The sequence below is a fragment of the Schistocerca piceifrons genome, chromosome 1 (assembly GCF_021461385.2).
Source record: "Schistocerca piceifrons isolate TAMUIC-IGC-003096 chromosome 1, iqSchPice1.1, whole genome shotgun sequence".
Classification (NCBI taxonomy): domain Eukaryota; kingdom Metazoa; phylum Arthropoda; class Insecta; order Orthoptera; family Acrididae; genus Schistocerca; species Schistocerca piceifrons.
In genome coordinates this window covers 381,850,583-382,138,940 of record NC_060138.1, presented here as the reverse complement: position 1 = coordinate 382,138,940, position 288,358 = coordinate 381,850,583, and positions in this window count along the sequence as shown.

The window sequence follows — 288,358 nt, the reverse complement described above, 5'->3', positions numbered from 1 at the left end:
AAAAGATACAAGCAAACCAAACACATGGTTCAGGATTTCGGAGTAGTCGTCTGCATCATGTGGCGCGGATTTAGTTCTTAGCCTAATTGGCCGCCGTTGTCGTATCTCGTCCCTAAAGTGGCTGGTGGGCGGATCGCGGGAAATGTCAAGACTCTGTCGGGCGCTGGATATCCGAAAATTCTGGCGATGCGTGCGTGCGAAATATTATGAGGAATATGAATACGAAGTCAGAACTATATTTATGGAAAAATAATAATAAACTGTTTTGGCTTTTGGTGGAAAAAGCTGATTTTCCATTTTTTGAGGCTTGAGTAACAGTTTTTCTATCGTCCAATACTCACAGAATATACGAAATGTTTCTACACTAACCAAATAACTTACACAGCTATGAACTATATAATACATGTAGCTGAAGAACTGGTTCGAAATACATCTTATTAAATTATTCGTTTGAAAAGCAGGGTCTCATTAACTTATTTTTGGTCACTCACATCTGAAATTTATTTGTAAGAACAATCGAGCAAATATGTTGATTTCGTACATACGCTTTTCTCCATCATTATACTGCGTGACACGTTTATATAACATAACATTCAAGGCCGTTCCTGGAGAAAATTTTAGTCTTTTTAGGAAAAATACTACATTTGCTGTCCGACTTGTTATGTTATTGTTCAACAGAACACACGGTTTCTTTGTGTAAACTGTTATCTGGATGTACGAGAATGTCAACGTGACGCAGTACGTAATATTGTTTCTTGATATGTCACTCACGGAGCTGCAAAAACTCCTACAAGAAAATATTGTTGTTTGCCAGGACTGTTCACTCATTGTAACAATAACGATTCATTGCAAACGTAACACCATTTTTGAACAGAATTATCTGTTAAGGGCGCATTTGATTTGTTCATTTTTTTTAAAATTACAAAATGGGCAAAGTTCCTTTACTAACATTTTAGTTTGCCCAACCGTTAAAATTTTACATAAAATTTTCCGAAATGCGAAAAGTTATCGAAAAGAAAATTTCAGCGTGCACTGGAAGCATGTTTTACCTGAGCTATTAGATTTTCCCCGTAACAGATTTTCCTTAAATATAAGGTTTCTCAAAACCATTACGACAGAATTTAGTTGTATCGCTTCGAAAGGAATGTCGGAAGTAATGTAAAAACAATTTAACATCCGCCCAATCCTTCACACAGCCTTACCTTCTGCGGCTTTGTACCGAAATCCTTCTCTTTAATTTTCTTCTTGAGTAATAAGAGAATAACTGAAATACTAGTTAAGAAACTTGTTTTCTGGTATTGTTCTAAAAGTACAACAATAAGAGCTATATTCTGTGTACACCTCACGTAGCGGAACCAATATTTTATGCAGTTTCTTGCGGGTGTCGACCAATGGCCCCTGCATTGTCTTTGCCTCTTACTGTTTTCTTGCTTTGCACGAACACAAGCGTCGCATTTTGAAAACGTCCTTATTTATGTATCTACCGTTAGTACATTCGAAACTTAGCAACACACTTTTAAAATACACGCTTATTGCTCGTCTAATGCTGGTTCTCTAAAATAACGGTGATTCCGGACCGGCCACGCAAAAGCGCAAATGTATCACAGTGGACTATAATCCTTGTTCTTACGTTTCACAAAGAACGGTTGTGCTCATCAAGGCAGAATTACTAAAATAATTGTCTAATGTGACATTCGTGCTGTAGAAACAATATCTACTACGGAAGAATACCCGAAAATGATTCGAAATACGGCTTTACTGCAATTGTACATGTTTGTATAGTCTCCATTCAGAATAATTGCTTACCTAATCGTAAAGGTAAATATCAATCCTTTTCGGTGCGAAAAATTAATATAGATAAAATGTAAAAGGAAAGGAAACAAAGATTTTGTATAGATTGTTATGGCCTCTCCATCTATAGAGAGTGACACACAGGTTGTCCCAGGAAGAATGGTCAATATTCGGAGAAATGATAAGTCCAATAAACATGGTCTCAACAATGCATGCCTTATGAGGTATGAGCGCTTCCTGATCTGCGATACTGTACAATAAATCTTTTCTACTGTAATCTCTTGCTTTCCACATTTTAAGAGGTGGTAGCTGGGCCAAAACAAAAACAAAAAGTCCAGTAAACATGAACTTTTAAGTTCATGCCTTACGAGCTTTAAACATTTTGCCAGAGTGAAACACGTCTCTTCCACTGAACCAGTGCTGACTTTAGTGTCAATATTTAATAGACTATTTTTTCTTGTTTTCGTTCATACTACAGCCTCCGAAAATACGGAAAGCAAAATCTTTCCAGTATTTGAGTTTTGCTTCACAGTATGAAAGAAGAAGAAATGCTTCATTTTGAACATCCTTCTGTTAGCTCAGATCACAGACAGCTTCTCTTCTTATCCTGGTTTCAGCAGTCCATCATTCACTGTGCTGTGTGCATTGTGCATTCTCAGAAATTTCGTCATCAAGTGATGCCAATGTTGGATAGTATCATATTGTACTTAGCGAGGATTTTCCTCTGAGACTGTGTTACTCTCCTCCTTATAACTTCCTTACTTCCTCCGTCATGCGTTATTTTGTTTGTAAGGTGTCGTGATTCGTTCATAAAGTGATCTCAATGTATGATTGCAAGTATATCGCTAGTACAGCTTCTGCTACTTCTCATTACTTTGGTCCTATAGTACAATTTCTGCTGCTTCTCATTACTTTGGTCCTTTTTTAGTTTATGCTGCGTGCATCAGTTCATATAGTTCTTCTTCATTTTCACTGAGCTTTTCAATATCATCAGCGAATCTTCTAACTGTCATAGTTTCGCCCTGAATTTTAATCCCACTCATGAATCTTATTTTTATCTTTGTCGTTGCTTCTTCAATGTACAGCTTCAAGAGTGTAGGACAAAGACTGCGTCCATGTCTTGCGCCCTTTTTAATCCGACCGCTTCTGTGTTGAATTATTATTCTTCTTGTTTTCCCCTGATTCGTGTATATATTGTGTAGGACCGGTTTTTCTCTGTAGTTTACACACATTTTTCAGAGCATTTCAAACACCGAAAACCACTTTACATGGTCGAACGCTTTTTCTAAGTTGACAAATGGTGTCTAGGTACCTTTATTTATCTTATGTCTTTCTTCCATTATGAAGAGAAACATCAGAACTGCCTCTCTGCCGACTTCGCCTTTCCTAAAGCCAAACGGATCATCTGATAGTTGCCTACTATGTTTTGCAATTTTGTATCACTCTTCTCAGTAGTTTGGATGAATGAGCTGTAAAGTGATGACGCCAAAGTTATCACCTGTGATATCTTCGGGTTTCTGTGGATGATATTCTTCCGAAAGTCCGACGGTATGTCTACAGACCCAGTGACTGTACATACAAACTTGAATAATAATTTCTAGTCATTTACTTCGAAGATTTTAAAAATTCTGAAGGGTTCTCATCTATCCTCACCATCTTGTTTATTCAAAAGTTCTTCAAAAGTTTGTGAACCTCCGATTCTAATACTAGTTCCCTTGTGTCTCTCGGTTCGACAAGGCGGTGTCGAATGTATTAACCGTTTTAAGATATATCTATTGCAAATGAAACGATGCATTACAAAATATACATATGTTGAAGGGAAAGCCGCTGGAGCTCTAAGTATTTATAAACGAATGTCAGATTATTGGCGAGAACGTTGCTCTGATCCTTATCATAACGTTGCTTAAGTGTGCAAGGGAAAAAACAGCAAGTCCTTCACAAAAGAGATCACAAATGATCTTCGAAACCCAACAAAATGCAGTCACTATTTTGCTAGAAGCTCGGCTAGACGGAATCGACGATGGGATCCGACACATCCTGTACGTAAAAGACTGCAACGAATATCCGAACCCTGAATTTTCAAGAACGTTACATATTCCACATTTTTTAAGGTCAAAACATCCAATACCTGAGGAAGAAACGTAATGTACGGGACTTCTGAAAGTATATGCGTCCTTTGTATAAAATAAAATTCGTTCTATCAACTTCTTAAAAGCGATTGTACACTCGGTAAATGTGTGAAATAATGATAGCAGACTAATTTTAGATGTTACTGAACACCGAAGAAACACGTATATGCGATAGGAGAAGTCTAACATCTTGACTTCTGTGCAAAGGTCTCACGTTTCATTGTGGTAAGGTGATTCAACGGCTCCACAATCAATGCTAAAATAACACTGCGGTTATTAAGGATAATGCGTTTGAAAAAGCGGATTTCAGTAGTGAACAAGACATTGTCTGTTGCACTGACTTACGACTATAAGCCTTAGGTTTTTGCATGCAAAGCTAAGGAAACATGCAGTGAATGAAGTGAAAAATTTTTAGAGCTCTGTACTTATCTCCTAGCTACCAGTACCCGAGTCGTGCGGATTTTTTCTTATGGCAGGTAGCACAAGTAATTTGTTAGTGTCAGGATGCTGTACAGCTGGAGTCTGACACGATTCAACTCACTCCTCCAATGACTTAACCCTTTTTACGAGCTGATTATGAAGAGATGCCTGCCAGTGCGATATGTAGACATCTAAATACACACTACTGTGTCCTATTTAGCTGAGATTCATGTGGTTTTAAAATGTTTCACATAAAGAAAGTAAAAACGGCAGAGATAAAGAAGAATAAACTTAAATGAAAGATTTTCGAAACGAATCGTACTGTGTCAAGGAAGTAGGGTTTGCGAATTTACTTTTCCTTGCACATTTTTATGGCATTTACTGTGACATGGCAACAAGTTTCAGTTGTCTTTCTCAATCCGAAACAATATGGTCCTCATACTTTGATGTTTTTCATAATTATTCCTCGAGACAATATAACGAATTTAAAAAGTCTTTATACGAACTGCTTTGTTTATGCATGAGTGTGCGTAAACTACATCGCTTCCAGAATAGTAAGTGGGAAAATTTATAAACAACATAACATTCATTAACTCCTTTTCTTCCTGATGCTCTTCACGGTTTATTACTAATCGCCTACTAAACGATACAGCTGCTGAAGACTGGTTACATAAGAGGAAAAATTAATCTGAAAAACTGGGAGCTGCAAAACTTTTGAGATCGAGTTTCAGTTCTTGATGGTTCATGTTTAAAACAATACAAAACAGTGCGAAATCTTGATATTGGTTATACTCCCAACACTTACATTGCCATTCTCATTTCTAAAGTTACTTCAAATTTATTCGTGTTGAAATTCCGTACGACGTACTTAGAGGCATGAACTCTGCCACACAACTGTGTATTGTCAACAGCATTAATCTGTTGTTAACTCTTAAACCCACTACTGTGGGTCATTCGCCTACAGTGTAGATGAAATCTCACGAAGCTAAAAGATTTTTAGAAGAAATGTTATTTTTGTGTTTCATATGGCGTTATAGTACAGTTCATTTAATAACCTCTAATTTCCAAAAAAATGTTTGGTCTCAAATAGGAAGAGGCAGCTCATACAACAATCACCTGTAATAGTCACGGATTCAAAAGGCAACAAATAATCCTAAATGAGCTTTCTGAGCTATATTTACTCTAGCATCGTCTGTACATGTCTTCCCCGACGTTTCAAAGTTTAAAAAAACTAAAGAATATCGCAAAAACGTGCACTGTGTCAGAACTCTACGAAGGGAACTTGGACAATTTTATTGGAGAGACATTTCAGACGGAATGACAACGGAACCGTCACACAACTGTGTTTACTACATAAAGGCAACTTATCAACAAAGCACCTCGCATTTATCTGGGAATTTTACAAGTTCACTTTCTGGAAGAATAAAATTTCTCAAACTCTAGTGATTGTATGTAATCTTAGTGAAGACAAAAGAAATTATACTATTGTCATTGCCCAGTCATCCTGTGAATTTGTATATTTTCATATTCGTGTAATCAAAAATATTGTCCGCCCCCGGTAGCTGAGTGCTCAACACGACAAAATGTGAATCCTAAGGGACCGAGTTCGATTCCCAGCTGGGTCGGAGATTTTCTTCGCTCAGGGAGTGGGTTTTGTATTCTCCTAATCATCATCATTTCATCCCCATCGACACGCAAGTCGCCGAACTGGCGTCAAATCGGAGGACTTGCACACGTTGAACGGTCTACCCGACGAGAGGCCCTATTCACACGACATTTATTTATTTTATCAAAAATATTAAAGTCGTTATATGGTCTATTGCAGAGCCAGACGAAAAGTATTTTAACAGGCTGCCTTTACAGGGGCCATAGTTATACACATTACATATTTGCTTTAATATATGTTTACATTTCATTCGAAATATAGCGTCTTCGTTCTGAGCAGCGCATTGCTGAATCATTGCTTGTATTTCGGACGTAACAGTAACGAAACGTTAGGTTGTGATTGTTGAGCTGTCCGTACAAACATAACAGCGCAATCTTTCACTACATGTTCGAAACACAGTATCAAAGTACGTTATGCACAAATACAAAAATATTATATTTTGAGAATTTATAGTAGCTCAAATATCTACACAGAGCCACCTAAAATACCTCTGGCGTATTTACAATAATTTTGCCACTAAAATTTAATTCAAGTGCCGCCTTCAGCACTCGACTATCTATTGCAGATTTACCTACCATCCATGAGTACTATATTCACGATTATGTTTGTGCAGCAATGGCATGCAGTATGTACTTCACTTCTCCGGCATACAAAGAGACCAAACTACAAGATTCCTAACATTTTCCGAGTAATTTCATTGTGTGTTTCTTCATTTACATATAAATTTGGCTGTTGGTGGAACGCAGAAATACTGTCGGTGTGTTAATGTCTGAAATAGAGGTAATCTATATCATGTACGTTGTTTTACTTGCAGCATCAACTAAAAGCAAGTTTCAGTTCAGTTCGTATTGCGTGAAGTGAACGGAGAATGCAGCCATAACTGAAATTAAGATGGACGTGAGTTTCCGCTGAATCTGACAGTACCCAAGAAATGTGCTCTCTTTCGACTGTGAAATGAATGCGCACAATACCTCTTTGTGGAAGACTGTTGGACGGCGACGTCTGTTTGTTCACTGTTCTCTTTCCACACATTGCATCTATGCAAGGCGTGGGTACAATGGTGATACGCAAAACAGCGTTGCTCTCTCCAACATCCTCGGGCCGTTTCTGCAGCTAAGCCTTTTCACGTACGCTTGCATTATGCCACACTGCTCTTGCAGTGTCAGTATGTTTCAACATGAAGCAGCATCGGATATTTATCGAAACTTTGTGGAGATATTGTAGAATTAAACTTTCATTCGATTTGGAAATGGTGCTCTTTGTGAATGTCCGTGTAAAGTGTGACCACCATTGGCACGGACAAACTCTAAGTGTTCATTGTGGTGTGGAAGCAGACAGCTTACGAACTACAGCTTGAGATACGAAGTGTCATCAAAAAAGTACCCTGAATTTTCTTTTCTTGAAGAATCCTTATTTAATCATCAACATTAACTCCGTCTCTTCAAAGTAATCCTCCTCAGATTGTGCCAATGCTTTTTCCAATTTTGGAAACACCTCTAGAACTTAATTTACGCTATGATATTCAGCTCCTTCAGCGTTTCTGTTTATATATTATCAGTGGTGGCAAAACGACGTCCTTTCATGCTCTCTTCAGTCTCGAAAATAGGCTATATCCGGCAACTACGCTAGCTGAGGCAAGAAAACGCTTTTCTCTTTTTGGGAAAAAGAAACCACTAACAAGCATCGAGGTGTGAACGCGAGAATTATCGTCAGACGATATCTACGAGTGGTTTTATCGAGTTACCTTCCATTAGTGGTTTTGCCAAAATTCTTGTCGTTTTCTTTGGACTCCTTGATGCAAACGTGCACATAACTTTCAGGTAATATTCTTTACTCACGTACGACCATAAGGCAGTAACTCATGATACACATTCCCATTGCAATCGCAGAAAACAGTGAGAAGAACCTTCACGTGTTAGTGCATTTGTCGAATTTTTATGGTCTTCACTCTTCAGGCAGTTTCCATTGGGATGACTGAGCCTTGGTTTTGACGTCATATGTTTCCTCACCTGTCATAAAGTTCTTTAGAAGTTATGGATTGTTGTCGACTTCGTTCAGCAGTTCCTGTGTGATGTCTGCGTGACGTCGTTCTTGGTCGAAATTCAGTAATTTGGGAACAAAATTTGCTACTAACCGTTTCATGCCCAAAACAAATTGCTTGACATGGGGCAAAGGATATGTTGACATCATCAGCAGCTTCTCTAATGGCGATTCGGTGATTATCCATAATCATTTTCTTTATTTCTTAAAACAATGTCTTCAGTAACTGATGTGCTAGTGCATCCAGGGTGGTCGTCTTCTTTAACGTCTTCTCGACCCTCTTTGAAACATTTACACGACTCCTAAACTCCTGTCTTAGACATAGCAGGTACAACAATAGCCACAGTCAACACCTAAGTTCGGCGAGGTGCTGCACTGTATTCCATTTTTCAAGCAAAATTTGATGCAAATTCTTTGATCTATCTTTTCAGAAAGTAAAAATTCGCCGACCACTCGGAAATATGTAAAACCCTTTCGACTGTCAACGTTAAAATAAGTATTCAAAACAGCTGAGATGGCAAACATACATCAGGAATATATCTACCAAAAAGATAAAACTATTTGATAAACGGATGTATAAAGACTGCGAAATTAAAAAAATACTATTACTTTTTGATCACACCACGTATTTCTTGCCATGGTTGAAACACATATGCTAGTTATGAAGAATACTAGCAGGAGGCTGCCATAGAAGAATAAGTCTCTCCGTCGCACCCCAGGAATGCTCCTTTGGCGACACATTGGTAGAAAAGACAGGACAATTAAGGATTCATACATTCCTCCAGGCTTCCGTGGTGTGAGCTGCACTGTGGGGTCCTTCTATATCCAGCTAGAATTTACCATCTTGTTATCCTGGTCGTTAAGGTCATGACAAGCGGGGTTTACCATTCTAGCAACATACCGGCGAATTATTCAACCTCCCTTCAAGAGAGCGGTTCTAGGAGCTTCAGTCCGGAACCGCATTGCTGCTGCGGTTGCAGGTTCGAATTCTGCCTCGAGGATGTGTGTGATGACCTTAGGTTAGTTAGGTTTAAGTAGTTCTAAGTTTAGGGGACTGATGACCTCAGATGTTAAGTCCCATAGTGCTTAGAGTCCTTTGAACCTCCCTTCAAGATTTATCAAATTAGTTTTGCTGTCATACCCAACAGGTCCTCATACCATGATTCCAGGATTTGAAGCGGTAAGAGTTTCGGGAATCGCGGGTTCCTGTGACGTTCATATCGCCTGTGGTCGAGCTCGCATCAGTCTGACCACCAAATATCGTATGTGAAACTTGTAGCTGAACACTCGTTATCCCACTTGCCTCTGGCTTTAGCTCTCCGTGGTATGGTTATAGCACGCAGAGGTCGCATGATAACTCTTGATCTGAACCTAGCTTTCAATAATCTGTTCCCGACGGGTGCTGGGGACCCTTTGGCAGAAACCTCTACCATATTTCCCCGCCAGAACCAGCGGGACAGTTCTACCGTTCTCTCCTGTCATAGTCCTTCTGGAAGGACTCGAGCGTATTCTTCTATTGTTGTCCTGAGTCCATCCCGTCAACAGTAGTTCTGCTGTAATAACACTACAGTCAACTTCTCTGCTATCTGCTCTCATGTCCCTTATGCCAATGATTCCTCTTTTATCAGTGACCGAAAGATGGTAGTAAGCTGCACAACCAAATCCTCTGGACATGCTGTGATGCTATCTCCACCTGCGATGTTCCAACAACGTTAGGCACGCTCAGTCACAGTCATGTAATCACACAATTTTGCATCTCTCGGAACGGCTATTTTGTGTACTGAAAATAATATTTTCCATTCCCGTTAGTGTAAAACATGTGTGGATAAAGCTCCTAAGTTAAGATCGCAAATTTTCTTAGTGATTACCGGTTTCGGCTCATTACCGAGCCATCTTCAGATGAATCTAAAATGTTGTTCAGTGTGTGACACTCATTACACATCGTCGTATTTTGTAGAGCTAAGTCGCCCCACCTTAATAAAAAATCCTAAACTGAAAATCTTAGTTTTTTGTGTAAACTGACACTGTTAATCACTAATCAAATGTTACAGTGCCCATTTTGCCGCATATATGCACAAACGATCGGCAGCATTGATAATCCACTCACGGACGATGTAACTACAGTTTCTGTCAATCTTTTGTACATATATGTGGAAAATTGGGCCTGTAACAAAATTTAATTTGTGATTAAAGTTGTCAGTTCACATAACCAGCTGAGATTTTCACTTTAGGATAGCTTTTATTTAATTAATAAATACGAGGACGTGTAATTAGTGTCACACACTGAACGATATTTTAGATTGATCTGAAGATGGCTCGGTAATGAGCTGAAACCGGTAATCAGTAAAGAAAATTTGTAATCTCGACGTAGAATTTTTATCCATACATATTCTAAATCAACAGTTCGCGTACCTCCTTCCATTGACAGTGCCAATAACCTGTTAGCGTAATTCGCACCTCAGACACGGTCATCGTCATTCGTATGGCACACACATGCAGTACATTTATAATACTTAGTGAATGCCACTGCATAAAACAAAAATAAATCGAGTAAATAATAATTCCTAGATTTCCAGTCCATTCCACCACTGTGCCATTGGCATTCTTAAATCACTCCGCGTAACTTTATAGCACCGTAGGATGCATTCAGCTCTTATATTTTTGATAGATTGGTTCAGTGCACCAGTCACAAGTCGGAGACTCCACAGTACGCCATTTATAGAGAGAGTCAGAGCACTGAAGCCATCCACTGTGGATTTCTATCTGATTTGGCCAACATTTTCCTGTCAAGTCTGACACCCACAGTATAACAGTTATATTTCTCGAACCACTCCCGTTTTTCGTAATTTCCGCTTGTTGGCAGTTCTTGTTACTTTTGTGTTTCTTGTAGCTACCTGTTCAGTGTACATTAGTTGCGGGTGTCTCGAACGAAGCCTGTTCCTCCTAAGACACGTACGTCGTGATGAACCGGTAGTTCCTTATTCCTTGACAGGGTGTTTGAAAAAGTGCTCCCTAGTTTTAAGTGTAAGTTTAATGGGGAAATTAATGAAAAATTACATCAATAAGCACATACCATGAGATATAATTCCTTCAAGTTTTGTTTAATGTTGGTAGACATCAACGTGGGATCCATTTGTTGCCCTGCACACGTCGAGACGATATTCCACTTCTCCACACCTATTCATGAACATTTCAGGTGTGACTGTCCCAACAGCCGCAACGAGTTTTCCCCGTAAATTATTGATGTTTCTGATCTTTTCACTGTAGTTAGCATTTTTTATGTGGCCCCAAAAGAAATGTCCTGTGAGCTTAAGTCTGGACTTCATGGTTGCCAAGGTATTCGGCCAGCCCTGTCTATCCACCTTCCTGGAACTCTAGTGTCAAGAGCCCCACGCACATGGTAAATGTAATGAGGTGGAGGCACCGTACTGACGTCTAAAATTACGTTGCATTGTTATAACTGACTCAGACTTCGCAAGCTGAATAACACGCTGCGCTTTCTGTTGCAGAGTACACATTTTTGTTGAGGTGCTCTGCACTGTACTGCACGCCTGGACTGAACTGAGGGAACAGGGGAAAAAACAGCACTGGCTCCGTCTCAAGGTCAAGCAGACCTGCCAACTGCAGGGGAGCCAATCTTGGAGAGTTGACGAATCACTTTGTACAGATTCTAGGCCACATTTGAAACTAGGGAGTTCTTTTTCACACACCCTGTATATTTTGATAATCTCTAAGAAGAGTCTCAGTTCTGAGAATCTGTGGTGGGTAGAAATTGCTTAGCAGTGGAAGTCATTAGACAGGAGTTCGTCTGACTGTGTCAGTAATCGTGCAGATGGTTTTGTTGAGCTGCGCATGGATGAGACAAGTATGACAGCTACTACACCATACTGCGGCCGAATAAAATATTTAAGAGGCGATGTACCCAAAGTCATTAGTGAAGCGCTCCGGCCTCTCAGGTTGTGCCATACGGCCTCTGAATGTTATTGTTGCGAGTTTATGTCTCGGGTGATTTGTTTTCCAGGTGTTTTTTATAAGGTAGTGTGCGGTCGAGAGTGATTCCAAGATACTTGGGGTAACTTGTTGTGACGGGGGATACTGGCATCAAATTCCACCTTTAGCTCAATGTTAGCTTACATGCTTTTAAGCAGAAACGGAAAAATATCGCTCTTGCTGGTACTGGGCTTCAATCTCCATTTTTTTAAAAATATGTGTTAAGGACCGCAAAATCCTCTTTTGATGTTCCCTCTGAACGAACAAGCTGTTTTGATTGACAAGCCAGAGCGACATTGTCTGCATAGCAGAATTTTCTTGAAGGCGTTTCTGGAAGATGAGAAATATAAAGGCTGAACGGCAGGGGTACGACAGTTGAGCCCTGTGGCAGGGCATTATTTTCTTTTCTTATTGAGCTTCAGTTTTCACCTAAGAAAACCTGAAACTTTCAATGACTTACCATGCTATTAATAAGAGAAGCTGTTGTTAAATACTTCATTATCTTCAGTAATTTGTAAATCAAATTGAAACTGTAAATGGTCGTGGAATAGCACGGAAAGCCGGTTTTCCACTGTTTTTCGATTCTGTGTTGGTTACTTCCTAGCTTGATACAAAGAGTCATTTACTGTACATAAGACGCCTAGCGTGCTTGTACTGTCTCTTCAGGAAGTAAAGAAAATGTATTCTACGCATTCGTTGCGTTTCCTACGAATTTTTGCGAAATTTCTAAGGTTAATTACATTTGTTTATTGATGCACAAACTCTGACTGCATCCTGTAATATCAGTCTATTCTTTGTTTCAGTTCATTTCCAGAGGTCCACATTAAAAGCAGCTACAGTAAAAGTATGAGCCATCATGAGTTGGTGGATTCTTATTTGTGGATGTGCAGTCGTATGCCGTATGAAAATAAAATCCATTGACTGCAATGTAGATCTTGGTTTTTCATGATACCTTACTAACAGCAATGTCTTGAAAAAGGAATGTAATCCGTGTAGGTAACCATCAGCCAGTCTTACATCTTCCACTCGGTGTTTGTGTTTCAAGGGGAGAAGACTGGAGAGCTACGGTGGGTAGAATGGCATAATGCACAGCGACAGTCTATAAAACATAGTTAAGTAGGTCATTCACTTCTGAGTACTACAGATTTTCCTTATTTACTTACATTTCAATGAAATTTGAATCTACACTTGTAATAACAAAGGCGTGCATCATTCTCAACGAACAGAATAGTAAGAATTTAAAAGTCTGTAGATATCTATCGTTTCTGGAAGACTGATACCACGCTGCCAGTTACAGGTTCTTGCTATCTGCTTTGAAAGCTTGAAAACTGATATCCATAAGTACTGTAAAGAGACAACCAAACCGATATAAAACTACATCTTAGCTGTTTCAGACTATGCTTTTATGATTATCGGTAGTAGGTCTTCAGGTTCTGTGGCTCCATGTTGGAGGGGACGGTCTTCTTATTTTGCTTTTTAATGTGTAGTAGTAGTATAGCATACTGAGCTAATGATTTATTGATAAAACTGCCTCCTGCTCTTCTCTGTATACTCAAATCTGAAGGCAGTCGGATCTGCGACCTCGGAGAAGAAGCTTTCATTGACGTACTAAGCTAATCCCATCAAAAAAACACCAAACAACAGGCAGAAGAAAATATGTACACACTGCGAAAAGTATTTCTCTCGCTGCAGTCGCTGATTCTTTAGGATAAGGCAAGGGGTCACTAATGATTTTGGAGATTACCTTTCCGAAGAAAAGATTTTCCAGGATCTGCGCAAAAAATATTTAAGTTGCGCTCCTTTTTTTGTTCTTCTTTTGCAAATATGTTTAGTACGTTTATAGGAATATGTCTAAATCTTTCTGTCTGGTTTTGATTTTTTTATGCTTCAGTGAATAGTCTGATTGTATGTATGCAGTAATTTTGGTAATCTATCATTGAATCCCACGGATACTGAGCTACTACCAGTTTCTTCTCGTTTCTTTTGTCATTTAACTTAGAGACATTAGTTTTAATTCTGCTCCAATTTTTGCATTTAGAGTTTGTTCTTGGCTTGTTTATGCTGCTAATGTCTGAGAAATATAGCTTCCACTCTCTGAATTACTAATATAACGTTTTTGGTGGATTTTTTCATATGCGTCAAAGGTGGGATTAACAACGCAAATTCTTATCAATCTAACTTTCGTCACTTTTTTTCGTAAACTTCGGTATCGAAGTGCCATTTGCCACACTGAAAACCAATTTCATAAAATGAAATATATCATGTGATGTATCGGATCCTACCTATTTAAAATATCTTGTTTTCCCAACGAGCTGTGTCTTAATTAGAGTTTAAAATTTTCCCACATAATTTCAGGATTTTTTTTCTGTTTGATATGTGTAAGTGATACGAAGCGTATCTGTTCTTTGTAGGTTATTTTCAATGTCTGTCAATAGTCCTAGGTAAAGAGTTTGATTTTTAAGATTAAATAAAACTAAAATGACAAGACGTTTAGTCACTTCAGAATGAACTCGTTTGTATAACTAATTAAAGGCACCATTCTCAAAACCAAGGTTGACAGTAGTTTGTATTATTTTTGTGTGCAACTGAAATATATGACACTTTCTACATGTTCTTTATAACTTTTGTTGAATATTTAAGAAGTATATGGAATTGCGTCCCTATTCTTACTAGACAGAAAACTTTAACACAAATAGTGAAGGCTGTATATTTTTCCGCATTGGTCTACCTGTGTTTGCAATAATTTGATTCGACCTGGTTATCATGTCGATAATTTTTTCCCCTCTATTGGCTAGTAAAACCTAATATGAAATATGTTACTCACTGTTGTGATCCGGGACTACAGGACTTCAAGCTGAACAGGGGTTATGATCACTAAACAGAAGGCCGCAGACTGTTAGCCAGCTATTTTAGTAGATAAATGCTCTATGATTTAAAAGTGGTACTACGTCCGTACTACCTTTACGTTACTGCGTTTTAAGGCCGATCTCAACACCGACAACGCAGCTTTAACCACATTCACGACAGTCTTATCTCTTGAATACTGGAGTAGCTTCTCCAGATCTAAAGCAGTTCTGTCTTAACATATTTTTCACACCTCAGAAGCTAATAACAGACCATTACGTCCGCAATAAAACATTGTATATTGTCAGTCTTGCTGTACAGTAGCTTATTGGCAGCATAAAACGGCACGAGCACTATTAGAAACCATGTAATAAATCTGAAAGCAGACAATTTCTTGCGATTCTCTGAGTGATCACAAGCAGATGAAATAAGTTACTTTCCCTGTAAACATCTGTTGGAGCGATACAGGTGACGTCTGTCCATCAGTTTTACTGTGTTTACAAACAGAAGTATACATACAAGTACAAACAATTCAGAAAGTGAAACTGTCGATGATGTCCAGGAACTAAGAACTTTTAGCAGTCAACGATAGGAAACATCATACACTATCTCTGCAGAGTAACGTAAGCATCAGGACCAAGCTGCTGTAAGTGGTTCTGCAATGACTTTTATGAACACCATGCGGATTAAGATGATACGTTTCCCCTTTTTCACGTTTGGCCCGAAGTTTCCTTTCGTTACACTGGACAAAAGCCTGGGAACCACTGACACTTTATTTCATACAGATCTCTGATAACTGAGCCAATGGTTAGTGGTGGACTCTGCAACTGCTGTTTGCGTGGCAGTGCCGGCAGGGATCGTTCCTCTTTGGCAACAATACGATTTACTCACTGTTTTACGAAAATCGAATAGGTGGGTAGATAATAAGCCTACTGAGCCAAGTTGATGAAGTTGCGCTAGCAACCCATGTACAGTGACAACTTATGAAACATGGCACAAATGTATAGGCTGAAGCGATCGACGTCGGTCCGAATAAAATTGTTTGGCCAATTAGACAGCTTTAGCTTGTAAAACTAACAGGTATTTTTTCCAGTATAGGTAGATCCCTTATTATCTAGATAGCACTAGATATTTAGTGACTGCCAACTGCTCTACTCCGTTTTTCGTTTCTGCCCACTTTGCTTTATTTCTTGTAGAGAGGGCTCCTCAACTAGTGTTTCAGGGCTTTGAAGCTCTACGTTATTGAAGCCTGAGTTAATGTGACTGCTACCATTTAGTAGCTTTTCCATGTGTCTGGACTATGTGCGGGTCCTGTTATATCAGAAGAAGTACGCACAAAACATCCTCAGGGAAGAAGATATCTTGGAAGATGAAGGCTGCTCCATTTGGAAAATATCAGAGAACACCCAAAGATCTAACATGATGAATTGGAAAATTAAATATAAAGCATCGTGACTTCAACATCGAATAGATTTCGTAGTTTGTAAAACTTGCTAGTCAAAATAAATGAATAAATATAAATGAAAATAAACAAACAGAGATGTTTGGACAGACTTTTAGAGGTCGTCTCAATGGCGATGACATTGCAAATGTCAGAAGATTGTGTTACCTGTCTATAAATTTCTACATCGGTTTTCGTGTGACCACAGACGTCTTTGGTTTGAAACTCCATTGCACTGTCCAAACTGAACATCCCTGCGATGGTGTGGATGCACAGGTGGCTACCGTTTGAGCACTATTTCATTGGCAGGTAACCCGTAATCGCCACTTTGAACAGTGTTTTTGCGAGCGCTAGATTGCAGTGATGTATCAGCGTTTTGAGGAGCTGCTATAATCTGGAACGGCGTTTTCACAGACGTCTGTCATTCATCCTGACCAGATGACTATAAAAGATCGTCCTGTGTCACTAATGAGTATGTCATGATGATCATATTCCTTGTTTCTTCGTTGTAATACACCTTCTTGAAGATATCATTATATTTCCGATCGCGGTTTTTCCTTCTTGACGTGTTACATATATCACTGTTCCTGCTTGATTCCAAACCTTTTGCTGTAGATAGACTCATTTCGTCACTGAAATAATCAGCTACAAATTTTCCTGTTAGTGAAACGGATTTCCTGTTGTAGACATCAGGCGTAGTTCGGTGGGCAATGATCACTTGACCAAAATAAATAATTTACTATTTCTTTACTGTATCTTCATGATATTCGTGGAAATTTTTTAATTCCTCATATTTTCTATTTTTGCAAAGAAATTTAGACACAAGATTCTTCTTTTCAAACTTTTCACCTCCTTCGTCGCTGTTTCTTGACCTCTACATCAATTGCCAAGACCAAGCAAAACTCCTTAATGTATTCATTTATTTTATTTTTATTTGCAGATTACTTATTTATTTTGACTGTTATAATGGTTCAAATATTTAAGATCTTGGACTCTCACGATAGATTAATCGGATGATTCCTCTAATTTCAATATACATGAAATGATACACATTCATTTTTGCTGTAAAGACAGATGAAGTAATGTTATGTAAGATTTATTTTCAAAAGGTTCAAATAGCTCTAAGCACTATGGGACTTAACATCTGAGATCATCAGTCCCCTAAACTGAGAACTACTTAAACCTAACTGAACTAATAACATCATACATATTCATGGCCGAGGCAGGATTCGAACCTGCGACCGTAACAGCAGCGCGGTTCCGGACTAAAGTGCTTAGAACAGCTCGGCCACAGCGGCAGGCAAGATTTATTTTAATTACACTAACGATAACTGGAAGAACAATGAGAATGTCAGCTAAATTTTATAATGTTACGGTGATAGTCAATATATCCATGAAATCAAGTAGAACGTTAACAACATAAAGTAGAAGATTGAAGGAAATTTCAACACTTTGAGAGCAACATGCACTAGAGATAAAATACGGTTGCGTTCTGAAAAGAGCCTTTTATTACTGCTACATTTCATTATGCCATTTGAAATGAAGATCATTCTTTTATTGTGATAATCTTCTACTCAACGTTGGACAAGAAAATGGGAATACCGTGAGAAGTGTGTGGTTGAACATGAAAGTAGATGCTAGCCAGTCCTGCACGCGCTCTTGTATCTGACCTCGAACGGCACCTGTGCAAGCAATGTTCTCTAAACACTGAAAGTGTCAGTCGGAGCTTAGTGAGCTATAAAATGGGCACAATGCTTGCTTCCGTAACCAAGGTAGCCAAAGTGTTCGTTCAAGACTCACCGTTAACTTCTTGCGCCAAGTCAAATCACGGGCGAATCTTTGTGCTGAGTGATGGTGACAGACTGTCATTGAAAAGGATTGTGACAAAAAAAGGACGAAAGCTAAGAAAGTCACTGTAGCTCTGAATGCTGCACTCCTGAACCCTGCAGCACCAAAATAACACGAAGGGAGCTCCGGAAGCAGGGATTGGCATGGCGGGCTGGAATCGCAAAATCACTCGTCAGTGGCGAAAATGCTCGTAAAAGGGAAACGTGGTGCCGAAGTCATAAGCAATAGAAGAAAGTCATTTATTCGGTTGAGTTATGTTTCACGCTATTATCAACTTTCGGCTTCCGTACCATTTACGTTCGTAGAGCAAAACAGGCTGGGTTTCGGTGATGATTTTGGTGCCCATATCGTGGTATTCCTTGGGTCCATGATCACTCTGCGAGGTCATATTACTGCCATGGGTTGTAGGACCATTTTGGCTGACGTGGTCCTACCAGTCGTACAATGTTTGTTCTCCAATGGTGATGCAGTGTTGCTAGACGACTGGGACCCTCTTTTCCCAGTTGGCATCGTCCAGGACGGGTTCTGTAAGCACAAGAATAATTTTTCGCCTCTCCCCTGACGAACACAGTCATTAGATCTCAATATTATTGAGCCTTTGTGGTCTGCTTTGGAGAGAAGGGTGCATAACCACTACTCACCTCCATCATCGTTATTTGGACTTGCCACTATTTTGCATCAAAAAATGTATATGATTCTCTTGAAAACTATGCAGGACCTGTATTTATCCATTCCGAGACGACTGGAAACTATGTTGGAAGTCAACGATTTCCCTACGCCGTCTTAGGCCTGGTAATGAGTTTTGATTTTGGTGTCTCCACATTTTGGTCCATTCCCTTTATTATTATCACCATTACTGTATTGATTATTTTTATTACTGGTAAATTACATAGTGCCATATTTCCTTATCATTCCTTATTGTCTTTCAGCAATTTCTACACGTGATGTAGCGTACGCCATGATATGTAAAACTAAAGCGGTTTTGCAGCTGACTGATCAGCAAACTAAATTAAATACTTATGTTTCAAAACCATGTTCGAATAATCCTTCGTGTTATGATAAGGTTGTTTACTGAGACTGTGAAAGACGCGTCTCCTTGGAACTCTAAGGGGTGTAATATATAATTATTCGTAGCTTAAGCATAGACAAGAAATGATTGACGAGTCATATTACTTTTATCAATGAAGGAGTATTGCAGTACGATAACCAGAAATGGGGCTGCTGTCTCTTACAACAATAAGAAATATGATGAGAGCAACGGGGCTGGTCAAGAGAAGATATAAAGTAAGAGCACCACTGGATTGAAATGGGACCTCCATGATAACGCACACCGAATAATGAGTAACATTTACTACTACTGCCATCTGGAACTATGCACGATTACGCAGTGATATTTCAAAGGAAAAAAAGCCTCTTCAGTCAACCTTTACTATTCATCTAAGTAAAATTTACACTGTGTCTCCAAGGACAGGAAATCGATAGTAGTGGTACAAAGTGCCTACCGCCATGCACCGTACGGTGGCTTGCGGATAATATGCTTTATTCCGAATGATTTCCGAGATAAAACACATTTAATGTGAACTGTTATTTGTAACCTGCATTATTCGATATATTGTCAGGCTTACACAACTGCACATATACAATACTTAGTAAACATTGTAACATGCATTTTCCAAAGTATCAGCTGAAAAATACGTATTTTTAGCACATTCACCTCTAGGCACTATCACACGCGTCAGATCATCTATTTATGTTCGAACATCCCAGCTTTAACTTCACTGCATTTGTGCACTCTTTGGAGAACATGTTGTGTTAATTTTCTGAGTACTTTTGGGCGTTTCTAATCAGGGCGGCAGCGTCCATGATGCGACCAAGGAGTTCATTTCGCGTGTTCATCTTTTATTTGTTCACCTCAGACTTCATCCAACCCTACAAACAAAAATCCGTTTGCGTAAGGTTCGACGATCTCGGTGGCCAGTTAGTTTTAGTACTACGACCAAGCCTACGATTAGTTCTCTCACACATCTTGTACAATGTGGAGGAGATACATCATGCTGTAAGTACATTGAGGTCCTCGTGGACAAAGGAATGTCCTCAAGTTGTTCAACAAAAAAGCAAGTAATTCTGTCCCGCAATTCGCTCTTCTAAGATTGCTGAACCTATCAACCTGTTTCTGACTATGCTGCACCAAACACTGTTCGAAAAACAAACTTGGAAGTGGTTTTCCAGTACAGCGTTTGAATTTTCCTGCGACTGTTGATGATTATTACGTATCTTGTTGATTTCTCTCAGTGTAAACGTGGTTTCATCAATGAGTGGTAACAATGGAAGCAAACGACGACTGTTATTTAGCCGGTGACAATGAAAATTATGGACACGCTTTATGTGAAATGGGTACAAATTTCTTCATGTAACTTTCACCACAGACATGTTTGTGGAACATTCGACATACCGGAAAGCGTCGACGCTATTCTTCGATAGGAGTAGGAGCACTACCACAGCAGAATCTGTAAACATACACCATATCTGCATATCGTTCATTAGTGCAGATGTGTGCCATTTTAGCCAGGGCGTACAAACACCGTTAAACGATGTTTCTCTCTCATATCCTGTCAATTTCTTGCACTATTCCACTTGCAACAGTCCATGACAGCCGCGCATTCAAAAAGTTAGTTCAATGACAGAAAGATATCCCGAGCAAAGAGGTTGAAAGCAACGAGGTAGGCTGGACTACATTAAGACGTCAAAGAGGTTGGGTGGGTGAGACACATACATGCGGGCCATTAGCCCAATAACAAATGTACATTAAAAGTGTTCTATCTTTTAACCCATTAGGAAGTCTTCTGCTTCAAATGAGCATTCCTGTCATATGTCTGTGTACTAATCATTCTAATGGGACACACTGTACGTGATAAAATGTGAGGAACTGCCGCTTACTAATGGGGTTGCATAATTGGGAATCATCACAGCTCTGTAGTGAGCTTTACTAGTGTCGTGCTTTCATTGCACTGTCTGCATCTGTTGGGTCTTCGTTCATTATGGACGGAGAATATGTTTCTGTGGCCGAATGCCATTTGTGCAGCCACAAAGTCTCTTCTAATCTGAATAGTAGCCTCGTTGATGTACGATGTAGAGGAAATGTGTTAACACTGATATCTGTATTTTAACGTTTGGCATGGTGTTTTGGAGTGAAATAACCAACTGCACTAGCAGGAAACAGACAAAAAACACATCCAAGGAAGAACAGTCGTCAACCCAACACCGAGCTCCCATTCAGACCGAACAGGCACCTTAGTAAGGTATTTACTCGCATTTTGCGAGAAAGAGTGTGTGTTTCCAATCCCCGTCCGGCCATCCACATGTTTGCTGTTTTTACGAAAATTCTGTAATGGTTCCTTCCTCCCTGCTGACGAACACTTCGACGCGATGTTGAAGCCTTACCATGGTCTCCTCACTTTTCTTTCCTTCTAATTTATGTGACATTTTAGGTAACTAAGTGACTTTTAAGGATCGTAGAAATATGCTGTTCTGTAACACAAAACCGCCATGCGTCAGCTGACTGAGTTTCTTGTTGTTAGCGGAGCTTTACCATACGAGGTCTACCAAGATATCTTAGGGCATCTCTGTGAATATTTATGGCTGCATTTAATGCAGAGAATCTCATCCATCTTTTCTGGTGGACAAAATTACTCAGTAGGCTGGGAATAGTAACTCTGAATTCAATTCAAATTCGACATAAATCCATTTCAAGACGTAGCGTAGCTCTTCTGATAGCGTAAAACCACCTAACTGGTACTTCCTCAGTTGTTTAGATATACTTGTTCTTCCTTGACACGAAGCAGAAGTCGATTCGGTTTGTGGTAACGCCAATGTTACTTCCTTAAGTAACAGAAAGTGGCACCCTAAACATTGTACACGTATATAAGAAGCTGTTTTGAGGAGAATTAGTGGTTCCTAATTTATGACCTAAAATAAATGGTGGAGAGTTAGCGTATTGACAACATGCCCCTCGAATACTTACAGCCAATAACGCCGCAATCGGATAACAAAAGAAGCATTTACGTTCATACAGTGAGAAAGCTAGATTACAGGTGGTTCCGTGTTCCCTGTGAGAATATGTATCCGACGCAATGAAAGTAGTCAACGACCAACAAACTCGTCCGAAAAGCGTCTATTTCAAGAAGGTAGATGCATCTGCTGTGATAGATGTCGCTTCGCCTACAGATCTCCAGCCATTAAAAGCTTAAGGAAAATTCATGATAATCGTTACAATAAAGTAAAAATGGCAGACAGCCTCTGTTAAAAACAGTTTGCATTTGGGGCGCTGTTTTTTTCCAAAAAAGTGTCATTTTTAACAGTGGGTGGTAGCTGTTTCTACATTGTAAGAATTAAACTGTCTACCACCTCAATTTTCGAGAAAATGGAATTTATGAAAAATTACTTCAGTGCAAGAACGCAAAGACACAGAAGCTTATGATGATCTCTCCCTGAGAGGGCGTACTGGGTTGCCTGAGACGTGCCAAATGATTTAGAGCCAGGACTATTACCCAGGGTGGAAGCGAGAAGCCAGTGACGTACGGCATTACACATTGCCTAGACTAACATCCATGCGCCGAGAGCTACTTGACCACTCTCTACCTGGCTGTGGTGACAATAGTGATGCATCTTCCGTAAGCTGATCGAATATGTTAAGCGTCAGGGACACTTAGGCGGATTGGACCTGTTGGGTCTGCGTCTCGTACGCGCTGCTGCCAGGGGAAAATATACCTCAAACAGGAAGCATTAGAAAATTTTGTCTGCCACCCAAGGAGCACACTGTTCCTTTCTCTGAGTTTCTGTTTCTTTGCTATCGGAATGATGCCATCCTTTGTATCTTTCTATCTTATACCATGTGGCTTCATCTGTACAACTCTGGAAAACCTTACAGCTCGATAATGTTTTCCATATCCTTCTCTGTATCTGGCTCTACAGTTCGCCAACTTCTATTGATCCTTCCAGTATTAGGGGACTGATCACCATAGATGTTAAGTCCCATAGTGCTCAGAGCCTTCCAGTATTAAGACATATGTAGAACATTTAGCAGGTACTGTATGGAACTGGGTACCTAGAAACGACGGAGAGGCATCATCCCCACCGTAGCCCTCAGTGGTTCACAACGCCACGACAGGCTACGGGAGCCTACTCACCCCACCGCCGCCCCACACGGAACCCTTGGTTATTGTGCGGTTCGGTCCCCAGTGGACCCCGCCGGGAACGTCTCACACCAGACTACTGTAACCCCAATGTTTGAATGGTAGAGTAATTATGGTGTACCCGTATGTGGAGAAAGTGTTTGCGCAGCAATCGCCGACATAGTGTAACTGAGACGGAATAAGGGGAACCAGCCCCCATTCAAATGGCTCTGAGCACTATGGGACTTCACATCTGTGGTCATCAGTCCCCTAGAACTTAGAACTACTGAAACCTAACTAACCTAAGGACGTCACACACATCCATGCCCGAGGCAGGATTCGAACCTGCGACCGTAGCAGTCCCAGCCCCCATTCGCCGAGGCAGATGCGAAACCGCCTTAAAAACCATCCACAGGCTGGCCGGCATACCGGACCTCGACACTAATCCGCGGGGCGGATTCGTGTCGGGGACCGGCGCGTTTTCCCGCCCGGAAAGCAATGCAATAGACCGCGCGGCTAACCGGGCGGGTACTACAGGCTTATTTACAATACATCATTCCGTACTGCTCTACAATTTCAGGAATTTATTTCCTCAGTTACAGGTTTATTTTGATTAGTTCTTATTGTGGAAGGAACTTTCCTCCACCTAAACCAATCCATTAGTCGATTCGGTCGTATTTTGATATCAAGTTGGCTTAACAGAGTTTTTTAAAGTATTTTATTTTCTCAGTTCATTCTTTCATTTCCTCAAGCCATTCGAAATGTTAATGTTTAATTTACATTTTGAATTAATTAGGCGGTCTGTTCTACTCTAAATCTCATTCACATGCTTTTCGTCCAAAAGAGCTGCTCCGTTTATGAACATCAACTTTGGTATCTGTAGGATCGCACTTCTATCCGAAACTGAAGATGTAATAGTTAAAATGCACAAGTTTTGTACTGTGAGAGCAGGATTCACACTTCCCATATAGTCAGTCTTAGCACTTACGTAGTATCCACAAATCTAGGAACGTGTACATTTGTATAATTTCCTTGGTAAGCCTAGTGAAAATTTCCTCTTCTTCCACATTAAACTATGCTACGTCTTACTGTCAGCAACATGAATTCCTTTCCTCGGGCATCTGGTACTCTTCTGCTAAAATTTTCTATCACGTACGTGTCATAAACAGGTCTGATAAACCCATCTTATATATTCTGACCATAGACTTATTTCTTTTCTATTCGTAGAACGGTTTTGCACTGTTAGATGCTTCAGAACAAGAATATCACCACAAGCTCTCCGCCAAAAGCAAAACGAGGCATGGCTGTGCTGCGCTGACTCGTGCAATAGTAACGAAATTACGTCACTATCTTGGACCACACTTGTCACCGTCGTGTCATACTTGGAAAAGTGAGACGGGTTTTATTATACGTATGAGATGTAGTATGGTCAAGGCATGGTAATATCTTATTTGAAAGTATTTCTCCTGAATTGAACATAACGAGTGGCGTTCAAAAGCAATGCAACTCATTTTTTTCTGAAAGCAAGTTGATTTTATTTAGGATTCCGGTACACCGTATTATTCCTCTTTTTTTGGCTACAAAACCCTTTTTTTCAACATAAACTCCGTTCAATGCGACGGCCTTACGCCATCCTTACTGGGAGGGACTGTACGTCCGCCTGGTAGCACTTTACTGTTCGATGTAGGAGCCAAGGTCTTTCTGAATCAGTAACCTTTCCATCAGCCACGTACTGCTTCAGGTGGAGTGCATCCTTCAATGGGTCCAACAGATGTAAGTCGGAAAGTGCGAGATCTAGGGTGTGAGGTGGATAAGGGATAACAGTTTAGTGAAGCTCCTTGAGGTGATGGACGACGGAGTTGAAACTACGAACGGAAACACATAGTTGTGTAGTGAGGTTTTATCGGTGATCCGTCAACTATCACGAATGAGAGTGTCCGCACGTTTCAATATTGCAGCAGTTACAGCAGTGTGCGGCCGAACGGCACGTGGTACAAGGGTAATCCCAAAAGTAAGGTCTCCTGTTTTTTTATAAGTACATAGACCTGTTTATTTCTACAATGGTTTACATCAGTTTACAGCTTGAAAATGTAGCTATTTTTCGACATAATTACCATTTCTGTCGATGCAGTTTTCTACACGCTGTGGCAGTTTTTCTATGCGCATGTCATACCAGCTTGCCGCCATGCTGTTCAGAAAATTACGAACCTCTTCTTTCACCTCATTGTCGGAGCTGAATCGCTTTCCGGCCAAATGTTCTTTTAACCTAGGGAACAGGTCATAGTCACTGTGCCCCAAGTTCGGACTATAGGGTGGTTGGGTGATTATGTTCCACTGAAACTGTTGCAGGAAAGCAACGGTTTGCAGAGCGATGTGTGGGCGAGCGTTGTCATGGAGAATGTGTACGCCCTTGTTCAACATTCCTCTTCTCCGGTTCTCAATTACCCGTTTGAGTTTTTTCAGAGTCTCATAGTACCTGTCAGCGTTTATTGTGGTCCCAACGATTCAGCTCCGAAGACGAGAGGAAAGAAGAGATTCATAACTTTCTGAACAGCATGGCGGCGAGCTGGTATGACATGCGCATACAGAAACTGCCACAGCGTCTACAAAACGCATCGACAGGAATGGCCATTATGTCGAAAAATAGCTACATTTTCAAGCTGTAAACTGATGTAAACCATTGTAGAAATAAACTGGTCTATGTTCTTATAAAAAATAGGAGACTTTTATTTTGGGATTACTTTCGTACATCGGACTGATTTGCACGACCTTGTTGCAATGGTGCCAGACGCCTCGTCCAATGATTCACCATTATTGTGTTTACTGCCAATTCTCCACAGACATTCTGCAAGGGCATACGAATACCTGCTATGCTCTGCTTTTCCACCAAATGAAATTCCATGGCCGCTCTCTACTGGGAGAACACCTCCTTTACAAACGCCATTTTCAAACATAAGAATACCTCCGACACCTGTCTGAACTTCATGAAAATATAGAGGGTTCAGCGGGAATATGCCATTCAGTTCCACAACAAACTTCGCATTTTTGTAACTGAAATTGGTCGAGAAATAAGATGTGTTACGTTAAATATTGAAACCCTCTTGTACAAGATTTTTTTGCGTAAGTCCACAGTTATTTATTTACCTATGAAGCACAACACACAGTGCTGCCCTCGTCGCTAAGTAAACCCGCTTTGTTTCACCTTCCTGTACTAAGGAAACTTCAAAGCTAGAAAGGGAGCACGACTGATGGGAGCGCGTTTGTGGCCACGCTGCGGCATCCCTAGAGAGTGTGACGGGGCCGCGTGGTGTAAGCCGTCAGCGGCGCGAAAGCGCGACAGTGGCGGTCAAGCCGAGTCCATTGGACGGGTGCGGCCCCAGGCGTCGCCTCCCGCCATCCATCACTTGCCCATCAGGCCGTTCGCCGCCGCCGCCCGCCCCGCACTTCCGCCCCCCACCTTGCGACAGCGCGCCTCAGGCGGCGGCAGCAGCGACGGCGTCCGACGTCCATCTCCGGTAACGAATTCGGCAAAAATTATCGGTAAAACTCTCACTTATTCAGGAAAGGGGCGCACGCGCGCAGTACAGCGTGCAGAGACGCACGAAAAGGGGGAAGAGGAAAGAGGGAGAGAGAGAGAGAGACACAGTGTGAGTGAGTGCGTAACTGGAGGGGAGGAGAGAAAGAGAAGCAGTGGTGGGTGGGGTTGCGGGGGCAGTGCGGCATGGTGTGATGGCGCAGCGTGGAAGGCAGACGGAGGAGAGATTCCGGCTGTCAGAGACGGCGGACGTCACCAATCATGCGCCCGGCGACAGAGTTCCCGCATTAGTGAGCAAGCGGGTCCGGCTCGCGTCCAGCGGCGGCGGCGGCGGCGGCTGCGCGCGGTGCAGCGCCGCGCCCTGGCGACGCTGATGAAAGCGGCTGGGCTCGCCGCGGCAACCTTTGTGCGCCTAATGATATTATCTGTCATGCAAGCTTTATACCGGACCCCGCTCCTCGCAAAATACGTATACTCTCGCGCGCCGCGCCGCGCCCGTCACATACACATATCATATGTACGGCGTAATAATGCTGTATCTGCTTTTGCCGAGAACAGTTGTTGCGAGAGTTGGAAACCTGCATGCATGCCGTTGCTCCTCGTTTACAACCCTCCTCCTCCTCACCTCCTCCTGCCCCCCCCCCCCTCCCCCAAACCCCCAACTGGGAATCCCTGTAATCTCTACTCCGGTTTTCCGAAAAAAATGTAAAAAAAGAGTTCACTGTGCGCAATGTTGGAGCGCTGAAAGTAGTACATAGAAGAACGGTAGACGAGGATAATGAGGAGTCGCGCAAACGAACAAACTGTCTGAAAGAGAAGTTCCGTCCGTTCCAATTTCTGCAAATCAGCGCACGAACCTCGCCGCCCTCCTTTTGTAACGTAAAACACATATAACTGGAGATTTTAACTACAAGGACGTGATGCGACCTGCGTTCCGATAATATGATTGCAGATTCCTTTCATACCTCACAATCGCGCTAGAAAGTTTCTTTGCTATCCGCGAAATTCAAACTGAATCTATCTTACACGACGCACAAGTAATATGTAATTGTTGTTTGTTTTATATTTATTAACACTTCGTTATGTGGTGTGTCAGATTTAGACAAACTTTAGAATATACTACAACAATATTTTAGAAATAATAAGCGGATGAGGAACACGCGCCTACGTCTCAGAGCTGTATTCATTGGATCAGATAATGGCTGCAAAACCGAAATCGGCCACAAACTTTCATAAACACATGTATGACCAAGATAATGATTTCTATAACCGGAAGCAGAAAAAGTGACTAATCATTCTAAAGGACTCTCAAGAATGCTCCAGAACTATGCATGGAAATACTCCGTATTCCCAAATGATATGTACTTAATAATAACGAAAGTGTCTGTAGGGTCACGCAAAATGCGTTAGAATGGGATTTGGAAAGCCGGGTTTACACCAAACGCATCTGGGGACCCATTAAGGGAATTTGAAGGCTGCTACGTCACTGGCAGGTCTATCAGCCTGAATTCAGGTACAGTGCGTCCTTCTGTCCACCGTGGTCCTAAGAGAGGTAGCGGCTGCCTTGCCCAAGGTGCGATTTAGTACCGGCGGATATCCCCGGTTCTAAATTTCACATCAGGCTGAGTGGACCTGTGGTCTTCCTGGAGTGGCTGGAAACATTCCCACCCCTACCTGGGCTGAACTCAGGGATGGAGTCAGGGCTGGACCACATGGACCACGATGAACCGTTAGCCAGTTTTATTTACAAGTCTCACAAATAAAACGTTAACGATTTACAAATGCAAGCAATCTAAACTAATACACTCCAAAATAAAAAATAAAAAATAAAAAAACGACGCACCGTGAAGGAATTATCCGAATGGGGCGTAAGCAGCTAAATGTGACGAACATGTGTAGACAGACAATTGATTACAATTTCAGAAAAACTGGATTTTTATTTTCACAAATTCAGCAAGTCAATATCGCGCTTGTCCACCTCTGGCCCTTGTGCAAGCAGTTATTCGGATTATCATTGATTGGTGCTCGATGTTCTGGCAGATCGTCAAAATCCTGAGCTGGTTGGAGGGCCCTGCTCATAATGTTCAAATGTGTGTGAAATCCTATGGGACTTAAGTGCTAAGGTCATCAGTCCCTAAGCTTACACACTACGTAACCTAAATTATCCTAAGGGCAAACTCACACACCCATGCCCGAGGGAGGACTCGAACCTCCGCCGGGACCAGCCGCACAGTCCATGACTGCAGCGCGGTAGACCGCTCGGCTATGCTCATAATGCTCCTAGCGTTCTCAACGGGGAGAGATCCTGCGACCATGCTGACCATGCTGACAAACCTCGAGTTTGTCAGAAAAGCTGTAAAAACTCTCGTCGTGTACGGGCGGGCATTATCCTGCTGAAATGTAAGCCCAGGATGGCTTGCCATAAATGGCAACAAAACGGGGCGTAGAATATCGTCGGCATACCGCTGTGCTGTATGGTTGCTCTGGATGACAACCACAGGAGTCCTGACAGGGAATGAAATGGCGCCCCAGATTATTACTCTTAACTGTCGGGCCGTATGGTGGGCGACAACCAGGTTGGAATTCCACAGCTATCCTGGTCGTCTCCAGACAAGTCTTCGCTACGCATTGGGGCACAATTCGATGCGAGAATGATCACTGAAGACAATTCTACTCCAGTTAATGATTTTCCAGGTATAAGTCATCTCTGAGGGCGCCTCGGATCGGCCTGTTTGTCGCCTGCTATATTGCGCGACAACCAGGAATGATTGAGTAGGGTTCATTTCTTTTCATAGCGAGCTCCCTGTAGTTGTCATGCGCGGCACCCTTACAGAACGGCGGTACGTCAACGATATTCTACGTCTCGTTTCGTTGTCCTCCATGACAAACCATCTTCGGCTTACATTTTATCGAGATAACGTCAGCTCGCGCACAACGCTTGCTTCCGTGTTGCCAAACCCTAGGTTTGCCAGTGAGGTAGCCGGATCTGCCCCCGGTTGAGAACGTTTATGATGGATAGAGCCCTCCAGTGAGCTCGGGATTCTGACCATCTAACTCGCCAATTTGACGGAATTTGGCACTACATCCCTCAGGAGTACGTCCAGATTCAACCAGTACCAAGACGAATAACTACTTGTACAATGGCGAAAGGTGGACCAATGCGCTATTGACTTGCTCAATTTGTGAAGCTCTTTCTCTAGAATAAACAGTTTGTCTGTACGTATATATCACATATACCGATTTCCGTCCCATTCTAATAGGTCCTTAGCCGCGCGGGATTAGCCGAGCGGTCTAAGGCGCTGCAGTCATGGACTGTGCGGCTGGTCCCGGCGGATGTTCGAGCCCTCCCCCGGGCATGGGTGTGTGTGTTTGTCCTTAGGATAATTTAAGTTAAGTAGTGTGCAAGCTTAGGGACTAATGACCTTAGCAGTTAAGTCCCATAAGACTTCACACACATTTGAACATTTGAATAGGTCCCTCATGGTAATATGTTTATTTGGTCTTGGAGTGTACTTTAACAGTTTGGAAATATAAACCAAAATAAAACATTTACAGCGCAAAATGCAAAAAAAGACTGTCTCAATATAAATTAGCAAATCAAAAACTGACTTATTTGGGGCAGGATTCAATAATGCTTCACAATTTTAACTCTTAGGCTGCCCACGAGACACATGTGAAACACTGATACTGAATCGACGAAAGTTAATCCAGGACAGCCAGGCTGTTTTTCCCTCTCGTTTTCCAAGTAAAATTGACAAGTAAGGAAGTTGTAATTCTTGCGAACCCACAAAAAATATTAACAGCAAGATGACAAGATAACAAAGAAGTTCTTTTCTAAGCAGTTGTAATGATACCACAGTAGCGAAGCTAATCACAAGCGGAAAGAAGGAAGTATGTTGGAAGTAGTTTCACCGGACGCAGCTTGCTTCTAAAACAAGTACATGGGAAGGATTTGATATTTCTGACCGGAAAGTTGGTGTTTGCCAGTTTGATCGACGCTCCAAAGAACGGTGGAGGAAAGTATTCTACAAACTGCTGATTGTGTCTTTTGTCAATGCCCGTAGTATATTTACTGATAGCAGCAGAAACGATGCTAAATTTATACAGAATCCATTCCACTTCCGGGAAAATTGATGCCAACTGGAAAACAAGTAAGACACGTGAAGCGAAAGATTAGCACAGGGAGGTCGTCAGACGTAGCAAAACTCATGCAGAATGTAGGTGATCATTTGCACACGTACGGTAGTATAAGCAGAAGGTCTTGAAGATTTGCAACAAATTAGACTGAAAAAAAAGAACCAAAACTATTTGTATACTGTGCCAAATACTATTGTGCAAACAATGCTTTACGCCCTATCACGCATAAACGTGATGATCATTTTTATTTACATACGCTCTTTGTACTCAGTTCGGAAAATACAGTATTGCATGCGCCACTGGTTGTTTTCTTTCAGTCCCTAGCTAGAATATGAATGGGACATGTGGTTCCATCCAGTACAACCAGTAGGACATTTACGTTCTACACACTCATTCGTATTTTCAGATGAATGTAACCAATGAGTAAATCACCCAACATGTTTACAGTGAAAAGACATCTTAAAGAAAAACATTAAAAAATGGTGGTCTAAGGGTTAAAAGTAGCAGCACCTGGCACAGCGATAAAATTAACTGGCAAAAGAACCAATCTTAAGTAAACACCATAAATCAATATGTTAAACTAAAGATCCAGTTCACTTATAGCAACACTATACGAATGACTCTTAGTCTCGGTCAGTCCATACAGTCACCGTAGCAATTCACAGACGCTGAGCCGATTACAGTGTCCTGGCCATACATCGTTCGCATACACTCCGCACGCGTGTCCCCATGCAGACCCACAACGCGCACTAGTCCCCCGCGTCGTTGCAACTGACTGGGCTCAGACCAACAGAGGCGTTCATAGCCAAGTTGCTGTCGCTCCCTGCGTAAACACGCAGCGCCTCTCGTCAACGCACCACTGTCCACTCCTCAATGGACACGCAGGCCCTTCTCCCAGCTCGCAAGCGCCGCCCAGCTGTGGAGCAACACAGCGGGTGGCTTAATGTCGCCAGGCAGCGCGACTAATATTGAGCGCCGGATAACGGCGCCAATAATCGCAAGAAACAGTAATAGTGTACTTACGTATCGGGTGGTTTTAATCGAAGTGCAGCTACTCACGAAGGCCCAGTGTGGGCTATAACTATCGCATGGCAGCAAATCTTGGAATATATGCTAATGATTGACGATTTACGAAAGAAAATTAGTCCGAATTTTGGCCACCAGGTGCAAGACTGGCGCTGTACAGAATCTCGTCGACGTCTCCGGTGTTCATATTGAACGTACTGCGTAAGCGGCGCTTAGTAATCAGCATTATGCCTTTCTCAGTTGTATCTCCTTTTCTGCCCATGTCTAATTCCTAATCCATTATACAGGATGAAAAGTATTTAAACCGACAAAATCTGGGAGGTTGTAGTGGACATCTAACCAAATATTTTTCCATAATGTCATTTTTTCCTATGGGGAGTATCTAAACCGATAGAGGAAGATTTCTCTGGCGCCAAATTAATTAAACCAACAAACACTTTTCCATTTTTTATGACCAAGAGACAACACATTAACACTACCCAATTTCAATGACAGTAGATTTTCAAGAATTCTTCCATTGACACGTAAAGAAAGGTTACACCGTCGGATCATGTTCTGCCTGACACGGGAAAAATCCCCAGGAGGATCCTGAATTGTTCCTGCTGCTGCTACTATCCGGGCAACCAGATCCTCTTCTGATGCAACAGGAGTTGCGTAAACAAGGTTGAGCATCTCTCCCCACAAAAAGAGTCCAGAGGGGACATATCTGGGGATCGAGCAGGCCATGGTACAGGACCACCTCTGCCAATCCACGTTTCTGGGAACCGTCGGTTCAGGAATCGACGCACACGATGACTGAAATGTGCCGGCGCCCCATCATGTCGGATCCACATGTGTTGTCTTGTAGAGAGCGGGGTGTCTTCCAGCAATTCTGGCAATGCTCTGGCGAGAAAATTGTAATAGTGCCTGCCATTTAATGGCCTAGGTAGCAGATACGGCCCAATGAAACAGTCCCCAACAACACCGACCCACACATTACCGAAGAACCGCATTTGATGAGTGCTAGTAACTGTGGCAGGTGCGTTATCCTCACTCCAAACATGCGAATTGTGCATTTTGAAGACTCCATCACTCCCGAACGTTGCTTCAGCGATACATCGCTAAACAACACAGAGGATGGAAACGTAGGATGCATTTCACCCTGTTCCAGGTACCACTGCGAAAACTGTGCTCTCGGTGGATAATCAACTGGTTCCAGGTTGTGGACAGGCCTTAAGTGAAATGGAAGTAACAAATATTCTCGAAGGACTGCTCTTACGTTCGTCTGATTCGTCCCCATGTTACATGCAATTGCACGAGAGCTGACTGAAGGAACCCGCTCCACATGCTGCAAGACAGCTTCCTCAAATTGCAGCGTTCTTACCGTGCGACGGCGTCCCTGTCTAGGGAAATGACCCGGTCTCACGCAGACGTTGGAAAACAGCAGCAAAGGTCGTATGATGCAGAATACGGCGATTAGGGTATTTTGTTGATAAACCCGCTGTGCAGCTCGTCCGTTGTGGTGCGCTGTGTAGTACGCGCCAACCATATCAGTGTACTCTTTCCGGTGTATCGCTCCATTAGTAAACAGAGACAATGCACTACTACACTGGTGGACAGCAGTTGCGTATACAAGTGAAGATCGTAATACGGCCTATAACAACTGAAGAGCGTAATACGGCCTCCACCGGTTTAAATAATCCCCATCGGAAAAAATGACATTAGGAAAAAATATTTGTTTTTATGTAGGTTTAAATACTTTTCACCCTGTATATGGAAATATTCCTATACGGCTTTCTTGCATCCATAGCGCTAGACTTGCACCTGGTGGCCAAAACTGGAACTAAATGTTACTCAGTATAAACCGTTTCCGCACTACTGCATTAGAGCATTTACCAAGTTTTGATGCCGTGCGACAATTATACGCCACGGTGGACTTCTGTGAGTGGCTACACTTTAATTATAACTAACCCTTAGTGTCTCAGTCAGTGTACTGAGGTTCGGAGCTAGAAACAGATACGGGACGAGGAGGGTAGGGATGATAAGTAGAGAGAGAGAAGTGTGAATTAGATGTGACTTTTCATGGTTGTGTAAATTAGTTTAGCGCAAGGCGAAAGCATGGAGGAAACGAAGCACAGTTTCTTGCAAAATAAATCCCAAAACAATTGATAAACTTCGTTCCTTAATCACAAAATATATTAACACTGTTACTTTATAATAGGTGCCTACCACGTTCCGTGTACTTATCCGAGATAGTATAATTAATATGAAACTGCACATGTTATTTTGTTGTAAAGTAAACAACATTTAGATACGTGCAAATAGTTTTATAATAACAACTTTAGTAGTTTTTCACTTTGTCTGGCAAAACAACAGAATATTTTGGTCAGTGGAGGTACAGCGCTCTTGGAACCCACAGCAGTACAGCATTTTTAGTTGCAACGAGGTTAGTGGCGAACAGTGAAACAGTTTTGAGATTTTACGACAAATGGCTTTTGTTACGCTTGATTCTGGTCAGTATGTTATGTTTTTAAAAGTGATGCTGAATCGTTACTTCTGTCTGTGTGACGGTGGAGAATGCGAAATCTGTTTGCAAAGACCTTTTTTTTTTCTTTTTCTAGGGCTGTGAGACGGGGCTGGGAGGATGGTATTACAGCTGCGCGGAATTGTCTTTAGCATGAAACGCCTTTGAGTAAAACGTGGTCTCTTGATGACTTCATTCTATCGCTTGAAAGGCCCAAAAAGCAGTAAGTTTTAAAATGTAGAATAATCGGATCTTTTAAGAAGACAGTCACAGTCAGCTGTCTCATAGTGTCGTTTCAAGGCTAAATTTTGTTAAGAGTGATTGCAAAGTAGCACAGTAAGAATGTCATTTGTTGGTAAGTGTACAACAAAATCCCAACTGCGTCTGTAAGATAAATTCGCCGTCAGAAAAGCACACGAGTCTGTATGGAGCGCTGTAGATGGTGTGAAGCTGGTAGCACGCGGTCACGTGACGCCGCTCTGACAACGTAAGTCATGGCAACGAAATGTTGTGTATGCACCTGCTGAGGGAGTAATCTCCGTCCAGCAGACGCGGGAAAACTCATTCTAGTAACCAGACGCAGATTCGTTAACATACAGCGTCACATCTCTATAACAGCAAGATAGCTGGAATAGCACGCAAGTGTTTAAACTGCACAACATCCAAGCAAGTCTTCCTTGTCAGTTAGCAGTCGCAATGGTGTGTATCTGCCAGTTGATGGTATGGAATATGGGGAATAAAATGGGTCGACGTGGAGACACAACACAATGGTGGAAGCGAACTATACCGTTTGGACGTACCCATGACCACACCGTGAATGAGTTCGCCCGATATGTTGGCGTGTCTACGTAGGCTGTCCAAACAGGTATGGAGTCGCAAACATGTAATACGGGATAAGAACAGCCACTGCAAAAAGACCCTATACACGAGGACCAGCTCTCTGCGATAACAGTTGATGTTAGCAGTGAATACAGGTCCATCGAAACCAGTTTTCGAGCGAACATTGCGAAGGGAATTCCATATAATGGATATCTGGAGTTGGTTACTTCGCAAAAGGCCACTGCTTACAGAGACAGTGGCCAAAAAATTGACTGGAAGCGTATAATGTGATCCGACGGGTCACGTTTTTGCCTCTTTTCTAATGACGCAATAACGTCGAGTGCACCGTCAGCACACTGAAGCATTTAACCCACTGTTTGTGGAGGTTGTAGTTCAGGTCACTTCTGTGATACTTGGAGCGCGTTTCTCGTTCCATAAATTGGGCCCTCTGGTTCAGGTTACCGTGATTCCGAACCACGATATTTTATTTCAAGTATGGAGAACTCTCAGCTCTCTGCGATGTAACACAGTAGAAAGGATTCGAGTTACCTCGATTCCATTGGAAAAATCGGGAACGTATTGTACTAATGTGTTTACAGAAAACGGCCAAGAATTCTTTCTAAAAGTAACGATGAGTTATTCATCTCGGATGCCCCTTGTGTAGAGCAAGAAATAATTTTGCTTGTACTAGTCATTAAAGAACTTATGATTATGAACAGTTGACAGGCTTCAGGTCCAAAAGGACTTCATGTCGAGTTGTTTAAAAGCAGACATATAAACTCTGACATTAATGGCCTGTTTTCAATTGCTTCCTAAGGAAGAACAATTACCATAGGTATGAAAATATGATACATATCCAGCATATATGGGGCAGTCAATAGAAAACGATACAAATGAAAAGAAATGAGTAAAAACTGTTTATTTAATACAGTTACCTCACAATGAGACAAGATGATCAATGCCTTCACGAAACAATGTTTGTGGTTGGCTGTGGAATCACGATTACACACAAACGTGCACCTCTTCGTCCGAAGAAAATCGACGGCCACGAATGTCTTTCTGTAGGACTACAAAAATATGGAAATGTCATTGGGAGAGATCGAGAGTACATGAGGATGTGTAAGGCTTTCCCACTGAAACTTCTGCAGCGTATGCGAAATAACTTAGGCAACATGTGATCGAGCATTATCCTTAACAGAATGGTGCGTCCGTCAACATTCCTGTGCTTTTGGACTTAAGGGGCGCTTCACTTTTTGCAAAGTATTCACGTACCGCTGTGCATTAGCTGTGGAACCATGTTCCGCAAAGTCAACGGACAACGGACCCTTGCAGTCAAAGAAGAAGGTTATCCTGACTTAGCGGAGCTGGCGTGCACGGCTTTGGATTTTTTTCGGTGGGTGAAGCCATGTCCTCATATTGTTGGCTCTGACGCTTGCTCTCCAAGGTTTATCTCCCACGGGACAGGAAACAATATTCTTCATCCTGACGCGGTTCCAGGTGCTGACGTGTTGTCGGCAATCTTTTCAACTTCTGCTCCTCCGTTAGGCTGTGGGAAACCAACTGCACGCAGATTTTCCGGAACTTCAGGTGCTCGCTCATGATGGCGTGAGCGGTACCGTGACCGATGCCCATGAGCCGAATATCCTCCGCCGTCGGTCATTTCTGACGGCAGCAGTGACAAAAGGCGTAATGAAACGACGAGTCTGTCGTGGTTGACTGCTGTCTTTCAGAGACAGCCGACCTTCTCGAGATCGTTTATCCAACGCAAACACATGCTCACATGATGCACAGCGGTCTCCATACACAGCAGACATTCATTCATGAATCTGACTTCCATACATTCCGCACTCCGCAGTCAAAAAGCGTACTACACCTTGTTGTTCCTCTTTCCTGACCTCCACAGTGAATCTGAAAGAACGCACAACTTGCTGACCTTAAGACGAGCGCGTCTGACAGACAAACCACAGCGTTCAATGTTCGCCCTGTACGTTGTTCATTGTCAAGAGAGGGCGCTCCTATATACACCCACCTGCGTTACCAGACTCTGTGTCAAGCTTGGCATATAATTTGACTCATTTTCATTTGAGATCCCGTATATATAAAAAGAGTAACAGAAAAAAATACTCAAACCGCTGCAGAGCTAGTGTAACAAATTCGGTCTCTAGATTATGGGGAAAAATTTGAAGACAAGAATCGAATTACAGATTGTGACCAGAGAAGATCAGAATGGGTTCCATGCCAGAAGATCACGCGCAGACAATACGTCTTCTCTTAAATGGCTGGTAGTAAAAATACTGGCGAGGAATTTATAAATCCATATCTTCATTGATCTTAAGAAAGCCTACTGTACTATCTTCGTTTGCAAATTATGGTCTGCAGTTTCAGAGAACGGAGTGAGTCGTCTGTATGTTTAAGCTCTTACACCCACATATAATGGCACAACTTGTTAAGTTAAAGTGGGTACCAGCCGGCCGTTGTGGCCGAGCGGTTCTAGGCGCTTCAGTCCAGAACCACGCTGCTGCTTCGGTCGCAGATTCGAACCCTGCCTCTGGCATGGATGTGTGTGATATCCTTAAGTTAGTTAGGTTTACGTAGTTCTTAGTTCTAGGGGACTGATGACCTCAGATGCTAAGTCCCATAGCCATTTGAACCATTTTAAAGTAGGTACCAAAATATCCGGACAGAGAGAGAGAGATTTAATTGAACAATGGGTTACGAGAAGGATGTGCGATAACTTCTACATTATTTAAAATGTACTTGAATTCTGAGTTAAGGTTATGGCAACGTTCGTGTTGTACTATGGTTATGTCTGTAAATGATGACTTGCTATTCACTTTGCGTTTCGCTGTTGGCCAAATCATGTTTGCAGAGTGTAGAGTATGACATGAACTACGTGGTTAGAAAACTGCACTGAGAGCATCAGAAATGGGGTTTAACCATTTATTTAGAGAAAACAGGATCTTGGGAGTAAAGACAGACTTTAGATTTGGTGGTGTCAGCGTCTATGAACTCGAAAAATATTTTGGTGCCATTATTAGGAATGTTCAGAAATGGTTCAAATGGCTCTGAGCACTATGGTACTTAACATCTGAGGTCATCAGTACCCTAGAACTTGGAACTACTTAACCCTAACTAACCTAAGGACATCACATGCATCCATGCCCGAGGCAGGATTCGAACCTGCGACCGTATCAGTCTTGCGGTTCCTGACTGAAGCGCCTAGAACCGCACGGCCACCGCAGCCGGCTAGCAATTGTGAATTCAGTAAAAGAGAAATTACGGTATGCATTTGCCAAGGTAGACAAACGAACAAACAATTAAATGGAGTTCAGTGGAGCACACTTAATAAAACAAACACGAAGGTTAGCATACAGTACAGCGACGTATGGAGCAGAATTATCGAAAATAATTGAAAAAGTATAAGGGGAACTTATTGTCAACGGAGATGGGGTATCGGAAGTGTTTCTGTTGAGTGAACAGGGGATAAAATTAAAAATGACTGAACCTGCGCCCAATTGTAATGGATATGCAAAATATTAAGGGTATGTAAGCAAGATGGTATGGTTGTGTAAACCGTCTAGGTGTGGAAAGATGGCCTAAGAAACTGATGGAATGGATTCCAACTAATAGAAGATGAAGAATTGGTCGCCAAAATACAAAAAGAGCAAGAGCAAGTCCGAAGAGTTGTGTCAGAGAGGAATTCGCAGGCGGAAGACTGGAAAGATAGGAGACTCTGGAAGCTAGGATGCGAGAAACATCTCCAATATTGTATTAAATCGCAGTTAGCAAAAACATTTACTTCAATATTCTCGGCAACCGTGTTACCTTGTCTCCACGACGGCATGCTGTAAGCACTCCGATCTTTCAAGACGACAATAGTCGTGGTCGCAGGGTTGCACGTATACATTCCGGCTTTAATAAGCGCTCTCGTCGACTAGCTAACTAAACCACCCCATCTTAATCCCATAAAAATGTCGGGTACGGTTTCAAAAACCAGTAAAAGCTTGGTGATCAACATTGTCTCCATTTGGTATCTCTGCGTGAACTAATCATCGATGAATACTTCCGCTGGACTTGCTATACCCGAAGAATTTTTTGGACTCTCTTCCTCGGCAAACTGACATCGTTATCAAGGCTTTCTTATGGCATTAGCGTGGTTTCTTCTTGGGGTGACTATTTTTTGTTCGGTCTCCTCACAGATTACTCAATTTCCTTTCATGCAATGTAATGAACAATCGCTTTAGGTTTGTCTGGTGCATATGCTCACCGGCAACGATACAGAACATCGTATAGACTTGCCATATAAGTTAGTCGAATCTCGACCATGTAGAACCCGTCTTGGACGCAGTGAGGAAACGAATTTCTACATGGTGTTAGGCCTACTTCCAGAAACACGTAACCAGCCACTTCTCACCCATCTTTAATTGGGGTAATAAAGTTATACAACTTTTTTAAAAAGAAAACGTTTTCCAGTTTGCTACAGGAGAAAGTATTGGTCAAAGCCATAAAAAGTCCTAAAACACAAGGTCGGAAGTAACATTGGTCTTATTGGCCTTAGGACGTTTTATAAGGTGTCTTCTATTGTGTAGTGCTTTATTTTCTACTGCAGGAGGCAATCCAAGACGTAAAAATGTAGTAAGTTTCAAACATTAAGCGATTTAGCTAGGTGAAACTGTAGAACCGTGTATTGGTAACCGCGCAACAATTAGGCTGCGATATAATCTGTCCGCTGCCAAAGGCCATGGAGTTTCGCCGGAGGGTATTACAGAGCTTCTACATCATAACTGGTGCTGACCGCTTGATGCAGCACAATGACCCACAACTTGTCTAATTCCAGTCGTTAGTGGTTTCTATTACAGCTGTTTTTGGTGGATGTTGTGGATTAAATCGCAAGTCGACCAAGTTTACCTTTTAAAATCAACTATATTATTGTTGCCTCTAAGAATGTCTCTGGAAGTAGAGAATCAAATGTTAGGTGAAGAAACATGCAAGGCATTGTTAGATCACGACAAGACTTTATCTTTCTGAAACTGTAGTCACTAAGGCCGTGAAAACCTGAACTGTACATGTCCGGAAATTAATACTGGCTGAGAGACGAGCCATTCTATGCTGTGATAGTCATTTGTCTTTTTGTAGGAGGTGCTCAATGTTGTTGCCAACCATTATTTTACATCCTTCAGCCATCTTTCTTATAAAATCTTCAACTCGTGTGAACACAGCCTCCTGCAGTCAGAGGACTCATTACACAGACAAACACAGACAATTAGAAATGAGAAGCAACTCCCAGTAGGAAGACAGCATACACCGTTTTCAGCGAAAGCAAAATTCTCCGTATGTCAAGAAGTAGTTGTTTCTAGAATTATGTTTACACTACTTTTCTTTCTAGTTTTTTCTTTACTATCTCCTGTAAGAGCATGGAACACTTTATTTAAGCACCCTGTACAGTTAGTATGTAAATTTTGAACTCCACAAACAAAAATCCGATGATAGTTCAGGGAGGTTTTCTGGGTTTTGTGGTATACGAGACCCCTTGTCTCCTATGGTTCGTTACAGGGTAATAATGTAATTTTGATTTATTCAGCTTTTTACCCCCCATTAAAATGACTGGAAAAATCGCAGCACCCTAAAATAATTAATGTAGAGTAATGAAATTTCGGGAGTACATTTCTTTAGGTAACATACTTAAATGAATAACACTGAAAGATCACATGTTAATCTAGCCTCGAGATAAGCCGTTGCAAATATGAAAAACTGATACATTAATAACCCGTGTAACCACCAGAGCTTCGAATGCAAGTATACAAACGTGCATGCATTCTGTTGTACAGGTGCCGGTTATGAGATTGTGGGATGGAGTTCCATTCCTGTTGCACTCGGTCGGTCACTACAAGGACGGATAATGCTTTTTGTGGATGACGCTGGAGTTGTCGTCCGATGGCGTCCCATATGTGATCAAAATGGTTCAAATGGCTCTGAGCACTATGGGACTTAACATCAGAGGTCATCAGTCCCCTAGAACTTAGAACTACTTAAACCTAACTAACCTAAGGACATCACACACATCCATGCCCGAGGCAGGATTGGAACCTGCGACCGTAGCGGTCGTGCGGTTCCAGACTGAAGCGCCTAGAACCGCTCGGCCACAGCGGCCGGCCATATGTGATCGATTGCAGACAACATCTGGTGATCAAGCATGCCAAGGCAATATCTCGATACTCTGTACAGCATGTTTGGTTACAACACCAGTAGGTGGGCGGGCGTTATCCTGTAGGAAAACACCACTTAGAAAGCTGTTGATGAATGGCAGCACTACAGGTCGAATCCCTGGATTGACGTACAAATTTGCAGTCAGGGTGCGTGAGATAACCACGAGAATGCTCCTGCTGTCATACGAAACCGCACACCAGACCATGGCTCTGTTTTATGTCCAGTGTGTGTATCAGGCAGACACGTTGGTTGCAGGCCCTCAGCTGCCCACCTCCTAAACGACAAACTGCCATCACTGGCAGAACCTGCTGTCATCATAAAGCACAACAGGCCTCACTACGCCTTCCAATGAGCTCTCGCTCTACACCACTGAAGTCGCAAAGGGCGGAGGTTTGGGGTCAGAAGAATGCTCGGTACCGTGCGTCTGGCTCGAAGCTGTCCTTGAAGAAACCGATTTGTAACAGTTCATTGTGTCATTATGGTGACAACTGCTACTCAAATTACTGCTGCTGAAGCGCCATAGCCATAGCCATACGCTGAACACCATGGTCTTCCCTCTCAGTAGTGCCACGTGGTCGTCAGGATCGCGGTCTTCTTGCGATCGTATTTTTTCGTGACCACCGTTACCCACAACCATGTGCAGTGGCTCCATCCCTACCAAGTCTTCCTGTAATACCTCAGTAGGGACATACAGCTTCTCGTAGATCTATTGCACGACCTCGTTCAAACTAAATGAGGTGTCGATAATGGCGTCTTTGTCGCCTTAAAGGCATTCTTGATTAACATTAACTCACCACGTCCAATCTCAAAGGTAACTAACGCTCAAAACCGTTAGAGCGTGTATTTAAAGGAAATCTGATCTGCATCCTCATAGTGGCGCTACTGGCACCACTCTTAAGCAACTGTTGAAATGACTTCATACTTCTGTTGTAGAAACGCACCTACCATCTTCCGTTTATGTCGCATAACTCCTTCTCAGTGCTGCGATTTTTTCCCCGTCAGTGTATCTTAGTTTCTATTAAGATATTTTGTCAACAGTGAAAAGGCTTGTAATATGTGATCTTCAAAACATATACCCGAGTAATGGAACAAATGTTAGATGGAAAAGTAGTATTCCCTGGTTTCCGCACTGCAGGAGTAGATCAACACCGCGTGTTTCTGTTGATCTTCTATTCGTCTGAGTGAACCCATTCACTGGATGCATATCGATATCGACAACATTTCCATAATACTGTCGTGTAATCGGAAATATTGTTGTTGTTTTTGAGGTCTTCAGTCCGAGGACTGGCTTGTTCCAGCGATCCATGCTACTCTATCCCGTGTGAGCCTCTTCATCTACGAATAACTACTGCAACCTATATTTTTCTGAATCTGCTTGCTGTACTCATCATCTCTTGGTCTCCTTCTACGATTTTCATCCCCGCCCCCCCCTCCCCCCGCTTCCAACCAATACTAAAATGGTGATCCCTTGGTGTCTCCGAATATGTGCTATCAAACGATCCCTTCTATTGGTCAAATTGGGCCACAAATTTCTTGTCTTCGGAATTCTGTTCAACACTCTCTTGTACATACATGCGATGTTAACAAATTCCACTTCTTCAGAAATTCTTGTCTTGCCATTATTTGGAAATAATAATTGGAAACAGTGGTTAGCAAACATAGCTGGTAGTAATTGTTGGCTTGTGTTTGACTTACTACAGGTTTGATGATATTATACACTATCTTATCAAAATTATCTCGTAGCTTATTAGTGACATCAATACGGCGTGTGTACACACTCCCTCTTTATGTCAGCTTGAACTCTGTTGCGATTACTTTCATTGAGGAGCCTGCGTGTCTGTGGAAGAATAGCAGTAAAATCGTACTCAAGAGCCGAAATCAGATATATTACAAGCTGAGATATGCTGCGAAGTCAACCCTCTAACTCACCCCAGAGGTGCTCCACAGAATTCAGATCGGAAACATTGGTAGGCGAGTACATTTCAGGAATGTTACTGGCCACAAGCCATTGCCTCAGACAAATGGTGCGTTGTAACAAAGCGCACTCTCATCCTGATACAAATAATCGTCATCTCCGAACTGTTCCTGCACTGTAAGATGTGTTCATATGCATCAGCATTGAGCGTTTACTTCAGCGCAATAATGGGACCACACACTAACCGCGATAACTATCCCCATATTGTGACAGCACCTCCTTAGCACTAGACTGTTGGCTCTACACAGGGAGGCAGGGAACGTTCGTAAGGCATTCGCGAAAACCAAACGCTCCTGTCAGAATGGCATAGGGTGTAGTGAGATTCGTGACTTCGAGCCACTCGTTTCCAGTTACTCACTACCCTTCAGCGGTGTCGCTTTTTACACCACCTCAAGCGTTGCTTAACAAGAGAAGCAAACCCCTTCCGTTCCCCGGATTTAGTGGTAAGGTGGCCTCGTTGATAGCCAGTCGAAAAATGAACACATATCAAGCACGACAACAGGAATAACATGTACTGAATTGTGAAAGAAAATCAACCGTCCAAAATTAACAAGTGCAATATCGAGAGAGATTAAGCAGGCGCTGCACCTTGCTGAAGTGGTCTCGGTATTGCATTAGTAAGTGGACGCGCCGTATTCAAAACTCCCTGATGTCAGTTACTTTTTCACAACATTACGAAGTGCCCGTCCGATCACTGAAATGTTTGTTCTCTTTCTGTAGTCCTGGCAGTTGTTACACTATGCGTGGAATTATAGATTATGAGTCATGTGGTAAGGATAAGTTACCGTCGCAAGTAAATTTGATTAATAGTGAGTGCAAGCGTGCTACCACATAGACTTCTCACAGAAATGAAAACAACAAATAAACGGGTGCGAACTACGTTACAACAAAGGAATTCAAGAGTCAAAACTTGCAAAACGGAAACATTAAAAAATACGTTTTGACAGGTCACAGGGAAACTGATTGTGGAACTGTTGCATCATTTTTTGTAGTTTACGTGACTAGTTATTATGTTTCCATCATTTCCTTGGGCGTGATCATATTCACATTCATACGAACACCTAAAACGGGCAAAGAGACACATCGCAATGAGTAGCACACTTTGGAAATCAAAGAGCTCTCCTGAGCGACCATTCTGCTGCTACTACTGCTCTACAGCCAACACAATACCAACTGCCTCCCTGAATATTGGCAAGTCTGCCCCTCGATGCATCTAGTAATCATTAAGGATTACGTAGGGGTGCCTGGATACTTTTAATCGTTCAGTGTATGTCCAATAACGAAATCTGACTTTGCAAACGGATCAAAGGAATTGCTTGTAAAACTAAAACTCGTGCAAGATAGCTTATAAGAAATACAGAGAAAAACAAAATTGATTCGTGTAACATCAGGAATGAAACTGAAACTAAAATGACTGCCGAGAAAAAAATATCATCAGCAACAATCTCTTAGAAATCTGAAGTAATATGCTGGTACTTGAGACTCACACTTATCAATGAAAAGACGAATAATGAGATCACGAAGTACGGTGTCGTAGCTGACTTGAAGAAGATCCCGGGTGAAAAAGTAATTATGAAAATGACTCAGTATGGCCGCAGACACTGACATCACGTTTCTCAAATCTAGCTGAGAATGAAGAACACAATACATGGAGCTTTTTTTTAAATGTTAGTAACGATTACCATAAGTTTTCTGTAATAAAGTATGCTACTGTACCCGTACAGTAGCACTGACATATTTAACTATGTCGCATCAGCACATGTAAAATGTCTTATTACTGTCTGGATAATGACCGTGTCCCTTAACTGACGTTTCAGACCAGTGGAATGCAACAGCAACAATGAAATGATGTTGTTTAGGCTGAAACACATAACTATGATTGTGCCAGTTGAACACTGATGTCTTATTAACTGGTGCCCTGTACTCTGTAGTGCACGATATTAAGAGAGCTGTGTCTGGCAATCTGGTCTTAACAGCTTGTACGCAAGAAAGGTATTGTCTAACCATTTTAGTGAATGGAAATATTACCGCAGAGGCTGGAACTAGTCTCGAACCTAATAGCTGAAAAACAGACATTGTTAAAACACATGTACATGCAATTACACAAATAATAATAACAGTAATAATCGCCAGTCTGTTGTTCTGAGAAACTGAATTTTCGATGCTGGTGTAACGGGATGTCAGAATGGCTGGTGACTTTAGGTAGCTGGCTACAAATAGAGATGACGCAGTGTATCAATTAGCAAGGTGTTATTTCATGGAGTCAGTTGGACGTGCGATGGAAAGTGATAAAAATAGCTATTATTTAAAAACTTTTATTCCGACAGAAAGATACAACGAAGATATAACAGTCGTAGTGTTGCCATTGGCCCCCAAGACGCAGATTTTTCTGTTTCGGGGGGAAAGATTCTCAGCTGTACAAGCAGCCTCATGCAGTGGTCAGTGTGCGGCGTTCCCTCTCGAGCGGGCGGCAGCTGAGACGTGGTTACGTCGACATTACTCCGACACTGTAGCTTAGCGTCAGACCCCCGGCCTATGACAGACTCCTCTATGTTGGCTGGAGAGGCTGCGCGACTCAGGGCGGAAGGCACTCAAGCACGCACTGTTGAACGAACGACGTCAGTGTTTAATCACAGTGGCCCGAGCAGACAAGCCTACAGTAGCAGACTGTACCTGCACAAGGCAAGAGGTAACTCGGCAGCAGTTCGGCACAGGTGTGAAACATGGCCCTCAGGTAGAGATCCTGAAGTCGGTAGAAGTCACCCAGCAGATGGTTCGACTTCCAGTGGAATCAGACCGAGGTGCAGCCAGTAGTTCCGCAGATATCGAAGGTGGCAGGTGGCAGGTGGCATATACCGCTAGCTACCAGATGACCCACTTCAGGTCGACGATGGAAGTGGAGTACCTAAAAAAATTAAAAATTAAATCTGGCTGCAGGTTTTGACAGACACTGCAGCTAAAGGACAGTATTTATCGCAGCTCGGCATACCACGGTTTTGCCAAGCAATCCCTCCCCGTCACTTAGGTCAAGCAGGTAATCCAGAGCTGGGCCTGGACGTATTGAAATCTGGGTCAACGCTATTATAGTCTTCTTCCTTGCTTCCTCGATGTCAGCAGTGTTACCGCTCCAGCAGTGATACTTGCTGTGCTGACAGAGTCTCCTTGTAGCTTCTTGCGAAAGTACGTCCTGTTAGCTTCCACCTTCTTCCATTTGCTTAGGCTTTCGTCAGCTCATGGAGACGTTCTTCAGCTGGCCAGGCCATTCTATTTCGCATGCCACACCACAGAAGCCGCAGTGCAATACTGAATGTAGAAGGCCAAATGATTACGATGAAACTACTTGACCCAAGTCCATTGATGTGGTAAGCAGCAACTGACACTACGGCTAAAATGAGCTCTGGAACACCACAACACATAAAAGCTTCCCACGCATATAATGCCAGAACAGAATACAAGATCTGGTACAATTCATTTACAAGCATAATGTGCCAAAAGTTGAACACACACAACATTAAACTCTGTTTCAGGATATGAAGAATCAACTTCGCAGCAAAAATGATTTCTTCCTACAGTTCCTCGTTCTCCTTGTACGTATTTCCATTCTGAGACACACTTATGTACAATATCATATTTAGACATCCTTTCGTTTCAGCAACAATGGCTAGACTAATGCGTCTCAATATGCCCTCCCAATATGCAACACTCTTCCAGTAGACAGTTTTACTGGAATGTCTACGCAAATTTTCACCAGAATTTGCGGAGGTAGTGTCACACGATCTGTAGAAAATGGCGTGGTGCCCCGTCGTTTATAAACCACAGCGATTATCTTTATGAAAAGGTAACGTTCTCTAATAGTGCTGGTAATTCCTCTCATAGAAGTTAGTAATACACAACAGCTGTTGATCCGTTTGTTAAAGTGTATAGCCATAGGAGTTTGTCACTGGCAGTTTCTGCTCGCACATTGAGACTCAAGCGACCCTGATCCGCCATGACTCATCGAAAATACGAACCTACCTACTCGTGCGTATTGTGTTAATTCACTGTGCCATCTCTTGTGACGGCCTACACCACCAAATACCATACAACACCTGCCTCAAGTAAAGCGGGCCATATCTTAGTAGGTATTGGTTTTCAGACGTACAATTACAGGAAGTATTTTTCTAGACTTGACCAATATATCCTCATGGAGTACAGGGTACCACAAAAATATATGGCTAAACTTTCAGAAAACAACACTCGCACGTAGAGGAAGAAAAAGTTAAACGGACATGGATCCGGAAACGCTTTATTTCCAGTTACATCTCTGTTTCTAAAACTCTTGAGCACATTAATGACGCGAAACGTAGAGGAAACAGACTAATCAGTACACTGTGGCACAATTTCCTGAATGAAATGTTCTAAGAGCCATCCTTTAGCAAACAAACATTCATCAACCATCCATCGCATTGAATCCATAATGTATTCCTGGGGAACTGCGGATTGCTTCACAGTACTCCAAAATAAGAGCAGGAAGACTCTGTACATATTCTAGCAGGATTACATGCACGAGAGGTTTCAAATACCCTCAAAAATAAAAGTATAGCCAACTCCACATTTGAGTAAGTTTGTATTGGACTGTACGGGAAACTAAGTCCGTGACGCATAGTAAGGAGTTGGACCACGTGCTTGCACAATGCATGATGTAGACTAAACAACTGAAATACGTGTCTGGTGCTACTAGAGAAATGAGGTTAGTTGCATGTCAACACAAACAATGAAGTGTCAGGGTTCTGTTCCTCTACTTGTGAGGAATGTTTCCTAAAAGTTTGGCGATACTTCTGTGATATCTGCACTCAAACAACATTTGACTTTGTTTCAAGATACGAGAGTCATCTTCGCTGAAAAAAGTAATTTCTGCCCACTGTTCCTCCCGCCCCTTGTCCATATTCCCATCCTGAGACACACACACTTACGTGCAACACCCAATTGAGAAGATCCAAAGAAGGGCAATGCGTTTTGTCACAGGTTCGTTTAATAACAGAAGAAGCATCACGAACATGCTCATCCAACTCCTGTGGCAAACGCTGCAAGAGATACGTTTCACATCGCGCTTGATTGCTAAAATTCCAAAAGCGTAACTTCCTAGAAGAGCCAACAGATATACGAGTATTGCATCCTCCTAGGTTATTTCATGAAAACACCACGAAAGTAGAAATAGACCAAGATAACATGGAGGCTGCCAATAATCGTTTTTCCGCAGACTATTCGCAACTCCAGCAAAGAGGGGGATAAGTGCCAGTCGTATGCAAAGTATCCTCCACCACATGTTGTACAGTGGCTTGCAGGGTACAGATGTAGATGCTGTTACTCTCTTTTTGTATATGTCTACAGATGCTTGAAAATAGCTTAATGATATAGACAATACATCGTACCAAAAATTAAAAAAGTGATTAGTCGCAGATCATAACCAAATAAACCGACAATTTAAATAACAGTTTCAGTTAGCATCCGCAGTGGATATAGTGAATCTAAATTTTTGTAGACATATCCAGTACTCTTACGTTTCTAAGTGGCAACGGCCTTGCCGCAGTGGATACACCGGTTCCCGTGAGATCTCCGAAGTTGAGCGCTGTCGGGCGTGACTGGCACTTGGATGGGTAACCCTCCAGCCGCCATGTGCTGTCGCCATTTTTCGGGGTGCACTCAGCCTCGTGATGCCAATTGAGGAGCTACTCGACAGAATAGTAGCGGCTCCGGTCACAGAAAACCATCATAACGACCGGGAGAGCGGTGTGCTGACCACACGCCCCTCCTATCCGCATCCTCATCTGAGGATGACACGGCGGTCGGATGGTCCCGATGGGCCACTTGTGGCCTGAAGACGGAGTGCTTTTTACGTTTCTAAGACTGTACGATTTGTGCAACAAGAAACCGTCTCAGTAATGGTTTCGTCAGTGCAGTGTGTTTATTTATTTTACGCACGTGATTTTTGTAACTTATTTTGTGGAACTGCTGTGTAAGAAGACTAGCACTGCTGCAGTATTTAGTTAAGAAACCTGCCTCCGCGTGACTGCTACGGTCGCAGGTTCTAATCCTGCCTCGGGCATGGATGTGTGTGATGTCCTTAGGTTAGATAGGTTTAAGTAGTTCTAAGTTCTAGGGGACCGATGACCTCAGAAGTTAAGTCCCATAGTCCTCAGAGCCATTTTTGAAACCTGCCAGATGAAGTCAATGATGTAGTGCGACCTTGCTCTCTCAGTACATTCGCCACTGCTGATTTTCTTACACGCTCTGAGAAATATTTTTGAATTCAATTAATGCACCACTTCACTCTTCCGATGGAATATCTTTGCAACCGAGTAATAGTTCAAATTATATTCTTTCCCTGTAACGCTTTTTCAGTAGTTGTATGTGTTATGTCGTATGTGGAACGTTCCACGCATACCGACAATTGCTACCTTGCAACAAATATGACTTGGAAGACGTAGTTTGGTAGTTCATTGTCACGAACAAATCACATGGGATCCTCGGTTTCTGGAAACAACAGCCTGGTGCGACCCAGTAGCGAAATAAATTGTGTTTCCTCAAGGCAGAATCCGTATCCTAAACACTTTTAGTAGCATCCGTATGAACTCTTTCGTATTTCACTTACAAGAGTTTTGCCTTCCTCCACATACAGTGTGTAATGGTATAAGTGCAGATGTTTCTGTTGGTGACTGTAGACTAGTAATTATAGCTATTACAGGTCGTACGTTTTTAGGTTAGTACCTCTAATTATACGTGGCAAGAGCAACTCATTAATGTCTACTTTCCCCTGGGTGACAGGTCAGAGGTTGAAGGTGGACGCATGTACGTAAAACAGTTATTCTGTACTGACAGGTGTAGTCCACTTAATGATGAAGTTAGTGCTATGTAGGAAGCATCAAATAGTAAACTGTGTGTCGTGTTTGCAGCATGACTGTTACAAACAAAGAAAAAAAATCAAAAAATGGTTGAAATGGCTCTGAGCACTATGGGACATATCTTCTAAGGTCATCAGTCCCCTAGAACTTAGAACTACTTAAACCTAACTAACCTAAAGACATCACACCTATCAGTGCCCGAGGCAGGATTCGAACCTGCGACCGAAGCAGTCACGCGGTTCCAGACTGTAGCACCTAGAACCACTCGGCCAGAGAAAAAACAACAAACACGCAGATGTCTGTACATTCAAAGATGCTACATATCAAAACATTTGAACTATACGCTTTACTCCCTGTATGCTACCTGGCTGAGATCCAATGCAGTTGAATTGTCTGCTTGCTGGAGTGGTGATGAACTTGACTCTGAAAGAAATTTTTTCTCACTTTAATTGATTGAAAAGCTAAAGCTAAAGCGAAAATAGTTTCGCTGTCTGGAATCAACAGTGTGGACGGTGTTGATAGTGCTTTTCGTTAATATTCGTATTTCAAAAAGAGTTTGTGCCTCCGGGTAGAACCGTAAATGGGGAAAGCGTTAGAAAAGTCACCATAGCTTCCTCATCTTACACAATTCTTTCCCGCTTCACAAAAACATTCAACCTAGTTGTCCACATTCTTGCTGAGAAACGCTTCTTGTCGTTGCAACATCCGCCTTATTCATTAGCTGTACCATCTTCGGACAGTATTCTCTTTCCAAAATAGAAAACACAGGGTGGAAGCTCAGTGCTATTTCAGCAGATCTAAAAGGCGATCACCGTCAAACTAAAAACAATTCCGTAAAAAGACTTAACTTACACTGTTAAAAGACTGGAAACATACGCCAAGCAATGTACATAATGTGATCAGTAGTATCCAGACACTTCTATGTAATGCGGAATCGATCACTAGATATCACGGAAGAACTCGCTAGTAGAAAAGACGGAAGGAAGTGGTATGTTGACAGTAAAGAAGCGGTAACAGCAGAAAGGGGCTATCAGGATAGTTCAGTGGCTTCGAGTGGGGACTAGTCAGTGGGCCTCACCTGACTAACATATAGACCAGGGACATTTGGACCTTTCAAAAGCTCCTTAAGTCGACCATAGACGATGTGACTATGGTGTAAACGCAAAAGAACAACCACACTTAAACCGAGAGCAGGCAGACCTCATGAACTAACGGACGGATGACCATCAGGCAGAGCAGACGGTAGTTGTATAAAATCGCATGAAATAAGCTGAAGGAATCACTCCTGACTTTCAAAGTACCACCAGTAGTCCAGATATCCCACTGAATGAGTCTAACGAGTTAAAAATAACGGGGTACAGTGGTGGAGCAGCTCCTCGTAGTCGACACGTTTGTGAAATCACTGCTTATTGACTCTTGAGGTGGTGTAAAAAAGAGACGCCAATAGACAGTGCGTGGCTAGAAAGGAGTCATGTGGATTAACGATTCATGCGTACCATCGCGAAATCCGATGGAAAGATTTGGGTTTGGCGAATGCCTGGTGACGTTAGCTGCCTTCAAGAGTAGTGCCAACAGTGAAGTGCGGTAAAGGGATGTTTCTCTAGGTTAGGGTGTAGGCGCGTAATAAAACGAACAGGTTTTACAACACTGTGTACTACGTACAATATTGGATCATCTGGGAGACGATGGTGTTTGTTTCAAAATGACAGTTCACCCTCTCATAAAGCAACACCTGTGAGGAAGAGGTTTGTGGAAAATAAAAAGGCCGTAAGACAGATTCACACAATTATATACCTATATCGTTGACGTCGATCTGTTGTAGAATAATGGAACATGTTATATGCTCAAGAAAAATGGAAATGGAAATGTCGTGTGGCTAGGGCCTCCCGTCGGGTAGACCGTTCGCCTGGTGCAGGTCTTTCGATTTGACGCCACTTCGGCGACCTGCGCGTCGATGGGGATGAAATGATGATGATTAGGACAACACAACACCCAGTCCCTGAGCGGAGAAAATCTCCGACCCAGCCGGGAATCGAACCCGGGCCCTTAGGATTGACGGTCTGTCACGCTGACCACACAGCTACCGGGGCGGACACACGTGTTCAAGAATTATGACTTTCCTGAAAAATAAACATCTCCTCTATAAAAATCAACAATTCCGCAAACAGAGATCCTTCGAAACTCAGCTCGTTCTGTTCCTCCATGAGATCCACAGCGCAGTGGACAATGGCGCTCAGGTTGATGCCGTGTTCCTTGATTTCAGTAAGGCAGTTGACATCATCCCGCATTGCTATTAAGTGAAAAAAATACGAGCTTACGCAGTAACTGAGCAGACCTGCCATTGGATTCAAGACTTTCTTGCAGCTGGAACTCTACACGTCGCTCTTAACGGAACAAAATCGACTGATGTAAGGGCAATATCCGGAATACCACAGGAAAATGTGATAGGACCGTTGCTATTTACAATATACATAAATTATCTAGTAGAAATTGTCGGATGCTCTTTAAAGCTATTCGCAGATGATACAGTTCTCTATATCAAAGTAGCAACGCCGGAAGGTAGTAAGAATTTGCAGAACTACCTGCAGAGAATTGATGAATGTTGCAGACTCTGACAGTTGACCCTGAACGTAAATAAATGTAACACATTGCACATACATAGGAAAAGAAATCCACTATTGCACAGCTTCACTACTGATCACAAACAACTGGAGACAGCGTCTGCCGTAAAATATCTAGGCGTAACTATTCTGAGCGACCTTAAGTGTAATGACCATATAAAACAGATACTGGGAAAACTAGACACTAGACTCATATTCGTCGGAAAAATCTTAAGGAAATGTAAATCATCCACGGAAGAAGTGGCTTATAAGGCGCTTGTTCGCCCGATTATTGAGTGTTGTTCATCTATCTGAGATCCCTATCAGGCAGGAGAGATAGAGGAGGTAGAGAAGATCCAACGGAGAGCGGCGCCTTTTGTCACGAGATCGTTTAGCTGGCGAGATAGCGTTAGGGAGATGGTAAACAAACTCCTTTGGCAGACGTTATAAGAGAGGCGATTTGCATCACGGAGAGATTTTCTATTGAAATTTCGCGACAGCACTTTTTTAGGAGGAGTCAGACAACATATTACTTCCCCCCACACACATCTTGCGTATTAACCACGAGGAGAAAATTCGGGACATTAGATCCAGTGCAGAGGCTTACCGACAATCATTCTTACCACGCACTATTCGCGACTGGAACAGGGTTGGAGGGATCAGATAGTGGTGCCGAAAGTACCCTCCGCCACAAACCGTTAGGTGGCTTGGGGAGTATCATGTAGATGTAAAACATTCCTGACATGGACTCGCCTGCCCAAAGTCTTGAACTGAACCCAACTTAACACCTCTGGGATGAGTTAGAACGTCGACTTTGCTTCAGACCCCAGCGTCCGATATCATTGTCTTGTCTGGTTTATTGACATTCGTCCACAGACATTCGGACACCTCACTGAAAGTGTTCCCAGCAGAGTTTAAGCCGTCCTAGAGGCGAAAGGTGAACACATCCCATATTAATGTCCACAAACAGTTACCCTGTTACCACTGATCAGATAGTGTACTCGTAATGTATGAAAGGGATCCTATTTCAAATTTTAACTTAACAAATCTAACAGTGAAAATAGTCTGTCGCACAATTCTTTTGTTCCAAGTAGTTCACGTCATTTGACGATATGGCCGATTTCACCTAGCGAGTGCGAAGTGGTTGTTTTGTAGTTAAGTTAAACTCCTTTATGAGCAGAGTGCGCTATATTTTAATAGAGTTATTATGTTTTCAGATTCCAGAATAGTAGTCAATTTCATTAATCAGAAAATAAATAGGTCAGACTATAAATACGAACTTGAAGTGAATTTACACTTCCGATTCTCCAGCGTTTCTTGCGATGGATTAGATAACGCTCCAGCCAGTAATTAATGCCATTCTCTATGAGAATATGAGTCAAAAACGTCTTATTCAATCATTTGTGTATTGCTATACATATAATGTTATTGAAGTCTATAGAAACGGAATGACAGGAACAGAGATTTTGTGGTAAGGTACTATGGGACCAAACTGCTGAGATCACCGGCCCTAGACTTACACACTACTTAATCTAACTGAAACTAACTTACGTTAAGGACAATACACACACTCATACCCGAGGGTGGACTCGAACCTCCGACGGGGAAAGCCGAGCGAGGCGTGGCAAGGCGCCTGAGACCGCGCGGCTACACCGCGCGGCAGGAACAGAGAGGAAAAAGGACTATCGAAGTAAAATGTTGGTTTTACAATGCTCTAGAAGGTATATAAGGCTCAAGGGACATCACACAGCTGCAGTCCTAAGTATGTCAGTTACCTCTATTTTCTCTAGAAGAAAAGAGACTGAAAAATACAAAAGTTTTCAATTGGAATAGCATGCTTTATCGCAGTTTATATAACTCTCATTCCATTTACTCCCATGTCATTTATATCCGTCGATAATTGTTTCAATATTGATGAAACACTTCTGTCTTGTCACCCTATGCTGGAATAACTGATAATAATACAAGCTATTTTTCTTCAAAAAGCAGCTATAATTACCATAAGACTATTACGAAATTGCAGATATCTGGGACTTGAGATCATAAATTTTCAAGAAATTAAAAATGACCTAACTGTCAACAAAAGAAGACGTCCTAAGCGTAACATGAGAATGTACTGATGGACAGCTACTGTTACTTCGTAATTTTCGGCGAGTCCCGTGAATGAAGTCACAGATATATATTTTACGTAGTACAACGGTCCCTGTGTGCAAACTGAGGAAGTATTGGCAGGCCAATGTGGCCGAGCGGTTCTAGGCGCTTTAGTCTGGAACTGCGCGACCGCTACAGTCGCAGGTTAGAATCCTGCCTCAGGCATGGATGTGAGTGATGTCCTTAGGTTACTTAGGTTTAAGTAGTTCTAAGTTCTAGGGGACTGATGACCTCAGCTGTTAAGTCCCATAGTGCTCAAAGCCATTTGAACCATTTTGAGGCAGTATTGATGGGCAACCTGACTGATGTACTCACAAACACTACACGATTCGATAAATAGGTCTACAAATTTGACAAGACTAAACGTAGGAACTAGTACCGGGACTTGATACATGAACACACATTCGCCAAATAGCGCCGTAGGAAGGACATGCTCATGGATATTTTCGAAGAGTGTTAAACGATATTGTAAACAACGTAAAAGGTAAACAAACAAATCAGATTTAAAAACAAAGAGCCCATCGTGTGAGATAAAGGCTCTAGCGGAACAGGTAACACCTTTCTAGACAACATAACGTACCTAGCTGTTAAATTTAATAACGATCAGAGGCAACACTTCTCACTGCAGAGGTCAGTTCTATCTTAAGGGGCCAGAATTATTTCATAGTGCTTAAAGAACAGACAGTCCAAATTTCATCGGATTCACAGTTTACCCTCCAGTTCTCATCATACATAAGTAGCACACATACTTTTTACGTGCACCATCCGAGACATAATTTATGAGATCAAAACAAAGTCACTGTCTGAGTCTAAACTCTTCAGGGAATACTAGTTAACGATAAAGTTGACATATTAGCAATGGAATCAGTGAGTACAGGAGCGAAGGAATGCAATAAAACACCGCCAGCTACTTCCTCCACAGCATAAAAACACAGGTTAGAGATCACTTAAAATTCTCGTATGAAACAGTTGAGAGATGCTAGGACTACATCATACCACTGTAACCTACAAAACCATAATATGAAAAGTGTAAATACAACACAAATTTCTTGGTGACAATGACGAGCATCACAGTTACCCAAACACCTGTTACAAATCCATATTCAACCCTCCCTCTGTATGAGTGTAGCGTCGAAGCAGACGTTAACCATGTTTTCCTTGGCTGTTCACGATATCAGTAAGCAATACGACTGCTACAGATTATCCAAGAAAGTGAAGAACTTTGTTAAAGACAAGTGACCTCTCAACGTTTTATTAATTGTAAAAGCTGAAGAGTAAAAAACTTACGGGAATGCAGCCGAATGACGTCTGCGACAACCGCTGATATATCGACGGAGCACGGCGTTTACAGGAAAGTAACTCACGCTGACCTGTATATAAGCGCTGATAGTTGTCAGCATCCGGCTCATCGTGAAAGGATACTTCGTACCTAGATTCACAGGTCGCACGTCATCGGAGACCATGAGAGTTGGCTGCTGAGTTGACGCAGCTTGAGGTCACCTTTCGTTAGAGCGGATATAATGAAAGACACATCTGACCAAGCGTGCACGTGGTGAATGATGACAATACAGAGGTGGGTCCGAGGCCAGCGGTGTTTTGGTCTTAGGCAGGAAATATTTGCAATAAGATTGGTCCTTTTTTTGCCGAAGTATGATGTGAAATGTGTTTTTCGACTACCATTTATGATTAGGGTCCTTTAAAGGCACGTTAATAATGATCTTTGTTTGTGTACGACAGGTGACTATCGTATTCCTTACAGCTGTGGCATGTCACACATTGGTCAGACAATCAGGACTGTGGAGGACCGATGAAGTCGTACTAAGCCTAAGCGGCACACTCGCTTACAACAGTGGAGCAAATCGGCTGTTGTAGAATATTGCCTTGCCACCGGTCATTGTGTGGAATACACTCATAACAACACGGAGATTCTGGCATATACTTCCAGCAAGTGGGATAGTGTTATCAAGGAAGTAGTTGAAATTAAATTAGCAAATAATCTTTTAAATTGTGATTATTAATTTTCATTATCGATAAGTCTGACGTTTGTCATCTTTGGTTTTCCAGTGGCGCTAGTGTTTTTCCGGAAATATGCTCTACACACCGACGTTTCAAATTTCCTTTCACAGACCATCCTTCCTCCATTTCTACCTCAAAAACGTCGAAGATGTCACCCGGTTTCATTCCCGAAAGCTGTTTGAATATTGCAAACAGTGGGAGAAACTCAGGTTTTACAGTTTAAGGGCAAATTACAGTACAGGGCTGTATTACATGTTAAAGTGTAAGGTATAAATAACCGCTTACATAATTGTTAAACGTTGCTCACCACAGTGTGCTCCTATTAGTTATAGAGTATATACAAAATTCTGAAAGCAAAATGGTAAAGCCCCCAGGCCAGCTAAAATTATAACGAAGTCTAAACAAACAAGAAATATCTTTGCCGCCTTTCAATATTTCTGTTCACAGAGGTAAAACTTAAGGTCAGAACACATGTGCGAGTATCGTTCAACAAGTAATGCCCCACATCTTTTCTCTAAACATACTTATTGGTAAGAGTTAGAATTTGGTGACAATATACATCAACATGTCTTGTCCATGTCCTATTTCTCTACGTAGTCTCCATCACGCTCTATGGATGCACGCCAACCTTGTGGAAGAAGATGTATTTCCCGCTGGTAAAAGCTCTTGTTCTGTGGGAGTAGCCATGTTTTCACTGCATGACTGACACTCTCGTCACCTTCAAAGGGTATTTCTCATAGAGAATCTTTAAGCGGCCCACAGAGATGGAAGTCCGTGGGTGCCAGGTTTGCGCTGTAGGGTGCATGAAACAATGATTTCTGGAACAGTGGCTGAAGCATGACGTCCGGAGCGTGGCTGATTATGAAGCTCTGTTTCTATCCTTCCTCAGGCTGTAACTTTCATTACCCATCACCCAACTGTACTCCTATCAAGTGCAGCATAGCCATATACTGCACACAAACGTTTATGGATGTTCACCAATATCGCTTTTTCTGCACACAAGAATTCAATAACAGAACGCTGCTTGTAACGTGAGTCGTATGCAGACGCCATTTTGACGCTGTACTAAGGCTCTGTCATCTGCCAGAACGGTTTGAAACTCAACCGGCCACAGAACAAACACCAAATGTGAAGCACCAACAAGGACATTATTTGTCTATGGATATTAATGGCTTTTTTAAAAAATGTGGAACATTACTTCTTTAATGGCCCTCGAAAAGATACTATATGGTCAGTGTTCAGATGTGTCTGAGTCAGACGGAAAGCAAATGTCCAGGGAAAGCTAGCCTATGTGGAGCTATGAAATTATTGTCATTGCGGCCGCGGCTGCAGACGGAGAAATAAGGGAAGCACATAAGTTAATTCAGAAGAGCTTACAAGGAAATAAAAGGGGCTGAAAGGAACTGTTCTTGAAGATTGCAGATTTCCTGACAGATTGCGAATGCTAGTTATTTAAACGACTTACATGTTGAGAAATAACAGATGGAGTTCAGTGATGACATGCTTCCATATGTACTGAAAGTATCAGTCGAGAACATTGCAAATAATGATGTATAAATTATTTGCGAAGGGATACTTCATTTATTACTAGGGACAACACCTTGTCCAAGCAACCCTTCTAGACTACAATTTGAAACTGATTTGTTCTCAATATAGGTTTTTCATGCTTTCTCCGCGGTTTATTGACTCAGACCTCTTTTTTCTTTCTAATTCAGGTAGTGCTCACACATTTGTTTTTGTTTCCATCCACCTTGTTCTGGTCGTTTACTGTCATATCCACGTTTTCTGATCCTCCAGTCGGATCTTCGTACGTTTCCTCATTGACAAACTTAAACATCAACAGAGACGCATACTCCACACGAAATATTTCGAGAAATATTCTCGTATCTTCAGATTAATTGCAAATGCCTGGTTGTATTGCTGTTCTTTTATTAGCATCAATTACACTTCTATCATCCCCCACAATCTGGTGAAATAAGAAAACGGCTTACTTTTAGGGTCAAAAACATCCCCATATTGATTTCTTAGATGTAGTCCATATGGGTCATTACTTAAAGATTTCTTCGAATTTATTTGCAATTTTTCATTCATTAGCAGATCACATAGTACCCATAATATTGTTGATTTCCTTTTATGAATACATTACTGTGGCTGTGTACTCATAAATCTGATTCAAAGTATCTGTTCACCTGAGAATTTAACTTCTTTTGGTTATTCTATCTTTGCATAGTTCCTTGACTTGAAGAAAAGATAGACTTACTGTACTCCTTTTCTGCCACTTCTGCATTAGTTTTTCGAGCTCTGATTTTTGTGCAGATCACTCATTATCTTTCTACCCTCCAGAACGGTTACATTTTCTTCGTAATCGAAAAAGCCAGCTCTCGATCCTAATAACGAAAGTCTTTTCCAAATGATTGAACGTTAAATATAGTTAATCATTTCTTGCTTCATTCCAGCAGTGGAAGTAAGGTTGTACCCCTGATTCTGTGCCTCTTATAAACACAAATTGTCTATTCCATTATCCAAATGAATATTTTCTTTTGCTCAGTTTTCGTTTTTCTCTAATACTTTAGTAATTTCGGATATATTGGATATGATGAATAGTTTACTATACTTTCAAAAGTCAGTTGCACGTTATCTTCCATCTTTTAGTGTCTGAAGGTACGCTGAAATTTGTTTTTCACGACGAGCGGCCACCAGTCGAATTGTTCTCACTTAATATTCTTCTCGCCGTTTGCTGTTTCTTCACTATACAGAGCTTTTATTTATGATATGCAATAACACTTACTGCATACTTGACAGGCTTTATTCTTGGTCTTTACAGAAATACCGTAACGTTCTTATAGGCGTTCCTTGTCTTTCGATTTCTCGATTTTCCTTTTGCTCAATGACAACTACTTTCTGCACGCTTTTATTTTCACTCAACAACGTTATTTCTTTTCCTGCCTTTTTGTTAATATGATTTTATGCCGTATTACTTTAACTGTAATGTTCTCTTTAAGAGAGCTAATTACGTGGACACAAAACGTAGACCACAGCAATCATCTTGGTAATCCAGCGAATAACAGAACTTCCAATACAAAAGCTGCTATCAGCATGATCCAAAATGTATTGCAGTTTTCACAGGAAAGTGATTCATCATGTTCAAGCTTAAACTATCAACAGTCCACAAACACTACAGTCAAGTTAGCTATCACAGAATACAAAAGACAATTTCCATGTGGGCTGTGAAAAAGAAAAATATTAAATAAATCGAAGAACAAAACGTCACCAGAAGTGATGCTTCATTAGCATTTTGCTCAAAATAGTTTATTCAGTACTATTTGCAGATGCAGATACGTACGTAGGACTGTAGACCGACATCAGCTGTGAAATGTTAGAAAGACGGAAAATGGTCTTTCAACCACCAAACGTGTAACAACAGAGGAAACACATCTTAAATTAGCTTGAAAATTGGCCTTTTAGAAGCAATTGTGTTGGGAATAACAGATAACTGCGGAAAAAATTACTCTACTCTTCGAAGTGGAACAATGGCAGTTCTGTTTTAGGTGACATATCTGTAAAGAGAAACATAATTTGCCATTGGACAGGGAAGTTAAGGAACTGGAGAAAAACACAAGAACAGAGACATATTCGTACATTATGATGAGAAACAGGTTAAGTTGTTATATAAAATGATGGATGTGGAGAAGGAAAGAAAATAAAAAACAGCATTTCGATGCATAACGTTCGCAGGAAATATTATCACCGAAAAATATTATAAAGGACTTCATATTCTCATGAAATGCGTTAATGTTGGCGCTTTTCTCAGATGACAGACCTTATAATTTTACTTCTTACTCGATACATCATTAATGTTTCAGTTAAGTCAGCTGTTAATCATCAGATGTGAAGAAAAAACATAATTCATAACTTCTGAATACTAAATTATATTTTCTTCAAGACCAGTCGCTTCACAATAATTTCTGCAAATACAAATTATAAGCTGACAATCACATCAAATCGCCTTATCTCTCACTAACATTTCCTTCAGCAGTTTCACTTTCTGTCAGGCAACTGATATATCTTGTCGAATACGAAATATTTTTTTATTTTCATGTTTGACTTCTCTCAAAATGAAGGCTGAGAATTCTAAAGAGCAACGCAGACTATTTTTTCTGCTGATATTGTATCTGTGAATTTCAAATAGAGTTGTTTTGGATTTCTAGCGTTTTTTATGTATTGTACATGTCTCATTACATTTCTCAGAAGGACAGTCTCCATCATGCCGTGTTTTGAGCATCTTTCTTCCACTATTTTTATGTTCCTCCGTTTCTAATGACGTCCATCATTCCAATTCTCTTCCTATCCCCTCCTTTCATTCCTTCCAGATGTTACTCAATAACTCTTTGTTGCAGTCAATTCCTATGCAGAAAATATCCCAACTAAGAGCTTATCCTTTCTTCATCAGTCTCAATAACCTTCTTTCGTTCCCTAGTTTCTTCATTACCTCTTCATTCTTAAGTCTATCAGTTCACTTAACTATCCGTTCTTCTCCATATATGTTGAACAGCTTCAGCGGCAGTGAGCATCCCAGCCTTACGTACTTCCAGTGCTCATCTCTTCCGTCTTTTCATTCCCCTCTCTGTCACTTTGTGCTTTGTATACATCTCTTTTGCCATTATATTTAAAAATTCTGAACAGTCTATCGAATGCCTTGCCCCAGACGATAGAACAAATATACATCTTCTCGTTCATTTATATCATATTTTCTCCAATTGTCCTCAGACAACATACAGCATCTCACGTTCCCTTACACTTTCTGAACCCGATTTGGTCTCCCTATCTTTCTCTTGCATTTCCTTTTCAATTCCCCTTAGCATGACTCTCAATAGAGCCTTTCTAAAATGACTGCTAAAACCAATTGTGCAATAATCTTTGGAATCCTCTGCATTGCACTTTTTAGATAGAGGGATGGTCTGAGGTAAATAATGGGGATGAGTTCGTATGGCATACATTCTGCTTAGTACTTCAGTCAGTTTGGCTATTGAATTAGGATCTAAGACTCTCCGTCTCAAATGGTATTCTGTCACGAACAGAAATCCTCAACTGCTTTCTCCAATTCCCATTTTAATACCTTAGGACCTCGATCTTCTTCATTCTTGTCCCATTCATCTTCCAAAACCAATAGGGTGTTATCCACCCATGCACTCTGCATTGCGCATCCTTCCACATAATCTATCCATACTTTCTTCTCCTCTTCTACACACAGTGACTTCTTCCCATGTTTGTTTAACATTGCTTGTTTGCTTATTTTCCTTACGTTTTTAAAATGACTTCACTGTTCTGTAGATCTCTCCAATTTTCCGTTCTTTCGGATTCTTCTGATTTCTCACACTGTTTTCTTATCCAATCATCTCCAGCCCGGCCTATTGAGCTTCTTAACTAATTGTTCAGTTGCATTAATTGTCTTCTGACTTCTTCCGAATTGTCGTTTTTCCATTTCCTGGACTTATCCATTTTATCAAACATATTCCTGTTATCCACTCTTTCTTACTGATTTTTCTTTTCACTCCTACAGTTTTTATCTCTAATCCTTCCAACATTGTGTTTCTAATGATAATCCCCTCTTCAGTAACTTCTGCAATTACCTTACATGTTCCGGTTTTTTTAGACTGTAAGCGTATTCTTCCTTTACTTTTTATCTTCTGAGGCGCCACGACTTTTTTGGGTGTGACTGATTAAAATAACTACGCTGCCACGGCTAATGCAAGAGGCCATGGAAGCTACTCAGACCGGAGCCGACCAAATAAAGTTCTTTCAGGGACTACCTGCTGATATGACAAACTGTAACCAAGACGTTAGTCGTCAGTCGACGGAACAGCGCCGTAATAGCAACACAGGTAAAAGACAAGATCACTGCGGCGTGGCGGATTGATTACTTCACGCCCGAGTCGTAGGCTTTATTGGGGTTACGTGATGGGAACCTATGTCTTGGCAAAACAATTGCACACCAATCCCATATAAATGCTCCTCATTTAGACGAATGCATGCAGTCTCGATTATCCATAATTCGGGAAGCTATGAAGCAGTTGTGAAAAGCAGCATCCGTCAGGCAAGAGGAAGCATTAATATACCAACTGAAGTTTTGTGGAGAGGGACAATGCCAAATGAAACAAAGAAGAGGTTTCTGCGCACAACAGTTGAAGTGTAGTGAGATTTTGTGCAAACGTGGTGGACCCATGGATAGTGGTAGAGAAGTAGAATACAGGCAATTAGGGATGGCTGGAATAAGGAGAGAAGGCAGGATATCCACAGCACAGGGGGCAAGAAATGAGAAAATTAGGCAAACAACTGATATGGAACAACCACTCGTGCAAAGAACTGAAAAAAGAATTCTTCAACGGTGGGACCATGTACGACGAATGGAACAAGGCGATGGCCAATAGCAATCCTAGAATGGTCGCCGCCGGAAAGGAGCAAGTGCGGACGGCTGAGAATGATACAGGGAGCAGGAGTAATTGGAATAATGAAGAAGAGAGGTCTGAAAGAGATGACTGCAAAGGCCGTGAATGCTGGCGAAAGGAATGAAGGGCAGATGCTGCAGATGGAGAAGCCTTTAAAATGTAAGCACGCAGTCTGGCCACCACAAGCTCTGAGGAGAGGTCCACACGGATGAACGAGTCTAGATAACTCTTCAAGTTGCTACCACCATCGTTGGCCTGCTGTAAGTGCAGATCTACTGCTGGCTCCTATGTTGTAAACTTAGAGCCTTCCAGCCTGTGGACCACACCTGAGCCTACTCTGCTCTCTACTCTGCAGGGCTACCACTCGAGATGGGACAGTACAGTTGTCCAGCCACCTTCGCTTGTGCAGGCATACTGCCGCTGCCTGCCACCGACTGGAAGATCAGGCTCTACTGCTGACGCCTGTCTTAGTCTACGGGGTCCATGGCGGGATACCGCGCCTACCGACACGATCTGCCCTGAGCTGTGAAGCTACGTCCAGAGGGCGCATCCGCAGTCATACGAATGCCGATTCAGAGTTCCCGCTGAGTAGCTCACGTCACCGCAGGCTGTCGGAGGCCGAAGGCCACCTTCTTGCATTAGAGTCTCCACACTCAACATTTTCAACAAACGCCCTGGAGGGCGTTGTTACCGCGGAGCGTCATCCCAATTGTTGGAGTGTGTTCACTAATAAAACGTACATTTAGTAGGTGATATTTTCTTGACGAAACGACAGCCTGCAACCAGGTAACTATTCGCAGCCCAGGACGATGAACTACCGCTACCAACACGGTTCCACAAGAACCCACCCAAGAACATTCACTTCAATTTCCCAATATCTCATTTCTTTATCTGTTGTATTTTCTTAATAAGCTTTAATCATGTCTTAATCTCAAATAAGAGTAAATTACGACCTGCATCGGTTTCTACTCCTGGAAAGGTTTTTGCCATCTTAATACTGTCTTTGAATCTCTGATTCATTATGATGCAATCTGTTTGATATCTAGTAATAAAACGTCGAGTTTTCCACGTACATAGACTTTTTAATAATACTTCAACAAAGTACTAGGAATTCAGGATTCAAAACGTTAAGAGAATGCTATCAGTTTTTCTCCTTTTTCTCTTTCCCAGTCCATAATCTCGATCTACATTGTTTCTTCTTCCTTTTCATACTGTACAATTTCAGTCTCAAACTTTTACATCTTTTTACATTTCTCAATTGTCCTTTCCCATTTCCCTCGTAAACTTCCTTAATCTGCTCATTCATTTTGTCCACGTCCTCTTCGTTTGCGTCTGGAGTTGGCATGCAAACCATTGGGTTATTCTATTAACTTCACTGCTAACACCCTGTCACTACCTGGAATAACCATCGTTATGTTCTCTTCTAGAAGTTTTCTGTGCAAAAATTCAACCCCTTTTCCTTCATTTTCGACCTTTGATAAATTATCCTGTATTCTCCAAATTTAAATTCTTCTTTTCCTTCCCATCAAACCTCGCTTAACTCGTTTACTTACATGACTTGACGTAACAAATTTAAACACAGTGAAATAAACACCAGAAATTCCGTTAACCGTCTTAATTTCAAGATTTTTGCGAGTGCTGTATACACCAACGAAAAGAAGATATAAATTCTACTCATCTATTGAAAACGCAAGTGGACATAACAGTAAGGACCAGTGAGCATTTTCCTTGTGTTTCCATTTACTTACTGTCAGCTGCAGCAAGTGGAGAAGTTACTTACCCCGGCCAATTCGACTGTGTGCGTGTACAGGAGATACAAAGTCAGTTTTGTGTTACACTTTTAATAACGACATGTTTAAAGCTAGGTACACTGATAAGCTTTTGAACAAGGAGGGCAGGCAGTGGATTACCAAATAATAACCACATGGTGCTGTTAAGAAAGAGACGTCCTGCTGTTCATATCTTCGTAACAAAGTTGGAAGACAGGCAATAATACTGTTTAACGTCCCCCCTGGTAACTAAAAACCGTTTGCCTCATTAAAGATTTTAATTTTTTTTCTGGACGAAAAGTTACTTGAGCTGGTCACGATAAATGAGATACACCGCATTGAATTTCTTTTAAATCTGTTATCAGGATAGGTCTACATTACTTTCGTGATTTCTGTTCATCTGTAGGAAGACCATTCTTAATACTCTTTCTGTTATTTCTGACCCTTATTTCGATTAGATCGTACTAACAGCCCAAGTGCTTTCATCAATAACATTTTTCAGATGTGGTTTTTGATTCGATAATGGCGTCCGGATTAAATACAGTACATTTCTCAAATCTTGCGAAAACATCAAAGTCTAGAAATGTGTCTCTGATCTTCATCTGAAACATCGTTCTGGTGTATTTGGTGTGCGGGGCAATGTAGTCCACCAGATCAGTTCGCTTTCTGATTAAGAATACAAGCTGTAACGAAGCATTACAGTAACAAAGGCTTTTATTCTTATTTTAGAATTAAGTTTAGAATTCTCTCAGATGTCACTGATGGTGCTGGAAACCATTCTCGTACGTGGGATGCATCAGTATGCGTAATAATGGCTCGTGATGCATGTCGTTTTATTCCCTATACCAAGGAGAGAGGCCACCTCCTTACCTAGACGATCAGCTTGTGTGACTCGTAAGCGGAGGCTCCCGGTTCTATTCCCGGTATCGCATGTGTTTTTCCTAGGTTAGAGAACTGGAGCGGGGTGCACTTAGCCTCGTAACGGCAGTTGAGTAGCTACTTGATTGAGAGATAACGCCTCCAACTTCTGGACAGCTGAAAACAGCTGGGAGAGCAGTGTGTTTACCCCGAGCTGCTCCATATCGCATCCGAAATACGCCATTGGCAGAGGATGACACGGCGGTCAGTCGGTATCGAACGGCCTGGCAGAGCGTTTAGGCGGAGCTTCCGTTCTCATCAGAGCTGTGATTCTGCAACTTCTGTCGGCGTAATTCATGACGGATCAGTTCACTGGTGAACGGTCGGATGTGTGTCCTACGGGCACAGAATTTTGGCAAGTGACCACTTTGCTATTATCAGGTGCACTGACGAATGATTGCCTAGGAGCTGGTGCAGACCCCTCCCCTCCAATTCCCCCCTCCCCCTCCAACCGATCTGGCGTTCAGTATGCGGTCCGAGCGCAGACGAGTGGGCTGCGCCCTGCATTCCCTCGCCCGCTCCTGCCGCCGCCAAGTCGCTCCGTCCGAGACGCGAGTCGGCCGCTCGTCTGCTGTTGCTCTGCCTGCCCACGAAGTCAGTTCGTTGTGAGATGATTCCTTCCTCTTCTTAATCAGACTCAATGCGGGACCCAGGCCTTACTAAAGATGTACTCAGTATCAAGACTGGTCAAGGGTCCCCTTACTTCAATCTTGATAGTTGCTTTCTTGACACAGCCCCAGAACTTAGAAGTTTGTGTCAGACCCTTAGTATGGACATAATTCATTGCACGCAATTCCGACAGACAATGTTCCATGACTACTGAATGCAGTATGTTGTGCTTTTGGTGTTCTCGGCAATGATCTTCCGCACCGATTGACCTATGTACGAGCGGCGTTCAGTAAGTAATGCAACACATTTATTTTCTGACAGCATTTTTGTTTTATCTAGGATTCCAGTACACATATTATTCTCCCTCTTTTAGCTGCAAAACAAAATTTTTCAACATAATCTCCATACCATGCGACCGCCTTACGCTACCGTACTGGGAGGACCTGTATGACTGCGTGGTATCCCTCCGCTGATCGACGTCTCGGTGCATCAACAACGCCCCCCCCCCCCCCCCCCTCATCATACAACTGTTGCTTCCCTCGGGCTGATCCCTTCATTAGGCCAAATAGATGGACGTCGGAAGGTGTGAAGTCCGAGGTATGGAGTGGATGAGCAAGATCAATCCAATGAAGTTTTATAGTTTTATGAGCTCCTATTGGGCGCACAGACTTTTGTGAGGCCCTGCGTTGTCGCGGAGAAGGAGAAGTTCTTTTGTATTTTTATGGCGACGAACACACTGAAGTCGTTTCTTCAATTTTCTGAGGTTAGCACAGCTGTGTGCGGTCGACCGGCTCGCAGGAGATCGGATAGGTTTGCGCGACCTTGTTCGATGAAGGCAGACGCCTTTCCCAACGACTTACTGTGCTTTTGTTCATTGCCACGTCTCAGTAGACATTCTGCAAACGCCTATGAATATCTGCGATATTCTGTTTTTCCATCAAAAGAAACTGAAGACAGTTCTCCGCTAGGAAAGCACCTCTGTCTCAGACGACATTTCTAAGGCTGCCTGTAGCGCCGCCAACAGTCGGAACTTCATGAGGCTACACGAATGGGAATATTCTACGAAGTTTCACAATAAATTCCACACTGGCCGAGGAAAGAAAGTATTGCATTACTTGTGGAACGCCCATCGTAATTCAAGCCGCTTTGGCGGGGGAACTGACAGATCCTCGACTTCTTAGATATAAAAGAGTGGGTTTCAACGTGCATTTATCAAACTTTCACTTTGTCTGCACCTAATTTGATGATATGTGTGTCAGATGATGCCTTTTATTAGTGAGAAAGTTTAAAACGTTGTCGATATTACTAGTGTGCAGACGTGATTTTCGCATATCTGAAGCAAGTGTGGTAAAGAATGGTCAACCTCAGCAGCTTACTTCTGTTTTCTTAATAAGAATGAAAAACTGAGTGATTTACATGTTTCTGTCTACTTATTACAATTACCTGCAGTTGCAACATATTGGTGTTTCCCTACACTTCTGCTCGAACGACTATGTAAATATCCTGTACCACTTCTTTCTCGTTTCCTTCGAGTAAAGCAAACGCTTATCTAGAATATTGGAATGATAACAGCCGTATCAGCTGTTTAATTACATCATTTCGTGAACACTTTAGTGTAAAGTGATGAATAACTACTAATATTTTTCTTTTCAAAATCAGATGTCTGTCGATGCTACTGTACGTATTTCAGAGGGAGGAATATCAGTGGAAAACTTAAATTCACACTCGGTTGTTCAGAAACATCTTAATGCTCATTCTGAGTGTATGAATTGAAAAATGTACCTACATTTTTAAATTGCGTTGCATAAGTGGTCAGATACTTCTCGAATACATTACATTCTACACACAATTTTCTATGAAAACAGTACCAACTTCGGATGAAAGCCATTTGCACATTTGGAAGCCAGTATATCTGATCATACATCGACTGTACCTATTTAGTTGATTACTAAACAGCTAAAAGTCGAACTACGAGAAGTTAAAATTTACAATCATGAGAAAAAATATTTCCTTCAGAGCTCTCAGATGAACTTGCGATCGGACTTCAAAAGGCACGTTACACATTATCACGGCGGGGCAAGTAACTTTTATTGAATGCTGCAGAACAGTTCGAAGTGACACAGATACATGACACTATTTTTCAACACAGTCACCAAGACTGTCAGCAACGCTCTGAGTGTTCTTTTAGTCGTTCAATTCCTCGACGGTGGAAATCCACTCCTTGGTCAAGTAGCCATTATAAATTCACTGCGTGAACGTCCTCATCGTCGGATTCAGTTACTCAAGTGCGTGGGTGTTGACGTCTGTGATCGATATCGATGATATTCCTTCCCAATGAGCATTACCTACGTCTGGGCGGCCTTGGTCAAATTTCTGGCATCATTTCACTACGGCTGGAAGCGACATTGCCTTTGGTCCATAGGCCGCTAGATTTTTGAAGTGAAGCTGTGTGCAACTGAGACGTTTTGCCCACAAGAATCGTACTGTCCCGCGTACTTCGGCTTTAGAGTGCGTTTGCAGTTGCCACGTCAATGTACTCCAAGATGTGCTGTACCTGTTGTTTGTACCGCAGCAGAACTGTCTCTGCAGCTTTCTCGGAATATGTACTCTCTAGTGACAACGTACCACTCTTGTTAGCGTGGGACGACACGTGCAACTTACTTCCTGAAGTCCCGTGGTAGTTTTCGATTTCAGGGCATCTGAGACTAAGGAACAGGAAACTAAAGACATTGGATTTCCAATATTGTTCTTCCACTTCATATTGTATAATTAAATGAGTGATCGTCTTTCATCTTTCACAAATCTCCCACGTTTTGCAGTTAATGGCTTAACTACATCCTGCCTTGCAAAATATAGAGTAATAAGCAAACTGCACGCTGCTACTGTACATGAAGGCAACTTATTGACAGTCTTCATTAGTGCTACGTCTCACATTATCCTCATAAGCAAGGAAAAAGCAATTACGGAGGATTGTTCGTACAGGAAAAATATTCAACGAGACGGAAAGTTACAGGAATTACACTGCAGTGTTTGTGAACTAGTTTAGCTCCTGCTGCTTGGCTCGTGTGAGCTGTGTGGCCGGTAGAGATGTTTTTGTTTTTATTTAACAGGGTTTTTATGTTGTTCACAAACTGCAACATCTTCTAAGCTCTTCACCGTAATTAAGGCCTTGTAAGAATGGTATTTTCCGAATGTACGTCTGACCCAAAAGCGATTCTGGTAGATGCAGTCCAAAGTTTTTGTCAATCTTGACTTTTGCTTTCTTGTTCAGATAAGAGTAACTTTCAACCCCTAACAAATATTTCTCTACATCTAACAGACAAGTTAAATACCAATTTTTGTAAATGGAGCCTTAGAAAAAAAATTCTAAAAATTTTCATTCGCTATTGCACTCCCATTTTCCAGAAACACTGAAACGATTTTTTTTTTAAATTTCCAACCGAGTAGTGAAATACCAGCTGTCACAGATGTAGCCCTAAAAAAACCTTATTAGTTCTTCATTAATTATTCATTTAAAAAAATCTTTGGCCCACTATTTTACCCCCTTAGTGGTTGAATTTCCAAAAATGCTTAAACACGTATTTTTTTTTTATTTTCTGACAAACTAAGCACCAGTTTTCGTAGTTCTGTGTTCAAAATTCCTTTAATAGCGTCATAATTTCAAAAACCCTTTCATTCTCTACTTCACACCCTTAGAAGTGGAATTTCACATAGACCTGTCTTAAACGTTGGCTAAAGTGGAAGATCCTCTCAAAAATTCAAGTTGCCATCCTTGGCGGATTGGGCTGGGCGTTGATAATTATTCAGTCAGTCAGGACATTGTGTTTATTATGTAAAGATTACAAATCACATGTCCGTTGATTCCAGGTTCTAGATATGAAGTTTACATTCGTGTCTGAAACATGCCAGTTGTTTCCATAACATTTTTTATGGTGCCAATGAATAATTATAACTGTAAGGAGACTGATCTATTGTCGCGTCACACGAAGATGTAAGAAAATTCATTGCGGAAGATTATTTTTTCCAGAAATTTAAAAGCACGTTCTTTCACTTTGGTTTTCGTTGCTTGTGTCATATTACCCTCGACAAGCGATAAAACTTACGTCGACAGAAGAGAAAACATACAGTTTTTTTGTTAAGCCGAAGGAAATTGATGTTTAGATTGGCATATACTGTAGTGAGTCTTCTGTAACAAAACTAACATTGCGCTCGTGGCATAAAGGAGTGACAAGACAAAGTAATAAAATAATATCTAAGCTTCATCTATGCTACATCTGTACCATTTGTTCGAAGAATTAGAAGAACTTGTGAGTGTTTAAGAGGAAGAACGAGATTTTTTTATGTGTAGCTCGATAGTTCTAAAATGGGCGGTAACAACTAGTAGTCGGGATTTGGAAGACGAAGAGCTCTGCGAAAATTCTTGGCGGCGCCCGTTAAAAGAAAATTACTCGATATACATAGGCAAATGGTGTAACTAATTTGCGAAATATAAAATATATTGAAACAATTTACGGTGTGCCCATGTAGGCAGTTCGCCGCTCTTTTATGACGGTGAAACGTTGACCAACGTTCCGGTTTTAAAAGAGCAGCACGAGCGTTCGTTAGCGATGCGGTTCTGGTCAGCGTGTAACGACATTAAAGTTTCAGGAGCGCCGTGCAGCCGTTAAATTTTGATTCGGAATACGTGTGCAGCAACGAGGCACGACCTCCGCAAAGGCAGATAGCGAAGCCAGCCCGGGCCGCACACCGACTGTGGATGGTGGTCGCCGGCTGAGCCACTGGTCGGCCGCAAACACGTGTCCAGCGGCGGCTCCCATTAACAGCGCTCACCTTCTGGCCGGGGCGCGACGGCTGCACCGCCCTCTGCCCGAGCGATTAGCGGGAGTGATCAATGAGCACTGAAGCTCCAGTGTCCCCATACTCTTACTTCACCTCGTGTAACTGAAGCAATTTCATTACATCTTGGGAATCTTACGTGCAACTTAGGCGCCTTACCATCGACATCATTATCATCACAAGGGATAATCACAAAGTTTTAATTTTCACCACGAAACAAGCTGCGTCTATGAAATTTCATAATGGTGTTACTCGTTCCTAATACACTACCGGCCATTAAAGTTGTTATACCAAGAAGAAATGCAGAAGATAAACGGGTATTCATTGGACAAATATATTATAGTAGAACTAACATGTGATTACATTTTCACGCAATTTGGGTGCATAGATCGTGAGAAATAGGTACCTAGAACAACCACCTCTGGCCGTAATAACGGCCTTGATACGCCTGGGCATTGAGTCACACAGAGCATGGATGGCGTGTACAGGTACAGCTGCACATGCAGCTTCAACACAATACCACAGTTCATCAAGAGTAGTGACTGGCGTATTATGACGAGCCAGTTGCTCGGCCACCATTGACCAGACGTTTTTAATTGGTGACAGATCTGGAGAATGTGCTGGCCAGGGAAGCAGTCGAACATTTTCTGTATCCAGAAATGCCCGTACAGGACCTGCAACATGTGGTCGTGCATTATCCTGCTGAAATGTAGGGTTTCGCACGGATCGAATGAAGGGTAGAGCCGCGGGTCGTAACACATCGGAAATGTAACGTCCACTGTTCAGAGTACCGTCAATGCGAACAAGAGGTGACCGAGACGTGTAACCAATGGCACTCCGTACCATCATGCCGGGTGATACGCCAGTATGGCGATGACGAATACACGCTTCCAATGTGCATCCACCGCGATGTCGCCAAACACGGATGCGACCATCATGATGCTGTAAACAGAACCTGGATTCATCCGAAAAAATTACGTTTTGCCATTCGTGCACCCAGGTTCGTCGTTGAGTACACCATCGCGGACGCTCTTGTCTGTGATGCAGCGTCAAGGGTAACCGCAGGCATAGTCTCCGAGCTGATAGTCCATGCTGTTGCAAACGTTGTCGAACTGCTCGTTTGTTGTCTTGCAAACGTCCCCATCTGTTGACTCAGGAATCGAGACGTGACTACACGATCTGTTACAGCCATGCGTATAAGATGCCTGTCATCTCGACTGCTAATGATACGAGGCCGTTGGGATCCAGCACGGCGTTCCGTATTACCCTCCTGAAGCCACCGATTCCATATTCTGCTAACAGTCATTGGATCTCGACAAACCTTTATCAAAGTCGAAAACGTGATGGTAAGCATAGCTCCTCCTTACTCCAGGCATCACAACAACTTTTCACCAAGCAACGCCGGTCAACTGCTGCTTGTGTATGAGAAATCGGTTGGAAACCTTCCTCATGACAGCACGTTGTAGGTGTCGCCACCGGCGTCAACCTTATGTGAATGCTCTGAAAAGCTAATCATTTGCATATCACAGCATCTTCTTCCTGTCGGTTGAATTTCGCGTCTGTAGCACGTCATCTTCGTGGTGTAGCAATTTTAATGGCCAGTAGTGTATATACAGACTTCCATGGGGCACGTTTTTCTCAACTACTGACGCCTTGGCTGAGACGTCGGTTGCGGAAGTCTTCAGTTTGTCTGTTCTGGGAACGTTCCTACTTCGAACTTACGTTGTCGTCATTCTGTTAACGCCTCCCAAGGAACAATTATTCATGCTCGGAAAGAAGACGGAGTGACTACGAGTCACGTCAGGAAAAGTTGCGGTGGTAGGTAGGATGCGAGATTTTTAAACTCAAAAACCAACACGCTGAACTGTGTAGAATGAACGAGGACGCAAAGACCCTTGTGACGGTTTTCCCTAAAATAAATAAATAAATAAAATAAAAAAGTCTTCAGTTTCTGAGCTCGACGCGAACCGCCAAGAATTTGTCACCTGTGCTAACTATACGTTTTGGAATTTATTTCGTTACAAGTCTGTTCACAGGAAATTATGACGATTGCTAGGTGCTGCAGCGGTTACGGCTCTATTCTGCCGCCAAGGCGGATGTGAAACTTTACATGTCCGCGTCGGAACACTGTGCTCAATCTTTTCCCACTTACTTCCTCAAACAGTCCTCATCTAACTGCAGATTCCCTCCGACGCCAATTCTCAGACCTACAAAAACATTGCTGTAGGACATGCGCCCTCCACCTGTCCCCAGTTACCATAAGGACGCCCACTCTGTGGACGAAGGGGCCCCGTGACGGCCTGCTGAAAAGACATTCAGTTTCACGCCGCACAGCTACTGCAGTAGTTTCTGAGAAACGTGACCACCTACATTTATACTTCACCTTTGGAGGAAAATACATCAGTCGGAGGAAGATAATACCATTTTCTGCATTATAAGAGAGCAAAATAATGTGGAATTTCACGATCGGAAAGAGGTCCTCTCCAGGGATCGAGTCTTTCCCAAACACTGTGGGGTGCAACATGGCGCCAGATGCTTTTATAGAGGTACGAACTGTGCAGTCCAGGCGACCTAACTGCTCAATGCTGTTACAAACTGAGGAGACGACGACTGCCTTCACTCAGTCCTTTGGCGTCGAAAGTCATTTCCACCGGTCAGTTTCAGGGTGGGTTAGGAGAGTGTTCACCAGTCAACCCAACAACTGAAGCTCTTATTGAATTTCGAAAATGTCTGTCAGCATTAAAAATAGAATGTGTGCAAGTAATGCTAGATATCAATTAATGTGGTCAGAGGTGAAGTTTGGCACGCAAACAGAGTGGCATGGGAGTTATCAATGAATAATTGTTTTTTTTTTAAATTTATTCCCCGTATTCCCCGTTTCTCAATTTTGTGAAATATTAAAATGACTTTTGCGTTGGCTATTCTGACTAAGAGTCAACAGGATTTACTCAGTCGATCTGAATTTCCGTATTTCAAATTTTTAATTTCGGTGTCAGCTTAATGTAATTACAATAATTATTTGTAAACGTTCTCTACGTATAATTCACAGCTCTTTGGTTACCCTGGATGTAATCAGGTGATAGTATATTTCAGTTTATTGAGAAAAGGGTAGCATCCACATTCACACTAAAAGTATTGAGAGATTGCATGTCCTACTGAAATATGCATACTTTTTAGGTATCTAAATAATTTACCTTAAAGTACTGAAAGGATCATTATCATCTGTAGATACAGGAAGCTTTGTTTACATCCACTCGGAACTACTACTTGGGATGCTACACGTTTTCAAGCGCAGCAAATCAGCTACGCGCACCCAACCCCCCGGGCTCCTCGCTCCCAAAATACTTGCCTCACTTTCCACGAAGCTCGTGATGTCCTCGATGTTTCCCACATGTTTCCGCTGCCTTCTTTGTCCCTTTGGCTCAACATCATAGTGACGCATCCAGTACTCTGCCTGGTGACCAGGCTGCTGAAGAACGCATCTGGATTGCCAGATACAACTCCAAAATTTGCCGCTTCTGTTCCTGTTCGGCGCGCCTTTTAAGTGGGTGTGAAGCAGTCGCGAAATCCAGCTGTCTGTGCCCTTAGTCTAGCTGAAAAGTCGTGCATGATGTGATTTCATCTTTTTCTTCCGTCATTTCGATTATCAGACACCCATCTTCGAACACCAGGGTTTCCGCTTCTCTTCCGTGTGCTTCACAAAGAGACAGTCTGCCACTTCCTTCTTCGGTATTCAGAGCTTCCAAAGTGTTTGCTTTCCGGACACCTGTGTCATATGAGGGTGGATTCTTGCCGTACACTTCCACCAGTTCGGAATGAGTGGTTCCACAAATATTCCCCTACACATGCAGAAATGATTTAACGCTCAATATTCTAGTTTCTCAAACGTCTGCATCATTTTCTGTTGGTGCCTCCAGCGGCGTACTATGATACTACGGAGTGAGACATGCATCTCCATGGAAACAAAATTTCGATCTTAAAGACTAACACTTGTTAGCTACCTGCACAGTAAGATCTAGCAATTCACAAAGTCATGTCAACTTGCCTGTATCCATCTGCCTGACTTCCTTTTCAAAAAGGAACTTCCTTAGTCCCATCTTCAGTATTCCTTCTGGATTTGTGCTACGTCAGCCATGACTTGAGACTATTTACAGTCACTGTACCATATTTCTGTTTTTTCTCTTGCCATATTACTCATCTTCTTGTTATTCCGAACGTGTTACTTCCTGCGCCTAGTATACAGGGTGTAACTAAAACCCCTGTACAGACTTTGAGGACAGGTACCTTATCCCAAAACAAGAAAAAAGTTCTGGTAAATACGTCCATTAAAATGCGTATCTTAAAAGATATGAGGACTTCTTCACCTTCGATATTGCGAAACACATCTCTTCTATACAAGCTCTTTGGTTTCCATATTTTATTAAGAGACAGTATGAACCAAAACAAGAAGAAAGTCTGCTAAATATAGGTTCTCAAATGCATACTAATAACAGCTGTGAGCACTTGTTCATCTTGAGTACTGTGAAAAACATATCTTCTGCCGAATAAATTCGCATAGTTCTTAAGGTATTTATTTGAGAGATCGTGTTCACAGGACATGTTTTCCTCGTTTTGGTTCATAATAGCTTTGGTTTTGGTTCATACTACTCCTCCAAAATATGGATAGCAAAGAGCTTGCAGTAGAAGAGATGTGCGGCGATGGACAAGTGCTGATAGTTCTTAAGGCATTCATTTTACATCCCATATTTACTCGATATTTTTCGCATGTTTTGGTGTAAGGAACTTCTTAAATTGTGTAAACCGAATCAGGTACACCCTGTATAGTGTAACTAATATGGTAAGTATGATATTTATGGCGATGTAGAACACGAACAACACTACTCTGGCTCATGCCAGATTCCCTTGCGATCTGACGCGAAGTAACACAAGGATCTCGAACCACAGTGGCAAGAGTACCAATTTCCGTTTCCCCGTTAGTAACTTTCCTATGCCGGATATGTTTCCGATGTGTTAAAGATCTAGTTGTTCTCAATTTAACATACACATTTTTAAATTTACGACGCGTGGGGTGAGCTCATTGAGGATATCTTTCAACGTGTGGGTCTCTAGCTCTCGCTGAATTTCGTTGGTATTCTTCGTAAATGAGAAACATATCGACTTCTTCTTCGAAGGAATACATCATTCACATTCGCTTGAATCGACGATACTAGTCTTACCGTTCCTGGTAGTGTTGTATTGGGAAACAGTCGAATGATGTTTGCATGTCAACGGAACGTCAGATGGATACTCCGCATTCGGTGAATATTTACTATTTGCACGATATACGAGAGAGAATTGTCAGAGCATGTGCTTCGATAAGTGTCTAAGTGATAAGGAATACCACTCAATCCATGGTAAGAAGATTGCAGCGCTGCATTCATACCAATGGTCATCACTTCAAACACCTGTAAATGAACGTTCATGTCACCTACGTGACCTTCGTTGACCTACAAACCCACAAACAGCTTACTGTTACACATCATTGGGTTCCTCTGGATAGCCGCTGTCAGAAAATACGTACCAAACTATAGCATTCCATAAAAAAACCAGAGTTGGCCATATCTCTGAAGCGACCCCACCTAGCAACAAAAAACCAACGTCATATTATGGCCCCCGTTGTCCCGTGCAACATTTGTCCCACAAACATTTCAGCTACTATCAAACTTCCGGAGTTATTCTAGGTGGCAATAGTTAGTGACTCACCCTGTATACCAAGCGTAGAAGCATGAAACCAGAATTTTCCTATAGATGGCGCTAACGTCAGTGTAGGGCTTGTGAAACCGTGTCTGCAGCGCCATCTGCTTCATGTAAAGGCTGATGACGAATGTCAACACACAGTAACCAAAGTTCCAATTTTTGGTATATGTGTCAAACCCGTAAGTATGTCGAGTTTTGTGAATACGAACAACGATTTGTGGACAGCATTGGTTTTCTCTTATTATTCGATGAAAATTGATGCGGAAATGGATCGAATGCTTGTAAAAGCTTTCGGTGAACATGCTCTTTGGAAAACACAATGTTTCGAGTGGTTCAAAAAATTCGAAATTTTGAAGTGAGACACAACTAGCGCGGGAAATCACCTAAAAGTTCCAACACAACGTATTGTAGCCCTTACTGGATAAAGGTGATTCTCAACCTCAACACTCGGCGGAACAACTGAATGTGACGCAGAAAGCCGTTACTCTTCGATTGAAAGCCATGGGAAAGGTACATAAGGTAGTAAAATGGGTTCCGCACGAACTGAATGAAAGACAACTAGCAATTCGAATGGTCACTTGTGAAATACTGCTCGCCAGATACAAAAGAAAGTCGTTTCCCCATCGAATAGTGCCAAATGATGAAATTTTTTTATTTTTTATTTTTTTTTGAGAATCCTAACTAAGCGTCTTAAATCATGAAATCGTGTGTGAATCCAGGCAAACCATAGACATCCACTGCAGGATCAAATCGCTTTGGAAAGAAGACAATGTTCTGTGTTTAGTGGCATCATAAGGGCGTCATCTATTATGATCTGCTAAAACCTATTGAAACGGCTAACACTGATCGTTACCAACAGCAGATGATCGATTGAAACGAGAATTACATGAGAAACGGCCGGAATATGGAAAAAGGCAACACAAAGTCATATTGCCCCATGATAACGCCCAATCACACACAGCAAAACGGGTCAGGGACACGATTGAGCCGTTCATTTGGGAAATACTATAGCATGCGCCTTATTCTCCAGACTAGGCTTCTTCCGATTATCGTCTATTGGCATCACTGGGACACGCTCTCGCCGAACAACTCTTCAGTTCGTATGAAAATGTACGAAAATGGCTTGCTGACTGTTTTGCTTCTAAGGAAGACAGGTGTTTTGTGTGTTTGTGTGTGTGTGTGTGTGTGTGTGTGTGTGTGTGTGGCATTCATAGCCTGCTGGAGAGGTAGGAGAAATGTGTAAATAGCAATGGAGATTATTTTGAATAGAATATTGTTTAATAGTTTCAACCAACAGACGTGTAATTATTGCAGTCAAATTCCGGTTTCATACTTCTGCACCTGGTAAGAGACAATAGTGGACCCAAGACTGGCCAATCTTAAGGATCCTTTAATGACTTCTCCTCAGTCTGAAAAGTCTCCTCTGCTTAAATTGGTTAAACAACAAGTACAATTTTCTGCATTCTTTTGATCAGATATGGCATTACCCATTGGTTAGATGTACCATAAATTTCATAAAACCGTAGTATATCTAGGAGAATATTGCGATTCACACAATCAAATATTTATATACGTTGCAGAAAATACCAACAGGGGCTGTTTTGTTATTTAATGCTTGAAAAAATTTGACGTGTGAATCTAAAAATGGTATTCTCAATAAACACCTCTTTTGAGACCCAAATTGTGGTTTTCTGAGGTTATTTTTGTTGCTTATGTGGGATGCTTTTCTAAAATAATATTCTAGAGTATATCATCTGAAAGTTTTGGAAAATGGCAGGAGTGAAATGGATCTAAAGTTACTGACATATCTAGCATCACTTTTGTAGAGCGGCTTAGTAGTGACTTTATATCAGAGGTAGTATTCTAATTATTTTGTCTAAAACGATGAGGGAGAAAAAGGAGAAGGTGCAATTTGATGCCAGCTTGCAGCATACAGCTTTTGGTTAGTAACCATTGCTAACAACTTAAGATTGTATAAAACTTTCTAAGATGAGAATTGATTTCTGAATTACTGAATCGAAAAAACTTGGGTCATGTTATGACACTGTTATGTTGTTTTAGGTCGTTGTTTGCTACAGCCACAGTAAATTAGTAATTTTCGTACATAATTTTTTGCTGTACGCCATTACCACTGCAATGAACTTTCATCACGACAAAAACCATTCAACATTACTTTTTTGTAAGAGAGACATGGTCTCTACAAGTCAATTGTCGGCAAAATAGCTGACTGCACCTAATTTTAATGTAGTTGCCGGTAGATTAGATTAGATTAATACTTGCTTCGTAGATCATGAGTACGACACCTCGTAAAAATGTGGGAGGTGTGAGTTTAACTAAAGGATTTTTCCACGTCATAATTCAACTTTCCTCTTTTTTTTAATAATTGTGTGATTACTAATTTACATCTAAAGATTCATCTACCTAGTAGAAAGAGCTGTCATTCAGAAATTCATTTAATTTGTTTTAAATGTCTGTTCGTTATCCCTCATACTTTTTATGCTATTTTCTGAGTGACCAAAGACTTCTGTGACAGCATTATTCACCCCTTCATGTGCCAAAGTTGTATTTATCCCAGAATAGTGAAGATCAGTATTTCTCGAAGTGTTGTAGCTAAGCATATTGCTATTGCCTTTGAATTGGAATGGGTTATTAACTAAAAAGTCTCGTAAGTGACTACATATATTGTGAAGCTACTGTTAATGTACATGGTTCCTGAAATAAACGTCTGCCAGTTGATCTTGGACGGGCTTCAGCTATTACTCTGATTACTTTTATACAATGAATCTTTTTCCTTAGCGATGAATTACGGTAAAATATGATCCCATACGAAAGCAGTGAACGAAAATAACCATAGTAAGTTGCCTTACTAGTATGTTTGTCACCGAAATTTGCAATATATTTAATAGAGTAAGCAATTGTCCTCAACGTTTCAGTAGATCATCAATGTGTTTCTTCCAATTCAATCTCTCATCAATGCACACACCCAAAAATGTATACGAGTATTATTGTGCCTTAGCAACCGACTTCAGTCAAAACTCTAATTTATCAACGATGTTATAACGTTTACTTTACGGAACTGTGTTTTATTAAAACTTAATAAGCGTCCATTTGCTGACAGTCACTTAATAACGTGACACTATTGCCGCGCTGGATTAGCCGAGCGGTCTGAGGCGCTGCAGTCGTCGACTGTACGGCTGTTCCCGGCGGAAGTTCGAGACCTCCCTCGGGCATGGGTGTATGTGTTTGTCGTTAGGATAGTTTAGGTTAAGTAGTGTGTAGGCTTAGGGGCTGATGACCTTAGCAGTTAAGTCCGATAAGAGTCTACACACATTTCAACATTTGAAGAGACACTATTTACGATTTCGTCAGTTAATTCTTATTTTCTGAGTGTGATTACTACACTTGTAACGTCAGCAAAAAGAACTGACTATCTTCACATCTTGATGAATATAGAGTGACAATTCATTAATGTATATTAAGAACAATAAGGGACACACGACTAAACCCCGTAGAACCCCATTCCTGATACTTAATAATTCGAGGATTCTGTTGATTTTTCCATGGTATGTAGACTGTTTATTTCAAACTTTTGCACTCTTCAGTCAAATATGACACAAACCACCTGCGCACTATCCCACTCACACCACAATACTTAAGCTTATCTAAAGTAAACTCGTGATTTACGTAATGAAAAGCCTGTGAGAGATCACAAAAATTTCTTATGGATGATGTTCGCTTATTTAGAGCATTTAATATTTGATCAATGAAAGAGTATATAACTGTTGTTTATATCCCAAACAGGTCTTACCAGCGCTTTCAGTAGAAAACGACTGTCGTCCAGGGAAGCTGTTATAGCCGGAGACACTTGTCAACGCAGGGTACTTATCAACATCCATTCGCTACAAGTGCTCGGCCCCACCGAAATCCTCAAAAGCCGCCGTCGCAGCGCCCGGGAAGCCGCTCCAGCGCGTATTTCGTTTTCCCGCGGATATAGCGTCTTTCCCGTTAGAACGTATATGGAGAGCAACATGGAAGCTCCTAGAATTTTAACGACCCAGCGCTCACCTGGCGCTCGGGGAGCGCCCGAGTAAAAGCTTTTCGACGCTGCAGCGGGGGCGGGAAAAAAAAAGAGAGAGAGAGAGGGACTGTGCTAGGACTGGAAAGGGGTAGGAGTAGGGAAGCGCAGGTAATTTTGGCGCACTGACTCGCTCATCAAATTATTTTGTTCTAAGCGCGCGCGCGCGCAGCGGCGGTACACATCGCGGGTAATTGGAACTGCCGCGAGCCGGGCCGAGCCGGCGTGCGGGCGCGCGTTTCCATCGGCAAGGTGCGCCTTGTTCTTCCAATATGGCCTCCGGTTACGTCGGCTCGCAGAGCGCCGCTCCGCATAAATCAATAACGGCTGGCTATTACGGCATTTTTGCAATTATTACTGCTTCCTCAATTTTCGCCGGTATTCTGGTCCCTCCTCTCCCCCCTTTTTATATGGTTCATTAGCTGAATTACTAGCGTGTAATCAAGCGCAAAAGGGATCTCGGCTGCTTTGAGACGAACCTTGTTGACGTCAAATTTTCTGAATTGTTCATCTCTCGTAAAGGTTCCGTAAAAAAGGTCCAAAACGAAGAGGTTCTACGAAATGAGTAATTGTCCGTTTTTGATGCTGTCGGCCTACAGAAATTTCATTCGGAACAGTCAACGACAATGGTTGTTTCGGTCTGTGATACATCTTTCTCCAACTATACCTTATGACGCAGACGACGACAACGGAAAGCTGTAGAGCTTTCCTGGATCTTCCCGATGTCTGGTACATTTACGCACCTCAAAAAATATAGTAGCCACTTATAAGGTACTACCTTTTTATTTTTGACACAATAACCTTTTCATGATACAATCAAAACCGGTTTCGGCTTTCGGATTTAATCCTCAGATGCTACAATACAGAACGTCCTGAAAGAAGTACAACTACTTCCCAGTCGCTCTACCCGTCAGCTTAGTAAACTGCTATTTACATGCATATGGCTCATATTTTCACATGTGTGAACCATGCTCACGTTAATAGCACTTTACTAAGCTCACAAGTAGACATACTGAAAATATTTGCCGGCCGCTGTGGCCGAGCGGTTCTAGGCGCTTCGGTCAGTAACCGCGCGACCGCTACGGTAGCAGGTTCGAATCCTGCCTCGGGCATGGATGTGTGTGGTGACCTTAGGTTAGTTAGGTTTAACTAGTTCTAAGTTCTAGGGGACTGATGACCTCAGATGTTAAGCCCCATAGTGCTCAGAGCTATTTTTTGAAAATATTTTCCGCTAGGTCTTCTTGTGAACGTAGTAAAGCGCTGTTAACATAGATATGGTTCATATGCCCATAGGTATGAACCATATGCTTGTTAATAGAACTTCACTAAGCTGAGAAGTAGAGCTAGTGGGAAATAACTATACTTGTTTCAGGGCTTAATTTAAGCTTTCCTGTTGTCTATTGCAGCATAGATGGGCACTGAAGGCCGAAACCGGTTGTGAATGTACCATAAAAAGGTGATTGTGTGAAAAACAAAAAATTAATACCTTACAATAAATCGTCTTCGAAAACGAGACGTCGTTTTTTTCCAAAAGTAGCCAATTATCTCGGCTACTCTGAAACGAAACTTGTTGTCACATTTTAAGATTTGAACACTTCTCATGTCCAAAACGAATGGGTTCTTCAAAACGAGGAATTTTTTCAGAATGAGATTTTCACTCTGCAGCGGAGTGTGCGCTGATATGAAACTTCCTGGCAGATTAAAACTGTGTGCCAGACCGAGACTCGAACTCGGGACCTTTGCCTTTCCCGGGCAAGAGCTCTATCAACGGTCTCGAGTTCGAGTCTCGGTCCGACACACAGTTTTAATCTGCCAGGAAGTTTCGACGAATTTTTTGTTGATATGGTCATAGGCCTTCTGAAATTTCGTAGAAAAAACGATTTCTTTATTTATGTCACCAATACATCTCATCCCCAAACGTATAGGGCGTCGAAGGAGGAATGGTCAACGTTCAGGGATATGACAGAAACTATCATTCGATGCAAAAAAAGTGTAGTAAACAGGGCCTCTAAAATGCATACCTTAAGAGCTATGATCCCTTACTCAATAGAAGAGATGTATTTCAGCGTATCGAAGATGTTTATCAGACATTTTTGCTTCGAATGATCGTTCCTGTCGTATCCCTAAATAACGGTCATTCCACCTGGGACATGTAGAGTTTACCTAGGTATTGGTGTCTGCATTGCGCGACTTACACTTATCGCATAGCGGGCGTAGGGGTTTGAAGAGGGGTCGACGAGACAAATCGTATTTCTCGTTAGCGTAGTGCTGGGTTCATTGTGGGCTTCCGTTGAAGATTGGTTACTAATTTCACTGGTCGCAACTTCTGTATACTCGTTTTCACAGCGGTTCGTCTAAGAATTGGTCACTCACTGATCAGTCTGGCCTGGCAACGGAAGACAGCAAAACGAAAGCTGAACTTTTAAATTTAGCCTTTAAGAAATCTTTCACGCAGGAGGATCGTACAAACATACCGCAGTTTGAGTCTCGTACAGATCACATAGTGATAGACATCCCTGGGGTTGTGAAGCAGCTGAATGGGTTGAAAATAAATAAATCGCCAAGTCCTGATGGGATTCCAATTTAGTTTTACAGAGAGTACTCTACTGCATTGGCTCCTTACTTAGCTTGCATTTATCGCGAATCTCTTGCCCAACGTAAAGTCCCGAGCGACTGGGAAAAATCGCAGGTGACACCTGTATATAAGAATGGTAGAAGGACGGACCCTCAAAATTACAGACCAATATCCTTAACATCGGTTTGTTGCAGGATTCTCGAACATATTCTCAGTTCGAATATAATGAATTTCCTTGAGACAGAGAAGTTGCTGTCCATGCATCAGCACGGCTTTAGAAAGCATCGCTCCTGCGAAACGCAACTCGCCCTTTTTTCACATAATATCTTGCGAACCATGGATGAAGGGTATCAGACGGATGCCATATTCCTTGACTTCCGGAAAGCGTTTGACTCGGTGCCCCACTGCAGACTCCTAACTAAGGTACGGGCATATGGAATTGGTTCCCAAGTATGTGAGTGGCTCCAAGACTTCTTAAGTAACAGAACCCAGAACGTTGTCCTCGATGGTGAGTGTTCATCGCAGGTGAGGGTATCATCTGGAGTGCCCCAGGGAAGTGTGGTAGGTCCGCTGTTGTTTTCTATCTACATGATGATCTTTTGGCTAGGGTGGATAGCAATGTGCGGCTGTTTGCTGATGATGCTGTGGTGTACGGGAAGGTGTCGCCGCTGAGTGACTGTAGGAGGATACAAGATGACTTGGACAGGATTTATGATTGCTGTAAAGAACGGCAGCTAACTCTAAATATAGATAAATGTAAATTAATGCAGATGGTAGGAAAAAGTATCCTGTAATGTTTGAATACTCCATTAGTAGTGTAGCGCTTGGCACAGTATCGTCGATTAAATATTTGGGTGTAACATTGCAGAGGGATATGAAGTGGGACAAGCATGTAATGGCAGTTGTGGGGAAGGTGGATAGTCGTCTTCGGTTCATTGGTAGAATTTTGGAAAGATGTGGTTCATCTTTAAAGAAGACCGCTTTAAAACACTAATACGACCTATTCTTGAGTACTGCTCGAGCGTTTGGGGTCCCTATCAGGTCGGATTGAGGGAGGACATAGAAGCAATTCAAAGGCGGGCTGCTAGATTTGTTACTGGTAGGTTTGATCATCGCGCGAGTGTTATGGAAATACTTCAGGAACTCGGGTGGGAGTCTTTAGAGGAAAGGAGGCGTTCTTTTCGTGAATCGCTACTGAGGAAATTTAGAGAACCAGCACTTGAGGCTGACTACAGTACAATTTTACTGCCGCCAACTTACATTTCGCGGAAAGACCACAAAGGTAAGACAAGAGAGATTAGGACTCGTACGGAGGCATATAGGCAGTCATTTTTCCCTCGTTCTGTTTGGGAGTGGAACAGGGAGAGAAGATGCTAGTTGTGGTACGAGGTACCCTCTGCCACGCACCGTATGGTGGATTGCGGAGTATGTATGTAGATGTAGATGCTTTGGCTGTCATTTGTCATCAGTGGGCTCGTTAACTATTATTCCCTTTTTCTTAATAAAATAGTATATTCAGCTGTTGTTAGTAAGGTGTACTCTTTATCTGCTTTCTTTATTGTCAGTGCTGTGAAGGAGCTACTGGTAAGTGATACACAAAATTGGACGCGAAACACTCAAAGAGGGGGAAAACGCTGCTCAGTCTAAAAGATCTGACCAACCTTTTTCTGCGAGTAGAGATTGAGATTTGACTCACTGGGTCGGTAGCAGTAAGCCAAGGTGAAATTTTAGCACTAATTTTAATGTCGGAGCTGACGGCAGTGCAATGTGTGACGACACTGGTGGTGCAGTTAGGAGTCGATGCCACATTACTGTTAGTGTTGATGCTGAAGAGGCATTGAAGAAGTGGCCTTCTATTAGCAGCATGGCCCTCCAGCTTTTGGGAACGATGAAAAGAGGAGGACAGGTCCGGTATCAAGAAAAGTCATGAAGAGCATCATGAAAGTTGGTAACTATCGAGAGACGTGGAGCGTGGTAGGGGACGGAGGTGGGAGGACAGGAAATGGGAGAGATGGGCGTCGAAAAATCTCTGTCCAGCGGCACCGCCGCTGTAAATCCAGCCCTCGATATCTTAAACGTCCGCTTCCCCTCAAAATCCTATAACCAATTAACATTTGCAATCTTTGCCGAAGATTGCTCGTATGTCCGAATCTCCCCTCCGGAAGCACTGATTCCAATAGCTGTAGCTTTTTCTTTTTTGTTAAAAAAAATCTGCGTTTCTTCCAAATAGACCTAATGAACGGTTGCTCTGCAAATACCGTTAAAAGAAATTTTTTTGCTCAAGATAACGAAATCTTCTCCACATCGGACTGCTGGATGAAAACATTTTTCTGTTTCTGTTCTAACAAACACTTTTTATGTTCATCATCGCTTCGTTCTCCGTCCATATTTTGTTACTTGTTTAATCAATCTATAGTCACCCATTCTTTGAGAATATTGTTTTTCTTCTCCACGAATTATCTAATTCTTGGATTCTATTGTTTAATCTCTGTGTCATTATACTTTATGTGAAACCTGACGACATAAGAGTCCTCTAAAAAACTGTACTTAGCAAGGTGTGCTCTTTATCTCTCTCCTTTATTGTCGATGCTTCACTGCCTCACATCAGTTTGACGCTAACACCATTTCTACATCCGTTCTTGTTTTTTAATAATGATGCAGAACGCATCATTTAATATTTCCTTTATAATTTATATTGATTTGTCGATAGTATCATTTTTCAGTTCATAGCTGCTATCACATAATTTTGTGTTGATTGGAACGTTATAGGTTTTGGGGAAAAACTTAACAATGGTTTTCTAATTCGTATGTACGGAGAACAAGGTTGACAGCCTGTGTAAACTAAAGGGGAAGCTGTTTCAATATCATTGGGAACACTTGAAGTGGGGATGGGGATAGCGGTGGAGGTGGGGCTGGAGATGGAGCCATGGGGTACTTTCCTGCCACGGGGCTTTGCTTAGCCGACGTCAGTAACAAGTCACTAAAGACATGTAACAAGAAATACTACTTGCAGATGGTACAAGTAATGTTACGAAAATGTGGAACGTAACATAAATGGTGTTGCTAACAGACAAGTTAGTAACATCAGCACACGGCTTTCAGAGAAGAGATTAACTGTTTAACTACAAGAAGGCACGATGCATGTTTCCGAGCCTGTTTTATTAATTCTTTAATTGTGATGTTCATATATTTTCTATGTAGCGTTCTCTAAATTATGAACTCAAGTCATGTCAACGTTTTGGCTCATATAGTTCCACGGAATCCAATAAAGAACATAACTAAACATCGTATGAGATATTTCTCCTACAAGTTGCATAACTTGTTCATCGACAATTATATTTTAATGTGCTAGATGCTCTACTTTCAAAGTCAAAGAATCACTTCATATATATTAGACTCCAGTAGCAGACCCTCAAATGAACAAGTAACACTAATGAAAACGACAGAATAGCTATGCGGGAATTAATTTTAATTCTGGGATTAATTTTCTTTTTCCATTTTTCTGCACTATGGCCCCCTAGTTTTAGTCTACTGTAACTCAACTGACACGCATTGTGCAGCAAGAATGGCAGAGCGAGTATTACGTCCTAAATTGATTATTCTCTTAAAGAAATGTTAATTAGCAGTCATGGATAAGGTCTTCAAGCTCGGATAAGATCAATAAGTAATTGTAGGCGTAAGACTAAGAGAAGCATATTTGACAGACTATGTTGTGACTTACTGAGATCTTCCAGTTTTGAACAATTCATTTATGTTTCATTATTTAATATCATTTATCGAAAGTAGAAAAAAGGAAGACTATTACATATGTTATCATACAATGCGTGTTTTAGGAAGAAGCTGGTTATGCTAGTAATAAGCAATAAATAAATTTAGACAGAAACGGTTAAAACCGAAATTAAATTCTCACCTGTAATTATTTTCCATATTTCAGAGACCTATTCAGTTTCTTCTCATCGCTGATGCCCACAGAGAATTGCAATCCTGACTCTTCCTCCAACTGATCTTCAATGAACGAAGAGAATAGGCGAGATGGGACATGCACACTTTGGCCACTCAGCAGCAACGGATTCTAAACCATAGTGACAAAAGCCCAGGTAATCTCTAAGCTGAACTGAAATCCTGTGATTGTATGGGTAGACAGTTTATGCTGGATTTTTGAGTCCGATACTATCATAAATTAAAATCATAGTTTCATACTTATAATGAGCAATAGGCCTTGACTTTAATGAGATGTATAGCATTAATTTATACTGGTGGTTACAAATGAGCAGTGTATACAGTATTCATTAACGATTCCCTTATCTGTAGAATGACCCATTACTTTGTTAAGTATGGTGGAATGCACAAGTAGAATAAATATATGATTCTCCATATACCAACATAGAAGATTATGTTCATTTTACTTAAGATATTCTGATACTTTTCATCATTTGCAGTACGTTGCATAAAGATGTACACCGCAAATATATTGCCCGTTTTCATGGTTTTTCGAAACTGCACAGTTGGTTGAGGTCTATCGATCCGGAATGCTTAACGCTCTTTCATTTTGTTATATGTGTCAGATTGGAGAAGATTATTATTTTGCATAGAATTCATGACCACTTGTACATTAAGCTACAATATCTCTTCTTTATTAGTTTTACTCTTCCCCTACTAGAAACAACAACAGCAATAATAATAATAATAATTCTCTTCTCATGCAATTTTTATAAACAGTGGCTCCAGAAAACTAGTTTTTAGTATGGGAGCAGAATACTAATTTCATTTTGTCAAGTGACAGTTTTAGAAAAATGGTTTTCCTTAAGATATGAATAAACCTACAGTGTCTGATTACGTTACAGTTTTATTTCCTACCAATAAATAAATTTTGAGTACATATTTTCTCTGAACTTTCATAACGCTTCTATAATGAACGAAAAAGCCAGAAAGTCTTATAGATCGTAAAGAAATTTTCGACACCAACTGGAGCTTAGATATCATTTAACTTGAATTTCTGTTGTCCGATATTCATTTTTCACTGACTTTTCATGCGAACAAAAATCCGATATTTTAAACCTTGTATTATTTGCCATCTCGTGTGACTTCAGAGGTGTTATACTCCACCCGTATAGTATTCTTATAAAAAAAAAATAGAGACCCCAGATAAGAAATATCTTTATGAGAAACACACGGGAAAAACTTCTGATTAATAATACAACTTTTTGTTGTCCTATCGTATATGCAAGAATTTAAAGTTCTCTGTTAAAATTGCTTCTAGAAGGTAGAATATGAGACATTCTGTGTAAAAACGGCAGAGAGATAACACGACTGACATAGAGAGGAGGACAACAGACGTCTTGTACACAAATAAACAACAATGCTTCTGGGTCCTTTATTAATTACAGATTTCCGCGTTCATTGAACAAAGAAACTACTTCTGCTGCAGTTGTTTATACATTAAATGCGTTCAAAGAGTAGAAAAAAAAGACAAATCACTATGCTGTAGTAATGAAAATCTTTGACTCTGTCGAGTAACAAGTGATTCATCATATGTTCTTCTGAATGACACTTTCATAGCGTACAAAATTTATGATTCTTAGAATAGCAGATAACTCCTCTATGAACCAGGTACTTCCGTGGTAAATTTGTCATTTCATTTGGCTTCTGTCAGTTTCATTGTCTGCCCGTGGTCGTTTTTACTTTTCCAGCTGGTGTTAATAGAATTTTCACCACTCAGTGAGAAGATTTCTGTCAATGTGTTTTAAATCTTATAATCAAATACCGAAGACGTTTCCAGGAAACTATCATTACTGGGTGACAAGAATATAGTAAGAAAACACATCTTGTTCCATTTATCTTTATTGTATGTAATTTTCTGAAAATTTTACCGTGTAACGTAGCCACAGCAGTAACACCGTTCTGTAACAAGTGTGCGACGTAAATAAAATTGCGCCATATGATTCTACTGTATCTTCAACAATAATAAAAATGAGGAATTTTCGATATAGATGGCATAGTACAATATAATTCTGCTGTTTAGATATGTAACGTGTGATAAGCAGAGTGATAATATTAATTTTCCGGCTAGTAGAAGGATCGATATAGTTTTTCATTAACATTTCAAAAGGTCAAATAACCCTCACAAAACATTGTTGGTTAAGTACCCCTTAAACGTGTTTGTATCTTACGTTTAATTTCAAATACTTCCATCTCATGTCTTCCATGCAGTTTTTGTGTCACTTTAACAACAGATTCTTCCTGTAGATCATTTGGCATCACGGCATTGGTTGTAGCGGTAATAAACAATAAAATATTTAACTCTGCTTATCGATAGTAAGCAGAAGAACACAGTGTTAGATTCTGAAACATTGAATTAATATGGCAAGGGAAAAGGAACTCTGGAGACAAGAGAACAACAGAACGAGAAACAGATTTCGCAAAAAATTGGTAGCAAATTTTTAGGTAACGCAAACTTTAAATTACGGAAGTAAAACTAAAGTCAGGAAAATCTTCGCGGATTCAAAACAACAGAAAGAAATACTTTTAAAAATAATAAAGTTAGAGGATGTTTATGTAGGGGGAAAATGAATATCGAGAAGTATGGACTGAAGAAAGAAAATAGTAGAACAGGGAGAAACAGAAAAAAAATCGAAACGGAGGATTCAGAGAAGAAGAACAAAAGCGAAATTGCGATCGTGAATCGCGTTGTTAAATTCCTGAACATTGTACGTAAGACATCAACTAGACATCTGATTCCAAACACGTCATATCGGGCTATATGTTACTCGAAACAGGGGAGGTCAAAACATATGCAACGAGTATATTCCTGTAATAAGGTATCAATTAGACCGAAAAATCTCCCTGTTTAAAAACTAATCACTACACACAAGATTGTAACTAAGGGTCTTTAAAACTGTTATTTAGTTCACTACATAACATAGTTTGTCACTGTTTCATAAAATATTTTATATGTATCTTGATAGCTTCTGTTTTGCAACTACATGCGAAGACATTTAAGACTTAAAAAGAGTTTATTCTTGTGTGTTTAATCTTCTAATGTTAAACGAAGTTCATGATATGATTGAAGGTTACGTTGTGATATTTTAGGTCGATCACTAAATTTCTATAATTTAAGTGAATAGTTTGTTACATAGATCATTGATACATGTTGCCCAAGCACGCACAGAGAAGCCTCCCTTATGTGCACTGCGGAGGCATTTGACCTTCTCAATCGAACTTCCTGATAGTAGTATTTACAACACAGAGTCGTTGTATTTACATATTCTAATCACGCAACAATAATTTAGCAAACAGTAGTACAGTTCAAGGAAGAGTGTCGTGTTTAAACAGTTTACATTCGCAGATCCTACCGATGTGCTCCACAAGCCCCAATCAGCTGAGGGACATTTTATTCTGGCTCGGCTGCTTAATCCGTGGTCGGCCAGCGGACGCCATGCTGGAAGCTAAGATCCTGTGTGCCCGGGGCGATACAGCGGAACCGGTTCCTCTGGCCATCCCTCTCTGAACGTGGCGACCCCTTTCAACACACTGCTGAACTACGTGCACGCCTATCTCTTTTGGTTCTCCATAGATGGCAGGAGAGACTGTTCACATTCAGGTACCACCTTACCAAGTTCCGGCAGTGTACCTAGCATAGGTCATTTCCAGTTACGATGCGGACACAAAATAAATCTAGAGAAGGAATGAACCGTCCTTGATGGTACAGCAGGTACTTCGTGCGACACGGTTTGTATCTAAGTTATGACCAGAGAGGTGTTCAATATTCAAAAGAGACACTTAACTGAAAGACGATATCGTCTCAGTTTTCCAGTGTAATGACCAAAACCACTAGTTAATCGAAATAAAAATTTCGAAAACGACTCCAGGATTCAGAATTGATTATGCCATTTCTTGTTTGGAAGAGTTTCAGTTTAAGGCACTAAGAAAATATTATCATATTATCACTATCATAAACCAAAATTTTGAGATGGATTGCCAACAGAGCGCCACAAATTTTTGTGGATGTTATCTCATACACAAATATCACTTTAAACAGAAAACAACGAACTATCAATTAAATCAGAAAGCTCAGAAAATAGGAGGAACGTTACATTACATAGATAAATGGATTACATCACTGAAAATGAAGTCCTTTTGTTACCTAAAGAACATAAAACGGCTTAATCCTGATGCACTTCGTAGCGCAAAATTTGCAACTCAATTAAGTACTGTAAGATACAATATCAACACAATGTGTTTCAGCATTTGAGTTATACTTGTGTGTAATTCAGAAAAGATAATTTGATCAATTTTTCGTCTCTTTTACACCAATTTATATTTTTATGTTAATTGTAGCTTCCCGTAACAAAAATTGCTCTTAAGAATACAACGTTTGCGCACAAGCGTGAATTTTTCTCATTTGAGTGCCAGGATAATTTAACGCAAGAACCCTGATATTAAGACTAACTTACGTCACTCGGGATCAAAATATCCGACGAAAAAAGAGGCTATGTGACACTTATCTGCAGGAAACAGAACTTTGTGTAACGGATACCTTCACTAATGCCAATGAAGGTTTGTTCATCTCTACGCTTCAAGTATGTCAAACGTCACTCTCATGCGAGTTCTCTTGCAAGTTTACGGCAAACGGTCTACTACAACAGTTTGAGATAGAAAGACCGAAGACTGTTTTTTAAAAATATACCGTGGTCTCCACGTATGACCACGGACATAGGATACGTTAGCGGAGGTAAATGTCAAGTCTTTACACACCTGTCGAAAGAAATTTCAATAACGCTCGTTCGAACTCTCGTTTATCACAATTTAAGTTTAGTAACATGAGATAGTTTTAAGTAACTCATCACATAAGGTGCTCTCTAAACGAGCACTAATGACTAAAGTACTCTCTCTATTCACATTTATAATATCGTAGCAAAAATATCCCACAATGGTTTCTTACTTTTTCTTCTACTTCTTCTTTCTCCCTTATCGGCTGTTTATCTGTTAAAATTTATATGTGGTATTTTGTGCCGACCAAGCAGTTTTAATTCGTTTGGTTATTGTGTGCATATTCTACTGAAAGTACGCGCTAACATCATTGTTTTTAATAGTTATTTAATTTTTTTATAGTTCGGAATGCGATCTTATATACTACGTAATTCAGTCCTTATTTCTACATTTTCTTTACCTCTGTCGTGTTCTACATTATGCTCAAAACTTCATTCTTTATGCCCTTTCCGTTCTAACCTTCGATTCCCTATCACACAATTACGATGGAATGAAAATGGATTTATGAAGTACCACAATGTACCTTTTCATTTCATTTATTCAGTTAGCGTTAAGAATGTACGTCAAAGGAAACAAAATTTTCTTGTTTTGTTCACCGTGTCCGTCTTTGCTCGGAAAGATAAAGTGTAACCTTAATAAAATTGTCTTGTCTCTTTTGTTTATCTTCCATTACAGTAAGATTCTCAAAAACATGACTTTCCACGTTGGCTGGAAAAAAATGTAGCTATGAAGTGAGGCTGATAAACTGTTCCTTCTAAGAATTACTCTCTAGCATTGATTATTACTTGAACACTCGCATATAAAAGGATCACCAAGTATTTATAACTACGTAAGGTGTGTGCATAGTTCTAATCTTCGACAACTGTCGTAAATGACGAAGAAGAAATAATAACGTGCTGGTTGCATGAACGGAAACTGGGAGAACTTCCTATTAGACAATAAATTCAAGGATTTGCGACTACAGCGAAGTTTGTCTATTTCCAACGATGCGTAAGCTAGGAAAATTAACAGACAACAATAGTAGCTATGCAATACCCTCTCGACATATTTTAAGTTACAACGTACAAAAGTATTCTTTTGTGAATAATGTAAAGCCGAAAGAACCTTGGTGTGGATTCATCAGGATCAGAAACGCGGTCTTGTAATATTTAAAAGGTAGCTATTGTTGTATATTTAAAAGATAGCTATTTTGACAAATGGCATAATTGAAACATATGTATCACTCAGTCCAAATTAATCGTTACTTTTAATAAGACGAATGTTACAGATGGCTTATTCTAGGATATAGTTGTTTCTCGTCGAACGAATCGTTCTCAGTGACGTCACAGAGAGTACGTCAACACCTAACAGTGTTGAAATCGTTTCTGTAAGTCCTCTTGTTTTAACAGAAAGCATTATGTGTAAAAGAAAGCATTTGGGAGTAGAAGAGATGAAATTATTTGATTATTATACCGTACAAAATATCTTAGGTAATTTATCTTGGATAGTTTACCGTTAAGGGTCAAAAAGTACATAACTCGTGATTGTATCTGTTAACAGTATGAAGCTAGGACTTACAGCAGCACTACTTTCAAACCAGGTTACGAGGCAGTAAGTAGTTCCGACTTTAGACGTTCTCTTCTGTCTTCAAATTCTTTGACACGCAAGAAAATAGTAGCTGAAAGTACATAATGCACTTAATCAGGCTATAAGTTCAAGTCTGATAATTATCTTCTTCTTTTCTTCGATTGGTATGTAGTATATTGCTAGTCTATATAGTCGATTTTCTTCTGTCCTCTGACTATGTAATTTTCATATTTTTCCGTGTACCTACTTACCTTGTCAGTCAGGTCGAAGATGTTTCATTGCTGAGCAATACAAACAACAAATCGAAAGAGTTGCTGGAAGAAAACGCTAACACCCAATATAGTGACAACTGGTCTTCTTACGCTATTTCTCGAGGTACCAATTGCACTGAATGCTGCCAACAAGTAGTTCCATTTGGACTGATACACTTCATTTGGCTACCAAATATAATGTTTTTCCTTACCGTATCTATGTTCCTGCCACAGTGTCAACACTGTAGTGACGTTGAAATCATATAATCGAGTTAAGAGATGGGCATTGGTTGGAGATGTTAATGACAACAGGAATCCAATTTTTTATGACAATGAAGCAGATCCTGCATATATACCAGAAAATCTGCAGATGTTGAAAATATCGCTACTCGGCTTACAATTAGTTTAATATTGGCACCGGTTTAAATACAAAAGATTTAGGCATAGCTTTCTTTAAAAGTTTTGGGGATTATTTAATGGTAGCACATACGTTTAATGTAATATAATATATCAATGAAGAACTGTACGGTTGTTGCAGTCACATATTCGTTTAACCTTCTAACTATAGAAAAACCTATAATAAATGTGTTTCACAGTCAGCACTGTTTTGGCCCTGAGGTTAAACATTATGAATGAGCCCTATTTTTCATTCTGTTTCATTCCTCTGTGCGTACTTATTTTTAGGAAGGAGCACCCGAAGGAGAAGTAGGATGTAGGTGACAATGCTAATCAAGGTCAAACATTAAGTTAATGCGCACTTTTTAAATGTTTCGTTACAGAAAAAAAGGCTATTCCTGCAACTATATGGTTTTGCACGAAAATCTGATGGACAACATTCTATCAACCAAAAAGAAGTAGTTATTTGCTACATATATCATATAAATCATTATGATTTTATAATTATAAAGTGAGTAATGAAGAAAATAAACACTCAAAATTGCCTTATTGGTGTTGTGCCTACACTTAACAAAGAGTCAGACAGTTTCTTCCTGAGTGTTTGCGCATACTGAATTGTAGCTTACTTATACACGAAGTTCCTGATATCTAGCATTTTATTTTATAATGTAAAAGAAAATTAAGACGAGAGTTCGGAAACGCTTGCTGCATCAGTTCAATCGCAACAAAGTAACTGACAGTTTTACTTTATGAATGTTATGGCAATAGATTTTTTCCTACTGTTATCGTCTTTACTGTACTACTTTCTGTTGTAAGGTAGTGAGACTCAGGTATTTACTGCTAAAATATTTCCTGATACTTTTTCACGAACACAGTACTAACTCACAATAGTAGGGGCAATGTTACAAGTAAACGATTTTCTGTCACTTAGTGACAATTATTTTACACATTTGACAGATAACACAGGTATAAAGAAGCCGATTGAATTCACGTGATATTAGTATGCTCTAAATATGAAAACACCAAACAAAATTACACCGCAAGTTGCACAATTTGAAGTTCCCATTACCCATACCAATTGCTGTCGTCTTAAGTACGAATGATATAAGGATATATCACATCATAGGCATCTGCCTAAATGACTCTAACATCAGTGTTTCATTTGACGTTGTTTAGGATGTCTATATCGGTGTATGTAACAATGTATATATGAGTGTCACGTAGTAGATATGTACCCAAAAAACTCAGACATTAATATTTGATTTCGTTTAGACTGTTTGTGCATGTAATCATGTATACACGTTTATCTCATTTGGCTCATACAGCGACATTTAGTTTCACTTTTGTTATTAACGTTTATGTCTGTAATCATGTGTAGATATTTATGTAACATATGAATATACAACGTCTATTATATGTAGACGCATAAACCAAACGTAACTGATGAATTGATGGATACGACCCAAAACCAAATAAACAAATAAAAGCAAAAAACGAAAATCCTTGGCATCAAATACAAAAACGTTGCATTCAGTAGTACATTGTCAACTCTAATTGTGCCAAATCAGTACGAGATGTCAGTTTCGCATGTGTATAGCAGTTTCAGACAAGTAAATTATGCAGTTCTACCAATTTCCTTTCTTTAATTACAGGCACCAATATTTATTTTGACATTTTCTTTTTTTCAAATTTCAGACATTATTCCGCAAACGAAGGTCAAAAACTTTCCGTGGATCTAAATATATCAATCTGAGGTAAATGATTAAATTCCACTTTCTATCGAAATTGCTTTAGTAGTTATTTTAGTATGTCATATTTCGGCATAAATTGGGAATTTGAACCTTCAGAATGTTACATGTTAGATTACTGTAACTACCACTCTCAATTGACTTTTGCGCAAAATACGTTCACTGAGTATCGCGTCTATTACATAGAACTTGGAAAGAGAGCAGGATGTAGGTGAAAATTTCAATAAAGGTGAAACATCAAGTTATTGCACACTTTTTAAATGTTTCGTTACGAAAAACACGTGGAGAGGTTATCCTTACTACCGAAGAATTTGCAAGAAAATCTGGTTTCACCACATCCTGTCAACGAAAAAAGTATATACTTGCTAGTATATACTCTATAAATCATTACTGTGTTGCAATCCTGAAAGTGAATAATGAATAAAATGAAGAGTCACAGTTGCTTTAATAATGTTGTGCCTACACATAGCCAAAAGGCTTTGACCTCCTGTGAAGACAGTGGGACGTATAAGATGTCTCTCATACTTATCCTGCTTTATACTCTTGTGGTATCTTGCACCCATTAATTAACAGTTTACAAGAAGTTCATGCTTAACAACAGCTGCGTACCTATGGCTCATTGCTCATTTCTGTCGTCTTCGGTTAAGTAGCTGGAACACTTTGAAAATAGTGTCGGGCGGTGTACGCCATATGTTGCAGTGGTCATTACCTTTTAGTCAAGAGCAACATCAGGAATTCCACTACTGCCGATCACCATGGAAACGGGCGCTCACCAACCCAAGAAAGTAAAGAAGTCTTCGGCGAATTATTTCATTACCATCATAACTGAAACAAAACTATATTTATCCATAAAATATATATATTAAAATTTTACGTTGGAATAAAAGTAGCGGATGTATAGTTTACGGATACAGGTAAACGAAGAAACATAAACATTTTCCACACCCGATTGCCAGCACTGCGTACCAAAAGACACTACGAAAAAAAGTAAAAATGACTAGAGATCAATAGGAAGAAATATGCGTACTGTAAATGAGAAAAGAAGATTGTGACATTTCCGCGCCGAGACAGAACAGAATTTAGTAACAGAGTAAATATAAAACAGTAGCTCGGGCTTTGTTGGGAAGAATTTTAACGAAACAAATAGTGAGTCACAATAAAACCGTGCAGGTTTGCCAAATATGCCATATGCTGCGCTGAAGGGAATACGTAACCCGACTCCCCATAGCCCACGAAAGTCTACTCGGTTCCTGAGTTAAGTAGCTACGCCTACTTTTTGCAAAGACAACTGTGTGAAATGATATGAAGAATATATATAAAAGAAGATATATTGGATTAATGGCCACAGACGCTAAGCGAAATTGTGTGGAATCAGTTAAAGAAACTTTAATCCGACTGGATAAATATTTCATTTAGCATCTGATGTTATCAATAACACAATACTGCCGCCTATTAGTGTTATTAGTAAGCTCAACAGTTAAATCAGGGATTTATAGAATCCTGTCGTTTCTCTAGCTAATTATCGGGAAAATGAATCCTCCTTTTCTAATAATAATACAAAAGCAACACATAATTTCGTTGTTGCGACTTAATAACACATAGCAACTAAAAAAGACAAAGCTAAATGTAGTTAGTTCACGTTTATTAAATGTTAAACACGTTCTTGCTGTAACTTAACGGGAAAGTAAAATCTCCTCGATTGATTTTCGCATGATATATGTATTACATTACGACAGTTAAAATTACCAAATATGCAGCAACCAGTCGCAAAATCATGTTATATATATTCACTTTTCTGCTTAAGGCAGTATTACTACTCAGGGCACATATTGGTTGAAAGCACCGATGATGGCTATTAATCAGTTGAAATCAATTTGCAAAAGTGAATAAATATAACATGATTTGAAGACTGCTTGCTGCATATTTGGTAATTTTATGGTTTACGATCGCTGCACGACTTGGGAATCACATGGAGCCCACCATTCATTACGACAGTTTTATTCCATTTTTAGTGTAAAGAAGCTCACTTCTGAATGATATTAATAGAATTTATAGACATATATGATGTAGTGGGATCTCCTGCCATCAAGTGTAAGACCTGCCTCAACCATAATTCGTCGCCCGTTAGCGTCCGTTTGCTCAATCATGATGATGTTTTTCGGTGTCAAATGTCTGTTACCGTTTTAGAGTCCTTAGCCGGTACTTTAGTTGAGGATTTTATGCAAATTATAATTTCAAGGACCTCCTTGGGACTGAACTATCGTAATCTGTATCGTTCACAAGAATCCTTTTCTGCTCTGATGCACTTATGGTTAAACATAGAAATGTGATTAGATGTAGCTCAGTTTTTCTGGATATATGTGCCTAATGTGTCGCCGGTATTACGTGCAGTAACTGGAAAAATTTAGAATACTGCGTCCCACGCACATACTAATACACGGAGTTTTAGTTACGACTCCCACGAATATGGTACGAGTTGAAGGGCCATCTGGATGCATTTTAATAACTTGTAGATGTCTTGACCACACTTTCTATTCTCTCCCAAATCGCCTTGCTCGTTTCTACATTCCGTCATTTTCAAAGGCAATACTATATCATTCGAAATTGTTCAATAGCTACACTGTATTTTGTCAACATTTTCAATCACGAGAAAAGAGGAGTCTGATAAATATTTGGAAAATTATAAACATTCTGAGGTGAGGATGCATCCTCCACACAGCACTACATGTCCGTCATTTGCCAAGGCAATCATGAATGGTTCAACATTCAACCATTTCAGTGGATGTTTTGAAGTCCAGTTATGTTTTGATCATTTTGTGTTCAATGAATGCTTATCAAGGTGTCTTCCAGAGAACACAACCTGGATTTTTTGTGCCGAAAAGCTGTTTTGCCTAAATGAAAATACTACGTGGTTTATTTCGCCACTACTGTAGTACTCTTCAGTGTTCAGTAGAGCTGTCGTTTTTACCGAGCAACTGAAACTGGGCCCATTGCGATAGTGGTTCGTGTGAGTCGAGTTACTTTGCACTGTCTGGTTTCCGCTCAGCTAGAACTGCAAGAAGGATAGCCTTTGATTGAGGGTCTGTTTCAGAGCGTCCATGCCGTGGGAAAACGCTACATTTCTTACACCTGTAGATTTATACTATATTATGTGCGGTTAGTTCCTCTCATTACGAGGAGAATCGAGAATATTTACGAATGTTAGAAATCCAATACCTATTCAAATTGAATACTCATCAAAACACAGTAAACAATAACATGAAGTGAAAAAAAATTGCATTTAGATGCACGAAAAGACTCAAAAATATTTCTGTATGTCTTATATATAATTCAGAGAATAAAAGCAAAGCAGTCTGTGATGTTATAAAAAAGGAAACGGGGAGAGGCAAACAATCGTAGAATAACGTACTACTAAGGGAGGGGGATAAGGTAATAAATGATCCACAAAACTTGGGTAACAACCTAAACGATAATTTTTCTAGTATTGCAGAGATGTTACATCAAAAATTTCCCAAAACAAATGTAACACCTGTAAATAATGTTGCACTAAATACAATGATATTACTTCCAACCACAGAGAATGAAGTCAATAAAACTGTTCAAAAACTAAAAAATAAAACGTCAGTAGGCTTAGATGAAGCACCACTGTGTGTTCTGAAACAATACATAGGGATTATACAAGGCCACTTAACAAATACAATAAATGAATCTTTCACATAATGGACATTTCCAGAGCAGTTAAAACAGGCAAGAGCTGTACCTTTGCTTAAGAAAGACATAGGAAATTACCAGCCCATTTTCCTGCTGTCAGCATTCTCAAAAATAATAGAAGCAATTATGAAAGACAGATTAATGAATTACCGGAATAAATACAATCTTTTAAGCGAATCACAGTTTGGTTTCCGAGGACGCGAAAATATGGAGTGAGATATAGCAGAATTTACAAAAGTTGTACTTGATGCTGTTGATAAAGGTGAGTGTGTCACAGGCATATTTTTCGATCTTTCTAAGGCGTTTGATACAGTCGACCACAAGATTCTATTAAATAAAATAGAAGCATTAGGGATAAGAGGGGTAGCTAATGACTAGTTTCGACCATACCTAGCAGACAGGGTACAAAGGGCAGAGATAACACATACTTCAAATAGGTCTAAACATTAAGTAAAACACTTATCAGAGCCAAAATACATTAATATAGGGGTTTCGCGGGGTACCGTATTAGGACCAATACTATCCCTGATATACACCAATGACTTTCCCGCTAGTGTTACTCATGGTGAAAAAATTCTTTTCGCTGGTGGCAGCAATATTATAGTCATTGAGAAAACAGAAGAACTCCTCGCAGAGAAAGCAAATGAAACTTTCAAGGAAGTTTACGATTGGTCAATAAGCAATAAAGTGACATTGAACATAAAGAAAACTAATGCCACGAATTTCAGTTTGAAGAGGGAAAATGAAGATGTTAAATTAAATATGGATGGCACCTTTGTAGACTGTGTAACAAACGCTAAATTTCTAGGAATGAATATTGATTCTCAGCTGAAGTGGTGTGAACACACAAAGGTACTTGCAAACAGAATGTCATCAGCACTTTATGCCCTTAGAAACCTATCATCAGTGTGCAACATGCAGAGTCTTTTAGTTACATATTATTCATATGTACACTCAATTCTTAGCTATGGCATTCTTTTTTGGGAACAAACTCACAAAATATGAACATAATTTTCAAACTCCAGAAAATGCCATAATAATAATAACCAAAAATACTAGTCGATCTCATTGTAAAGATCTGTTCAAAACACTGGGGATTTTACTGCTCCATGTGAATACATTTACCAGTCAGTTATACACATCAAAAATAACATTGGTAATTACTGCACAAACAGCTCTGCCCATTACCATGCAACAAGAGATAGGCTCAACTTACATTTACCAATAAGAAATAAACATAAAACTCAAAACAACATTTTCTATCAAGGAATAAAACAGTACAATTAATTACCAAAAGAGATTAAAGAAATTGCAAAAATACACTTATTTAAAAAGGCAGCTAAAAAGTACCTATTATGCAATACATTTTATACATTGAAGGACTTCTTAGATAAAACAGAATAGGGGTGTGATAAAAAATGTTGTATAAAAATAATAATAATAATGATTATAAAACATTCAACATTCCATATAACACCTTCACTATACGTTTTTTCCTTCTTTTTTCCTTTAAAGAGATACTAGAAATACTTACCCTCAAGCTATGCATAGCACAATACTAACAGCTCTTCCTCTTTCTGAGGTCAACGTCTCACTCATTACGGAGGGATGCTGACTCAATTTTTCAGAATAGCAATTGGGAAGTTGCGGTACAGTAAATGGTCCAGAGATCAGCAGTGTGTGTGTGTGTGTGTGTGTGTGTGTGTGTGTGTGTGTGAGTGAGTGTGTGTGTGTGTGTGTGTGTGTGTGTGTGTGTGTGTGTGTAGTGAGTGAAGTGTTATGAAACAATGTGTGTATAGTGTATGCAGTGACTGATAGTGAGGTATGAGTGAACGGTGTGGTATTATATTATTTAATAAGTTATTTATAAAAAAGTTATTGTATTCCAGGTGTAAAACTAGAAGTCTGTAAATATATGTGTATACGAATTAGCTTATTTTAAACTGGTCTAAACTTGTAAATAATTTGACATGTCCTATATCCTTGTAAAAAGAGATTTACAGACGAATAAAGCTACTACTACTTTTGCTACCACTACTTTGTATGTAAACACAACTGTAATCAGTAAACAGTGAAAATTTTATGTTTACGCTATTTCTTCGGCGTTCCACAACTATGAGTTGTATAACTGTATGGGACAGTACGTTCACTTGATAAGGAGAGTATGTGGACATTCTACATAACTTTAACCGCCCTGTAGTAGTGCAGTATTTTAAAAGCCATAGTGGTCTCATTATCGACATGTTTATCCAGCGTTGTTCTCTTCCTCCCTATTTGATTCACTTTATTGAAGCCTCACTTCGGCAGTTGGATGACGAATTAAGGAAGAACGTAAGACAAGACAGAAACATCTATTTTCAGAAACACAACTCCCTAACTACAGCATGTGTTAACACAGTTTGTTTCAAGTAAATTATTAGATTTTCACCAGATAATCACTTAATGATTCTTGAGAAACTGCTGGTCTTAGTTGTCTTTTACACAGTGTTGTTTCTCAAGCGACGTGTGCTTCTGCAGACTTTACACTCGTTACCTTCAAACAATGATTAAACACAAGTGCGAAATTTTACAATTAAACAACGCACTTTTAAAGATGTTTTTATTCAGTTTTATCAGTTTGAACTAGAGTACTTCCCCTGTATGAAATCACCCAAATACGAACTGCTAGTAAAGAAGGAATTCGAAATCTTCCCTGACAGTGACCACTGCCGTATCGTACAACGACGATGACAATTCACTAAATAATTGTAACGTATAAAATGAAGAGAATAAACAAGGCACAAGAATAGTCAAGGAAAGAAGGGAATAGTCAAGATAGCTATCGAAAGCTGCAGAATGTGAAACGTACGGAGTAAAAAAGAAATTAGTAAACCAAAGAACCTGGCAGCAGGCAATACAGATCGCCCAGGAAGTACAAATCAGACATATAATGATTTAAAAAGTATAAACAACGTTTACGGATTCCGTCGTGGTATTCAGCTTGCAAAGTTGCTATGTAAGTTCTCCAGAGCTGCTTTTAGACTTTCTTCTGGTGGCTCCTGGTTGAAAATTTCAAACTTTCTGCTCATTTCGCTAAGACTTTCCCGAAGCGGTAAAGAAGCCTATGTTATTTACGGTATAGTTCTTTGTATATGATTATCATTCCCCATGTTCCGAACAAACAAAGGTTCCACACATTTGAGCTGTGTTAAGTCAAAAGCTGTAAAATATCTTGTAAATAATCTCGTACACGAGCTGATGTTTCCCAACCAGGTAACATTAAATCAAAGCTTCATATTCGATTTTCCTGCATATGATGGTACGTGACCGTTTCTTTTCGTATCGCTACTTGTAATTTCTGGGCTGTTAACTAAAACCGCGATTTATTAATGTTCAAGCCACAAACCTAGAATTTTTTCACACTTCGTAAAAGGATATGTCAGCGACATTTGGAGCCAGGTTGAAGTTACATACATCAAAATATGACTGGAAATCATAACAGCTATTATCGGATAATTCATCCTCACGGATAACCACATAACTGCAAGATATCTGAGGTTTAAACTGATGCTGTATTTACGCCAGTGAAGTACAGTATTACCAAGCATGAAGCAAATGTGAAATGAATGTTAGGGAAAACACTAAAGTGCAGGAAATACTGTACACTCCAACCGCCAAAGGAAAAATGAGGTAAAGAAAACTCAACCGTGACAAGTACAGTGTAATATAACAAGTATTGTAAGTTTTTACTGAAAGTGCATAAATGACTGAAGGTAATGACAGCTGAAAGAAGATCAGAAAGTAATAACAGAGCTTGGATACAGTTATGGAAGTTTACGATGTCTCAAACAGGAAAAAGAATTAATAGGAGGGCGATCAGATTAGCGCCGATTTCCGAGAACAGTTGGAGTATTAGGAACCAAACCACGGGAATTCTATGTGCCCCAAATCAAAGTAAACCTTGTGAGGGAATTTTGTTACCTAGCAGACCGTATTGCACCGCCCTGGCGAAGAAAAGAGGACAGTAAAATCAGGCTTATGTGGGCAGAAAAACGTTTTGCGACCAGTAAAATGCGATAAAATTACACAAGAAACGCCTTAGATTTTGGACCTGTACATGTAATAGATGGCTCAACAAAAGTGGATAGGGCTATCATTAGTCATAAATGAAATAGAAACCTGAAACAGAGAAATAATACAACAGGGTTCTCCAATAATTATGTCTACGGATCATTTTTACGAGAGGTGTAGTGAGCGACTAGGGCCGTGTATTAAAATGTTGTAGACTATTTAATTTGCCAGTGAAAGGAGCAAATAAATTTAATTACAAAATGAGAAAATACAATAATAAACGAAAAAACTTACACAAAAATTACTGCGATGGTAATAAATGTAAAGTATTATTTAGCTGTGTATATACATATACAGTAATATGATTGTGTCCGTAAATACGCATCTTCTTATTTGCCGTTTTTGTGCTCTTGAGTCCAATGACTAACATGATGCAGCTCTCCATTCCATTTTAACCTGTTCAAGCCTCCTCCACCTTGCGTAACTACCACAACATATATCCATATGAACGTGTCTCAGCATTAAGCCTTCGTCACCTCTCTCCTTCATGCTTCAGTATTTGTCCTTTTAGTCCGGTTGTGCCAAAAATAGTTGCCTGCTTTTGCATCATCTCTACTTCGGCTGTTTATTTTCCTGCTCAGATAGAAAACTCATCTACAACCTTTAGTGTCTCATTCCCTAATCTAATTCCATTAGCATCGCCTGATGGAATTCCGCTGCATTCCATTACCTTTATTTTGTTCCTGTTGGTATTCATCTTAAAACCTCTTCTCAAGTCACTACCCATTCCGTTCAAGTAATGTTCTTTGAGAGAATTGCTAGAATTGCGATGTCATCGGCAAAAAAATGGTTCAAATGGCTCTGAGCACTATGGGACTCAACTGCTGTGGTCATAAGTCCCCTAGAACTTAGAACTACTTAAACCTAACTAACCTAAGGACAGCACACAACACCCAGCCATCACGAGGCAGAGAAAATCCCTGACACCGCCGGGAATCGAACCCGGGAACCCGGGCGTGGGAAGCGAGAACGCTACCGCACGACCACGAGATGCGGGCTGTCATCGGCAAACATCGTGTTTTCAAAGTTCTGTTCCTCAATCTGTAAAACGGAACTGTTATAGGATCCATTTTTGTCTGTCTGTCTGTCCGATTGTTGCAAATACTTTTTCTCGTAAATAGTTAGATGTATCTCATTCAAATTCATGTTACGTAGTAAGGTCTATGATCACTTGGCGCTGTAAGAACTGTAAGCTTGTAGGTATATGCGGTTAAAACATTCGGCCATTTTTGTCACATATTTTGATACTCTCTAGCTCACTCATAAAAACCGATAGGGTACTTCCCATTGAAGTAGAATCATAAAATTTGGCAGAAAGTAAGGTTTCATAGCACAACAAAAGTAAACAAAAATATCTAAAATTTATTAAGTTGGAATCTCTGTGTTGAGGGAGCTTTGAAGGAAATCAAGGAGAAGTTTGCGTAGTGGATGAAATCTCAAACAGGCAAATAAGAAAAAGAAATATTTTTGCCTTTAGAACATACATTGCATTCATCATCCGTCAAAAGCCTAAAAGGCGAACATTACTGCAGGCTAACATAAAATGTAAGTTGTCGTCATGTTTTAGTAAGTAAATAAAATTTTATTTTCTATACCTACAGATATTAACTGAAGTACCCTGCTTGCTTCATTTTGTGTGCCCAGGCTAGACTGAAGCACTGCTATAGAGACTTTCATACGGTCTTAGAATTCCTGGGACCAATATCTTGTCAGTATCTACATCGAAAACAGACAAAAATCGTTGAGATTCTCGATTCCCAGGATGGGTGAAACATATAGTAAATATAAATAATTAAGTTTTCACGGAACCTTTAATAAGCAAGTCCTCCTCGCACTTGGCCATTTTTTTTCTTATTTGCCTGTTTGAGATTTTATTCCGTACCCAAACTTCTCCTTGGTTTCCTTTAATGCATGCTTGGCATAGAGATTGAATAATGTAATGGATAGGACATAATCCTCACATCCTTCTCCTTGTTCACGTCCACGACTGCTGTACCCTCAGTCCGTTTTCTGTACAAGTCGTAATGAACCTCCCTGTCTCTGTATTTCATGCTTACTACTCCCAAATTTTCGAAGTGTGTATTCGAGCATCGTTGTCAAAAGCTTTCTCTGAATATACAAGTCCTATAAACGTAGGTTTGTCGTTCTACATCCTATCTTCTAGAACAAGTCGTAGTATCGGTCACGTGTTTCTACAGTTATATTTAACTTAAAGTGATGTTCTCCAAGATTGGCTTCCAATCCATCGGTAGATAATTCATGTAACTATTTTTCTATCATGACTTATTAAACTAATGGTTTCGTAATACTCATAACTCTCAGCACATACCTTCTTGGCAACAGAAATTATTGTAATCTTCTTAAAGTCTGGAGGTATTTCACGTGCCTCATATAACTTGCTCATCAGGTGGAGAAATACTGGTTTACTTTCCCAAGGATATGAATAATGTTGACGCACTGTCGTCTACTCTACGAGCCTTGTTCGATGTAGGACGCTAAGTAACTTGTCAAATACTTCTTGCACAATCGTATCTCCTGTCTGACCTTCATCTACTTCCTCTTCCTTTTCTACAATATTATTTTGACATTCATATTCCTTGTACGGCCTTTCTATGCGTTTCTTCTACTATCAGGTTTCCCTTCTTTGCTTAGCACTTCCTATCCATGTAAGCTCTTGATATACTTACATCTGTTGTCTCCTTGATTTTCCTTGCTATGAGAACCTGAATAGCCTTACATTTACCTCCGCTATCCATTCTTGCTTAGCCATTTTCCACTTTCTGTCAATCTCATTTTTTAAGGTACTATATTCCCTTTCTCCGCCTCATTTGCTACATTTTTATGTTTTCTTATTTCATCAAATAAATTCATTATCTGCTATTTTCATTATTTTATCTTCCTAAGCTACCCGTTCTTCTTCTGTGGTATTCCTGTCCCCTCTTTCTGTCAATCGTCATCTGATGTTTCACTTAAAACCCTCAGCAGCTTCTGGTTTCAATCGATCCCTGCCCCATCTTCTTATTTTCCTAACTGTTCGCAATCTCCTCAGTTTTAATCTGCAGGTCATAAGCGATAAGTTCTAGTTAGAGTCCACATCAGCCATGGAAATGTTTTGCAGTTTAACATATGGTTTCGAAGTACATTTCTTACCATTATATAGTATATCTGGAACTTTCCAGTGTGTTCAAGTCTCTTTCAAGTATACAAGCCTTCTTTCACGATCCTACACCAAGTGCTAATAAAGATTAAATTTGCTGTGCTCAGAATTCTACCAGACGGATTCCTTTTTATTCTTGTCTTCCAATTCAAGTTCTGCTACTACTTTCTTTTTCCTGTTATAGGTTTCCGGTTACACATTAGAATGAAATATCTGAACTAAACAATTTATTTTTATCTCATCATGTATTCATTTGCTATCTTCCCCATCCAAGAAGCTAGTAGTCATATTAACTTGTTCTACTGTGCTGGATGCTGACTTCGTGTCCTGGTTCTTACTCACAATTTCATTCCTACACGCTCGTTGTATGAACAGACTTCAACGTCAAAACTTTTAGGACGTACTATAACTTATTTTGGTCGTGTATCTTCCAAACGTCATTTTAGTGCTGTCTGTTTTATATGTTTTCTATCTACCACTGGAAATTGCTTAAGACGAATTTCTCTTATTTTTTGATCATTGTTTTAGTACACATTCTTCTATGACAGCGCGAAATTGATGTCGTATGGTTGGGCCAGTTGTCTATTTACTCATTCTCTCAATAACTAATGTGGTTCTTTATTAAACTAGACTTTGTTTCCTCTCGTCATCTTTGCCATCTGGTTGCAGCTCCTACAGTTCATTCCACAGATAACATTTTGTTAATTGGATGTTATGAGCTTATGTCTCAATCTTCCCTCAGGAGTTTCTTCGGAAATATTTTTACGAAGCTGTTGTCTTGATGTAGGCACCTATTTAACATAATTCTTCTTCTCGGTATAGCGTTAACCAATGTTCTTTTCCCTTCAATTTTTTTTTAGTATTTGTGCATTGGATTTTCTTCTAGCCCACGATATCTTCGCCGTATACACAACTCTACTGCATCTACTTTGTTACTTTTCCAGTTTTTTCAGAATCCACCCTTCGAAAACATAGATGAAATGCTCAAAAAATATATTATGAATCCCTTTCTTGCTGGTATGAAAGATGGTTTTTAACACATTCTCATATTTTTGTAGGATTGTTTGGACATCGTAATTCTCCTCTTAATATCCATCACATTTCAGGCGTTGTCCGTTATCGTGCTTTCCTAGCAAACATATTAATTTACCTCGATTATAATTTAAATTTTTATCTCAGTGTTTACATTTATTTGTTTGTTCGAGTTATCTACCAAGTCAGTCATGTTTGCATTGATATTCAGTTTGTGGTTTCCAAGGCATCTGTAATATCGAGTTTTCTTCTAATTATTAGATTATTTTGGTTTTTATTTAATGTACATTTATGCTAATTAGCTTCAACTAAGTCTCAACGAATCATTCACTTCAACAAGAACTCTGACATTCAAGTTCTAAACAGCTACTGTTGTGGTTGTAGCAGTGTATAGTGCCCTTCTTCATTTTGCGTTTCTTTGGAAAGACAGAAGAGATAATGAGCGGACATCGTGTTGTCAACGCCGACGTCATAGACAGAAATATGAGGAAAACATTGAACTTGGCCATATTTGAAGGAATAATCCCGCCGTCCGCTAGAAATGGTTTAAGGAACAACGAAAATTGCAAATCAGTGTAATAAACTGGAAATTGTTTGTGGAATGGGAGTCGCTATTCCATCTTAGCATGATTACACACTTCGTCCAGACCCCGTCTGTATTCCAGGAATTCGAAATTCATCTGCGTGATTCATCACTTCTCTTTCTGTCTCTCCTGCTGTCTTGCGATGTTCCTTGGAGTCAGTACCTCACAACATATATTGTTCCCTTTCGGTTGGTGACCTGCTTTACTTGATCAAGAAACACTTGTAATTAAAATGGACTTGGATGAGTATGCTTACAACTTAAATTATAACATTTATGTACATTAGTTTCAGAAGCGTTGTTACTTCATACGACGTAGTGTTGCAGTGAACAGTAAACAAGCTGAATAATTTTTAAGTGCGTAACTTTCTGTCTCGTTTATTTTACTACTGTGGGTATATCGTAACACCTATAAATGTATTTTCTTTCTGTGCAAAGGAATAATGGATCATCTCGCAATCAACTTCACTCCCATGCAGTATTCAAATCGTTCTTTCACCTATTCATTGGTCACTTATAGCCATGAGACATAGTTTTTTTTTAAAAACTTTTTTCAGGCCATAACGAATGAAATACCCGGATGGTTGCTTTTTCAGAATCTGAATAATTTTGATTTCGCTAGAGATGCATTAATAAACATTTCTGATATGAGACAGTTACGTATTACTAATGAAATCCATGGCAGACATCTAAACTGACCAATGAATGGAAAAACTAAATTTTTGGTTGTAAGTAACACTAGAGTTCTTCATAGGTGCCACAGTTTCTTCTTCTTTTTTGTATAGATTCTCCTATTGTTCGCCTGTGCTATCCCTTACTCTGGACAATAAATTCACAGTTATTTAAATTAATTATTTTTACGTATGCATTTCTATTATAGTGCCGTAAACCACTTCTTTCCCTACTCTGTATGACATTTGATTATACTCATCCAGTAATTTTATCATGCATCTAATGTATACCTTAATTCTTATGTTATTTTCCATTACATATCACACGCTTTACTTGAGAGGCAACTCTGAAAGACTGCTCTAGAAGTCTTAGCAGTGCCCATATGTGAACATTATTAAGTCTACTTCCATAGCAACTGACTCTCCCCGGACGTAGGAATATCACTGAAATCTAGCAGGTGAATCTCGTTTCCATCTACCAAAGATTATCCTCTAAACTAATCGCTGACAAGTATTGGGAGCTGAAAGATAGCTGCAGATTCCTATGTGTTTTCACGTTCATAAAAAATTAATTGGGGATATTTCCATGGTGAGTATTACACCCTTGACATCATTTTCCAAATCAAAAAATTAAAAAATAGAAATCAATAAAATTTTCTCGTCGGATCGAGAATAACTCCGTAACTATTTTTTTTGTACGACAAGTGCAAGTAGAGCGGTTCATCCTTTACGAGGGAGCCCATGTGTTAATGTTTCACGTTCTTAACATGATTGCACTCGTTACGAAAAAATAAACTTTGCAAATAAATCACAGTTTTAATAATTATGAGTTTAAAGCAAAGACCTTAGTTATAGTTTAGAAGATTCGCTGTGCTAGAACTTCAGCGCAGTTCTGTATGTTTAAATTGTTAGTCTGATGTAGCAGAAATAGCCTCAGTACTGAGGTTTACTTCTCAGGACAGCAATACAGTACCTACAGTGTGTGTGGGGGGGGGTGGGGTTGGGGGGGGGGGGTTGACGGTGGGGTCGCTGTGCTCCAGAGGAAACGGGTACCAAGATTCTAGGATAGCTGTCCTCCTTGCGTCAAGGGTTTGTGGGAGCGGTTTGTAGGGAGGATTGTGCTTCCACAGCAAATCAAGTACAAACTTAGAGAAATGAGGGATCTGTCTAGGGACACTATCCATTTAATTATTTGTTGCTGAAGATATTCATCCATGAGACGTACCTTAGTGGACAAACGTTAAATAGGCTGGAATCCATATTACCGTCAGAACTAAGCACATAAACATTTGGAATTCGTCTCTTCAAATGGCTTTGATCACTACGGGACTTAACATCTGAGGTCATCAGTCCCCTAGAACTTAGAACTACTGAAACCTAAGCAACCGAAGGACATCACACACAACCATGCCGGAGGCAGGATTCGAACCTGTGACCATAGCAGTCGCGTGGTTCCGGACTGAAGCCCTTAGAACCGCTCGGCCACAGCAGCCGGCTTAATTCGTCTCTTTGAATCTGCATAAGTGCAAGTCCGCGTGACAGTGTGACAAGACACGAAGGTGTATTTGTCCATCTAAAGACAGGTCACCACACACCGAGGATGAAAAATAACAAAATTCCAGTTATTGTCTGTGTACTTTGTAATATGAAGAGAACATGATTAAAGTTGCAGGTGATTTCGGGGCATACAGTGAGCGAAATGTAATATACATTTCTGTCATCTGTGTCAACGGAGACAATGCGATTAGGTATCGAGTCGTGTCATGCTTGCATAAGAGATATGGCTATGAAATTCCGTGATGCTTCAGATCTATGACAGACCTCATCCGTGGCTAGCGAGTAGAAGTGTGCCAGTCCCTCTGAAATCAATGACCTGATGGTTTCAGTAGTTGAGTTATCTGGAGAACGAGCCGAGCATTGCAGCGTTTGAACAGCCTCTTTTAGAAGTACAGTAGGTGAGGATAGCAAAGACAAAATGCGATTTTGTGTTGTATTATTGACATATAACGCCACAGGGACATCCAAGATAGATTCAGCCACTGCCCTTAACACGACAGAGATGTAACGCCTGCTATCCAACAAACAAGTTGTGTACCAAGTGGCACCACATACCATCACACCACGTTCTGAACCAGTACGAAATAACGAATATAATTCACTTGCACCCTGTAGTGTAAAATGTGCCCCGTCGCTCCATAGAACATTGATCGGCAACACGTCGTCAACTTTTGTCTGTGCCAGAAACCGAAGAGCAAATTCATAACGTTGCTGCGGATCACGAGAATTCAGTTGCTGCATCGTCTGGATCTTTTACGTTTACCAGTGTAGGATTGACCGCCAAAATGTCCGTACTGTTGAGCAAGGCATTGACATTTCACGCGACACTGCACGAACGCTAGCAACATCCGGGGCACATGCTTCATCGTCAGTTACAGGAACAGCAACTTCGTCAGTAACTTCCACCGGGACAGGACGTCTTCCCGTTCCAGGTATTTCACCAAGTTCACCCACGTTTTCGAATTTCATTGTCGCCTTATTTAAAGCGTATACTGACATCGGGTCTTTCCTCTGACTTTTCAGTCGGCGATACTCTTTCAATGCTGTACTGTAATTGCTGTCGTTCACACAAAACAGTTTCACTAATAGCGCACGCCCTGTCTTGTCGATAGCAACACTGTTCCCTCACACTGTGGCTTGTCAGATGACAGCGTGAATATCATACCGATAATACAATCAGCGTACAGCGCCAGATTTGCAACTGGTGGCCAAAATTGGAACTAATTTTATTTCAGAGTAACGCACTAATGCCTAAGAATATTACCAAGTTTCGCTCCCATACGACAATTACAGTCCACACTGAACATCCGAGAGTAGTTACACTTTAATTGTAACCAGCCAGAATTCGTGCAGATCCACTGCAATGCTGATCACTTGCACATCCAAGCATGCTGTAAATTTTATGCCAATTTGACGGTTACAGGATGCCGTCTTCTTGGTGTAGCAATTGTAATGTACAGTGCTATAGATTGTGTTAACGTTTACACACTCTTTTAAGCAATTACAACACCTTTACAGTTTATTAAGGCTGTCCTACAGTTTACCTGTGCTGCAACCGGCACTTGTCCGGAATAGGATGAACCTTCTTTGATACGCATTGCAGTGTAAATACTGGAGTTCCCATCGTAAGTGTCGCACCCTGTAAAGAGTGCTGAGGAATAATGGTTGGCAGACACGTCTTCTACTAGTCATTAGCATACTGTTGCAGTAAGTACATCAACGTTGACGTCTGGTGACATGCGTCATATAAACATAATATTCCTTTTATCGCACACATTGTTTATAAATAACGAGCGAGTTGGCGCAGTGGTTAGCACACTGGACTCGCGTTCGAGAGGACGACGGTTCAAACTCGCGTCCCGCAATCTTGATTTAGGTTTCACGTAATTTCCCTAAATCCCTTCGGGCAAATTCCGGGATGGTTCCGTCGAAAGGGCACAGCTGACTTCCTTCCCCTCCCCTAATCCGGTGGGACCGGTGACTTCACTGATTTCCCCCCCACCGGCTGCGGTGGCCAAGCGGCTCTAGGCGTTTCTGGTGGAACCGCGCTACTGCTACGGTCCCAGTTTCGAATCCTGCCTCGGGCATGGATGTGTGTGATTCCTTAGGTTGGTTAGGTTTAAGTAGATCTAAGTTCTAGGGGACTGATAACGTCATATGTTGAGTCCCATAGTGCTCAGAGCCATTTGAACTTTTTTTTTTTTTTTTTTTTTTTTTTTTAACGACACAACGACACACCATACTTGCACAGGAGACTGAAACAGAGAAATTAGTGATGTTGGCCGCTGGGGCCTGGAGCGAAGTCGACGTTCAATTCTTCCCCAGATGTGTCGATTGGTTGAGATCGGGACTCTCATAATGCTAGTCCATTTCATGAATGTTAAGGTGCAAAAACCACTATTACACAGATGCTGCTTTATCAGAGGGTGAATTGCCACGCAAATACAATGGTGGTCTCCTAACTCTTCCTCTACTGTACGTGGTCAGAATGCTGTAAAATGACCTTCTGCAAACGGCGTTTTCTTAAGTACAATGAGGGGACCACATCTTAACCACGAAAAACGCTCTCATACCGTAACACATCATGCTCCATACTTCCCCTTTGGCACTACAACGACGTCAGGAAACGTTCTCCAAGCATTCGGCATCTCCACACCTCCAAACCCTTCATAGAGCACAGCATGATTCATCACCCCATATCACTCGTTTACAGTCATTCACTGTCCAGTAGCTTCGCTCTTTACACCATCTTAAACGTCGTTTACCACTGGATACAGGAATGTGTGGCTTATAAGGTGCTTCTCCACCACTCTACCACATTCTTTTCGATTCTCTGCGCACAGTCACTGTGCTAGATGGACTGCTGATGATACTTTGGAACTCATGATTCATTCCTTCCGCCGATTCCATGCTATTTTTAGGGACATTCTTGGCAACACTCGACGGTTCCTGTCCATCAGTAAATGAGGTCTGCATGGTCTCGGTTTAACTATGGTTGTTCCTTCAAATTTCCACTTCATAACTCGAATTAGTCGGCGATGCAAAAGCTGAATTGTCACTAATGGAGCAACTACTCAGGTGACATCCAATGACTAGTTCATGTGCAACGTCTCAGACCAAACCACTCTGCTGTTACAGCTTTTCTGCTGTCAATGCAATAATTCCTGTCTCCTTTTATACAGACAGGTCCACGTCATGTCACATCTAGTGGTCAATTCTGCATTACGTAGAGGTGTCCGGACACTTTCGTTCAGATGACATGCTTTCTGCAGCAGCAGCGGTTGCCAACAATCACAGATTATACATGGCAGGCAACACGGAGGTGGGGCGCTTAGGAGAATCTAACAAGCTCCGAAGAATATTCTAAACTTTCATGCTCTGTTCCCGGAACATAACAGTAAAATGTGTCATAATTCTAAAATTCGGTAAGGGTAAGAGTAAGATGTTCCCCAAATAGTGCAAAAAATTATTTCCAGTGCTCTTGTACCAATTAAGTTACGAGGACTGAACATTGATTCATCAAAACGTGTGTGTATGTCTGTGTGTGCCCTTTTCATTTAGGAGGCGAGCGAGCGCGGGCGGCTAGTAGGGTAGGGTGCGGTTATTCGAATATTTTTACATTGGACGATCTTTTCAATTATATACCGAGCAATGGTCGTAAATCTAGAAAAGCGAGGCGAGCATTTCGCAGCGCTGGCGATTTATTCATTTGTCGGGCGAGCAATGGGAGCTATTTGTTGTAGAGCGAGGCGGTGGCGGCCGCACGGAAACCGCATTTCACTGGCTGGCGGCCGGCTGCGGCTGCGGCTGCGGCTGGCAGCGAGACAAGGGCGGCGCACCTGTCACCCGGCGGAGGCGGAGGTGGAGGTAGAGGTGGAGGCGGAGGGACCTGCGACTTGGCGACGCCACGCCGCCACCCTTAAATCACACCAGCCCCGCCGCGCTGCGCCGCACCGCGCTCTTTGCTAAAGCGGAAAAAAATAACGCCGCAGCAATCACACGCCGCTGTTCGAGGGGCCGGCCCTTTTGTGGAAAACACTTTACCGTGACGTCCTAGAGCCGACCAGCGTTCCTCCGTAGTAATCAGTGGCCGGGAATACCCAACTTATATTACTTAGCGGACTCGTATGAAAACCTGAAATGGAAATTTTAGGCTGTTGTGTTGCTAACACATCTTCTTCAGAGGCGACAACGTCTGGTCCCATGTACAGTGTTGCCTCCTAAAAGCCGTCGAGTACATTTTCTCTCGTTTTTCGGCAGATATCTGCAATTTCGTGTCCGCATTGAGTACCTGGGGTCGATCCACAGAAACGCTGCTCATCACGTCTTTAATACGACGCTCAGTGTACATGGCAGCGTGAGTCTGTTTCCCGTTACCAAAAAAAGAGATATTTAAAAACGTAATTTTACTTGCCCAGTCGACAGAGAGGTCTCATATTAGCCTAGTGTATAGTCGTTCTACCGATATCTGTTGACAGGACCAGTGAAACATGAGCAACACGGTGAGGTCACATGTTAACCTGCTGTGGTAGTCGTTTTACCGATAAGTGTTAACAGGGACAATAAAACACGAAGAATAAACAATGCACCACCAGCGACTGAGTAGCGCTAGTGCACGACAGCAGCAGACAACGAGAGCCAGGGCGGTGCTGTCTCCGCTGGAGTGCTGGTTATTCGTCGTGTTTCAATGCCCCTGTTAACACCTATTGGTAAAACGAATATCGAACTGGATTAATCTGGGACCGCCTACTGAATGAGCACACAAAATTCTTCTTATTACAACCAATTTGCTCTTAATGCAGAACAAACAGACGTCTTCCATCGACACTAGGCATCGCATGAATGACGTCATGAGCAGTATTTGTTTGTGCCCACTCCAGCTACTCATTGAAAACAGAAAACTGCAAGCATCTGCCGAAATAGCAGAGAAAATGCGTTTGGCAACTCTTGGGAGAGACGCTTAGTATACTACAAGGGTAATCCCAAAAGTAAGGCCTCCTACTTTTTTATAGGTACATAGACCTGATCATTTCTAAAATGGTTTACATCAGTGTACAGCTTGAATATTTAGCTAGTTTTCGACATAATCACCATTTCTGTCGACGCATTTTTGTAGACGCTGTGACAGTTTATGTATGCCCATGTCATACCAGCACGCCGCCATGCTGTTCAGAAAGTTATGAACTTCTTCTACCATCTCGTCGTCGGAGCTGAATCGCTTTCCGGCCAAACGCTCTTCTGACCTACGGAACAGGTGATTGTCACTAGGCGCCTAGTCAGGACTATAGGGTGGGTGGGTGATTATGTTCCACTGAAACTTGGCGGCAACATCCAACGGGAACTCCATTCTCAACGGCTGCCAAGCCAAGACTGAGCGCCTCAGCGCGGCGTGCGCATGTTTACACAGAGCGCGTAAAGCACTCTTCATAACAGTGTAACCAAATGCCACACAAACAGAGTTCTGTACTTAAAAAAAATAGAAGACCTTATTTTTGGGATTACCCTCGTACAAAGAGCGACCAAATAGTTTCCGTCGAGAGTCGATATGCCTATCACCAAAATTGCTGAGGCCATTAAGGCAATCATCCCACCGTGGCACCAGCTTGAAGATACCCATTTGATAAAACACCATGTCCTGCTGCTTCAGGAGGTCCGTAACTGCCTGCTGCACATCCTCGTTCGACAGTAATCGTCGACCCTTCAAGGCCTTTTTTGAAGGACCAAAGGCGTGATAAACTATGGGGAGAGATCAGGACTACAGGGTGGGTGCCCGAACGCCTCGCACTTGAGATGGAGTAGCTTCTGCGTTACGAAATTTGCGATATGAGTACGTGCTTTATAACCACGGAACTTGAGGCAACCTTCCATAACGGTTGTTGTCGACAGACGTTCTGCCCACATGCATTCTTCATTCTCCGATGGATGTCTATCAGTGCTTGTCCTTCGGAAGCCAAGAAAAGAATAAAGGCATTTTCGATCTGTTTGGGTTTATTCGGTAATAACATCGCAGTAACTCACATTGCCGCATATATAAAATACACGTCAGAAAGACATGAATGTCACCATAATCCCTTGCCTACATGTAAGTACTTACACGAACCCACTTTGGTGTCATGCTACGATGCATATACGCTACAGCAACGCTCTCAAATGGAAACTTTTGATTCTTACAGTATCCCAGAGATAAGCACGGTAAAGAAATGAGAACTGTCTTCCTGAACAGGATGTCATAAAGCATATACAAAATCGCAAGAGACGTTGTATAACGCCAAGTGTTACGAACCGTCTCAAGAAGTCCACGTGTCCACGTGCAGTGGCGCTCGCGTGGAAGGCCACGCAATACTGAAAACAAAGGAAGAATCAAGCAAAAATCAATAATTCATGAATCAGGTGACAGATTCAAAATTCTTTGAGGAACAGTTTCATCTGAAAGTACTTAAAAATGCTATCACGAGGTAAGGTAATAACTTAAAGAAATTTCGGAGAGGAAATAGACTTTGTAATAATAATTCATGATATACTGAGGAACGGAAATCTGGAAAGAAACTGCGTTTGCCGACGTGTTGAGAGGCGTTAATAATTTTCTAAATTTGGCGGCGAGTGCTAAAACCGACTCAAATTTGAAACAAGCGTCTTATTGTTATTGAGGCACTTGGGAATACGGAAAAGCCTGCTCTTACAACAGTTGAGGCTGTGTCACGATAGCGAACATCAGCTCAAGAAAGGACACTTACTATGTCCCAGCAAGGGGTGTAGGTCGCACCGGCGCTATGTTTGAAGTCGTAAGCAGACTACGCTATCCTTAAAACGTCTGGCCGCCGCCACATTCGCGCCATTCTGCCACCAGCTGCCGCCCTGTCACTACTGGCGAGCGTGTCTTTGGTATAGGCATCCACCGCCATGCTGTAGTACAGTTACCTGATCATTACTTTGAACAAGGCTTAGTAATGTCGCTCGATTCACTTGGTAATTCGTTCACTTGGTAATCGCGAGTATCTCGCAATACGACGGCAGATCAATGGCATCAGCCATGCGGTAGATTCATCGAAGTCTCCACCCTCCCCAGTAGTGGCCTAGATCTGCTTCTTATGGTTCAGAATTCTCTCTCTTGTTTGTTCTTAGTTGTGTTGTTGTAGTTAAGTGCTGTTTCCTGTGTTGTTTTGTGTTTGTGTAATGTCGGTGAAGGATGCAGTCATCTGAATACTATCTTCCTCCATTCTGATTTCACAAATTATGTCAGTTTTTATGTCATCTAAATATTTATCGTATTACTACAGCTAATTCCTATCACCGTTGTCCAACATCAAACAAATCAAGACACCCCTGTCAGAAGGAACGTAGTCAGTGCCGTACACTGGTTGGATACTGGACCTGAAATCAACCTGAAAATCCAGGCGACCTGTTAACATTTATCCTACAGTAACAAATTATCTTAATTCACTGGATCTGCGAAGTGTACCTAGCGAATGGAAAAAATGCGCAGGTCATTCCCGTTTTGAAGAGGGATCGTAGGACAGATGGATATGTAGGGTGACAATTACTTAAATAAAGTTATCATAACTTCTGAACGGTTCGTGTTAGGGCATTCAAACTGCACAGTTGTCCGCGGGTTATGATGGGAATTAGTACGCGCTGTATGGTTTGGTTTAGCGACGAAGTCCACATTCATTTGGATGGGTTAATCAATAAGCAAAATTGGCGCATTTGGGGGACTGAGAATCCGCATAACGCGATCGAGAAGTCTCTTCACCCTCAACGGATGACTGTGGTGACTACCGAACGGTACGTGAAGGTTTTGGAAGATGATTTCATCCCCATTACCCAAAGTGACCCTGATTTCTACCAGATGTGGTTCATTCAAGACCCCATCGAATCAGAAGAGTGATGTCCTGGTGCAGCCCTTTGGGAACCACATTCTGGCTCTTGGGTACCCAGAGGCCACTGGCATGGACCTAGACTGGCCGCCATGTCCTCCGGATCTGAACGCATGTGACTCCTTTTTGCGGGTCTATATTAAAGAAGATTTACAGCAATAACCCCAAAGCCATTGCTGAACTGAGAAAAGCCAGGTCATCGACAGCATCGATGTCCCAATACTTCAGCGGGTCTTGCAGACTTTCGCTATTCGTCTCATCCACATCATCGCCAATGATAGCAGACATGTCGAACGTGTCGTAACCTAAATCCGAGTATCTGTAGTGATGTTTACGTGTTGAACACAGAGCGTGCAAGCCGTACTTTCTAACTAGTTTACGTTTCTTTTCTTATAGTTCAATAACTGTCACCTTGCATTTACAGCCCTATATCGTTGACGTCAATCTGTTGCAAAATTCTGGAACATGTTCTGTGCTCAAGTAGTACGACGTTTTTGGAGAACGAAAATCTCCTCTGCAAAAATCAGCAAGGATTCAGGAAATACAGACTGTGTGAAATTCAGCTCACTCTGTTCTTCCACGAGATCCATAGCGCTATAAACAACGGTGCTCAGTTCGATGCCGTGTTCCTTGACTTCAGAAGAGCGTTTGACACCGTCCATCACTGTCATCTAGTGACAAAAATACGAGCTTGCCGAGTATCGGAACAGATTTGCTACTGGAATGAAGATTTCCTTACAGACAAAACTCAACATGTTGCTCTTGAAGGAACAAAGTCGACTAATGTAAAAGCAATCTCCGGAGTACCCGATGGAAGTGTGATACGACCGTTACTGTTTATAATATATAAATAACCTAGTACAAAGAGTCGGAAGCTCTTTAAGAATTTTCGTAATGATCGATTGTCTATAAGAAAACAGCAAATCCACTAGACAGTCTCGAGGTGCAAAATTAACTACAGAAGATTGATGAATGGTGGAGCCTTTGGTAGTTGACACTGAATGTAATTAAATGTAACACGGGAAAAGAAATCCACTAAGGTACAAGTACATTAATGACGACAAGCAGTTGGAACTAGTACAGACCTTCAAATATCTAGGCGCAACTATCCACAGCGACCACAAGTGGAATGACCTCATAAAACAAACAGTAGGAAAAGCAGATGTAAGACCTGAAATTCGTAGGAATAATCTCGTGCAAATGTAATTCATCAACGAAAGAAGTGGCTTACAAGCTGCATATTCGACCGATTCTTGAGTATTGTTCATGAATCAGGGACCCTTACCAGGTAGGACTGACAGAAGAGAAAAATAAGATTCAATGAAATGCAGCGCCTTTCGTCATGGGATCTTTTAGTCGGCGCGAGAGCGTTACAGAGATGTTCAACAAATTCCAGTGGCACACGCTACAGAAGAGGCGTTTTGCATCACGGAAAGGTTTACTACTGACTTTTTGCTACGTTCCGGGAACAGTCGGGCAACGTATTAACCCCCCACTCCACATACATCTTGAGAATTGACCACGACGAAAAGAATTCGAGACATTAGTAGTGATACGGAGGCTTACATATGGTCATTCTTCCCACGCACTATTCACGAGTGGAACACAGAAGGGGAGGTCAGTTAGTGGTGCCAGAAACACCCTCCTCTGGTACCGTCAGGTGGATTGCGGAGTACTGGTGTCACTGAAGATGTAGAACTGCCCCCGCAAACTGTGGAAAGTTTCCTTTAATTTACCTCGCCTTGGATTACGAGGACTATGTCACTTGGCTTACATGTTGTAGGACAGTTATATGTAGTGGAGGTACAATGTGAAATGGGACACCTGGTATGAAATGTGGTGTCCTCTAGCTGTCACTCTTGCTTCTCACTTGTTAGATGCAATGGCTCAAGACATCTATTGGTAGTCAATCTCGTTCTTCAGAAATACCTATTTGGGGTTGTGGGAGAGTTCTTGGTGGCGGCTGACAGCAGCAGCTAGACTCACCAATGCATTGTTTATCTCATCTGTGAAACCTCTATCTCAAGAAATAAGTGACCGGTCATTGGTCCGATATGTTTCGTTACAAAAATTCATACATCATAGCAGATCGTGTGCAACAAACCTCAAATTCAAAAGAAGTGTACTGCATACTTGCATCTTTATTTGTTTGTTTATTTATTTGTTATCGCTTACAATTACAAGGCCCACCACCTGGAATCCAATGCGTGTCATACTTACACACAGCTACAGTAAGTTTTATATAAATGTTTTTAATATTCAGTTCAAGATTTGCAATTTAATTTTCATTTATTTGGTAAATTCATTGCAAAGGAAACAGAAAACGTATAAAATAGCAAATGAAATGAAAATCACCAAATCATGGCTCTAATGGGATTTACATTGCCCATAAGCGACAGCTCCTTGATGATTAGAAATATGTCATGTACCCTACGACGTATTGTGATGTTTTACCAGTCTCCTTGCCATTCATGAGCTTTCCACAATTTAGTTCTTGTTTCGTTATTACTTCCTGACCCGTAATTTCTCTCACTTTTCGAACATTCCCTCTGTACAGAGACCCGGAGATCCTCTGTGTCTCTGCCGGCCTCGGTGGCTGAGCGGTTCTAGGCGCTTCAGTTTGGAATCGCGCGACTGCTCCGGTCGCAGGTTCGAATCCTGCCTCGGGCATGGATGTATGTGATGTCCTTAGGTTAGTTAGGTTTAAGTAGTTCTAAGTTCTAGGGGACTGATGACCTCAGATGTTAAGTCCCATAGTACTCAGAGCCACCCTCTGTGTCTGACAGTAGTATCTACTGAGCACCCACCTAGTATACCTAACAGTGCATCTACTGCGTTGTCTCATAGGTTCCTGTGAGCCTCAGCAGCACACACCTCTGTGTACCTTGGGATCGACTTATATCGACAGTATATCAGTGCCCAGATGCTGATAGCGAATCCTATGATAACAGTGAGGATTGCATCATGATAGAGTCCAGACTGTTGCAAAGAGATCTCAATGTCAATGGTTATCAGGTTTGTCAATTTGTGCATACTTTGGTAGGTTTCTGATATATCTGAGATACGTGTATGAAAACAGCGCTTCTCGTTCTAGTGTATGCCCAAGAACTTACATACGTCACTGCGTCGCACCAGAGCCCCCCCCCCCCCCCCCCCAATTCTCCGAGTAGGATTCCGCGAGAGGGAAAGGCTGCCTTTCAGCACCGGATAGGTAGTCTTATTTGCTGTGATATCTAATTTTTTACGTGATCACCAACTTTGCATCTGACACCATTCTCTTTCCAGCCTCGCTCCTGACTTTTCTTCCATCAGAACCAGTATGTCATCGATGTAGCTATTATTCCTGACACTTAAGCGTTTCCTTTCAGAGTTGTCAGCAATGGCTGACGGGTAAGGCCCAAGAAAATTGGTCTACGTATTGATCTCTGTGAACAACCAGTAGTAATTCGCCTCACTACTTTGCTGGACGTTATGCACCACTCCACAGTGCACCCTTCACAGATAATCTAGGGAGCTCTCACACAAACATTTTGGGATCTATAATAGTCTCAGGTGGGCAAACATTGCAGGCCACCACAGGTAGTCAGATGCGCCCGCAAAGTCAACCATGCTGACATTTGTGACTTGCCGCTACATTTGCTGACAATGATGGATTGCGTCTTCTATGGTTCTGCCCTTCTGAAGCCAAATTGGCTCTGACTGATTTAATGAAGCTCCCTGTGAGGAGGTTGTCTACTGCATTGCAAGCACTCCTGTAGTTCACCTCAGAAACTGAGAAGACAGACAGATCTGCAGCTCTTAGGAACTAATTCATTCCCGCCCATGCTCTTCTGGATAATTACAACTTACCTAGACCCTCAGACTAAAAGAATTCTTCCATGTCCTCTTGATTCATTCATTAAGTGTGTGAAGAATAGAACAGTTTGTTCTTTGTTGCTCTCAGCGTTTCCTTATGAATGTAATCAGATCGGGAGCTTTTTCATTCTTTAACTGAGTGACAGCAGCCTCTATTTCTTCTTGTGCGAACGGCAGAAAGACACCTGGGCTTTCATAAGGGGCGTACATACTTATCGTGCCTCTCTTTGAAGATTGTCATCACTCTCGCTGTTACTTGCTGGAAGAAGTTATTTCAACAAATATTCAGTTGAGTCTCTCCAACCGCTAGTAATAGTGCTTTTCTGTTTACGCAGTGTATATACCTCAGACCCAACGCGTCTGTTAATAGTTGCCTTTGAGCGTACTGCCCCCAGTGCGTTTTCTTCGTACCTTATGAGAGCTTTATAATTGGTTTTCACTAATATATAAAAAGCTAGTCGAACATCCGACTCTATGTGTCATAAAGCTCTTTGATGAAATTTGTGCAGTTGTTGTATACGCTTTTCCAGATTGTAATCTCTCCACTCGAAAGCGTAGCACAATGTCCAGCAGTTTCTGTAGGAAAGGCTACATTGTTCTGAGTTTTGTAAGAAGTTGTTACAGTCTGTGGCATGTAGTCTACACTGCGGTCAGCATTTTCTGTTATTTTAAGGTCAATTCTTGCAGTCTGTTTTTCCCAGTCAGCCTTTCTAAAATTACATTGACGGTGATTGTATTCTTGTGTCACATCCCTTCGTTGTAAACGAAGGTCGAACAAATCTATCTGAAACGGTTGGGAGGTATTTTGATGTGTGATAAGGTGCTAGATAGTTTACTTAAATCATACATAACAAAACCAGAAGTTTGAGCTCACTTAATTTTCCAGGCGGACACTTTCGAAAATCAATGTACGTCCTATTAACTTTTACGCTCTGGTAGCTAAACAGAATAGTGAGAGGATAAGCACTAAAATATGAAAAACAATTGCAGCTATTATCAGTCTCAAAAGGCAATGGTATAAAGAAATATGGTAATAAACTAAACATCTTGTTGACGAATGTGTTGAAATACAATTTTAAAACTGTTAGAATTAGAAGCTCGGTGTAGTCGGAACCAAGACAAGCAATTTTTTTAAAAAAGTAGCCTTTGCAACTAGTCATGGAAGCAGCTAGATTAAATTATCAAAACGAAGGACATCAAAATGTAACCATCCGTCTCAGGAGGCAACTACGTTTCAAATTAGTTACCAGTGCTTAGAAAGCAGTTCTTGAACAGAAATGTTTAGGAAATAACGCTCGCTACTAGCCTATATTTTAAGACTGCAATATCCTTACAATTTCAATGCCCCTAAGCAGTAAGAAGCTGCATGGAATACACGGAAAGTCTTTAAAATTTTAAATACCACTTCGGTAATTATACGGAATTACACCTGAGTTTAAAACACACAAAGCAGACCAAATTGTCAGTACTTTGTCAGTGCCATCGGTCTCAAGCCGATTTGTATACAGTGTAAAATCTTAGAAACTATACTTCATGGAGACAATGTTTGCTCGCAAGCCTATTTCAGGTATCCTGACAAAACGGGCCTCAGCCAAATGTGAGACGAAACTTAAGCCGGCCGTTGTGGCCGAGCGGTTCTACGCCCTTCAGTCTGGAACCGCACGACCGCTACGATCGCAGGTTCGAAACCTGCTTCGGGAATGTATATGTGTGATGTCTTCGGTTAGTTACGTTTAAGGAGTTCTAAGTTCTAGGGTACTGATGACCTCAGATGTTAGGTTGCATGGTGCTCAGAGCCATTTGAACCATTTGAACGGGACTTCAAAAAAATGGTTCAAATGGCTCTGAGCACTATGCGACTTAACGCCTGAGGTAATCAGTCGCCTAGAACTTAGAACTAATTAAACCTAACTAACCTAAGGACATCACACACTTCCTTGCCCGAGGCAGGATTCGAACCTGCGACCGTAGCGGTCGCTCGGCTCCAGACTGTAGCGCCCAGAACCGCACGGCCACTCCGGCCGGCAACGGAACTTCATAAAAATTTAAAATGAAGTAATACACATGCTAATTACAGCCCAAACAGTTGGCGGCAACACAATATTGCAGCGCAATGTGTCTCGATAACCAGGAGAGCGGAACCCATCGGATTTCCAAAAATTTCCCTCCCCGGCACATTAAAGCTGTATAGCAGATGCTTACCGTAGTTTCCACGTTGTTCCTACATGAAACTGAAACTGCCAGAACCCCTGTCCAGCAGACGAGGCAGAATATTTAGGAACACGGGCTCCAAACCGCTACTCACCGCTGTTCACAAGGAAGCACTCACTTAAAAACCGTGGCTGCGCCGTTAACGGCCAAGTGCGCCTCAATGCTCTAAGCGGACCCAATTGCCCTCACACTTTAGACGAGCCGTCAGCAAAATGACGCCTAAAAGTCGTAGCATTGCAGCGAAAGGAGAGCAGATTTCTTGCCTTAACTCATGCATTATCCTCGCGAAAGACTACGCCGCCGGCCCCTATCGAGACGCCCGAGCAGCGAGACGCAGTTACCAGGCAACGAGCCGAAGACGCACTAAACGGACGGGTATCGACAAAGGCTCTCTCACGGTTCACCAGCGTGATGGCATTGTGGTTACTTCAATTATAATGCTGGAAGACTCTCTAAGAGTTTATTCTGTCAGCTGCAATACGATTTTCCAGTGGGATGTCAATGATGGTTGCAGCACCAGCGTTGTTGTCATATGTGGCTGGAAAGCCCACCTCATTGAGCGCATGGATCTTTAAGTGGTGCCGGCATTTTTATACAGTGCTCACCTCTCACGCAATTGTGCCACAGTGCGCATTTTGCTTTAGCATATGTCGTTATTATATGTGGCGAGCCCTGTACAACATGCTTGGATATACAGATCATTAGTAATACAGAGCAAACAAACAAAGTAAGTAGCGGTAACATAATTTACATTAAGTATATAAGGAAACATTACACAGCCGGTTTCATATTCGGAAATCGTATTTTAATGTTCGTTGGTTGTAAGAGGATCGCGTTACGCTTCGCCTAAGAAAGATAAACGTGTACCAGCACACGTCAGAAGTTGACAGTGGTAGGATCGTTGTATACCGAGACCACTGTTCATCTTTACGCGATATGGCATCTTGTATTGTTCAAGACCCCATGACCATCAAGCGAATATGGAATGGCTGGGTTCAGGAGGGTAATACTCAACGCCGTGGATGACATCACTAATATCTGAGAAAAATAGTGGGTGTTTATAAACAGGTTATAGAAAAGCAAGCTTTAACGGTAAAAGTGTAAATAGCTCGCAGAAATGTTTAATACAGCACCGTTCGGAGACAATCCAGGACTAAATATCGCAAGCCACCCCCTGTAAAAAAAAACTATTATTAACTGGTTCAATCGTTTCACCGAAGCTAGCTGTGTCACGTAGGACGTTGGTCGTGGTCGGCCAGCAGTCTCTGACACAGCAACTGAACAAGATGAGACTTTTTGTTGTGTTACAAAAGGCAGCCACATTGAACATTCGTGAATAAAACTTGAAGATGTACTGCATTCAGTGTTGTACCAAACATTCCGGTAAATTATGTTGAAATGTATGTGAATTCCTAAGGGACCAAACTGCTGAGGTAGTCGGTCCCTGTATAACTTATTTATAAACACGCTGTATTGTTTAGCCCACTCGTGCATGACAGCACAGCCACGTCATGTATCTTAGCCGCCAACCTTATAGAAATATAGCTAAAACAACTAACTACAACGACAAACAATTTAATTAATATCTATTTAGACGTTAATTGCTAATTACTGAATACAAGAACTACATAGTTTAAGTACATAAATATTTACTATATTTCTAATTATATGCTCGTAGCACTATTGTCTGGTGTACAGTTGTGCTAGTGTGGGCGTGACCATCAACAAAAAATATACTGAGATGTCCTCCTAAAATATCTTTCGATGGACAGTGGTTTACCTTCTTTGTCTCTCTTTCCCTCTGAACTGTTCTGTCAAGTCCAGTCAGAGATCCCTGATTCACTCGGCATCAGTTAAGTCAATGACCTGCCTTATCACCAACGACGGTAAGCCCTTTACAATCTGTGAGTAATGACAGCTTATTAGCAGCAGATACATCTGCACTTAACCTGAAATGTAAAACTGTTCTTTCCTGTACTTCTGTCTACTGTAATTCTGTACAAATACCTGTCTTGCATATCGAGAAACCTTGTTGATGCCGGCCGCGGTGGTCTAGCGGTTCTAGGCGCTCAGTCCGGACCCGCGCGACTGCTACGGTCGCAGGTTCGAATCCTGCCTCGGGCATGGATGTGTGTGATGTCCTTAGGTTAGTTAGGTTTAAGTAGTTCTAAGTTCTAGGGGACCTGATGACCACAGATGTTAAGTCTCATAGTGCTCAGAGCCATTTGAACCATTTTTGAACCTTGTTGATCAGCCTACTGAATATCTGAAATTCCTGGCTGTCGACGAGACGTCTCGGGTACTGCTCATTGCTAATAGCTGCCTCTCTTCGGAGACAACGTGTGTGAAGGTCATTCATGTACTACGTGTTCACGGTACCCCTTGTAGCACAAATGGTTCAAATGGCTCTGAGCACTATGGGACTTAACATCTTAGGTCATCAGTCCCCTAGAACTTAGAACTACTTAAACCTAACTAACTTAAGGACACCACACACATCCATGCCCGAGGCAGGATTCGAACCTGTGACCGTAGCAGTCCTGCGGTTCCGCCCTGCAGCGCCTAGAACCGCATGGCTACCGCGGCCGGCTCCTTGCAGCACAGCCTCGTACTGTTGTAGGCCTTCTACCTACACGGTTTAAATAAACTGGATAGGGGCAGTGCCCAGTAAAAAGATGAACCACTCCTTGGGTTTGTTTGAACTGTTCTATTCTTAATACTTCTTTAACATCATACACTCTGCAACCCTTTCCAGATGTTCACATTTAATCTGTCGTAGTTGTTCTGTTTTAGCTTTAATTTTTCGGATGCTGCCAAGATGTCTAACTATAATTTGTATAATTTTATCAAAATTTCATTTGGTTAGCTAATATTCTGTATTCTGCAGTATTAACACATGGGCAGCAACACTATGCCTGGAGCAGCCCGTACTATCAGTACGACGACCCCTGTTGAGGCTTTGCATGATGCTGCAGTAGAGTAGGGCGTGCTGACAATGGTATGTCCAACAATAACACTGCACACAGAGGTGGCAGCACGTCGTCTTTTCAGACCAGTCCTGCTTCTGTATACAGCATCACGGTGGACATACCCATATGAGGTGGCTCCAAGGAGAACGATCGTTGCAGTATTGTATTCGTTGTCACCCGGTCCCAGCGCCTGGCGTGACGGCACAGTATCACTAGACCAAATATTTCCAATCTTATGGTAGGCGGCATGTCACCCAGGAACTCCAGTCCCGTTCTCACAGTTTTCCTTGCTGTGTTAATTCCCTGTGCTGCCTGCTATCTTCTCAGTGAATTGTCCTTCGCTGGGCATTGCATCTTTTCCTCTCAGTTGTCAAGAAACCAGTCACCCAAAAACTGACACAGCTATTTTTGACAGCGAACACTTACTTTAAGAAATCCCTGTCTGAATTTTGGGGAAGTCTCATGTCCTGAATGAGGTTTAAGCGCCCCTGCCGTCCTCAACGACCGGTGGCGTCGTATTACGCAATTCCTTGTCAGGAATCTTAAGTTTTGGCTCAGAAGATTGAGAGTCATGGTATTGTGGCCAATCTGTCTTCTCTTGGCCCACTGCACACTCACTTCCTAATCAAAAACAAGTCTTTACTTCGTAACAAAAATAAAATTTTGCACTTCGCCCATAATCTTAAGTGGTTGGTGCAGATGTGTCATTTTCAGTCGTGCCCGTGCCTGTCAGTCATACTCGATGTTTAACACGCAAAATGTACTGCAGAAGTCGAGTATGACACACGTAAGTAACCACACAAGGATCAACAACATGTAAACAAAACACCAAGGATTACATTCAACATGATTTTTGCGTTCAAATGTGTGTGAATTCCTAAGGGACCAAACTACTGAGGTCATCGGTCCCTAGACTTACACACCACTTAAACTAACTTATGCTAAGAACAAGACTCACACCCATGCCCGAGGGAGGACTCGGAACCTCCGGCGGGAGGGGCAGCGCTTTCCGTGGCATGGCGCCTCAAACCGCGAGGCCACTTAGCGCGGCGATCTTTATGTCGCGAATGAAAAGAAGACAACTACATACAAGACACATAAAATTGAGACATGTGGAACTTCTTATAAAAAATAAACAATACCACAGAAATGAGGTATACAGTATCTTGCCGCATCATTCTGCTCTCATACGCGATATATCTTCAGCTAGGACATCCCTTACCGCGATTTTTGGGCTCTGAGTTTGTTTCATTTTGTCACACTGTGTACATTAAATTCACTATTCTCTCCTGATAAGTACTGAAAAAAAGTGATACAGCACTCGTTGAATGAATAAGGGCTGCCGTTTACGTGGGAGCACTGAAACATGTTTTAGACTCTGTGTGGATCTTTGAAATGTTTTCACCCCTTTCAGTGTTGACAATCACCTTTCTACACGGCGCAATCATAACTTGTGGTTCTGAAAATGGGCACACGAGGTGATAGGCATTTTTAATGAATTACGCATGGAATTGATTGCGGTGGGTTCCATAGTTATTTTAAAGTAACTGAAGAAGCCTATGTGAAATTCTCTCACTGACAGACTGCGCGTTATTTCACACACGGTTGAGCTGGCTGTCCCAAGTCTGTATTTTATGCCACGTGATGTAGAAACCATGTGCACGCAGCAAAAGCGGTCATGAGAATTCGACGATATTCTTAGTGGTTCTAAGCAAACATACTGAAATCTGAGGCTGAGAGAATAAAATTTTCTCTGTTATTGGTAAGCTGCCGTTACTTAGTATACCATACCAGCAAACACTCGAGAATTCATTGGGGAAGAAATTTCTGAGAATAAACGTTGGAAACACAGCATCGTATGGTAGTGAATCATTTACTATGGAGAAACCGGAACAAAAGAGAATCGAAGCATTTAAGATGTTGTGTTACTGACGAAGAAAATTGGGTGGACTGATAAGGTAAACATTGAGGAGGTACATCGCTGAATCGGCAAAGAAAAGAACATTTCAGAAACAATAACAAGAGGAAGGGACAGGATGATAGGACATGTGTTACGACATTAGGGACTAACTTCCATGGTACTAAGCGGAGCTGTAGAGGGTAAAAACTGTAGAGGAAGATAGAAATTAGAATACATGCAACAAATAATTAGGGACCTACGCTGCAAGTGCTACTGTAAGATGAAGATTTTTACCAATGAAAATCGCCAAACAGCCGAATGTTTTGAGAAGTTATTTCATTTTATTTTTATGACCAGTTTCGGCATTTCAGTATGCCACCTTCAGTCCCATATGCACTTCATGTGTAGACAATCAGATGTATCGATATTAGCATACTGGAGCCATCAGCATCTGGATACCTTCAATTCGTTATTCGACTGCATCCTGTGAAGACTTGACAACAAGCTGTTGTCCAGATACTGACGGCTCCAGTTTGTTAATGTCGATGCATCCCATTACCTACACATGACGTTCATATGGGCTGAAGACGGCATACTGAAGTACCGAAACTGGTCGTCAAAATAAATTAAAATAACTTCTCTAAACGTACGGCTGTTTAGAGGTTTTCCTTGGCAAATATTTGACCAGCCTCTGTCCCCCGGATCAACAGAGATTGAGATAAAGAGATTGTCACAGGAAAGAATTTCGTAGAGGGTCGCATCAGGCCAAATAAACTTCACTGGGTGTATAACAAAGATATTTCATGATTTTCTTAGAAGTTATGACCTTGCCCAACACGACGTACTGAGGAAATTTTACTTCGGAAGGTATGCGGGGCCTTTCAGAGAGAAGGAGTCCTCATACTGTCAAGGTATTTTTGCACGATAAGTTTTCTGCCATCTCGATAGAGATTTCTGTTTTCTTTGGAAAGCTGCTCCTACCTGTACGAAACTCTCACTGAGAGAATGATAAAAACACTTTTTATCAGTCTCTCATTGAGAGTTTCAAATAATTTCACGAATTTGGTCTTTTAACTGTGAAGGTGTTTCTGTTCTTTCGGTAATTAACTGGGAAGTTGTTGCAAATACCCAGCGATGCGTTACAGCCTTCCAAAAAAGTCTTTTATAGAAGTCCGTAAAGGGAATTGTGCTACCACGAAAGCCATTTAACAGTTCGTTACAGAGGACACGTCGTACCAGTATTATCAGTTTTCATTGTTATTCCATTCGTATACGAGCGAAGGAAAAAGTGACTGGTTCTATGTCTCTGGAAGCGTCCGGATCTTTCTCGTATTTTTATCGTCGTCCTAATGCGAGAGTTGCGTTGGTGGTAGTATAATAGTCGCACGATCATCTTCGAATACAAGTCTCTAAATTTACCCCGCAGGAGTGGCTGGGTAACAAACGCTTCAAGGTTTTCGACGGAACAACAATGCGTGTCGGAGTAGGTTCTTCATGAAGGACGACACGTATGTCAGTGTCGGAATGATATCTCCTTAGCATTTTTCTTCTTTAAATTTAGCACTCCTGTTACTGTAGGGCAGTACAAAAGTTTCCTGGGATTCTTAAAAAAGGAAACAGGGAGAGACAACAAAGTTACAGTAACATAATGATAAGGAAGTGGGATGAAGTAATAAATGATTCACGTCACTTAGAAAATTATGTAAATGAGCATTTTTCAAGTATTGCTGATAGGTTAAAACAAAATTTTTCAAAAATAAACATGATACCTATAAATAGTAATGCACTAAGTACAATGATGTTACTACCAACGACAAAGGATGAAGTCAGCAAAACTGGAACAGTGCACAGAGAGTTTACGAGCTCTCTTAACAAGTACAGTAAATGAATCCTTCAGATCAGGGATATTTCCTGCGTATTTAAAACAGACAAGAGTTGAATTTCTGCCAAAGAAATGTAAGGCAGAAGACGTAGAAAATTACTGGCCCGTTTCTCAAAAATAAGACAATCGGTTATGAAAAACAGATTAATGAATTACTTCAATAAATACATCCTTTTAAGAGAGCCATAGCTTGGTTTCCGAGGCGGCAGCAGTACCGATCAGCCATACTAGAATTCACAAAAGTTGTGCCTGATGCTCTTGGTAAACATAACTGTGTCACAAGCATAGGTTTAGATCTTTCTCGGGCTTTTGATTCTGTTGATCATACGATTCCACCAAATAAGCTAGAAGCCTTAGGAATAAGAGGGGTAGCTAATGACTGGTTACAATGAAACTTAGCAGACAGTGTACAAAGAATAGAGATAACATAAATGGGGACCTAACTCACAAAATATAAACACAATTTTCAAACTGGAGAAAAGCGCTATAAGAAAAATAACCAAAAATAGTAATAGAGCTTATTGTAAAGATCTGATCAAGAACCTGAGGATTTTAACTGCATTGTGTAAGTATATATACCAACCAGTTGTACGCATAAAAAATAACACTGAAAATTCTGTACAAACAGATAGGTCCTTGAGCAGCTGAATTTACAGTACCCAGGAAGAATAAACATAAAACTCAAAGAGGCATTTTCTATCGAGGAATGAAAATGTACAATAAACTGCCAAAGGAGATTAAAGAAATTGCTAAAACGAATTTATTTATAGAGGCAGTTAAAAAGTACCTGGCAGCACCTGTACATTCTAGACAGTGAAGCATTACTAAAATAAGAAAGACCAACGCTAATAAAACATCTACCGTTCCACAAACACTTTTGCACGGCATTTCTTCCTTCTTTCTTTGTTTTCTACAAAATCTTACTTCCGAAGCTGTGCGATGTATAATACTAACAACTTATCCTCTTCTGAACTCATCCCACTTGTCATAGAGAAATGCTGATTCAATTTTTCAGGCTAGCAACTGGGAAGTTACGGTACATAAAATGGTCCTGATGTTAGCTGATAATGTTTAATGTGCGTGGTGTTATGAATCAATGCGTGTACAGTGGCGAAGTGAGAGCACTGACCGAATGTTAGAAATAAATCAACTGTGTCGCATTAGCCTTTTACAATATTGGACAACTTATTTGTAAAACAGTATTGTACACTGGGGAGGTAACACTCTTTTAAACAGAGCGTCTTTGTGTTCTGGAGGCTCTAGTCCTCATCCAGCCGTCTTGATACAGGTTTCCAATAGTTTCCCTAAATTATTTCAGGCAAACGGCGGGATGGTTCCTGACACAACGCTATAGCAGACTACCTGCCCCATCGTTGTCCTACAAAACCTGTAAGTATGTAAATGTCTGTGAATGTGAGGTACTTTCTCTACGTCGATTCTTGTAAAGGGCCAGATGAACAAAAGTACTACTATTACTACTACTACTACTACTACAACTACATAACACTAGTATTCAACATAGTCACCAAGTCTCTGTTAACAACGCTCGGAATGTTCTACGATAGAAATCCGCCATTTGGTCACAGAGTAATTCGAAAACTTCTCTGTGAACGTCATCCTCGGAAAATCTCATTACCCTCAGGTGTTTTTTCAGCTTGCCGAAATGATGGATATTGCATGGTGCAAGATATGGACTTCCGGTCTGCATCACCCACGTTTGTGTAGCCATGGTGAAGTTTCTGGCACCATTTCAGTCAGGCTGGAAGTGACATTTCATGTGGTAGAAATGCCACCATTCAGTGTGAATCTGTGTCCAGTTTCGACGATTTGCCCAGTAGACTCGTACTGCTCGGAATATTTCATTTCATTCCCACAATATGATACGCCTCGGAACTGTGGGTACTCTCTGCTGAAAATGCGCCGCCCTATTTGCTCAACAGTCGTAGCATGGGACGCCATGTGAAGCTCAGTTTCCGAAGTCTCTATCGCTTCACGTACGTGATCAAAGATATCCGCACACCTGATAGTGGACGTTAGAACGGAGTGTGTTCACCCTTACAGTTATCACGGATTCATCTCAGCTGGAAATACTTTCAGTGAGGGGGGTCTCAATCTTCTCTTCTTCCTCAACAGCAGAAACCAGAGAAGTTACAGTTGTGACGTTGGACGCTGGGGTCTGGATTGAAATCGACGTTCTAACTCATTACAGATATGTCCAATGTGTTCATGTTGAGACTCTGGGCACGCCAGTCTGTTTCAGGAATGTTATTGTCCACAAACCATTGCCTCCCAGATCCTTCTTTGTGTCGAGGTGCCTTGCATGCTGATACAAAGCGTCATCGCCCCCGAACAGTTCCTTTGCTGTATGCAGTATATAATGCTATAAAAAGTATCCATATAGTTCCGAATTTAATGTTTTCTTAAGCGCAATAAGAGAATTACATCGTGACCACCGAAAACACTACAGCACCACCTCCCGTGTATTTCCCTGTTAGCAGTGCGCATGATGGCAAATACAGTTTTCCCGGATTTTCGGAACCCCGAACGCCACAGGTTACGGCGTGATTCATGAATCACTCGTTTCCAATCATGCAGTGCCCTGTAGCTTGGCTGTTTACTCCACCTCAAGAACTGACTACAGAAATACCTGGCTGACGAGGAGTTGCTCGTCTATCATAGCCCATTGTTTTTAACTCCCAAAGCCCACTCATTGTGCTGGGTGGACTCCTCGTGGCATCTGTGAACTCACGAGTGATTCCTTCCACTTATTCCATGCGTTTTTCTAGGACCACCCTCCGCAGTAGTCGATGGTCCCTGCATTAACCACGTGTTGTTGGTTAACTGTAGTCGTTCCATCACGTTTCCGCTTCACAAGCACATCACCAGTAGTCTAGTTTTGCAGCTTTAGAAGAGCTGAAATGCTCCTAATGGATTTGTACACAGGCGATAGCCAATGGCTATCCATGATCGAAGTCGCTGATGTCTCCTGACCAAACAATTCTGCTGGTTGGTTGATTGATTTTGGGGAGGAGGGGGGGGGGGGGGGGGGGGAGGTGTGGACCAAACAGCGAGATCATCGGTCTTATCGGATTAGGGAAGGATGGGGAAAGGAGTCTGGCTTCCACTTTCAAACGAACCACCTCGGCATTTGCCTGGAGCGATTAAGGAAATCACTGAAAGCCTAAATCACGATTGCTGGACGCGGGTTTGAACCGTCGCCCTCCCGTTGGCGAGTCCAGTGTGCTAACCACTGCGCGACCTCGTTCGGTCACCTTCTTTTATACAGGCCTATCGTAACATAAATTCCGCATTTTATATGGATGATCAGATGAAGTAATTGTAGATGCAGAAGAAAACTGCAGAAAAGGCAGTACCGTTGCGCGGTGACTGCCTTTGAAAAATGTGCAGCAGTGAATATAACAGTGCAGAACTGACAACAAAGTAGTGTACTGGAGATTCGTGTGCTTCGGCGCGTCAGTTTTGCATCTCTGCTGCCTGACCAGAGCACGTTTTGTTAATAACCAGGTTTTTTTTTTTGAGCTTTTAATTAACTCATATGCCAGAGTGCGCATCAGACTTTCCACATCCACCGAGAGAAACTAGATCACACGTTGTCTGACAACTCTGTTTTCCTCAGTGATATATGAACATTATTTCGAATGAATATTTAATTGAGTAATATGAAATGTCTCGAGCTAATTCATTATTGCTACCAACGACGTACAATATGGCGAAATAAGTTTCAAACCTCTTTTACGTGTCATCTAATTTTGACACAGGTATTTCACACATGCTAAGTGACAATGGTTTCCTTGCAAATATCTCAATATAGATCATTATTATTATTATTTTTATTTTATGGCCTTCATTGGACTACTCTGGAGAGCTACACAAAGGATTCCATAGATTTTTGTTATTTAATAATAGAATGCAGTTCAATAATAATTCAGTGGACAATTCAACAGTACAGTGTTTACAGAAGGATTATTCTAATTTATTATTGTATGACGTGTGTCCTGCTCTTCTGTCTGCCCAACACTTTTTCATTGTTTCAGATATTTTCTTTCTTTCTTTTTCTGTGATCACTCTTCCTGTAACCCTGTATTGATCTTCGATTATACTCTGGTTTGTGTGTCTCGCAATATTCTGGTTTTGTCTGTTTTGTCTTTTAGGTCAGCTACTGTAATTTTTAGGTTTCTCATATCTTCCTTGATTTCTGTGATCCATTTAACTTGACCCTTATTATTTAACAACTGTTCTGTTATTTCTGTTTGCTAGTGTTCTGTTTCCTAGTTTTCTCATCAGGTATCCAAAGAATGAGATACGTTTCTTCCTGATCGTGGTCATTTCTGGTTCTATTTTCTTGTATAGCGTTTCATTTGACGCTATTCTCCAGTTTCTGTTGTATTCGTTTTTTGAAGATGATTTCAGCTGCGTGAGTTATTTCTGGTTGTTTAACTATTTTATAATGTTTTAATTTTGCATCGTGTATAGATAGGCTTTTTTGTTATATGTGTTTTTGGTAACGTAGTTTGCTTTGTTCAGTTTTTCTATTCATGACGGTTTCTCATTTTGACTGCAATCTGCTATTTCACCTAAATATTCAGATTTATCAACAATTTTTATTTCTTATTCTCCTACCACAAGTTTCTTTGCAAGAGGTGTCAGCATAATCTCTCTTTTTTCAAATGATATTCTGAGGCCAAATTTCTGTGCTATTGTTGTAGTTATATAACTTGTTGTCTAGTTTCTTGAACATTGTTGGCCATCAGAGCAAGACCATCAGCAAATCCCAAGCACTTCAGTTTCGTGTCATTTATAGTACTTCCAACTCTTATGTTCTTTGAGTTATCCTTGTACCATTCGCTTATTATGTATTCCAGGGCACTGTCGAACAGTAATGGTCACAGACAGTCACCCTAATTTAAGCCAATTTTTGTAAGAAATGGTTCGGAAATTTCACCTCTAAACTTCACTTTCGTTTTGGTGCTTTTAGAGTAAGTAATACTAATGTAATTAGTTTTGGATGGTGTCCCAGATTCCTTAAAATTAAAATTTTATCTTTTAAGGTGTATGGAGGCGGTCATACGCCTTCTTAAAATCCATAAATGTAATTGGCAGAGGTTTTTTCCGTTTCCTGCAGCATGGAATAATCAGTTTTAAACTGACAATCTGCTCTGCACAGCTTCCAAATTCTGAAACCTCCCTGATATTCCCCTGATTCCCGTTATAGTTGTTCCTTGATTCTTTCATACGGAATCTTGGATAAAATGTTGTATGTGCAGTCTAGGAGAGAGATCCTCTGTAGTTGTCTGGAATGCTCCTATACCTATTCTTGTGGTAGTGAGTGGATGATGCCTGTGGTCAAATATTCAGGGTATTTTTCTATCGTCCATACTTTTGTTAGAGCCTTGTGAAAGGAGCTCTTACCTTTGTCACTTCCTTATTTCCGCATTTCCACCAAAACCTCATCTTCTCCACATACCTTATAACTCTTTTGTTCTTTGGCGACTGTGTCTACGTCTTGGAAAGTTGGAGGATGGGGGAGGTCTACTTTGTTATGTTCGGTTTTAATTGGGGTATTTACGTCGATTTGTAAGAGTTCTTTGGGTTCCTCACTATTCAAGAGTTTATTAAATGGTTTAACATGATTTCGACATTTGCTTTTTTACTGTGTGCCATTCTTCCATGTACATCTTCCAGCACTAGCTATTTCCCAAAGATTTTGAAGAAGTTCCTGAAATTGGTTCTGTGTTAAATATCCTCTACAGACTTTATTATGTTTTATGGAATCCTCTCTTAATTCTTCTTTTGTTTTGTGTGAATCTTTTCCTTCCATTTTTGACGTTGATGGCACTTTTTTCTGTTTTGTTTGTCTGAAACTTAAACCATGTTTGGAGTCTTTCTTCGTGGAATTTATCACATTCAGGAGGCCAACATGCCATGTTTTCTTCGTGGGTTCAAGGGAGCCAGATTCTCGGCTTTTTTCTTGAGACTTGGTAGCGGGTCTTCTAGATCAGCTGTTATTTTAATAGTTTGAGCTATTTACAAATGACAAATAAATGTAAATATTAAACTTTGTAGCATATTTAAATTTGAAAACACAACATTAACAAACGTTCTTAATTATTCCCCAAAATGTTTCACGTTTTTATACAGGTTTGAATACTTTAGTTCCTTCAGTATTTATCCCCATTTTGAATGTACTACTTACTCTCTTCCTATCTCCTTATTTTTCTTTTCCATTTCCTCTTGTAACACGTGCCTCCGAAGTGGAATGTTACGAGGTTATAGAAAGTTTACTAGGACAGAAAAGAGATTTCTTTTCGTAACTTTACAATCGAATTAGTTGCTAATGCAAATGAGATGCGTTCTGTACTGTAGATATACGTATTTATTTTAGTCTACTTTCGTCGTAGAGTAAATGTTATGAAGCTGCGTTCTTTGCAACAAAAAGTTTGATATATGTCTGACTATTGGAGCAATATCCTTTGAGTACTAAATTGCTATTTCTAAGCTATTTCCCCAAAGGCATCAGCAGCTATAGCTGTGTCAATAATTTCTTTAGGGTGTTTACGGTGATATCAAAGAAGATCCAAAATCTGTATTATGCTACTTGTATTTTGATTGAACAGTAAGAAAGTTACAGACACGTTTAGTGCTATTGGTCGCTTACATTTTTTAAATGTATATTTAAACACAATATTCAATTGCTCTATGTTCATTAAAGTTTCCGTAAGATATTAAAAATTATCTGTGTTCAGTGTACGACCTTATGTAGATCAGTAATATATGCTTTTTCGAGCCTGAAGCATAACTTGCTACAGTACGAGTCCGTGAATAAGAAGCAAAACAGTACAATCACGCATTACTTGCACTTTTTTGTGTCGGAGAACGTGGAAACGAAAAGAAGTTTTATTTGTAACAGCGCCGTAAGGATTTTTATGAGGGTAAGGCGGTACGTTTTATCGTTTTTTCAAGCGACGAGGGGAAATATTTACATCGGTTTAACTTGCATGGCACATCGATTTCTCCTGCTTGGTAACGTAATGGTAAGAAATAAGTATAGAAGAGGCTATAAATTCTGTGCAGCAAACATTTCGGTTGCAAGTATGCAGAATTGCCAGTGTGGCAGCTGGTAATCTGGCATCCGCGCCCGTTGGATTGGCGAAGGGTGGCAAGAGCTGCAAACGGGTTTCGCAGCCGGTTTTCGCAGATCGCAGTGAACCCCTCGAGGTGAGCCAACGAGGGGTAGCGATGATGCTAATCTTCGCGCAAGATGTCTTCGTGCTAGAGTCACACCGCTAAACCTACTTCGCGATTTTCAGCTGAAGCCTTCATCTTACTTCATAACAGCAGGAGTGCGGTCCAAAAAACAGCAAATGTAATTATGTAAAAAAAATTCTCTTACGTAGCAACCCCTCTTGACCAACTGACAGAAAATACGGAATTTATTATCAGCGTTATATTACATTACAGCCATATTAAAAGATGAACCTGTTCCTTGAAAGTAATTTATTACGCTGTACTTCCTAAGACCTAGTTTTTTCTTCGTTATGAATTCTCTAATTTCTGTTATTTTAACCGAGTTTTAAGCAAAATATCGTGTATTTGAGTTAATTCTAGAGCTGAAGAACACTGAAGTAAAGCAGATATCTGTGAGTGCCCTTAATCGAGTCGGTACCACTTTTAATTAGAACAAGTTCCTAATGACGTGCAGAAAGCTTCCCTTCACGTGGAGATTTTACACAGAACGTTTTTTCTAAAGCACATAGTCTTCGTTATGATGAAGTAATCTTAAGTATACTTATTGCTACCTCAAAATATTTCTCAGTCTACAGAAAACTGTTTGTAGCATTTACAAACAATAATCGTTATATCATTTTGGAACGGAATATTTTGTAGCGCTTATCGGAGGTAAAACAGTAAATGACAACTTAAACTCCACTCTTAGATAAATAACTCGCTAAGTGCGATTGAACAGGAATCTTGTTTTATTTAACTCCTGTTTCAGCTTATCTACATTTTGTACCTGTAATATCAAATTGAACTTGTGTCCAGAAAATAAAATATACGTAATTATCTTTGTCGCACATTTTTCATTGACTACGAATTTCATTCTCTAAATTCTATTATTTTATCCGAGTTTTAAGCAACATGTGGCGCATATCAGTGAAATCTTAAGTTTAAGGACGCTTACGTAAAGGAAATACTTCTAATTTTGCTTAAGCTAGCAGCTAACAAGTTTAATTAAAACAACTACCTAATAGCATATATATAAAAGACACATGGTACAGAAAAAGTAATTACGTAGATAATATTTTCTGGACACAAGTTCAATTCGGTATTACAAGTACAAAATATTGGTATGAATATATATACTGTATAGTTATAGAACAAAAAAGTGTGATCTCTTATGGTAACTCGCTACATCATTTATAATATGTAACAGAGAATACATTAAACAACATTACCATTCAGTCACACTTCGCGAGTTCCTGACGTTATACATCTAAGACTCGAGATTACGTTGCCATTTACTGTTCTATCTTCGACAAGCGATACAAAATATTCCACCCAGAAATGTCTCACCGATAATTAGTTGTAAATGCTGCCTTGCCTAACAGTTTTCTCCAGTCTAGGAAATATTTTGATTCACCGGTAAGTGTAATGAAAATCAAGATTATTTCATCATAATGAAGTGAACATGTATCGTGCAAGAGATGTAGCAGGAGGGAAGCTTTTTTAAAATATTCTAGCTCTACATTACTTTTTAAAACATACGTTACTATGTAAACAGAAAACTAAAAGCACTTGAGATCTGAAGACTCGTTCAGAATAACGTGTGTGAAAAAATGTGAAAAATTGTACTGTATTTTCAATAATATAAAACGTTATTTGAACTGTTCTGTTAAAGGCACCTGCATTTTTATTGAACATAAGATAACATTTAGTTAGAGCAACTTAAAAAAATTACTAGTTTCAATTTTCTGTCGAATGACACACACGTCCTACTGTATGTAATCCGAAGAAATGTTCTGTATTTTTAACAGTTTCGAAGAAAGGGTGTAGTGAAAAGTAATGTTATTATGAATAATCACTAATAGTGATTCTAACTCACCGTTGTACATAATGTGACTACATCATGGACGTGATGTTTCTCGGATAGGGTAGGAGAGAACTGACTGAGAACGAGAGGGACTGTAGATGGTTACAAAAACCAGCATTTCGTCGGCGCTCAGGAAAATCTGTTGCGCGTAGTGAACCAACCGTACCATTGTAGAGTAACACGTCACTTAAGTTGTACATCTGCGCACAGCTCTGATAATCTTATTATCTACAGGACCCAAAAGAGTAATGTCCTGACCACTAGCCAAATATCCTTTTCAGCTGTTTTATGGGACTTCTCGTACACATCCGTTACAGAAACTAGTGACAGGACCGTTCTTGAAGCAGCAAAACGACTCGGCTTTCATTGTCGCACTGCTGACCAGAAGCCGCTGGCTACGGCAATTGAGTGTTATAACTTCAACATGTCTGTTTATCAACTGTTCCATTTCTTTCTGTACTGGTTTTCCACGGTATTTGCGTGAAATCATTAAAAGAGGATCTGTACCGAACCTAAAACGTATATGTTATGTTTCTGTTGTACTGAAGAACCCGCCTTTCATTAAACTAGGATTCTATAAGCTTTTGGCACTTGCCATTGAAATAAATAAATAACGTGATGCATTATAGAAGTTACAACAATGTGTTTGCTTTTTAATGACATTTGATTTCGTTTTTACGTTGTTGGCTTGGACAAAGTTTTCTAAGTTTGGGTCTCTGTGCGGAAAAGTCCCAAGAGATCCACACAATGGCTACCGCAGTGAGATGGCATGAGAACGTCGTCAATGATCATTTTGACGATCCCGAGAGGACCTTGAAGATTGCTTGAATAAACTCGACATGCTTTTTGTAAGACCAGTGGCCAGTATTTGAATAATTTTATTCTGTTTACTTCTTCTTATGGTATAAATATTTATGGTTTAATAATGTTCACACGTTTCACCAACATTTATGTATAAAGTGTGTCTCATTTCCTTTTTTCTACTCCTCTATAACGCTCCAAGAGTATTTTTCTCTCACGTTAAGAACTGAATATACTGAATCCAGCTGTTAGGTAGTCATAAGTTCTTTTTACGTATGGCTATGATGCATTTTGGAAACCTCTCTTCTTTTGTCCATACCACTGTAATTGTTTCTGTCAAATATCATCAATAATGGAACTTTGAATATTCATTCTGTCAGTAATTACTTCTTCTCTTTCTTTTTTTTCTTGATATCATTGCTGAACGTCTCTAGAAATCCACATCTGTAGCTGCTAACAGAGGATTTATTGGTCATTTCACTCTCCAAATATCCGAACCGAATGAAATAATACACGTACCTATTGTTTTAAATGTTTTTGTTTTAGTGTTCACACGTTCTTATTCCACAGAAGTACATTTAATAAAGAAACATTTAATACAGAAACAGTATTTGTACAGATTATAGCCATGTATGGAAGTGAAAAATGAACGATATATAGTTTAGACGAGAAGAGAATAGAAGCTTTTGAAATGCTACAGAAGAAGGCTGAAGGTTAGATAGGTAGTAGCTCATGTAACTAATGAGGAGATACTGAACAGAATTTGAAAGAAGTGAAATTTGTGGTACAACCTGATCAAAAGAATGGCTCGGTTGGTAGGACACTTTCTGAGACATCAAGGGATCGCCAATTTAATACTGGAGGGAAGCGTGTGTGGTAAAAATCGTAGAGGAGACCAAATTCAGAGGGATGTAGGTTGCAGGAGTTGCTCGGAGATGAAGAGGATTGCACTGGATAGAGTAGGAGGAGAGCTGCATCAAACCAGTCTTCGGACTGAAGACCTCACCACCAACAACAACCACCAAGACACAGTTATGTTTCCCAAAATTATTCTTCGTATAATTTCCTTGTCTCGTTCCTCATCATTTGTAATTTTCATCCTACACTGTTTGTATTTGTTAGTATCTGCTATTGTTCTGATTTATTCTTCCATTGTTACTTCTTCCTTTATTACACTGATTTCCTTTTATTTGATTTTACTATCATTTATCTTTAGACCTCACTTTTTATGCTCCTGAATCAGTTTTTTGTTCATACACTCAGTATCTCCACAGCTTTCGATTAAGATGAATTGGTTATAAGTGAATTGTGATGAGTATACTGTGTTATAATTTAATGGAATTCCCGAGTTCTTACTTTTTTCTTCCAACAAGGCAGAGTTTCTTAGTGTATTTTTGATGTAACGTTGGTGATACGCGACGTCATTGACCTAATACTTCTATAATTTGAAACCCAGGTGGTAAACATTTGCCAGTCTTGACTTTTACTGCAGCATTTTTGTATAAAGCTTGAAATGTTTTTAATACATTTGAATTTAATCCACGGAATTTAAATTTCTTCATACTGTATAAGCTGATATGCCCACTATCACCAAATGATGGGATCAGGATCAGATACTTTCAATTATTTATAATAGGCAAAATTGGTAGTGAATTACTAATCTTCATCTTTAAGGTTTGCATGTTCCTTGGCCTCCATCCCGCATTCTGATTTTGAAAATTTTATGGCCCTTTTGACAACATTCTGGTGATGCAAGACGTATGCGTTGCGTATATCTTCTACAGCTCTGGTCGTCCTCAGAAGCGATGTCATTTTAGGCGGAAAGTTACGTCCAAAATAACGGATTAAAACGCAGAAACCGCATTCCATTAGGAATGTGAGCAGCAGTCCTGATAACTTGCGTTTCATATTAAATATGTTTGGCACACAGTCAAGAGAACGTTTTTACTTCATCCTGTCATGTAATCTGGTTCTTCTACATATCTGTCTGGAGGGAAGAAAAATAGTGTACCACTATAACATAATTTTCTTTTGCAGAAGCGGATTTTTGAGAATTCTGGTGTTTCCGTGAAGCCTGAACACTGACAGTGGGAAGCTGCACCAGAGTGACGACGTTGACAGAGCGTTGTGCAGTAGCTACTACTCTGTGTTTCTGGTTACCCTAATGCACCTAAGGTAAGATCCCAAACTGTAATGTCTGCTTTATTATCAGAAGTGCTACGTAGTAAATCACTTTTTCGTGCAGCCTTCGTGGTAAACGTCCGTTCAGCAGTTTACTATTACTGTACGTGCATAGGACATACTAGAATGCAGAAGGATGGCGACAAGGTGAGACGGACGGGGTGATGGTTCGTGGGACGTCGCTGGGAGAGTGACCTACGCCACAACGTTGCCAGCCTTACTTGTTAAAGAAGGTCGGAAACCATGTCCGGCAGGGTTACCCGCCCGTTGGTCCGGCACGCCGCTGCATGCCCCCAGGTCTGCAGCCACAGCCGCGAGGTCGATGACCCACGACCTGGCCCAGGCCATTGTCGAACGTGGCCCCGCCTCCCGTCTGAAACACAAAAGGCTTAGCCCCACAAACTGCTGCACCCAGGGACATGCAGTCTCATTGGGACGAAGTCTATGCTATCGCATCTTGAGGTCTGCGTTAATATGGCTTTCCCGATGTTTACGACGGTGATCTTGTATCAGTACGAATATACTGTACATTTGGCAGACAAGCCTCATAAACCTCTTTCCTCCATCAGATCACAAGATAAACACGATCGCGAATCTCGCACGGCTAGTCTGAAATAATTTTTTCACGCTGAGGTAAACTGAGAAAGCCATATTTCTGTTATACTACTTGTCACTTACTCGCAATAAGGCTCCACAGCGATCCAGAAAATATTTCGTTTATTCTAAATCCAGTTACTGACTAAAAAGTTTTATTAATCAGATAGTTAATTTCTGTCAACTATGATCATCTTCAGACCTGAGTAAATCCCGTATACTGCATACAATAAGGTGACAGAATCATGAGCCCACGCGAATAGTAAACTGTTGTGAAAACACACTTTACCTCTTCGCAACGAATAATCCTGAAGTAATAACGAGCATCAAAACGGATACACGAATCAGTGAACACAGGGTTGCCGTAGCGAGACTGAATATCCTCCAAAAATTAACGAAAAATATACCTATTCAAGAAATCAGATAAAAATTCACTTGACCCCTTCCAGAGAGAAAATATCCACTCAATCCAAATTAATAATATAAGTGTAGACCAGATGTGGCTTGAATTAAGAAAAATAGTATTGGCAACAATTGAGTGTTTTATACCAAATAAATTAACAAGCGACGGAGTGATCCTGTTTGGTACACAAAACGAGCCAGAACACTGTTGCAGAAGCAACGAAACAAACATGCCAAATTTAAACAGACGCAAAATCCCCAAGATTCGCGATCTTCTACAGAAGCTCGAAATTTAGCATGGGCTTCAATGCGAGATGCCTGTAACAGTTTCTACCGCGAAACTTTGTCTCGAAACCTGTCAGAAAATCCAAAGAGATTCAGATCGTATATGTTAGCGGCAAGAAACAATCTTCCCTTCTCTGCGCGATAGCCATGGGCACACTATAGAAGACAGTGCTGCCAAACCAGAGCTACTAAACACAACCTTCCGAAATGCCTTCACAAAAGAGGACGAAGTAAAAATTCGAGAATTTGAATCAAGAACAGCTGCCAACATGAGTAATGTAGTAGTAAATATCATCGGAGTAGTGAAGCAACCTAAATCACTTAGTAAAAGCAAGTCTTCTGGTCCAGAATGGATACCAATTAGGTTACTTTCAGAGCATGCTGATGCATTAGCTCCATACTTCACAATCATATACAACCATTCGCTCGACATAAAATCCGTACCCAAAGACTGGAAGTTGCACAGGTCACACCAATATTCATGAAAGGTAGTAGGAGTAATCCACTTAATTGCAGGCCCATATCATTAACGTCGATATGCAACAGCATTGTGGAGCATATAGTGTGTTCGAACATTTTGAATTACCTCGAAGGAAACGGTCTATTGGCACACAGTCAACATTGGGTTAGAAAACATCGTTTTCGTGATACACAACCAGCTCTTCATGTGCATGAAGAGTTGAGTGCTATTGACAAGGGGTTCCAGGTCGATTCAGTATTTCTGGATTTCCGGAATGATTTTGACACTGTACCATACAAACGGCTTGTTGTGAAATTGCGTGCTTATGGTGTGATTTCCTGTCAGAGATGTCACAGTTCGTAGTAATAGACGGAAAGTAATCGAGTAAAACAGAAGTGATTTCTGGCGTTTCCCAAGGTAGTGTTATAGGCCCTTTGCTTTTCCTTATATACTTAAACGATTTGGGGCATCTTAGGTTCTTTGCAGATAGCACTGCCGTTTATCGACTAATAAAGTCTTCAGAAGATCAAAACTAATTGCAAAACGATATAGGAAATATATCTGTACGGTGCGAAAATTGGCAGTTGACTCTAAATAAATAAAAATGTGAGGTCATCCACATGAGAGTTAAAAGGAATTGGTTAAACTTCGGTTACACGATAAATAAGTCAAATACAAAGGCCGTAAATTCAATTAAATATCTAGAAATTACAATTTTTTGTCGAGCGAATGGTTGTATATGATTGTGAACGGCAATTACGAACAACCTAAATTAGAAGGAACACACAGAAAATGTTGTGGGGATGGCCAACCAACGACTGCGTTTTACTGGCTGGACACTTAGAAAATGTAACAGATTTACTATGGAGACTGCCTACAGTACTCTTGTCCGTCCTGTTTTAGAATACTGCTGCACGGTGTGGGATCTTTACCAGATAGGAATGACGGAGTACATCGAAAAAAGTCAAAGAAGGGCAGCACGTTTTGTATTATCGCGAAATGTGGGAGAGAGTGTCACAGAAATGATACAGGACTTGGGCTGGATATCATTAAAACAAAAGCGTTTTTCGTTGCGACGGAATCTTCTCACGAAATTCCAATCACCAACTTTCTCCTCCGAATGCGAAAACATTTTGTTGACACCGACCTACATAACGTGAAACGATCACCACGATAAAATAAGGGAAGTCACAGCTCGTACGGAAAGATGTAGGTGTTCGTTCTTTCCGCTCGCTATATCAGATTGGTATAATAGAGAATAGTGCCAGGCACTTAAATGTGATTTGCTGAGTATCCATGTAGATGTAGATGGGATAGCGGTAAGCACGTATATAGATCGCGACAGTTTTTCGCGTACAAAAAATCCGTACCCAAAGACTGGAAGTTGCACAGGTCACACCAATATTCAAGAAAGGTAGTATAAAAGGTTAGAGCATTGACCAAGCTGTCATTTGTATTCAGATGACTCACGTGAAAAGGTTTCCGACCGTGATTGTGGGTGCACGACGGCAATTAACAGTTTTTGATTGCCGAATGGCAGTTTGAGCTAGATGCATGGGACATTCCACTTCGGAAACCGTTCCGGAATTCAGTATTCTGAAGTGCAGAGCGTCAAGAATGTGTTCAGAATATCAAATTTCAGGCATTACTTTTCACCACGTACAACGCAGTGAGCGACGGCGTTCACTTAACCACCGATAGCAGTAGCGATTGTGTAGATTTGCCAGTATTAAGAGACAAGCAACACTGCGTGAAATGCCGCAGAAATCAACGTGAAACCATGGACAAAGTTGTCAACAAGGCACTGTGCAAATTGTTGGAGGCTCCATTATAGTGTGGGCTGTGTTTACACGGAATGAAGAACATTCTGAACAATTCAGACGAATGATTTGGTTACTCGTCGAACATCTATCGGACATGATCGAGAGTTTAGTTCATGCACAAGATCCTGCATTGACAATACTTCTGCAGTTCAAAAATGGTTCAAATGGCTCTGAGCACTATGGGACTCAACTGTTGTGGTCATCAGTCCCCTAGAACTAAGAACTACTCAAACCTAACTAACCTAAGGACATCACACACATCGATGCCCGAGGCAGGATTCGAACCTGCGACCGTAGCAGTCGAACGGTTCCGGACTGCGTGCCTAGAACCGCGAGACCACCGCAGCCGGCACTTCTGCAGTTATGGATGGCTGTAGAGCCAGCAAGGCTCAGTATTGCAGCAAGGCCTTCCAGCGACTTGTTGAGTCCACGCCGCGCCGAGTATCTCCACTGTGCCAGGAATAAGGAGGTCCGACACAATGTTGGGAGGTACCCTATGATTGTTGTCACCTCATTGTAGTTCGTGTCATTGGGTGTACAAATTTAACAGTCACTTTAATCAGCCCTACAAACTCAATAACATCATCACGCCCTACATGTTTAGAAACATGAGCTGTATTTTTGTTATACAACATCTTTGCTTACATTTTGGAATATTCGAATGCGGGTTGATACTTAAGAAAATTTTTAGGACACCGTCAATCGAGGACGTCATTCTTAAGCACACAGACGAACCGTGTCATTGGTTTCCACAATTTACATTTCGATGTTCGATGGAAAAAGTAAAACCATATATATTAGTTATGCGTGATGACATAATGTAGTAAAGAAAGAAATTAATATGTATGTTCCTTCAAATTCATGTAAGATTTAAATTAACATCTCGTACACGTTATTTGCTAAGGTGATCCTGGTTTCTAAGCTGCTAATCTATAAAAATATCTTCTTACTAATTATTTATGTATTTTTAACAACACCTTCAGCTGTAATTTATTTATTCCCGCGAAAGTCATTTTCCTTCTCAACTGTATTTTATCTTATTTTGATGCTTACCTCTTGAATGTAGCATCGATTTAAAGACAATACCGTTTTATCTCAGGTACCTATTAACCGTGCTTCATGAATAAAATGCCTAAAGAACTGCAACTGTCGTTTCGCCAAGGGAGCCCCTATAATACGTCTGTTACGCAGTCTGATAATTCGTTTCAAACACATTCTTTTCTCTGTGTCGACACATACAATAATATAGGTTTTAGATCGATTTTTATAAACATGAAACGAACATTAAAACAAAATAAAAAAATCAGGTGTAAGGAAATCAACTTCAACTGGAATTCGGAAATTGGAAATTTGTGGTAAGTTTCATGGGACCAAACTGCTGAGGCCATCGGTCCCTAGGCTTACACACTATTTAATCTAACTAACGCTAAGGACAACACGCACACCCATGCCCAAGGGAGGACTCGAACCTCCGACGGGGGAAGCCACGCGAACCGTGGTAAGGCGCCCAAGATCGCACGGCTACTCCGCGCGGCTCAACTGGAATAAGTTATTTATTTGTTTCCCCGATGTTTGCGCATTAGTTATGAGAAAATTGGAGGGAAGGTAGATGCAATATGTGGTAGCATATACCCATGAGAATAAAATGGATACATTTTCAAATAATTCGTATGCGTCTCTGGAGTATTTTCTTTAACGACGGTCACTTATGATCCAGATTTTAGCTCTCATAAATCAGCGATCTCCGTTCTTGTTTAATTTTTTAATAATTTCACGTCATATAAGTATGTAGGCATCTGCAGCCAGTGTCAGCTTGATTAAAATCCTTTTGGCTGTAGGATCAGGTCATTATGAAAAATAAAAACACCTAGTTGCCCTGAAGAGTAGCGCTTCACTGACGGTTGAAAGCTGACTTTACAGTTGTTTTAGTGTTCATAATGACATGCTAATACACCGAAAAGTATTATATTCAAATTTCAATTTATGATTTACCAGGCTCGAAATTTTACTACTATGGCCGAAGACCAACTTCAATTCTCATTCATTTTCTAACAATTGGTATTTTACCATCGTTTAATTTCTCCACAAGCTCGCTAACTGCTTATTACACTGCAAGGAAGGCTCCATTTCATCCACACAAACGGTGTAATAATCTCCGAGGTGGAGATAATATAAGTAGATAAGAGAAAATGAGAATGCAGCACACGATGGAAACGGGAAAGGCTCTTATTTTAATGTGTCCAAGCTGTTCAATTCTGCGTAACATTTTTTTTCTGCAGACAGCATTCTGAACTCGAACGTAATAAAATTAAATAAGAAATACAAACACAAAAACACTGTAGTTCACTTTATATGGAATGCTTGGGACAATGTATTAGCCGCATTATTGCTTCACGAAAACCAGATATTACAAGCATCATCGGTTCTTATTAAATGTTGTACAATTTTGTCGCGTGGGCTGGAGGAATAGAGTTTGAGGATCGTAAGCGGACTTAAAAGTACGTAATAACGATAAGTTCATGTAGCATTATACTATTCGATAAACTCACGTTATAAATAGAATCTATTTGAAAGCTACTATCCCGCCTTAGATTTACATTAAAGTGCGCTAGATTACGCCTTCTCCGCACATTAAGTTGTGAACATAAAGAAATCCAAAAAGCAAGCGAAATAGCTGACATTTTCCTTGTGGGATCTATAGTGACATACAAAGCGACTAGTCTATTGCCAAAGATCGCTGGTATATATTTGAATTATTACTTCAAATGAACAGTAAATCAGTGTAGACAGAACCACCTTGTTTCCACGTATTTCGTCTGCAACACAGTTAAAAAAATTAAAAGACAAATAAAAACAAACAGAAAAAAAGATACAGCACTGCATATCTGAGAAGTACGGACGCTCTTCGCTTCCAGCTTGCACTGTCCACAGGGACTGCCAGAGTTTCACACACAGCTCGGTGCACACCGCGTTAAGTCTGCGATGGGCCACTGACCTTCCGGAAAAGGACGCTTCGCTGCGTCTGTTCCAGCAGAGAAAATGTGCAAATCTCCAGCACATTCGCATACGGGGATGAATTTTTTTGCGCAACAAAAAAAAAAAAGGAATCTTGAGAATCGTGTTGCCCGTGAGGCCGCAGAGACAATCAGTCTAAGAGCGCCTCGCACGTGTTCCGTAAAACTGCACACTGTTCACAAGCACGGGTCCAAACGATTGCTCCTGTCCGTAGAGCCAGGTGACAGAAACGTGGCACCACTGGACAAAAAGGATGCCCGAGTGCTGCAAGTTCACTGGACTCCCTGACACCGCTAAACCGGTAACGGGCTGTTTCACTCCGAGATCAGTTCCTGCTTGATCTGCTCTTTACTAGTGTATCGACACACTGATTTCGGAGCACCTTGTGGACAACTCGTTGCGATTTTTGGAATTACATTTACATATTCAGCTTACAACAGAGGAACGGTCACCATAAGTTTATAGGTGTTCTCTGACGACTTCCATCTTTTCTCCTTCTCACTCTGTCAATCATTAGATTTTTTGGAAATTTCTTTTGGCTTTGTTTCACCTCTTTATACATTTTTCACCATTTTTGTCATCAGCGTTTACCACCATCAAGAGCGCGGTAGAAAAACAGAGCAGCATTTCCAACTGTTGCAGACTACTACAAAATAGGCAAGAAACAGAAACAATTCAGTTGCAGAAACTGCATAACGAAGAGCAATTCATCAAAACAGCTTAAAAGCCATGAACCTTCTACCGAAATACTGATATTTGCTAATTCCTTCTCTTATAAAAACAGTTTTACCGAGTCATAGTGCTGGTATTTTAAATGTTGCGTTCCAATTTTGGAAGGTCACTCGCAGCAGTTTGCCTTCCTTAAATCGTTGCTTTCCTGTAGAATAAGCTCGTTCCCGATATTATGTTGCCAAATTTTGTCAAAATAAAAATTAACTTTGCCTTGGTTCTATTCAGGGTCTCGAATGTAGTTGTTTATAGTGTTACAGAATGTCGCGGTCTAAGGCGGTGAGGTGAGGGAGCATTTTAAAATTAAAATGCTCTCTCACCTCATTATGTCTCTTTTTATACATCTATACAAAACATGTGAAGCTATTTTCAGATGTGGACTGTGTGCAAGCTGTCCGTAATCGACAAATACGTATCTTGCGAAAAAACTGTGGTGTTGTGAAAGGAAACCCAATAAGCTTCTTGAAATTATTGATTATACCTTCTGATCCTACGAGTTATCTCGAGTACTTAAATTAAGTGCAAGTGGACGCAGACGGGAGAAGTTACGCTGTATGGAGAGGCGTGGAGAGCTGCAAGACAACAACACTGTCGTGGTTGCTATGGACATGAAAATAGCTACTACGGACATGGAGAAGATTTGTTGTGAAGATGTAGATCGTTGCTGTGGACCTGTCGAGGGTTTGTTATGAAGTTTAAATGGTTATTATGTCCTTGGAAACGGGTGCTATGGACATGGAGAAGGTTGCTGTGCACACTGAGATGAACGTTACGGACATGGAGATAGTCGCTGTGAACATGGAGAGTTCTTTATAGGAGAAAAGCGATTAATGAAGAACAACTCAAAACTTTTAGCATTGTTATGCGATGGACAAAACGGGGTTCCTCCTTGTAGCCCGTAGATAAAAGCACTATGAAGGCTCTGGTTTGCCGAAGCTCAGAGTGGACCAAAATATTCAGAAACATTTTTTACTGCAGTTATTAGTGAAGATTTTTTCAAGGAGGTCCGCCTTGCTCTCTTCGTATTACCTATCGCGTCTGAAAACTTGAGATCTGATGAAACAAGGAGTTGTTGATAAAACTCAGCACTGCTGGACAACATTAATTAAAGTTCGCAAGCGCAGGGCAGGCACAGACTGCCAAGAAAAGCGCTCAAAACCTTATTCTTGCGCCACGACAATACCCCTGTCTTGTAAACAGTCGTTGAGATAGGAAAAATGCCAGCTTGGTACTCCAGCATCTCTGGTCCACATATTTGGCCTTATGTGGTTTCTTTCTTCGCCCCAGCCTCAATATGTGAAATGCAAGAGAAAGATGCCCAAGGAATGGACAGCTTATTCTTGCGGTTAGGAACTAGTATGTAGGAAATAAATTTCTTTTGCTATGGGGTATAAGAAAATTTAATCACGTTTCATGTAGTGAATCTCGCTAAACTGGGAATATGTTGGGAAGTATGTTTTAATGATTATGTCACAAACCAAGCATATCAATCCAGCCGAGTACTATTTAAACATTCGTGTGACTATAAAATGAACGGTTTTTTCGAGATATGGAAGAGACGGACAAAAAAGTCTGCGCCAGTACTAACCTTCAGTAAAGAGTCAATTGATTGAATTGAAGTTTCGGTTTAAAAGTAATTCTGCATCTGCAGAGTAATAGGTCAATAAGGCAAAAATAACCAAACAGATTGTAAAGGACTGACATTTTAGAAAAACAGGTGCTCGATCTGTCGTTTAGTTCTGTTTTGACGAACATGGGACACGTTCCTACTTCAGTCAGTATTCTTTCTTTATTTTCAAGCATTACGGTTTCACTCGTGATAACAATTATTTCTTTAAATTGATTATGTTACATTTATTATCTGAATCTCTCCTACTCCACACTATGAAGCATCATAATTTTATCCAGATATTTGTTGATTACTAATTTCAAAATTATTCGTACATCATGTTTTGTTCATCTGATGCTGGAAGGCCAAAATATTTTCTGTGTACTAACACAGATTGGTGTCAGACAGGACAGGTCGTCCGATTGTACAAGGAGAACCTGGGTTCAGTCCTGATACTGCCAGGGATTGTTCGTTGGTAGGAGTATTGCCAACTACTTGATAGAGAACTAGCGACTCCGAGGTCTGAAAGTTGACAATGTGCTCCGCACAGCATCTTCATGGCACCATTTGACAGCAGACACAGCAGCCGTTCGACATTGAGTGATCTTCAAAGACCTGATCACAGAATTAAGTTTTTACACAGAATGGTTCGCTTGAGACGTAACACCCCTTTCATTTCCTGAAACGTTCAAGGTATGTAAAGGAGGTTTTCGCCAAATAACACACAAGGTCACGTAATTTTGTTAAATATTTAACCCGGTAACTCTTGTATCGACTGAAATCTTCCAAAATGGATTTTTTAAAATGTACCAATATACTATTTTACTCCTGAGAAGGTGAGTATAGTGATTTGGCATTGAAATTTTTCGAAAAAATTTCCGTGACCTGCGCCAAAACTGAAAGTCCAAATTCGACTACTGAATGTAAACGCCGTCAAGTGGGGTCCTCACGGCAGCATCCGTATAAAGCCTTTCGATTGTTTTCCTTTTTCAAGAAAGAAGAAACAATTCAACATGATTATCTGAGTGCCTTCTGATACACTAAAAATTAACAGAGTCCGATTTAATTAATTGGTAACTGACCCGCTGTCTCTGTCGTATAAAGTAGGAGATTGCGTTTTATCGTAGTACCTTAGGCTTATCTTTATGTTTAACACAACGACGAAACCGGACATGAGAACGCCAGTTGGCGGTGTTTACTTCGCAACAACAGATGACGGCTGCCTTGCTTTTCAGTTTTAACTCATTTCTCTTATAATTCCGCGAAAAGTATCAACGTCAACGCTAATAAGCGTTTTATCAACATACTCATTTTTCCAGAAGCTTCAAATGCCGTTAAAAAGTATAACTTTTCATTAAAAAAAAGGGAAAGAAAGAAAGAGAAAAGATGCTTCACTCAGTATCTCGGCCGATAAAATAGTATTAAAATAAAACAAAATCACGTGTGGCGCTGCTTAGTATTATTTGCTTGAAACCTCCATTCCCTATGTTGAACCCTGTGAAAAATAAATGGACAGTTACGTCTTACACTACTCACGCGGCAAAACTATCGTATTTCCTAGTCATATTTAGCTTCTGTTGGAAGCGCAACACATCTTGCTAGAGTCATTCAAACAATACACTTCATAATTCAATGCTGAGCTCATACATTAATCATGCTTTTTTTTAATTTTCTTGTAACCCTTTTAGATGGTAATACAAATCAGAATTGTTTGTTTTTCTCTGTTTTCAGCTGCATTTTCTTTGGGTGCACACTTGTTTCATGTTAGAGAGTATTGTTAATTCTCTTCTTGTCTCTACTTTGATCCAGTTTTTGATATTTTCTGTTCTGAAAGGCCACCTTTTCTATTGCTTCTTCTGTTTCTTTCTGTGTCTATGTCGACTCTCACATTTTCCAAATCTCTTCCTATTTCTTTAAGCCTCGTGATTTTGGATTTGTAATTGTTTAGGAAGGCAAAGATTTGTTTATGTTATTCTGTCATTATTCGTCGCGCGCCGTGTCGATATTATTTTAATCTCCTTTTTCTCACTACGGCTGTTAACTTTTCAACTTTCAGGAATAATTCTGTATTATATCTTAAACTGTATTCCGAATCACTGCTCTTTTTGGGTCATAGTATTTTTCTTATGATTCTTCTCTGAATATTGTTTTAAATTATTCGAGCTCTCCTTTCGTAGTCAGGTTAAGTGTTTTCACTGCATACGGTATTTCTGGTGTGACCATTATATTATATATTTTAAATTTTGTGTTCCAGGATAAAAAATTTTTTAGTCTACACCTCTCCGCTTTTTGCATTCTAGTCTCTGTCGCTCTATTTTCCCTATTTTCCATTGCATTTGGTGAAACTAGTTTCATACAGTCTATTTCAGGGAAGTTCACAGCTCAGTCTGTCAGGAAGTAACAATGCATTATGCAGTAAAGCGTGTCACAGAGTGCGCAGGCGCTTTCTAAGTCTAGGGGAAAGTGGCAGTGGTAGACCGGTCGCGGCGCTCTATCGCAGCCGATGTGCTTTAAAGCGCAGTGACGTCACTCGCGGCGACCTTGGCGTACCTGGCGAGGGTCGAACCCCGTCCCGGGACGCGCTCGCTGACCTAGGCCACTGGAGCCGGCGTTATTTCCCGTCAATGGAGCGGCGGCACGTTGTGTTGTGCTGTGACGCGGTGTGTACGGCACGCGCGGCCAAACCGCGGCAGCCGTCAATGGGAGCGCGTGCCAGCCCGAATGTCAATCACCGGGCCAATACGGTACAGCTTGTATTACAAAACGCGGCGTGTCGGCCGCGGGGAATGACAGCAAAACACTCCGATAACGAGCCACGCCGCGCCGAAAAAAACAACGTCCGCTCTCATTCATACACTTAACAGCTGGACCCAGTGAATAAATAGCGGCGCCGAATTGTCGCGCTAAACGTCAAGGGTAATTTCCAATAGGCAATCACAGGTAGAGCGCATTTGTGGTCACATGTTTACTGCATAAACACAATTTATTTCTGCAATACGAGCATGATTATTTATGTGACAGACGATACTCTGGTGTGGCAGGTCAGGAACGGAAATTACACATTCCATTGACGAAATTTATTCTGATTTTTTTCCCTCCCATCCGATACTCCACATTACAGGATTTGTTGGCGCTCGTGACATAATTCTCACCTCATGAATCTTTGCTAATAGTGGTAGTAGCACGTGTTCCTTTCGCTACATATATTTCCAGATACATCTGCGGCACCTCAATCTCAGAGTATGAATGCCTTGCACGTAATATGACTGCTCTTTTGTTTGTTGTGATTCTTGAAGTGTTCGTGACCGACTGTCAGTTTATTATTTATTTTATTTCAGTGGTGTTTCCTTACTTAGCCCATCCTGTAACGCAATTATCGCTGCACCAGTATTAGGAAGGATAGGACGATTAAAGACGGGGCACAATATTTCTTATAAGAAGACTGGGAAGAGAGTCAGCCTTCTCCTTAAAAAAATAATAAAACAAATAATTAAATCGTCGATTTTGTCTTAATATATTTAGATAAACCATGGAACAACAAATTAGGAATAGGTCGACGCCGATTGCCGTTACTGTTAGCCAGAATTTGAAGAATTTTCTATCTAAAATTGAAGTGAAAATTTCATATTTATTTACTAGAACAATAACAGTGAAGTCAAACAGAGAAATGAAGCGAAAATAAACAAAAATGGACCAAAGCAGAAGAAACGAAACTATTCTTTCCGCCATAGGGTTTAGCATACTCGGAACTGTGTGCTTGAAAAGTATCGGGATCAAAACTTTTCGAGGCCCTTTGGGATGTCTGCTGCTAATCCTAATGGTGCCTATCAGTAAATTACCTGTCTCGGAGACAACTGAGGCACCCGATAGGATGTACTCAATTACACCTTATTAAATAAACCAAACTGAAACAAATGTCGACTGGTTCTCTGGAGTGGCCGTTGTTTCTACCTGCGGGCTTCTTATAGCGTTTCCTGATGGTTGTGTCCTCAAGGACACATGGTAACTGCCGCGTTGTTGATGAAACTGGGGACAAAATCTTACTCCTGCACGTGCGCAAGTCACTGACTCAGCACCGCCGTTACTCGAAACTGAGGCACTTCACTGATATTCAGCACATCTTTCATCACCTGCCTTTGCGTGAAACCTCGTCGTTCCAGCACCATACATGTAGCCGCAACACTTCTTGATGAGTTTCTGGGCATGCAGCCAGATACTGACTTCTGTCTTTGTGTGGTTGGTATCAGGGAATGAGGATTGTGTGGAAGAGCTTGAAGACTAACCCGAGCGACCAAACTGGAAATTGACTCTGCATGTGAATAAGAAGTAATTAAGACATTGCTAAATTCCATAACCCTGTCCCACACCACTGTAAATATTTCAGGAGAGGCCTGGCACTTTCGAGACGCTGTCACAGAACTTGAAAAGAACTACTGACATACTGTACAGTACTGAAAATAGGTATCTTTTCATTAAATTGAGAGGGTAGAGTATCGTTTGTGGTCTGGGGTACTTACTTGTTAAACAGTTATGCTAATAAGAACAGGTCGCAATGTGAAACAGTAACTACAGAAAATAACAATGGGAAGGGCAGATGTACCACTAGCTATATAATAAGAATAATATGAACACGGGAAGTAAAGGAAAAGCGGAATACCTGAAGTCGGATAGAAATTTCTCCTCTCTCAGTTTCCCAGCCATTACCTTTGGAACTGTTGTCATATTTTACTTCGTGTGCTAATAGCAATGACCGTTTTCTCATTCAGAGCTTTCAGGGGCTGGAAAAAATAGTATGAAACACACCAAATATTATGTAACGTAGGTCTTAAAATCGTACAGGGTTTTCATCTGATGAAGGGTAACGGTCGCATCAAACAGTGCAAGTGCTTCCACAAATCGATGAGTATAGTTTTTCTTTAACTATGCTGAGGAAGTGTACTTCGCCTTTATTTTAGTTGCCATTGAGGCCCTTAATGGTTTGAAAACCTGAAATAATTGCTTCATACTCAGGAAAAACGAGTTTTAGATATCGTTAAGTTGGGAATGGTATACCATTTTAGAAATCGTAGTATCCTCCATGTAATTCGCACCTTTTTGAGTGATTGTGGTCTCCTCAAAATAATTTTGCAAAGTTTAAAAACTGTTTTTTTCACTGTTCTCATACAAACCATTTAAAGTTTGAATTCGAGCTCTCAAACCAAACCTTTAACTATCTTCCACAGTCATACGTAAATAATACGGAACGTACATTTTCTCCGTTATTCGTCATAACTAAATTCATCCTGCATTAGATAACCAGTAAAGTCGTTAATGGTCAGCAGAACCGATCTTCGTGTTACTTTTTGTTTATTTGCTCTTTTTTACTTACAAAAAACTCTATACATTTATTTTTGTATCACAGAAAAGAACTTGTTACTTTTAAGTAACTAAATAATATTTCTTCACTATTGGCAAAAAAGGGAAAGCTTCATTACTTCTGAACGCAAAGGTGATAATTCAATGCTACAAAAGACTGTAAACGAAAAGGTTTGTGGAGTCACCACTCTTTGAGGTACAAACAATTTTCCAATTACCATTAAAAATAAAGACTGTATCTTCTACTATGTAGGTCAGTGCCTTAAATTTGCTAAATGAAATAAAACTTATAAGGCACCTAAGAACTGCCTTATCTTTCTTTGTTGGAAGCCCAGTAATGCTTATAGGAAACGGAACCCTAAGCTTTCTCAGTTCTATAAGGAAATATTGTGTATATTATTGTAACTCTGAACAACCGAACACTAAATGATTAATATCTCCAGCAGATGAGTTATTGCAGTCACAAGTCTCCGAATTGCATAACTTCCAGAGATGCACATGAGCAGGGAAGCTGGAATCTCATCCGAGTGATTGTAGTGATAGATTTGCAGTGAACTGACGTGTTGTGAAACGAAGGCAAACGAGATACGTCAGGGTGACCACATCCATAAAGGTTTACTTTATTAACGTTTACTGTTTCCCATTCCTTGGCGTTCCTTGGATGACCAAATGTCTTCCTCTTTGCATTGTTTGGCCGCTACAGCTGTCCCATGGATGTCATTGTCATACAACTCTCGTAGCAGTGTTCTCCAAATGCTTAGCGCAAGGAAATTATGTGATCTTCGTGATTTTTTCAGAACAATATAAGGAAATGCTAAATCTGATGATGCTGTTTCATTCCTTACTCTTTTTTCTTTAGTAAATCGTTTTTGTGTCCACATCGGACTTTCCTTGTAACTGCTACATCAGGTGGAAGGACCCCGTGCAGCCGGGACATTGATTATCGCTGGGAACTCCCGAACCCTTTCTACTGTTATATTTTGACTAAAGTTCAGTCTTGATCACGTCATGTATGTTTTTTAATGATACAGGTAACCGGTTTCGGTTCTTTCTACAAAACCATCATCAGACCTGTGGATAAATTTTACGAAATATTAGATACCAATCTTTAAATAAGATGAAAGTGTCTAATGATGTCAAAATTTAACAAGATAAAATAAAATTAATTATACCCATGGCTCCCTTAGGATGGTAGGCGGAGCTCTCCTCGCTGCTACGCAGTCAACTGATGGTTATGAGTGCTGAGCACGAGCTTAAATATGCAGAGGCTCCGCCTACTTCCTGTCACACTACTTCACAACTGCCAATCAGCGTTCATAATATGACGCCATCGTCAAAGTATAAAAGTAGGAAATACACTAATAGCATAAAATTGATTCATTTAAATGTCTGATTAACAGATAGTTAGTATGTCTACAGCTTATTTATATTTTGGATAAAAACAGTGAACTACGATGTGTAACAGTTGTGCCCTCTATGGGCAACCTTAATACTATTACAGTGCCAGTTACATCAAAGATGTGAAAGTCCTTGGCGTTGTGGTATATATCGATTATACCGAGTCACCTACATCACAATTGCATCTTTGTTGGATGCTGCAGAATCGTCTTATTTTAACTGTAGTTTTTATAGCAATATTCTTTATAGCAGTAGGGTAGCAGCCAAGAGTACGTTCCACATTATGTATATCTGAATAACTGATGAAACTACTGATTAAATTTTTTTTAAATCATCGATCTAATAGTTTTTATAATCATCAGTGTCAATTTAATATTTTTTTTATGTTGTGCAGCATATTTTACATACATTGCTTTTGCCATGGGTATAACTAGTCTTATATATTTTTAAAAAAAACAAAAGAGTAGATGCTTTTATTATAAAATTTCGTCAAAAAGGTCGTAATAATATTTTTCGCGAAAATCTAGTTGTTCATTGAGCAGCATTGATGATTTGGTTTTCAAATGACCATATATTTCGATTTCTTCTAGGATATTCATAAGTAAGCCTTTATTTGCATAACGAAGAACTTGTAAATTCTGTTGTACTGTCCCCTCAGCATGATTATTGAATGCTATATGATGACCAAATACGGACTTTGTTCGTGAGGTACCCGACGTATGTTCTTTGTACCTTACTGCAAAATTTCGACCTGTTTGGCCGATATATATTTTCTCACAGTCTCTACATTGGATCTTGTACACTCCTGATCTGGTAGATTTTCCATTATCTTTACTTACGGTATGTCTTAATTTTTGTTGTAAAGTATTGTCAGTTGTAAATGCTATTATTATTCCAGAATTTTTGAATAAATTAGTAATTCTATCTGATATGTTTCCCATATATGTCATCTTCATATATTTTGGATTACCTATTAGTGGAGTACTTTGTGATTGTTGTACTTTATTAAAAATGATATCTACCTGTGGTGCGTCGAAAGAGTTGGTTTTTGCAATTTGTTTTAAGATGGTCATTTCCTTTTTGATCTCATTAGCTTCTAGCGGTAATTTTAGTATTCGGTGTATCATAGACTTAAAAAATGCTTTTTTATACTTGTCAGGATGACATGATGTGGCATTAATAATAACATCAGTGGTTGTAGGTTTCCTGTATATGGTGAATAAATGTTTCCCATTGTTATTAGTTATAGTGAGATCTAGGTAGTTAATAGATTTTCGATTCTCATGCTCAACTGTAAATTGTGACTTCGGATGCATAGAGTTTAATTTTATAGCAAGTTTCTCAATTTCATCTTTTGAACCATTATAAAGCAATAATGTATCGTCTACATATCGCTTGTAATATACGATTTTATTTGCGATAAGAGGGTTATTTTTCAGGAATTGCGTCTCAATGTGGTTCACGAAAATGTCTGCAACTGTCCCAGCTAAAGAATTTCCCATTGCTAAGTCATCTTTCCGGCAATAGATTTTAGTATTAAAAGAGAAATAATTGTAATCTAAAGTGCATTCAAGGAGTTCTATAAATTCGATTACTTCGTCTTTAGTCATATTTTTGTATTGTATTAAGTTATCCCTAATTATATTAATCATCTCATTAATGGGTATATTTGTATATAAATTTTTAATATCTAATGAGGCGAAACTTGCACTAGTTGGAATGTCTATATTGTGGATTTGTTGTGCTAGTTCATAACTGTTTTTGATACTGAAATTGCTGTCATATGTATAGAATGCTTTCAAAATTTTATTAAGTTTCATATTTAGTTTATATGAAGGACTACTTTTGTAGTTGACAATAGGTCGTATAGATTTCTATTTTTTATGAAGTTTAATCTGTGATCTTAATTTAGGTATTTGGGGATTCATATTTTTCATCATATTCTTTTCTTCAGGGGTCAAGAGGTGATTATTTTCATCGACTAATTTCTTGATCTTTAACTGGAACTTTGGAGTGGGGTCTTTAGTTAATCCAACGATCCCATTTTCATTAAAAAATGAGAGTGTTTTAAATATATAATCGTCTTCTTTAATAATAACAAGGGTATTTCCTTTATCGGCCTTTACCACAATTGCTTTCTCTGCTAGTAGTTTATTATTGATATTTTTAAGTGTTTTATCTTCAGTTTTTCTTTGCAGTTTATTTTTCTCTTTTAAAATTAAATCCTTCGTTTTTAGGGCTATTTTGCATGCTTCGGGTTTATTTATTTTCGATATTTTGCTTGTTGCTATAACATCAGCAATTATGTGTTTAACATTCGTATTATTCAGTGGGGGAGTTAAGTTATATTTTAAGCCTTTGTCAAGTAGCGACATTTCGGACTTTGTGAACTGAATATCTGTAAGATTCATTGTCCTTGGATAAAATTGATGTATATTGTTGACCTTTTCTAAAAGCTTATTTTGTTGTTTAGCTACGAGTAAATCAATTTTTCTCTTATGTCTTTGGGTAATCGCTTTACGTAAAAAGTCTATTTTCTCATCAATGCTGCTTAGTAAGATAGAAAAAATCAAAGGTGAGAGTTCATTACTTAGCAATAAATGCAGACTATACATTTCGACATTTAAAAGATCTTTTATCTTAGAAGCTTCTCTAATTTCAGATTTATTCCATAAAATACTACTTTCTACTGTACCTCTGACAAAACAATTTTGTATAAGTGATTTTCAGTAGCCTATATGTTGTGTCAGCATGCATAGGATAAGTGAAAAATGTTTTCTATCAAAATAGTGAAGTGTTGAAACAAGCGTCATTTTCTTCGGCCGCAAGATCAAGACAAAAGTGCACCCCGGAAACAGAATATTGAAGATATCGCTAAACGGTTACATTCGCTGACAGAGAGCTCTGTTTAGAATGCCGGCATCAAATCCCGATCTAAATCATATGTGCCGCTCTCAGTCAATATTTCTGGCCTATCAGAAAAACACGTTTTCGAGAAAAACGGATTTAAAATTTTGAGTTGCAGATTTTGTAGTTAAACATACCTCCTGCCACCAATCAGTAGTCTGTACAGCAATCCTTCCAGATCAAAATTTAAGTCTTCTTCCATCTTCTTCGTGGCCATGGTGGTCCTGCGCGTCTCCATTTTCTTCGTGGCCATCGTGGTCCTATGGACTTCTTTAGAAGCCGCTGTCACTCGGGTCCCGGCGGAGGTTCGTGTCGTCTCTCGGGCATGGGTGTGTGTGTGTGGGTGTGTGTGTTTGTCCTTACAATAAGTTAGGTTAAGTAGTGTGTAATCTTAGGGACTGATGACCTTAGCAGTTTAAGTCCCATAAGATTTCAAACACATTTAAACTTTTTTAAAGTCGGCCGAAGTGGCCGTGCGGTTAAATGCGCTGCAGTCTGGAACCGCAAGACCGCTGCGGTCGCAGGTTCGAATCCTGCCTCGGGCATGGATGTTTGTGATGTCCTTAGGTTTAACTAGTTCTAAGTTCTAGGGGACTAATGACCTCAGCAGTTGAGTCCCATAGTGCTCAGAGCCAACCAAACTTTTTTAAAATTATTATTATCTTTTTTTCTGTCACCCGCTGCTCTGCTTTTGTGCAGAATTTGTAACAGGCTGGTCTCATCTAAAGTTCCAGCACGCACATGAAATTACATGTCCCACTATTTTTTCGCCGCTCTGAATGGTTTTCGGAGACAGTTTATCATAAATAACATTGTAACTCGATAACGGAGTTTCTGGCGAACTTGCGATGAATGCTGCGATTAAATAGACAAACCAAAAAACATTTTAAGCCAAAAACAAAAAAAATCGATTTCCGTGGCATTGGTCTTACTATTGAAGCAATACAATATTCTTTCGCGACTTCCTGTGTCACAGATCGTTTCTTCCTCAGTATCGCATAGCAGACGCTGAATACCAACAGGTGTAGGATGTATATACATTGTCGTACCCAGCGAGGGGCAGGGGGGGTGCAGCTGCCCCCTCCCCCCGCCCCCCCCCCCAGAAGATACTCGCAGTTTTTCCCTACTTTACGGTTTTATTTAATAAGAAATGCTGCATGTTTTCTCGGATTGTACAAGTGCATTCTTGTATTTAAAATGTTTATTAAAAGCAGTTTTCCACTGGTTTACTCTTTTATTTAATAAGAAGTGCTGTAGGTTGTCTCGAGTCCTTGTTTCCTGAGACTAGTATGACCTGCCCCCCCCCCCCCCCCCCCCCCCCTAGTTCAGATCCTGGGTACGCCCTTATGTATAGATATTGCTAGCAGATTGCTGCATGGAAAATACGACATCGTAAACCTAGAGGACCGTACGGTATGGTCGATCAACGCTACATCGCAAGGATCGCAGATGGGACTGGAGGATCAGAACTGTTGACAACACCGGTGAATTCCGATGTCGGACAACGTATTTCGTAAATGTGTTTATAACAGAGTTTTCATGTTCCACTCCTCATTAATAATGAAAATAACAAATAAAAACGGAACACAACAGGTAGCAGGTGTTGTGCATTATCCAGCATCAGGTGACCCCAGAGTAATCCGCAGAGCAGACGTGGAACAAATCCTGCCGGCGCTTCTTGTCGCCGAAGAACGCGCGCTAATGCAAAGCCGCTGGCAGCAGGCGCGTGGGCAACAAACAACGCCAGAACAATGCGCCGCTGTCCGCCCGTTTAGCAGAACCTTTCTTTCCCAGAAAAGCTGCATCGCGCCTGACAAAGCTTTATTTCTTGCTGCCGGATCCTTGAACAAAGGGCTGGCACCGCCGAGCCACAGAATGAGCAGAAAGCTGGCACAATGCACCCCGCCAGAACAATGGCTCAATTACCGGCCTGCCGTGTTTACCTTCTCGCTGAGCCACCAAATTGGCTTCGACCTTCCTGCGAGATAATTTCATACATGTAGATGGGCTCATAACTGAGATAGGGGCTGTTTTTCTGCCGATGCGGTGCGTGCCGTACTTTTGGCAAAACAGTTCTTAAATATGCGCGCGCATGCCGTTCGTACCGGTGTCGAACACGAGTTTCGGCGCGGGGAGTTCCAATGGAGTTGTGCAAATTCTGTCAGTCGATATAGACAGGTGGTGTAACTGCGTAGGCGGTAGCTCAATGTACGTCTGCGGCAGGCCTACATCCACTTGCTGATGGGCAATAAACCTTGCTCCAACCTCTAGGTTACTCAGAAATATTTTAATTCTTGTTAACTCAAGATATCACGTTATATACGTATTTCCAATCTGTCACAGTATTACAGATGTCCAAAGACGAGGGATGTACTGATTCAGTGTAGAGGTTATTCGAAAATTTCCGTTACAAACTTCTAGGACTTGTAGAAACGAATACCCGGAAACGTATCATTTCCGTGCTACAACCACTTGAAAACATGTTGGCATTGCTACCGCTGTTACAAGCAATTGATTAGGCGTGAACCAGAACATCTCTTGGCCGGCCGGTGTGGTCGAGCGGTTCTAGGTGCTTCAGTCTGGAACCGCGCGACCGCTACGGTCGCAGGTTCGAATTTTGCCTCGGGCATGGATGTGTGTGATGTCCTTAGGTTAGTTAGGTTTAATTAGTTCTAAGTTCTAGGGGACTGATGACCTCCGATGTTAAGTCCCCGGTCTAAGGCGCTGCAGTCATGGACTGTGCGGCTGATCCCGGCGGAGGTTCGAGTCCTCCCTCGGGCATGGGTGTGTTTGTTTGTCCTTAGCATAATTTAGGTTAAGTAGTGTGTAAGCTTAGGGACTGATGACCTTAGCAGTTAAGTCCCATGAGATTTCGCACACATTTGAACATTTGTTAAGTCCCATAGCGCTCAGAGCCAACATCACTTGTTTTGCAGTTCTACTTATTGTTAATCAGTGAAATTTCTCGTGTACCCGTCGACGGGTTCTCTTCAACGCGGTGCAGTACGATCTCTCCTAGTTCGAGTGAGTTGCTGAAGGTGAAGGTACGCTTTCTCGAAGTCGCGCTGTTGTGGCGAGGAAGGTACGCTATTCAAAAGGATCATGTTGGTGTATTCTGCAAACGTGTACTCAATAACGTATCTCTAACTGTCACAGACAAGTGAATGAGTCTCGAACCAGGTCAGACAGGTAGGACAGACATTAAATGACAACAGCCGATCTTATGTAACTGCCCTCCACCATGACTACTCTGTTGCATACCTATTTATGAAGTAAGCAATGGTTCCGGACTGCATTCCCTTAAAAATATTATGTACGCACTCCTCTCTGTAAGTCCTAGAAGTTTGTAGCGGGAATGTCCGAGTACCCTCATTATTCGGTGTGCAGCAAATTTGTCCTCTGGAAAGTACTTCCACCTGTCCTTATAAACACACTACCCGATCATGAGTGAACCATTTGATGCGATATATCCCTCCGATTAGTTAATTAGTTAGATGAAGGGGATTTCGAACATATTGTGAACGAATAAGAAAATTCTTAACGCGTTTGTTCTGTGTGAATGGGGCATAAACTTGAAGCTTCTATGTTTCATTCTGTCCTATCCTTTGTACAGACTATAAAAAGGCATTTTTTTTTATCTTAACTACGAAGTCAATTCCATGTCAGTGAGACTGATCCTTTCCTATTAGCAAAGTACTCACACACCTACCGTGAGATATTACACAGTATTATAATATTCCATATATCTACACCAGTTGTTGATAGACAGTAAAACGTGCTGAAACCTCTAGGTCATATATTTTAGTTTTAGTTAATTATAGATATCACGGACTGAATATATTTAAGAAGAAAAATATGTTTCGGGCAGTTTAATTAATTACAAAAATATCATCAATCAGCAAACCTCAGTATAATTCCTAACCTGGTTTATGTTTAAGAAACGTCGATCTTCTCTTTTCATTGATAGGATACATACGTTAGCTACAAAGAACAAAAGAAAAAATATACTGTGCGAAACTTCTATACAATTTTTTAAATGCTGTATCTGACTAACTTTCGAATAATTACTATACACTATTCAAGAGAGTTACGGTTGAAGTGAATACAGCCAGAGAACGATGTTCGGTGGGGGTACGGCTTTCCATACTTCCGTATTTACCCATTTATCTTAGGCTGATTACATTCCTAGCTGTTGGTGTTTTTGTCTTGTGTGGGTCCTACTGCTTAACGTGTGAAGTGCAGCTTGCTGGGAGATCCAGAAATAATTAAATTTGACCCTTGAAGGAGCAGTACATCACAAGCAACTTTAACGTTTGTTTGTGTATATGTGCTGGGGGGGGGGGGGGATGGAGTGCGTGGGCATGGGGGGGGGGGGATTTAAGGTGAGGCAGAGAGAATCATTATGAGTTAGAAAACAAAATAAATAAGATGAGGACTACAACAGGTATTTAGAGGTGGAGAGGTTAACCAAGAAAAGAGAATATAAGGGCAGCATCAACACAATACACAGCTGAAAAGAGGGTATATATGATCGTAAGGTGAAAATTATGGACTCCTTCGTCTTCATTTGACGTACAGGTAAGCCTATTATGTTACATGATTGCACTGTGTCATTAGGAAACACTGTCTTTTTCGAAGGCTATAGAACTTAATTCTCGGGCTCCATGATTACGTCCCACAAGTACACTGTAATGGCGAGTAATAGACATAGCTTCAGGAGCCGAGCAAGGATGATCTTGAAATTGCTAATGGAAAAAAGTGAGTTGCGTGTTATGGACCGTACAAGACTTTTCATGAATGTTTTGCATACGCCTCTACACTTCACGATTAAGCTACTACTAAGAATCGTTGGATCATTTTTCACGCTGATATACTGTGGCCAGTTTTATTGTTGAATTTAGTGGCAGATATTCGATTACATTCTAATCTGAGTCGCTGCGACTTTTGTTCATTTGTAGTTAAATGACAATATTTATTTACTGGATTTATAGGATGTCAAAAATATTTTTTATATACATTGTGCGAGATATTGAAAGTAAATATACTTTCAATATTATCATATTTGTGAAGACTGTTCCTGTAATTGGCAGCAGAACACTCAGAAACCAGTCACCTCGTACTCAGGTTAATTTAATTTGTCTCTGAATGTCATGTAATGAAATGTTTTGTATTAAAAGTTCTTTTCTGTTATCAATAAAGAATTATATCTCCTAAAGAAGTGACTAAGTTCAGGAATACGCCGCGATTAATAAATATAAATATTAATGAGTGGCTATAGAGCGATTTTTATGTTTACAGCCGGCCGCAGTCACCGAGCGGTTCTAGGCGCTACAGTGGAACCGAGTGGCCGCTACGGTCGCAGGTTTGAATACTGCCTCGGGCATGGCTGTGTGTGATGTCCTTAGGTTAGTTAGGTTTAAGTAGTTCTAAGTTCTAGGGGACTGATGACCACAGGAGTTAGGTCCCATAGTGCTCAGAGCCATTTGAATTTATGTTTACACGTATAATAATTTATGTGTCCAAAATATGCCAGGCCGTTTGTGGTTGAGCTTCAGCCTTGGTAAGTACTGTTCTGAAGAGCGCTTCGTATTTATGATGACCTTCAAGCGGCTCTGAGCACTATGGAACTTAACTTCTGAGGTCATCAGTCCTCTAGAACTTAGAACTACTCACACCTACCTAACCTAAGGACATCACACACGTCCATGCCCGAGGCAGGATTCGAACCTGCGACTGTAGCGGTCGCGCTGTTCCAGACTGTAGCGCCTAGAACCGCTAGGCCACATTGGCCGGCCTATGATGACCTGCTTGTGTTTGAGAGATAGTGTGAGCCATTCTTTCCTAAAACTGTCAAAATGAATAACCGCAGTGATTTCCTCAACTCGGCCAAGCGGAAGAAGGTCGTTAAAATCAGTTTGACGGCAGCGGCTATTCGTTGACGGCTAATATTTATGAGACGAGTTCCAATAAACTAAACGCTCGAAGTCTGAAACAACTTAAGTTACAGATAACTTTTTCAACACTGTGAGCGAATTTTTTCGACATCTTGTACTTGTAAGCACACACCACTCTGGCTTCACATGGCTTCGTAGGGGTTATGAAGGTTACTTTTATTAGCAAAATTACATTCGATATTCATAAATTACTTCAGTAAAATACTTAGGTGTTCAGTTACTTTCATGGGCGGGATCCATTCTCTCGCTTTTATATTTTTCATTTTTTTTAGTGTGAAAACAAATGCTGCATCTCTAATGATTACAACGTCGACAATTGGTTGAATAATTATCCTCCCAGCTCGAGTTCTTCGGCCGGAATCCCCTCACCGCACTAATCTGCATTTACAGTGGTCGTTTTCGTTTTTCCTTGTTAGCCTTCTGGGGCGGAAGCCGGTACGAATGGGCCTGCATTAGCGGCGGTACCTGCCACTGGTGGTGCGCGGCCATTACCGCCCTACCGACCGGCGGCGGCTGCTCGGGATGGCCCTCGGAAGGGACGCCGGGCACACGCCTCCGAGTCGCCACGCGCGTGCGGCACAAAGCCAGTTCACTGTCCGCTTGTCGCGTATGTCTGCGTACTGCAGCCGTAGGACAGGACCATCCAGACATATTATAGTCGCTCGAGTACGGTGTCTGAACATCTATCTCAATGCGCTAAGGTTATATGAGTGAAATGAATTGCAAAGATTTGGAACTTGTTTTATACCCGTTTATTGCGAACACACCGGATTCCGAAGGAATGTGGGAACACGTGAGGCATTAATGACCCTACTACTTATCTTAGAAGATGGTAAAGAAATACAAATGTACATTTATAACATTTCTAGATTCAGACAATGCTTTTGGAAATGTTGACTGCAATATTCTGTTTGAAATTCCGAAGGTTGCGAGGTGCCGGGGCTAGCAGTGAACTTAACACTAAATTCTTCTAGAATCTTCATATGGAAATGATGCCCCCTCCCCTTCTCTAACTCCGACTTTTACTGTTGCACATGGAATAAGAAGAAACGTGAACTGACTGTAATCGACCCTGCAAGTGGAGTAGAAAAGAGTTTGGCACCTGCAATAATTAAATTTGACAGAAATTAATTTGATAAAGGAAAGTTTCATTAACATGCTGAGAAATGAAAGGGTTGCTCTACCGATCTACAGAATGAAAGTTCAGTCCAAAATAACAATTTGATTTAGTATGACTAAACTTAAAATAATAAACAAAACACATGAAACATTTACAATACGTCGAATTGGATACTCAAATACATATTGTGAATGTGAAGTTGTCCATAAACTAGCTTGTGACATTTATGACCAAGTGGTATGTGGTGCCAATGCCTTGAAACTCAAATTTTAAGAGAAACACCCAGCCAACCCAACATTAATTGCTGCTACAGTAGGGAGAATTCAGACAATGAACACCCAAGACAGAACAAAGTTAGAAAAGACGAACAGGCGCGCTCCGGTGAGCTCTGATTATCACCTAGCAAAATTCCCTAATGTGCAGGTGCTGCGGACATACATTAACAAGCTGTCTTCTTAACTGCAAGGACACGATCTGGCATACCCTAGGCGACGACTGGTTGCTTCGATGTCCCGTCGTGGTGATGATAATGCCGCGAGTATAGCCTGAAACAAATTATCCTGGTCTGGTGGTTCCAGACTAAAGACTTCCTAGCAACACAAATGCGCCTCTGAGGGAGACGAAGAAGGCTCGCTACACAATCACTGACGGTACAATGAGTGATTTTAACAAGCGAAGTCACACAGCAACTCCGATACAGCAACTTTAGCCAAAACTGCTCAAGACGGACAACATAGGCCGCTTGTACCCAGAACGCTCAATTGAAAACTGTACTCGGAAAGTTACGTTGAAGTCGAAACTTCAGCAACTTCGTCAAACAGTTACAATTAAATAAAAGTATATTAGACAGCCAACGGAAGGCAGGCTGTCCAGAGCAGCGAGAGCTCAGTCTTGTAACCTACTCCGACCGAAAGGCGAGAGCCAACCCTCTCAAGAGCACCCGTACAAGCCAAACACAAAACATTGCCGCCCCCTCGACAGCGGCCGTGGTTAAACGTTCCAATCAGCAACTCGAAAACAGGCGGAAAATTCCACTCAATTGCCGACGCACTACTATTCCACCAATGGAGATACTTGAGGCCTATTTCTGCGCCGATTTTGCTATGTCACGGAGCTATCCCGTAAGCAAGCCAATCACAGTTATGATTTTGCAGAAAACGCGGGAATTTGCCCACCAAAACTGGCTGGGAAGACAAGTCATTCCCACACCTCGCTGGTAGCCCGCAAGAAAGTGTTTCCACAAAGATTCTGTGAAGTAACGAAATCTCTAGCCCAGCCGCTCCATCAGGCTTCTGTGGGCGTGTCACCCCCGCTCTTATGATAATGTCTGGAAAACATCCACTCTACTCCCTCACACCCATCGGCTTAACCCTTTCAAGATCAGCAGAACTCGCCTGTCACTGGACCACCCGGGTGACGAGAGACGCTGCGTGGGAAGTCTGCATGTGAAGGAATAACAACTTTTTACTGCATGCAGTTAGAGAGAAAAATCGAGTTACTCAGAGTAAGATAGAAATATGAGAGGGGGCTCATGCCACCGCTCAAGGTAACAAGGGTAAAATTCAAGGCTATTTATAACTTGTACAGAAACCTGACGGCAACTTTAAAAGTCGAGATGAATGAACGAGAAGCAGCGTTTCAGAAGAGAGTAAGACAGTGCTGTAGCTTATCGATCTGTTCACTGAGCAAACAGTAAAGAGAACCGAAGAAAAATTGGGAATAGGAATTAAAGTTCAGGAAGAAGAAATAAAAACTTTGAGGTTTGACGATGGCATTGTGCCTCTCTCAAAGACAGGAAAGGACTTGGGAAAACACCTGAACGGAGTGGACAGTGTCTTGAAAGGAGTGCATAAAATTAACATCAACAAAAGCAAAACTAGGATAATAGATAATGGATTCAAAATGGTTCAAATGGCTCTGAGCACCATGGGACTCAACTGCTGAGGTCAGTAGTCCCCTAGAACTTAGAACTAGTTAAACCTAACTAACCTAAGGACATCACAAACATCCATGCCCGAGGCAGGATTCGAACCTGCGACCGTAGCGGTCTTGCGGTACCAGACTGCAGCGCCTTTAACTGCACGGCCACTTCGGCCGGCAATAGATAATGGAATGTAGTCGAACTACATTAGGTGTAGGAATTAGTTTAGGAAACGAGAAACTTACAGTAGTAGATGAATTCTGCTATTTGAGGAGCAAAATAACTGATGAGAGCCGAAGTAAAGAAGATATAAAATGTAGATTGGTAATTAGAAGAAAAGTATTTCTGATGGACAGAAATTTTTTAACATCGAATACTGATATGAGCATTAGGGAATAATTTCTGAAAGAATTTGTATGGATGTGGTATACGGAAGATAAACAGTAGACAATAAGAAAATAGAAGCTTTTGAAATGTGGTGCCACAGAAGAAAGCTGAAGTTTAGATGGATAAGTCAAGTAAATAATGAGGAGGTACTGAATATGATTGCGTAGAAATTTCTGACACAGCCTGACTAGAAGATGGAATCGGTTGATAGGACACTTTCTCAGACATCAAGGGATCACAAATTTACTATTAGAGGGAAGTGTTGTGGGTAAAAATCGTAGAGCGAGACCAAGAGACGAATACTGTAAACAGATTGAGAAGGATGTAGGTTGCAGTAGTCATTCGGAGGTTGAAGAGGCTTGCACTAGATACAGTAGCTTGGAGAGCTGCATCAAATCAGTCTTCAGACCGAAGACCACAAAGACAACAGCGACAACACCATTGATACGTGTCTGGAGACCGAGAACCTTCTTTTTAGATATGAGTATAGGCTCCGAAAACTACAATCGTGTGAAGCTTAGCTCGCTTTGTTCGTCCGCGATACCGAGAAAGCAGTAGATACCGACGCGTAGGTTGATGTCACGTTCCTTAATTCGGGAAGACGTTCGATAAAGGAACAAATTACGATCGTAGGGACTGCCATAGCACTAGTGCTATTGAAATGAAGAGTTTCTAACAAACAGAACACAGCCTGTCATTATGAATGCAGAGAAATCTTTAGATGTACAAGTAATTTCGGGCACATCTCAAGCGTGTTTTATAGGATCATTACTGTTCACAACATACGGGTTGTAAAGGGTATAGATATTTTTATACGTGATATCTTAACATGTACAAACACCCATCTGTTCGATGTTTTACTTCTCTATGTCAAATATATTTCCCACAAACATTTCATAAAATTTACGATGTAATGTCTTCTGCATGGCCGTCCTACATCACTAAGTCAACTACCGCTGTCAGGATACACCAACCGTTTTGCCTCCACACGTCCACACTTCTGCATCTGACGTACTGCCCAGGTAAAATTAAGTATTGCGATATTTACTTGTAGATGCTAACCAACCTAAAAACATACGACTTCTAATGACTATAATTATTAGGCTGCAAATGACGTAAATACTGATGTAATGTTGCTCAGTACACGGTCCTCAGTTCCCGATAGAAATATTTGCACTTATGGCCGTAACACCGCGTATAAGAACGTCTGAAATTCCACGAGGCTTTCCCGAATGATGTTGCCGTATACAGAGAAGTGACAACGTCAGAAAATTGCACCGAAGTGGAGGTAGACCTGCAGAGACGGACACTTCGTGCAGGGATCGACAGTGGATCCTCAACATAAGAGTTATGTATTGCAAGTAAACTTGTTGAAAGAGCCATTATTCCATGATTATACGATTGCAGGAAGATCTCTGGAGGTAGGCACATCCGTAAAATATCTAGGAGGACGCGTACAGAGAGGATAAATAAAACTAATGACAAGTAAGATAAAAGTTAGACTGAGATTCAGTGATAGAATCCTCAAAAAGTGTAAACGACTCACAAATGAGACAGATTTCAAATCGTTGGTTACAGCAATACTTCAATATTGATTATCGGTCTGGGATTCGTATCAAAGTTGATTGATATAGGAAACAAAGAAAATCCAAAGAAGAGCAGCGCGTTTCGTTACAGGCACACTTAACAGGCGCGAAAGCGTCAAGTGTATGCTCAGCAATCTCCAGTGGCAGACCTTGCAAGAGAGACCTTCTTGCGTCAGCATGTGGTATACTGTTAAAATCCGAATGTGTATTTTCCTAGAAGGGTCTACCAATATATTCCTTGGTCATATGTACATCATGCGAAAAGACGATCAAGGTAAAAATAGAGAGTTTAAGCTCACACCAACAATTGTTCTTCAATTCGCGACTGGAACAGGAAAGGGGAAAAGTGACGGAGGTACACAAGTACCCTCCATCACACACTGTAAGATGGTTTCAAGAACTTGGATATAGATGTATAACAGGCTGTATTCTCGTATAGGTGCGAAATAATTAGTAGCTGATGCCACGGAGTCCCGCCAAAGACAGCCAATTCATGCCAGTTTTCGCACCAGATCGCTGTGTAATTGTACTTAGATTCCGAGTAGGGAGTGCTTTAGAGATATCGATGATACTGCTTGTTTTTACTCCATAATGTTTGACCGATAGAATTTACGATGTACTCGCTTAACATTACAGGCGTATGTGGCGGCGTCCTCTATAACGGAACATGTTTACCCGGAGGTTTCTGTTACGTTGCAAGTCAATTGGAGGAAGGTTAAAGCTCTTCCTACATTATATCTTCTTCATTTGGGGAAAACTAAAACTAAAAAGAGCTCTACAACAGGCCGTCCCCATGTAAGAATCGGAAAAATTTCGTAAAAATCCCCGAGCGTATTACAATGAAAAGGAGTTGTATATGTACGACTCACTGCCCCTGTGTAGGAAAGACTGTCTCACCGTCACGTTTGCTTACTTAGTGTTGGGTGACGAACAAATGAAACGATATTACAGCTCCCCAGTTTACACGCCCAATATTCCTACTTGTTGTGTTCTAAACCTTTAGCAGCCTAGATATATTTTGTCAAGTTAATTATTTCTTGATAATTTAGAGATGTCCTAATGATTTGCCATGTGTTCCTCACGTAGCGTGGACTTCATATTCGCAATACTGCTTCGTGGTGGACAAGAAATTACATGCGTTTATTTTGGACACTAAATAGATAAACGTTTGCTTTGAAAGGACCACCACCTTATTGTCCTGAAGGACGTACTGCAGCTCTAGTGATCGCAGCTCGTGGTCGTGTGGTAGCGTTCTTGCTTCCCACGCCCGGGTTCCCGGGTTCGATTCCCGGCGGGGTCAGGGATTTTCTCTGCCTCGTGATGACTGGGTGTTGTGTGACGTCCTTAGGTTAGTTAGGTTTAAGTAGTTCTAAGTTCTAGGGGACTGATGACCATAGATGTTAAGTCCCATAGTGCTCAGAGCCATGTTTTTGCAGCTCCAGTAATCCTTAGTGAAATCTCTTCGTATCCAGTTCCTTCAGAGCTATACGGCTATGTGGCGGCGTCCTCCATTACGGAGCATAAAGTCAACACGGCATTCTTCCCGGAACTAACTGACTGAGGCAAAAGTAACTTAGAGTGTTCAGAAGGGAGTTTCATAGGGTCGTTATTGTTGAAGATATACACTAATCATCTAATGGATATTGTCGGAAGGTCAGCGAGGCTATCGGGCATTGATGTGGTCTATAGGAAAGCCGCGTAGTCAGAAAACTAACGGAATGCAGGAAGGCGAGAAGAGTTTGTGTCAAGTGATTCCCTAAGAGCAAGATTACTATTACTTCCTGGTGTCTTTGTACCCGCTTGGTTTTTCATTACTAACAACTGTGTATATACTCTGCATGTGGCAAAGCTCCAAGACATTTTCTGCAGCGAAAAGTTTTCACCCGAGAAATCCGTACTCGCAGACAGACAAGGTATTACTGGAAGTGATACTCTAACTTGCAACCGGGACTTTCAGATTCCTGTTTTAAAAAGTAAAAATTTTCGTGGAGGTAGGAGAAGTAAAATAACTATAGGAAAACAACTTGAATATTTATGTGAATAGCGAACTCTGTAACGTAAATGCTCTGCATTTAAACAGAGGCTGAGTAAATCGATTTTCGTACTCTGCATAATTGGGACGTGTCTTGCTTTCTCTAACCAGTGAGGCGAGACACATCATAACTGTTTTTTCTACAATAAATTTCCATATCTTGTGTACACGTGTCTACGGTGAAAGAGGATTTCACGATAAGTCAGGATTCTTAGTTTTCGAATGTACCGCTATGAATAATCTAAGTGGATAATTTACTACATCACATAGGCGACAAATCGCGAAACAGCAGCAAAATCTGAGAAAAATGTAATGATGATCGCAATGATACAACAGAAACTTGAGGCTCATCGTGATTATCCTTTATATATTACCTTTAAACCGACACAGACTTCACGTTGCTCCAAAACGCCAGACATGAACTTCAAACACTGGTACGTTATGGAAACATTCCAAGTTCATTTCACGCTGTAAAGATTTCTGCGTATATATTTTCAGGCCTACAGACCTGACTGTGTACACTTGAGCTTCACAGATATTCTCCAACGGGATAGCTAGCAGAGCATCATAGGTAGAAATGTATTCTATCAATTACTCTGCTAAAATCACATGAGATATTAATAAACGGAATCTGATACATTTGCTTTTTTTATTTTACCCAGAAATTGTTTACTTTGGTGATAATGAAACATACATTAGTTACAGACATTTAAAAAAATATATTTTCCGGCTACGTTTTCACATCCTAAGACTACGATAATAAGCAAGTTATCATGTGGTCGATATAAATCTCGATGGGAGTAGTAGTACTAAATTTGTATTTTGACTTTCTCCTCATACCTTAGAGCAATCATTTAAAAGTGGAATACAGTAATTTATTAACGCTCCCTTATCTTAGGTTCTTTCGTCTAACTGATACTCACTCGTATTTGTAAACAACTGCGTTTAATTCACTATAGTGACTACTGGTTTCGGTCTCAATCAGATTGATTATGAAACAGATAGGGACAATTATAACATTTGTTGCGTAGAGCTCTACATCGATCTTATTAAGCGATTCAGTAAATAACCAGCATGCATGTCCTGTGAAGTTTTGGAGCACATTACAAGAATTGCAATGTACGTATAACATTTTTTGCTATAGGCAAACAACGAAAGGCATTATCCTTTCCCATTCTTATCTCAGCAGATGTCGTCTAACACAAGTACTTTGTCTGTAGCTGTCCTTCCCGTAAGGAAACAAGGCAGTAAGAATTTATTCCCTTTCACGCTGCCTTTACTTAAATTGTAATTCACTAAATATTTTTCGTAAGTCGTGGGAACTCTACCCATCAAAGTGTCGTAAATTTATGCCCTAAGGGAATTTATTGTACAATGACAGATGTCACCCCAGAGCACGAAAATATTTTACAGTGTAGCATGAGTATAGTTTCCAACGCCTATGTAGCCTGTGATTTTTTAGACCATTTTAATTTACTTTACAATTACTCTACAGTCAAGGATCCTTATATTTTGTTATTAGAAGAGGGAGTGATATCAATACGTTATCATGGAAGGCCATTTTTGCATAAATGAAGTATATAGGCAACATCAAACATCTAAATCAAAGATCTGAAACATATTTGGTTATACTGAGAAGAACAAAGAACCAACGATGAGTAAGAAATTTGTCGATCATCAAGGGAGAAGTTAGCCAAAATAAATTATTTTACCAAAAATAAACAACAGACCCGCTTCGCTACTTCAAACGAATTAGAGAAGGGCACGTAATTGGATTACGTATCTTGCAAACCACGAAGGTCTTCTAGTCAAGCCAGGTAACTAAACTTTGAAAGTAGGTGTGGTGCGCTAATTTATTTGACTTAAATTTGAAACATTAACTACTTCTATCTTATTGCATACTCGAGGGGAGGGGGAATAAGTCTTGTCAGTAAGGTAAAGTACGTCTTCTAGAGCGATACTGAAATTGACCACTGTAAAAATCTCCTGAATCACGTCAAAATTGGAAAAAAATCCAACTGTCTTCGTTGTTAATTTCCCAACATATCTGACAGTGACTTTTCCTGTTGGGCTGCCTACGTAAAGAAAATATAAGGTTAGGTATCAATTTTCTTTGGATGTCCTTCTGCTTCTCAAGTAATATGTGAAGATTTCATTTCACTGTTCACTTATTCACACCGTCACTGTTTTTGTTTCTCTTATGCAAACAATAGTGTACTCGTTATGGTGATACATTTAGCACACTTGTTGAGGTGTCTAGACACATGTGAAGTTAGTGGCAGCAAACCATTTGTAATGTGTGTACATCTTATTTTATATGTCATAGACGGGTAACAAATGTAGATGTTTCTTAGAGATCAGAATATCCTCTAAGAAATTAGACTTTGATTCATCGTAATGAATAAAATTATCAGTGGCGGACTAAAAAGTAAGGTAAAAAACAATTTTTCTCAACCTGTTGATTTACGCCACAGTTGTACAAACTGTGCGTAAGGTATTGTGTCAACCGATTACTATTTTGGATGGGTATAATCATGGTAAACACAACTCAAACTGACTGTTTTCGAGGTCATCAGCTTTTGAATTTCTGCTCCAAAAAAACAGAAATTTTGCTGAAGAGTTTCTTGATTAATTTTGGTGCAGCATATCCAATTTTCTATTTCGTGCCATTAGAGATGATTCACTGATAAATGTTGTAGACAATATTAGCTTTATTTATTTGTTGTTAACGTTATTTGTATTTTTGTTTTATTGAACATTAGTAAGGTTGGTGATGAATATAACTTATTGCGTTCATTGTATAAGTTGTACAGATAATGCACTCAGGCAAGTAAAAGCTTTTTACAGCTCTTAATAGAAGCATTAAAATTATGATAAATCTTCCGTTGGGACGGATTTCTTCTTAACAAAATTTAATTTTTGCCGTTCAGAGAAGGTGCATTTGAATCCTATTACGACAAAGAATGAGGTGAAACTGAAAGATTAATTTGATTAATAGTTAAATTTCTTGACATATGTATCATCTCCAGAATTTTCCTACAATTTTAACTAGTTAGGCGGCGCAGTGGTTAGCACATTGGACTAACATTCAGAAGGACGCCGGCTCAAATCTGCGTCCGACCATCCAAATTTGGTTTCCCGCGATTTCCCTAAATCTCTCCAGGCAAGAGTCTTGTCGGTTCCTTTGGAAGGGCACGATCGATATCCTTCGCTGCCCTTGAACCAATCCTAGCTTCTGCTTAGTCTGCCATGACATCTCTGCTGACGGGACGTTAAACCTTAATCTTCCTTCCTTCCGCCGTACAAACTTCACAGAAGCAGCAACACATCGCAGTAACAGTGACTCTGAGCCACTTAATTTCTTCTCACGGATGAGCCAGAGAATTTCGTATTTACCATTTCAAGCCCTAACCTCAAGCTCTAACATCATCAGTATGGTACTCATTCAAACGACGGAAGCAGGAAATGGCGGCCGTTGAGGCCGAACGGTTCTAGGCGCTTCAGTCCGGAACCGCGCTGCTGCTACGGTCGCAGGTTCGAATCCTGCCTCGGGCATGGACGTGTGTGATGTCCTTAGGTTAGTTAGGTTTAACTAGTTCTAAGTTCTAGGAGATTGATGACCTCAGATGTTAAGTCCCATAGAACTTAGAACCATTTGAACCATTTGAAGCAGGAAAATCTTCTGGACCAATCTTGTATAGCGATTTTCTGCATTTATCCAGCAGCCCATAGCGAAAATTTCTTCTGATATTAACGGTGCGATGAAACGTTTAGTACGAACGTAACTTCGTCGTGTTGCTCAGCCAGACGATTACAACCGTAACAGCAGGTCCCTGACATCCCTCGATACTCTTACGTAGACATTAGAGAGATTCTTAAGAATTATAACAATGTACAAATACTGAGTCCATGAAGTTACCAAAGATTCGTTGTTCATTTCAGATCGTGAAGACACCGAATAGTGGTTCCACACGGGGAACTCACATACGCTATATAACAAATATTACTTGCACTGCAATTCTAACACTCCATAGGCTTGTAAGATTTTGATAAAATGTGATGATTCAATACTTACGATGATTTGTTAACATTAGTACTTGTATTAGTGCAGTACCTTAGCGTAACATGCAAGAAATTGAAATTCAGAGAAATGCTCTATTTGAAAAAGTATTCGTCTGAAAATCTGAGGGCGACATGCGTCAGACAACTAATTTTGAAACTATAATATTAACAAACTCTCTCACCTCTGACAAAACGACGAGTGCGCTCAAAATTATCAGTGTTTCGCCATGAATATATGCTATCAAAAGTATATGCACACGTATTACTGGAATACGGGCTGTGTCCAGTCTTCACCTTTAGAATGGCCTCAACTCTGCTGACCACTTTCAGTGACATTTATGTCCGCCTGCTTAGCTGAGTGGTAGCGTGTTTGTCTCACATGTAGCGGCCCCAGGTTCGATTCCCGCCCGGGTTGGAGATATTCTCCGCTCGTGGACTGGGTGTTGTGTTGTTCTCATTATCATTTCATCATCATCACCGGCATACAAGTCACCCATTGTGGCGCCGACAGAAATAAGGCATGCACACGGCAGCCGAACTTCCCCGGATGGCGCCTCCCGGGCAACAATGCCATTCGCTCATTCCATTTCTTTTTTTCAGTGACGTTTATGAATGTCTGAGGACTGGCGGCCGAAACCAGAGGAGCTAGTGATGTAGTACGCTAAGGTCTGAAGCGAACTCGATGTTCCGAGTCATCACAAAGGAGTTGCGTTTGGTTTAGTCTTTGACTGTGAGTATGACAGTCCAGTTCTTGAATCTCACTATCCACAAATCATTGCTTTGACTAAAGAAGTGTGTAACTTACGAGGAGCTACTAGACCATTCTAACCAATTCCGTTTAACTCCCTGCGCTCAGTGATTTTGCTAGGTGGACTACTGATGCCACTTAGGAAGTCAGGAGTGATTTCTTCCACTGACTGCATATAATTTTTTATAACTACCTTCCGCAGTGCTCGACGCTCCCTGTTTGTTGGTGTTACTCAGCTGACATCCAGTGAGTAGTTCAGTTCCTGACTGACTACTGCTTTATTAACAGTAGAACACTCCCCGCCTTCTTTTACACGAGCTGGTCCATCTCTATTCTCATCTAGCGGTCATTTCCGCTTTACATAGGGGTGTCCGGATACGTTTGATGATGCAGCATAGGTCCGAAGGCTACATCAACATCTGATTACAGGAGTGTTGTTTCTTTCAGTCGTTTCCATATACCTTCGGGAAGACAGTTTCTATACAGTGGAAGATCATTCCGTTATAGGTGGAGTCATAAGCACAATCACGTTGTCAGGCCGTCACCAAACTAACTACACAGTAAACTGCCTTATAACTAGCTTATAATTTACATAGTTCCTTCCCGTTTTCTGTCTTAGTTGGCGTGAAAAGTTATCCTCCGAACCTTAGCTGTCGAATTATGAGGTCGATTTGTGTGAATATGTAAACGCATCTACTGAAACGTCATGTCAGCAGGCGTTCGTTAAGTTTCTGTCGCCCACGGTTACTCGCCGGCGAGGTGCCGGCGCGACACTTTGCAGGAGGGGCAGGCGGGCCGCGGCTCATCTGCACTGCTGAGAGGCGTGCAAAACGGACCGGTTCCTCATTCGCGGTGCGGGACCTCCTCCCGCCCTTTTGTTGGGAGCCTCGATCGTGCCCGCCGCAGGAACCAGTTTCAGCACACCGCTGCTGGTTTTTGCATGACTGATGCGCATTTCGGCCAACGCAAGAATGCCCAACTCCAGTCGTCGGATTTCTGCAGTGCTGCGCTGTGTGTGCCGAGGATCGTGATTTGGGTGCTGTGCGAAATTCGCTGAACTGTCTATACGAGACACCTCTGACAAATCTATTGAACAGCTGTCTCACTACGACTTCTCCACATCGTATTATTGAAACATCATGCCTTAAGTATGGTGTAGACAGAACAAAAGGTGACGGTGCCGTCTACGGAGAAGTAGTGGGCGGCCTAGAGATAGCTGTGGCGTGACGGCGTGAACTTCTGTGGTTGTTACTGCGGTTGAAGCAAGAGTGCCGAGTGTATAGCATGGTTCTGTGACGTCTTCAGTGCTGCTTGGATAAGAAAATAATTTTCATTCGCCATCCATGACAACCATTCATCAACAGTTAATAGTGTGTTAGTGACTACTATTTTCTACGACACAGATGCTGCTTTGTCAATCAGTGGAAAAAAAGTGCAGATCAACACCAGGTGCGCCTCCTATAGGATTTGCCTACGATAGCTCTGTCAAACATTTTCATCCTCGGCGTGTTCGTGTGATCAACATTTAGTACTGAAGACCTTTTCTCAATTTCGGACCACAGTACACTAAAAATAGTCAAATCACGTGTATGTATGTTGTTTATGCGACCACTTTTCCCGCTCTAACTTTCCAAAACTATCAATTCACTCACTTGAAAATACCTGGAAAACACGTTATTCGATTGGATGCCATCTACGGATTCCAGCTATAAGCATTATTGAAGTCATATTAAATGTAGTTTGCTGTCAGAGCATCCATCTATCGTCTCGTCTACTAAACTCTGTCGACTGCTAAAGAGTTCTTGTATAATAATGCAACTATAAATGCTACAACCTTGTATAACGCATAAGGAACTCATAATTTTGAAACAACTTCGTTTTCCCTTCGGTCTACTCAACCTCCGTTGATAGACTGAATTTATATCTCATAACTCATTATATAGTTGTTAGCGATGTAAAAGAGTGAAAGAAGTAGACAATGTAGACTGAGCCAGTTTGGTTGCATCTAAATATTTGAACTTTACTCTCGCTTAAACTCAAAAAGAATCTGAAAACAGACTGCTCTCAACGCCGAAGGTTCCCATAAGTGGATGAATGACAATAACTCACGTTCTCCCTTTTTTGCATTGGATCCAGAAGAAAGGATGCATACATGTCAAAATTATCATTACGCTGCTTAAGAGACTTTTTTTCTCCTGATGTATCTAGAATTGCCGAACTGTAAGCAAGCTAAAACCGTTCAATGTTCATTTATGTATGTAAAACGAACTGAAAGAGAATGAAATCATAGGCATTCTGTTAAAGAGAAGTGACGTAAGGGAATGAACATATCTTAAGTAATATAACGTCGTCGAAGGCTGTAGGGGAACTCTCTTTCTGTCAGACAGCCACGAATAAATACCACGTCAAAATACAAATTTACCACAACTGGATTCCAAAAATAATCAAAATACCCGTTGCTGGACACCTTCTCCTTTTGTTGTCTATTTGTAAAAATTTCTGGTAGTTATTTGCAGTTGTGGTCGAGGTAATCATTACAATGAATCAATTTAAAAACTTCCACAACAACTTCCTCTTCTAAGAGGGCTTTAAATCCCAGTCGTCCTTCCCTCTTCTTCAGTTCATGAGTGATGCGTTGCAGTTGCCCTTACTAGACTAAAATCGATGATCAGAGCAAATAGGGTGTAAAATCTGTCCCACATGCAAATTTACCTGCAGCCCAATAGTTCCTTAGTTGTGTCTACTGCGTAATTTTTAGCCTGCTGCAATACTCTGAAATTTAAATATAATTTTTCGTTCCTTCCGATACATGTACTTGCCCTGTCAGAAAAACTCCAGGAACACGGTAACGTACCACTGGCTTATGAAGATATTTTTGTTAATTCGCAGTAGATTCTTTGCTACCTCGGCGGATCTAATAGCAACTTAAAATTCAACAAATAAAAAATATACTATACCCGTCATTCGGAAATTAAACATATAAATGATGTTCAAATGTCTTTCTGCAACTCCTATTCGTGCGCCACTGCCAGAATTACATTTTTTAAAGCAAATCCTTGCAGAATAAGGTATTTAATTTAGGTTTCAAAAGCAGCACAACTCATTATTCAGCTAACGGTTAAAGTAGAACTACTAAGTTTGTTTTCTTATTCGTAAAGAGCCACCTTCTCGATACGTTAAGAGACTGGGGAATATACGACACAGCTATTTTAATTGGGGTTAACCTTGTCCCCTTCTAGGAACTTGAGAACATTTATATATTTCTTTAGTTTCGTGAGAGTCTGATGCTCGGAATAAATAAACTACAGTACATCCACGTATAAACCCAAATTTCTATGATTTCGCCATCACAGTTATAGTTACAGTTATAGTTAAAGCACTAAAAATATAGGAATATCAGTGCACTTAATCACAGCTGTTGAATTCCCTGTACGTTAACATGTAGCATTTATTGTCCGAAAACGGTAAGCAACCTCAGCTAACATCAATCAGGGAATCAAAAAATGGAGCCCACTTTCATCCACATTTCTTAACATTCACACATTAAAAAGCTGTCTAAAACAGGAAATGACTCTTTATTATTAGCGACGTAAATTACACAACTTTACTTTTTCCTGACGACGAGGGTATAACAGATAATGCTGAAAAGACGTGCGAATAGCACTACAAAAATTGAGCCAGATTGGTGATTAAAGTAAAGATTTTTCGACAATTAGAGCCAATAACGAAATATATGAACCGTTAATTGAAATTTAAATATCTGAAATAATGTCTTAAGTTTACAAATATTAAATTGACAAAAGCAAACGATCTTGAAATAAAGTTTCGAAGATTTAGGACGTTATTTGCTACAGTCCGATGGCAAACAAAACGTAATGTTCGAAAGGAAACGCTGCTCAGAGTACATCTAGTTACAGCTGTTCTGTTGTTATGAACGAACGCGAGAACTAGACTCTAATATCAGAAAAAATAAGACAAAATAAATCGTCTGAAATCAGGTGCCTCCGCTACGTATCGGTGTACTCCCAACTACATAACACGAAGAATATTAACATTAAAGAAACTAAATGTGGAGTCATAAAAAATACAAAAAGTGGACAGATTATGTTTAACGTATGGAAGGCAACAGAATCACTAAAATCATCTTGTAACATAATCCCAGTGTAAATCGAAGCACTGGCCACACTTTAAGGAGGCGGTGTAAATAGTTCCACGGCGGTACAGCCTAATAGGTCTAATCGTTGATGACTATTAATAGATATACAAAGTGGAGAAAACAATTTTCCCATGTATGCTGTCAGCGTGTGACACCAAACCTTCTCTTTTGCAGTATCTCCCAAAGCGACTGTGTGATGCTTCCTTCCTGACTATTCATACCTATGAAGCATTGCGAAGCTCTTCTCCTCGTTTATCCCTCTATTTCATCTAATCCAACGTGGCATAGGTACCCGACATACGGACAATGATCGATGATACTTTTCGTATTTTGTAAATGAATGACACTTTTATGGAAGTTTTTCGAAAAACTTTAGCAAGACATTCATCTCCCCGCTCCTAGATACATGACGTCGGTCCACTCTAAAGTTTTTTCTTGCGAATATCACTGGATATTTGACAGTGGTGACTGATTTCAGTGATACCACTATCAAAAGCCGTCAAAACTAAGCGACTATGCATAAATATTATCATTTTATAATTTCCTTATCCCGCGAATCGATGTTATAAATTTATCCAGATAATAACAGCAAGACTGAATTTTTAACAGAAGTGAAGTGGTTCGTCAGCATTTATATTAATGTGTGTTCTTGCATCGTTTTGTGTGACTCATATTTTTCTAAGCATTTTCATCTAATTCACAGGAATGCTGAGAGAAGACAGCTGTGAGACACACCAGAGGGTTGTCAACAAGAGATCTCAAAAATTTCAGTATACCAAGGTGAGTATCTTAACTTTTAAAAGCTATTTGCAGAGATAAATTGTGTTGTAAGTACAGAAAAATGCTATAGGGCTAGTAAAGGGCATGGGTCTACTCACTGTATTATTTTCACAGGAATAATGGCTCAGATTCAGAGACGACAAAGCATTATGGTGTATTCCCTTAACATATATCCAGTAATCAATCATGCTAAGACTTGAGCTATAAATATGAATTCACCTCTTCTTCGTGCAGTTATATCAAGTTATAATTCATATTATTAACTTTCTCCTTAATTTATTGACAACGAATACTTCCATTGATCAGGACTATCAAGAATTTCAATTCGCGATCAAAAATGGCTGTCATCCAGGAACTGTCTATTACAGTTGGTTGTCGTTCGTGTGGTCTTTCTATGTTGTGCTGCTTTATCCATTTCTATGTAATTGTCACATCAAATATCAACTCTGAATTCGCTCTGTACCTGTAATTTTACCGCTTTACTGTTTCCTCTAGAGCAAAGTTAACTACCACTTTATACTGTTGTAGATGTAAGATTAATCTGTATTCCATTCATCGTTTTCCATAGACTTATTTCCTCTCCTACTATTTGTGTGACTCATCTGCCTACTACTCACTCTTCGACAGTAATACATGCCAAGTGCTTCCAGTTTCTTCTTACCTGTACTTGAGAGGATTGAAGATTCAGTTCCGAACAATTCTGTATTTAAATACATTCAAGAATTTCTTGTTGATTTCAAACTCAATATGCCTATTTTAATGAAGAAAATTTTCAACTATTTCTGCTTCTGTTATCTTCTGTCGTTCTTGATAATTTGTAGATTTGAGATTAATTTCACCTTCTCTGTCAATGTCTAAATCTCAGTTTTGAAGTTAAGTCGGTTGTAGCCCATCTTTACACTTTCCAAAATCACTTTCATCTTAGCTTCATTTATCCGTAACCATTGTTCTGTACAAAGTAGGCTGCCCACTGCATTCAACGCGATTATCTTGCATCCAGAGAGAAGAACAATGTTGTCTAGCTCTTTCTCTCGCAATTACATAGCTCTCGCGTAACTCTCTGCCATCACCGTACATAACGTGGAAGTTTAACAACAATAAATGATAAGCCGTAATTCTGCCTTACACTTCTATGACTTAAAATCTCCTTTCTTGGTCTTCATCTTTTGCTTCCTATATCTTGGAACAATAAATACAAATAGACATCTCTATGTCTCACTAATCAGACTATCAAATATGTTTTTAGTCTGTAATTATTTGTATATGTCTCTATTGGAACTAACGTTTCACGTCTTGGAGCTGTAGTTTAATTAAACGAATGAGTACTGCTACCATATTCGTGCTGTAGGAACTTGTATATACGAGCGTTTGACAACCTAACTGCCTTACTAAAAATAAATACAGGAAATTCTAGGTCTCTATATAGTTTTTTTTGTTGTAAGATATGACTGACAGTTACAAACGAAGAATGACATTAAGTGTCTTTTAGCTTTCTCGACCTTTTCAGAACACTCGTAGCGTTTCGTGAATCACCGGCATACCTAAAATATGTAAGACACTTCCTTCTACGTAACGTAAGTTGAAATATATTGGTTGGTTGTTTGGGGAAAGAGACCAGACAGCGTGGTCATCAGTCTCATCGAATTAGGGAAGGATGTGGAATGAAGTCGGCCATGCCCTTTCAGAGGAACCATTCCGGCATTTGCCTGGAGTGATTTAGGGAAATCACGGAAAACCTAAATCAGGATGGCCGGACGCGGGATTGAACCGTCGTCCTCCCGAATGCGATTGAAATATATGCAGACCATCCAGTAGCGAATTGGATTGTTGCTTTTCCTTGCATCATGTCTACAGGAATTTTCTTACCAATGGTAGAAAGTCCTGTAGCATGTCTTCTGGTTTCTAAAGGCGTTGAAGCCTAAATAACACTGAGCACAACGCAATTAATGTTCACTGATGATGAGAAAACCTTTGATAACGTTAATCTTATTTTCTTTTGCGATGAGCAGTGATCAGTTAGCGTTTCAGAACGAAACAGAGATAAGAAACTCATCTTTTAAAACTTTTGAACTTGTAAATAGATAGACAAGACTGTTTGAAACGTATGATGTACCAATCAGATCACTGAAATTTTGGCAATTTTGTGCTGGTCAGCTATTGATGCAGATGGTTGATTGAAAGAAAATGAAATTTTCGTTTTTAAAATACTTTCGTGTATACAGAGAAACTAACTGAAAGAACAAATGACAGCAGAATAAGCGATATAAAATTTTGGAAACTAATACCAGTCATATAATACTAGGTGAGTTATCAATTTGAGATCTACAGAAAACGTATCGTGACAATATGAAGGATCTGAAGAAGATAGCATAGAATAACTGAAGAAAGTTTGTTCTCCTCAGACCAGAATTGACAAAAAATGAAATTAAGATAAAAATTACATTGAAATATTCGGTCAGTATTGGTTGTACAAGAAGATACTCTGCACCTCTAAGGTCCACGGCAGTAACTCTTTTATAATTCCGCTGTTACAGAAATCGTACGGGCATATTCTGAACAGGCGTGTCTTCAGATTATTCTTTTGTGGAAGCAGTGGTACAGCTCAAATATTAACAGTCTAGGAAGAGACTGCTGGAGATAACCTAGAAATCAATAAAACGTGAGGTGTTTCTTGAAAAACAAAACCTGTCGTTCAGACCTGACAACTACTAGAATGTGTACGAGATTGTCAATATAAATCAGTTATTAATTTAGCTCTTTTTTCTCAGATAATGATAAAAGCAGGGTTGAAAGATAATTCAAAGCAAAAGGAATTTAAACATCAGTAAGTAGGGAGATGTATTTCTGATATACTAATTTCAAATCTGCTTTCAGTGGGATGACCTTCCAGATCACAAATTTCATTACAATTTCTTTATTAGAGACGTTATACGCAACGCAAAACTTTTCTTCTGCATAGAGATAACTAAACTTTAAAGAGTCGTGTTGATTAAGTATCATTATCCTCAAGTTTGGAATGATCTTTATTAACATGCACGATATCGTCCAACAGAAAAAGGGGAGATGTGTTTCTAACAAGAACACAACGTAATTCTGAAGGCTCAAAACGTCTTACCCACGTGTGCTCCAGTAACAACAAGCTAAATTATAATTTTGTATTTACAATATATGGTGATTCTGGAAGTAAGTATGAGAAAACACAATAGATGAATTCCAAACTCGTGATGTCTCAGAATGCAAATGAGAATGTCCTGATGTAACGCAATATTTCAATTCATGCCCTACATAAAACGAGATATTGATATGTCTTTTCTGTGACTACGTCATAGTAGGTTACAAATCAACAAGATCCTTTCAAGTTTAATATACTTCGGAGTATACTGCAAGTTCAGGTCTTTAATTTACAACAACAAAATTTCTCAGAAATTCTGATATGGAACAAGTTTATACAGATGAATTTAGTTTAATTGCTGGAAAAATAACAACGTAAACGGCTGTTAATCAATGTTTGTTTGAAGCAAAGTACGACAAAAAACTTGTTAGGACGACTATAAGTACGATCTCCATTTTGTACAATTCAGATTAATCACGTTCTAGGAATGAGAGAAAGCAGCATACCTTTATTATAATCGAACTAGCAGTTCTATCTTCTTTCGTCTGTATAGAAATCTTAACCCTCGACAGAAATGTGAGAAGTCCTTAGTAGAAACAATACAAATTTTTCTCAGCATTTAATGACAGGGCATGGGAATGTGAATCTCTGTACGTATCCACCCATTTTATTACTTTCTCCTTTTTATCTCGTTTTAGACCGTCTTCATCTCTGATCTTGATATACAGTCATTTTTTTCTTCAGTTTCTTGTGCGAATTCTTGTCTGAGTCATTGCACAACATCTATGATTCATGTAAGAAAGTTGTATCCATCGCACATAGCTTCTTGTAAGATAGAATTTGTCGCAAGCAAGATTCATTAAACTTCATTTCTGTCAATATATCATGAGCATTAAATCGGTCTAGGAAGTTATGTAAGATGTGTGGGCAATTAAAGACGATTGCCTCTCCTTAGTGACTGGTTCTCGTTTGTCTGTCTGATTTCCGAAGTACAGTTAGACAATTACTGACTCTCCATTTGCTCCAACCAAAAGGCAATCTTCCGCTTGTGTAAATGTAGTCGAACTCCCAAGTACTTTGCTGCTGTACTACTCCCTGATTTATAACAGCTCTTAACCCTGACGCCCCGAGAGTTATAAGATAAACTTGAATGTTTCTACGATTTCCTTCTCTCCTCTCTTCTGTGTCTGTCTCGCACCACCAGCCGGTTTCATTTGTGTATTGTGTACTGTCTTATTCCGTGATATGTCCTGATAGTACTTAATGCTGCACATACCATTTACGGTAATTGGAATTCACTTGTAATTACAGTACCGGCACATAAGCAGCTGCTATGAAGGGACTTATTTTGCAACATTCAATTATAAAGGATTTCAACGGTACCATCCCGGCATTTCCCTGGAGCGATCTAGGGAAATCACGGGAAGTCTGTTTCAGGATGGCCGAATGCAAGTCCAGTGTGCTAACCACTGAGCCACTTCGCTCGGTGGGAAGCAAGTCTACTAGAGGTTGATGTCAATGGTGCGGAATTTATTTGTTCTCCTCCCGAGTCTTGTTTGCTGTTTGTTGATTCATAGTAAGGCGCAACACTCAGATGTCCAGACTGAATCAACACTGCTTATATCAAATTTGGTCCGTGCGTCACCCAACAAGCCTGTTGGCTTCCACCCATCATGACCGATCCATCTTTGTAGTAGACCAGACACGTCTTTTAGCCGTCTCTAAGACAGTTACGTATCTGCTCTAAGGCTCCAGCTACACTCACGAAAGTGCTTTTCGATATAAGGGAAGTGCTTAGGCCACTGGCCTAGAAGTTTTGTAGAAGATTAGTAGGGAATAATCTTGCGAAACACGGGTGTACTCTGTCATGCTCACTACATGACGTCTTACATTAGAGCTAAGTCCGTCTTGATTTCTGTTCCTTTCTGTTATCTTGTGCAAACAGGAAATGCAGGAAACCATGTCCCAAACTATGACGGAAAAATTGTACCGTTCACAATGCTTTGTATGTATGTGGTAATTTGCAACTTTTCCTTACCAAGAAGTGAGTCTTAAGCCTTCTCCGTGTATCTTCTGGCGAAGAAAAAGACAGATTAATGTGCTATAAATCGAAGAAGTGACATCTAATAATATAAAAGCTTTTATAATATTATACAATACATCTCATTATTCATAGTTCCTCGACTACTTATTTATCTTACATTATTACGGCAGAGCAAAATTATTTTCTTGGGGCTTTAGTCCCCTCTAAAAGATTTCACTATTAGTTTTTAATAACTTTCGGAGTATTTCTGTAGACTATGTTTATTGAACAACATTTGGATTTATTTTTTAAAATTGTTGAGGAAGTCACCATTTCCTCTCACGGTACAAACCTGTATTCGATACTAAGTGACTACAGGACCCACTCACCTCAAAAGAACAACTTATCGAGACAACTGATAACCTTTCGTGGCACAGGCAAAGCTAGACGATGGCATGAGACTTGTGGAAATATTGACGCCTGAAGAAGGTAAAGAAAGTGCGGTGTGTAAATAGTTAGCTACCAGTGAAATTGGTCGTAGTCGTAATGTGGGCACATACATTCAAGTGCTCAGTTTAGCAGCATAAATTTCATTTGATCAGTGATGCCAAACAGCTCTCATCATTTCAAAACAACAATACGTTTGACTATTGTAACATCACAGTTTACCGTTCTACGTATGTATTTTAGCCATTCTGAGTTACATTTACCTGATCTCATAACGAGAGAGTTGTTCTGATTACAACCTCTTCCACAATGAAGAAGTTTATTATTTATATAGTAACGTGAATGTTTGGTAGATGGCTTCAACATCACGCGATTGTTCTGGTCGCAATCTCTTCCAAACTGAAGAAGTTTCCTGTTGATATAGCTTCTCTGCGAAACGTGCGTTAATCGACATGAACAATAAAAACTAAACAATCGGAAGTCAATTTATGTATTAGACATATACCAACAATTAAAGTATTTCGACCAGGCCTCAAATGTCGGAATTTGGGCGTTGGTGGTTCGAAACTCAGACTTCCATCTAGAGTTAGTGTTTATGTAATTTACCTGAAACGCTAAGACAAATGCCAAAACAGTTCGTTTGAAAGGATACGGCCAGTTTCCTTCTGCATTCCTTCCCAACGCGATATAGCTCTTCGTCCCAAATAATCTCATCGTCAACGGGACGTTAAGACCTTCCTTCCTTCCTTCCACTATCCGAGGCAGATGGAGGGAGTGTTTTTCAAGGAACCCTCCTCACGCGTTAAATGGCGTAGGTTGAACAGCTTGTGTGAGAGATGAACGTTAAGATATTTCCTTAAGAACCCTGGCAATATTGATGCGTCTTCGTCTGCTCCTGTAGGCTCTTTTGATATTTTCTGTAGATTTTAGATGTGAAGACCGTTGAGCTTGATATATCGTTTGCAGTGAACGACAGCGCACGGCTCTTGCTTACACTTGACAACGATGGTCTATCGTGCTGTTTGAGTGTTGTATACAGAACGGATGCCGTGTTTGCTTGTCTATTTTGGTAGATCCATTTACATGCGTAAGGTGAACTAGAACTCCACTGTCAAACCTTTAGAGGCTTTTCAGAGATGCCATCTGAGTAGTTTGGTATAAGGGACCCACGGTCTACATCCGCTCGATACAAAGCATTAAAGCAATTATGATTTATTCGGTTTCTTACCGCAGTCACCGTCGTTTCTCTGAAAATGTTTACACAACAGCAATGAAGCCAGTAGTATGCAATAACCAAAACGAACAACACACAGAAGTTCAGTACGTTCTGGCAGTGTTCAATATATCATGTAACAAATGCAGAACTCTTCTCTTTCATGAAACCTCCTGGCAGATTAAAACTGTGTGCCCGACCGAGACTCGAACTCGGGACCTTTGCCTTTCGCGGGCAAGTGCTCTACCATCTGAGCTACCGAAGCACGAATCACAGCCGGTCCTCACAGCTTTACTTCTGCCAGTATCTCGCCTCCTACCTTCCAAACTTTACAGAAGCTCTCCTGCGAACCTTGCAGAACTAGCACTCCTGAAAGAAAGGATATTGCGGAGACATGGCTTAGCCACAGCCTGAGGGTTGTTTACAGGTTGGGGTTGTTTTGAGGGAAGATACCAAACTGATAGGACATCGATCTCATCGGATTAAGGAAGGACGGGGAAAGAAGTCGGACGTGCCCTTTCAAAGGAACCATCCCGGAATTTACCTGGAGCGATTTAGGGAAATCACGGAAAACCTAAATCAGGATGGCCGGACGCGGGATTGAACCGTCGTCCTCACGAATGCGAGTCCAGTGTCTCTTACAGGTATTGATCAAAAATAAGACTACCACGATCAGGGCAAAATGTACATCGACGTACCATCGACTCTTAGACGCTCAAAAATTACTGGAGTTGCGCGTATTACTTCAACACCTGCGCTAATGCTAGTACCAGATCTACGTGACTATCGATCGAAGTCTGGATAGTAAGTGAATGGTATATGTCTGTATCCAAGCAAGATACGCATCACATATAACTGGCATGCCCATAGATACAAAGCTAGTTACTGCAATAAATCAAAGGAAATGCAATAACATTGTAAGGAGCCGCTGGTGACTGAGAGTCCAAAATACTCATAACGTATTCTTGAACATCCTAGGGTCTGGCGGAATTATCTGTGAGAGGTCGAGTGGCCACCAGAATGCATTAGTACTGGTCGTGTTCAGTGCAGTTATCAGGCCTAGAGGGATGTAAATAATGTGCGTCAGCAGCGTCACATGTTAAGCGATCTTTCAAGGGCACAGAAATGTCACGTACTCATATAAGCCAGGTAATCACCAGTTGACAGAGTCTCCATCTGGCCAGCTGCACGAATCGTGCAGTATCGAGGTACGTTGGGCAGATTCGGATGTGACACCGGCCAGATGTTGGAATGCAGGGCAACGTGAGAGCAGGCATGTCATCAAGTTTCCGATCGACCACGTCTGAGCACCACAAGAGAGAATCGAGAACATTGTAACAGCTTCATATCTGCTCCTACGAACAAGAACAAGTAGTAGATACCCTGCAACAGTCTGTGTCGTCGTATACTATTGGTCGATAGTAGCCTCAACCGATCTTGGCATTTACCTCCCCATGCGCAGACTGCCGGTAACACCACAATACAGAACTGGTGTCGCGATGGGAATGCGCAGACTGGTGGTGAATGACGTCACATTATGGTAAGCGACGGAGTGTGGTTTCGCGCTATCCCGGCTGAGCGTCGTCGGATAGTATGGTGGCCACCTGAGTGAAGTCCTATTTTTCCCATGTTTGCCGGCCGCTATGGCCGAGCGGTTCTAGGCACTTCAGTCCTGAACCACGCTGCTGCGGCGGTCGCCGGTTCGCATCCTGCCTCGGTCTTGGATGTATGTGATGTCCGTAGGTTAGTTAGGTTTAAGTAGTTCTAGGGAACTGATGACCCCAGAACTTTAGTCCCATAGTGCTCAGAGCCATTTGAACTATCCAATGTTTAGCAGAAACTCAGCAGAGTTACTCCTAGCGTGATGGTGTGGGTAGCCATCAGATATAATTCAGGTAACGGTTGGTTGGGACTAAGGGAAATCTGACGGCACAACGATACACCGCGTATTGCCTGTGTTTTCATATGCTACCGACAGTATTGTGTGGCCAATTTTCAACAGGATAATGCTCGTCCATACATGGCACGTCTCACTATGAATTCTGTATGTGGTATTGAAGAACTACTGCAGCACGATTCCCAGATCTATCTCCGATAGAACATTCGTAGGATCAGATCGAGCGACAACTCCTTTCCAGGATATCGAGGACCTGTTACAACAGTTGGGCCAGTTTGTCTCCGGAGAGGACACAAAGGCTATATGCCGCCCTTCCCACCCGAATCACTGTTGGCATCCAGGCTATAGGGGATACAACGTCATACTGACAAGTGTTCAAATGGCTCTAAGCACTATGGGACTTAACATCTGAGGTCATCAGTCCTCTAGGCTTAGAACTGTTTGAACCTGCCTAACCTAAAGACATCACACACATCCATGCACAAGGCAGGATTCGAACCTGCGACCGTAGCAACAGCGTGGTTCCGGGCTGAAGCGTCTACAACCGCTCGGCCACAGTGGCCGGCTACTGGCAAGTGTGTTCATACTACCGAGTTCTTTATAAATATGATTCTATGTTACAATAACAGCAATAACATCACATAACGTTTCAACCCATGAAGTTTCGTTTTGCTTACCTCCTCCCCTGCTAGATGCTTCATTTATTTTGTTAGGTCGTGTATACACATGAGTCCGCGCGCGCGCGCGCTCGCGCGCATGTGTGTGTGTGTGTGTGTGTGTGTGTTGTGTGCCATCACTCGTATGCGTCCGTGAATTTTTCAGCGTGACGATAGCGAGTAAGTTACAGTATTTCTTTGGTGGAAGAAGAAATATAAATAAGTGATGCTGTTTATGGAAGTTATCATTATTTTTTAAAATTTATAAAAACAGAACGATACAGCTGGGGACGTCTGCCAAAGCACGCGTGTGGTGCGGCGTGGCCTGAAAGCAGAGCGGGGCAGAGAGACGGCTCGCCCACAGGAAGGAGGCGGACGCGGCGGTAATTATGCTGGCTTCCGCAGAGGCGCGTCACGCCGGCCGCGCTGTTGACGTAAATGAAAAATGTAAATTGTTTCTCCTTTGATGTGCCTGTGCGCCGCCTTTCTGGAGTGTAGGCTGTCGCGCTGCAAACAAGCGCTGAATCCGCTCCTCGGGCATCACTCAACCCGCTCGCGCGGGCAGATGGCAGCTCGGCAGACAAGCCTGTTCTCTGGCAGGTGGCTCCATCCGCTCCGAGCCGGAGGGTTGCCCTCTGTGCACAGCAGTTGGGTGTGCCGCATTTCCTTCAGCTAGCCGCAGCTGCGATGGATGTTGCATTACCTCAACTGGGTGTCGGAGTCAGAAGATGAGTGACTGAGACTCTTAGACACTATGACCTGCACGATGTTCAGCCAGGATCGATTCAAACAACGCCTCCACCCCATAATCACAAAATGGTCGGCCACGAGTAGGGACATGGAAAAATTGTAGATCATTGTTATTCAACATTTTAGCTTACCTGGGCCACAATGAAAGAAGACGAGTAATTTTCGACAGCACATAATAATTATACTTAACACTAAAAATAATCCGTGAGTAAAAGAAATAAAAAGGGGGGGGGGGGGGTAGACCACTGTGGTGGGTCTCTCAAATTGAAAACATTCACTTTATCGTGTCTTGATATAAATGGAATTTAAACGAGTTTTTCCCGATCGTATGATGTATGCTCACTTATTCGGTCGCATTGATACTTCCTCTGGGCCACATGCTGCCAGTGGGCCACGTGTTGGAAACCTGTGGTATAGATACTTCTCGACATCGAATACTTCGACCCTGACAGCGAGGGTTTTATACTCGTTACATTTCCACTTATACTTTTATTCATATCAGATCATTATAGCAGATATCGTATCGTTTAGTTGTAGTAGTAATTTGTTACATGTTAAATATTTTTCGATAAATTTTGGTCGCGGTACTCAGTTCTGACACTGTCAAAAACTGAATGTCAGCATGCCACGGAGTGAAGCAACGGTCTGCTTGCGAGTCACAGATTGAATGTACGAAAACATTTGCAACTCTTCGCCTACTTTGCCACCCATCGACGTCTTTCGAATAGGGCCAGAGAGGGGTGGGAACGGGGTGAGGGTGTGCACTTGCCCCCTCACCTCGTGCGGACTACAGACTCTTTATTCGTTGTAGAATTTTCAGCCTTTTCTAGGAACACGTTGCTCTTGAAGGGACATCCACAACCGTTATTCATCATCAACAATAAAATCAGCCACAATTGCAAAAGTTATTTATTTCTAAAAACGAAAGCCCAACACTATACCTACGGCAAGCGCTACGTAACTCGGGTTTGTTTCGTTGTCTGGATGTTCACGGTAAATCATAGCGTTTTCTTGGCGCGGCGGCGGTTTCTGCGGTGTTTCTCAGTCGTGGCCGATGCGACCATTAGAGAACATTGCCGAATTATATATAGTTTTACAATGTGGAGTCCATCTGACATGACAGCTCAACAACCTACGAAACTGAGCGGAGGGGTACTGTGTTGGTTGTGTTCTGCGTTGTTGAAAGTCGGTTATGCGAAACAATTTGAGGCTTGTTTTGGAATATTTCTCGTATTCCTCTCATCGATTGATGGCCATGGGTTACATTTTAAGTGAAAAACAAAATATAGCTTCCAAAAATATTTTGCTGAACTTTCATAATGAAATGAACATTAAGAAACAGAAATAACTACAATAACGAAATAGATCTATCAATATGATCAGATATGAAGTTTTCTGAGTACAAAAGTTGAAAAAGCGTTATGTTAATAAATTGATTTCGATCTTCTTATCTCACGGGAGCCTCTCTTTTGCTGATATCCAGTAGGATTTCTTCAATGGATATTTTCTTCTATTGCAGGTTTTTAATTTTCAGCATTGAACTAATATTAGGGATGTACTCGTTATAGGATTTACTTAGTTTTAGTGTCACGACTTGTTCTTAGGCGCCGGTTCTGGTACGACGATGAGGAGTTGAAACACAAGCGTCAGCGTGCATTTCATGTGCAGATAGTCAGCACGAGTCTGGACAATGTGTGCATGGATTTACTCGAACATCTGGTTTTAACCAGAACAACAGCAATAGTGCTATGGCTCTCGCGAGTATCGACGCATTAAGTGAATACAGAGAGGTCCTTCTTCGGCACCGTTGAGGACGAACGTGATTCCGAACTTGGAGTTAAAGGATAATTTGGGAATTATTCGTCAGAAAGCCCGACGGCCAGTCTCACCACAAATTGTTGAAGTTACTGTAGCCGTGGATGAGAATTTTGAACGCAGTGTGCGCGATCTTCAGCCTGCTTCACAGTAGCGGAAAACTGCATGGTCCACCGTTGTTTCGGGCGGCAGTGGACCAGTCTCTAGTGCGGGTCCAGGCTGTCGTGAATGCCGATGGCCGTCGTGCTAAGCAATGCTTTTAAAATGGAACGTAAACATGGTACGCAATTAACAAATGTTACCCTATCATAAACATATTAAAATATGTTTCATTCACTGGTTTATTAGTTATTTCTCTTCCGCATGTCGTTAAAAATGTTCCCACATACACACATAAAAAAAAAAGGTTTGCATCACTCCGGTTCCCATAACTCCTGAAGACAGGCTTTGACTGCGGCTATTGTAGCACATACACAGTCCCTTTGACTGTTCAGGGATGTCACTAAACCCGCCCAAAGATGTAAACAACCATGCATGAGGAGCGCCTATTAGACGGAGGGGGGCCAACAGCCTATCAGTTCCACTCAGTCCACCAGAAAGGAGGTAAACGGTTCGTGTTGTCTGTAGTTAAACCATGCCTAGACGGTCAATCGCGCCCTCATACTTTGTGCTAGGAGGGTCTCTCAACAAGGGAAGTATCCAGGCATCTCGGAGCGAACTAAAGCGATGTTGTTCGGACATGGAGGAGATACAGAGGGAAGGGAACTGTTGATGACATGCCTCGCTCAGGCGTATTATGGCTAGGAGGGACCCTGACAGCAACGTCATCATGTTGAATAATGATTTTCGTGCAGGCATAGGACGTCGTGTTACGACTCAAACTGTGCCCATAGGCTGCACGATGCGCAACTTCACTCCCGACGTCCATGGCCAGGTGCATCTTTGCAATCACGACACCACGCAGTGCGGTACAGATGAGCCCAATATCATGCAGAACGGGCCGCTCAGGAATAGTATCAAGATCTCTTCACCGATGAGTGTTGTATATTCCTTCAACCATAGTTGGAGACGTGTTTGGAGGCAACCCGGTCAAGCTGAACGCCTTGGACACACTGCCCAGTGAGTGCAGCAAGGTGAAGGTTTCCTGATGTTTTGGGGTGGCATTATGTGGGGCCGACGTACGCCGCTGGTGGTGATGCAATGCGCCGTAAAGGCTGTACGATACCAAAATGCTATACTCCGAACGATGGTGCAACCATATCGGCAGCATATGGACCACAATTTGCGTCCCCATCGTGCACATCTTGTGAGTGACGTCCTTCAGGATAGCGGCATCGCTCGACTAGTGGCCAGCATGTTCTTCAGACTTGAATCCTATAGAACATGCCTGGTATGGATTAAAAAGGGCTGTTTATGGACTACGTGACCCACCAACAGCTCTGAGGGATCAGGCTGAATCGCGTTGAGAAATGGGACAATCTGGACCAACAGCGCCTTGATGAACTTGTGGATAGTGTGCTATGACGAATGCAGGCATGCGTCAATGCAAGAGGACGTGCTACTGGGTATTAGAGATACCGGTGTGTACAGCTATCTGGACCTCTATCTCTGAAGGTCTCACTGTACGGTGGCACAACATGCAATTTGTGGTTTTCATGAGCAATAAAAAGGGCGGAAATGATGTTTATGTGAATCTCTATTCCAATTTTCTGTACGGGTTCCAGAACTCTCGAATCCGAGGGGATGCAAAACTTTTTTTGATGTTTGTATATGAACACTAATGGGAAGTATTGTAGACTAAAATCTCGAGAAGTTCTCGACCGATGCAAAAAATGGTTCAAATGGCTGTGAGCACTATGGGACTCAACTTCTGAGGTCATTAGTCCCCTAGAACTTAGAAGTACTTAAACCTAACTAACCTAAGGACATCACACACATCCATGCCCGAGGCAGGATTCCAACCTGCGACCGAAGCGGTCTTGCGGTTCCAGACTGCAGCGCCTTTAACCGCACGGCCACTTCGGCCGGCCTCGACCGACGCAGTTCGAATTATTACACAATACTATAACGAGCTTTCGGATGGACACAGGCTATATATTTTAATATATTTTACATTTAAATATATATCGTATATATAAATGGAAATATTGTTGCTAAAAGTCTCAAAAACTTCTGTGTAATTTCATTGCGCCTACGATCAATCGTTTGTCGGGAAAACCGTCTCAAGTAACGGAAATTTAATTATAGCCGTCCTCTACTTCGTAAATACTAATGCAGTCTCCTTACCTTTTGGAAATGAAAAACCATATTCAGTGGATAGCTGTCAAACATCTAAGATACAATAAGCCTGTGTACTTGTTGCCAATTTAAGTTTTTACGACACAAAGTGACCTCAAACTTCTAAACCAGTTATAAAAAATGGTTATCTTAGAACCCTAACCCCTCTTTGCTAAATTTCTGCGAACGCTCTTAATGGCAAGGTTCCATTCGCAGTACGTTCACAATCTTCTTGATTTCACAGCTCTGTCTCACTGTTAGCTAGTATAATTTAGGTGCAGAACTACAGAATCAGCAAATTGAATTGCACCTACCAAAAGTGAAAATTCGCGATATTTTGATAAATTGGATATCGATGAACTGGGATGTAAAATCTGAGCTTACAAAGTGTCCAGTTTCAAACATTATCGTATTGTAAATCTCTCCTGGGATATCTTACTCTCGAGTTTCCAAGGTATGAATTGTTTCTTTAGTTACTTTCAAGAGCGTGATTGTTTCTTACGATACTATTTACGAGTAAAGTACCAATTCTTATCGTTCGATACCGAGTCACTATCCACGACACATCTGTTGTCAGAGGAACTGGCTGGCTCTGAGCAAAATGGTTCAAATGGCTCTGAGCACTATGGGACTTAACATCTGAGGTCATCAGCCCCCTAGAACTTAAAAAATGGTTCAAATGGCTCTGAGCACTATGGGACTTAACTTCTGAATTCATCAGTCCCCTAGAACTTAGAACTACTAAAACCTAACTAACCTAAGGACATCACACACATCCATACTCGAGGCAGGGTTCGAACCTGCGACCGTAGCAGTCGCGTGGTTCCGGACTGAAGCACCTAGAACCCCCCCCCCCCCCCCCCCCCACTATCTACGAGTATTCCACCCTTCCCTGTTCCACTGCAAAAGGCGCATACAAAGTATCACTATCGGTAAACCTCAAAGTTAGCTCTAACTTATCCGATTTTTTTCGTTGTGCTCATTTCGCGTTATGTATGTGCGTCGATGTAATGTATTGTGCAACTCTTGCTGACAGGTGAGCTTTCGGAATCTGGGCAGCAAACCTATCCATATCCGCCTCCGTAGCTGAGTGGTCAGCGCAGCTGACTGTCGTACAGTGGAACCGGGTTCTATTCCCGGTATTGGCAGGGATATTTCGTTGGTGAGAGGACTGATACGGCGTGGACTCAGTCTCGTGAGACCAACTGAGGAGCTGCTCGACCGGTTAGTAATGTTTGGAAGTTCAAGAAACCCGACAACGACCAGGAGATCGGTTTGCTGACGACATGGCTCCCAATATCGTACCCAATTACCCTGTAGGCGGATGATGTCGTGGCGATCGGTCGGGACCGATTTGCCTGTCTAGGTCCACAACGTGGAACTTTAACTTACTAGCGACAATATTTTCATGATGCACAACACCTCTGTTGTAGCACCTACCACTGGAATTTGTTGAGCATCTCCAAAAACCGACGAAACGCGCAGCTCCTATTTGGGTCTTATTTATCTGTTATAATATTCTTATCTGATGGGGGTAGTAGACTGACGAGGAGTATTCAAGAATCTGGCGAACAGGTTCGAATGATTATACGTAGGAATTTTACGGAAGTTACCATTTCCTGTCATTTTTGCAATAATGCAACAATCGAGTAGCAGTAAATTCTTTTCTCCTATATATGCGTAAAACGTTAAATTTTCTTACGTTCAGGGTCAACTGCCTGTCTCTGTACAAGTCATCGCCTGTATTATCAACCCTGTACACCTATATTCTGCATACCACCTTGCCGCATATGATGGCCGCTTTGATACGACTATACTTTCCTTCCCACCGTGTACCACACACGAATCATGTGTGAGCAGATTGATTACCAGCAAATCTCCTTATTAACTCTAATTTCTATAATTTTTTTCGGTTTGGTCTTTCGCGACACGTACGTGGGTGGAGTCAATATGTTGCTTTACTCTTCTTGGAACATGTGCTCTCGATATTTCAGTAGTAATCTTTATCGTGATGCACAACGTACTTCTTGCAACACCTTGCACCGGGGAGCGTTGAGCGTCTCCGTAATGCCAACTAATCGATCCTGTGACAAAACGCGCAGCTCTTGTTTGTCTCTGCTATTAATACTGTTTGGCACGGTACCAGACTGATAAACAATACTCAAGAATCGGTCAATCAAGCGTCTTGTAAGCAATTGCTTTCGTGGATGAACCACACCTAAGGAAAAAATTGCGACACCAAAATATAATGTAGGGGAATGGAATTTAGGGAATACATTTGTCGAGGTGACAAATTGAAGCAGTTAACTTTGAAAGATCAGGTTAATGTAAACGAGAGAAAAGTCATCGCAAATGTGAAATGCTGGTACACTACTAACAGGCGTAACCACCAGAATGTTGAATGTAAGCATGTAAACGGGAAAGCTTGTGTTGTACAGGCGCCGGATATCAGTTTGTGGAACGTAGTTCCGTGCCTTTTGCTCACGGTCGGTCAGTACAGCGCTGCTGATGCTTCTGCATTTGTGGATGACGCTGGGTCGTCATCAGATGATGTCCCATATGTGCACGATTGGAGACATATCTGATGTTTGAGCAGGTCAAGACAAGATGTCGGACTCTGTATAGCATATTGGGTTACAATAGCGGTATGTGGACGACTGTTATCCTGTCGGAAAACACCCCCTGGAATGCTGTTCATGAATGGTAACGCAACAGGTCGAATCTCCAATTGATGTACAGTTTTGCAGTCATAGTACGTGGGATAACCACGAGAATGCTCCTTCTGTCATACGAAATCGCATCCGAGATTATAACCCCAGACTTAGATCCAATGTTTATAGCACGTGCACAGGTGGTGCAGGTCCTCAGCAGCCCTCCTTCTAACCAACGCACAATGATCACTGGCACCGATGCAGAACCAATTTTCATCAGAAAACACAACAGATCTCCAAACCACCTCCAGTGGGCTCTCGCTTCACACAAATGAAGTAGCAAATGACGGTTTGGGGTCTGTGGAATGCACGCTGCTGGATGTCTACCTCGGAGCTCTCCTTGGTGTAACCGATTTGTAACAGTCCGTTGTGTCACTGTTGTGCCAACTGCTGCTCAGACTGCTGCCTTGTGCTATGTGCCACATGGTCATCCGAAGCCCGGTCTTCTTTCAATCCTACATTCTCGTGAGCACTGCTGCCAGCAATCATGTACAGTGGCTACGTCCCTGCCAAGTCTTTCTGCAGTATCGCAGAAAGAACATCCACCTTCTCGTAGCCCTACATGACCTTGTTCAAACTCAGTGATGTGTTGATAATGGCATCTTCTCACCTTAACGGCATTTTTGTCTAATACCAATCCAATCTCAAACACCATTAACTATTACAACCGTTATTGCGTGTATTTACAGCAAAGCTGATTTGCATTTTCATAGTGATGCTACTAGCGCCACTCTTACGCTAGCAGCGCTAAATTTTAGCAAACTAAACATTGCAGATGTAGCAACACGCGTACCAAATTTCGTTCATGTCTCACAACTTCGTCTTGGCGCTGCGATTGTTTCTTCGTCAGTACACATTTCCCTAAAACTCTTCTAATGAATCTCAGCCTGCATCTGTTTCTCTTACAATCTGTTTTGTGCGGTCATCCCTCTTTAAATGCCTCAGAGACTACTAGGTATTCTACATTAGTTTCCAGTGATTTGCCGCTGCCTGAAACAAGCTACGTGCCACATGCCTCTGCTGCTGTCATCAAAAGATGCAAGGTTCGTGTGAAATGTACGATGAATGTTCTCAAAAAATACAGGAAACAAGAGTTACAAATAATATACCTTAATTACCATTAGCTACAAAACACTTTTGACATCGCTTGTAAAGCTGATGGAAACTGCGATCAAATGCTTCTTGTAGAATCGCTATAAGCAGCGTGAGAACGCGTTTTGAATATCCGTATCATAACTAGAGACGAGACCTGGTACTACCGATATGATCAGACGACTGTCAGTGGCACAATGTTGATCGTCTTCACGCATCTCAAAACCAAAAGGCCGACCAAATCCAAGATTGACACGATGTTGATCTCCTTTTTAGCAGAAAAGTTTGATCCATCGCGAATTTCTACCCGGGGGATGTGGGGAAGACGATGTACACCGTGCCATTAACTGTCGCTTGGTCTTCGTATCGTACTGGTAACACCAGGCCTCGTCTCCTCTAACGATGCGTATATATAATATGCGAGCACTGTGCTTCGAGCAATTCAACAGGAAGCGTTTTCTGAAAGTTTCCATTAGCCTTACAACCGTCAGGAGCGTGTTATAGGTAACGGGACTACTTTTGAGGCCAGTAAAACTCTTGTTCACTTTATTCTCTGAGGCCATTTACCGAACTTCTCGTACACGCACTATATTTGAATACACAAGACATTAAATATCTTCTTAGTTAAAGCAAAAGTAAAATCATAAATGCCATTAATGAAATATAATTTAGCTAACTGAAACAAAATTTTCAAAATCTTTTTACTTTAATTTTTTATTTGGCTCTTACGTATAATCTTAACTAATATCTTCAGGTCTGTTATGTTTGTAGGTTCCTGAATAGGGAATACCAGTTAAGAACCTCTATCATTTGAACTTTCAGTAGCTGAAATCGCCGGCCGGAGTGGCCGAGCGGTTCTAGGTGCTACAGTTTGGAACCGCGTGACCGCTACGGTCGCAGGTTCGAATCCTGCCTTGGGCATGGATGTGTGTGATGCCCTTAGGTGAGTTAGGTTTAACTAGTTCTAAGTTCTAGGGGACTGATGACCTCAGAAGTTAAGTCCCATAGAGCTCAGAGCCAGTTGAACCATTTTAGTGGCTGAAATCTTGTGAGACCTTCTACAAGCGTCTGGGATTTGTAAATTCGTAACAGCTCACGCTAAACTAGTATTAAATATCCAACTCGTCAGGTAATTTATTATTATTTCGAATAGGTAACTCATCAACGTGTACATCGAAAGAAGAAATGACGGGAACAAGGGGAAAGTTCATGAGTGAGACTTAAATTCAGGATGAAAGGTCTTGGACGTAAAACCGCCGTCTTCAGCGAAAGTGGAGACGAATTATAGACCTAAAACTTGTTGAATGGAATGAACAATTTAATGGGCACAGAGTACGGATTAGGAGCAAGTCAAAGAAAGCGAAGGTAATGAGAAGTTTCAGAAACGATACTATCGATAAACTTAATATCTGAAATTGGGGAGCAATTGCTAAGACTGGCGACCAAGGTTGGAAAGTGCATTGCAGTGAACTACGAATCTTAAACGTGGTTATCGATGGAAGTACTTGAACACAACTTATATGAGTCGTAATTTACCCGTTATGGAACACCGCTGAATAGATACCTGTACCAAACAGGGAATTTTGAACAATTCACCTCGCAAATCGGCCTTTAGTTCTGTCATCGAGACTAATCAAGATACCCAAATTTTCTGCTTAAAGCCAACCATCATCAGTCTTCTTCCTGCATTGAGCTAAACTTTTTATTTTCCATACATCCTGCATAGTACATAACCTGTTCTACATTCGCTATTTTCTGTCTGACTGGTCTGACTGATAATTATCTCCAGTGCTGTTACGTCCTTCCAGTACCAAATCTCCCACAAACATTCCTTTTTATTGTTAAGTTTATGCAACTGGAACCTTTTCTTGCCTGTATCTTTCTAGCTTTTCTTTATCACCATCTCGTTTATCCATGTAATACTTACTGAGGCACCAAATGTCTCTCATATTCCCGAGAGCTACGTTCAACATACATATTAAGTCACGCTCAATACAAAGAGTTTCAGAAACCTCTAAATAAACACTGTTTCAATTTTTGATATTAGTAGAACTCACGTGTTTATTACAGTTTTGTGCACTATCGCCTGTCATCTATGGGTATCTCTGTTTTGTTTCGTCATACACCACGCATATTCTTGCTTCCTAAGTGTCAGAAAAAGTTTCTCCCCCCCCCCCCCCCTCCCCGCCACCTTTAAAGCTCCGACCACCTCCCTTAGTTCAGATGTGTTCTTTTCTAATTCTCTTCATAACCTTAGTTTTCATATTTTACCCTTAATCAAAATTCTGTGTAAAAGACATAATTCAGAATTAACTGTGCTGCCCACACCATTTAAGAATGTATTGTTTTCTATTTGTCAGAACAAAAGCTATATCGTCATTGATGTCAATGCTGAAGTTCAGTCTGCAACCACAAAACACTGCAGGTCCGTCCAGTAGAGAGTGTGCAGCGACAGATTTGATGGTATTCTTTTTCTTGTCGGCGACAGATGTGGTCATTTCGACGTCTTCAATAGTTTTATATATTGTCTGTCTTGCACGACGACGGGATCTTCTGTATGGCATCTTGGCAGCGTTCAATGCAGTTGCCTGTGCAGCAGCAGCAGCGCGAATGATCCGCTCCGCGGGCACTGTGTTTTCCTTAAGCATGTGTCTTGACTACCTTTATAGCTTCTTTTTAAACGTACAAGAATCTGAGGCGTTAATACTTCCACTTGTACTGCAGATTTTGTTGTCTACTCTGTATTTATCGGAAATCGCCTTGCAGATTCGTTTATATTAATTAAAACAAAACATTAAAGACTTTCTATAGACATACAAATACCACGAACACCCATTTTCCCTTTTTTATTGCTTACAGTAACTGCGTGGTACTATTACGTTTTCGAATACAAATGAACCAACATGTGGTAGCCCATCAAATCATTTTCTTTCACTACAAATCATTCTAGTCTGCGAATTACAGGACTGTTATGCTAGGCTGATCAATTTTTCTTAAATTTTTTCTAGTGAATACCATTCGTGGCACTTATTTTTGGCGCTTTTAACCATAATCTATGACATATTCTTTAAACCAATTTTCTTGTCACGTCTTGGAGGACTGCTCAACTTTGCTACCTGGAACACTTTGCTAGTAATCTTTCTTTCAGAAATCTATCTTTAACATCGCCTCATCCACAGAACCTACAGCGAATATCGAAACAAAATTTAAACTTACCGGAATGCCTCCAGCACTGAACTGGGAATAGTTGTCGTTTCGGCAACAAAGATTACCATTTGATTCCCCAAATGACATTCACATTCCTTGCGTTATCAAATAAAATTCTACTTAAACTAAAGTCTACCCACATATAACCACTAATACGATGGAATATAAAAATTACGCTAGAATGTCCCCAGTGTTCACGTCTGTCATGATACATAGACTCTAGAGATAATTGTGCAGACATTCGAGGTTTAGTTTTAGAAAAGTCGAAACTTCGTTGTATGTTACTACTAACGCAAGCCGAAAAAGATGAACTGTTTGCTCGTAGCCGAGCAACGCTCATCGTATCATGTTGTCATCAGAAGACTACTGAAAATCGCCGACCCCCATTTCGCAGTATGGATATCGCTATTTTCTTTGTTTAACAGTTAATCACGCAAATTTTTTAAGTTAAGATCTGTCACACTTTTCGCAATAACTGTACGACATTTTGTGATAAGGACAGGCAATCTTCGCCTGCAGTTGGAAATTATCCCTCTTTGCTAATTTGCAAGAAGTGGACATCAAATCCCCGTCCTCCTCTCCTGATTTCTGTTTCCCGTGGTGTTCCTAAATTGCTTCAGTGACCGCCGTTATGGTTCTTTAACCGAGCTGTGTTTTGTTGTGACTAAGCACGTGCCACGTTCAAAGTCAGAGGAGTCCCTTCTCGTGTTTGGTTAACAGTAACATTATGTAAACTCCGTCCGATAGTCTGAAGGATAAAACTGACTTATGGTACAATATTCTGTTTCTTTGGAAGAATTCTTATATAGCCATTTCACGAAAACTTGGCTAAATTTTGTTATATTACATCCTCTAAATCAATATGCTACCGAATTTCTTTTTCTTGACGACTTCACCCTAAGTCTTTGATACCATTGAAGGTGGTTTTTAGTGGTTACAAGGTTCTTATTTGTTCATCAAGTACACTTGGAACTCCAGAAAGAAATTAAGGAAAAAACCTTCATTATTCGTATGACCAGTGGCACTTTCTTTAGAAATACTGCTTTTTGATTACTAAGAATTCTCAAGTATCAAAAATTTTTCATTTTATGTAGTAATGTTCATCACAGATTAGGAATTGCCTCCGATTATTGCTGACTTCAGGTTTCTTAGTTCACTTTATTCCGAGTAAAAATTTGTACTGTACTGGGATCGTAGAATGAATCATTGGCTCTGCGAGTTGAGTATCGATAGATACACTGTGTCACCTGTGCTGAAACACGCACCTCTAACAGTTCCTGAACGGAAGGCTACTGCTCTTAATAAAGTGCCCCTTCAGAAGATTTATTTACTTATTCGCTTGTTTACTTCAGTCAGATAAGAGCCTTCGGGCCGTCTCTTAGCCCGAAGGGAGAACTAACTTTTCCCAGCTCACACCTAAGCATTTTTACTTCAAAGTAAATAAAAATACGTGACAGTTTACAAACAATTCGTATTGTGCAGCTATATTGTAATAAGGAAAATCCAGACTCGGAATATTAAGAAGAATTCCAATAAAAATATTAGAGTTACTCTGTAAAGCAACAATACAATTTTAATCTAATTTCTTACAGCAAGAAAATTTAATGCCGTATTATGCGACAGAGAATCTATGCCTGTTTACGTTGTCGATGCCTTTTTCCTGGTATTCGTGGAGTGTTTATCACTTATTGGGTGGCAGCTAATACACCATGAATACCAGGAACAGAACATGGGAAACAACCCACAGTAAGTCACATTCCTCTGCCCATTTGATGTAGACAAGTTGTCTCCATATCGTAAAAGGTGGAACTGATCCTGGAAAATGAAAACTGGGAGGTCCTCTGCTGGGGCACTCAAATAATACTGTTACATTTAGGTCACACGAGAAATCATTCAAATTTAAAGGACGTCGATTGAAATAACTATCTAGGAGTTACCTTAACGAACAATATAAATAAAGAAAATACGGTGAATAAGGCGAGCCGAAGATTGTGTTATATTAACAGAAAGCACAGGTGTAACATAGCTGCTAAAGACACCGTCTACACTCCTCTTCTGGAGTATTGCTGCGCAGTATGGGTCCTTGCCAGATTGGATTGAAGGACATCGAAAATGTTGCCCAGAAATAGATGAGAGAGAATATCGTGCACGTGAGTAGTAAGCTATGATGGTATCATTAAACCAAGATTTTTTGCCCTTCGAATGAAAAAATAATAATTCGTTGACTCACACCTACATAGGAGGAAATGGTCACCGTGATAAAATAACAAAAACAGGCCCAAACGGAAATATTTAGAAGTCATTTCTCCCGCATGCTGTTCGAGAGTGGAACGGTAGAGAAACAATCTGAAAGTGGTTCCATGTATCCTCTACTAAACACTGCTCAATAGTCATGTAGATGTAGGCTATCCGTAGTATCATAATTATTCTACGTGGACCCCGACGAAGATATGAGACCCGAAAATCGTAACGTGCATCTTTTACCTGCAGAAAAATCCACACAATATAAAATGTACAAGTGGTATCGGCATTACAATTACAATAAAAAAAATTGAGCATCAGGCCACGTAATTACAGGACACACCTACGTTTCGACTATCTTTAAAGCGGTCCTCTTCAGGCAGACAACACTACGATTGTAAATACTTCTGTCCTTAGTTTCATAGCTTCTTAAGTATCTCATCATATTGCTCAATTTATGCTACACACCCGCCAAAATATCTACTACCAGCTGAGATAATATCGCGAAACTGAGATTTTAAACTTTGTACAACTGTTACAGGCATTTGGCTACGAATAGCCCTATGTAAGAAACGAGTGAAATAAAATTCTTTACCTTACTCTTCTGCATCTTTGATTGTAAAGTATTCTGTCAAAATGTCCATTAATTACTGTCATCTGCCTCATTCTCATAAAGGCACATGAGATATGAAATGCTTACCCACATCTGAAGCATTTGTTATTTATGATAAAATTTTGTGAGTCCAGATGAAAAATAAAAGTAACAGCATAAAAAATATCGCTACATGAAGGTTTCCTTGGCAAGAATTTTGATCGTTGCTTGTTTATACAAATCCAGAAATGACAGAAGAAATTCTGCTAACATGGCAGAAATGCTACCTTATAAGAGTGTACCCAACAAACGTCTCTATTAATGTAGTAAACAAAACCCTTAATATTTTCGAATGTGTTTTTTACATATTTATGGCGCTACCAAATGACGAACATTGATGTGTCACTAAATCATTGCAACATTCAATGTCAATGACCCTATGACAGTTCTCGAACCTATTATTGTTGGACTGTAAGCTATGTGGCCTCAAAGGACCTTATAAACAGCATATAAATTGTGACCACCTGCGTTGATGAGACAAAGTGTCATAAATTCCCTACTGTGTGTTCTGACACTGAAGAATGTAATAAGACATATCTTGAGCAGCCGTAGGCGTATCCGATACTTGACTATTTCTGATCTGCTCACCGCTGGAAAGTTTTGATGTAAAAGTAATTCCTTCTTTCATAGAGCCTTCCTCTTCCCTTGATTTGCCTTGTAGTATCTTCTTTCGCTCCTTTTTTTTACTTTTATTTCAATTTGTTGCCACAATTTATTATTTTAATCCACACAAATATCTATTTTGTTCGATAGACACCTAGAATCACATAGGTACAATCACATAACAATTTGCTTACTAGTCTAAAATGAGCAATTTTCTATACATGTTCATTAAGTATTTCATGTTGTTCTAATAATTTTTTAACTCATTTTTTGTCTTAATGTCTGTCCTACCTCTTACCACAGCCCACTTGAAAGAAGTGATGGTATTTTTCGACATATCTAACGTGCTGCCAATCCACTTGAAAAACTTTCGGTAAATGGCGAGAATCCTATGTTTTGGTAGACGACAGATCTAAGTTATTGTTGTAACAGGCTGCTATACGAACACCGTAATTTCAAATCAGCAGCTGTATAACGCTGGATAATTAGAACTCTTTCGTCATTTGTTCAGATAATTTAACGCTGGATAATTAGAACTCTTTCGTCATTTGTTCAGATAATTTTTTCGTCACTTCACTCTTCGTATTACTCATTTGTTTTTTCCGCAATTCGTAACTCATACAGTACACGAATCAGTTGTAGAAATATCTTCACACAAGTATCTTACAATTGTTTGGCTTGTAAAATTAAATAAGTTTATAGGTGCTGTGGAATGTGGAGGAAAAGAAAAAAAAATCATGCGGCCGAATGTTCTGGCATTCCATCATGCACGCTGTCGAAAACTGTGAAGCATAAAGATAAGATTACAGAAAATATTACAGGCAGAGAGGAAGCGAGCTCGGCGGGATGAGTTCCCGTGACTTGTAGTCTTATTGAAATGCAGAGCACAAAATATTAGTTTTTGTTAGTCCGGGAAATGAAGTAGTCGCAGCTGATGGAGGATGTTCACTAACTTAAAAAGACATGACTTCGTTTTTAAGACGGTTTGTGGAGAAAATGCGAACGTTCATGATGCCGTTTGTTCAAAACGAGAAAATGAACGAGATTCAAGTCTCCTTATGTATTTTCGGAAATTTGTGTATGTCTTCCACTTGAAACATTTAATAAATAAAAAGGAAATAAGCACCGTAGACGTAAAATAAACTTTCTTTAATCTGAGGTCTAATTTTAACTTTCTACTTACGTACGTAATAAAATACTCTACGTTATTGAAAGCAGAATGTCATTTTTAACTTATGAGAGAGAACGTTGTACGTTGAGGATAATTTAACTAGGAACATTTGATATTTGCGTCAGTGTTTCAACCTTCTGACAGATTTTGCAACATAATATGCATTACAGAAAGCCATGAAAAGTTTCTAGAATATTCTGCTCTTTTTGTTGTGAGAAGTTAGATTGTGTTTTGTGCAGCGTTTGTAAATATTACGAATTCTACATATTTATGCGTTATACAATATATTAAGGTAATTTGGACAAAAATGTTAACTGTCCAGTTACAGACTTTTATGGTGTGTAAAATTCAGTATATTTTTAAAATTATTTGCTAAACGTGTGGACGATTTAGCCATACTTCGATGTTAGTAGCTTGAAACGGAAGAAATTCTTTTACCACGCAACACGTTATGTTTGGAAATGAAACGAGTTTCTTTAGCTGCTTAATAATTTTCCCTCTCTTAAAAATAAAAATCTGTTTTAGTTACCACCAGCTGCTACTTCAAAGTGTTTTTAACCTGTGCACAGTTTCTGATAATACTTCTTGTTAATTCGATTTCATTCACTGATTATTGATTCGTTGCAGAGTAATAATGTAACACACAGCCTAGTGAATACAGTACTGAAAATATGAATGCAACACTTATAAATGTAAATAGTAAATTTATTCCTAGGCATATGACCATACTGCAACTTGGAACTGTTTTTCACTTATGGAAAACCGTACTTCCGCAGGAATTTTTGTACTTTCAGTAAAATGCTGCAGCACACAATAAGTGAATGGCATCGTTTCTAAAAGGAATACGAAAATATATTAAACTTCTATAACACGGTTGGCTGAAGGCGAAAGTCTGAAAGGTGTTCCAAAGTAAACACTGTCCCCTCCTCTTATTACGACTTATCCTGATTTCACCTCGATCAACGAAACTTCCGTTAATTAAAATTAATAATTATCAGATCATTTCGTTAGATCTCTTGAACACCAAACTATCGAGAGTTCTACTGGTCTCTAACTGACCGGGAATGCTGATAACATGCACCCCCATATCCGCATCCAGTGATCGGATGATGACACGGCAGTCGGTCGGCACCATCGAGTTTTCCAAGGCCTGTTCGGACAGTGTGTGTGTGTGTGTGTGTGTGTGTGTGACCTTTAATTACGAAACTACAATCTCTTAGCTACTCTGGGTCACACATTCCCGGCCCACGCTGGAAGACACAGAACATTTCACAAACTTGCCATATTTTCCCTTCCGTGTTATGCACAGATTTATCCTCCCCTGCCCCCCTCCCCCCACCCCCCCCTGTCCCAAAAGGCGTCTTTTCCCTTCAGGACATTTGTATTGCAGAATTCTAGAGCTTCTCTGATTTTTGCGATGGTCACTACGACACATGGTTATCGAGCGACGTGAAAGAACAGCGAGAGAAGAGAAATTTTTGAAAATATTTTGCCCCACCATTTCATAATCGTAATAAAATTTACCCTTCTGCTATTACGCTGTGCCTTTAGCAGCCTTCGACGGATGTACTCAACGGCAAAAAAACAAGTCGGAAGGAAACGCTTTAAAATATTTTAGCGCGACAAATTCGACGCCAGTACGCGCGCGGCCTGAGTCCGGACAAATGAAATTTCACTGCCGCGACTGTTTACAGAAGTTGGCGCGCGCCAGCGAACTGGCGCAGCTGCCGAGCAGAATGTTTTTTCTGGCGGGATCGCGGCTCTGTCCGTATGTGTGCCGTCTCTCCCTGGGCGTCGGGTAGGTAAAAAGAGTGAGTGAGACAGAGAGAGATGGACAGGGAGGAACAGAGTATGACAGAGAAAGAGAGAGAGACGTGCGGTCGGATTCACACCGCAGCCGATCAAACAGACTTGGCGCTGGCCGCGACTTGGGCACGTCCCATTTATTGTGCAAACCTTAGCATAAGCCCCGCGCCGCGCGCGCGACGCTATTAGCTTTCTTTTCGCGCAGGCGGTGGCGTTGGCCATGGGCTCCTGCCCTGAATTGCCACAGGCGCCGAGGCAACCGCGTTGCGTCGTTGGCCGCGCGACGGGCCCGCTATCTGTCGGCGAGCGGCGGGACGGCGTCGGCGCGAGGCGGGCGCGTTCACCTACCCCCAGAAAACAAACTCGTTACAACTTTCAGTGGGCGGTGGCCTAACCGGCGCGCCGGCAAAAAAGAGAAAAGAGGGGCGCACACGGGGGGAGTGGCAGCGCACCCGGTGGGAGTGGCTTCGCCACGGGCACCATATTGCCGCGCCCCCCTCCGCGGCGCGCTTTTAATATTGGCGGGCCGCTCGAACAGCGGCGCGCCAAGGCCTCGCTTTTCCCACTGTTCTCGTAATATTGCCACTGGACGCGCCCGCGCTCTTCACCTACGGCCGGGTCTTAAATTAAAAGCGCTCGGCGGATTCGATCCTTCCCGGAGCTCCATCATTCATTAAAACTTTTCCTGTGTTTTCAAAGGTACTACGCGCGACAAGTGCCTAGGTATTCACAACTGCATGAGGGTTTCGCCCGGTTCTGGAATTCCGCGCTTCATTTTGCGACTGACCATAAAGCCGCCAGACCACATGGAGAATCTCGTCTGAACTCTCCTTCATCTCAATGTATTGTGACATTTTACTCTTCTGCCCGTTAGGCCGGTCTTTACATGGCATTGGTAGAGAAATAGACTGTCGGTAAAAAATTGAAACACCAAGAAGGAGTTGTGCGACATACACGAAACTTGGCAGGCATGTTTTTGCGTGTGTAAGATGATGTCTGTCAAAATTTTGTATCACTTGCGCAGAGTGGAGCTACTATGAGTACGCAAATCAAACCGTGGATGTTAGTTATATTTCAGATGGGACGTCGTGGGCTGACATTATTCAAGAATGACTTTAAGGCGACAAAGCTGCCATTATCAATACATCAGTGAGATTTCACAAAATCGTGTAATGAAAGGGCTACGAGTAGCTGAAAGTTCCCTCTGCGATATTGCAGAAAGACTTGGCATGAAGGTAGCCATTGTTCATGATTGCTGGCAGCGGTAGTCACGAGAAAGCACGGTCACCAGAAGACTGGGGGGGTTCTGGACGGGCATATGGCAGTACTTGGAGGGAAGTCATCGTTTTCGGCGTATGGTTCTGGCGCATCGTCCTGCATCTGCAGCAGCAGTTTGAGCGGCAGTTAGCACGTCAGTGATGCAACGAAATGTTACAAATCGGTTACAACAAGGACAGCTCCAAGCCAGACGCCCTGTCGCATGCGTTTCAAAAATGGTTCAAATGGCTCTAAGCACTATGGGACTTAACATCTGAGGCCATCAGTCCCCTAGAACTTAGAACTACTTAAACCTAACCAACCTAAAGACACCACACACATCCATGCCCGAGACAGGATTCGAACCTGCGACAGTAGCAACAGCGCGGTTCCAGACTGAAGCGCCTAGATCCGCTTGGCTACAGCGGCCGGCGCATGCATTACACTCACTCTAAATCACCGCCATTAACGTCCTGAGTGGTGTCAAGCGAGAGCTCTTTGGAGGGCAGGCTCGAGGCCTGATGTGTTTTCTGATGAAAGCTGATTCCGCTTCGTTGTCAGCGACGGCCGCGTATTGGTTAGGAGACCAGTGGAAGACCTGCACCCAACCTGTATGGCTGCTAGAGACACTGGACCTGCAGCTGGAGTTATGGTCTTGCCTGCGATTTCGCATGACAGCTGGAGAATTCTCGCACCTGTCCCACTCACACTGACCGCGTATTTATACGTCGGTCTGGTGGTTCGACCTGTTGTGCTGCAATTCATGAATAGCATTCCAGGGTTTTTTTCCCAACAGGATAACGTTCGTCCACATACCGCTGTTGTACCCCAAACTGCTCTACAGAGTTCGGCATGTTGCCTTGTCCTGCTCGATCGCCAGATCTGCCTGCAGTCGGACACATATGGATCATCATCGGCCTCCATTTCCAGCGTCATCCACAACCAGCATTAACCGCCCTTTTATTGGCAGACCGAGCTCAACAAGCATGAAGCTCCGTCCCACAAACTGACATCCGACCCTTTGTACAGCGCAGTGAAAAATGTGAAAAGTTGGTACATTATTATTTTCAGTGGCTTAAGTCTCACTTGTATTCACTATTTGATTTTGCAATGTTAATCACCTAAATATGTCACCTTGACAAATGTAGTCCCGAAATTTCATTACTGTACATCAATTACTGTTTGGTGTTACGGTTTTTTTTCGTTGGTGTACATCCAGGAGATCCATGACTCCTGCCGCGCGGGGTAGCCGCGCGGTTTCAGGCGCCTTGCCAGGGCTGGCGTGACTCCCCCAGTCCTAGGTTCGAGTCCTCCTTCGGGGATGGGTGTGTGTGTTGTTCTTAGAGTAAGTTAGTTTAAGTTAGATTAAGTATGTGTAAGCAAGCTCAGGGACCGATGATCTCAGCAATTTGGTCCCACAGGAACTTAACACGAATTTCCATATTTCCATGACCCCGTCCTCCGCTTAAGACTGGGAAAGAAGGTGTCATTCTGCTCGATATCAGGCAAGACCGCACCGATTGGTTGGCGAGATAGAAAGCGGTGCGGGCTTAGAGAGGGCGCAAAAACTGAACAGAAAGATCGTTTAAGATTTACAATAGTCCTCTTACCCTGCTGCTGTTTTTTTTATATAATTGCGTATGTGAATTTCAAAAAATGTGATATCCCACGACCTACATTTTGCGAGGCGTAGCCTACACAAATCTAACTATTGACTGTTATTCAGTCAGTATCTTCGCAACAGATTTCTTTGGTAGCTAAACGGTGAACACATTACTACGTGCAAAGAATGTCTCTTAAAATTATTAATGTGCTTCCTTCGCAAATCAGTGATCTTAAATCATTTCATGAAATCCAGGATGTCCAGCAATTCAGGAGATAAAACCGAGAGAGGTTAAGAAAAATCTCTTTCTTTCTCCATCAATAACATCGACACTCAAAGTCAAAAATATGAAAAAGAAAAAATCAAAATGATTGAGAAAACATCGTTTGATACCAACAAAAAATAAGTACGAGGGCTGTACGTGGAAGTGACAGAAAACAGATTGGAGAATTTCTTTCAGCAATCTGCTGTAAATCTTCATGTGCGCCTTGACTGCAGGAGAGCACTGAAATCGCTCTCAGCGCCAAAGAAACGGTATGTTTCCTGCGAACGGTCTGAGAACCAATAAACCGAAGTTATATTGCGATTGCAATGGCCCTAGTAGTCTATTTCTCTCACGCTCGGTAATGGTAAACCTGCACATTGGTAGAGTCGCAGTAGAGTCCTAATAGATAGGAATTCTGTTCCCCGATTCTAAAAGGGGGTCATTGCCCTTATTGCATACCTCCCCCCCCCCTCCCGCCCCTCTCGCAGACGCCTACGTAACAAAAGAAGCACTTACCTCCATTAGTGAATTTAAACGTACGCTATCCCCGCAGTGTCATTTCTACAGCTTCGCTTCGTCCAGGAAGCATCATAAAGAACCGACTATTCAGATCAGACAAATATTGTTAACAAGGGTTACGTGGCAACAGTGCGTTTTGTTAATACAACTGCTGCCAACACGACTCGCTGATGTTCAACAAGGGTTTTGATGCTACTCAGCTACGGCATTGTAGGATCTCCGAGGTAAGCGAAAGGGGGCTGAAAGAAATGCGCTATGCAGCGTGCGATAAGCGCGAAACTTGGGTCGGTCTGGTACCTTGTCCGGATTCCCGAATCATTAAGGAAGACGATCATGAGAAGTGGTAAATACGGCTTCGAGTCCCGGTCCGGCGCTAATTTCCAACTTTCGCCTCCGTGCGACTGGCAGATAGGAATTTCCACGTATCCTTTCCCTTTTTTCTTCATTCTCCGTTTCACATAAATTACGAATTAATACAAACGCAGTTTTCATAATGCGCATTACCGAAGGCAGGGCGTACTTAATGCCCACCCTTAAAAAATAAAAAAAAAGAATAAAAATAAACAATTTTTAAATAGTTTAGTCTGTTGATTGCAAGTAGGTTCAAAAACCTGAAAAGAGCTTGTAGCACATTCTTAGTGACATCAACGCACTTTCAATAATTCTATATTCTGACATGATTGTCATAAGAAGTGTGACTAAACTGTAACTTAAATGTTACTTTCACTCTAGAGCAGTGAACCCATTGCAGCAGTATATAAATTTTTTTCTTTAAAAAGAAAGGGGTACATTGCCGGTTTCAACGAACTACATCGTCATTTTCAAATGTAAAACATCGGTTGGAGAATATATAGTAGGAATTATGACCATACATGTGACAAAAATTACGAGAAATAATGAGCCCAGGAAATTGAGGCAAAGGTGACACTACCAAGTCACTAAAAGTTATGCCTATGCTTGCCCAATCGTTCATTCCATGTCCTAATGCAGAAAAGATAAAAGCTACTCCATGGGGAAATTTGCAAAAATTTCTTACAATGTGTCCCGGCGTGTCACAACAATCCTTATAGCCGACGTAAATTCACAGTTGTTAAAATTAAACACATATTTGTATATATAACTATTGTCATGGCACAAATCCCCATGAGCTAAATACATATAATAACCTCACCGTAAGTGTATGAAGCACAGCAAGCTTCCATATGGAATGCAGCACATAATCTCAAAACGCAGTGTAATTTCATGTAGAACTGACACACTACTAACTTGCTAACATACCATTGCTTCATTTGGTGGTAGCCCATTCTGTCAATAGAAGGCATGAATGTAGTATAGAAACAAAACAAGACCTACATAATGTACAATAACAGGCGCTAGATGGCGCCACTGTCAAATCTTAACGAAACTAGTTTTTAGTTGAAAAATAAACATAAGCTGAACACTGGTACATAATCCAAAACATTGGTGGACATTGTTTACAGATTTAAAATTAGCTAGCACTGCATAGTCGATGAGACATGATAACAAAGAAACGAAATTTTATCTCAATAAAGCTTTATAACAACCAAAATATTGTTGTGCACGTGTTACAAAATGCCAGTCCCATGTTTCCCATTAAGATGTCGTTTGTTACAGTCTTTCACACAGACAATTACAAAAACAAATTAAAATCCTGTTTATCGCAGGTATAAAAGGCTAGATGTGTTGTGTATTTGAATGGGAGGGGGGGAGGGAAGGAAGAATGTAATTTTTATTATTATTTGTATAAGCCACCAATGTATGACATGGCAGAGTGCTGTACTTGATACACTTATGTTGAGGTTATTACATGTATTTGTCTTATAGGAATTTTGCGCCATGGCCATGATTAAATATATATATATATGTGTTTAATTTTCAGAACTGTGGATTTATATCGGCCATACAATCGTTGTGTCACAATAGGACACATTGCAAGAATACTTGGCAAATTTAACCAAGATGAAGTTTTCAACTATTCTACACTCCTGGAAATTGAAATAAGAACACCGTGAATTCATTGTCCCAGGAAGGGGAAACTTTATTGACACATTCCTGGGGTCAGATACATCACATGATCACACTGACAGAACCACAGGCACATAGACACAGGCAACATAGCATGCACAATGTCGGCACTAGTACAGTGTATATCCACCTTTCGCAGCAATGCAGGCTGCTATTCTCCCATGGAGACGATCGTAGAGATGCTGGATGTAGTCCTGTGGAACGGCTTGCCATGCCATTTCCACCTGGCACCTCAGTTGGACCAGCGTTCGTGCTGGAAGTGCAGATCGCGTGAGACGACGCTTCATCCAGTCCCAAACATGCTCAATGGGGGACAGATCCGGAGATCTTGCTGGCCAGGGTAGTTGACTTACACCTTCTAGAGCACGTTGGGTGGCACGGGATACATGCGGACGTGCATTGTCCTGTTGGAACAGCAAGTTCCCTTGCCGGTCTAGGAATGGTAGAACGATGGGTTCGATGACGGTTTGGATGTACCGTGCACTATTCAGTGTCCCCTCGACGATCACCAGTGGTGTACGGCCAGTGTAGGAGATCGCTCCCCGCACCATGATCCGGGTGTTGGCCCTGTGTGCCTCGGTCGTATGCAGTCCTGATTGTGGCGCTCACCTGCACGGCGCCAAACACGCATACGACCATCATTGGCACCAAGGCAGAAGCGACTCTCATCGCTGAAGATGACACGTCTCCATTCGTCCCTCCATTCACGCCTGTCGCGACACCACTGGAGGCGGGCTGCGCGATGTTGGGGCGTGAGCGGAAGACGGCCTAACGGCGTGCGGGACCGTAGCCCAACTTCATGGAGACGGTTGCGAATGGTCCTCGCCGATACCCCAGGAGCAACAGTGTCCCTAATTTGCTGGGAAGTGGCGGTGCGGTCCCCTACGGCACTGCGTAGGATCCTACGGTCTTGGCGTGCATCCGTGCGTCGCTGCGGTCCGGTCCCAGGTCGACGGGCACGTGCACCTTCCGCCGACCACTGGCGACAACATCGATGTACTGTGGAGACCTCACGCCCCACGTGTTGAGCAATTCGGCGGTACGTCCACCCAGCCTCCCGCATGCCCACTATACGCCCTCGCTCAAAGTCCGTCAACTGCACATACGGTTCACGTCCACGCTGTCGCGGCATGCTACCAGTGTTAAAGACTGCGATGGAGCTCCGTATGCCACGGCAAACTGGCTGACACTGACGGCGGCGGTGCACAAATGCTGCGCAGCTAGCGCCATTCGACGGCCAACACCGCGGTTCCTGGTGTGTCCGCTGTGCCGTGCGTGTGATCATTGCTTGTACAGCCCTCTCGCAGTGTCCGGAGCAAGTATGGTGGGTCTGACACACCGGTGTCAATGTGTTCTTTTTTCCATTTCCAGGAGTGTACATTAGGATATGGAATGAAAGTTTGGGCAAGCATAGGCATAACTTGTAGTGACTTGGTAGTGCCACCATTGCCTCAGTTGGCTGGTCTCATTATTTCTCGTAATTTTTATCAGATGTGTGGTCAAGATTCCTATTATATATTCTCCAACTGATGTTTTACATTTGAAAATGACGACGTAGTTCGTTGAAACCGCTAATGTAAACCTTTGTTTTTAAAGAAAATTTTTTATGTAATGCGGTTATGGCTCCAATATTGTAGTATCAAACAAAATTCACTTTCAATAAGATGCACAGTACTTCCAAGGGGACGTACTTTATGACAAGCATAAAAAGAAAAAAGTGCCAGTTTCGTTCACTGTTGTTAACTCTTACTCACAACATAATTTCTAAAGAGGTATCGATGTGTTACGTAAGGCTCAGAACTTACAAAAATTGAATGAGATTCATTGTGGAAAATGACATCTGCTAATCAAACTCCGGTTTCTTGATTTCGTGCAAATGAAAAATTTGACACATATATGGAAACCAGTAGAAGAATTCATTAGCAACAATAAATATTTCTTTCCAAATTTAAAATAGAAGGAAACTGACTAAACTACAAAATTTTAAAAAGTTGGGCATGAAGTATCTCTCTCCACTCCCCCCCCCCCCCTCCTTACCCTGGATATCGCTACAGTTAAGAGATGCTTACCCAAACATCGAGATAGCTTTGAGGATAAGTAAGACAATGTCACAGTGGTGGGAGCATCTTGAGGCATTCGCAAGACGGGGCAAGAGGGAAAACCTTTCCCCCTCCTCCCCCTTCCCTCCCCCTCCCCCTGGAATCTGGAACACAGCATTATTAATCGTTTACTGAATGGCACACTGACATACTTAGCCTTGTCAACATTACGCGACATAGATGCTAAACTTCAGTTCAGAGACGTAATCATTGAGCCAAAGCAAGGATATCTAAAGAAAAATTATACAAGAAACACAATTCCTGGAAATGGATATTTTCTCAACTCTTCATTGCAGATGTTTTTCTTTTACTTGTGGACCAATAGTCAATGAGGAGCAAATAAAAGGTATTCTTTATCAAACACCATACTAAAACCAATGTTTAGTAGCTGCCACAGATTTAGGATACAGATTTTATTATACTTTCATTATACTTTTATTATTTACTTACTACAATATTACACTCAAGTTGTTAAGCGCAACATTTTTCATTAGTACTGCGTTGGATGAATGGTCTTAATCGAAGGAGACAAAAATAATACGTGGATACCACGGTCTCTGGATGTGAATTTCGCGCAGGACATATAAGATGGATTGGGGAGACCAGCTGTTCTTGAATTGTACGCGTAAGATTCTGTTGCCTACAGAAAAATATCGGCGCTGGACGGTGTAAGGAACTGCATAGAACTTCGATAAGACTTACAGCTGTAGTTAAATGTGTATAAACGAAGGGTCATCCGTAGAATAAAGATAAAGAATCCAAAACTGTATGGCTAGAAGAGCAATGACCAACATGCTGAGTACGTCACGTCGTGTAAGTATTCAGTGATGCTACCGTAAATAGGACGACCACGTAAGGTCAGTGTTAGTGAAGGCAAATGGCGGCGTCTGTGCGTGTGCGTTCGTGTGTGTGCGTGTATGTGTGTGTGTGGGTGTGTGTGTGTGTGTGTGTGTGTGTGTGTGTGTGTGTGTGTGTGTGTTTGTTGTTGTTCAGGAACGCTCAAAGACGATGTTACCAGCACCCATTCGAAAATTAGTAGAAACGAACCTGGTTAAAACGTGTAAAATACGATGAAAGGGGTAAGAAGCAATTTGAGGTAAAATTGTACCCACTCTCTTCGAACCTCATCCTCCAACCTTGATCACCCGCAAAATCACACTTGCTCATATCCTGCTTAAAACACATATAAGATAAGAGAAATTCTAAAGTAGATTTACAAGAAAATGTGGCTATATGCTCACTTGTAAAAAATACGGTTGAGGCAGCTACCCAGATAATACAGTAAAATCGTCACCAAACTCTGGAAAGTCCTCTCGCCGGAAGAGGAAGCCATGCTTAAGGGAGCTGTGCCCTTTGCGAAATGAGCGAATGCAAGACTCACATTTGTTGCAATGCAACTGCAGGGGAAATCGCCTACAACACGCAACGTTGAGCAATTCTAATGTTCCGGTGCTTCGAGTCCTAATAACATACATCGAGCAAATTCCGAGATGCTTTGTTAACAGCTTGTTGTAGTCAACACAAAAGTCTAACGGGAATGATCGGACAACTTGAGTGGAAATGTTAAAAACACTGAAATACACAGTTCACGGATATTGTTATTTAACACGCGGACAAGGGAAATGCTAAGCTTGCTCTGGACATCGTGCGGTAGCGTTCTCGCTTCCCACGCCCGGGTTCCCGGGTTCGATTCCCGGCAGGGTCAGGGATTTTCTCTGCCTCGTGATGACTGGGTGTTGTGTGCTGTCCTTAGGTTAGTTAGGTTTAAGTAGTTCTAAGTTCTAGGGGCCTGATGACCATAGATGTTAAGTCCCACAGTGCTCAGAACCATTTGAACCATTTTGCTCTGGACAAGCAGCATTACGTTCAAAAGATGCTGTGTTCTCTGTCTGATTTTTCCCATCGTAGAATCACTTGTGATTCTACTAAATGTGTCGAGAGAAAAACTAAGAGCCTCCTAAAGAAACGTTTCTTGTCGCAGAAGACTATCAGAAGCCTTAATACTCACTGTGATCTTAAAAATTGTAAATTTGTGGCAAGTCCTGTGGGACCAAACTGCTGAGGTCATCGGTCCCTAAGCTTACACACTACATAACTTAAAGTAAATTACGCTAAGGACAACACACACACTCATGCCCGAGGGAGGACTCGAACCTCCGACAGGTGGGAGCCGCACGGACTGTGACAAGGCGCCCCAGACAGCGCGGCTACTCTGTGTGACTGTGCTCTTAACCCTAGTTTATATAGCGTTCCAAAGGTCGACAAAGAAGAGGTTCGTTCGAATGTGAGTAACAATGGTCCTACGATACATCGTGTGCAAAATACATTGCCACTCTGCTGCATCCACTAGTTGGTCGATGTGTGCATCACATTAAGAACTCGGCGGATTTGTTAAATCGATTAGAGGGAATGCGTAGAATGACTCTGATAGTCTAGGAAGTTTTTATGTGGCCTCTCTCTTCATTCGTATTCCTCTGTCTGATTCGTTACAGTTAGTTGAGGTTAGGTCTGGTGCTAAACTAACTAACTTATTTCGGCATGGGTTGACTTCCACTTACTTCTTATTCAATGACCAGCAGTATGAGCGAACAGACAGGACTGCGAAGGAAAGCCCGTTGTCACCAATTATCACAATTTTTTATGGGTGACTTCGAAGAACGTGCCTTGGAGTCGGCGGGTTTGAAACCTGCGTGTTTTTACACATGTGTAGACGATACTTGTCATTCGGCCTCTTTGCAATGAGCATCTGAGGGACTTCTTACAACACCTGGATTCAATCCACCAGAATATTCGTTTCAAAATGGAGGTGGGAAAGCGTGTGTGTCTTCCCTTCCTTGATCAACTGGTCAGGAGGAGTGTTGATGGTACGTTTATAAGAAACCTACTCACACCGACCTGTGTCTGCAGGCGGACAGTTGTCACCATCCGACTCAGAGTGAAAAGGTACTTCGTTTGTGTGTTATCTTTTTAGAATTGATCTGCAAACCCAGATTTTAAATTTCCTTCTATAGCACTTACTTGCTGCAGTTTTGCCTCGAACATTACGTATTGGTCACCTGTCAAAATGTCGGTGGCTGTTGACGACATCACCTGGCTGCATCCCCGTAAGTTATTCCAACGCAGTTCTAACATTCCACAATAATAATTAGTTTGTATTCTGTTGTGACTCCGCTTACGACCATCTTCAGGCACCTTACTTTGTGTATTTGACTGTTAAATATGTAGGCCTATATGTAACTCCCGGTACCGACGAAATATTCCGTTAATGTAAAACGAAAATTTTTGGAAGAAAAACGGCGAAATTCTAGGGAAGTCCTGTTGGGTATTTTCATAGAACTTAACGAGCATTATGGTGCTTCCAACGTGTAGTTCACGTAGTGATCGCAAGAATCAGATAAGACAGATTTGTCCAAGTAAAGATGTGTTTACAGAGACGTTCTTCATTCCCTCAATTCGCGAATAGATTAGGAAAGAAAATACCTGATATTGGTACGATATAGCTCCCGTCAAGCACTGTGCAATGGCTTTCTTACTATGCAGGTTGTCTCAGGAGGAATGGTTAATATTCAGGGATATGACAGGAGCGATCACTCGAGGCAACGAAGTTTAGTATACATGGCTTCTAAAATGCATATCTTAATTGCTACAAGCACTTATTCAATAGAAGAGACGGGTTTTACAGTAGCGAAGTTGAACAAGTGCTCTTCGCTTACGTTTACATGACATTTTTTCATATTTTGGTTCATACTACCACCTATTAAAGTATGGAAAGCAAAGAAAGAAAGAGAATTGTTTCACAGTATCGAAGACGAAAATGAGCCCATAGCTCTCAAACGAAGCGTTTCTTCGCTATGTTCTTTTGCTTCGAATGATAGTTCCTGTCTTACTCTTTAATATTGACCACTCCTCCTGTAACAACCTGCATACGTAGAAAGAAAGTTCAAAATACCCGAATGACGAATAGGTAGACGAACAATGAAACCATATTATTGTGTCAACCATTGGCCAGTTCAGTTTTTTTTATGAGGTTGTTTAGCCTGTCCTGGTGATGATGTCTGGTTTGTGGGACGCTCAACTGCGCTGTCACCAGCGATCGTTTTGCCTGTCTTGTTGGTACTTACTGGTTTTTAGGTTGTTATACTGATTCAGAATTAACGTCAATTTTAATGCTGATTTTACAGGTAGAATAGATGATGAAACAGTTAGGGTCAAGTGCACGGAACATCATACCAGTTTTGCGAGCAGATTGAAAAGTTCCTAGCAAATGTAGCAGAGTATATCCTATATCATCTTCAACTGAGATAAATTTTCAGTCGTCAGTGTAGCTTCTGACGAACTTGAAAGGGAAGTTACATGCTCACCAGCGTGCACGCTATACAGATTGTTAAGGGCATAAATACAATTCTTTCTATTGGTGAGTGAGTACAGTGTACCGACCATCAGTATTTACTTAATTTGCGGGCAGTAGTTATTACTGTTATGAGTAGTGTCATCGTAGATTGGCTACTACCTTCAAGTAAGTGTGGCAAAATTAGTAGCCTGTAGTGACAGGCTTAATCCACTTAGCACTAATTACCAAAATATTTGTACCTGTACTTTTTATAAGCAATTTGGTAGGAGACGGTGCTTTCCATCGTACAGAGGTACTCACGGCTTGCACTTGACATGATGGCACTTGGGGAGGCGCCCTCAGATAGGGCCCGCGATTTGGACGCGCTGAAATGTGCCGACATCGTGTGACATGCCCACCTTGCGCCTGTCACGCTGACGACATCCCTGTCACGTGACACGCGTCTTCCATCCGCTGTGGCGGCAGCAGCTGTCTCCTTTTCAATCGCTTGTGAGCTGTTGCGGTTACAACGGCCACGTACGCATTAGGCACGTGCTACATTTTGGCACTCTGTGAACCCGTGTCAGGCAAATAGCAATGTTGAGGAATGTGCTTCGATACTGATCTTCACATAAATATTGAGACCTCAAAGGCGACCGTTACTCATTATACTTTGAGGAGAACACACAATTCCTTTCTTGTTCGTGCGAAGGCGCTTGCACTCATAAACTACGCCCAAAAATATTGTCTTCCAGAATCACAGTGCCTTCTTGTTTGTAGACCATGTGCCGTTTCTTCCTACTGAACGGATAAATGTAGCGTATGGTTAGTCGAGAGGGATTGACAAATTTCCTAAAAAAATCAAAACATCTAACCGAAAGTTTGCTAACGGGTAATATCACAGATATTACGAGTCGCCTTTCGTACAGACCCTATTGAAATTCTAAGATTGGACAGCAGTGCAGTTGTGCGATTAATCAGAAACTGTATATCATTTATTGGTTATTACTTATTTTATTATTCTTGTGTAACGTATGCTTTAAAATCATTCTCAATACATACAGCAAAAGAAGCATTACCCACTGTTTTTTTGCAGATAGTTTTTCTCTCAATTTTAAGAAAACGTAGCACATTCAGTTCTGCACTTCAGAGGATTGAGCATCACTGTTATATGTTAAGGACTAGCAGGAGTTGACAAGGAAGAATCTCTGAAATTTTGCGAGGGTTTTTGAGATTTTAAGGGCTTCTTAAACAGCTGAGTTCAGCTAATTTTACTCTTCGAGTTATTGCAAACCTTGGAGAGAGGCGTAACAATAAATAAGCGTTCTGCGCTTATTTTCGTACAGTAACCGCTGATGGAATTATATTCTAGAGTACAGTTATAAAGACTTATAAAGACTTCAGAACACAAAAATATGTAATAAGAATAATGCATGGCGTCCATCCTTCCTCTTCTGAAAAACAATTTTTTAACGCGTGATGTGTATTAAGTACACCATCACATAATATACACTATGTGATCAAAAGTATCCGGACACGTGGCTGAAAATGACTTAGAAGTTCGTGCCGCCCTCCATCGGTAATGCTGGAATTCAGTATGGTTTTGACCCACCCTTAGCCTTGACAACAGCTTCCTCTCTTGCAGGCATACTTTCAGTCAGGTGCTGGAACGTTTCTTGTTGGGGAATGGCAGCCCATTCTTCACGGACTGCTGCACTGAGGAGAGGTATCGCCGTCTGTCGGTGAGACCTGGCACGAAGTCGGCGTTCCAAAACATCCCAAAGGTGTTCTATAGGATTCAGGTCAGGACTCTGTACAGGCCAGTTCATTGCAGGGATGTTATTGTCGTGCAGCTACTCCGTCACAGGCCGTGCATTATGAACAGGCTCGATCGTGTTGAAAGATGCAATCGCCATACCCGAATTACTCTTCAACGGTGAGAAGCAAGAAGGTGCTTAAAACATCAATGTAGGACTGTGCTGTGATAGTGCCACGCAGAACAACAAGGGGTGCAAGCCCCCTCCATGAAAAACACGACCACACCATAACATTACCGCCTCCGAATTTTACTGCTGGCACTACACACGCTGGCAGATGACGTTCACCGGGTATTCGCCATACGCACACCTTGCCGTCGGATCGCCACATTGTGTACCGTGATTTGTCACTCCACGTTTTTCCACTGTTCAGTTCTCCAATGGTTACGCTCCCTACACCAAGCGAGGCGTCGTTCGGCATTCACCTGTGTGATGTGTGGCTTATGAGCAAGCCGCTCGACCATGAAATCCAAGTTACTTCCCTCCCTCCTAACTTTCATAGTTTTTTCATCGGATCCTGATGCAGATTGGAACTCCTGTGTGATGATCTGGATAGACGTCTGCCTATTACACATTACGACCTTCAACTGTCGGCGGTCTTTGTCAGTCAACAGACGAGTTCGGCCTGTACGATTCTGTGCTTTACGTGTTCATCTCCACTTCACTATCACATCGGAAACAATGGACCTAGGGATGTTTAGGAGTGTGGAAATCTCACGTACAGACGCATGACACAAGTGAAGCCCAATCATCTGACCACGTTCGAAGTCCGTGAGTTAAGCGGAGTGCCACATTCTGCTGTCTGACGATGTCTAATGACTACTGAGTTCGCTGATATGGAGTACCTGACAGTAGGTGGCAGCACAATGCACCTAATATGTAAAGCGTAAGTTTTGGGGGGTGTCTGGATACACTGTGTATTTTCTCCCATGAATTTCTTTTCAAATAATCCATTACAGGTTATGAACAACAATTACACCTGCACTCTTAAGGCTGATCTCAGTAAAGGGTGAATAAGACTGTTTCCAAAATTTTTGAATTATGAAATGGATGAAAGACAGGAAAGCTAAATATGGAAGTAGACCCTGAGCTGAAAACGTTCCTACTGCGCATCTTATCCAATTCCACAGAAGCATTTTTATATAAGAACGTACATAGTATTTAGTCGTAAAGTATTAGCTACTTATTTGTGTTATTAAACTAAATATTAGTGTTACGTACACTTCCGTGACTAGAGTGCAGCGATATTAAAGAACCAATGAAGCTACATTCTGTGAACTGACTCGGTTCGTGTCATTACGACATGTCATGGAAAGTGGCCAATGGAGCATACAGCGAACTATCTAAGTTTACTAATCACCGTTGTGGCATTGTAATTATTTGGTCGAATTACACATTTATACAATATCTGACCAAAGTATCTGGATAGCTATTAGCGAACACCGACACGGTATGCGTAGATCTTTCGCCTTCATCACGGCTTGACCTCTGTTGGGGACACAGTCAATGAGGAATATCAGTCCAGCTGACCTCAAGAGGCGAAACCAGAGCAGGTACAGATGTCGAAAGCTGGTGTATCGGACGACGTCTACGTGATAACTCATCCCGAAGGTATTCCATTGGCTTCATGCCAGGACTCTGAGCATGTCAATCCATTTCAGCAATGTTATAGCCCAAACTCTTACCTCACAGATGCTGCTTTATAACAGAGTGCATTTCCACGTTGATACAAACGTATCATCGTCTCCGAACGGTTCCTCTAGTGTACGTAGTACACAACGCTGTAACACGTGTTCACAACCTTGCGTTTTCTTAAGCGCTATAAAGGAACCACATCCTAACCATGAAAAACGCCCCCAAACCGTAACACGCATCGCTCTTTACATCACCTCGAATGTCGCTTGGCATTCACTAAAGAAAGTTGTGGCTTATAAGGAGGTGCTTGACCATTATACGCCATTCTCTTTAACTCCCTAAGGCCAGTCGTTGTTCTATATAGATTCCTCACAGCAAATTTATGATACATTTGGAACAAGACGATATTGTTGTTTTCACGCATGAACTGCAAAACCTGTGTTACACAGTCGCAAAAAGAACAGTTTTCACAGCAACTTATGAACACATTAACAAATAGACAATATATTTGCACTAATGCAGGGGTCTATTTGTCCCAAATAGCGGCTGTCATCGCATATGTAACGCCCTACTCGCATTTGTTTTCTACTCTTTCTCACATCGGAACCCACCTGGGAGTCACTCAAGTTTGTGATGATTACATCTTTCAGCAAGGATGACCAAACCGGAAGGACTGCCGACTTCTATTACGAATTTATCTTTTGTACACTCTGTGACCAACGAAGCTGATACTGTATCTCCACAATAGCTTCAAATTTGTGCCAGTTTTTAACATCTCGTAGAAATGTACAGTGGGAAACTTTACACGTTCGGACTTTATATTTCACCGAACGTTTGGCACACAAGTATTTGGTACACAAGTAGTTACGAATTTTGAACGTCTTTATCTTTCTTTTGATTTTTGCTCCCACCTATTGTCTTTTCGTAAATACTTAAGACATATACGTCTACAGTAAGTTGAGTTTAGTTTTTAATCATTATAGTTTGCTGCAGGAGCGATTCCAGCAGAAAATAATATCCAGTACCACCAACACCACAGGAAAAGTGTTGTTCCCGTCGAAACCCTCATTCGTGACATTAGCAACAAAATTTCATTATTTCGTTATCCATTTCTCTGATCGCTCTGAGAAATAGTTGAAAGTAATTTTCCTGTATTGAGACACCAAAAAATATTTTAACATCGCGTAGTCACCGGAACACAGCGTACCTGTTGAAGACTAACAGTTCACTCTGATTAACTATGTTGCTGTTTTATGGATTCTTTCACAGTCGACAACATGAATTTACCCATAATCATTTACTTGGAAATGATATCAGATGTAGAACGTAATCATGAGCATATTCTTAGGGGATTATTTTATTTTTCCACTTGCAACACTTTTTCTCATTGGAGGTTAACTTACGACTTTAACCCTTATTATCGTATCCCCTTCGTTAAAATCTTGTAGTAACATGAATACGTCGTTCTCCACAGGTACATAACGAATATTATTCTTTAAATTCGTTTCGAGTGCAGTCTCTTGCTTGAGTGTCGAACAAATATTTATCTTTTTATATAATTTATTTCTATCGTTACATGCATCTGTTATCTCTTTCTAGCTATCAGGTAGGCTGATACTAAGCACGAGTGGATTTAAATTTGATGTTAGTGTCAGAGGATACGAACTTCAAACGAAGGTGCTTTCCTACTCTTCTTGTTATATTTCGAAATTACTTTTGTCATAATAGTCTGTATGCTTGTTCATGAGGAAATAGAAGACGAGCGCAGACCCTTTAAAGATAGGACTACTTACGCGGATGTTTCTGTGAACGGCACCTCTTATTCATTAATAATTTATTTCCACATAAAGTGTTTACTTCTTCGTTTATTAGTTAATGTAGCATATTTTATTATAATTCTGTCTCAAAAAGTAGAGTAAAGGGTGCACTTTGTCTCACTGAAACGATTCAGGAATTTAATATTAACTCTGGTGCAGCAAAGTCCTGGTACGTTGTAGATTTATGTTACGTTTCTATATTCTTCTTGTATGACAATAAAACTCGGATAAGAGTACTCTACAAAGCACGTAAAATACAGAAAACAAAATAAAACAATTTCTTCAAGTGAAAAGTAACCTGTGCCACTACAAAGGATTACAAATTTCTATTCATTGTGAGAGAGCATAAATGGAAAACTAAAGCGTCATCCGCGTAGCAAAGAATAATAATAATTAACATTGTGTACAGTCAACTTTTAATCCGTTCTAGTGTATAAAAGATAAATATAAAAATTTATTTAAAACACGAGAGCATATCCATGATGCAATTACATGTCCAACTGAAGATGGACTCCCAGATTCTAATAATGGCGTCACGTCGTCGTTTGTTTAAAGAAGTATTTTTTGTCACATTGTACATAAAGCAGGCGCTCTACTTCTGAATCTGCCAATGAAACACAGAACTACACAAGCTTTTTTTATTTTATTCGTTTCTAACATGACGCGTATGTCTTCATCTTCGTGTACGCATTCTGTAATAGTTGGTCACTTATTTGGGTAGTTCTTTGGCTGTTTGAGGCCGATATATTAGGTTCCAAAGGACTGGCGCCTACGTGATCAGAATTCAGTATACAGCACCCATTTCTGGCGCTATAGAGGAAAAAAGATGTATTTACCCTTTGTAGGAGATGATAACACGCTACTACAGCATATCGTGCGAAACTAGTCATGATGCTAAAAGAAAATGTTGGAGAAAACATTCGTAGTGTTGTGAATTTCATATGACAGGGGGCGACCTGAAGCAATTTCATTAAAATATGGATATGTTTCAGAAGTTTGCTATTTACGAATCACATCTGATGTTACTAACCATGTTTTCCACACCTTGAGATTCAGACTCCATGACAAATTTCTGTGTCATTGTTCATTGTAATCATTCATCTACGTTGAGTGCTGTTTATTTCTAATTTATTATCGTTATCTTCATGAATAAGTAAGTATCACAGTAGATTAAATCAAATTTGACACTTGGTACAATGGCATGCTGATATATCTTCTTCTAATTATAGCTCGAAACCATAAAGTACAGTTAACTAACGCAGTTATTTAGTAATCCAATAGAATGACTCACTGCAGCTGAGTTAGATCACACTGTGTACAAGTCGGCGTATCTCATCCAGTCTATTTACATGATGTTTCACGCAAGCAATAATAATATACGGCCTTCAAGATTATTTTAATGTTGAGCCTTTTTATTGTAAGAATAAAGCGGAACTGTAGTGGGAGACTTAACAAAACAATTAAAGCATCAAACACAAGTCTGTTTTCGAGCTGTGGTGAACGTGGCGAGCTGCTCTGTTCCATACTGCTACACGTTACTTGGAGTTTTGGACGGAGGACGCATTCCCGCTCAGATCCGGTGCAGGAACTCTGGAATTGAAATGTATTCTTCGGCCCTTCAACGGGGTGTTACCAACCACAATGGCGGCCGCAAGAGATTCTTCAGCTGACAGTCCACGTCTGCTCTGGATATTGCTTGTTGCGCGGGTGAATGGGACATCTCACTCGATCGTAAAGCCGAACGTTACCGTAAAACAGAACCGAACAGCGTGTGTGGGTTTGTCAGCCGCGATTTCACCAACAGCTCTCAGTACATTCTAAATTCCCAGAAAAGTTACTGAAATAATTTACAGACGATATTTTGCATTTACAATATTCCATTTAAATAAAGCAAAACATCAATTGTGTGTCTAGAACCATCGCACATTCAGTAAAGACTAAGCTAAATATTTTCCGAAGCGGAAACTGAAAATCTTGCGTCAACTTTGAAAGAAGCGGGAAACGTATGATGTAGTAGAGGTAACCTTGTCACAGTAAATTTTCTGTAATTTACTCATATATTGTATTTTGGCTGTTAGATAACGGAAACTATCTGTTCAGTAAGAGCTGGAACAATAGAGATGTAGTGTCAGAACAACAACGTAAGGAAATATTTGCGTTTAGTGAAGTCCGAGGATCTGCTGCTGACTGGATACCAGATTCATGACTGACTGAAATAATTTGTAGGGCGGATGATGTTTGGTTTGTGGGGCCCACATCTGCACGGCCATCAGCACCCGGACAAAGTGTCAATTTTTAAAAAATCATTTTATTTTCACAATCCAATCCAGTCACTCTCACAAATGATGATGATGAAATGATGAGAACAACACAAATACCCAGTCCCCCGGCAGAGAAAATCCACAACCCAGCCGGGAATCGAACCCGGGACACCGTGATCCAGAGGCAGCAACTCTAGCCGCTAGACGACGAGATGCGGACTTCTAGAGCGGAAATTGATTTCTTCGTAACGCAGCCGTCTAAACCTCGCTTGACGCTTTTCTGTAGTACAGATCATCGTGGTCCACTAATCGAAAGAAATGCACACTTAAAGTTGGGAGAATCATAAGAAATCGAATTTTACTTGAATACAAGAGCTTCTCCATCCAATTGGTATAATTATGTTCCCAAATACAAGTTGCCTCGCTGCGATTAAATAAAAGTTTTGTACAACACCTCGCTTCTTTCCTTTCGAGTGGTCCTCAGCGGTCCATAACAAAGAGCTACAGTTAATATTGTATATAAACATATCAAATACCACTTTGACATATTTAGCATAAGCTTATTAATTTTTCATTGTAAACTTATTTTGAATTAATGTTAGTAATTTCACTTGTTTTCTACGATCGGTGTCTCAACCCTGCTGTGCTCGCAAAAAAATGCCTGACAACCTAGCCAAGACGAAAGACAAAAACCATGCACTGGTAGCCTCCAATTTATGCAGTTGAATATCTTGTTTGAGATAATTGAAACAGTGCAGATGACTGTCACTGATGTGTCACGAAAGGATATACAGGAATATTTCTGAATGGTAAGGGAAAGACATGGGAGTTAAAGAGTAGTGTAAAGGCTGCCAGCCGCGCGGGATTAGCCGAGCGGTCTCAGGCGTTGCAGTCATGGACTGTGCGGCTGGTCCCGGCGGAGGTTCGACTCCTCCCTCGGGCATGGGTGTGTGTGTGTGTGTTTGTCCTTAGGATAATTTAGGTTAAGTAGTGTGTAACCTTAGGGATTGATGACCTTAGCAGTTAAGTCTCATAAGATTTCACACACATTTGAACATTTTTTGAAAGGCTGCCAGAAGACTTAACTTTGCTTACCGAAAGTAACCAGAAATAGAGTGATTATGAGCAGCATTGGCTTCGCAATAAACGAAGCTGAAACGAATAAGATGTGGAGTAGTATAAATTAGAATAATTTATTGCTGAGCACCAAATGTGAAGAAAACATTGTAGAAGCAGAGGTGCAACAACCCTCTCTAAGATGCAAAATAATTCTAGACTCCCGAGACAAAAACGACATCTGAAGCAAGAAATTTTGTAGGCCAAAACAGCCTTACTTGGATCGGACTCTGAGATCTCATAGAAGAGCACTTTCCGCATACGCGCCTTCAGTTTATTACACTGAAACACTGACAACTTGAGGGAATTTTTAAGTACATGAAATATGCTGCTGTGGACAGATGCATAAAATCAAGTATCAAACAAAGTTAAAAATGAAAAAAGTATGAACTTACGATAAAACAATATGAGATGCGAGTTTTTACGGCTATTAGTCTTGTGACTGGTTTGATTCTGTCCTCTACAGTTTCCTACCATCTGCTAATCTTCTTTCCTCTACATAACTAATACAACTAACATATTCTGTATTCTTCATTTGGTGTGCAACTAATATTGTTCCCCTCTGTTGCTCCTTGCAAAGCCAAATCATTTATGTCCTTGTGCCGTATGAAATGTCCAGTCAACATGCCCTGTATGGAAACGGTCTTTCACAGACTTATAGAACTTCTCCATTTCGTACTTCACCTGTCGACTTAATTGTTGACACTCCTCAATAGCAACTTTTTTCAGAGGCTTTCAGTATCTTCTTCTCCTGATTGTCGATGGTCTACGGTTCAATTAAATACAGCACCGTGCTCCAGACGTATACTTTCGCACGTTCCTCCTCAGTTCCATGACAATATCTGACACCAGTAAAGCTCTTTTATTGAGGAAAGTTTCTTCCACTGTGCGAATTTACTTATGGAATCTTCCTTGCTCCAAACACCTTGACTACTCTCTTTTATCAGATGTGAGAATCTTTCAATTCTTCCACTGCTGTTTTGACCGAGTGAGGTGGCGCAGTGGTTAGCACACTGGACTCGCATTCGGGAGGACGACGGTTCAATACCGTCTCCAGCCATCCTGATTTAGGTTTTCCGTGATTTCCCTAAATCGTTTCGGACAAATGCCGGGATGGTTCCTTTGAAAGGGCACGGCCGAATTCCTTCCCGATCCTGCCCTAACCCGAGCTAGCGCTCCGTCTCTAATGACCTCGTTGTCGACGGGACGTTAAACACTAACCACCGACTACCTACCTACTGCTGTGTTGTTTCCAAACTCAATATTGAGCAAGTCGTTATTCTCCTTACCGCAACTCCTGATCATCTCCGTGTTATGTCTGTTTCTTCCAAGTTGTATTCCCCCCCAAGTATGTTGTCCATCTCTTTCCATATGTATTCTATGTGTTTGCTGCATAAAACCAGAAACACTATGTCATCTGGGAGCGCTAGAAATGGCATCTGTTCGCTCTGTGGCTTTACTCTTCTACCAAATTTTCTTAATTTTCATAGTTCCTACTTGGAGGAACAAGTTGAACTGCAATGGTGAAAAGCATCACATCTGTCTTACACGCCCTTAAAACACAACTGACGTTCCACTTTTATTTCTCCCATGCGGGTTCTGAATAAGTATTAGATTATCGTCTGTCTCTATACTTCGGCTGTAAACTCCTGAGGATTGTAAACCTCTCGTCCCACTTTATATTGTCAGTGGCTTTCTCCAAGATTATAAACTAGTTTATTTTGTTCAGTCAACTTTCCTTTACCAAGTGCAATGCTAGAACTGCTTCTCTGATACCTCTTACCATCCTAAAATCAAACTGACATACGTCCATTCATTCTTTCATTCTTTTACAGCTTAATTTTCTGCTTACTAGAGACTGCAAGCAGTAGTTGGCAGGGGGGGGGGGGGGCGGAGGAGATTGCAGGACACACAAAGACTAAAACTAAGCATTACTGTAGATGTTGCTGACAAAAAGCATCAAACCTGTGCAGAGACTTGAGTTTCAGTTTAGTTCAGTTTAGTGTGTTGCTATAAATTGTAGACCTGTTATCTTGATACTCTAAACAGGTCGTACTTATTCCATCACGAATAACATACAATTCTTTATATTACACATATGTAGTTCCAAAGTAAATATATGCTCCACTAGTACTACCACGGAATCTGACCTCTAGGTTTAGGTCCATCTTTAGAGACTAGAAAAGCCAGTTGCATTGGTCGCTTCTGGCAGTCTATACTGTCATACAGCATACATGAAATGTAAGCAAAGAGTAACTGCAATTTTCGCTGATACCTATAATTTTTTCCAATAAAGCGATTTCTCTGATGCTGGATACCTATACCAACTTCGGGGCTACAAAGTAAACAGCGAGACAGTATCTTCGCCTCATGTAAAACTGTCACCTTAGGGGTCCGATGGAACGAGGAGAATACGAGAAGACTATGGTCGGATTGCATAATGTGTGCTGTCACGGCGCTACAGCCATTTGACACTATTCAAGTGTAGGTGCAAAGGACACAAAAGGAAATCGAAAATAAATGTTCTATCTTAGGTCTCCAGAGGTGATGCAGTGTCTGCAGAATGTTAAGAGTCTGACTTGTCGAGTGATTTGATTTACAGCTTAGTCAAATAATTTTCGATGAAATTCTGAGGGACAGGTTAAGCTAAAAACAATACGAAATACCTCACGAAGTGGGGATTCTGTGGGAACAGAAACTGCCCATTGAGCTTTATTTTCTTTGATTACGAATCTCACGTTTTCAAACTTCATAATCTACAATGAACTGTGATTATGAGGAAGATATTACCGCTTTTCTTTAGTACAAGATCAAAACCAAATCTTCACGAGAATCGTCAAGAAATACTACGAAAGCAGAAGATTTAGGATACTGTTCTTGAGGATTACTATTTTTGCTGTGTCGTTGAAAGTGTATACGTACTGCTTAGTCAACGTCTCTCCAGCTAACACATAATAGGCCTGTATGATGGCTGCATGGTAACAAATGCTGAAGCGTTTGTTTTCATTTATTTCACAAGACAGTGATGGACTCAGAATAAACTGCTAAAGCGGAATCCGGCTACCAAAACGTGGGTCGTGTGGTTTTCAACTTAAAATACAGGGATTGTAATAAGCAGTTTCCAGAGAAAATTATCCTAATCGCAGTGAATTTGATCCTTACGCTTGATTTTCTAGGAAACATCACCTTCCATTGTCGTCTCAGAGGTTCTCACTTTCTCTGGGACTCTCTGGATGATAGATCGACGGCTCTATGCTTTCACACCTAGCGATATGGAGCAATGGCAAGCCTCTGGACGTTGCTACAAGAGGACAACGGTTGAAATCCCCGCCCTGGCTCCTTGAGTTAGGCTTCCCACGATTTGCCTTAATCGCTGAAAAGCTGCTTTGAAAGGACACGCTCGATTACAATATCATTCCTCGTTCTTCTCGTGTTCCAATATTTGCTCTCGGTTTGGCGATACATGGGATCCTCACCGTTAACCTTATCGCTCCTCATTTATTTGATCAATCTAAGTTGACATACATCTGTTCTTTCAGTTCTCCCCTTATCTTACCCCACCTAGAAGAGACCTTTAAAGCTCATATCAGTGAACTATGCTGCTAAGGATGCTCATTCCGTAAGGACTACAGTTCTGTTCTGTATAGCTTTGGGGTGGTCATTATTTCCTTGACCTGTATCATTGATTACTTTCTTGTTCTGTTACTCAAGGCTTACTGTACTGCTTCTCTTACATGAGAGAAGTGAACAGTTTTGTCTTGTCTCTGGTATTTCTATTAATATTTACCCCGTTTTTAGGATATTTTGACGTGTGAGCCTTGCTCAGAATAGCAAGCCTACAGTAAAGGAGGAAACCAGATAAAGCTGCAGTTCCGGTGAGGAGATAGACCAAACTACTTGGGTTCCGCGTATAGAATATAAAGTAATGAAAGATAATAACAATTTTACAATCGTGGGTTTTGAATATGTAGTGTTCATTTGAAGCTAATTCGGTCACTTTCGTGTAAAATCGCAGTTCACATTCCAACGTCAAGAACTGTGATCGGTCCAGAAATAGATTTTTAAAAAATTACATAGTTCCGTAAATCCGATAAAAACACACTTCTGTGCCAAACTTGAGGACCACACATATTACACAAAGTAGCTGAAAGAAATACGCAGTGAGACGAACAGAAATGACACATCTATTAAAAGATCGCTATTACTCTGAAGTTACCGAGGTTTATGAAGTAACACGTCGACTTGGAGAACGCGCGTTAAGAGAACATACGAATGAACTACTGCTTCTTCGTACTGCTCTGATAGGGAACAAAAGGCGACACATGATTCTTAATAGTGTATGTGAACAACGCTGGCTGGTAGTCACTGCATGTGGACGTGCTGCACAATTTTTAAATGTGCATCTACATCCATTCTCAACTAAACACAGTGATGAGGTACATCTCTTTGTACCAAGTACTAGGGTTTATTTCCGTTCCTGTAGGCAGTAAAAGAAGAAATATCGCTTGTAGCTTCAGCGTTCTGGGTGAAGATTCTAACCCTGTCTCCGCACTCCCTATCTGAACGGTATGTTGGAAGCAGTAGTGTATTTCTAGGTTCCTCACTTAATGCAAGTTCTCCAACTTGACGTGTATCTTCAAATTCCTCTCAGCTGAGATTGTTCCAGTGATTCCCGTGACGCCTTTCCACGTTTTGAACAAACCTGTCATCTTTCGTGGTGACCTTCTCTCTATATGTCCAATATTAGCTCATAATACTATCTGGTGTGGGTCCCACACTCTAAGCAATGTTCTGGGATGATCCACACAAATGTCTATGATTTTACTGATTATCGACTAAGTGCGTCTTCCCAGTAACCTACCAATGAAGTAATGCCTATCACCAGCTTTACTTACGATTAAGCCTATGGAATCTTTACATTCATATCACCGCAAACTGCCCAACCCAGGTATTTGTATCAGTAGACTGGTTTTGCAATATTTGCAGTGTTATTTCCCAAAACATACAAAGGTACGACACCGCTTAGCGCAGCGCGATCGTGGTTGGAAAAGTCTGGGACGCTAAGGACTAGGACCGAGAGTATTAAAAAGAAAGTACTTTCTTATTAAATAAAATGAAAGAAAAAATGCATCAGAGATTAAATGTAGACTTTCAAATGAATGTGTGACGTTCATCGTACGCTTAAAGGGCCTTATATTCCAATGAGTGACAGAATTTAATAGTTTTAGCGATAATGAAATTAGTACAGATGATGGCATAGTCGCAGATAGGTCACTCCAGGGCAGTCATTCATCTACAGGACGCGTAGTGGAAAAAGTTTGTTGATTACTAAAGCAATGATCTCAACAAATCATGAGATGCGTTCACAGCAAAATAAAGCACGACGGGCATAACAGATAAGACGAAATCCCCTGAACAGCGCTTGATATTACCATCACAAAGTGTAACAGATTTTTTTTTCTTGTGATGTATGCAGAGACAGAGTCGCCGTATCGACTACTTTAATGTGCAAATATGACTAAATAATTCTTGTTTCAAAATATGTAGTTTGTTTTGCGTATGGCCGGGCCGGAGTGGCCGAACTGTTCTAGGCACTACAGTCTGGAACAGCGCGACCGCTACGGTCGCAGGTTCGAATCCTGCCTCGGGAATGGATATGTGTGATGTCCTTAGGTTAGTTCGGTTTAAGTAGTTCTAAGTTCTAGGGGACTGATGACCTCAGATGTTAAGTCCCATAGTGCTCAGAGCCATTTGTTTTGCGTATGGTATTTCTTTTCCTTCCGAAACACATCTGCAGCTAAAGTGCAAAACTATAGTTATTGAGCCTGTAAAAGTGTTTTTCACAGTCCTTCAAAACATTATTGTCATTTCCCTTAGTCCTTCGTTCAAAGAGCATTTACTGATTTGGTCTTCGGCAGATGACTTCTTCGTATATCAATACTGACCCTTCTGTTTATATTGCAGTTGTTTCAGATGGCTTCACTCTCTGTAACCTCGAATATCTGCCACAATTAGTTTGCAATTTCTGTAGTTTAGAAGTGTGAATAGAGCTTGAAATAGTACGTCATAAAATTGTACCAAAAGCCAGTCCGATGTAAATAGAATATGTTTTCAGTTGCCAGTGGCTTATACTAATTTTGTTGCTGAGTAATCCTTTTCCAAATCGCATCTTTTACTGACGTTCCTAATTTCTTTGGTATTATCATCGCGCAGTAAATTCATTAATTTCGCAGCACCTGTTCTTTTTTATAGCCTTATTTTGTACACTGTTGAGTCAAAACATTATGATCACTGCCCACCGCGACATTCGATGCCGCCTGGTGGCTTTACGCATACGTAACGCGGTAATAAAACTATTTAAGCGGAGAAGACACGGACGGGGAATCATCCTAGCAAAGATATGAACTGAAAAAGGTGGAAATTCATTGAGATAAGCAACTTGGAAATAAGGGCATATTATATTTACACAGACTCTCTGAAGGTGTATTTAGAAAGCGGCGAAGCTAGTCGAATGTTCACGTACTACTGTCATGAGCATCTACAGAAAGAGGTAGAAGGACGGTAAAACTACCACTAGGCGCTCAATGGCTGGAAGTCCAGTTCTTCATAGAATGTGGGATTCAGAGGCTTTTCTGCTCTCTAAAGTAGGATAATGGTGGTCTCTGGCATCTCTGTCGAAATAGCACAATGCTGGTGCATGCCCAAGTGTTTCGGAGCACAGTATTCATCGTACATTGTTGAACATGTACCTCCACAACAGACCACTCCCACGTGTTCACATGTTACGGCTTCAGTGGGCGCGGGAGCATTGGGATTCAACCGTCGATCACTGGAAACGTGTCGGCTCTTCGGGTGAATAATATTTTTACTAGCCTAGGTCGATGGTCGGCTCCACAAACACCATCGTCGAGGTGAGCAGCGGCTCGACACGTGCAGCGCGCCACGGACGCTGGCTGGTGGGAGGAGTATTATGCTATGGAGGACATTCTCCTGCACTTGCACGGGACCTCTGGTAGTAACCGAAGACACTCTGGCAGCTGCGAACAACCTTGATGTCTTCTTCCACAGCAGTGTCATCTTTCAGCAGTATACTTGTCTGTGTCTCGGAGTCGAAACCATGCTACAGTGGTTCGAGGAGCATTAGAGTGATGCCTGGACGACTAGATTCACCTTATGTAAATCCTTTGTAACCCACCCGGGTCCCTATCGGTGGCATATCAGCGGCCCGTTATTTAAGCGAATTACTTGACTGCGTATGCAACAAATGTCACATACCTCCGCAGACTTGCGAGAAAAGTGTCGGATCCATGACATGCAGATTCAATGATGTATTTCGTTCCAAAGACGGATAAACAAGCTATTAAGCAGGTGGTCATAATGTTTTGGCTGATCAATGTACATAGCAGATGCAGCAAATATGTATTTTCTTCTGCGCTCATCTGTGTATACTAAATAATGTTAATGAAGCCTAATCATTCTTAGTTCAGGTTTTCTTCCCACTTTGCTAACCATTTCAGCGAGATAGTACAATTAGTGTGTCATACGAGTTAAATTTTAAATACGTAATCGTCTGTTTATTCTACCTGCAATTTCTGTGAATGACATCCTGCTAAAATCATTTAATATGACAATAACTACAGCAGAAATTGTCCTAAGACTTTTTCTTACCTGTCTCACAGCATTTGGCCTCTGCATTTGGGAGAAGTCAGTAAAATGTTTCGTTGATGCCCCTTAGGCTTCTCCTTTTTTCTTTCATTCCATCTTTTTTTGTCACAACTGCGACTTATTTTCAAGCACAACATAAACGAGAATTGTCGACGCTTCTGGGCAGTTTGAGCTAATCAGATACGAGGAACCACTTCGACTCCCTTATTGACTAAATTAGGAACAACAGTTCTTTCTTCGTTCATTTCTTAGAACGTAGTACTTGCTACGGCGTTTACTGTTCGTTCTGTCTAACGCATAGCATATACATAGCGTAATGTCTTGTTTCTTTTATTCTACTGCCAAATTACTTAAAGGTCTTATGTTCTTAACATATTTCTCTCCAATTATGAACCTATCAAAGGATTCTTACAAATCCAGTAAACAAATTTTCTCAGATGATGGACTAGGTGTGCATCCAGTGACGCCATTCGCTGAAGATGACATGGCGGTCAGTCGGACGGTCGGTGCTTATAGATAGAGTTTACGTTTACTTTGTTTGCTCTGGACTAGGAAATAGTTTAATCTTTTTGCGAGAATGTTCTCTAAGACCTACGTAAGTGTATTTTACCGAAAGAGTCTACGTTCACACTAATTGTAATTAAGGTTAACACTCGACGTATTGTTGCAGAGAGGTGGACTACATTTTATTTCCTATAGCTACTTGAAAAAAAATCAATACTAGTTGACGACGCTGTCGTTTTATACAAATAGCGTATAATTTTAATATTTAATCATCCCATTTTCATGATACTTCAAGACGTCTAAAAGATATTAAAAATACAACATGGTATCTTTTTTTGTTAGTTTCCAACACCCGTCATAATAATCTATAAAACATTTGATAATATTATTGTATAGTCTATCTACAAATTAGACATTTTAATGAAAGGAGTTAAGTCCTAACAGTGGTTGTGGAAGGATTACTCACTCGTTGTCTCAGTAAAAAAACTTTTCTCTCGCAAAGAAAACAATAAAGCTGCCTTCTTGTAACAGTCTTACGCACTGCATGATTAAAATGTCTCTATATTACGTATAGAACAGAGGAGCAATGACATTTCATTAAAGATTATAGTGACCTCAGAATTACTGAAACGAGATGCAGCAGTAAATATCGCCGATGATGGTATCTTGTTAATTGTGACATTATTTTACTGTGTCGCAAAAATAATATCGGAGAAAAGTTAAAATCATAAACACAGAAAACTGAAAAAATACTCTGAAAAAAACATTCAGTGTTGAAATGTAAATGTCAGTGGCATGCAAACATATGTCGAGAAACAGCGTAGATTTTACTGCAAAAAAAGAGAACAAAATTCCGTCGACATGTGTGGCGTTAAGAATCATTAACGATATTCAACACCGCCACTTGTTTGTGGTATGGTTAGCAACGAAAAAATTATAATTCATTACATTTTACTACTTAACGAAAGTCCTTTGTTGAACATGACGAGTAGAAGGTTTCATTAGCCTGGGCGCAGGACCTTGTACGAAACTTCGCTGGAGGTCAAAACATCATTGTCCAGTTTCGGTATCGACAAGAGTACCATCTGAGGTCGAGCGGCAACGTCGTCAGTGCTCTTTGCGAATGACGTGCCACCAACACTATCTGGAATCGGCTAACTCCATATCTTCAAACACGGCATACCACTACTTTTGCAATATTTCCCCCTATTAGTTATTGCAATGTGTCGATCACACTTTATGGAACACACGTAGATTTTCGTAGCCATTGCTGCAAACTAGTTTCCCAGACAGACTAGTTACATCACCTATGAAATACCGCGATTAGACCTATTGGTGTGTAGCTGATGAGAATCAATGTTTGTTAGACGCAATAGTTTCCTGTCTGCAGCCTGTTGATTAAGTTCTCCAGTCGGTTCGAAACATCTCACCCACCATCTGATACACGTTTTAGTAAGTGTAATGACGACGTGCCCTTTGCAGCGGCACGTTTCAACATCTCCTTCTTGTTAATACGCTCCATGTTCAAGGTTTTGTACATCGCACAAGTCCTCCATCTACAAGTGCTTCGAATCAGAAACCTATATCTTTTTCTAACGTTTGTATTGACTGTATTCTTTACACAGTAGACTGCAAAAATCAGCTTATGAGATGCAACCAGCATAAATGCAGTACCTTATGCAAAATAGGTTAGTGCTCCAAAAAATGAATGTATATATTATGTCTGGTTTGATTTTGCTGATCACTTATGTATTTGCATTGCATGTTAATGAGGCAAAAGTAACCATAGAAGGGAAACAGTGGACTGACCTGAACAGTACAATCTACCTCATTCTGGCAACTTTATATATGTTTTTTATTGTTTCTTTCTATAACACCAAGCATTTTCTCAAAGATTTACAATGAACACTCCAAATAATCTTATCAGTAAGAAATTAATTTACACCTATCTCGATGCTGATCGATCGTTGTTAGATAAGAAAGAAAGTATCTTATTGCCAATGATCTATAATAGGTCTGTTGCAAATATCACGTGATGTTGTTGGACCTGAAACACATATCGTGGGCACACAAAAGTGTTATATTAAATACACCCTTAGCACATTGTACAAAGAAACTAAAGTCATTTCATGCTTCAAGGCAAACTGCTGATATTAATGAAGAAGTGTCCCTGACTGATGTTTCTGAAGTAAACCACATTTGAGCAAAAATCTAGGCAATGGAAGTTAATGCAACGGAAGCAACAGCGTTCTTATATCTTCCTCTATGCGGCAGGTTATTCGATATTCCCAGTTTTGGCAGACATTCAGTGATAAGCATTGTGGAAAGTAATTGTGTCATAATGCACAACTTTTCCGACCACAGATCCTACCGTTCATACAATATATTAACTAATAATAGATTTTCTCATTGCAGAACCGGCACATGATGCAGAAAAGTAGGTAAATGGTGTCGTTTCATAACAGGCGGAAGCCATGAAACCGTAAGGTAAGCGAAAAATAATATTAAGGTTACTACTTCCTTTTCACTGAATTCAACCTTAGATTCCCTTACGCAATAAACGTGTTTGCCGGATGCAAAAGATTATTTAAGTTACATTTGTAAGGACACGTTTTCAGTGATTCGTAAACCCGTCCGAATATGATATTCTCCATTTTATAAGCAAAATTTGAGTTGAAATACAAAAAAAAAAATTGTTACCCATCATGAAAGCAGGTCCTATAAAAAAAAATACCACTTGTGACAATAAACAATGATAGAGCTACAGTAATACATAAAGGGAAGAAAAGAATCAAATCATCTTACTTAAAGCCGAATTTGAAAGCAATGGTAGTATGTCTGAAATTAGATTACCTGATTGAGCGTCATAGTATGAACAAGACACCATCAGCAATATTATTTGAACCTTTTGACGTATACATTCTTATTGTTTCTACGCAAAAATAGTGCTTTTTTGCTTAGCAGTGTATACAGGTTGAAATAATAATGCATTTGCAAAGATATGATGCATATCAGAGCATAGAGCGGGTAATATTATAACAGAAATGAGACCAAGGCCCTTAGATTAATTATTACACGTTAACCAGGGTTCGTGACTGACGTTTGACACGCTGACAAGTGTTCGTATACGGGGCTGCCGCTCATCACGAGCAATGTGGGAGAATAGTGATTCCCCGGAATTTACAAAATGGTGAAAAGCGGACTGGGAACCAACTGGTCAGTGATACAGAGAGAAACCAAATACCACTGGAGAGTACCCATTTCAGAACTACAAACTCGGTTTTCTAACGTCGCCAGGATGCAGCTACAACTAGACAAAACCACTTAGTCTTGTTCACAGTCCTTCGCAATAATAAAATGAAAGAGAGACATTCAGAAGGAATGACCGCATATAAATGAAGTTTTGTTCAAATATTGAACAAGTTTATACACAATGGGCGACCAAAAAGTTTCTGTTCAAAAATAAAAAATGTTCAAATGTGTGTGAAATCTTATGGGACTTAACTGCTAAGGTCATCAGTCCCTAAGCTTACACACTACTTAACCTAAATTATCCTAAGGACAAATACACACACCCATGCCCGAGGGAGGACTCGAACCTCCGCCGGGACTAGCCGCACAGTCCATGACTGCAGCGCCTGAGACCGCTCGGCTAATCCCGCGCGGCTAAAAAGTTTCTGTTCGACGGCCGTACAGTCCAGAATCGGTACCGTATGCCAATCAGGTAAAACCGCCGTGAATATTGAGGCAATCATACCACCAACGCACGAGATTGAAAATACCCGTTTGGCAAAAAGCAGGGTCCTGCAGCGTGAAGAAGTGCGTAACTCCTTGCTGCGCATTCTCGTCTGACTGTAACTGTCCACTCTTCAACGCCTTTTTTTAAGGGGCCGAGGGTCTGGTAATCGCACGGAGAGGGATCAGGATCATAGGGCGGGTGCTCGAATTGGCGTAACTTCTGTGTTTTGACTTTTGCAAAAAGGCGAGTGCTCGAATTGGTGGAATTTCTATGTTTCCACATTTGCAATTTGAGGACGTGCGTTATCATGAAGCAGCAGCCCCCATTGTCACAACATTCCACAACGGGAGTTTTCAACACACATGTCTTCATTCTCCGATGGATGTCTGCTGGAGTTTGTCCTTCGGCAGCCGGGAAGGAAATAACACCACGTTGTCCTGTTTGGAGACTTTTGGTAGTTCACGTTTCCGCAATTACTGCGCCCTCGGCGGAAAGACATAAATGCCATACTAATCCATACTAATCCTTTGCCTACATGTCGCTGCTTATACATCGGCATCGAAGTCGCACTGTGTTGCACATATGATGCAGCAACGGCTTCAAACGGAAACATTTTGATCTCGACTTATACATAAAACAGGGTCACACACCGACGTAGAGATACTTTCTGCTGTATGAAAAACTTCTACATGCGATTTTTCGTGTTACACGAGTGTTAACTTGTCACTATTATTACCATAAATTTAACAAGACCCCCTATCTTCACCGTAGCATTGTATCATTAGACTTCTTTTCGTATTTTATTAGAAGTTATGTCATCGGTAATGACTGTGCTGATTATATTTTTATGTTTTGGCGATACCATTATGGCCTTATCACTTTAGGACATGGTATAAAAAAGATCTGAGTATGGTCATTACGGACTGAAACCGGTCGTCGTCTAAAGAATTGATATTGTGATCAAAGTCTGGAATAAAAAGCATTTGACAGTATTGGATCACTGTTTATATACGCGACTATGCCGCAGTTGGTGAATGCAATATACGCTGCAGTACACACCCTGTACAGAGATGTTGATGTATATTAATATTACCTGAAATTCTTTTACTAACGTAAACGTGCTAGTCAACTACCGCCTTCAGACTAGACAGTTAAATTAAGGAATGGAGCTCATTCTTTAAGACCCAGTCGGCGATGGGGAAATAAGAGGTGGAACAGAAACTCAGCCAGGGAAGGATGGGAAGGAATCGATCGCGCCCTTGCCAAATGGATTAATTACCCCAGCATTTGCCCGGCGGAGTGCTGGGAACCCACGGGAAACTTAAATAAGGATGGACAATCGAAAGGTATATTTGAAACCATTTCTTTCCGGCTACGAGCCCAGTGTTTTAACTTTGTGTTAAGCAGCGTAGTGATTATAAATCTGAGATTAATATAAGACATCACATTCTAAATGCACCGTTGTGAAAAAATTATTTAAATGTAAGTCTCTACGCATGTGTAATATTAGATATTTTTTAAATGTCGGATCCGGACTAGTGCTATAATTATTTTTAGCTTATTTAAAGGCAATGACTTGTGCATATGTGAAAATCTCAAGCAGCGACGTGCTTCTAGTTTCACGATAAACTGTAAACCTTTTCTTCAGTTGGCTAGATAATCTGGTTCACAGGTGGGGGAAAGAATGAACGAACAACGACCAGTAGGAGAATTTGGTGTTCTGGCTGTTCAATGCATTTATCTTTTGAAATACGTAGATTCTGAGTAGAAAATTTAAATAACAAAGAAGACAGGTAATCCTCTATCAATAAGAGAAACGGTGCATTTGAACTATCCTACTCCAGGTCTAAAAGAAAGAAATTTAAAACTTCATAAAATTTATGCTGACGATATTGTCGATAAAGGCAATTACTTCAGCTACGTCCTCGGTGACTTGTGAGAAATCTTGAGTTCCTCATTGTTTCAAGAAGTACTACAGATGGCCATATTAGCTGAAATTATTTATCTTAAGTCTAAGCTGAGATACCTAATTCGAAATTTCGACTTCCTATACTCATAACTTCATTCCCTGGATATAAAATGACCCCCATTTGACTCACCAGACGAAATTACATTAGAAAGTTCGTAGCGGTAGACGGCAATATTAGTTTGAATGTCGATATTGGTTTTTCATCTGTTAAATGTGTCCACAATCCATTTCCCGCACTTCTCTCTCCGGATGTCCGCTCCGATAGCTGAGTGGTCAGCGTGACAGATTACCGTCCCAGGGCCCCGGGTTCGATTCCCGGCTGGGTCGGGGATTTCTCCGCTCAGGGACTGGGTGTTGTGTTGTCTTCACAATCATTTCATCCTCATCCGGCGGGCCGGTCACCCCAATGAGGCGTCAAAAGTAAATAAGAACTGCACCAAGGCGGCCGGACCTGCCCCGTAAGGAGCCTCCCAGCCAATGACTCCAAACACTCATTTACATTTTTTCTCTCCGGATGTGATTTCTTCACCTCCAGGGGCGGCAAAAAACACAAAGAATTTGATGAAAAATGAATGACTGCACAATTAAAGAGAAGAGCTTTTTTTATATATATAATGCTCAATTAGAAGATACAAGCATTTCCCTCCTCGGGCAATTGCGACAGATAACTGTTCTTTATTTATTCTGCTTGTAACGAGCATCGCTTTTCAGATGTTTTGTGTTAGCATAAGAGCCAACACCGTGTTATGAGTGGAGGCCGAAATGCACGCGTTTTAGCTCACGCAGGCTGGCGTGAAGAGGGAAGAACTATACTGACTTGAGGTCTGGAACATGACAAGGAATGAGAATTCAGAAAGCGGACGTAATTAGTTTGATACTTAACTTTAATCCATTAATGATGAGCGCCGCTCTTGACGGTACATGATTCTCAATATTATCTGTTCAGAATACATTCTTGAAGATGGTAATTATAGTAACTGAATATGGCGCCTTGCTAGGTCGTAGCAAATGACGTAGCTGAAGGCTATGCTAAACTGTCATCTCTGTAAATGAGAGCGTATGTAGACAGTGAACTATCGCTAGCAAAGTCGGCTGTACAACTGGGGAGAGTGCTAGGGACTCTCGCTAGTCTAGACCTGCTGGGTGGCGGCGCTCGGTCTGCAATCACTGATGGTGGCGACACGTGGGTCCGACGTATACTAACGGAGCGCGACCGATTTAAAGGCTACCACCTAGCAATTGTGGTGTCTGGCGGTGACACCACAAGATGTAATACTAGATAAGACACAATTTAAACGGAAACGACAACTAAGAATCACAGTTACCCGAGAATGGTTATGACAGTGTGATGCCGAAACGCTTCTGTCAGAATTATAAGACGCTGGAGAAGTCGAGCTGGACTGATCTGTTTGATGGAAAAGTAAAACAAAAAAGTCGTAACGAAATTTTGTAAAAAGGGATGTTGAAAAGGAGAAGATGTTTATTATCTGCAGTTCTAGTTTATTTATCTCATCTGTCAATCTGTACCTCATACGCCTGCTGTCGATATAAATATCTAAGTAATGTACTCGTGATGCCGTAGAATGAAATTGGTTCTGTGGATAGGGAAGTGTGACTTTTACTGTAACTTCTACGGAATGAAATCATTAAACTGACAACGTTTCTACGCTTTAAGTTCCACACTAACTAAGTCTTCTGACAATTAGCTGCTTAGCTCTCTTAATAATCTGAGAAGTGGATTGACGATAGCATCAAGCGCTGTGTTCTTCTGCCGAATGTCGGCATCGCTGAGGTAGTATAGTATTCAGCTAATAAAGATTGTGATATTTTAAACTTGAGTAGCAATCATTCACCAAGCATCGCTGACCATTAAAATTACAAAATTTCTGTTATATATAGAGAACTGAGATACGAAGTGCCACTGAATGAGAGTGTTTCGTTCATTGATACGTCACTTCATATTTCAGAAATGTTTAGAAAACTATTAACGCGAGGAACTTTTGCATCAGCGTAATTCGATGCATCCGTTATTCAGTTTTCAGTCAGAGTGTGAGGGATTTGTATAATTCATAGTAATGTAATATCTTCAGCAGAGAACTAATGAATGCGGAACGTAAGAAATATCATTACTAAAACCCTATGAACTTTACTGCTAGTGAGATGACATTGTTTGATTCTGCAGAATGTTCACGATAACCATTTACAAAGTACCACAGGTGTAGAGGAAATCAAGGCGAACGGTTTGATACAGGGAACTTGTGATATATTAAGCAGAATAATAACTTTAACGCACCTACAAAAGCCACCTACGCTACAGCGCATGCGCTCTGCGAGAGATTTTGAATTTCCTCTCGCACTCCTAGGCCATCAGCTTAGTCGCTCTTAATCATTTGAAGCTCATTTCTTTTTCTCACTAAAATCGTGCTTGGGTGATAAAAGTACCTTGTTCTTGCACTTACAACTGAAGAATTTGCGAAAGAAGGGTCCATAGATCTATGTACCCTTTTCGGGAAATCCTTTAAACTTAATCAGTGGATTATGTAGAATATTCTGTCAAGGTTTTGTTTCATTATCCTAATGCTAGAGGTCAGGGCAGCGTTTTCTTGATATGTGCGCGCGCAGCACTTCTCATTCTGCTTATGTAGCAGATCAGCTTCAAGAAACTTACTGCCAAAGGGAACTACGTTTATAGTTCAGAAATATTTTGCTCTGAAATACACAGCAAATAGTTCAGTACTCTGCTCACTAACAGACAAGGGTCCATATGTACATTATTCCGAATTTGTAAACAGAAGTACAGTAATGAAGTACAGAAAAACTTCAGACTTTCAACAGTGGCGTTTAATCCAGTGAAGCCAGAACAAGAAAAGGATGTCAGGAATTTATTGAATTATTTGGTTTATGTAAGTAGCTCGTGTTTACACAATACGCTTGAAAACAGTCACCAGAATCCAGACGTTATTTAGAAAACAGACAGGAAGAAGAAGAAAAACAAAAGGGCGTTCAGGAACTAGAAGCTATACCGAGAAACTGTCCATCATCGTGTGTGGGCCACCGGACAAAACAGTGGTATTTTCAGAATGAGATTTTCACTCTGCAGTGGAGTGTGCGCTAATATGAAATCAGCGCACACTCCGCTGCAGACTGAAAATCTCATTCTGGGAACATCCCTCAGGCTGTGGCTAAGCCATGTCTCCGCAATATCCTTTCTTTCAGGAGTGCTAGTTCTACAAGGTTCGCAGGAGAGCTTCTGTAAAGTTTGGAAGGTAGGAGACGAGATACTGGCAGAAGTAGAGCTGTGAGGACGAGGCGTGAGTCGTGCTTGGGTAGCTCAGATGGTAGAGCACTTGCCCGCGAAAGTGGTATTTTATTTCTTGAAAGTCTCTTCGGGTTTGCTGCCGGATCCTAAAATCAACTTGACTCGATATTTCGGCGATCCAACTGTTCGCCACCTTCAGGAAATGCTGCTTCTGCTGATGAGTCCCGCTGAGAACCGACGCAAAATTGCAATTCGACGTCCTATATAGGCCACCGTTCAGTACACGGCGAAACAGGGAGGTGGCGCCGATCTTAGTGAAACACAGCTGGCAACGATATATCGCAATCAAGGCCGCACCGAAGAACGTTCAGTTTTGATGCGAGATAATACAGGATTCCACGTTTTGCTAAGAGGAAACCCATTTTCTCTGTTCTCTTACTGTATGTTCAAATGGCTCTGAGCACTATGGGACTTAACAGCTGTGGTCATCAGTTCCCTAGAACTGAGAACTACTTAAACCTAACTAACCTAAGGACATCACACACATCCATGCCCGAGGCAGGATTCGAACCTGCAACCGCAGCAGTCGCGCGGTTCCGGACTGCGCGCCTAGAAACGGACTGTATGTATTATTGAGAATAATATTAGTTGTGTTTTAATGTTTTCTGATGATTAAAATGATATTTTATGAAAAAATGTTTGCTCATTATAAACTACTGACAGTGATTTATGGGCAAATAGCCTATAAATGCTTATCAGAAATACTATTTTTCACATTCAAAACATAAATTAAAATACTCAGTGTTTTGGGAAGATGTACTTAGTAGTAGCACACATCCTATTAAGATATACTTGCACATTAGAAACAGGTTGTTATTCAAATATGTTAAAAATATGTATTTAATGTGTCCTATTTCAAATACTAACCATTTTGTCCTACAATCCGTACTTAGAGAAAAAGGCCTCAATTTTGAAACTGAAGTTTGCGTAAATTTTACATCAAATTTTTGTCAGTTTTAACAGCGATGAATCAACATTTAAAGTGTTTTGTTCATCTGGCCTTCATATATCGATGTTAAAGGGCTTGTGCGCCGGAAGTTTGGATATAATTGTCAAGATAAATAGTTTTTGCATAACATTTACAAAAATATTTTCTATTTCATTACCCTCACGAGGATGTTTAAATGAATAATGTTAAAATAACAGATTTCAAAAATTAGCCTGACTTACGCAGGCGGCGTAAGAGGGCGAGCCGTTATTCGAACTACTGCGCGTCGCGCATGCGCTGTAGCTGAGGTTGTTTTTGTAGACCCATTTTAGATTCTTCCCCGTTTCCCGTTTTGATAGAGAGAAAGTGTCCCAATTCTTCGTCTCCATTTCCCCTACACTACTGTGGAACGTTGTAAACAGTTATCGGTTACATATTGTACAACATTCGTATTAAATACTTTCAAGGGTTGAGTTGTTTGCGTGAAGCTTAACCAAAGGGACATAGACTCCATAATACTGTACGCTGAAACGAACCGAAAAGAATGTAAGCTGAAACACTTCTCTGTTTCTCGTTTGGCACAGGTGTGTAACACGGGACATGAAAGCCATGCGACGGAAGCCAGCGCCTCGCTGCGGTCGTCTCAGTAATTAGGTTACCGCTACTAATGAGATGGCTCTAACGGCCTGTTCGCTACGTTACATGCCTCAACAGCGGATCATTTTATCCCATGTCTGAACATTTCTTACACCTTTATTTCTATTTGCTTTCTCATTTTGTGAGTCCTAATGCTTAGCCCCTCTCCCCACTCTCCAAATATTTTATGTATTCAGCCAAAGGCATATGCTTATCTATAGAATTTCAATATAGGCAGACTTTCATTAACTGAATTTACGGTTGAAAGCAAACAACTGTCACTATTCCGCAATAGAAGTTTTCACTTCTTTTTCTTCATTCAGTAATTTTTCGTTTATAAAAAATCATAATACATTTAAGAAGCCTAATTTTGTTTTGTTCTTACGATTTTCTTTACCTTCACATTCATTCCTAACAGAAGTTACATAAAAGACGTATACTGTACATATCCCACATAATGTGGACATAGCCTTGTATTTCATTAAATATTCAAGTTAGCGAATCAAGATTATGAACAAGGCAACAGATACTATGCAAAACGGTGATTAGTTTGCCGCACTGAGACACATAAGAGCGGAACATTTTCGCCACATATTTATAAGAGAAATATTCAGCTCCTAGCAACTTTTACTGCAGGAAAATTAGAAGAAAAAATGTCCATGTGGATGTGGAGAGTTTCAAGGTACCAAAGCCTTCTACAGTGGTTGGTTCGACTTCAATGGCGTTTTTATTATAACAAATCAGAGACACCGGCGAATAGCCATCAATGCTAGCTGCCAGTCTTTGAAGAGTGAGGAGCAACATATACAGAACTTGAACGAGCATATTTACGTGAGACGATAACACACATCTTCGAAAGTGCTCGGGTACTTTCATTACTAAGCGATATCTCTAAAAAAAAGTAGGAGTTAATAAATTTTATTGTACGCCATCTACGCCTTTGAATATTAAAATTATTTATTTATAAAATATATTGTCACAATTTCGGCCTTTAGCTTTTTTCAAGCAGAACACAGGAAAATTACAAAGACAGGGCGTACATACAGAATTGTATCGCTTCAGTGTCACAGTGCCGTACACAACGCAGCTGCTCTTATTATTATTATTATTATTATTATCAGCTGTCCGATAGCCGTGTATGTTGAAGTGCTGCTTCCGGGCTGGGGAGGTGCGCCGATCCCGGATCAAATCCGCGCGCCGCATTGACTACGAGGGGCAGTGTGCCGATCAACCTGGATGCGGTTTTTAGGCGGTTTTCCGCATACAGTTATGCGAATACCGATCTGGTACCCAAGCTCAGCCTCAGTTACACAATTCGCAAAATTTAGGAAACGTTCAAACTCTTTCAGAGGCACAACACTGCACGCAGACACTTGGGATACATATTTTCACCCCTGGAGGGTGACAGGGTGGCAACAAGAAGGGCATCCAGCCACCCCTTAAACTAACGGTGCCAAATCGGTTGCTAATCATGCCGAACCTGAGCAGATACAGGACAAAGACCAAAAAAATAAGAAGATGGTTATTATCATAAGTCTCTTCTGGACCCCGCTAGACCACACAACGCATGACAAGGGCATTGTAAAAGTTTTGTTTTAGCTTCTCTTTGAGCCCAAATTATGTTCATTCTTTCAGAATTATCTGTTTTACTATTATCAGACCAATTTTCTCCTGGCATCTTGTTTTTTCTCCGCATTATAACAATATCCGTCCAGTATATCAAATTTTCGTTCCTGCTTCTTTCAGATCTTCGTTTAGAGCACCGATCCTTTTAATTGTTTCAATTTTAGCTGTACCTCAATCTTCTCAGAATTCCACAACCTGTCAAGTTAATTTGGTCGGTTCCATTGTTTTATTATGCCCATAGAATTTGTCTGCGTATTTTTGATGTATGTTTTTTACCTTTCAGTTTTCTTATTTGCTTTTACTCTGTATGTCCCTTTCTCAGTGCGACATGGATATAAAATTTTCCTGGCTACTTGCCGTTCCCTGTGTTGGATTTCTTAAATGTCTCTTTTTTGTTTAAAGTGGTTTGATATTATCCACATTATAGAACGACATACCACTCACATTTCATGCTGCAGCCAATGTCAAGTTTTAAATAATATCAAGTATTTAATGATATCCGACACACACACACACACACACACACACACACACACACACATACACACACACACAAAGCTGAGAGCAAGTAGGACGTAATCAAGCTACAATCGGCGCATCAGCTACGCTTACGTGGGTTGACGAAGTTGTCTCGTATATACGTGCCCGTCTGTCCGCAGACGGAGGCAATTCACTGGCGCGGCCCTGAAGTATGACGAGCTCGCTCCTGGAAGTGAGTTTCTTTTGTTGCTGCTTTTCTGCTGACTGGCAGGTAGACGCGTTTAATTAAAAATTCTCATTGAATCTGGAATGGGTTTCCCTCTTTGTGGTTGTCACGTAATTAACTGCGCATTAAGTGCATGTTACGCGTAGCAGAATCGGAATAAGGCGGCCAACTGGAGCAGCTTCGAGTCAGGAAAAAAATGGGATACCATTTCCGTTAAAAACACATGTTAGAGTTTAGGGTGGAAGGCGCAGAACGAATTTTACTAGGGCGACACTGTTAAGAATGAGAAATTCTAGGCGCTCAAAGCAGCCCAGGTTACTGACATATGCTAATGCATAGGCGTCGATTTAGGAGGTACTCGGTTCAGATCCTCGTCGTGGTTGGAATCTAGAAATTTACGTCATATGGGAATGGGAGGTGGCGCTGTATGTTTCCTAATGACTAGATTGCAAGGCAGTGTGCAATTTTCAGTAAATAGAGACCTCCTGGTGATATCTGACAGGATTAAGCTCTGTGTCGGAAACCAGCTTTCTTCTCCTCGCAGTCTTTAGCAATAAAATATCCACACTGTACGCTCTCATCACAGTTATAAACAATAAAATGTCGCACATAGGACAAATTATCTAGTGTCCATAAGAGGAGAAATATTTATCTAAGCATGAAATGTATTGGCAGTTGCGAATACGGGAAACCATCAGCTGTATAACGGACCTAAACCGGATTTTTCACTTTACGCTAGTGGCTGCTTCAACTGCTTCGGCTATCCGTGCACGATTCGCGGTCGGACTCAGACTTCAACTAATCGTCGTTACTGCGTCACAATCTGTACTCGTGCACACATTATGTAATTCCAGTACAGAAGAAGACATTTTAATTGAAAGTCGCTGCCTGGGATCGGCGGACAAATGCGATATAGCAGTGCTTGTATTTTTGAGAAGTACCGAGGCAAATTTCCTGCGGACATGCATGCTTGTTCGAATGTGCATTGAATCATACTCCTCAACTACACAGGCAGCGCAATAAAGTATTTATCTAAGCTGTGGTCTCTTGCAAAGGTAACTGTTTTCGTGTCTTTAGGCATGTATATTAACTTCATCATAAATTCGTGTAGATCTACTTATGAATTTTAGTCCCTATTGCGACATAAACGACCTGGAAGCAACTGACTTGAAGTGGCAGAGATAAAAGCACACATCCAAATGAAATAGCGGTCTTCATCTACATTTTAAGGTGTTTAGTAGGATATGTATACTGCCAATTTTTTTTTAAGATACGCTTCACTCTCTACCCTGAGGGGTGAAGCGGGGTGTTCAAGACACAGCCTAATCCAGTGCTCGATTCTTTTGAGTCAGACGCGAAGGGAGCTGCGAGTGGAGCGAAAGACGCTCCAACTGGGACTGCCTGAGACAGGATTTCCAGAGTCAGCATATGCCATGTAATAGGGGAACTCTCCCAAGGATTTTGATCGGAACCGAGGGTTTGGAATCATAATGAACTTATTTCTGGCACGATACATGTAGGACAAAAAATATTAAGCCCTTGTGTGTGTTTGGGCATCTCTTTCTATGTTTAACAGGATAAAGTAGACGACATGTGCATTGTAGCTACTCTTTCTTCATATTTTCGACGTCGCCATTTATTTTTGACTGCCGTGGCAATAGGTCTGCTAAATCTATCTGTTTCACCAAACACGCTATACACATTGAGTTACAGTGGATGTACAATTATTAGCAACATGATCGACAATAACCATCACATGCTATATCTGCGTCATTAAATCATTATTCCCTCTGCCCAACCCTACCAACAGTATCTACCTACAACTACGTGATCGCATCACACAATGGTCAGAAAACAACTGTCCGCTACAGTAACTGCACTTTATTGACGTAATGTTTTCACTTTACTGAGCGTTTCTTATTATTCGTTGCACGGAAGGAAGGCTCTGATCGGTGCAGCCAAATGTGCATCGTGGAAAGAGATTAGTTTTGAAATGGTAACCTTCTTGTGTGGGAAGGCAAGCTGTCGACTCATGCGAGGAGATACAAAGTACTAATGGTGGTCTGTTCCAGGGGCGGATCCAGGGTTCGGTTCTAGATTAGTGGGTGTCATATGTTGTTACTGTCTTTCTCAACCCAAATACAAATTGGCTGGCATCAGCACCACTTTTAGCATTTAACAGCTGAAAACCAATTTTGATAGTACTAGGAATAATAATAATAATATGTTTGATTACAATCAAATACATAAAATGTTTTAATGTAAAATCATTAACTGGATTACATCTGCGCTTAGTACTTTGCTTTCGCTTACTTTCCAAGAAATTGCTGTACAGGGAAATACAACATTCGAGAAGCATTCTTCTGAAAATTTGAGAATTGTATGTATCGTGTAGGACTGATTAAGAACTATGATAAAAAGAATCTCCCTCAACGTTGTAAATCTGTGGAAATGACATTTTTGTGGAAACATATGAGTCTCTGCTTTATCTCCAACAGGGATAGAAGCTGAAGCAATGAACTGAAGTCAGTGTCACAGCCGGGAGTTGAAATCAGGTTTCCTACTTCCTAGGCAGAGCACACCATTGTAGCTAGGTGGCTACCACAACTGCACGGACCATCCTAATCCAGTGCCCTCCCTAGCACAAACTTCAGTCCACGCCTACGGCCCATTTTCCCCTTCTCAAACCGTCAGAATTGCCGAGGCTCTCCGACAGTGGCATAACACCCCAGCTTTGTACGTAATGGGAAAATCCTGCCTGTACCTCAGGGCGCCGTAGGTCAACTATAAATCTGATGAAAAAAGGGGAAAATGGGCTGAAGGTGTGAATTTGAAGTTTATGTTAGGGAATGCTTTGGAATTAATATAGTCCATGCTGCTGTAGTTGGCACATCGCTATGGTGATGTACCGGCTAGCACATCTGCCTAGCAAGTAGGAGACCACGGTTCAAGTCCTGGCCATAGCACACATTTTAATTCACTGCTTCAGCTTCTATCCTTGTCTGTCCGAAAACGTAATATTTCACACGACATAAGACGGTATCGTGAGCTCACCATTATAAGTACTTTACTTAGCACTACAATTGTGAACATAGATCTGCTGATTATAATTACGCAAGCGCGTAAGTGAGTGGCATGCCATTTCCTCCAGTTGTTTCCATCTACTTCGCGATGTCATTCTTTTTGTTTATTTTTGCCCTATTGGAGAGTGTTTTATTTGTCGGATTTGTTGATGATATCAGGAAAAATCAACCAGCGAATGAGTGCCCTTTTATGGCTAGAATGTTTTCTGCCCACCGCAACTCCATCCACGTGTGCAGGGCTCTAATGCAAATAATTAAAACGTTTGCTGTGTTAAACATAGCTTTTTGTTGCTAGGATTCTTTGCCATTTGCGAGTTTCTCGTTTTCCACACCCGTTTATCGTCTGGAAGTTAGCTAACAAATCTGGGAACAGGTGTGCTTAAAAACATAAATGCTGTAGAAAAATTCTTTTTGAGGGTTCAATACCCCCTTGACAATTCTCCCCATGGACAGGCGCCTGGTTCATTCACAACAATACTGCGATCGTCCAGAACTTCACTGACGAGGTGCTGCACACTCGTGTTCGGTTTCCTAGAGCCGAATTTAGTGCTGACTCCCTATTTTCCTTGCGGAGGATTATGCACATTCTCAATTAGCGTCTCGGTTGAATTATTTTATGGTATGTGTAAGAAACCACCGTATATACTGATCAGCAAATATTCCGGACTTCACAGTATACACCAGAGTATGTGTGTCGTTCAAGGAGTCTTTCATAGCTCCACATAGCTCTTTCTTAGGAATGGATCTAAAGTCTGGTTCCATGCACTTAATCATTCGTCAATACAAATCACTGTGCAAATCTGGAGATTGTGGAGGTTAGGGAAAACGTTGTACTTTCCCTTCATGCTCATGGAATCAGTCATAGATATTTTCAGCTGTATCATTAGGGAGTAACAAAGTAAGATTAGCGCTGAGCCTGACATCGAAATTGAGTACCAGAAAGTAGACGAACTGAAGGAATTCTGCTACCTTGGAAGCAAAATTACGCATGACGGACGTAGCAAGGAGAAATTTTTGAGAATCTCATTTTGGAGAACAACAGTCTATGCAAGTGAACCTGAGACTATGCTATAACAGGAGAGGTCTAGAATGAAAGCGTTTGACATGTTGTGTTGTAGAACGATGTCGAAAATGATGTGGAGTGACAAAACGAGAACTGAGAAGTTGTTCGTAGAAACGGCGAGGAAATCTATACACGGAAAGCACGTACTAGAAGAAAGTATAGGAAGATAGGACATGTGTTAAGCTTGCAGTAACCAGTTTTGGTGACTCCGATACCCTAGTCTGGTGAATTTTAAACATCCACCTGATATGGTCAAGGACCATCTTTGGTACGCAAAGCTACGGATCGCATGAATGTTTCTAGCAGATGTGCCCGACCGCCTGACTCAAACCCAGGACTTCATCTTGTCGCCGGCAATCGCCCCACCAGTTTGTCAGGAAGTTTCAGATCAGCGCACGGTGCAGAGTGAAAATTCATTCTGTACCTGTAACTTATTTGCATTGTTGCATTATAGTCAAGGGAACTTTTTAACGTTCATTGTAAAGCAACTAATTCCAAGCCCTTGGGAGATACTGGTTTGAGGACAACAGACCTACTTTAATATTTTTTCTATTACGAAAGAAGTACGCCACTCCTTACAAATATGGCCTCAGTGGAGAACAGGGAAAACATGCTGCCTCAACCGCATTTTCTTGAATAAGTGAAGATATTTTCAACAATGAAGATCCGATCTTCTCCACTGGGAACATGGCCTGCATGACTGTTTCACCACAGTCAGTTTCATAAATCTTACCAGTAATTTGCTATATCAATGCAACAAAATACAATACTGTAAAGGGGGCCGCACGGGGTAGCCGTGCGGTCAAGGCGCCTTGCTACGATTCGCGCGGCTACCCTCGACGGAGGTTCGACTACTCCCTCGGTCATGGGTGTGTGTGTGTGTTGTCCATAGCCTAATTTAGTTTAAGTTAGATTAAGTAGTGTGTAATCGTAGGGATCGATGTCCTTAGCAGTTTGGTCCTATAGGAACTTACCAAAAAGTTCAAAATGTACTCGAAACCAAAGTATGACTGCTGAGCCGGCCGGTGTGGTCGAGCGGTTCTAGGCGCTTCAGTCCAGAACCGGGCGACCGCTAGGGTCGCAGATTCCAATCCTACCTCGGGCATGGATGTGTGTGATGTCCTTAGGTTAGTTAGGTTTAAGTTCTATGTTCTAGGGACTGATGACCTCAGATATTAACTCCCACAGTGCTCAGAGCCATTTTTGATGACTGCTGAAACCATTACTGACCCTCCTCGATGTTTCACAGCTGTAACCAGGCAGCATCGCCACTAACCGTTCCATGATATTATCTATAACAGGCACACATCCTGTGTTACTGAGTGGTGTACGAATAGACTTGTCCAACTACATTACATGTTCTCACGCAAATACGTAAAATGCTAAAGGCCAGATTTCTGGAAAGCTTTTGACGTAGTCGCAAACTGCAGACATTTAACGGAGGATGGCACGTGTTCAATAGACACAACTGTATTGTCACGAGTGCCCGAGGGAAGTGTGATAGGACCACTCTCGTTCTCTGTGTACATAAATGATCTAACGGATGGGGTGAGCAGCAGTCTGTGACTCTCTGCTGGTGATGCTGTGATGTACGAGGACGTGTCGTCTTTGAGTGACTGCAGGAGATACATGGTGACTTAGACAAAATTTCTAGTTGTGTGATGAATGGAAACTTGCTCTAAATGTAGAACTATGTAAGTTAATTCAAATAGGTAGGAAAAACCTTCTCGTAATGTTCGAATACAACATTAATTGTGTACTGCTTGACACATTTACTTCGATTAAATACCTACGCCTAGCGTTGCAAAGCGATACGAAGTAGAATGAGTACGTAAGGACGGTTGTAGGGAAGGCGGAATGTTGGTTTCGGTTTATTGGGAAAGGCTTTTAGGTAAGTGTAGCGTATCTACAAAAGAGATCGCTTGTAGAACACTAGTGGGATCTATTCTCGATTACTGCTCGAGTGTTTGGGATCACCACCAGGTCGAATTTAACGAAGATATCGAAATAGTTCAGAGGCGAGTCGCTAGATTCTGCGTTCTATCAACACGTGAATCCTACGGAGATGCTTAGTGAACTCAAATGAAAATCCCTGGAGTGAAAACGATGTTCTTTTCGCGAATCACTATTGAAGAGTTTTAGAGAACCGGCGTTTGAAGCTGGCAGCAGACCGTTTCTACTGCCACCAAATATAAATTTCGAACAAGGACCACAGAAATATTACATATTAGGGCTGGCACGAAGGTATATGGATAACCATTTTTCCCTTATTTTATTTGCAAGTGGAACAGGAAAGGAAATGGTTAGAAGTTTTAAGAGGTACTCTCCGGAATGTGCTATACATTGGCTTGCCGAGTGTGTATGTAGACGTAGATGTAGATTTAGACTGAAAGTCGATAGAGTGATTGAGATTTATAGTATGACTTCATTCACTAACGTCTCCAGTTTCCACATCATGACCAGGAAACAGTAAAGACATTTTTCAACCGTGCTATGTTATTTTAAATGCAAGATGAGCATCATTGACCAAAGGGAAAACTGGATATGTATAATGCCTCTCATAAGTTTTGGGACTAAAACTGTACACAGTATGTCTAGGTATGAAAGAATTTATGTTGGTTAACGCGGAAATAAAGATGTACGTCTTCAGTCTTCTGATTAACTTGAGATGGTCCGTCAGAATTTCATTTCCTGTTGGCAACTATTTCATCTCAAATTTTGGTGTACACCCAGTGTTTCCAATTATTTGTTAAATGTAAGCCAATCTCTGCCTTCCTCTACCGTTTTTACTCTCTACGGCTTCAACGATATTCAACTGAACTTGCTTAATGGAACGAAAGTGTGAGGAGCAAAATCGGCACGCCGGTGAAAATTATGCAGTCACGTGAACAAATATTTATTTCCTCACAAGCATTTCCTACCATTGTTTCTAATTACGAACAACAAGTTTGTTTCCATCTTACTTTTGTTTCTGTAAACTGCTATTTTCTTTTCATCTCTTGATACGTGCTACGAACAAAATCCTCCATATTCAGTGACACATTCTCTGACCTTTATCCTCCTCTGCCGTAATTATCCTAATTAAAGGCCTCAGACGAGTGTCAGAAACCTTTCTTTCAATACCTGATGCCGTCTTTAACTGTAATCTGAATGTCTTAACATCTTTCTCACCACCGGAGGACGTTTGTTTCCAGTTCCTGCCCTTTCATTTTTATCAGCGACATCGAACTTTTTTATGTCCGGATAATTCTAACATCTGGTAGTAATAATAGCGTTGCATCGGTCGCTCTGTATTGTCTGCCTCTGCCAAAAGTACAAACGTTTTCGAGAAGCCACTAACAGCGGTTTGTACGATTGCAGCCGTGCCATATGTGTTCCATAACAGCTGAGCAGCCCTTGCCAAACTAATGTTGCCGTCAGGCTTTGTACGAAATCATTAGTCAGTAGCTTTGTTGTAATAAGCTGCAAGCTGCTGAAAAATGGTAATTCTAGTGTCTGCAGACTATGTGTAGCGTGTGGAGGCATGCAAAGCAAGATTGCATCATTATCTCTAGCCAAAGCTACGGGCAACGCATATAACAATACAGTCGTTATATCATTTATTGTAGCGAATCAAGCTATAGACGTCTATGACGAACATTATTTTAAAATGTACCGGTATAATATATAATACAACTGGCGGTACAATGTATAGGTCGAAGCTTTTTACGGCACAGATGATACGGTGGTTATAAATATTTTTATGTTGTATAGTTTGGACAAGAAGAGAATAGAAGCTTTCGAAATGTGGTGCTACAGAAGAATGCTGAAGATTAGATTGGTAGATCTCATAACTAATGAGGAAGTATTGAATAGGATTGGGGAGAAGAGAAGTTTGTGGCACAACTTGACCAGAAGAAGGGATCGGTTGGTAGGACATGTTCTGAGGCATCAAGGGATCACCAATTTAGTATTGGAGGGCAGCGTGGAGGGTAAAAATCGTAGAGGGAGACCAAGAGATGAATACACTAAGCAGATTCAGAAGGATGTAGGTTGCAGTAGGTACTGGGAGATGAAAAAGCTTGCACAGGATAGAGTAGCATGGAGAGCTGCATCAAACCAGTCTCAGGACTGAAGACCACAACGACAACAACATGTTGTATTGACAATGTATAAGCATAGTTATGTGCTAGTGAACTATAAACCGACATAACTTATCCGTAAGCGTGCAGATGCTTAGCTTTATGAACAAATATTTGTTTCCTCAAAGCACAGAACAAAGCTGAACCAGGCCACACCAGAATTATTAACGGTGTGTCGAACTGGTCATGTACAACAGACAGATACATTCCGTCCAGCAAGCGGCTTCATTACGCAAACGCTTTGCTAGATACGTTAGTGGTACTATTTAAAAATGCGGCACAACTTTGTAACACTTTACGTTGCGAAGTCATAAAAACGAATTTTGTTTAAAAAAAAACTGCTATGACCTACATTAAATCACTACAGTAAAAATATTCATGCGGTGAATAAGTTGATAGTAATACAGTCTTAATAAAACAAAACATTCTCGTTAAACCTCTATTGCTCACTCTGGTTCTGTATCTCTTCAGTGGATCAGCAAAAATAGATACTCTAAATGACTGTGGTATGACTTCCAAGAATTATAAAAAGAGATAAATACGGGTGGTACAGGTGCTTCCATTATAAATATTAATCCAGACTAAACTAATTATCAGTACTTGCGATGTAAATTATACTAGTGTTCACTTTCTTTTGGGTTTCATTAAGAAACCTCTTGTTCCTGCCCTACATGCGGACATCTAACTCTCCGAAACAAGACCACTGACACAAACCAAAGGAAATCTAAAATATATCGTGACGCTAAAACATAAAAATTAAAATTGGGTAATTATACTTTTATTTGGAGTCATTTAATGACATATACGATGTAAATCTCTGTTCAGCCCAATGCATTTGACCTAACGAAATTATTCTGTTTCTAAATCTCTCAGGAAAACTATTAGTGTCCAGATCTGAGTAATTTTCGATTGGTTCGCTGCACAGGTCACCCTTACTTTCGGTAAGGTTTTACCTCTCAAACCCCGTGCTTTACAGTAAGAAACAAAAAAGTCTCACAGGCTCAATCTAGCAAACAGAGCGAATGACGACCAACATGGACGACCATCTAATCTTGTTTTACTCTCACAGCGAACGAGTCCATTTCCCTAGCACATTTATGAGCTACAGCCTTGCTCACTTCGTTTTCAGCTCATTGTTCAACGGTCCAATAGCGGTTCGTTACGTTCGCCACACGTTCGCCATATCACGATGCTGGCACATTGCGAGTTCCAAGAACCAAATGTCATAATTTTTCCCGCTTGTAAAATATTTTCCGTATTTTATTGTGTTTCGAACTGATCGATTTACTATTTTAATAGCTGATTCCTATACGGACTATTATCGTTTCACCTACAGCTACTTAGAAACGCTAGACGTACTCTGAAGATACAGTTTAGATTTGTGTTTAGTTGAGCGTTTTTGTCCTGAAGTCAACAAAAATGGCACAGCTTCTTCTCCCGCTGATCTTCATTTAATGCATAATATAATTGTTCTTATGAAGTATCTATCATCCGGAAGATTCAAGAACCTTAATAAGATCTTCTATACTGAGCATACTCTTGACCAATGTTTTCTTTCTGAGGATACCTATAAGGTATGTCCAGAGCATATCAAAACTGCAATGCACATGCGATATCGCCGTAGCTGAACAGAGTGTTAGTAAATCGTTTGGTTGATGGATCTCTTTCAGTGTAGGCCTAGTTTGATATTAGCCTTAGTCCACTACTCTAAGACTCCAAATGTTTTGCAGTTTCCGAAGACAGCTATCAACAAACGACTGCGACTTTCATCTATTTGGAAGTATTAAGACGCTCTCACTCATCTGCAGCCACCCTGTACAGAAATTCGTAGAAATTTACCGGTCATGACATTCCACATTCGTACTTTACTGGACTCCCAATCAACATAGAAATAGTGTGATGGAGACTAATTTAATGTAACGTAGGGGATGGTTTCGAATGGAATTTGTGATCGGAAGACGTTGCTCGGGTGATTGATCTATAAGTCTTGTCCGTCAAGAAAAAAGATCAAGGACCAAGTCTCGACCACCATGAAGAATCGTTTAAGTGTTATCTCGTTTGAGGAGTCAATTCTCCATTTCGCACAACGAAATAGTTACGTTTTATGGCCTACTTGGCTGTTCGGTCGCGATTTGGATGATTTCCCTGCTCTGTCACAAAGGCATGTCCCGTCCCCAAAGCAAGAGTATAATGTGGAGTGTGGACTTATACTCATATGGTTGATGGCTGTTTGAAGGATTGTGGAACCTGTGGCCATAATAAGGTCTATTCATCTCAGTAGCTCTTAGCGATCTGACTACTTCTGTGCTCCATCATCTTTGTTTCATAGCACCACTTTGAGAAATGCTAGAAAGAGTTTCGTAGTTTAGATCCGAAGAAGTGACGTGAATCTCTACAAATGTTTTTCATTAGCTTAGCGCAAGACCTGAAAAGTTTAATTGCGATCGCTGTGAAACTAAGACAGAGAAAGAGTATCTTTAGTTGTCGTGCTTAACAATAATTTAATGTCAGAAAGGTAGTTTCAGTGAGGAATAAACTGTTCTTTTCATTATGAACAACATGTACCGTGTGTGAGAATTAAACCGGAAGACTGTTATGAAAGAACTGCAGCAATATGAAGCACTATATTTAGCTGTTGGACAGACTCGGAAATTGTTGAACAGACACGGAAAGTGTGACGTAGCCGATATCCTTTCTCTTCAACGTTCGCACCAGTGCAACAACGCTATAGCAAACAGCAGTTAATATTTCATAGCTGCGAAAGTAGATCGAAAGTTGACGGGGTAGGAGAGAAATTTCTCGATTTAACCTTGAAATGAAATCAAGGAAATTATGAATTATTATCCCAAGATTATGAACATATTGTGGTAGGTATTGTACCTCTAATAGATAAATAGCGAGTTGTTATTTGGCGGGAATAGAACAGAGCTCCAAAAAACCTAGAGTAACTTAAATCGGTGGTTATGCGCTTGAGATACTACGTCAGTCGTTAATTTTCCTCCAAACTCGAATTCATGACTTATTACAAAGAGGGAGATTGTTGGCATGTGCCATAATAGAGATATCTGACTTATCATCAATTACTAGTAGTGGCACTCTCACTTTTCTGAATACTCATAATGAAATCCTACACAAATATATGCAATATGAAATTATAAACAGCTGAAAAAAAAAGACCAGTGGGATTAATGGGCAACTAGTATTAATTCAATACGCCGTTATTAATTCGACTGAAAATTTTAGAAATTCGTTGTCAGCTCTTTTACAGGTCATATTTACATTTAAATTAGCAACGTAGACAGGAAAAGGAACATAATGAAAACCGTTACTCCAAGTTTGCGAATCAGAATCAAAATCTAAACAACCAAAATCGTCCTTACGAGTACTATAGGAACTAGGTGGGATATCTTACTGTCGTAATCGTGGATAAGACGCAGTCTGGAGACGTAGCGGGAGAGGCGCAATACAAGAAGAAATGAAAGACGGTATTAGCTTTGTCTGTGAACGTTTGTTACGTTTTGACAGCAGTCAGTGCTTCAAAAAGAAATCTACAATCTTCAGAAAGCATTTCACCACAGCTACAATGTATTAAAATCGCCTAGGGTGTTTGAGATTGATAACAGTGGCGCCTACAGCTCTCAACACACTGACATAACAGACTTCTATCAGCCACTGAAGGGAGAATGACGCACGTCGTACTACTAGATAGACGAGTCTTTTGGTCTGTTTATCCTACAATTTCAGAGCATTTTACACGAAATTCAGTTCCTTATTTGACGGTACTGCACTTCTTGAGCAGGTGAAAAAATCTCGGCCCTGTATACAGATGCCACCGATGTCATTAGGTACTGATACCATCTTATATTATTGGACATGGGCAATTTAGGGGAGAAGTAGACAAAATCGGCCTCAGTTTTTCACATTTCATGTCACAGACTTTCGGATATAATCCTGACATGCCGTAAATTATGCTTTTTCTACATGCGATCACTTGTCCTAGCCCTCCGCCCCTGTACGTTTGTTGTCCCTTGTGACTAATAGTGTGAAGAAAGGAAAGAATTTTTATACTGCTTTTCCATCTAGCTACGAACACAGATCTACATGTCGATGAGTCCAATAAATGTGTTCTGTGGTCGCTGGACTGTTTCGAGCCTGACAATTTCCACTAAAATCAGTTATATATCTCCTATGTCAAAAATGTGAAAATCTATCAGAGGTTCCATAAAAGTAAACACAAATACACCATTAGAATCTGTATTTCCTTCATTCTCACGGACTATGTATAGTACTTCTATCCAGTTAGCAGATGAACATGTGATCTATTTTTTTTAAAAGTGGATACGCACTAGTGTTCGTAGGTTGGTCCAATTCTCAAATTTCATTCATCTACGTTTACAAAAAAGTGCAGGAAAGGCAATTAGTTACAACAGTTAAGTTTTCCTTTCACTTTGTAAGATAGGGTAATACCGGGAAAATCGGACCACCTTTTTCTTGCAGCATTAAATCTGTGCGCTTTTTACTTTTTTGACGTGTGGTGGCACGTCATATAGAGTGTGATATAGACTTTACGTACATTATATTACTGATGCACTGACACGTAAGATACAACAGATAGGTCCTATGATAAAGTGAAAATACACCTGACTGGTCCAGCTCATCATAGTTGACACAATATACGGCTAAGAAGAAAGAATGCGATACATTTTACGAGAAAAAGACGAAATCTTTCCGCAAGGGAGGTGTAACGAATGCTGGCAGAATAAAGAAACTATTCTTCAACAATTACAGTTGAAAAAGAATCAACTTCTTTTTGCACGGATGTATTATTGCAGACACTATTTAGGTTCTTCACTTGAATTACAAAACGAAACAGCAATGGTAGCCGTGTGTGGAAGCATGGAGCTCATCACTGAAAGAGGTGAAACCAATTCATAGCGGTCCTGCCAAAGTTGCGAATGGTACTATTCCTAGTAATAACTCTGCAACGCGAAAAGTAATAACAAGGAAATACTACGAAAGGTCGTGTAGACCAAAGAGAGGAAACATAATTGAAGAAAGAAGCAAAAACTACTCTCTATTATTACAGTGCACAGTCCCATATAGATGCTTAAGAATTCGGAAATGTGAGATTTCGAGTGCTAATTGTAGAAACGACTTCATACGACCGATTTGGTACGGTCTTCCAGTTGTGTCCATATCGAAAGAAACGTTTGAGTGGAGAAAAGCCGCATCTTAGAGGCTTGCAGATCTTCCAAAACACAGACCAAAGAGGATATCTCGCCAGCGCAAAGAGGTGAGAAATATGCATTTACCTAAAACTGACTACATACAAAAATTATTCATACGAGAAGGTTTGATGTGATACCGAAAGAAGTACTGATGTATCGGATAACAAGCAAAAACTCAAAACAATAGTAGTTCACGTCGCTAGATGAGCAGCATGAGGCAGTTAATGAATATTCAGTCTGTGATAACGTTCACAAAGAGACGACGGTTCAAACCGGGCTCCGGCCATCCTGATTTAGGTTTTCCGTGATTTCCCTAAATGGCTTCAGGCAATTGGCGGGATGGATTCTTAGATAGGGCACGACCAACTTCCTTCCCCATCCTTCCCTAACCAGATGGGACAAATGACTCCTCTGTTTGGTCTCCTCCCCCAAATCAACCAATCAACCAACCAAAAACAGAGAGAGTAAAGTTTGTTTTTACATTTGATTGCGGCGAAATGCACCGACTTTTTCAGTTATCTTTTAATGTCAGTGCACGTTGATTTGGGCTGAAATAGTGTTTACCATGTATCGGAAAGGAAATTAAAACCATTCAGAAGTGTCTGTCGGACTACATAACTTTTCCCCATAGGTACTCCCAAAGTTTATTACTGTAATTTTTTAAAATAGAGATAACCGGTAAAATGCAATCTGTATGAATAAATCCTGACCCTAGACTTTGAGAAGCACTTAGGTCAGTTACATTTACAGTTGGCATGACGGCAGCTGAACCTGGCTTTAAACAGAGGAAACGTTTTACTTTGCGTTATAAAATCATTCAAACTCGCCTTTGTAAAAACAAGGAGATATCTTAGAAGAACTACACCTGGAGTTATATCGCTAACGAACTCTTGAGGAAGAGAGATATTTTGACGACCATTACAGTCTATGTACACTCATAAATGTGCACTGAATCAGCAATATTTTTCTTTTTTCAACAATTTATACTAGGCATGAATATAAGACTATGACTGAAGTATTCAAGGATTAATTAAATGGATGTGCAGGTTCTCGACCACTTATCAATTGACAATATGTGTCTTCTGGAATAGATGTTACGTCGTAGCTTAATTAAGGAATTACAAAATTTTCAGTTGGTTAATTCATTATTCCTCACAGAAGAATAATACCACAGGAATGCTTAAAAATAAGATGTATTATTATTATTATGTAACTAATGTTAGGGCTCTTATGTCATGACGTTTCATGATTCTACGTCATTCTGTTTTATTCTAGTTATCACAATCATCTGTGGGGTATTTCAACCATACAGAGATTCTACAGCAAGAGAACTTTGAATTACGAATTGTTCATTTCAAGTTAATGTTGATCACGGCCTAAAGACTCTATATTTTCCCTGCTACATCTGTTGCTCTACTGTTTGGTTTGACAACAACTATTTTTGAGTTACCAGGAGTTTGTGACAGAATTTCCTTTTCTTTTTGTGGTGTGTCCATAGAAGGTAGGTCGTTTCGAAACGTTATTGTCATTTTTAAATAATTGAAATGAATACCTAAGGCCTTCCATATTTCCACAAATACAATGATACTTAACTACGCATTCTTTCTAAGTACGTCCACGTCGTCCCATAAACATTGCTACGGTAGCAGACATTCTTGCCATCTTTCAAGACTGACTCGGTAAGATGAAGAAACATCGATTTAGCATAGTACGATATAGTCTAGTTAGCCTCAATGTGTTCGTATAATTTCACTAAGCGTCTTGCGAATGTATGCTAATTACAGTTGCTACACAATTCTAAGTCGAGTTGTCAGTCGACATGTTCCGCAAATTATATTCCGAATATAGGTCTAAGTATCAGTTTCTTCATGTTCTCTAACTCGGATGTCCGAAACATTGATGATTTAGATTCCCCTGTCTCTCCTCTTCTACGTATGCTAGTATCAGAAACTGGTAGTTCTAACCCCTCATTATATTCTTATAGAAGACAACTTCAGCACTGTTCTACATTATTTTGATAGCTTAAAATCTAGCTTCGTCTGTTTACCTTTCGGAAGATGGGCCTGTCAAGTCAGAACGTTGTTCGGACTTCGGATACTGTAGTGAATCAGACACATGTATAAACTCAGCGCGTTAAAAGACTTCATTATGGCTCAACATGACGGCATCTATCAATGGAATCATACGTATGTAGGGCCTATGTTCTCATGATAATTAGAGGTGGCCATAGAGACTTACCAAAAAAGTCAAACTGCAGTCTGTGGATATTTTACTATAATACGTAACTATCCAGTGGCCGTTCTATGTATAAATAAGCAGTAAACAGTTACGCTGTTGATTCCATAATCAGTTGAGGTCAATGAGGATTTTGAGACATATGTCTTTGGCAGAACGTTAGTGGTGTATGCAGATACCTAAATGCTGAAAACTAGATGTATGAGCTTTACTGACAATAAAATAACAGCTTAAAGATCAATATGACGGAACCCAAAATAATGACGGCCATCGTATCGCACAACATGAGAATCTGAGAGATCTATACCAGCAGAAATGAAATATATCTGAGAAATGTTTGCTACAGGGGTTCGGTATTAGCAGATGTTCGGAAACAGTAGTGCAATAACATAATGAATTTGTCTCAGAAGGTAAACAATGCCTTGTAAACGAGTCATGTAGCACGAGCCACGTAACACAGACACAGAAAAGTTAAAATAGTTTGTAAGGATTTCACCTGTACAGTGCAGTTATGTCATTGCGGAAGATGGACATTCATGGATACAAAAGCACTTAAAAGCGATGAAAATTGCTATGTGAAGAATATTAATGAGTTCTAATTAAAAATATAAGTAATTTATGAAAGAAATTAAGGGATAAAGAACTGCTGGAGAAATAAAACTCTTTGGTCGTTCATTTATAATCCAACAATTCCCTCACAAAAATAAATAAAGAGAAAGGTTAGTTAAAGTCGCAGGTAGGAACTGTAGTATAAGAAGACTTGGATATTTTGTAGTAAGACAACGTAAGAATTATTAAATAACAGAGAGAGAGATAAAAAAATGGAAAAATGTTTGCAGCATAGATTTGTGAAATGTAAAAGATGATTAATAGTGAAGAAGATTCTGAATAGGATTTACAGCAGCTACTATTTCGTGCATAATTCATTTTCTGTGCATATGTCGTTGTCATGTTTTGACAGCGAAATTTCTTGCATTGTCATAATCATATAGGGATTTTCCCTTTATTGCTTACTGAACGTAGCTGTGCTGTTATTGAGGCTACATTTTGTTTCCTTTTTTCTTGTTTTCCTACCAAATGACGGAGCCAAAAGAATGGCAAGAGTCATACCTGCATGAGAAGCCAACATATGAAATGAATTTCCAGGTCACTTTCGTTTACGCCATAGTTTGCATAACGCCTTCAAGTTGAATGGGGGCGTTAGGACACCATCATTCTAAACTTAAGACAGTCGTCCTTTAATGGAGACTTTTTACATTCGTTCATTTTTCCTGTTTCGTTCATACACTGTCTACGGACTACCGGGAAAATAACCTCCGTTAGACTGTTGATAGAATGTCATTATAAGTAGGTAATTTTAATAAGACGATTTTACTTATTTGCATTAAAATTCTCGGTAATCGATATTTATGTATAACCGTTTATCGTATCGACGTCCAACTGACAATTTCGCCGAGCAAGAGTTACACCTGCTGTTTTAACGTCTTGCCAGCCCGTGACAGCGTCTTGAAGTTCGAAATCGGAAGACAAGTGTTATCTACCCAGTTCTCTGTCGGAGCCAAAGCAACGTTAAAGGGCGTATGTTCAAAAACGTTCCATTTGAAATGTAACGACGATGTGTCTGACTGCCGAGCCCGGCTAGGCTAAAGAAAGCCGGTTATTCCAAGGTTCACGGCTAGGCTAAAATAGCCCGGTTATTCCAAGATTACACTTATTTCAATGCTGACCGACTCGTAAGAGACTGTTCTCCAGTCCATTCAACACAAAAACATTCAGTTACTCGTCATTCAGTTGTGTTTCGTCACTTTAGTGACTGTGAAATTTCCACTACAATGTAATCTTTTCAGCATCGCTATAGTTTAAAGACTTTTTATGTCCTTATTCTAAGACTACATTGAAGCCACTGCCTGCTGTCTTACCTATTTATTCCGACTATCATTAAACATTTCACTGTGCTCCGGAGTTATCTTAAAACACGAGACGACTTTAAAAATGCCCACATTTTGATTTTTCAGAATATTTCGTTACATGGCAATAGTACTGTTTTTACCAATTTCAGTTGTTCCTCATGGTTTTCCATAAATTTTTAATTTGACTGTCGTACAAAGGTAAGTACTACTGCAATCGACAGAATATAATCTTATTCGACTCACATTTCAGATCATTGGAAGCTTGCAACACAATACCCAATTTCATCCAAGGAATGGCTACAGCTTACCAGCTGATTCTCTTCGAATTAAAACAATGAAATATTTTTTAAAACACATTTTACTTAGTAATAATTTATAAGATAATCTGCCGCTCTCCAGTAACATAGTCAACAAATACCTACAGTACTGATCAACCAGGCCACCTGGTACAACGTACTCACTATAAGTGCTGTTGTAATTACGAAAGTGATTTCTTTCACTTTCGTGAAGAGTTGTTACAGTTATAGCTATGAGACGTCTTGCCTCGACAGGAGCGGGGCGGTACAATCTGTTTTGTGGATATTCTTTTCACAGCATTAGAGTCAGTTTGGCTGATTTTGCAGCTTCTAAAAGCGTCATATTTCCTTCTTGGGTGGCTATGCAGATATTAACAGAAATTTTTGAAGCAATATTTTTTATGGTCGTCTATATCCCGTTAGCGAAATCTTATACGGATATATGTTTATATAAAGAAACAAGACTTAGTTGTTTTTCTTCCCCTATCAAGGACTACGCTGACTGCTTCACGATTACATTGATCACTTCATTGTTTCCTTCCTTATCTCAATAGTCATCGTTCACCGTAACTAATATTTATACTTACTGTTGGCGTCAGCAGTGTGGTGACTGTCATCTAAATGGTTCTTTCGGTAAGACAAATTAAAAGATGAAGTGGTTGTTGAGCTGATGGTCCGGGTATGTGAAGCAAGTCAGTTCGGTGCTCATAATTCATAGCTTCAGAGAGAAAATTAAGGGAATAAACACGCGTTAAGAGGATTACACTAAATCAGCGGCCCGGATATTTATTTGGTTTCAGTGCATTCTTCACAATAAAAAGCAGCAAGCCCACGAAGACAGCAACTAATGGAGCCCTCCAGATTCCTAAATTAAGAGGTCGTCGATGATTTTTGTCACACGTTAAGGAAAAAAAGTAATTTCAGACATTTATTCCTCAATTCGGTACACATTTTCCGAGAATGAACTCGCACCATTCTAGCTTATTATGTTGTTAGATGCGTGGGTCACATGCGCAACACATAGTTGGGGAAATTATTAACGTATTTACATGCAAATAAATGAACACGTTTTCTGTCCAACCTTTAGTTGATGGTGGCCATGCGTAGGGCATAATTTTCCTCGGAACTATGTATTTATCGCATGATTTCTGTAAACGCACATGTTTCTAGGCTTATTGCAGAAACCAGTCAACCGCAATCTTCTCAGCAGTTTCGCGCGTGGAGTAAAAGCAGTTGTGAAGCATAAATAATTTTGTACTCGTCAGGAATTGGAGTGAATTGAAAGACGTTTATAAATGCTAATACTAGTTTCCATTCTGCGCCATATGGAGATTCACTAAGAAATAGATTACACTGTGTATTATCTTTCCACATTATGAAACAATAGTCCAGAGGATCGTCAATGGATGATTTTAATACATTAACAACAAACACGTCGAGTGCATTTGCCTACAGTTAATGAAATTGTAAGTTACATTTACAGGTGTTGCAGTATATTGAGGGTATAACTGTTGCTCTTAGGCGATGAGTGCGTGTTGACAAGAAACTTCATCGGAAAATAAACGTACTGTGTAAGAGTTGCGTGAGTCTAGATTGACTAAAATGTATAGGCTCCGGGGATGGGCATCATTTACCTAATAATCATTAATGCATGGGTATAAAAATTAATAATTCCTTCTTAGAGTGCTGTCATTAACTTAGGCTTCTATACATTTATTACTTAAATGATCTACGATGCTTACTAACAATACTTCGAAGTGTAAGCCACATGTTATATGGATATTCTCGAACATATAAGTTCGATGTTTTTTCCGCTAAGGTTAACTTAGGGCTTCAGAATGAAAATGTTTTGATAATGAGTTATTCAGTCTATTTTCATCCATTAGTGTCTTTGTATATAATATGTGCACATTGATAATGTCCTCTAGAAAAATATGACTTAATAATGGGAGTTATTCACAAAACATTAAACTGAACAGTCTTACCCGAGCAGATTATGAGCCTATTATGTTACGAAGACTTCTTGTAATAAATGAAAAGATTTCTTCTAATAAACATTTCCTCTTAATAGTCAGAAGAGACAGGTAACACAAATGGATTCATACGGATGTGAATTAACATGTGCTGACACAGTTGTAGATTTTCCCGCAATCATCATCTAACTACACAATTTAATGTGTCTCACATCACTTGGAAGCCCGACAAGTGCCAATCAGATGTTGCTGACTCTAAATACTCGAGAATACGACAGCCAAACGGCTATGTCGGGATTCGCACTTAGGACGTAGTAGTCTGATGGAAATAGCAGCATTAAATATCTTCATTTGCTATGCTTTCCCAATGCTCAACTGGCAGGCTGCTAGTACCACCTTTCCTTAACAACCGAAAATTTCAACTGCAGTTATATTCTGTAAACCATCTTACTGCTTATGCTCTCTCTCTCTCTCTCACTAGTGATATCTAGCCATTAACTTGGTTTCCCCAGAGCTATATTTCATGCACCAGTTTATCAGTTCTCTTGTACAGATCATTAATTCCCGTCGAAGACAGATCACTGTCCTCGGAGATTCAAATATTTTTCTCGGTTTGTGCCTTTTGTACTTTTCATCTTTTTATCCCATCTTTATCAGATCCAAGCTTTCTGTTAATAATCAGCATTGTCGTCTTGTCATTGCATTACGATTTTTCGGCTTCGTTTTGCTTGTTTTTACGTGTATAGTGAACAAATAAATGGTTCAAATGGCTCTGAGCACTATGGCCTTTACTCCTGAGGTCATCAGTCCCCTAGAACTTAGAACTACTTAAATCTAACTAACCTAAGGACATCACACAAATCCATGCCCGAGGCAGGATTCGAACCTATGACCATAGCGGATGCGTGGTTCCAGACTGTAGCGCCTAGAACCGTACGGCCATGTAGTGAACAGACCGGGCGTTATGAACTTACGTGGCACGTGTTTATCGGTCTCCTGATGATGCACTTTTTCTGTACTATTTCGAAAATATATTTAATTTTTTAGTAAATTTAAAACACCTTCAGCATTCGTAATGGATTATGACTTATGCCAAACATAGACAGACACCAGTTTGATTTGCACCACTTTGGAGGTGAGTAACGTGCCCTGTAGTCATCTCTGCACCTTCAAGTACTACCTAAAGACCGTCCAAAAAGGCCGAATTACGTTATTAACACATACAGGTATACTGCTAAAGTAATGAAATACTTCCATTACGTAGGCCTTGCGTGAACACACTCCTATCTCAACATATCAGTGGAAATGGAACATCGACCGAACTCACACAAAATAAGATGAAAACGACAAAGAAACAAAAGAATCGTAAATTTAATGGCATGGATTATTATGACTAACAGTTGAGTTACAAGAACTTTTTGCAGTAAGATTCATTCTCAATTATTTGACGAAAATCTAATAATTTCACATCTAAATAAGTTGAATATTTCTGCCGTAATCATACGTGAAACTCATCTGTAATGTAGTGACGTCAAAATTTTTTCGGTAGTTTTGTCTCGTAATTGAAAAACGCCAGTGCTCGTTACTGGTCGTTGTAAATCTACTGAATAAAAGGAAAAACTTCGCCCGAGAAGATATAAGAATGTCGTAAACTTGAATCGACTATCCGTTATTGCCGAATAAGCGAACGCCCTGCGACATTCCGTTAAAAATGATGGCCAGCGAAATTTTTTAGACACACAAGTACAGACACACGGTACGACGTCCGCTAATCGCGCTTGGCTGGGCAGCCAGAATCGCTGCCTCGGTGCTCCTCTTTTTTTTCCCTTTCTGCTGTCTCCCCGCAAGCTCTCTTCTAACCAGAGATGACGGCCGCTCACAGATTTTTTAAAAATATACAGCGATGACATATTATTCCATACGGGAGCGAAAGGCAGGGTTAGATAGAAGCCAGGCAGCAAGGGTTTCGGCATCCGCTGCCTGCATTCTCATTCAAATACACTTATTTCAAAAGTAACGTTCGCTGTAATCTTGGTCCGAAATAATGATAAAAAAAAAAAGAGCAGGTAGGGGGACGTCGAACGGAGGAAAAGAGGTGGAGGAAGCGGAAGGTCCGGGGCGGAGAGCGGGCACGTGTTGTCCCTCGACGGGCCGGCTCTGCCGGGCACGGCCCCCTCTAATTGGCGCGGAGCGGCGCTGGGCGGGTGGCGGAGCGCGGGGCCACACCCCGCCGCCAATGGCAACGAAAGAGTGCGCGAGATTGACGGCGGGCGCGCTTTGCGGCCGCCCTTCCGATTCCGATACGTTCGATACACATATTTGTATTGCCGCTCCATAGATGGCGCCAGCGGTACCACCGATCGCGGCACCCGTTTCGCGCGCGATCGCTCCGAATCACCCCTCATACCGCCCCTACCGCGCTGACCGAAAACCGTCGACGGCTGCGTTCGACGTCTGCCGATTTGTTGCGTTTTGCGCATTGCACGCTTCGACAACACGTGCTTCTGTTTACAAAACAGAGTGGCGGAAACACGTGGTCGGGCGGGCAGCACACGTGGCCGCGACTGCGCCCGGAGTACCGCCGCAGCTGTCTGCCAGGATGGCCGACGTTTTTCGTTGTCAAAGACAGCGACAGCGCCGGAGAAAATGTTTCTGACTGGCGCTGCTGCCGCTCGTAAAATTCCGTTGCGGAAATTCCTGGCAGCGCTCTTTTAATTACGGACTGGAGTTCTTGCGCTTTTGCAGGGATTTTAATACCGATGGTGCAAAATATCTGCCTCCCGCACGCGAAACAATGCCTTGGACGGTCGGTCGATGAACGTGGAAGAATGCGGGCGACATTAGATGCGTCGATAAGACGTGTTCGCGAAGCCGCGTTCAAAAACGCAACACAACCGTCGCCACGGCCCGTGGCGTACTGCGTTGGCACCGCACTTTCGTGTGTGAAATGTGTTTTCTGTGGTGGTGCCACTTCCTACCATGCCAGGAAAAGTTACACTCGGTTTATCTGGTGACGTCGCAAGTCTTCCCACACCACTGAGTAGCACCGTATAAATGGTTCAAGTGGCTGTAAACACTACGGGACTTAACATCTGAGGTCATCAGTTCCCTAGACTTAGAACTACTTAAACCTAACTAACCTAAGGATATCACACACACCCATGCCCGGGGCAGGATTCGAACCTGCGACAGTAGCAACTGCGTGGTTCCGGACTGAAGCGCCTAGAACCGCTCGGCCACAGCGGCCGGCTAGCACCGTATAGCTACTCACAAGTGGTTGGCTATACTTCGAAACACCAGCACCTGCTCCACTTTGCGTGGAGTAAATACTGCAGTAGTTCTACAAACGGTCCACTGCTATAATTTCGTAGTTTCTGGAACTATACGAATAGCCAAACATTTTTATAAAACAGTTACCAACAGCCACAGAATATGTAATTAAATTCATAGTATACACGCTGTCTGAAAATACCGTATATTTCACCATAAATTTCTGTCTCACAACAAAGAGAACTTCGGGATATCTTTCTGTTATGAAATGTTCACTTTAATGTCTGAAATTACTGACTGTACAGTATATTGTAAATACTACATTTATGCGGCCACCTGTCCTTGTTTTCGCTGGGGCGTACTGTGGTATCACATATCGATACCACTCCACAGGCATCGAGATGTTGGTAACGGAATGGTAAGCTTCCGTCTGACGCCCACAGAGGTAGCGCAGAATCTGGCTGACCCAGTGGTGTGTGTCTGCTATGCCACACCTTCTTCAGATCTGTTTTACAAGCGCCCTCTGCCGGTGCTGTATAGGACGGCCGGCGGCAACTGCTGAGTCCACTTGCTCTTGGAACTGCTACGCTACGCCACCTTAGCTTGTGCTTAGGACAGCGTACTTCTTCCTTGTTGACAATTATGAGCAGCACTTTATTTGTAGCGGCAGTATTTGCAGTGAGTCTTTGTATGCTTGGAGAAAAACAAGTTAACAAAATATCCTGTCTGTTACGTTAACTTATTCGTTAATCATTTCTGCTCCTGTCCAGCTTTCATATGAGGACAGCTGCTCCACGATTCTGTAGCCCACATCTCCTTATCACTGTGTACAAAGTCATACACAACACCTACAACGTTACATTATGCACTTGAAAACTTCAAAGTAGGCCTATCAACTCGTTGATGGTGATTTGACGTGACAACCGGTCATGGAGACTGCTTCTGTATCACGAATTTGGTGAAATATAGGAAGAGTGGTCTCGCTTAAGTAATCGACAACCAAGTCATATAAAGTTGTTGAGAAACATGACTACTAGGAATTGTTTTTGTTGTTGTTATTGCTGTTGTGATTTTCAGTATGAGTCTGGTTTAATGCAGCCCTCCATTCTACTCTATCCTGCGCAAGACCTTTCATCCTTGAATAACTGCTGCATTTGAGTCCGCTTACTGTATTCATCTGTCGGTCTTCCCTTTTAGTTTTTACACTCTATACTTCAGTCCACTACCAAATTAACGACTACTTGATGCCTTACATTGTATCCTAATAACCGACACACTGTTTTATTCAGAATGTGCAATAAATTTCTTTTTTCACAATGTATTCAGTAGTCCAACCTCCTAATTATTTACTCGATCTTCCTACCTAACCTTCAGTAGCACGACGTTTCAAAAGCTTCTGTTCTTGTCTGAATTGCTTATATTTCTCTTTTCGCTTGGGTACAAGGCTACCCTACAGACAAATATCATACGAAAAAACTTCGTGAGAAATGTACGAGGACGGATCAAATATAAACAGGATTTTATTTTTTACTTGAATTCATTTACTGAAAAGCTCAAGGTAATTAAATTCATTTTTCCACAGAGTTTCTTGCTTTGAAAATGCATTTGCCCCAGCGTATGGACGGTTTTTTGATGACCTCTTCATAAAAAGAACTGGGTCGTATCACCAGCCAGTTGCGCACGAAGTCTTCCACACTCTCGTTATCCTCAAATCGTCGCCCTCCTAGAGCTTCTTTAAGCGGCCCGAATAAATAGAAATCGCAGGGCGATAAGTCCGGGCTGTAAGGAGGATGATCAAGTGTAGTCCAGTGCATTCCCTGTAGCTTGGAGACAGTTAGAGCTGCAGTAAGGAGTCGCGCATTGTCGTGGAGGAGGATGACATGTCGAATCGATTGGTCTCGTCTTTTGCGGCGATATGCAACTCTAGCCTTTTTCAACAGTTGGCAGTAGTAAGCAGCACTGATTGTGCGTCGCTCATGCAAAAAATCAATCATCAAAATGCCTCGCTGATCGAAGAAAACGGTTGAAAGAACCTTGCCAGCTGATAGTCGAGTCTTGGCTTTCACTGGTGCTGCCTTGCCTATCCTCCGCCACTGCTTACTGGCTTGTTTGGATTCTGGAGTGTAGTGGTGAACCATGTTTTGTTTCAGGTGAAGCTCCGACTCAAAAAAGCATCACCTTCTTCCGTAAACCTTGCTGTAAGCCTCTGACTGACCTCAAAATGTCTCAAACTCAGATTTTCGGTCGAAAGTTTAGGGACCAATTTGGAACACATTTTACGGAACTGTAGGTCGTTTGTGATGATTGCTTGACAGCTCCCATAACTGATTCCGACATTTGTACAATTTCTGACACTCTCACCCGTCAGTCGTTGTCATCGTCGTCAATAACGTCTTTAACCGCACAAATGTTTTTGTCTGTAATGCTGGTCCGACGAAGGCTATCGTTTTGCTAATTTTCCACATGTTCTTGTCCTTCCTTGAACTTTTTATGCCAGCAAACACAAGCGTCCTTCATAATGTTCTATCACCGAACTGAGCAGTCAATCTCTGGCAAATTTTCGCAGCTGTAACTCATTCACGAGCAAGAAATTTGACAATTATGCGTTGCGCAATGCAGGGGTGCATCTGTTGCTCAGACATCGTGAGCGTTACTGATGAAACGGCAGGAAATATCTAACAGCACGCTCTCTTCACTTCCAATGATTCGGCCTAGGCATAGCAGAAGCGCGGGACCAGTCCTTCTAACAAAACTCGTCGAGTACTATCAGTGCCTCACGTCCCAATGTAATCCCTCAGAATCACCTGATCCAATTCTTTTGCAATCCATTACCCTTGTTTTACTTTTACTGATGTTTATCTTACAATATCTTCTCGAGATACTATCCATTCCATTCCACTCCTCTACGTACTTCTTTCCAGAATTAAAATTTCAAACTGTGTATCAGATGCGGAAAACAGCTCCTGAGTGTGATATCACAATCCGCACAGCAGGAATTAGATATATTCGAAATACCTACGTAATACAAGGGACGTTCAGTATGTAATGCAACACATGTTGTTTTTTTCTGGAAGCAGATTGGCTTTATTCAGGATTTCAATACACCACTTTATTTCCGACTCTTTTCGATACAAACACTATTTTTCAGCATATTTCCCTTACTCTATCTTACTGGGAGGGCCCTTATGTCAGCACGGTGCCACTCTACTGGTCGACGTCTGAGCCAGCGTTTTCCTGCGTTAACACTCTCCTCATCACCCACACACTGCATCCACTGGAGTGCAGGCTTCATTGGGCTCTTTAAGGTCTTCCGTCAGGCGGGGAGAAGCTCAGCAGCCACACACCATTGAGTAATTCAACTGGAGCAAGGGTGTGTCGGCACTACCACTACCACTACTTCCAGTTGAGTAGCGCGGTGTTTGATTGTGATCCAGGTATCATCTCGAATGAGAGTGTCTGCACGTTCCAGTATTGCAGGAGTCACAGCTGTGTGAGACCGACCGTTACGCGAGAGGTCGGACAGATTTGTGCTACCTTGTTGCGATGAAGACGGAATCCGTGCCTAACGACTCAGTGTGCTCTGCCAGGTATCCGTTGCCATCCTGAAAGCTTCTACGAATGTCTGGAATGTTCTGATATTCCGTCTAAAGAATCGGAATAACGCACCTCCGCTACAGACGCCATTTTGAAGGCCACGTATACCATCGCCACCTAACGGAACTTCATTAAAGTGCATAGGCTGAAGCAGGGATGTTCCGCGATGACCAACAACAAATTCCGCATTGTTTCAACTGAAATTAATCGAGAAAAAATGTGTTGCATCACCTAGTGAAGGCCCCTCGTTCAATTAAATTGTCAGGTCTCAAATGTGTTGTGCAGGGACAGATGGTATTTAAATGCCAACAGTTGGTTTTCCTTAGATGACATGTATGTTTCTGAAACATTTCGTGGAGGTATCGTTCACTCGTGCTGGGACTGTATTCGTCGATCGATTATTCGAATTTTGAATGGAGCCTCTTACCTGACTCAGAAAATATTCAAAATTTGTTTGAGTTATTCGGAAGTCTTTAACGGATGGCTTTTCGTCTTTGGGTGTGATTTGTTTTAAAGCGTATTTGTTGTTACCATTCTTTTGTTGTGCGAAATCCATTTTCGGATAGAACATTTAAATTTTCTTTCCCTCGTATGTAAGTCATGAGTCTACTTTAATGCCAAAACACAGTCGAAGTTTAATTGGAAACTGTCCAGCTACGTAAAGATTTTGTCGCCTCTGCAAACGGTTGCTCATGGTGGCACTGCATAACACCACGAACAACGGCGCCACATTTGATGCGTCAGTGAATGCGGCTTACCACAGGTGGTTAGTAAGAGTTCCCGTGGATGAAACAATCAATGTGTATCCAAACAGTACATGCGCCTAATTACGTATAAAGAATTTCTATCGCGTTTGTAACTGCAGTGTAACAGCGGTAACACTTCGCTTTCAGGCACTGGAAATGTTTGTTGAATATCTGCAATAGTCCCCGAGCCGCCCGTTCTGAAAATACACCCGACGAGATGGCAAAATCCACACCGAAGTATAAACAGGGACCGACACACAAGAAAAACAAATGAAACGATGGAATGGCGATTCTAGAGAGATGTGCAGGGACGCAGATATGACCCGACTTCACAGAAGTGACCAAAAGTGAATGCTACCTCAGCTGAAAATGGACAGGATTGTCACAGCACGTCATACAACAAAAAATGAAGTTTTTGATTGTTCAGAAACGTTAACGCACGAGTAAGCACAGACAGATGGCAATATATTGTTTTTATAAGCATTTTTACCATCCTACATGAGCAGTGTCAATTGTCGAACTGTATGAAGACAAACGAAAATTTTCAGACATTTGTAAACAGTGATAAAAACGTGCGCTCTTTGCTGCAAATGGTCTCCACATACTTAATGGAACATTATTATTTTCTTTTTATTTTTACAGGATTTTCAAATGGAGGATGGAAGGCAGTTAAGCACTCGCAGAAATCAGAGCTGTCACCTAAGATTCACAAATTTGCGTTTCTTGTATTTTGCCTTGGAGACACCACTTCCATAAATTTGTTGAATGAAACTATTATTATTACTTTTTCCATTTGAGCTCTAAGCATGAAGAGGTCTTAATAGACACTGTACTATATACTGCAAAAATGTGAATAATATAGAATACATGGTCGGATGTAACTCTAGCTTCGTACACGTACACTCCATAGGCGGGCACGTAAATGCTTTGAATTGCAATCCTCTGTGACAAATAGAACAGCCATCATAGGGCGCTAGTCTTAGGCTATACATGTTTAGTGTCATTCCCACGCCAGGTACGATATATAGGGCGCGTCAACAGCTTCCTATTGAGTGATTACTTTGGAGGACACAGAGCTGCATCATAGTCTTGCGAGACAGCGCTATCAGCATTCACAGAGTTTCATAGATCTCCATTTATCATTCTGGGTGAAACTTGAAATATCCTGATTTTTGAGGCATTCATATGTGACAGTGGTGCGATGTTGGACCCCATGGAGACGGGAGGACAAAAATACTCATCGTCAAGCTTCCAAACGACTACCACCACAAAGGAAGATCGCCATATTGCACACCAAGCAAATCGTAATCCTGTCACCTCTGCGCCTGCTATCCCAAAACAAGCAATGGACTACTTACGACACCCTGCGTCAACCTACACTACAGGTCGAAGGCTACCAGCAGCCGGAATAGGGTATTACCAATCAATCTACATCTACATCTGCATCCACACTACGCAAGCCACCTGACGGTGTGTGGCGGAGGGTACCTTGAATACCTCTATCGGTTCTCCCTTCTATTCCAGTCTGGTATTCTTCGTAGAAAGAAAGATCGTCGGTATGTCTCTGTGTGGGCTCTAATCTCTCTGATTTTATCCTCATGGTCTGTTCGCGAGATATACGTAGGAGGAAGCAATATATTGCTTGACTCCTCGATGAAGGTATGTTCTCGAAACTTCAAAAAAAGCCCGTACCGAGCTACTGAGCGTCTCTATTGCAGAGTCTTCCACTGGAGTTTATCTATCATTCCGTAACACTTTCGCGATTACTAAATGATCCTGTAACGAAGCGCGCTGTTCTCCGTTTGGTCTTCTCTATCTCTTCTATCAAGAACCCTATCTCGTACGGACCCCACATCGGTGAGCAGTATTCATCCATTGGGCGAACAAGTGTACTGTAACCTACTTCCTTTATTTTCGGACTGCATTTCCTTAGGATTCTTCCAATGAATCTCAGTCTAGTATCTGCTTTACCGACGATTAATTTTATATGGTCATTCCATTTTAAATCACTCCTAATGCCTACTCCCAGATAATTTATGGAATTAACTGCTTCCAGTTGCTGACCCACTGTATTGTAGCTAAATGATAATGGGTCTTTCTTTCTATGTATTCGCAGCACAGTGCGCGAGTTGCCGTTGACATCGCTACAGAAACAGCTGTGTTCGGAGTGGCATCCTGACCGGGAAACAAGGACTGCCGATGAAAGACTTCGCATTGTATTCAGCGACAAATCTCCATTCCATTCTGCTCTGTCCTGGACGACCATCGTCGGTGAGACGACGGCGACCTGGTTAGAGTTCCCATTCTTCCAATGTTTTAGAAAGGCACGACTGTGTTACTTCTGACGTCCCAGTGCATGGAGCCATAGTGATGTACTTCAGATCACGGCTTCCAGTGACTGAGGGGACCCCGATGGCGGTATGTTACGGACGGCCTGTGTCTTCATGTGTCACCTCTCGTGCGACAGTATCGTAGTTCCATTTTTCAAAATTGCAACGCTCATCCGCAGAAGGCATGTAACTGTACGAACTGCCTGCGCGATGTCGAGATACTCTAGTGAAAAGCCAGATCCCAAGATATGTCCACGATAGAATATGCATGGAGCGAGCTCGGATGCCAGCTCCATCAGGTGCAGTACCCAGGGTACGGAGGACCAGTTACAACACCAGTGGGGCAAATTACCTCAATAGAGGATAGGATCAGTGCATGCGATGCTCCAGAGGGGGTCCAATATAATACTGACAACTGGGTTATCATATGCCTTCTCAGCACGTGCAGTTCCATTTCCTTTTCTCATTTTCTTCTCGGTGCTTCGCTTTTTTTCAGGGAATGTACATACATTCTAAGTACTGACTAAGCACGGACAAAATTTTATTCGTATGTCTTCAGAGTTTGTGAATCCATGTTTTGCACATTGCTCCAAATCACAGAAGCCGAAATAAGACTCACAGGACGACAGAACTGACATAATTGATACACAAGGACAGTTCTTCCTGATTTCCCTGAAAGCTTCAGACCTAACAGTAGCTTCGGGCGTACTACAAGATCGTGTCGTAGGACCGTTATTTTTCACAATACATACGAAAAATGTAGACGATAACAGCAGAAGCTTCACGGATGACGATTCTGGTGAACACAGGTCGCAACGCGAGGAAACTTTAACGAAATGTAGGAAGACCTGCCGAGGATCAACGTAAACAAAAAGGTAACGTACTGTGCCTAAGCAGCTGGAACGACTATTCGGAGTCCGTACTTACACTCCAATCGGGCAGAACCGCAACACACCCGAGTTCCACGGGTGGCCTAGTCTCACTTGTCGTCTTTTTCCTGCACAGAGGTCTACGTGCCGACTCGACGGCAACAATATCGGTTAGCAAGCCAGCACAGCAACGCAAACGCTACACGGCTTGTTATCGCGAGAACTGAGGCTGCTAACAACTGTATACCCTCGCCTTCTTGCGATGACAGGAGGCGCAGCCAGCGAGTGGCTGTTTTCTTCTGCAAGTCGTGTGCCTGCAAATAATCTGGGCCGGGTACCTCCGATTCAGCAGTACTTAGCCGGCATGTGGGCTTTGAGGGGCCGTCGACCAATTCCTGTACCTCACTCATCTCCTCTCTTACCAAATCAACAACCACAAATTCGCCATTTTTGTGTCTTCTATCTGGAAAAATCATATGAAGATCCATGGCATTCGGGCCTCCTCTTTATGCTCCGGACCTATGCTGTTCCCATAAATTATCTCGGCCTCATCGCATTTTTTCTCTCTAGCCGCCATTTATGTTACCATCATCAATATCAACTCCCGTTTCTTCCATCCCACAGCAAGTCTCCCCCAAGGATCCGTCTTCTCCTCTTCTGTACGTCGTCTGTACTGTCGGTATGCCAAATACCCCTCCTCCTGTTCATACCTTCCAGCATGCCGATGAAAGCGCTTTCCTCTCCCTCCACCCTACCCTCCAGAAATCCCGACGACCTCTCCACCTCCATCTCAATCAGTTCCCCTCCTGGTGAAGTAAATGACGCCTTAAAAGACAACCCTACCGCAACCTATGCGAAAAACCCGCAGCTTCCACGCCACGACTTTTACCTTAGCGTTTACAACTATCCTATCCATTTAACGAACACTCTACAACATCTCAGATGGACACTTCATCGCCGGCTAACATGCCAGCCCCATCTACTAACCATTCAATAGAAAGCCCACAACAGACTAAAATTGCTAAAACTACTAACCGGACGAATATAAGGATTGCTCCCTTCTACTATCCACCAGACCTATAAATGCCTGATCAGACCCAATTCTGCTATACCAATGTGGCATGGACTTCCGCTGCCCCCTCCTTTTACCACGCCGTACAGATCCTGAATACCATGCACTCCACGTAGCCTTTCGGATCCACTTACCCTCCCCCACCCGCATTCTCTACCTACTTATAAAATTCCCCACCCTGTTCTTCGATCTGGAACATCTCCGGGTATCCTACGTTACTCGTAAACTCGGTACAACCCGCACCCTAGTTTCCTCCCTATTCACTCATCCTGGTATTCTGCCGCGTCTCTTCAACCACATTCCATCAACACTACACCTTCACACTTTCTACGTCCTCTCACAATCAAACTTACATTAATCGCCGCCCCTTAACCGATCACGAAATCCGCAATGGTAAATAAACCCGTCCTAACAGATCCGGGAGATCCCTACTATCCGCCCCTTGTCAGGGCTCCCGCATTCCCTTCTACTCCTCTCCACCCACTTCTTAAATCTTGGTTCTAAACCGCATCACCCTTCACTCTTCCCATATTCCTCCTCCAAATATCCGTCCACACAAGCACCTTCCTACTCACTACCCTGAATGACGCAGTCTCATGATATCCTTCTCCCTGGCAGTCTATATCCACTCATCGCTTCACTCACCTTTTTATCTGTTTTACTTAGTAAATATATCGGCTTTTTGCCTTTTAAAGTTTTTATAAATTCGTGTCCAACACTCATTTTCCATTCATCCGTGTGTATATTTCCATTCAACTACAAACCAACCTCTTATATTTCAATTTATGCAACTGATGATCTGTCTTTCTGTTGTGTAAAACATTCACTTTTTAGTCAACAGCCATGTACAGTTTTATTCGATGCCTTGAAATTTTTCTTTCATGTGTCCGAAGTGCGCCATATTCTATCAGATGACTGCAAAGCCCTCGCCCGTATGGGGTGAGGGGGATGAAATAAGGAAAAAATAAAAAAAAAGGACAGGCAATCACACCGACCGCTCCGCGGTTCCTTATTCGGATTAACTCCCGACTAGCAAGCATCGACGCAGCGGATTATGCACGGACTTTACATCAAGGCGAATAGCGATTTGAAGCCCTAGCCTTCGTGCTACGCCTCACTGTGCTAGGACGCCATTACAAACTTTCTAACAAAGTTACCTGAAATACTTATTATGTCCTGTCTACTTGACTACTGTTATTCCTGCGTACATCTTCATCACATGAGAACA